General features: G+C 52.9%; 2 protein-coding genes and 2 long non-coding RNA genes across 29 annotated transcripts; 2 read left to right on the forward strand and 2 right to left on the reverse strand.

The window, feature by feature from the left end:
- Positions 1-24,918: 24,918 nt before the first annotated feature.
- CTXND1 (cortexin domain containing 1) lies at positions 24,919-72,463 on the forward strand. Of its 3 annotated transcripts, none has more exons than XR_011381070.1 (3): positions 24,919-25,048; positions 70,836-70,945; positions 72,088-72,463. It is a non-coding gene; the product is annotated as a cortexin domain containing 1 (long non-coding RNA). The 3 variants fall into 3 exon arrangements; XR_011381071.1 differs by lacking the exon at positions 24,919-25,048 and adding an exon at positions 26,769-26,889; XR_001792557.3 differs by lacking the exon at positions 24,919-25,048 and adding an exon at positions 61,649-61,785.
- A 15,775-nt stretch (positions 72,464-88,238) lies between these two features.
- FAH (fumarylacetoacetate hydrolase) lies at positions 88,239-117,002 on the reverse strand. 2 transcript variants are annotated; one of them, XM_051834227.2, is made up of 16 exons: positions 116,929-117,002; positions 116,760-116,834; positions 116,028-116,111; positions 112,686-112,796; positions 111,287-111,408; positions 110,732-110,781; positions 108,790-108,880; positions 104,410-104,507; positions 104,256-104,308; positions 100,991-101,090; positions 100,193-100,323; positions 99,393-99,468; positions 96,390-96,436; positions 94,084-94,185; positions 93,608-93,725; positions 88,239-88,449 (listed from the first exon to the last, which is right to left on the reverse strand). In XM_051834227.2, exons 5-16 carry the CDS (start codon positions 111,388-111,390, stop codon positions 88,370-88,372), a joined length of 1,050 nt encoding a protein of 349 aa, XP_051690187.1. In that variant the 5' UTR covers positions 111,391-111,408; positions 112,686-112,796; positions 116,028-116,111; positions 116,760-116,834; positions 116,929-117,002; the 3' UTR covers positions 88,239-88,369. The 2 variants fall into 2 exon arrangements, with proteins under 2 accessions (XP_051690187.1, XP_051690185.1); XM_051834225.2 differs by lacking the exons at positions 116,028-116,111; positions 116,760-116,834; positions 116,929-117,002 and adding an exon at positions 115,211-115,463.
- LOC138844752 (uncharacterized) lies at positions 115,767-119,289 on the forward strand. The gene is made up of 2 exons (XR_011381072.1): positions 115,767-116,137; positions 118,949-119,289. It is a non-coding gene; the product is annotated as an uncharacterized lncRNA (long non-coding RNA).
- Positions 119,290-123,964: 4,675 nt separating this feature from the next.
- On the reverse strand, positions 123,965-203,664 carry ZFAND6 (zinc finger AN1-type containing 6). Of its 23 annotated transcripts, none has more exons than XM_070054581.1 (8): positions 203,436-203,661; positions 160,069-160,229; positions 150,039-150,151; positions 140,831-141,001; positions 138,626-138,734; positions 137,272-137,372; positions 126,940-127,053; positions 123,965-124,883 (listed from the first exon to the last, which is right to left on the reverse strand). In XM_070054581.1, the coding sequence occupies exons 4-8, from the start codon at positions 140,982-140,984 to the stop codon at positions 124,735-124,737; spliced, it is 627 nt and encodes a 208-aa protein (XP_069910682.1). In that variant the 5' UTR covers positions 140,985-141,001; positions 150,039-150,151; positions 160,069-160,229; positions 203,436-203,661; the 3' UTR covers positions 123,965-124,734. The 23 variants fall into 23 exon arrangements, with proteins under 23 accessions (XP_069910682.1, XP_069910693.1, XP_069910696.1 ...); XM_070054592.1 differs by having other exon boundaries at positions 138,626-138,731; positions 203,436-203,602; XM_070054595.1 differs by lacking the exon at positions 203,436-203,661 and adding an exon at positions 203,333-203,355 and having other exon boundaries at positions 138,626-138,731.
- Between the last annotated feature and the right edge of the window lie 81,071 nt (positions 203,665-284,735).

Here is a 284,735-nt window from a genome sequence, read left to right on the forward strand (position 1 = left end):
TTTTTTCTGCACCCAGTAGCTTCCTCTGGGTCTTCCACGTGGGTGCAGGGGCACAAGCACTTGGACCATCTTCCATTACTTTCCCAAGGAGCTGGATTGGAAGTGGAGCAGCCAGATCTTGAACCAGTGCCCATATGGAATGCTAACATTGCAGGCAGCTGCTTAATCTGCTACGCCACAACTCCGGCCCTAGTAGTATATAATCTTTATTGTGTGTTGCTGGCTTCAATTTGCTAGTATTTTTGTTGATAAGTTTTGCATCTATTTCCATCAAGGATATTGATCTGCAGTGTTGTTTTTTGATTGGATTCTTTGAACACTTTGTAGCAGTGTAAGATTTGGAATTAGTTCTTTAGGTTTTTGGTAATACTCAGCAGGGAAAATATCTGGTCCTGGGCTTGCTTTGTTTGGAGATTTTTTGTTACTCATTTGTTACTCATTTGTTTGGAGACTTTTTGTTACTCATTCAACCTCATTATTGTTTCTTGGGCTCTTTAGGTTTTTTGTGTCCTCATGGCTCAATTTTAGTATGCTAAATCCATTTCTTCTACATTTTCCAATTTGTTGGCTTACGTTTGTTCCTAATTGTCCATAATGACCCTTCGTATTTCTGCGGTAGTGGTTGTAACATACTCTTTTTCACCTATGATTTCATTTGACGCTCTCTCTCTCTCTCTCTCTGTTTAGTTAAAAGTTCACTGATTCTGTTTGTTTTTCAAAAATACATTATGGATTTCATGGGTGGTCTGGAAATTTTATTCTCTATTTTAATTATTTTTAATCTCATCTGCTTTTCCCTTCTACTAAGTTTAGGTTCAGTTTATTTTTGCTTTTTAAGCTCCTTGAGTTGACATCATTATTTGAAATCTTTGTTTTTCTTTTTTTCTTTCTGTTTTTTCTTCCTTTTTTCCTGTAGACACTTAACTGCTATACACTTCCCCTTTAGTACTGCTTTTACTGTATCCCATAGATTAAAAAAAAAAAGATTTATTTATTTATTTGAACAGTCAGAGTGACAGAGAGAGAAAGAGATCTTTTATCCACTGTTTCACTCCCCAGATGGCTGCAACAGCCAGGGCTGGGCTAGGCCGAAGTTAGGAGCCAAGAGCATCTTCTGGGTCTCCCACACTGACAGCAGGTGCCCAAGCACTTGGGCCATCCTCCACTGCTGTAGACAAGGAAAAACCTCTTGAATTTCTGTCTGGTTGGGTGGTGGGATTCGACACATGGACACGGAGACAGGAAGACGGGAAGAGTGCTGCCCCCACCGGGGCTCCTGGCTTCTTAGCCACTTGGGACACCTGCATCCCACTCCTGGGTGGAGTTCCAGGCTCCTTGTGTCTGCCTGGTCCAGCCCTGGCTGTTTGTGGGCATTTAGGGAGTGAACCAGCCGATGGAAGATCGCAGTCTCTCTCTCTGTCTCTCTCTTTCTCTCTGTCTCTACCTCTATCCCCTTCTACAACTCCTCTATCTTTTTCTCTCTCTCCCTCGTGCTCACTTTCTGCTTTTCCCATAAAAACAAATAAATGAATAAATAAATAAAAATTTTAAAAAAGAACGATTATTCTTTTAAAAAATGTGTTGAGGACCATTCTATGAGCTTTGTATGCACTGTATTAACATACTTGATTTTTATGTAACATCTCCACCATTGTCCGCATTTTGCATGAGAGGAGATTGCTAATAAAAAGGAGAGAGAGGGTTTGAACAGAGCGAACCAGAGTGCTAAGTCCAAGCTGTCAGAGCCGAGCTGAGTTAACTGCTGACTCAGAGCTGAGCTAACTGCTGACTCAGAGCTGTGCTAACTGCTGACCCGCCAGGTACCGCGTGAACTTACTCTGAATTAGCTTAGTGCAACTCCTCCCCTCTGAAAACACAGACACCAACAGCAAACCACAAAAAGCCCGATCCTGATGTGAACAAGAGACACAGCCGGACGCAAAGTGATTGCAGATGTCCACCGACAGGAAGGGCCAAAATACATCCGGAAAATATAAACAGAGAGGAGGCGGGAACTCCGCATCAGCGGGGTGAGGAAGGAGCCAAGGGCAGCCCTGAGACTTGTGAAGGAAGCAGAAGCAACACCCCCTGGGGACGCCAAGGCGGGCTGGAGAACGGTTCACCAGTGCTGAGCACCACATGTCAAGTTCACCGCTCAAGAGTGGGATTGAGGAAGAAACGCTGGATGCATGCATGCACCCACGCATGGAAACACCTGTTAGCAGTGGGGGTACACAGACAGCCAACAGCCAGGGCCCTGGTTCTACAAACAGACACCCACTTAAATCACCTGAAATGCGGGCTTTATCACCGGAGGGAAACAGGGGGTGACCTGGCCAGGGAAGTCAATAGAACTTTCTGGAAAGGGTGATAGGTTCGGCGATCTCGCAGCTGCAGAAGGGGGTCCCTGGCACAGATGTCTCCCGATGACCCAGCATAAATGCAACCCTGTTGCCCTGGCCCAAGGTCCATGGCTCTCCATCCCCACCCTACCCCACCCATCTCCATCCTGTTGATTTTTTGTATCACGTGTCACTTCCTGTATGTATCTTACTGATTGACTGCTCCAGCCTCCAATCAGTTCTAAAGGTCCCAAGAAGTGAGGCCAAGACTGGCTTTGCTCACTGAAGCATCCCAGTCCCGGCCAGCGAGACCCTTGCTGACCACGTGGATGACCGGGGTGGGGGTGGATGGGGGGACTCTGACTGTAGACTGAGTGACCACAGCGAGGTCAGTCCCCTACCTGCGAAACCTGCCCTCCAGGTCCCCAGCACGCTGGCGCGCTGTCACCCTCCCGAGCAGCTTTGCAGCTTGACGCCGGCAGGGGCCCTGCAGGGAGGCCGGGAACCGTCCAAGCGTGTGAGAGAGAACTCAGGTGCTGAGACCTTGCTGCATAGCTGGTGCGTGTGTGGACGGCTCTCGGGCCGCGGTAGAGGGGCGGTCAGCTCCCGCATCGGGCAGGAAAGTGGAGCATGGGGGAACCACGCCCGAGAGCAGGCGAGGAGGAAAAAGTGTGCCCTTCGGAGCAGCAGGTGACAAAGACAGGGGCTGTGCTGGGCTGGGACGGAAGTCAGGGCTGGTCACTGGTGTTCTTATTCAAGTCCACCCCAGGCTTGGGCTACTGCTGAGTCTCGGCAGGAGCAGGGGTCTGGAGACCCGGGTCTGAGTCCCTCTCTTAGGAATCCACTCCCAGTGTCACTCAAAGCTGTTCTCACAGCGAGGACACACAGATCACCTCTGTCCTAGATAAAAAAAAAAAAAAGGCCCCTGTCGGTGCTCTGGGGTCCAGCCTGCACCCAAGGGCTCCCCCTGCCCGGGGCTGCCATCTGCATGTGGAGCCCCGAAAACTTCCTGGGGTTTTCCATCACTCCTGGTTGCCTGCAGCTCACAGAGCAGAGAAGCAACACAACACGGGCCAAAGATAGGCAGGATCGTGTGATTGAAACTTAAAACGACAGGACACATATGGAGAGGAAATTATTTTAAAAGGGTTGAAATGTCTAATTTGCATAACCTATATTTCTTGTTCATGTTTGCACCCAGTGGGTGTTGTATGAATATTTGAGTACTTGGTGACACATTAATATAATAATATAATTGAGAAGTGTTTGAGCCAATTTCCTTTTTATTTTTTTTCAGGCTGCCAGTATATGAGAATAAGTGAAAAAGTCCAGAATGGGTTTGGGAAAATTATAGCATTTCTTACATGGTTCCATCTACAAAAGCAACTGTGTAAGCACACACACACACACACACACGTGCACACACATGCATGCATACGCATGCAAACACACATGTGTGCACACGCCAACACACATGCACACTCACACACACAACTCTGTGTCTGCGGATAATTTTAAAAATTGGTAGAAAAATGGAATTAAAAGTATGAGCTGATTTTTTTCAGGGGCCAGCACTGTGGGGGTTAAGCCACCACTTACAACACCAGCATCCTGCATCAGAGTGCTGAGTTGAGCCCCAGCTGCTCCACTTATGATCCAGCTCCCTGCTAATGCACCTGAGAAAGCAGTGGAAGACGGCCCAAGTGCTTGAGTCTCTGCCATCCACATGGGAGACCCAGATGGAGTTCCTGGCACCTGACTTTGTGGCCATTTGGGAAAGTGAACCAGGACATGGAAGATCTCTCTCTCTCTCTCTCTCTCTCTCTCTCTCTCTCTCTCTGAAAGCCAGAGAGAAGTCGCATGGAGGAGCTGAGAGAAACCCCAGGGATGCCCATCCTGAAGGCTCTAGACTTCTTGATCTTCCTGCATGTCTCCTAAAGAGACAGGAGGCAAACAACACCCCTGGGCCCCTGTGGATAAAATCATCAAGAACTGCACGGGGAAAAGAATACGGGCTCAAAGCAGGCAGTGTGAGTTGACAAGTTCAAGTTCATGTGGTGTCTCCCAGATGTGCTATGCAAAGGCTGTCATTGTAGGCACCGATGATGATGTCATCTCTGTGAGCCTTGTACCACTGGGGGACATCGGTGACGTTGGATGGTTTGGACAGTCCTCATTGTTCTTAAGATGAAACCCAGGAGGTGAGTCCCCAGCAGCCCAGAGCTCCCTCCATCTCCTCTCTCCTGCTGGGCTTGGAGGTGGCAGCCTGGCAGTGAGCGTGAGCCGCCCACGTCCACACCGGGCGGGGCCCCCCCTGCTGGGCCCGGCAGTGCACTCGAGGGCCAGTGTGTCCACCTGGGAGATGTTTGGGCTTAGCCTCCTCCCAGACTGGAAAGGAGCAGAAGCCCCCTCAATGATCAGGACCCCCTCCTTCCCACACCCCAGGATCCAGGCCTGGAGAGAGGAAGCCACGACTCACGGGTCAGCCACAGGTCTCCGCACTCTGTGCCGTGAGGCCCCCTCCCAGGACGGACAGCTTCCCTGTCCCCTGTGCCACATCACCTCCTTCCCAAGGGCACATCCTCATGACTACAGACACAGAGAGGGACCGCATCTCAGGGAGAAGCAGAGGGGCCGTCCAGCCCATGCTCTGGCCACAGGGACCTTCACAGACAACAGAGGTGACACCTGGAGACCTCGGTGCCTGAGAAGGGACCTGCGTGGTGACCGAGCTTGTCCCCCAGCCCACGGGGGCTCAGCTGCTCCCTGAGTAGCCCCTGTAGCTCATGGATCCCAAAGTGGGTCAGATCAACCTATCAGAGCAATCATGGGCAGCTCACAGTGTGCACAGGGTGGCTGGACGCTAAGGCCAAGGCAGCACTGAAATCCCTGGGGGGCTCTGCTCAGTGCCACGGTTGTGGACAGGCCCAACCTGGGGCTCTTCTGTCCTCAGAGAATGAGGGGTCAGTGTGGAAGCCAAGACCCCTCAGCCTGGGGCCTGGGGCCGGGATGTACCCCCACCACCCACGCTGCTGGGATCCTGCTCCAGGCAGAACGACTGGGAGCCAGGCCACTGCCCAGATGGTGCAGACGGACGAAGGTGCTGGGGATGATCAATCTTAATCTGGCGCAGGACCCCAAGGACAGAGGGAGCTGAGTCACTCTCCCATGCGTGGGAGGCCACTTCACTTGGCTCTCAGCTGACAGTGCCAAGGCCAAGACCACAGGGGCACTTGAACCCCAGCCCAGCAGGTTGCAGACAGACATCTGAAGTCACAGAGAAGATGCTCCTTGGTCCCTCCCATCCCAAAGCCACCTACACCCAGGCCAAGTGCCTTGCACCAGGGCACCTCTACTGAGGTCACAGTCACGGTCATGGTCAGGACGTCCCCTGGTCTCCACCTCTATGCCGTGGCCTCTGCCTCATCCCGCTGGGCCAGCCACACTGTCTGACCTGCTGTATTCCTTCTTTATAAGAAGGAGACAGGAGTCACCTATCTTGAAATTCACCCTGCGAAAGTACTGAGTTTAGGAGATCTTTGTGTTAAAGTTGAGCTGCCATCACTGCTATTTAATCTCAGTATTTTCGTGGCCTCCAAGGGGAACGTGGAATCCACGAGCAGTCACTCCCCAGGACCCCAGCACTGTTCTACTCTGCTCTCTGCCTCTCTGGGTTTGTCTGTGTTGGACATTTCATACTAATGGAGGCGTACAATACGTGGCCTTTTGGGACCAGCTGTGTTAAGGTAGCATCGTGTTGTCAGCATTTGCACAAGTTGTAACATGTATTGGTGTTCGTTCTTTCTTGTGGCTGAATAATATTCCACCCTATGGCTATAACACCTTTTGCCCATCTCTTCATCAGCTGATGGCTTTCAGGTTTTATTTATTTTTTTTGTGTGTGTGCCAGCATTCAGTGCTGCTGTTGGGGCCATCGTTGTGGCACAGAGGTTAACTCACCACCTACACCAGCATCCTGTATCAGTGCCAGTTCGAGTCCCGGCTGCTCTACTTCCAATCCAGCTGTATTTTCATGCACCTGGAAAAGCAGTGGAAGACAGCTCACGTACCTGGGCCCCTGCCTCTCACATGGGAGATCTGGATGGAGTTTCAGGCTCCTGGCTTTGGCCTGGTCCAGCCCTGGCCATTGTGGGCATGTGCAGAGTGAACCAGAGGATGGAAGATCTGTGTGTGTGTGTGTGTCCTCTCTGTAATTCTACCTTTCAAACAAATACATCTTCAAAAAGTACTGCTTCTATGAACATTTGTGTCCAAGTTTTGTATGGACATGTCTTCCATCCCCCTGAATCTGAATCTAGGAGTGGAATTTTTCATCATTCTGTAAACTCAGGCTCAACTTTTTGAGAAACTGCCACATTGCTTATCAAAGTGACTGCACCATTGTACGTTGTCTCCAACAATGCAGAAGCGTTCCGATTTCTTCACATCCTTGCCGAAACTTATTATTATCTGTCTGTCTGCTTTGTTCAAACCATTCCAATGAGTGTGAAGTGGCATCTCCCTGTGTTTTTTTTTTTTTTTTTTTGACAGGCAGAGTGGACAGTGAGAGAGAGAGACAGAGAGAAAGGTCTTCCTTTTGCCATTGGTTCACCCTCCAATGGCCGCATTTCCCTAGTGACCAGTGTTGCTAGCCATCTTTACCTGATTATTTTCCATCCCATGTATCTTTTGTGGTCACTCTCACCCCTTACCCAGTGCTTTGCTGTCCATGGCTTCAGCTACCCATGGCCAACCAGAGTCCAAAAGAGGGGGAATCCAGTACAATCAGACACCTTGAGAGAAGGAGGGAGAGAGGGAAAGGGGGAGAAAGAGAGAAACAGAAATAGAAAGACAGAGACAGAGAGACCATACCAGCATCACTTTGATGATAGTGTTGTTATTGTCTTACTGTGCCTAATTTATGAGTTCAACTTGATCATGGGTATGTAGGAAACAGTGACCTCACATCTAGGATCTGGTGCTGTCTGCTACATCAGGCATCCTCCAGGGACCCTTGTGGGATCCTCAAAGGTGAGAGGGAACTGCTGTGTGTGTACACGCGTGAGTGTGTGTGTGTCTGTGTGCACGTATGAGTGTGCGTGTGGGAGGCTTGTATCTTAGGATAAATGTCTGTTCAGATATTTTGCTTTTTAATTGCATTGTGAGACTTTTTATTGTTGAGTTATAAGGGTTCTTTGTACATTCCAGATACAAGCTCCCAGTCATGTATGGTTTACAGATGGCTTCTCTCATCTTATGGGGATCGTCTCTCTTCTTTGTGGGAATCCTGCTCACTCTGCCACCTCAGCTCCTCCACACTACATTTTTAAAATGTGTAATTGTCGTTATCAGAGAGAGAGAGGGCTCCCATCCGTTAGTTCACTCTTCAAATGCCCAGCAGCCAGAAACTCAATCCAGCTCCCCTGTGTGGGTGGCTCAACTGCTTGAGCCATGGAAATGGACGCAGAACCAGGACTTGAACCCAGGCACCCCAAGTATGGGACGCAGGAATCCCAAGCAGGATCTTAGCCATTGCACCAAATGCCCGCCCCCATAATTTTTTCACAATATACCGGGGGGGGGGTGCACCAACACAAACTCATACTTTTAGTTCTATTTTCTGTGAAATTTCCACGTCCCTTTATAGAATGTGCACAGCTCACAAAATTCCTCCAGGAAACCTTTGTGTGTAGAGATTCCACTGTTTGTGCAACAGACCCTCAGCCCTGAAGCCCCTCCAGTGATGCCAGGGAGGTGCCCCGACATCCCTTCTGCCTCCGAGGAGGGAGTGAGAGAGCTCCAACACCCACTTCTGAGGCAGCCGTCCAGTTACAGTCAAAACTCTCAGGATGTGACCATCTACCCCCCCCCCCCCAAAAAAAAAGAACCAAAATATCAATGTCCAGAACTGCTCAGATGTTTTTAGGATCCAAATCGGCACAAGTGGGTGATGTCTGAAGGTTGATTGTCTGGTTCAAGGCCAAAGGGAGCCAAGGGCGGATGGTGGGGCAGTCCTTGTATCGGGTTCTGTTTTCAAGTCCTGGCGCCTCCTTTGGATCACTTTATAATCAAGAATTGAAATGAGGCCTTGGACCAAGAAAGGACTCAATGCGTCTTGCAGTAAGGTTCTAAAATATCTCTCCAATCGCTGATGGTCCTTTTTTCCCCCAATGGAGATCAGAGCCCTGGGAATATTTAAAGCCGAGAAGTGATGTCATCTGATCTGTTTAAGGGTAGTTCACCCAGACAAGAGTGAGGGCTTGGTGAGGGGAGTGCGGGGTAAGCCACAGCGGGTCTCAGGGGGCCTCCCAGGCTTCTGATCTGGGGTGTGGTGCCTCCAACAAAGGTAAGAGACACAAGAGAGGAAGGTGATGCATCGAGTCTTAGGCTGGTGGTGGTAGAGTCTCCTTCCATTAATTCCATTGGGGAGGGGGCGCGTGGGCCTGAAACTCGGGAGACAGGGGAGTTGTCGGCATGGAGGGGGTCGCCAGAACCTTGAGATGCACCCAGGGACCAAGGGATGGCAGCTGAGCCAGGCAAGCAGCGGGCACGGGAGGAGACTCACAAACCAAGCAGCCTGGGCATGGTCACAGGAGAAGAAGCTACAAGAGGCGGAAGACACAGAACTAATGGAAGAAAGAAGACATGGAAACCGACTGAGAAGTTGACAGGGGGCAAAGAAAATAAAGGAGAGGAGGGAAGGAGAGAGAGCAGGGGGAGGAAGGAGACGCCCATGAGACCGAACCACACTCCGGGTCCTTGGGGTCGTGTGGGTGCTTGGGGAGCGCAAGGTGCAGACTACACATCCGAGAACAGGAGCTGCAAGGCAGGGGTAGCTACAGACACAGCTACAGGATGGGGAGGGGGCGCACTGCCTTGTGCTCTCTCTTCTCGTGTGTCTGGAGTTCCACGCTGCTGCTGTGGCGCTCGGAGCCTGTGCCTGCCTCCCCAGCAGGTGCCTCGCTACCTCAAGGTCAAGTCTTCCTCACGTCCACAGCCTCCACGCCCCTAACGCACAGGACCTGCTCAAGAACATGGGGGATCTGAGTTCCTCTTTTCTCTGCATGGCAGCTGGAGTCTGGGGTAGGCCACCCGGTGCCCGTGCCTGAGGGTGGTGGGAGCATGCGTGGTGTGCTTTGCTCCCATGGGAGTTGGAAGGAGGCTGCTGGAGTTTCTCCACTTGGACAAGGAACATACGGAGCTGCTCTGCGCTACGGGAATGCATTGTTCTCTGCACCATATGGTCGGGGCTGACAACATCGGGGGTGGAGACTTCCAGCTCCCACTAGCCCCAGGATGTGCAAGAAGTGGAGCAAAGTGCGGGTTGGAGCAGCCAGACGGGGAGGGCTTCCCATCTTCCTTCGTGCAGACCTTACAGAGCTGATGGTGCTGCACTGGGCTGCCTTTGTGTGCCGGTGTCCTGTGCCTGCATTGGCCTCTGAGCTCTCCACGGGGAGAGACCTGGGGACCTCCCCACCGGGGCCCCAAGCTCTGAGGAAACTGTGACATTGCCTTGCACCTTGGGGTTTCTGACCACGAGGAAAAGGCGTGGGTCTAGGGGTCAAACAGCCCCAGGTCCACTCCCAACTCTTGAGTTCAAATCATGCCCAAACGGAATGGTCAGCAGAGCAGGTGGTCTCTGTGGGCTCTCAGCAGCTCATGGGAAGATGTGGGAGCCATGGGGTCCTGTGCATCACCGCCTCCCTTTCCTCCCACATTCACCTTTCGTGCCCTAGCTGATGGGGGGGGGGGGGGACGAGCCTGGCCCCTGTGAAAGGCACACCAATGCAGTCAGGGCGACAAGGAGGAGCAAATGCGCACGCTTTCACAATCTTGTACTGTTTGACTATTTGCCAATTGAACATGTGAACTGGGGGCAGCGTTGGGTCCAGCAGCTAAGCCAGCAGTTGGGTTACCGCATCCCACATCCGGGTGCTTGGGTTTGAGTCCACCTTTGCTCCTGATTCTTGCTAATGCATTACCTGGGAGGCAGCTGGTGGTGGCTCAAGTAACTGGGTCCACCCACCATTGGGAGAGCTAGATCGAGTTCCGGGCTGCTGGCTTTGGCTCTGGTTGTTGCAGGCACTTGGTGGAGTGAACAGTGGATGGGCTTGCTCTTGCTCTCTCTACCTCTCAATTGAAAAATAAATTTTTTAAAAAATATGCATCAGAGCCGGCGCCGCGGCTCACTAGGCTAATCCTCCGCCTAGCGGCGCCGTCACACCGGGTTCTAGTCCCGGTCGGGGCGCCGGATTCTGTCCCGGTTGCCCCTCTTCCAGGCCAGCCCTCTGCTGTGGCCAGGGAGTGCAGTGGAGGATGGCCCAGGTGCTTGGGCCCTGCACCCCATGGGAGACCAGGAAAAGCACCTGGCTCCTGGCTCCTGCCATCGGATCAGCGCGGTGCGCCGGCCGCAGGGCGCCGGCCGCGGCGGCCATTGGAGGGTGAACCAACGGCAAAGGAAGACCTTTCTCTCTGTCTCTCTCTCTCACTGTCCACTCTGCCTGTCAAAAAAAAAAAATATGCATCAGATGGAAAACAAACACATTTGGAATCAAGGGTTCTAGCACCCTTCGTGACCCATCATTAAGACTGAGTGGTGAGCAGGGTGCCTGTTACAGACAACGCTCTCTCTCCCTGTGGTTTCTCAAGGCTCTGCTGCAGTGCAGGGGGAGGTGGGAGTCGCGGCGACTGATGTCCCGAGTCGTGGCCCCCCAGAGGCAGTCAGCAGGTCTGCAAAGGGAGCCACCTGAGCTGGCACGACCTTGTCAGCCTTGGAAATGTGGCCTGGGTGGGGGTCCCCAGGCCTGGGATGAGGAACTGGGGAAGAGTGGGCTTGAAAGGAGCCAGTCACTTGTTCAGGGTGTGCCTGACAGTGGCCTTTCACTGTCCCCAAGCCTCGCTGCGGAAAATGCTAACCTCTGCCAAACTCCTCTAGGGAGTCCAAATTTCACATGGACCCCAGCCTCTCAGACCTCTCACCTCTGACCCCCCCGCTCCAGTTCCCTCACTCTGAGAGGGTCCCGTTCTCCATCAAGGACACAGAAGCCAGCAGGCCGGAAGCTCCCAGGCACCAGATTCATCACCCGCAGGCTGGCCTCCACCTGCACCTCCCCCCTCCCGGCACTCTCCCCTGCTCCCAGCCTTCCCGGCATTCTAGAATCATCCATCGTCCTCACCAAGCTCTCCCTCCCTGCTGATCACGGAAGCCATCCACACTGCTCAAGTCAGCCCCTTTGAGGAGGAAAAATAATCCTATCACACACACACACACACACACACACACACGTGTGCCCCCCCACGTGTCCTCCTTCTCTCGACTTCCTGTCCCCATCCCACCCCCTCCCGCTCATTCCTGTGCCAATTCCCATCCGAGTCCCACCACTCACTCCATTGCACCTACTCTTGCAAAAGTTCCCCTTGACCTTGACATTGCTAAACACCGGGGGGATGGGGAAAGCCTCATGGCTCTTGGTGTTCTGGCTTCCAGTGGTCTCCACCTCTCGGCCACCCCCTGCCCATCTCCCAGGCATCGTCCTCCGACAACTCCCGCATCCAGCTCTGCTCCCTCCCAGGCAATCGCAGCCCCAGTGCAGGGCCCTGCGGCCCACGACATCCCCACGTGGGGTCTCTCTTCTGACCGCCAGCCCTGTGCACCCTTCTGCCTCTGCAAGAGCTCCAACCTGAACCTCACCCAGGTCCCAGATGTGCCAAGTGGAGTCTGAGCTCAGACACGAATGCCCCACGTGTCTATTCCTCGCCCCACGTGGTTGCTCAAGCTACAGACCTCAGCACCGACCCCTCGGCTGACACCCCCCCCCGTCCCCAACAATGAGTCGTTGCCAAGTTGGCTCTGGCCCCAAACACAACTGCCATCTGACCGCACCAGCACCTCCTGCCTCTGGGCTGGTCCCGCTTCCTCCTCACGGCGCTCCAGCATGGTCTCCTCACGCTAATTTGAGATGCAAGTGTGACCACGTCCCTCCCTCCTAGAACCGCTCACAGATGCCCCAGCGCTCTTCGAATCAGGCCTGACTCTCACTCGCCTCTCTTCCTGGATTGCTTCCTGCCCTGCCTGCCCCTACCCTAGTCCTCATTCAATTCCTCCCTCACAAGGGATTCTTTATTCTCCCAGGGCCTTGGCACAGGCTGCCAGGTCTGCCTTCCGTCTCTGTGCCTTTCTGGCTCCTGCCCTTGCTAAAAGTCTCAGCATGAATGCCACTTCCTCCAGGAAGCCTGCACAGGGCGCCAGATGCGTCAGGTCTGCTGTTACTGTTCCACACCCGCACTCCATCAAGTGCATAGTGCAACTGTAACCAGGTGAACACCCAGGGAATGGGACGCTCCCTGGGCACAGCGGGCTGTGCCTTCTTTATTCTCCAAATTTGCTCTGAGCTGTGTGTCTTAATCTCTCTCTCTCTTTTTTTTTTTTTTTTTTTTTTTTTTTTTTTTGACAGGCAGAGTGGACAGTGAGAGAGACAGACAGAGAGAAAGGTCTTCCTTTTGCAGTTGGTTCACCCTCCAATGGCTGCTGCGGCTGGTGCACTGTGGCCGGCGCACCACGCTGATCCAAAGCCAGGAGCCAGGTGCTTCTCCTGGTCTCCCATGCGGGTGCAGGGCCCAAGCACCTGGGCCATCCTCCACTGCACTCCCTGGCCACAGCAGAGGGCTGGCCTGGAAGAGGGGCAACCAGGACAGAATCCGGCGCCCCGACTAGGACTAGAACCCGGTATGCCGGCGCCGCAAGGTGGAAGATAAGCCTAGTGAGCCGCGGCGCCAGCCTGTCTTAATCTTTATTCCAGGTTCTTGCCCCTAGAGATAAGAGGCATAAACATAGTGCACAAGTGCGAACAGCATTTATCTGAGAGAGAGCCACCCCACACGGAGAGATACTCACCACGAGTGGGCCAGGGTGCTGCCCATGGGGAGGGAGCGTGGGAGGAGGCCAGAGGAGGACCCAGAAGCCTGGTCCAGAAGCCTGGAGTGAAACAAGGGCCCCTTCCTCGGTACTCAGTCTCTTATAAGGGAGGGGGCGGTGCCCTAATTGAACGCCCAAACTGGACAGAGTTAAGCGTGAGGCTTTCTGGGAGTTTCAACGTGCCCCCACCTGGAGCTCAACTTCCACATGGCCCATCGTGGATGAGTCACAGGTGCATCATGAGAATGTGGGAGTGCTTGATGGGCAGGCAAGGGGGTGGAGTTACAGGATTGGCAGAAATTGTGATTCCAGCTCACCTGTTCTTTCTCTTCTTAAAGATTTATTTATTTGAAAGGCAGAATTACAAAGAGGCAGAGGCAGAGAGAGAGAGAGAGAGAGAGAGAGAGAGAGATCTTCCATCTGCTAGTTCGCTCCCCAGATGGCCACAATGGCTGGAGCTGTGTTGATCCAAAGTCAGGAGCCTGGAGCTTCTTCCAGGTCTTCCACATGAGTGCAGAGGCCCAAGGGCTTGGGCTGTCTTCTGCTGCTTTCCCAGCTGCATTAGCAGAGAGCTGGATCGAGCCAGGACTCAAACCGGCCTCCATATGGGATGGCAGCACTGCAGACAGCGGCTTTACCCACTATGCCACAGCACCAGCCCCGAGCTCACCTGTTCTTATGTTATTGCCTGTCTAGTTCCCCCTGCCAAACCTACAAGGGGCGCCCAGTCGACATTGAACTTGAGAGAAGTGGGTGGCACGGGGAGGAGGGCAGCCACAGGGGCACAAGGAGCACAAAGGGGAGAGAATGAGACAAAGAGAAAGCCTAGCTGTCCCTTATAGGCTTGCAGGGGAGGCAGCAGGCGGACACACTGACAAGGAACCGCAGGCTCCCACGGGTGGGGCCACGTGGTGTCCTTGCCCGGGTGGTCAGATCACTCCCTGCTGTGGAAGCATCAGGGCCGCCGAGGCAGGGCGTCTGGGCACTCCCAGTATGGAACCCCTGGGCCTCTCCTCCCCACCCCCGCCACCGTCTGGCCCACCCCTGTAACCTTAGGGCTGGACAAGAACAGATCACAGACGGAGATCAAGGGGCCTGATTCAATTTCAGTGTCTCTCCCTGCCTGCCCCAGGCCTGGAGCTTTAGACAATCTTATCTCTCCCGTCTGCTCCCATACTCCCCACTCTCCGGGACACAGCTTGTTCCAGGCATGAGTGCGTCCTCTGGGAGCCAACGCCGAGGGCTGGAGCCTGGCGTGCAGGGTGTGGGGAGAGGCTGCCAGGGTTGGGGCTGCAGCCGGACACTCGGTTCCCAGGGTGGGGGTAGGGGGACGAGCAAGGAGGGAACAGGCAGACGCCCTTCCCAGGTGGGGGTCCCCAGGGCTTCCCAGGGACCCGGGGCTCTGCAAGGCAGGGCCTCCCGGGAGGCACCTGTCCTGACCCACAGGAGGAGGCCCGGTGCCACAGAGCAGGGCCAGCAGGTGAGGCTGGGTACGACCTGCACCCTGCACCCGCCATCTGTCAGGCCCTCTGCTTGCCCAGGCGGTGGGCAGAGCCCCTTAGAGCAGGCAGCCCCGTGCTGGCGGTGACACAGGAGAAGCCCGGGGGAGCCGTCCCACTGCGAGAGACTCCCAGAGGCAGGGCTGGGAGCAGCGTCGCAGGTTCCCGCAGGAAGGAGGAGCCCACGAGTCCCAGCATCCAGGCTCCTGCATGCACCGTTTACCTGCGGCAAGAATTCTGGGAGCAGGTGCGTCTCAGCCCTGCCTTCAACAGACTCTACCATGTGTGCACATACGAACCACACACACACACACACACACACAATGCCACACACACAGTACACATAACACACAGCACACATACACACATCATACACATCACATACCACACACACCCCACATAGCACACATACCACACTCACACCCCACACACACTGTGCTCGCCCACTCTGGGCTGCTGCAGGAGCCAGGGTCCTGATCTGGCCTCTCTGCCCGGTGTGGGCAGATCCCCCACAGCAGAGACGCCCCTGCCCATCAGGACAACAGCCCCACCCCTACCCCCACCGCCCATCCCCCCTCAGCGGCTGGGACGGCCCTGGATCTGCACTGCTGGCCGACCTGCTGGTGCCGACGCTGGGCCCCGGGTTTGCACTGGGCGTGTTGGGCACTGCTGTGGTCGGGCACAGCCACATCAGTCTGGGGTACAGACGGGAGCGGCCTGGGGAGAGCCTGGATGGGGAGGGGTCACAGAAGCTGCGCAGGACACTGGACGGGGCGGGCACAGGGGTGCTGACAGCAGGAGCGGGCGGGAAGGGTCGGAGGGAGAGCGAGCGCCTTGTGGAGGCTCCCGCAGCCCCAGCCCGTTGGCCTCTTCTCCCCCAGAACCTGCTTCCGGCCCCCGAGAGTTCTAGGTCACCGCAGGCTCCAGCCCTCCTGCTTCCAGGGACAGCTGGGAGAACGCAGGACAGGAGTCCATTCACGGAGGTGCAGTGTCCACAGCGGCCAACAGGGGGCGACAACCCCAGGCCATCCACTGACGAGTGGGGCAGGGGAAAATTAGCCTGACCTGGGTATTACTCAACCCCTTCAAGGCAAAACATTCCGATCCAGGAGCACCACGAAGGAACCTCCACCATCTTTGCTTCCTGAAAGAAGCCAGACACACAGGGCTCCTCTCGTGTGAATCCATTGATATGCAATGTCTAGAACTGCAAATCCGTGGAGAGCAGGAGTGGTTGCTAAGGGCTGGGGGACCAGTACGAGGCGCTGGTCCAGCAATAAACAAGGCAGAGTTCCTGCCCTCATGGTGCATCCAGTCGAGTCAGGAATCGTCTTTCCTCCCGCCTCCCCTGGACAGCCTGGATCCTTGGTAAGTTTCCAGATCTGCTGCTGCCTTGAGCTGGCGACATCACTTACTCCCGAGCCTTGGTTTCTCTCTTTGACTGTGACAGTGCATTATAAGCTGCTACATGCCACAAGGGTTCACTTTCCTCAGTCTACAGTGTTGTGCTAGGTATGAGAGTCTTTGAGCACCCTCAAATTAAGGCCAGTTGTCGTTCTAAGCAACCCTCATAAATTCAGTTTGTTTTTATTTAATCAAACTATAGGTTGCCTTCCTGACATAATACAATAATGGCTGTAGGCTTCTTAGAAAAATGTGTGTTTCCTCTGACTTCTCTCTGAACTTCAAGTGGAATAATAGAATATATAGAAGTACATCACACTTTGAAGATAATCCCGAGTATCTAAGGTGAGAGATTTAGGAACAAACCCTGGCGTGTTTGGTTTCAGCACTTGCACTTTGAACAGCAGCCCCTCCTTGTCTGCTACCAGTTGACTAACAAGAAAGCCTTGGGCTGGGATAACAAACCTAAACACCTCTCCTTAACACAAAAGCATCTCTCTTCCAGAGAGGAGACCATGCCCATGCTCAGCCAGTCAGTGAAGGCTGAAGTGTTCAGAGGACAAGGTGATAGGAGGGGGGGTCCAGGTATCCTGCAAGTGGCAAGAGGCAGCTAGACCCACGTCAGGGCCAGCAGCAAATACCCATACCCTTACTGTGAGCCCCCAACTTCCAGGTAAACCCTGACTCTCTCGCAGTCTCACTGTGTTGCTGCACCTTGGACAAGGCTGGACACCGTCCACTCTCACTCTGGACTTTGGCCTGGGACACTCCCTTGTATCCATGGGGCAGCACTTTCTGTAGTTGTTGGACTGAGAGAACAAACCAGGTTTCAAATCTTCTTTGGGCCAGAGGAATATGGAGGAGCAGCAGATGAGAGAGAGTGCAGGGAGAAGTGAGGACCAGGCTCTGGAGTCAGGTAGCAGGGAGCTGTGTTCTCACTGCCTCTGTTCCACACAGGGACATGCAGACGGCCCCTGTCCCCATCCAGCCCAGGAAGCACAGTACACGTTGCTGTGGCAAGGGGAGGTTTGCATGTGGCAGTCTCAGCGCTGGGCTGAACGCCGCACAATCTGTTTCTTGCTCAAGTCCTACCTGGCCAGCAGGGGGCAGCAGGGGGCTCTGCGCCACACAGTCATTCAAAGGCGCAGGCTGATGGGGGAGCCACCATATCCGGCTGCGCTGTTGGAAGCTGTGGCCTTCTCAGTCACCTGGCAAGGGAGGAAAGAGCTGAGACGGCTCTGCCCTGACAACTGATCGCTGAGGACGAGAAGGGACACTGTCACCGTCTGTTACCCAGACATCCTCAGTCATCACCTGCGTACAGGACAGAACCGGATGTGGCCAGCACTGGAAAAGACTTTATTTAGGAGGTAGAGTTACAGGCAGAGAGAGGGAGGTCTTCCACCTACTGGTTCACTCCCCAGATGGCCGCAATAGCCAGAGCTGCGCCAAGCCAAAGCCAGGAGCCAGGAGCTTCCTCTGGGTCTCCCACGTGGGTGCAGGGGCTCAAGCACTTGGGCCATCTTCCACTGCTTTCCCAGGCCACAGCAGAGAGCTGGAACAGAAGTGGGGCAGCTGAGAGTCGAACCAGTGCTCATACAGGCAGAGACACAACCCACTACGCCACAGTGCCGGCCCCAAACTGTATTCATTTCTTCCTATGTATTCATTGCACCAAAATATTGTAACCATACAAGGGAACTTCAGGCAGTTCACGGGGGGCAGAAATGGAATTAAAAGACAAGTTTATTCTGATGCCAAAAAATGTTGTCCTCCAAGCACAGTTTTGTGCATAACACACATTTTCATGAGCTTTTTGAAGACCCAGTATATGCGTGGATTTAAAATTTTTTTGCACCAAAATATTTGTCATTTAATTCCATTTTTTCTGATCTTTTTGAGGCATTCTTGTCTAAGAAATTCAAGTGGGAAAGATGGCCTGGCACAGTCCCGTCGAGCAAACAAATCAACAGTTTATGTTTGCATTTCGTTCTCTCTCATTCTCTGTGTCAGTAGCCATGCATGGCCCATGTCTTTCCCCAACGTTGTTTTCCAGACCCTGCCCACGTGGCTTCCTGACATGCAGTAGCCTTACTCCAGTGACTGTCACCATTTCAATGGAGGGCTCCTCCTTCCATGACTTAACCGCCCCCGTACTTCTGGCACCGAGGGTTTGCTATCTACCAGGTGCAGCGCTAAGAGTTTTCCGCCCAGGCTTCCACTAACCGTAAACACCATTTCACCCTGGCTTACAGGAGAGGCACCTGAGACTCGGAGATGGTGATGCAAGAGCCCAGCCTCTGGTTTATGAACGAGGAGCAGTGTACCAGTTTCTCTCTACCACAGATCATGCTACCCACCCAGCGTCACAGGCCACCAGCACCTCTCCCCTCGCTCTGCAGCCCCACAGGATCCCCACGCCCTGGCACAGGCAGAGCCTCCCCGGAGCACCAACAGCACCACGGGTCTTTCTGCAGGACTTCCTACAAGCGTGCTTAAATGAGTCTGTCTCTCCTCGCAAACCATCAGCCTTCCTGGCAGCTGCCTGAAGTCCCCTGCCAACTCCCCCTTGCCTCTGCTTGCTCCCTCTGCCCCCCACCTCTGCTCTTCTCTGGCTACAGCCCTGAAACCGCCTGCAGAGTCCTCGCTCCTGACAGCCTGTTCGCCTCTGCTCCCCAGCCCCGCCCCTTGCTACACCTGCATCCCAGTCTCTGCAGAGCAGCTTGCCCTTCTCTGGGCTCTCGTGCGCTCCTCTGCACTCCTCACCTGCAAGGTGCAATCCTGGGTCTACACCCCACATGCCGGCCAGCTCTGAACCCTTTCTCTGTGCTCCCTTGAGCTCAGACCCTGATACTTGGCTGTAGTCCCTTGGGACATATCTGAACCAGCTGGACACAGACAGCACCCCCTTCCGTGGGTGACTGCAAGTGTGAGAGAGAGTGCCCTGGGCCAAGCTGACCCCTGCTCCCTGGACCCCTGTCTTGTCGGGTCTTGCTCCTTTGTACGCAGGCTCTTGGCGACCCAAAGCAGGCTCTCTTAAGCACTCTCTGCCAGCAGCCAAATGCCCTTAGTTCTCAGCTTGGCAGAACCCAGGGCAATGTTATACCAGGGGGCCAGCCACTCGGCCAAGAGTCCCAAGAATGTGACAATGTGACAGTGTGCTACGTCGGGCAGCTGGAGGTGGCAGAAACCACACCAGAGGAGACGTAGGTGCTCGTTCTGGGAGTTGGGTCCCAAGTCCCAAGACATTGAATGAGCTGCTTCCCTGGGCTCTGGGGCTGTTTCCCCATCTGCACACCAGGTCCCACGCTCTGCCCCCAAGACGACGAGGAAGACCTATGCCAGTGTGAGCTCGAGCAGCTTGCCCAGCTCACCTCCCTCCCTCGAGTGTCTTTGCTTAGGGCTAGGTCATCCATCAGCCCTCCCCAAAACACAAAGAGGGAACCAGCTCTCTCCAATGTCTGGGCTGCCCCACCACCGACCCTTCCAGCCCCCTGAGGCTGTGACTCAGCCTGGAGACCCTGGCCTGCCACACAGTGAAGAGACAGGAGGAGGAGCGACCCACAGGGGCCGCTGTGTGCTGTGTGCTGTGTCATCGGCGGAGGCAGGGAGCCCAGAGCGCAGGCATCCACAGCACCTCGATGTCAACAACGGCCAACAGCTTTCCCTCAAAAGCCGCCTCCTCAGCCCATCCAGGGATGAGCAGCCAATGCCAGAGCTGGCAGGAAGCTCCGGGCTCCCTGTGCCCTGGCCCAGGGGAGGGAAGGGGGAAAGAGGGAGAGAGAGAATATGCTGGGGGCTGACCCAAAGTGGTGGGCAGCAGGAGCCCGGTCCAGTGTGTTGCTTAGCTGGCCCTGAGGGTCTTTAACTTTTCTTCCTTGGGTCTACAAGGCCAGTAGGCCCCCACCAGCCAAGGGCACAGCCAAAAAGGACAGAGCTGAGTGTTCCCTGGAGACTTTTCCCAGGGGCCCTCACCCCCTGCCCAGAACACCAGGGGCTCAAGCCAGGACTATGACCCAGAGGGGAACAGAACAAATATCTCGCCTTGCCCTTGCGAACATGTCCCCTGGTGCCCAGAGGCAGATGATAAGCAAGCATGCAAGTATGCAAAATGGCAGGGCAGAGAGAGGGGACAAATGTTGCAAAGCAAGGGATGTGAGATGGAGGGGCAGAGGGAGCTGCTACTTTGGGAGGGGAGATGGGAAGGGAAGGGAAGGACCAGCCCAAGATCTCCAAGGAGAACCAGAAGTGGCAGTGGGTGCAAAGGCCGGGAAAAGGCTTCCTGGCTGTTGCTGAGTTAGAGTGGGCGAGGAAGTGGGGGTGGGGGCTGGCAACCAGAGCTCTCCAAGGTGCTGAAAGTGAGGTCAAAAGATTTTGCTTTCTTGGTTTCTTGCTTTAAAAAAAAAAAGACTTATTTATTTATTTGAAAGTTACAGAAAAAAAGGAGAGATAGAGAGAGATCTTGCATCCACTGGCTTGTTCCCCAGATGGCTGCAATGGCCAGGGCTGGGCCAAGCTGAAGCCAGGAGCCAGGAGCTTCTTCCGGGTCTCCCACATGGATGCAGGGTCCCATGCACTTGGGCCATCTTCCACTGCTTTCCCAGGTGCACTAGCAGGAAGCTGGATTGGAAGTGGAGCAGCCAGAACTTGAACCGATACCCACATGGGATGCTGGTGTTGCAGGCAGCGGCTTTACCCGCTACACCACAATGCTGACCTTGAAATACTTTGCTTTCTGGGTGAAAGCAAAAACCACCGTGCCAAGCAGTGGAGCCTGCTGACCTGGGTTGTCATGGAGTGACTCTGACCGCTGTGTGGAGAACACTCGTGTCCATGGTGTGCTTTGGCACTCGTCGCTGTAAGAAGACAAAGAACGTGGGAAAGGACTCTGGTTGGAAGCTCTGGGACCACGATCCTGCCTGCCCAGACAACAAGCGCCTCTTGCATGCCTGGGCTGTCAGGAGCCTTGGCTTGGGAGGAATCTCAGAGGCCCACCAGGAGGCCTTCCCCATCCAGGGCCCGAGTGGGGTCCCTCGCAGCTCCCAGCGGGGGCCGTGCACTGGTGATGCTTTGCAGATGTTCCACAGCTGGTTCGGGGATAGAGCACAGGACTCTGACTTGCAGCAGTTGCTGATTTCTGTGTGCAAATGAGAGGGGACAGACGCAGGACTCACCCAGTAGAGCCCCTCCCTGCCCAACACATGTCCATCTCTGCCTCCAAACCGGTCAGGAGCATGGAGCATTCAGATCCTAACAGGAGAAGATCCACTGTCGCCAACCTGCACGCCTGCTCGGAACAGCCCAACGCGGCCAGCAGGTGACCTTCCCGGAGTTTTGAGTGTGTCGTGTGCAAACGAAGGAACCGGGCCTGCACAGAACGCTAAGCCGGGTGCAAACCGAAGTGCCCTGTGCAGAGGGGGAAACCACCACGCCTGCCCAGTCCCATAAAAGCGCCCATTCTGCTCTCAGAGAGGAGCCAGTGGGGGGAGCCTCTCCCCACCACTTTGTCTCCCTTGCACGCGAGAGCACAAATCCCCCAGCACCCTGCTTGTGTTGCATGTTGGTCTCTTGTCAATTTCTACTGCCAGTGAGCGGGAGAGATCTGAGGTCAGCCACATCAATACTCACACCACAGCTAATTTCAAGCTCCAATGGCTTTTTTCAAAAGCTCACGAAATTCCTGAAAAGGTAACAATGAAGTTGGCTGGTGTGAGCGAGGGCAAGGTGGACAGAAGGCACCACTGCCCTTGAGCCTTTGGACTGAGCTCCTCTGCACACAGAAAACCCACCACAAGGGGGCAGCATCCATCCCCTCCTGGGACCGACCCAGGGCTCCTTGGGATCCCACTATTAAGATGATAAATTCCTGGGCCTTCCCCAGGAATCAGGGGTTGGACAGCTAGAAGGACATGCCTACCTTGTGACACTGTGGTCCCAGGCACCTGTCACCTGGCGCATAGATGGTTTTGGTACCCAAGACGGTTCCAGGAGCCCACAAGTCAGATTCTGGGTTCCGAGCTTTGGTGGTGTCTCTGGGGCAGAGGCTGATGCCAACAATGATGCCTCCAAGCAGGACTGAGCAACTGGACGGGGAATTGGTGCCACCCCAGGGATTCATGTCTGCCACAAAGAGGTGGGCGCCCAGGTAAGCTTCAAAACCCAGCAAGTGAGTGAGACCCAGCCAAGCCCATTGATGGTGAGTCCTGTTTTCAGCTCTGGGCGTGACAGAGGAAGCAGCTGAGTTAACATCTCAGCCAGAAAGTCACGTCTATGAGGGGATACACAAGTTCCTCTAGCCCATTTCAGCCATTTCACAATGCACATTCGAAGAGGCTTCACAATCTCTCTGGGGAAATGGAACCCAACATGGTTTATTTTGATGCAAAAATAAATAAATAAATAAAAATCCAGGCATAGTTTTTTCCACAATGCACATTTTCCATGAACTTCTTAAAGCCCCCCGGTTCTTCACACTGGATGTTGGAGGCACTGAGCCCCCCGGGAATGGCTAGGACTGGCTCAGGTCCTCAGCACCCTTGGGGTCAGCAGCAAGACCAGACTGCAGGAGACCCCGTGCACTGGCCTGCCTGCTCAGCCAGGGGCCAGGTGGGAGGCACAGGAGGGATGCCTAGAACTTACCTGTGGCTGAGAACTCCCATGATCCTTCCTGCTGAATGCTCAGCCAGGATCTGGGCTCTCAGAATACAGAGGGAGAGACAGCAGCGTGGGGACAGCTGAGCCCGCCAAGATGCCAACGGACTGCACCGTAACATGAGGACCCACCCCCTGCAACCCAGGATTCTGCTTCTCCATTTTTCTAAATATTTAGATGACAGACAGTTATCAGTTCAAAACCCGAGCCATCCAGAAACATATAGAGAAGAAAGGAAAAAAATCACCTGTCGTCCCATCCCTCTTTTTTATATTTCCTTCATATATGATTCACCCAAATATTTCTTTATTCTGTACCTATAGCCATGTATAGATTCAGCTTTGCAGACATGGGCTCATCCTTTCTATGTGGCTTTGAAGGCTTCTTTTCTCCCTTAACAATCAGTCATGAGTAGTTCCTGTGCCAACAAGTAGAGAGTAAGTTTGTCGTTTGAAATAACTGCGTAGTTTGCCCCTCTGTGTGTTTTGCTAAGTACACCTGTAGCATCAGAGCTGAGAGAGTAGCATCCATAGAGAAATGGCGGGGTTTGTGTTCAAGTCCCAGTCTGGCGTTTTTCTGGCCACGAGACTTCAGACCAGTTGCTTAGCTCTGTCCCATTTTGTCTACTGTAAAATGGAGATTCTCACAGCTCCTTCCTAACTGTGAACTTGGTGCACATAGCCTACCAATGGCTCTTTTCCTCTCGGGTCGCCTGATTTATCCAGAAAAGCTTCCAGACTCCCAAGCTTACGACGACGACTCATCCAGACGTTCACCTACAGTAAGTCCATTTACTCCTGCTCAGCAGCGGGTGCATGTGGGGAATCGCATCCGAAACCAGCGCCCCACCTCCCACCAGTGGCCGCTCCTACTCTGTGCACCCCACCCTTGAGTCGCCACCTGAGCACAGCGTGCCCTGCATGGCTACGCTGGGGCTCTTGGTCCTGCTTCCTTGGGCGGCCTGCTTTCACTCCGGCCACTTTGTGGTGGAGTCATGGTATACGTGGCCCAGCTCTACCCACACAGAGACCACAGCCTGCATTGGACCCAGATCCAGGATCCCTCTGGCCTGCCCGTGTGACCTTGGATGTGGTATCCCACCTGGCTTCCTGTTCATCGGTGTCTGCCTAACAGGGTGGTTATGATGAAGAAAATGCACTCACACAGCCAAAGGCCCTGGCTAAACAGGAAGTCCCCTGTCCGCGTGCTATTTTGTTAGAGCGCGCATGCACGTGTGTGTTCCTTCACTTTAACATCCAGGGCCCCTTCTGCTCCTCTTTATCGACATTTTGCTGCCTGTTTTTTTTTTATCCCCCTTCCATCTGAGACTGAAAATCATGATGTCACGTTTGAAAAAAAAAAAAAAATCCTACTTGAAGTTCAAAGGCAATTGCATTGGATCAGCGAATACAGAAGGCACGATAGGGTGTCCGCCCGGCCCAAGCCCAAGGCCTGTGTCTTAAGAGACCCAAGTCCGCTGGAGTCCCCAGCAGAGAGGTGAAGTTAATTTCTTCCGCCAGATCGCCTTGCCTGACAAGTGTGTGCGCCCAGCTACCTACGGGTTTGCGACACACGCACAGGAACGCCGATCGGTAATCTGCCAATTCATCGCAAGCGGCTACGGTCCCCTCGCATCCTCGGTGTGCATTTTCCAGGCAGGCAGTGACACCCGCTGCAAACAAGAGTCGTCTTCCTGCTGCTTCCCAGAACGGGCACCACTTCAGCCCTTGCGCAATCTTTGCCAACCAGCTCCCGGTCCTGCCCCTAACTTTCACGGAAATGCCTGCCGCGGGCTGAGGGTACTGCGGGCAGACGCTCCGGGAGGCGGCTGGGGCTGCACGGTTTTTGCGGTGCACGGTGAGCGGAGTATGCGGGGCACGCTCCGGGGCGCCTCGGCAGCGCGCGCATCGGCTCCCGCGCCCGCTCCCCGCGCAGCCCACGCTCTGCCCCCCGGGGCCGAAGTTTCCGCGCGTGTTTCCGCTTGAACCGCGTCCAGCGGCCTCGCCTTTCCAATGCCAGGGCGGCCGCCGCTCGGCTCAGAGCCCCCGCTCGGCCGGCCCCGGTTCGCCCGCGCCGCCCGGCCGCTGACTCAGCCGCAGCCCGGGGCCGCCGCCCGCCGCGCCGGGCCGGGCCTCGCAGCCGAGCCCCGCGCCGCGCGCGTCCGGGACCCGCGCCGCCAGCACCGCCAGGGATCCGCGGCCGGAACCCCGCGGGCGCACGGGACGAGTCTAGCCGGGTAAGCACTGCGGGCCGGGGCGTCGCGCGGGGGCTCCCTCGGCGGCCACCAGGGGGTGCGGGAAGCCGGGGCCGGGACCCCTTTCCGGAGGCGACGCGCGCCGCCTGGAGGGCGACCTCAGGCAGCCTGGGGCTGCGGGGCGGGCGCCGCACCTGCTTCGCGCCGCTGCAGCCCGGGTCTGCGGCGGGCTTGGGTCTCCGCACACCCGAAGAGGCGCAGGCGGCCCAGGCGGGGATCCCGGCGACGCGGCCACGGCGGAGGGCTTCGCCGGAGCGTGAGTTGAGGCGAAGTTGGAACTCGCCGCGTCTCAGAGCCCAGAACGCCGAGCCTTCTCCGGGCGGCCGCTGAAGGTCACGGGCCGGCGCAACTTCTGGGGAAAGTTCTCCCGGCCGCAGCCTCCGTGCAGAAATGGGCGGTATCGCCTGCGCCCCGGCTGCACCTGCGGGGCACGGCCCCGGCCGGCCGTCCCCACCCCTTCTTCTCTGCCAGGGTGGCCTCTGGGGAGGTCTGCCTTGTGGGGCTGCTGAATTCGGTCCCCGAGCGGCTGCTGCCCACGGGGAAGATTCTGGAAAGGAGGTCGTCAGCAAGGCGCTGGGCGCCCTCCGGGGTGTCAGTGGCCCGGCTGGATGTGGCTGTGCCCAGGAGACTCAGCCTGGCACGCTGCCTTCCCCGGGAAGGGTCCTAGTAACCCGCTTGGCATCAGCTGGCAGGTCCCGGCCCTCCTGCGCACCTGAGCCTCCTGGGATTCCACCTAGAGGACTAGAAGCCGATTTGCTCCTTTCCATGAGACGTGGAGGCAGTGAGCTGGGAGGTCTCGGGCCCCATGCGTGGGTCTCTAACCTTGGCGAAGTCGCCACTTGAGGTGAGCGCTCTGATGCGTGGTCTCTGCAGGACCCAGGTGGGCTCGGGACCGCACAAGACACAGGGGCGTGGTTTTGGCGGTGAATTGTCCACCAGGTTTGGATTAAGGCTACCTTTTCGGGGATGGCTCCGCATGCGGTGTGCCCCCCTGGAGAACAGCACAGGAGAGGTGGGGGTGGAGAACCGGGGAAGGCAACCCTCTCCCCTCCCCCTTAGGGAGGGAAACGGCACTGAAACGAATGGCTTTATATTCAGCCAGAGGAAATAAATGATGGGTGAGCCGTCCGCTTATTCTGTGGAATCTTCGCATTAATGCCTTCTTGTTCCACAGGATTAATTTCCCAGTCACGTTGTCCAGTAACGCTATTTATTACTTGTGAGCGACTCGCATGAAATGAATGCACGAGGTCTAATGTGTCTCTGAACTCAGATAAGCGTGGGGAATAATAGCAAGGCTGTGCCTGGTGGCCGTTGGAGATGTCGATTTAAATGAACGAGGTTAGGAGAGGACGCAGGGGTCCGTTTGGTTTGGTTTGGTTTGGTTTCTTTAGCCTGAGAAAAATAGTAACGAGAGGCTTGACAACGACGGCTTCTGAGTTGTGATTTGGAGAACTGTGGATCTTTCTGGTTTATTTCCTCCCCAGGGGTTAATGAGGGACGCAGCCATTCTGAATACACTGCCAGGCTAGTCCATCTTTGCCGGACAAATATTGACACTCCCAGGCACGCTGTGGCAGCGCAGCCTCGCCATCTGCAGCATCAAGGTGGTTTGTGTGTAGTATCGTGCAAGGCGGCCCTGCTCCTGGGACTTAAATGGAAAAGGGAACGGTATCGAGGGAAATGTCTTTAAATTATCCAGCCCAGGCCGCAGCAGAAAGAGCGGCGTTGATAAAATTGACAAGGTTCCAAGACTCTGAGGTTCAGGCTTCTGAGAAGTTCGGACGCGGAGGAAGGCCATGAGGACTCTGGATTTCGACCAGGTCGGTGAATTTTTTTAGATAAGCTCGCTGGCTGTTGCAAGTGACAATGTGTTCCAGTAGTTGAACTGTTCGGGTTGGGGAATCTCCCTTAAGTGTGCCCCTTGCTTCCTGGTATCAGAGAGTCAGCGCGTTCCCTGATGACTTGGGTTTAGTACCCTGGAAAACCGTTACGTTGCGTGCACCAGGACAAAGAGCCCTGGCTGTGCCGCTAGCCAGGGGACCTTATCCAGGTCTCTTATTTGTAAAACCCCAGAATTGTAAAACCGCACTGTTTCAGCACTTGCTACATGCTAAGCATTTCATGGATACTATCATTTATCAAAGTAACCATTCTAACCCCCATTCTTGGGCTGAAGAAAACGAATGATCAGAGAAGGAGCTGGGTGGGAAGAACCAGGGGAACAGGAACTCTGGCTGGAATTGTCTGATGTTGCAACCTCCGTTCTTATCCGTGTTGTATGCCTGGGTGGGGCTGCCCGAAGGAAGACCCGTTCGACACAGACACAGCACCAGGAGCAAAGCAAAGCTGCTCTTAGCTAGGGGTGCCTGTTTCCCTCTGTGGGCATGGGAGAATTCACATCTTGGGGCTCAGGGGGGTGGCTCCTCCCACCGCCTGGGTCATCCGGAAGCACCCGCAGCCTCAGGCTGTGCCCCTGCTGTGTGCTTAGGCCTTTTCTGTTGCTGTAACTCATTGCCGCTGTCTGGGTTATTTAGAAAGAGAAGTTGTTCATTTCTGACACTGCAGGAAGCTGGGGACTGGGGGATGGGGGGCAGAGCGGGGCGGTGGGGGGCAGGTACAGCATGGAGAGGCAGCTTCCTGCTGGTGGGGACCCGCTGCAGGGTCGGAAGCCAGTAGAGGGCGCCCTAGCTTGTCACTTGGCTCTTGCTTGCTCTTATACAGCACAAATACTGTCACCGGCCCCCACCCTGATGACCTCAGCTAACTGGAATCCCCTCCCGAACCCCCCCCCCCTTAAATGCCTTCAGCAGAGCCCTGTGCGGGCTGAGCTGCAGCCTGCATTTTGGAGGAGTCACACAGGCAGAGAAAGGCAGCCTTGCTGGCTGGGGGCCGTGGGAACTGCAGCTGGTCACGCACGAGAGAGAACTTCCCGCACAGTAAATGTTTTATAGGCACAGTCCTGCTCCATCCTCCTGGCGCCTGCCCCTGCCACCTCGCTGAGGGCCCTGGAGCTCAGTGGATCCCCTCCATGTGTCCTGGAATATGTGCCTAGAAGGGTCCCCGCTGAGCCCCCTGTGATTGACGCTCACAGCACCCCTCAAATGGAGCCCCCATGGGAAGCTCATTCCAAGGGGAAACATAGGAAGACAGCGTCATGGATGAGCAGAGATCAGGGTGGGGTCCCGAACCCCAGGATCCCCTGCCCCTACTTACCCTAGAGCCACGGGCTTCTGAGGGACCCCCATGTGCAGATAAGCACCCTCCTCTGTTCCCACTTCTTTGGTCTCAGGCCCCCGTAGCTGCCGGCCCAGGGCGGCGGCTGCTCTCCTTCAAGGTCTAGTGAGGACATAGAACAGGTGCCTCCTTGGGGCCCACATCACCTCCTCCCCACCACACCCCGGCTCTCAGGTGTCACCACTCCTAGGACAAGGATGAAAAGAAGGGGCTCTGGACCGGTGTGATGGCACAGTGCTTGCAACACCGGCATCCCGTATCCAAGTGCCAGTTCAAGTCCCGGCTCCTTGCTTCTGATTCAGCTGTCTGCCGATCTGCTTGGGAGGCAGCAGGTGATGGCTCGAGTGCTTGGGTCCCTGACACCCATGCAGGAGACCTGGACAGAGGTCCCAGCTTCTGGCTTCAGCCTGGCCCAGCCCCGGCTGTTGTAGCCATTTGGAGAATGAACCAACAGATGGAGATCTCTCTCTCTCTCTCTCTCTCTCTCTCTCTCTCTCTCTCTCAGAGATAATTACACCTTTCAAATAAAGAAATCTTTTTAAAAAGAAAAGCAGGGACTGTTTCCCACAGACACTGACCCTCCACCAGTTTTCCCCCTGAGACCAACGAGTGTGACAGAAGATGTGGCCGGGGAGTCAGGATGAGGCTCTGAGGCTCATATCCCATATTTGGTGTAGAGTTCTTCCTCTGTCTGGATGGGACTCCTGTATTCTCCCCTTACAAGATCTGAATCCCAGTGCCGTGGCTTCACCGGGATCCCGTGGGCTACAGAGCATCCCTGTCTTTGGACTGGCACCATGGGAAGGGGCTCCGAGTCTGCCCAGAGGTTGGAGCAGGGTCAGACAGGGTCTTTTGGTGCTTTGTCTGCAGGCCAGGCTGGTGGCAGACTGAAATATGATCTTCTTCCCAGGGACATGAACGTGGACATGAATTTTCATGCTCTGGGGGCCAGAGGTGGCAGGCACAATGACACCTGTTTGTCATTCGGAGGTTGGCACTGAGAGCTGACAAGTGGCCCGACACCGCAAGGCCCTTTCCATCATTGGCTCTGCTTCTTCTGGCCACACTGGCTTCTTGGCTCGGGCAGAATTCCTGTGTTCTAGACGATGGTAAATAGATAGCACACATTTATCACGCCTCCCTCTTCTGCCCAGAGCAGACATTGCTAATCAATCACCACACTTTCCCATGGGGCCAGAATGAGGCTGCAGAGTGAATCCTTCTCAACAGTTGTCTAGAGTTGGTTCAGAAAGTGGCATCCAGTTGGGTACTGCAGGCTATGGGACAGCGTTTTCCCCAGTGCCGGCTCCTGGGGGGCACCTGCTATCCAAAACCCCAGCAGTAGTACCGCTACTTGGCTTCCAAGATGAACCCCCTTGGAAAGAAGTCTGTTACACTCTCTCTCTTAGTATCTGACATTTCTGAGGGGTGCCCATGCTGATGGAGCCGGCTGACTTTGGTCAACAAACCCTGGGCTCAGCTCCCAGGAGGTGGCCAGCATCCGCCAGCATCAATCGGGCTGCAGAACTGCTCAGTGATGGCCAAGTACGTGCCCCCTTCCCTGAGCGGCACTTCAGATATTACTAAATTCCTTCTCAGTGTCTGCAGAAAAATAGATGAACGCCAACCTCCTGTAGCGAATGGAGCTGTGAGACTTCTCTGCCTGTCCCCCGGGGGGCCGTGTCTCGGAGCCAACCAGGGCATTATCATTAATCAATAAACACGCCCGTGAAATGGGGCTCTCCTAAGATCTAATGCTGCTAACGAGTTCAGCTTGCTCTGGTCCCCGAGGATGCTCTCCAGGGCCATGGCAGGCTCCTGAGCTGCTGCGGGGAGGGGGTGCGGAGCGTTCCGCTGTCTGCAGTTCAGCCGCCCTCTCTCACGCCCCTTGGCCGCCCCAGGACCACCCCAACACACACACACACACACACACACATGCACACTCAGAGGAGGATCTCCCCCACCTGCGATTCAGGCCCTCAGCTACATAGTGTTGGGCGAGGGCAGTTTAAAGAAAGGGCGCCTTGTGCATGGAATGCTGCAAAGCAAGAGCGACTGAGGATGGAGAGGGTGGAGAGGGGGCACATCCTGTCCTTGTGGACTTTGCTTGTTGGCCTCACAAACTGGGAGATATTTCCCCCGTGGAGCAGAGGCCCTCTGGATATCCTTGTCCTTCCTTGTCCCCTGACCCGGCAGCTGATCTCAGCCCTGTCGCTCCCCCTCTTCGCGGAGGAACGACACAGGACCCTGTGCTGTTCTTTCGTCTGCTCGGCCCTCCCCGGGTTTGCTGCTGGTTCTTCCCGGGTTGGCTACTATCCCTTCCACCTCCGTGGAGGGGCGGGCCCCCTGCCACTTTCCCCACTTCCGCAGGGGAGCGGCACACTGCCGGCCGACTCTCTCGGGGGCTGCACAGGTGTTCCTTCAGATAGATGTTCCTGGTGCATGTTGTCTCTCTCCTCCTTTATAGTCCTCTTCCACCAATCCCAACTCTGCTACCCACACGCCGAGTACGCTGCTCTCCTCCAATCAGGAGCAGGTCCTACAGTTTATTGGTTGAACTGGAGGCAGCTGCGTAGAAGCTGTTTACTCCTCTCCCAGCGCCATATTGTGGGAGAGCAGATGCATAGAATAAGTCTTAATTCGAGTAACTTAGTCTAGTCCGAGTTGCTCCCCACACAGCCCCTCCCGTCTGTGTGCCCGCACACACAGCACCCTGATGCTCAGAGCCGCAGCTGCCTCGCGGGTGAGGTGACATGAGGTTGTTGATCTCTTAGGCTTCAGGAGACGTTTGTGGGGGAGAATGCGCGAAGGTGGGACCCAGCAGAGTGCGCCTGACGGCGAGGAGGCACCTGCAGGGTGACGAGCCAGGCAGTAGAGAATTCCCAGGGGGCTGAACACGTGGCCTGGGGCACAGCAGTGAGCCCTCCACCTGGGAAGCCCACATACAGCACGGAAGTGCCGGGGCTGGGGTTCAGATCCAGCTTCCTGCTGATGTGCGTGCTGGGGGTAGCGGATTAAATTCCTGGCTTTCAGCTTCAGCTTGGCCTGGGCTGGGCAGGCATTTGGAGGATGAGCCAGTGGGTTGAAGACCTCTCTCTCTTTCTCTCTCTTTCTCCCTCCCAAATAAAGTGAAAATACATAAATAATTGTTTTAAAGATTTATTTTCTTTATTTGAAAGTCAGAGTTACACAGAGAGAGGAGAGGCAAAGAGAGAGAGAGAGAGAGAGAGAGAGAGGTCTTCCATCCGATGGTTCACTTCACAATTGGGCGCAACGGCTGGAGCTGCGCTGATCCGAAGCCAGGAGCCAGGAGCTTCTTCCAGGTCTCCCACGTGGGTGCAGGGGCCCAAGGACTTGGGTCATCTTCCACTGCTTTCCCAGGCCACAGCAGAGAGCCGGATCGGAAGTGGAGCAGCTGGGACTAGAACTGGCGCCCATATGGGCTGTCAGCGCTTCAGGCCAGGGCATTAACCCGCTGCGCCACAGTGCCAGCACCAATTTTTTTTTTTTAATTCCAAAGGTTCATTACAAAATGCAGATCCGGGGGCCCTGCTTGCAAGCCCCCAAGCTGGAAGGCGCTCCCTGGCACAGAGCTGGCACAAACTCTGGTGCAGATTGCTAGTCACCATCCAGAGTCCAGAGTGTGAGACCCGCCTGGCACAGATGAGCAGTCTGCACACCTGCTCCACTGTGGCCCCGAGTCCCCAGGGGGCCACAGCTCACACAGTCAGGACAGAAGAACGGATGTCTTGGCCCCTGCCAGGTGCGGCGCTCACGCCGGGCTTCGCCCAAGGGAGTTATTTGTCTCTCGCCTGCATAAGAGCCACGGCACAGCCAGCACCGCCTGCAACCAAGGCTGTATCCACAGGTGCCAATGGGGCCCGGTCTTTGCTGCTGCAACCCCACAACCACAGTCGGGCAGGCAGCAAAGCCGGCTCTGGGTCCAGGCGTCAGGTGGCCGCGGTGACCCTCAGCCCTTACTCGGCTGTGTCTAGGACCCTCTGCCACTCCAGGTTCCGTCTCCACCACAGGGCGGTTCTCTCTATTCATGTCTGGTCCATCTCAGGACGTGAGAACGTGAACGTGGGAAGTACAGACAATCTGCCTCTTTAGGAGGACAGAGATGCTCATGGCCTAATAAATAGTCGTTTGGATTCAGAGCGAGAAGTATTCGCCATCTATTTTGTGAGTGTACTTTTTCCAGAAAATATCGTTTCCTGATTATGCAAGTTGTACGGAAGCTTGAGAACGTACTAAAAAACGTAATAGGCGGGAAGGACGACAATCCCAGACGACAGCTGTCAGTCAAACACCTCCTCCAGCTTTGTCTCCCTCTTGCGCCTTTTTTGGTATTGTGGTTTACTCGGTTTTGGGTTGTTTTTTTTTTTTTAAGATTTATTTATTTATTCGAAAGTCAGAGTTACACAGAGAGAGAAAGAGAGACAGAGAGAGGTCTTCCATCCACTGGTTCACTCCCCAGTTGGCCCCCAACAGCTGGAGATGAGCTGATCTGAAGCCAGGAGCCAGGAGCTTGCTCTGGGTCTCCCACGCAGGTGCAGGGGTCCAAGGACTTGGGCCATCTACTGCTTTCCCAGGCCATAGCAGAGAGCTGGATCAGAAGAGGAGCAGCCGGAATTCAAACCGGTGCCCATATGAAATGCCGACACTGCAGATGGTGGCTTTACCCACTAAGCCACAGCTCCAGCCCCCTGGGTTTTTTAAAAAATTGGAATCTCTGGGCCGGCGCCATGGCTCACTTGGTTAATCCTCCACCTGCGGTGCCAGCATCCCATATGGGCACCGGGTTCTAGTCCCGGTTGCTCCTCTTCCCATCCAGCTCTCTGCTGTGGCCCGGGAGGGCAGTGGAGGATGGCCCAAGTGCTTGGGCCCCTGCACCTGCATGGGAGACCAGGAAGAGGCACCTGGCTCCTGGCCATTTGGGGAGTGAACCAATGGAAGGAAGACCTTTCTATGTCTCTCTCTCACACTGTCTATAACTCTACCTGTCAAAAAATTAAAAAAAAAAAAAAAGAAATGAAAGAAAAATTGGAATCCTCTGAAAAGGAACCCAGAGGCTGGGAGTGGGGGAAGGGGGTCTCCAATGGCAGCCTGGGGGCCCAGCCAGGCTGAATCTTAGAATGGAGTCTGATGTGCTTTGGACAAGAGGCAGGATTTGGGCAGTGGAGGTGGTGGGTGATGGAGAGTGGACCCAGGTCGCATTGCTGGTGAGCAAGGCTGCAGCTGGGACCCCCAGCCCAAGGCCTGGCTCCAGACCCTGCCCTGATCCAGGCGGGAACAGCTGCTGGAACACAGCTGGGACCATGCATGAAGACTCTTTCCGTGGCATCAGGTGCCTGGCAGCACTGGGGGCTGAACTTGCCCTTCTCCATGGCCAAGATCCAGCTCATGGCACTCCTGTGTCACCAGACTTCCTAGAAACCTCACTCCTGCTAAGCAGAGTGGCCTTGGCTCTACCTGCCGGGGGCAGGGTCTGGGCCCAATTCGCTTTCTTGTGGCCAGCGCTGTCCTAAGCCGCCCAGCTCTTGCTGACCAGCCCGCCATGCCTCGCCCCTGCACGGGCTCCGAAGAGTCAACCCCTCCTGATTTTCCTGAAATAAGAGACCCTCTGGTCTCTTATTCTGGCCTTGCAAACACAGGGCCAGGGACTCACCCAAGGAGCAGGCAGCCCCAGGACTGGAGGCAGAGAGAGGCAATTCATAACCATGGCCCCCGGAACCACCATCCCTGTCCCCCACATCTTCGAAGGCGAGAAGCTGGTCCTTTAATACACAGACGAGATGCAGGAGGCGGGCGCGGCTGGCAGGGGTGACGGAGCGGGGGCTCCGAGGTGGGCTCCAGCAGCGCCTGGGTCCTCCGTGCTCACAGACTCCCCAGCTTTCACTGTGTCCCCAGCACAGCTCTGCAAAACGTTTTCCTGTGGTCTAACTCCACCAGCCTGGAGATGCTGTCTGTGGCAGAGGGGACTCGCCCCGCCGGCGGCTGGTGGAACAAGCCCACCGTGAGGCAGCCAGGCCTGCACGCTGCCCGCCCGTCTCCCTGGCTGGCAGCTGGTGAGCAAGCTGTCCCCAAAGGCAAGGCGGAAGACGCCTCTGGGTGCGTCAGCTTTGCAAGGAAGGAAGACGGTGAGGCTAGCAGACTGGAGTCGCCAGATTGGTGTCACCACCCAGCCAGCCCCAGACAGTAACTCTGGCCGCTTGTCTCAGGCCTGTGTGGCCGCCGCTACAAGGTCCTGCACCCCACCCCTCCCCTCTCACCCTCTAACAAGCAGGTCCTTGCACCTGGGCTCTCCCGTCTTGGGCTCCCGGGGCCCGGTCCAGAGGACGAGCCAAGGTGACAGTTGACAAAGAGAATTCCCCAGGTGGGGAGGCGTCTTGGTGCCCAGCGGGGGAGCTCCTTTGTGTCATCTACCCCGTGCCCCAAGTCCAGGGTGGGGAAACTCTTGCTCTGTGCTCTCCAGCGTAGGATGACTTACAACAGCCCCTCATCAGCTGGGCTCCAGGGGACCCCCTGGACACCCCCAAGGCCAGGACTTGCTGGCAGCTCAGGAGCAGCAGGAGGGGGGGCACAGCCTCTTTCCTGAGTGAGGAGGGGGTGACTCAAAGCCATTGAATTGGCAGCTTGTGTAGTCCCAAATCTCTCACACGTCCGAGGCTCCTGACCCTTCCTGTACAACAAAGGTGGGAGGTTCTACCTCTCGGTCTGTCCCTTTAAAGCATGGGTGGGGAGTGTGCAGCCCACACCACATATCTAGGGCCAGGGAAATCGGGTGGCGTGGCCCTGCCAAAGCTCCACACGTCTGTAGCAGGCTGTCTTAAGTCGGTAATTCCGTACTGCCCACCAACCATGTCATAAATATCACAGTGGCCCTCGGCAGGCAGAAGCTACCCCACCCCTGCTTCCAAGCAGCCCACGTACACAGGGCACAACTAAATGTCAACAGGGGCCGAGCGGGTGACACAAATGACCGAAGCAGCGGGGCCTGAGCGACAGGGCTCGGAGGGGACTGCGGAGCACCCGCCCCAGGCGCAGGCTAAAGGGAGTGAGTTGTCAGGCAGGGGTACAGCCCCCGGGTGGCCGGGCAACCTTCCAGACGTTATGTGAAATCATCTGGTGCTAACGCCTTCAGATTAAAATTAAACCTGAGTGCACCTGCAGGCCGCACATGACAGCATCACCAACATCTCCCCGGGAGGTGTCTGTGAGCTTTTTTATTTATTTGTTTATTTTATTTATTTGAAAATCAAGAGTTACAGAGAGAGAGAGGAAGAGACAGAGAGGGATCTTCCATCCACTGGTTCACTCCCTAAAAGGCCACAATAGCCAGGGCTGGGTCAGGCTGAAGCCAGGAGCCAGGAGCTCCATCCGGGTCTCCCACATGGGTGGCAGGAGCCCAAGCACTTGGACCACCTTCCACTGCCTTCCCAGGAGCATTAGCAGGAAGCTGCTTGGAAGCGGAGTAGCTGGGACTCGAACCTGTGCTCTGATATGAGATGCTGGCTTCATAAGTGGTGGTTTAACCCACCGTGCCACAGCACCAGCCCCTCTGAGCTGTTTGAAGGATGCTCTATGTGAGAAAAGCAGATATGAGAGGCAAGAAAGAGGAAGGAAGGCGAGGGAGGGAGGGGAGTGAAGACCCTTCTGCCTGGAGTGCCCCCTGCCACGCCCCTCAAGCTCCACTCCCACTCCCAGACTGGGGACACCCTCCTAGTTGGAAACCTGCTCATACGAGACCCCTGCCAGGCTCCTGCTGTGAGGTGGGAGTGGTCCAGGCCAGTGGTCACTCTCTGGGGACACGTGCCATGTCCTCCTTCCTGCTGGCTGGCCATCGCCTCCGTCTCGCCTGGTTTATAGTGTGGGGGGGGGGGGGCACGCGGCTTCCCTCCTGTGGCCATGGGGAGGGTGCCAGTCCCAGGAGTCTGCTCAGCGGCTAGTGCTCGCTGCACCCCAGCGGCTCCCCAAGCCGGGGGCTTCCCTCGGGGCCCAAGCAGGACGTCAGAGGGAGCTGCGTTTGTCCACGGGATTCTCTGCCTCCCGGAACATCCGCGCCTTGATTTGGATGCACACAGCTGTCTGCTTATAGGAAAATAACACCCTTGTTAACGGCTGCTGACGCCTTCATTCAGTAGATTTATTTGCGCTTAAATGTGACATTTGCCACCAATTTTTGTATCTTAGACAAAGTGTCTCCAATAAACGGATGCATTTTTAAGAGCTCTTATCAGTGAAACAGAATGAGCTTCTACCATCCTGTTCCCCACGGCAGATGTCTGGAACGTTCTCGGGGCTTCCAGAGGGGAACCCTCCTGGGAGACGTTTCGTGCTGCACACTGATGGGGCGGATTCCGTTGCTCAGAGCCGTTTACATGGTGGGGAGTGGGGTGGTGTCAGCAGGCAGCCCCAGAGCAGGCTGAGCGCGCAGCTTGATTTAACAAGTGGAGTAGGCTTGCAGGTCTGTTAAGTAGGGGGACCTGAGCCAAGTCCACATCTGGACGCCTGGCCAAACAGGTAAAACCAGTGAATAGTGGAGAAAGACATGGTTCTTGGGGGAGCAGGTTCCTAGGCAATTTGGGGAGCCCCCCTTAGTAAAGTAACCCAAAATCATGGGGGCTGGTGTTAGCCGCCTGTGACAGCAGCATGCCGTAACAGAGCAGTCGTGCAAGTCCCAGCTGGTCCGCTTCTCATCCAGCTCCCTGCCGATGTGCCTGGGAAGGCAGCAGAAGATGGCCCAAGTGCTTGGGCCCCTGCACCCACATGGGAGACCCGGATGAAGTTCCAGGCTCTTAGCCCCAGCCCAGCCCAGCACTGGCCTTTACAAGGTTTGATGAGTGAACCAATGGATGGAAGACAGTGCGACAGATAGAATGAGAGGTAGAGAGAGAGGTGGAGAGAGAGGTGGAGAGAGAGAGAGAGAGAGAGAGAATCCATCTGCTGGTTCACTCCATAAATGGCCACAATGGCCAGGGCTGAGCAGAGCCAAAGCCAGGAGCCAGGAGCCTCCACTGGTTCTCCCATGTGGGTGCAGGGGCCCAAGCACTTGGGCCATCTTCTACTGCTTTCCCAGGCCATTAGCAGGGATTTGGATCGGAAGTGGAGCAGCCGGGACTTGAACTGGTGCCTATGTGGGCTACCCACATTGCAGGTGGCATTCTAACCCCCTACACCACAACACAGGCCCCCATGAATCTCTAAAAAAAGTTAATAAAAATTTATGAAAATGAGGCCGGTGCCACGGCTCACTAGGCTAACCATCTGCCTGCAGCGCCGGCACCCCGGGTTCTAGTTCCGATTGCTCCTACAAGTCCAGCTCTCTGCTGTGGCCCGGGAAGGCAGTGGAGGATGGCCCAAGTGCTTGGGCCCTGCACCCCATGGGAGACCAGGGGAAGCACCTGGCCCCGGCTTCGGATCGGCGCAGCGCACTGGCTGCAACACGCCGGCCCGTAGCGGCCACTTGGGGAGTGAACCAACGGAAAAAGGAAGACCTTTCTCTCTGTCTCTCTCTCACTAACTCTGTCAAAAAAAATTATGAAAATGAAAGCACCAAAGTAAGTATTTAAGATTAGAAAATTAGCACAGCAAATTACAAACAAAAAGATTTTAATATTTTATTTTAAAAAACAAAAAAGTCACAAAATCTATCAAAAATCATTGTAATTGTTAAGTTAACTGCTTCATCCACTTGTATGATATTTGTCTTGCTTGAGCTTTCTGTCTGATTTTTGGTCTCTTCCTACACCAACTGTCTTTGTAAAATCATTTCCATGGGAAACAGGAATATTATCAATCTTCTTGCCTCGTTGATCAAACGTTGACTTGTATTGGCTTGGCTTAGAAATGTTTTCTTTCGCTTATTCACTCATTGCTGGGAATTTCGTGTGAGTTCTCACTTCAAGTTCATGTTTGAGCTGCAAGATTTCTAGGCATTTCCGCTTCTCCTGGGTTCTGACACATCCCAACTACTCTCTGAACTGACGGCAGTCCTTCCGCCTGTGTTGGTGCCCACACAATACAGTGTAACGGGAGTTCAGGCTGTCTTCCTGGGTGTTGATCCACCACATCAAGCCAGTATGAGTGTCACAGGAGCCACAGAGATGAGGGGGCCCTTTCAGGCCAAGGGTCAAGTGTGGGCAGAGTCCAAAGGTGTGTGTGTGACCAGTGGGAGACCCAGAAGGGCCCTTGCCAGTGAAGGGTTCTAGAACTTAAGCCCCATTGTTTTCATATTTTGTAAAAAAGCACATTCCATGGGGCCAGCACTGTGGCATAGTAGGTTAAGCCTCTGCCTGTGGCACCAGCATCCCATATAGGTGCTGGTTCGAGTCCTGGCTGCTCCTCTTCCCATCTAGCTCCCTGTGGAGCTGCTGTGGCCTGGGAAAGCAGTAGAAGATGGCCCAAGTGCTTGGGCCCCTGCACCCACGTGGGAGACCTGGAAGAAGCTCCTGGCTCCTGGCTTTGGATCAGCTCAGCTTTGGCTGTTGCAACCATTTGGGGAGTGAGTGCGCAGATGGAACACCTCTCTCTCTGTAACTCTGTCTCTCAAATAAATAGATAAAATCTTAAAAAAAGAAAGATTTAGGGGAAACACTTTTAGACATTGGGATAGACAGTGGTTTTGGGATAGGCCCCAAAAGCACAGACAAGAGCAACCATGGACAAATGGGGTGATCACTGAAGGACATCTCAGCTCAGCAGAAGACAAGATCAACAGAGTGGCGAGACAATGGGCAAGGCGGGAGAAAATACTTGCAAACTATTCGGCTCACAGAGGACTACATCCAGAACACGTAAGGACCTTGAAAAAAAAGTCAGTAACAAAAAACCAGATATTCCAATGTAATAATGGGTGAATGATATCAATAGAGACTTTTCAAGAGACAAAAATCAAATGGGCCACCCACTTCTGGGAGAACGCTCAACATCGTTAGACATCGGGGAAATGCAAGTCAGAACTCCGCAAGGTCTCATCGCACCCCAGTTAGAATGGCTGCTATCCAAAAGAGCGTAACAGTGCTGGCGGGGACGCGCAGGGAAGGGACCCTTATCTACTGTCGGTGGCAATGGAAATTAGTAGAGCCACTCTGGAGAACAGTATGGAGATCCCTCAGAATGCTAAGAACAGATCTGGGAGGGCTTTGGGCTTAGCAGGGATGTTGCCAGTTCAGATGCCCGGGGCCCACATCCGAGTGCCTGGGTTCCAGTCCCCTGATTCTTCCGTCCTCACATGGCAGCCTGGGAGGAGCAGCAGGAATGGCTCGGGTCGTTGGGTTCTTGCACTCACACGGAAGACCTGGATGGAGTTCCCGGCTCCTGGCTTTGGTCTTGGTCCAGCCTGAGCTGTCATGAGCATTTGAGGATAGAACCAGCAGATGGGAACTCTGTTTGTATCCATCTCTCTGCTCCTCAAATAATTTCCTTTAATTTTAATAAATAAAAGTAGATCTCCCACATGCCCCAGCTGTCTCCCTTCTGGGTATCCATCTAAAGGAAATCAAATCAACACATCAAAGAGATGCCCGTACATCCCACCGAGCTGGACGCGCGTCAGTGGGTGAATACGCACTGCACAGTAGCAGACTGTCACACATGCGTGAGTAATAATTTCAGGAAGAAAACACGAGTATCTCGGGAACACTGATGGTAAAACAGCTAATCTCTCGGAACCTCCAGTTCAGAAATCAGCATGCTATTCCTGGAGAGGGCCAGGGCGGAAGGACTTTAGGTTTGCAGGCAGGAGGGTCAATTGCAATGACTTGAGTCCATCTCTAGTACAGAAGTGGCCACAAACGTGGTGCAAAGTCAGAGGTGCAGCCGCGTCCCGGACCCTGAAAGTGGATTTCTTCTATAAAAAGATGTAGTTATTTGTTTGAAGACTGGAGCAACAGGGATGGGAAGAGAGAGAGAAAGAGCGGGAAGCGGGGTGGGGGAGAGAGAGAGAGATCTTCCGTCTGCTGGTTCACTCCCCAGATGGCCACAGCAGCCAGGTCTAACCTGGCTGAATCCAGGGGCTGGAGCTCCACCCGGCTCTCTCACGTGGGTGGCGGGAGCCCGAGCGCTTGGGCCACCATCCACCACCTTCCAGGAACATTAATAGATAGCAGAGCAGCTGGGACCCAGATCGGTGCTTTGAAATGGGATGCTTCGCAGGCAGCGGCTTAACCTCCCGTGCTACAGAGCTGGCCCTGAAAAGTGAGTGTCCTACAACATTTCCGTGTCAACTACTTACAGACATGGAAACCAGCCTCACCTCATAGGCGGGACAAAGAGCATGCACTGCTGTCAGCCAACCCTGCTTCCCGGTGTCCCAGTGCAGTAGGAACCGAGGGCACCCATGGCCAGGGGTGTTCCCCTAGGGATTTAGCAGCACCCCATGCCCCTCCCAGCTTGATCCATCACTCATGTTCTGGGACACCAAGAATTAGTATGGCTCCCAGCTTCGGCAGGAAGGTGTTTGAGGGATGTCTATGGGGTGCTCGCTACAGACCAGTCGCTGTTCTCAGTGCTTCGTGTGTAGTAAGCGCTCTCAGCCCTCCCCACCAGCCCTGCCGCAGCCGTGGTTGTGTCGCCACTTTGCAGATGAGCAAGACTGAGATTTGAAGGCAGTGACCCAGGCCACCCAGCCAGAAAAAGCAGGCCCCCGTTCAAGGCTGCTGGAGAGAGGAAGGGGTTGGCACATTCCTGTAGCCATGGGGGCTCAGTGGTGGCGGTGCTGGGTCATAACACTGGAACCATACAGTGGCAACTGTGCAGATCCCCGGACAACATCCCGACAGGCTCAGCTACCAGGAGAACCACTAGGCGGCAGACCGGAACTGGGCCTAGCACAGCTGCCCCGCGCCCCTCCCAGCATGCCTCGCTGGTCCTGTCAACCCAGCCCGCGACCAGGTTTTGCAAAACCTAGAGTAAGTTAGGGCGAGCTCCTCCAGTGGTGCCCAGCCTAGGAAGCAGCTGTCCTGGTCTCCGTGCTGCCCAGGGGGCCTGTGTGCACCTGTCGGGGGGCACCTGCCCTGGGTCGATTCTACCGTTTGCCTTGACATGCAGCTTCAGGTACTGGGAGAGAGAGAGAGGCTTATAGGGCTCAGGATCTCCACCAGCTCCCTGCCAGTCCCGAAAGGCTACCTTCCAGAATACCCCAAACGGAGGAGCCCAGCTGTGCACTGATTCTGACTGCGGGAGGGGCGCCTTGCAGCTCACCAGCCCAGCAAGTGCCAGAGCCCCTGCCCTGGCTTCCCCATCTCCCCACTACCCTCACCCTGGAGGAGCTGGGGGGTGGGGAGGGCCCTGGCTACAAGGCACAGAGAGATCGTGCGACTTGCTCCAGGTCACACAGCCTGCAAGAGGCAGAGAGCCATCGCTCCAAGCCTGGGGGCTGCCCCCTACCCCAGCCCACTGCTCTCCACACTCACTGCCTCCAACCCTGTGGAGGAGGCCACGGCTGAGACACAAGGCAGGTTCATGGCCAGAACTGCCTGTGCAACTGCTCTGCGGAGCAGTGGTGGGGGAGACAGGCAGGCACCAGGGGCAGCAGTAGGTGATTCCCCACAGCACCCCCACAGAGCGCGTCCAAAGTGTGGGACCACAGTTTTTATTCCCAGATGTTGTGCGTCAGATGTGCCCCCATCTCATTGCCCTGACCCAACTCTGCCCTGAGCCGTGGCCATCCCTGACCCCCCCAGCACCCTGCCGATGCAGCACGAAACATGGCCAACAGTTGGTTGTCCAAGTGCCCCCATGGCCTCAGAGGAGCAGCTTTCAAAATCCATAATCAGAGGTTGGAAGATGCTTCGAGGAGGTTGTGCGGCGGCTGACCTTGACCTGGAGCCCTGCACCCACGGACTCAGTGCTGGGGGACAACGTGTGTCTCTGGCTGGCGGGCACCCGGCTCAGAGACGTCTTGCTCAAGGTCACTCAGCTGCACGCCAGCCAAACTGCTCCTATCTGGGAGGCTGCTCCTGTCCTCTGTGGCTGAGGCTGGAGGGGCAGCAGGGAGTCCCGTGCTGGTGACCCCCGGTCCTGAACACCCCCCCAAGCTTGCAGCACAGTCCCTGCATTTCCCAGGGCCACAGGCACTCACTCCACGGGGCCAACCCTGCAGCTTGGGCATGCACAGCATTGAAGCCGTCTGCATTAGAGCAGCCTTTAATTGCAAGGTGAGTCATGCCTCCCCAGACAGCCACGTCCATGGCTTGCAGCTCGCAGCTTGCCTGGGGGGCTCTGAGTCATCTTGCAGGAGGTGGGCTTCCTCCTGGTCTCCCCTGTCCCCAGCCCCTGACGCCCTGAGGTCTGAGCATGGCGTGGTGCAGCCCCCAGCTTCCTGGGCTCCCTCTGGGTGGGGAGGCAGGAGCCTGGGGAGACTGGAGCCGGGGCAGAAAAGACCAGAGGTTCTGTTCTGGGGAAGCCAGCACCGAGAGCCAGGCCCAGTTTGCAGCCTGGGGGACCGGAGCGTCTTGGCTCCTGCAGCCAGACTGGAGGAGGTGACACCTGTGGAGAGAAACCATAAACCCACTAAGAAAGTACTGACATGCGCATTGAAGGGTTTGCTCTGTCATGCACTATGCTGAGCCCCATAGACGTATTCTCATTTATTATTCTCAGAGACCCAGAGAGATTCTTCGGGATATGATTATACCCATTTTAAAGATAAGAAAACTGAGGCCTGGAGTTCCCTTGCTTGGAGTCAGACAGCTGGAAACTGAACCCTCCCGGATGCTGTGTCCCAGGACGTACAGAGGGACTTCAAAGCATTCATGGGGAAAATGGAATTCAGGGGCTACATTGTGGTACAATGGGTTAACTTGCTGCTTGAGACACTGGACTCCCATCTTGGAGGGCCGCCTTGAGTCCCGGCTGTTCCACTTCTGGTCCAGCTCCCTGCTAATGGCCTGGAAAGGAAACACATGACGGCTCAAGTGCTGGGGTCCCTGCACCCCCCTGGGAGACTCGGATGGAGCTCCTGGCTCCTGGCTTCAGCCAGGCCCAGCCCTGGTTATTGCAGGCATTTGGGGAGTGAGCCAGCAGATGAAAGACCCCCCCTTTCAAGTAAATAAAATACATCTTCTAAAAAAGAAAAATGTAAGATAAATTTATGTTGGCATGAAGAACTATAAAATCCCTGCATACGAGGGATCTTCCAAAAGTTCAGGGAAAACAACATATTATGAAAAACCGTGCATGGATCTCAAAATTCTGCTGCACTGAAATGAGCTTGTCTGTGAAGTTTGTTTTCCTTGAACTTGGTGGAGCACCCCGCACGACCCTCAGTCATTACGGCATACCCGCCTGGGTCTGTTAGCCAGGGCACCTCGGGCAACAAGTGAGCATTCTGCAGGTGCCTGCCTCTGTTGTCACGTGGGGAGCGCTCTGGCATTTGGACTGTTGCAAGGGCACGGGTGCCTGCGTAGACCTGACTGTCTTACAGTACAGGAACTGCCCGCTGCGGCTGTGGGGCGGTGGGGGGAGTGCAGGCAGGGCAGCCCAGGTTTAGTGAGGCCTGTGCCTTTAAGGGGCTTGTATGAAAGGGTAGCTTGAGCGGGGCTCCCACCACCCATCTGTGCGCCTCAACCTGGTTCTGGTGTTTGGAGAAGAGAGACCGGTTCTTCCCATTGCAGTTGTGTTGTTGTTGACGGCGCTTTGCCAGAGGTTGGTCATGTAAAAGGGAAATAACTGGGTGTGGGCCACCGAGGACATTGTAGGCAGATTTAGAACCACAAGCTTGGCCGGCGCCGTGGCTCACTAGGCTAATCCTCCGCCTGCGGCGCCGGCACACCGGGTTCTAGTCCCGGTCAGGGCGCCAGATTCTGTCCCGGTTGCCCCTCTTCCAGGCCAGCTCTCTGCTGTGGCCCGGGAGTGCAGTGGAGGATGCCCCAAGTGTTTGGGCCCTGCACCCCATGGGAGACCAGGAGAAGCATCTGGCTCCTGGCTCCAGATCAGCGCGGTGCGCCGGCCGCGGCAGCCATTGGAGGGTGAACCAACGGCAAAGGAAGCCCTTTCTCTCTGTCTCTCTCTTTCACTTGTCCACTCTGCCTGTCAAAAAAAAAAAAAAAAAAAAGAATAGCATTAGAAACACAAGCTTGATTTGCCGAAGCCAGTTTGGCCACTGGTCTGGTCTGAGATGGGCAGCTGTCTCCAGACACAGCAGACTCTGCAGATGCCCCCTCGGAGACTCCAAGGGGAGGGAGGTGCTCAGAAGGAGGGTCACCCCTCTCGTCCCCTGCTTTGCACGATCGCAGCACCACTGCTCAGTTCACAGCCCCCGGCCCCTCTCTGCGGGCTGCCCCTGTGCAGTGCTCATCCTATGCCCCCTCATTCCCAAAGCCCCGCTCCCCTCACGCCCACCCCAAGCCTTTCTGTCCAGCCACAACCAGGACAGTCATTGGTCCCCATGGCCAGGGCCCGCTGCACCCCTGAGCCTGGGACAGCTTTGTGAGCCCCTTTACCCTGATAACCACACAGTCCGGGCACCCGGGACAGTGAACTCTCTAAGATACAAGTCCCACACAGGTGCTGCAGCTGCCACGCTCGGTGGGCACCGACCCGGTTGCAGTTCAGGGAGGTACGGGCTTTTGCTTGTTCACTCCTGGTGTGTGACCCTGAGCCTGGTTCACCCCGGGCGACAGTCAGCCCTGAAGCGGGTGAGATGGCCCCAGCGGCCATGCACGGAGAAGGGCCCCAGGACTCCACACTCCTTAGCATTGAAGTGAGTGTGATTGCGCGGCCCGATTGCAGCCTGGTGAGCCAGGGCCTTTGTCCTCCAGCAGGAATGTCCCCGACTCCCTTGTCCCCTTCTTCATTTAGCGTTTCACAAGCCAAGTTGGAGGCGCTGGCTCATAAATTTCTCCCGTGGTGTAGAGCCAGGCTCGTGTCCTTAATGAGCGATTAGCTGCATGCAGGACGAAGCCAGTGCAGGGCTGTTTTTAAATAGTGGTGCAGGGGACAGGGAAGAAAGCAGAGGGAGAAAGGCAACACCCTGTCTCCTAATTCCTCTCCCGGCTTCGAGGTGACGCAGGAGATACGCTCAAGAGGCGTAAAGGGCTGGGGGTCCTTGACCAGTGGAACAGAAAGATGGACCCGGGAGAAGCAGGCAGGAGAGACCTAGGCACAGAGAAGCACTGGTCCGGCCACCCCGCGGGAGTAACCAGGTATCCGTGGCAGGAAGAGAGCCAGAAAATCTCGCGATATTTGGAAATGAAGCCGCAGCCTTCTAAATCTCCAGGATTTAGAAGAAATCGCAGTATAAACTGGAGAAGACTTTGAGCTTGGGGATTATAGAGCTCTATGTAGAGGGTCATTGAGGGCTCCCTCTGCATTGAAGGGAAGAAAGGTGTGGAATTGGTGATGATGGGAGCCCGCAGCTCGGTGAGGTCGGAAGAATGGCAGGTGAAACCCAAAGGCAGGAACTTGGGAGCCCTGGGAGAAATCAGCTGAATAGAGAGCAGGGTGGCTCAGCAGGTTAAGCCATCCTTGTAATGCTGGTGTCTCATACTGGTGAGCCGGTTCCGGTCCCAGCTGCTCCACTGCCAATCCGGCTCCCTGCTACTGTGCCTGGGAAAGCAGCGGAAGATGGCCCAAGTGCTTGCGCCCCTGCCACCCACGTGGGAGACCCGAGTGGAGTTCCTGGCTCCTGGCTCAGCCATTTGGGGAATGAACCAGCAGGTGGAAGATCTCTCTCTCTCTCTCTCTCTCTCTCTCTCTCTCTCTCTCTCTCCACCTTCCCCTCCTCCTCTCCCTCTCTGTTGTTCTGCCTTTAAATAAATCACAAATAAATCTTTTCAAAAAGCAAACAAACATACAGCAAACTCAAGAACTGATAGTTTTCAAAGCTTCATAAAACTGACAAAGCCAGGAAGGAAAAGGCCACTAAGAAGGAAGGAGGGAAGAAGTCACCATCAGGAATGGAAAGAAGGCATTGCTACATTAAAATAGAAAATCAGTCCTACCCACAGCTTGATAGCAGCTTGATAGCACCTGGCAGCTCAGGTGAAGTGGACACACGCCCCACAACACAACGGCTTAGCAGCATCAGCGGTCAGAATGAGGCTGGCACTAGGCTGAGCATTCTCAAGCTGCTCCTGGTTTCTGTGTGGCCACTGAGCCGGCACAGGGCCTCCGCACAGGCATCACCAAGCCTGGCATAAGGTGCAGGGCCACCAGGGCCAGATGGAGAAGAGGCAAGAGGCCCCGACTACCAGCCAAGGAGCAGTGGTGAGAAGCCGTATCAACCCAGGGCAGCCAGCAGCTTGCACTGTGGGCCACCCAGGCCACCTTGCCCCAAGTGCCACAGGACACCCTTCCGCCCTCAAAGCCCGACTCCATGTTCAGGAACGAGGAACAAGGAAGGCACTGTGCTGAAGACGGCACCCTTCCTCCTGGAATGCCCGCCCGCTCCGATTAGACACTTGCAAAATGATTGCTTCGGCCATCGGCAAAATAATGACCTTGCGGTTCGCTCTGCCTGTCGGCGGGCCGAGGGGCTTTCCATGGCAATGCCTCACCTTGCTTCCTCCGGGCCTGCCGGAGTGTCCGAGCGTAGTTCTCAAGAAGGGAAAGTCTTGACCCGCATGCAGATGCATTGCGCTAGAGTGGCCGAGGTGGCTGTGCCGTGGCCGTGAGGGCAGAGCCAGGCGGCAGAGTGGGAGCTGAGGTCTGAGTGAGCGCCCTGCAGATGCCGGAAGCCCAGGTCCTTGCAATAGCAGTGAGAATGCACCCTCGGGGAGCTGCTTAGGTCACGAGGGCAAAGCCCCCCCCCCCCCGAGAACGGCTTAGGATCCTTATAAAAGAGGCCCAAAGAGCTGCCCCGCCCCTCCCACCCAGTGAGGTCACAGCCGGCTCGGGCCCTCAGCGGGCACCAAGTGAGCAACCCAGACAGCACATTGGTTGTTCCTAAGTACTCGTTATAGCAACGTCCCCGGTCTCGGAGAGCTGGCTCCAAGACATCTGGGAAAACAAACCGCATCGCATGGAAGAAGCATTCCGATGTGCATCCAGAACTTGCTAGTGTCACCCAGGCGGAGACCCAGCTGCCCCGCCCGAGCCTGCAGAGTGAGGGCGCTCCTCCCGCACCTGCCCGAGGAGGGCTGCACACAGAAGAGCTCCCCTATCCACCAGGTCAGCTGGACTTGGGGGCTGTGCACGTAGGGTCTGTTCCGTCTTAGCCATTTGGAGCAACCTTGCCTAATCCTTTGTGTTTTCTCCTCCTCCTCCTCCTCTTCTTCCTCCTCCTCCTTCTTCTTCATTTTATTTGAAAGCCAGACACACAGAGAGAAAGAGATTCCTCCCTCTGCTGGTTCACGCCACAAATATCTACAGCAGCCTGAGCTGATCCAGGCTGGAACCAGGAGCCCAGAGCTCCATCCATGTCTTCCACGTGGGTGGCAGGGACCCAAGCACCTGAGCCACCATCTGCTGCCTCCCAGGGTGCACATTAGCAGGAAGCTGGAGCGGAAGTGGACTCAAAGCAGGCCCTCCCATAGGGGATGCAGTGTCCCAGGTGGCGACTTCACCACTGAGCCGTGCGCCCACCCCAAGCATTTGTCCTTTATCTGCAAATGTATTTCCTTATCTGTTCCCAAAAATATTGTTCTTCAAATTAATCTGCAGGCTTCTTCTCTGCACACCCTGTCCCATAAAGGTGTTGTAGACAATCGTACCCCCCGGAAGGCGCTCGCCAGCCTGGGAGACATCCTCCCCTTGGTCAGCTCTCTGTGTGACGTCCGTGCAAGCCTGCTCTCCTGGAACACTTGGGTTCTGAAGTCGCTGGGCTTGTGTTTTCTGGCCCAGGTCGCTCACCTCCTGCCCCCAAATACACCTGCTATGAATCTTTCTGCTCTCTCTGTTGCAGGGGCAATCAAAGGGAAACTTTTGGGGTGATCTTTGCTCCCAGGTTAAACTCTTGGCAGTGCCAGGAGACGCAAGCCATCCGTTTTCAGCCAGCCAGCTTCATCTGCCCTCCAGAGCAGGGCAGTCATCCAGGCCACAGTCGGGAGCAGGTCAAACAACAGCACAGAGCCCAGAGAATGCGGCAGTCCCAGGTTGGGCCCGCCAGGCGCAGGCACACCCAGCGAGGCACAGCCGGGTCTTGTAGAAATCCTTGCATCCCACATCCAAGTCTTGCACAGTTTGTCCTGATAGAGTGAGTGTGCGCCCCTGTGTGTGACATTTGGAGGTTGTGACTATGTAAGCAGTAGGGACTGAATGAACTGACTCTTATCAATGGAGACACTACCCCACCCCCGCCACCCAAAGGGGCTTTTTGCAGGCACCATCCCACCGCCCGCCAGCAGGACGCCATTCAGTTACACTGCTTTGGCTGTATGCAGTCCTATCAATTCACAAACCCTAGACAGTCCTTCCAGGAGCTCATCAGTCGATCTGGGAAATGTCTATATAGCTATCTAGAAAATAACTAACCAAGCCTTATGCATTAAAGAACATTGGGGAGCTGGCATTATGGTGCCATGGGTTAAGCTGCTGCCTGAGACACCAACATTCCCATCTGGGCGCTGGTTCAGGTCCCAGCTGCTCTACTTCCAATCCAGCTCCCTGCTAGTGCACCTGGGAAAGCAGCAGAAGATGGGCCAAACACTTGGGCCCCTGCATGCATGTAGGGGACCTGGAGGAAGCTTCTAGCTCCTGGCTTTGGCCTGGCCCAGCCCTGGCCATTGCAGCCACCTGGGGTGTGAACCAGCTGATAGAGGACCTCTCTCTGTGTGTCTTTCTCTCTCTATCTCTCACTCTGTCTCTCTGAATTTCAAATAAATAAATCTTTAAAAAGAAATAAAAAACAAAAGAAAATTGTAAATTGCACTCAGTAAAACTCAATAAGCCATGATGCCTGCCAATAAGATATGAACACTAGACAAGTACATGGGCAGAGGAGCCGAGAGATGGGGAAAATTTTGTCCATTTCCAAATAGTAAGATGTTTCCTTTGGTCTTCCCTTTACTGAGTTGCTGAAATTACCCAATAAATTTTTAAAAATAAATAAATGCAGACGTCTGTAGCAGCACTGGTGAGGCTGAAAAGCACAGGCATTTCTGGGAGACCTGGTGCAGATGGGTTCAGACTGTGCCCAAGGTTGGCCCCTGTTGACAGAGTGCGCAGCTGTCCGCAGTGGCGCAGTGGAAGACGCCCCCTGCAGGGGGTTTGGGTTAGGCTGTTTCAGACCTAAGTATGGCATCTGGCACAGTGGCTAGGATGCTGTTCGGGTCTCCTGCACCCTATATCCGAGGGTCTTGTTGGAGTCCTGGCTGCTCTGCCTCTCATCCAGCTTCCTGCTACTGTGCACCCTGGGAGGTGGCAGGTGACGGTGCAAATACTTGTGTCCTGGCACCCACAGGGGTGACCCAGATGGAGTTCAGGGCTCCTGGCTTCAGGCTGGCCTGGCCCTGACTCTTGCAAGTATTTGGGGAGTAAACCAGCAGATAGAAGATTCTCTCTCTCCTCTCTCTCTCTCTTTCTCCTTCCCTCCCTCCCTCCCTACCTCCTTCTTTCCCTCCTTGCCTCCCACCTCCCTTCCTCCCTCCCTCCCTCTGTCTCCCTGCCCATCAAATAAAATGAAAATGAAACAGTAAACAGACCTCAGGGACAGAGTCTAGAGGAGAGAGTAGTTTGAGTGATGCTTATCAGAGAACAAGCAGGGAGGCCTGAGCCCGGCCCCCCCAGGGAGCAGCCTGCCAGAGCAGCCCTGATCTCTTGTTATTGGCTGCCGCTGGGGTTCACCTCCACAGTCACCCAGAGCTACCCACCTTAGCCGGCAGGTGGGGTGAGAGGAGGAGGAGAAGGTGAACCCCTCCTATTGTTCCTGGCCCGAGCACCCACCTCTGGCGCCCACCATGCCCGGAGGGTCCTTGCCTGTGGATAAGATGGCTGGGATCTCAGTAACCAAGGCAGTTGCTGAAGGAGCTGCCCGTGGGCACTGAGTCTACCCCTTCATTTATCCAAGGGAGCAGAACAAACAAATCCAAGGACGCGCCGCATGCCAGCGAGCCGCGCGCTTAGAACAAACGGCCTCCAATGATAAAGGATGGTGGCGGAGGGAGGGACAGCAGGGAAATCATGTGCTAATGGGGACGCACAGTGGAGCGGATTTCACGCAGTGCTGAGACGACATTTCCGAAGCAAGAGCGAGCCCCGCGACCGGCCGGCAGTTTGAAAAGAAGGGCAAAGACCTTGGAAGCCAAAGCAAGCAGGACAGAAGGGAGAGACCCGCAGAGGTGGTGCATAGCAGGGCAAATACGGTTATTGTGAAAGGACAAGCACAAGGAGAGAAGTGTGGGGGAACGCAGCCTAGGAGAGAATTCGATGAGAGGCCTGGAGGACAGAGCCACAGGCTCAGGAGCGGCGTAACCGACGCAAAAAATGGTGAAAATAAAATTCGCTGGCCCGCAGGACGGCTTGGGTGTTTCAATCAAACGTGCTCACCTGGCTGAAGCCTGGAGTCAGGAAGGCCATCAGGGTCTCCCGGGTAGATGCAATAATAAGCAAGAACTTCAGGGGCCGGTGCTGTGGTGTAGCGCGTAAAGCCGCCGCCTGCAGTGCCGGCATCCCATATGGGCGCCGGTTCACATCCCGGCTGCTCCTCTTCCCATCCAGCTCTCTGCTGTGGCCTGGGAAAGCAGTAGAAGATGGCCCAAGTCCTTGGGCCCCTGCACCCGTGTGGGAGATCCAGTAGAAGCTTCTGGCTCCTGGCTTCGGATCGACGCAGCTCCGGCCATTGCAGCCATCTGGGGAGTGAACCAGTGAATGGAAGATTCTCTCTCTCTCTCTCTCTTTCTCTTCTCTCTCTCTAACTCTGCCTTCAAGTAAATAAATAAATCTTTAAAAAAATGAATGAATGAACTTTGGATGGGTGCAAATATATATATATTTCCTTAACTGGGTGGCAAAAAGTACACGGTGTGTGATTCCATGTGAATGAAACTGAAGAAGAGGTGACGCCCACCTATGCTGATTCCCCCATGTGTATGTGTATAACAGATATGCCTTCGAAACATTCTCCCCATGAGTGCTTAATCTGGGAGCCATTCAGGAAATAGCATAGAGAACACAGTGAAATAAAGAAATATATAAAAATTCAAACCAGAAAAGACAAAGGGCAACGTGAAAAGGATTAGATAACAAAGTGGCTCTACAGAAAAAACCGAAATATCAGAAAGCTTAGTGCAGTCACCGGCGTTGAGAAGACTACTGCTATGCACGGGCACGAAATAGCTCCAAGAAACTGACCACACACACACACACACACATGTACACACACATGCACACACACGCGCACACAGGCACACATACAGGAACACATGCACACCATGCAATGCCAAAATAAGATCCGCACAGACCACGTGCCCTGACCAAAGTGCACGGGGACTGGAGATGACCAGTAAGAAGAAACCCCAAGTAAAAATTTCCTTTTTTTTTTTTTTTTTTGACAGGAAGAGTTAGACAGTGAGAGAGGGAGAGACAGAGAGAAAGGTCTTCCTTGTGTTGGTTTACCCCCCAAATGGCCGCTACGGCCGGTGCTGCACCGATCCGAAGCCAGGAGCCAGGTGCTTCCTCCTGGTCTCCCATGGGGTGCAGGGCCCAAGCACTTGGGCCATCCTCCACTGCACTCCCGGGCCACAGCAGAGAGCTGGACTGGAAGAGGAGCAACTGGGACAGAATCTGGCACCCCAACCTGGGACTAGAACCTGGTGTGCCGGTGCCACAGGCGGAGGATTAGCCAAGTGATCCGCAGCACCGGCCCCAAGTAAAAATTTCTATTCAATAATTTGGAAAAATGTCTTTCCAAGCCATAAATCAAAATAAAAGCTAGCATGTATAGCAATTAAGAAAATGGTTTCTAAAATATGTGGAGTGAAGCAAATGTCAGACTTGGAGAAAAACTCATAGTCTGAAAAATTATTTTTCTAGGAAGCAAGAAAGATTTTTTTTTATTTTTGACAGGCAGAGTGGACAGTGAGAGAGAGAGACAGAGAGAGAAAGGTCTTCCTTTGCCGTTGGTTCACCCTCCAATGGCCGCCGCTGCAGCCGGCGCACCGCGTTGATCCGATGGCAGGAGCCAGGATCCAGGTGCTTTTCCTGGTCTCCCATGGGGTGCAGGGCCCAAGCACTTGGGCCATCCTCCACTGCACTCCCTGGCCACAGCAGAGAGCTGGCCTGGAAGAGGGGCAACCGGGACAGAATCCGGCGCCCTGACCAGGACTAGAACCCGGTGTGCCGGCACCGCAAGGTGGAGGATTAGCCTATTGAGCCGCGGCGCCGGCTAGAAGCAAGAAAGATTTAAAATAAACTTTTCAAGCTATCACCTTGAGAAGCCAGCCAAAGAACAATAAAAATTACTAAAAGGAGAGCAGGAGGACTACAGGTAACACAAGCCTCCAAATGCCCGTTGTTTCCAGCTGAAAGGTTGGTGCTACAAGGAACAGGGTGAGGTGCCCACTACATTCCTTCCACTCATCATTTTGCTCAGGATCTGAGCCAGCTTAACAGGAAAAGAAAAAAAGAATGAAAACAGAGAAAGAGACAAAACTGTTCTTTGTAGACACCATGACTTTCTAAACAGAAAATACAAGTTAATAAGAGAACTCACTAAGTTTGCTTGATTTAAAATCCACAGAGGGAAGTCCATATTGTCCTGTGTGTCGCAACAGCAATGGCTCAGTATACAGTGTCAAAGAGAGAGAGAGAGATCTAAAGACCTCAACATTAAACCACAAGGTACCTGGGAATAAATAAACAGAAAATGTGTTTTTCTTATGTAAAGAAAATTATAGAACGTGATTGACGAACATGAATGGGGTCTGAGTAGCTTTCTCATGAATGTGAAGACTGATAATTGTCTACAAGTGAAATTATGAATTCATTGCAATTCCAGTCAGCTTCTCAACGGAGTTCTTCATGAACCCAGCGAAGTGTTGTGTATCTCTGAAGTTGAGGATGCAAGGTACTCTTGAATAAGAATCACAGGGTGGGCGGAGGGAACTTGGACTGGCGTGTTGCAAGATGTGCTATGACTCCTTCTTCATGCAATTTAAGACGGAGTGGGACTGGCACAGAGCTAGAGAGTAAGTAAATTTGAAAGGATTGGGAGCCCAGAAACGGATGCTTGTGTAGGTGGGAACCAGGAGCACATCACAGATCACCGTGAACAAACGGGAAGGGGATGATCGCCAGTCCTCGCGGGGAGGCAGAAATCTAAACCCTGTGGGGAAACTCACTCCCGGATGGATTCCAGACCTAAATGTGGAAAACAGAATTTCAGAATTCTGGAATATACATAAAGGAGAATATATTGATGACATCTGGGCAGGAGAAAAATTTAAGAAACCACAAAAAGCATACATTATAAAGGAAAAGGTTAGTGAGGCATACACAGTGCATTATAATTTAAAATGTCTGAACGAGAACAAATAAGATTTTATGCAGAAAACTGAAACTCACAGTCAGACCAGAGAAGGAAGGATATTTAGAACAGAGCGCAGAAAACAAACAGTATCAGCCCAATAAGCAACAATGCAAAAGGGGGAAAAATAAATGCCCAGTGCAGTTTTGCAAAGGAGCTCAACAGCCTCGGAAAGCAGAGAAACAGAAGTTAGATACAAAGTAACACAGCGTTCACACCTCCCGGGATGGCACCAGAGCCCGGTCCTGCCACGGTTGTGAAGTTCAAGGGCGTCCAAGGACTGCTGGTGAGGGTGTGGATGGGAGGGAAAATTGGTGAGATCTCATGTCTTAATCTACGACAAAGTGCCTGATGTTGGGTGACTTAGGAACACCAGGGGTTTGTTTTGGCGTCCCGTGTGGAGCCCAAAGCCATGGTGCCAGCAGTTGCCCCGCGTTTAGTGAGGGCCTTGTGCTTCTTTGACCCATGGCAGGAGAGAGCAGGGCACACAGGCACCTAACCTGTGCTTAAGAACCACATCGACTGGGGCCGGCGCCGTGGCTCACTTGGTTAATCCTCTGCCTGCGGCACCGCCATCCGGGGGAAAAGTCTCCAAGTCATCAAAAAAGTTTGCAAGGTGATGCAAATGCAACCATAGCATTTATTAAAAGCTTTAAAGATCATAGAAAATAATGTTCACCGTGGTGTCTGAATAAGGGTCCTCAAAAGCTCATGGAAAATGGAATGAAAACATAAGATTATTTTGGTCTAAAAATGTTGAATAAATGTGTGCATAGTTTTTTGCATAATAAGTATTTTCCTGAGCTTTTTGAAGACCCCTCATATGCATGGGTTTCAATGTTCTTTGCTCCCGGATAGACTTCTCTTTGAATTCCATTTTCCATGAACTTTGGAAGGGTCCTGTAGAGCAGAAAATATAAAAATACAGCAATGATTCTCATCAACACTGTGACAGTCACCACCTGGGGTGAAGGGAAGTGGGCCGGGGGTCCGGCAGGAACATGTCCTAGGCTTCAACTACATCTGTTCTCTTTCTTTTTTTAAAAGATTTATTTATTTATTTATTTTAAAGTGAGAGTTACACAGAGAGAGAAGGACAGGCAGAGAGAGAGAGAGAGAGAGAGGTCTTTCATCCACTGGTTCACTCCCCAGATGGCATGACGGCCGGAGCTGCGCTGATCCAAAGCCAGGAGCCAGGAGCTTCTTCCAGGTCTCCCATGTGGGTGCAGGGGCCCAAGCACTTGGGTCATCTTCTACTGCTTTCCCAGGCCACAGCAGAGAGCTGGATCAGAAGTAGAGCAGCCGGGACGTGAACCAGCACCCATGTGGCACTGCTTTACCCGCTACGGCACAGGGCCGGCCCCTCTCTTTCTTTTGTAAAAGAGAAACAAACATATCATATAGTAGAAGACGTTAAACCTGGATAATCAATATACAGATATGCCCCATATTCTGACCTTTTGTGTGTTGAAGGATTTCTATCAAATACTGACAGGGAAGAGACCAAAGATAATATTGGGAAAAGACGAAATCATAATTGATACTAAGAAAATAGCTTACTGGAAACCCCGCTGGGTCTCATCCTGAGGAGTGTCGCCTCAGTTTTCTAGAATTTTCTTTAGCTTCCAGGGCTTGTGCTGCTGGCACAGCTGCACGAGGCCCTGGGAAGCTCCGGGAGCGAGGACTGATTGACTCCTCCCCGTCTCCCCAAGAATCAAGGGACAGAAATTGAACTCCCTATGCGAAGGCCAAAGGGAGACAAGACAACATGACAGAGCACCTGCAGTGCGGTCGCCGTGAGGACGCAAGGCAGTAGGGGCGGGGCAGGTCCTGGCTGTGATTTGAGTTCTCTCGAGAGACGGATGGTTCTGGATGGCTGGTGCTACCATCCCATGCCGCCACCCTGGGAGCTAGCGAGTGTCCCAGCAGCGGGGCCCACATGTATAAGCAAAGCGAAGGAGATCTGACACCAGGAGCCTTGGCGGACGGCTGAGGAAGGCTGGGAGGTTGCCTCCCACGCCCTGAAGGACCAGTCACTCAGAGCCGCCGGCCAGGGGCTGCCAGGCAGCTTCCAAGGCCAAGTGTCAGCCTCTGTCCTCGGGGGCTGTGCCATCTGGCAGGGGTGAGTAAGCGGGCCCCTTCCTCACAAGCCGGCACCACACAGACCCCTGCAGTTGTAAGAAAAACTCAGGACGGGGGATCCTGGTGCATGAGCCGACTGATGGAAATATTCACAGGAAATGCACCTACTGCCAAAGTAGCAAATCGGCATGGGCCAGCGAGGAGGGCGCGGCAGTGGCCACCAGGTGCCCCAAGGTCTCACCACGAGACAGGCAACCCCCGCCCCTGCCCAGGGCAGCTCCAGCTGGAGGCCACAGTCAGCTCCATGGACTTGACCTTGGTCCGGCTGTGGGACTCCAGCCCAACTTGGACCAAGTTTGCACTCTGGACAAGCAGCCCAGGAAGATGGCGTTATGGGGGCTCCCCACTTCATTCTCGGCCAGTCGGGCCCCTCCGCCTCTTTCGAGAAACGCATACCTGCCATGGAAGTTCTCGGGGTGTCGGGGGCATTGTCCAGAACTCTGCCGCCTCGTGGCTTTCATTTCTGTGCCTGGGTGGGGGGTCTCCCTCGTCTCTTTCCTAACAGCGCAGGCTTGCCTTGGCTCATCGCTTCTAGATGGACCCTGCTGGAACGCTGTCCGGCTCAGGGTGTGCCAGAGAACTTGCTCTAGGGCTTCTTTCGCATTCCGTCGATGTCGTCGACGCTCGCGTTTGTCGATGGTGATTTGCTCAAGTTCTCACCTCGGCGGACCTCGTCTTGCAGATCGTCCTCATGCTGTCTGTCTAACACCCTTCTTTTTCTGCATGTAATCCCCTTTGTTCCCTGATGAAAGATGTGATTTTGCTCCGAGTGCGGCGAACAGCTGTCACTCACTTCGCTCTGTGAGTTTTTACATGCAGTTGCTCATTGTAGTGATTTTCCAAGCACTCTATAATTGCGGCTTCATTTTCTCCCTGACTCGGTAATTATTTTTTAATGTTGTTTAAATCATGAAACGTATGGGTTTAAATCCTCCGTGGTCAGAAATGCACCATTCCTATGTTTTCACATTTATGGATGTTTTCTCTGCAAATCTATATTAAGTCAATTTTTGTAAATGTTCATGAACATTTGAAAATAATGTCTATTCCCTGCAGGCAAGGAATTTGTCTGTTCAACTTAGCAATTACATGAACGTACTTCAAAAAGTTCATGGGCAAGTGGAATTAAAAGATAAATTTATTTTGATGAAAGAGATTTTGAAAAACATGCATAATTCCTTCATAGAAAGAGGGTCTTCTGGAAAATGTGTATTATGAGAAATCTACACGTGGGCACCAATACTTTCTACACTAAAATAAACGTCTCCTTTAATTCCACTTTCCCTGAGCTTTTTGAAGTTTTCTCATAGCCTTCAAATATTTTATGTCATTTGACTAGTACTGTCTTTAATTTCCAAACATAAAGACGAACCTATGCTTTTCTATCAATATTAAAATAGACAAGTTAAACATTATTTAAATGAAATATTGAATGGCATCCCTCAACTAACATAAAAATTATACTCTAATTTCCATCCACCTTTCCCACGATTGATTTTTTATTGGAATGAGATGGAATTTTAGATACAAGTTATTTTTTTGACAGGCAGAGTGGACAGTGAGAGAGAGAGAGAGACAGAGAGAAAGGTCTTCCTTTTTCCGTTGGTTCACCCCCCAAGTAGCCACTATGGCTGGTGCATTGCAGCTGGAGCGCTGTGCTGATCCGAAGCCAGGAGCCAGGTGCTTCCTCCTGGTCTCCCAGGCAGGTGAAGGGCCCAAGGATCTGGGCCATCCTCCACTGCACTCCCGGGCCACAGCAGAGAGCTGGACTGGAAGAGGAGCAACCAGGACCAGAACCGGGCGCCCCAATAGGAACTGGAACCCAGGGTGCCGGCGCCGCAGGTGGAGGATTAGCCTAGTGAGCCGTGGCACCAGCCAGACACGTTATTACTACACAGCCTTGGTTATGTCAGCCTTATTGATGACTATTTTACCGTCCACAATGTTTTATGCCTGCTATAATTACTTATGCAGATTATTGCTTCGTTGTTACTCTCTGCCTGTCGCTGTCTCCCTTAACATCTTCCCTTGGGTTGGTCTGTGGGCGACAGAGTTCCCTCTTCAGGCGATTTTTCTTGCTGCAGGGTGTGCAGGTGTCTCGCACGCACAGGGCAGGTGGTTCAGATCCGGAAGTGTCTGAAAGTCTCTCTGCCGCCCTCGGAATTGATCCTCCCCTGCAGAACCTCCCAGCCACTGCCGCTCTGCCAGCCTTGGTGCTGCAGAGACCGCGAAGCCGGCCCGTGCACCTCGCTCCCTTCCCCTCTGCACAGCATCCATTGTTTTCTCTTTCTCTTGACATCCTTATCTTTGAAACCAGAGATCCCCAAGACAAACATAGCTGAGGGTCGCTCTCCATTAACAATGCCTTCTAGGCCGGTGCCAAGGCTCACTAGGCTAATCCTCCGCCTAGCGGCGCCGGCACACCGGGTTCTAGTCCCAGTCGGGGCGCCGGATTCTGTCCCGGTTGCCCCTCTTCCAGGCCAGCTCTCTGCTGTGGCCAGGGAGTGCAGTGGAGGATGGCCCAGGTGCTTGGGCCCTGCACCCCATGGGAGACCAGGAAAAGCACCTGGCTCCTGGCTCCTGCCATCGGATCAGCGCGGTGCGCCGGCCGCAGCGCGCTAGCCTCGGCGGCCATTGGAGGGTGAACCAACGGCAAAAGGAAGACCTTTCTCTCTGTCTCTCTCTCTCACTGTCCACTCTGCCTGTCAAAAAAAAAAAATGCCTTCTATTTGGTCAGTCCTTCTACCAGTCAGCTTGTTGCTCCTGTAACAAAATGCCTAAGGCAGCGTAGCTTGATAGAGAAAAGGGGTTTTGGTTCACGGTTCAGGAGGCTCACAGCCCAAGATCTGGTGTCCCCAGCTTCTGATGACGCCGCTCCTGCTGGGAGAGCCCAGAGGTTGTACAGAGCATCAGAGGTTGTACAGAGCATCCCCCGCGGTGTTCAATCGTGTGGGCCCTGCCCAATCTCATCAATTCTCCAAGGCCTCTCCTCTGAACACCATCACTGGACCAGCTGTCCGCCCTCTTCGTACCACTGACATGAGACTCTACGGACCGCAAATCCCAAGTTTGGAGGGACAAATGTTGAGATCATAGGTGTCCTTGCAAGCAAGAAATGCAAAGTTTTCTTCAGCTCCAGGAACTTTTCTTCTATTTTTTGTCTTTATTATAATCATGTCTTCTATCCTCTTCTCTCGTCTTGAAACTCCTGTTCCAAGTATAATCCTTGTCCCAGTTCCCAGTTGCTTGAGCAGTCAGATTCATCTCAAGTTTTTTTTTTTTTTTTTTTTTTTTTCTATTTCTGGGGTAAGAAGGTTTCTCTCTCCTAGTTCCAGGAAGCTTGAAAGTATCTGAGGCAGGCTGTGGACAGGACACAGCCTTCTCCTCCCAGAGGCCCGAGTTCTCAGGAGCTCTGTAGTCATCCTCCCCCCTGCAGAGGGAAGAGCAGGCTGCAGCCTCCCTGGGGAGGAGTCCGGGATGGGAAAGATCAGGGAGACCCAGGGGCGAGGGGCCAGTGCAGCGTAGGTGGGGTTAACAGACCCAGAAGGAGCTCCAGGGCCTGGCGTACACCCAGGGTCCCTGAGCCCTTGCACAGGGCTTGGGGACAAGCACTGCTGACAAGCAGAGGGGAGCCCCAGGCAAGCTGAATCCAGCAGAAGCAAGTCCCAGCATGGGGCCATCAAAGCTGGCGAAACTGGGAGCTGGCAAGCAGGCTCGGAGCAGGCCAGGGGGGACCTGAAGCTGGGAGTGGCCGGGTCCTTCCGCTGTCGCTCCGTCCCTGTGCCAACGGGGACAAGCTGTGGGCGAGAGAAGACAATTTCCCCATGAGTCAGGTGGAAACCCTTCAAGACGGGCATCAGTGGCCCCATTCTATAGTCGAGGAGGTTGAGGCTTGGTAGAGGCCAGTTTTTCACCAGTGCACCCGAGATTTGAACCCCTGACCGTGTGTGTGCCTCCTGTGGGTTTTCCCAAGATAGCACATGGCGTTTCACGGCAGGCGATGTTATCTTGCATTTTCTTACTGCTCTTTCTGTTTTTTAAAGATTTAATTTATTTTTGAAAGGGGGAGAGAGAGAGAGAGAGAGAGAGAGAGAGAATCTGGTACTTCAGTGATTCCGCTAGGGATCAAAGTTCGCCAAGGCTGCCCCAAGTTTCGCTCCAGGGACGAGCCATAGCCTCCCTCTTCTCTCACGGCCTCCACGGATGGTTTCGATGTGACTTCTCTCCGTGCTGCCCTTGCCACCACCAGGGCTGGGACTGCACGCCCAGGTAGACCAGCAGGTCGGGAAGAGAGGGCTGGACAGCTCCTGTGTCACCGTGGTCCCCGCCTCAGTCCTCGGTGCTACAGCCTCAAGGAGACCACTGACTGCATGCTATCTGTATCTTTGTGCGCCGTCTTTCTCTGCTGGCTGGCTCTGTGTGACAGAATCCATGCTCAGAGCCCGGGCACAGTGCTTCCACGCTCGCTTTGGTTTTTGTCTGACAGCAGCAGGGAGCCGCGCTTCACTGGTAGTAGACGCCATGCATCACCTGTGGCTGCAAGAATCCAGAGAACTCTAAAAGCCCACTAAGCCCACTAAGCCTCTCTCTGTGTTCTTTTCCTTCTGTTCCTATAACAAATCGCCACACACTTGTGTTCACCCCATTTCAGGAGATCAGGGGTTCACAGCGCATCCCAAGGAGCCGAGATCAAGGTGTTCCGAGATCAAGGTGTGCTGCAGTCCAGGCTGCTGCCCTCCGCGGCTCCAGGCTGAGAATCCGTTCCTGGCTTCTTCCACTTCTAGAGGCTGCCGGCATTTCTGGGCTCCTGGCCACACCCCTCACGTTGCCTTCTCCCGTGCTGTGGTCAAAAACCTCTCCGTCTCATTCTCATGAGATCACATTTCACAGGATGCTATTTAGTGCTGCCAAGGTAACCCAGGACAGTCTCCCCATTGCAAGATCCTTGAGTTAATCATATCTGCACCGGCCCTTTGGTGGCACAAAACCACGTCCTTGGGTTCCAGTGCTGAACTGGGGACTGATAGGAAGGGCCCAGTTGTTCAGCCACTCCTTGCCACTCCCAAGAGATTCGGGTCTGTCCTGCACACGCGCAGTCCCTTCCAACGTCGCCCAGTCTTAACATCCAAATTCTGAGTCATCCAGACCAGGTGTGGGTGAGACTCTGGGAATGAGTCACTGGAGAGGTCACCCTGGAGAAATCCATCCCCATGTGTCGCCCTGGAAACAACGCACCTGCTCCAGAAACACACAGGTGGTATGGGCCTGGGATGGCAGTGCACGCCGTCCTGCCTGAAGACAGACAATGCAAGGAAGAAAGGGGTCAGCAGTCCCAGGAAATTTCAAAGTCCAGCCAGACAAGCTCGATTCGTCCTCGAAGCCCCGGAAGAACCCTCCGGGGGCCCAGGCTCCACCTCCTGTGCCCCCGGCTCTGCCCTCGGAGTTGAAGGGCAGCCAGAACTTGTCGCTGATGGGCTTCATCAGCATGTTTTATGCCTGTAAAATGCTGGGAGTCCGACAGCCTCCCACGGACAGGCCTGCTAATTGTTCTGATAGAGGAGAGAGGCTGCCTGGTGCAGCCCCGCGGGTCGGTGTGACCGCGACACTGGGTGGCTCCTCTGTCCTGCGCCAACACCATCCACTTAACCCGTGTGTCAGCAGGGAGGTGGCTACAACGACACGGCACCCTTCCTAATGGCTGCACTTCTAATTTTAGAACCGGCTGATTGTTGCGTGCGTCAGCTCTGATGCTAGCCACTCCAGCGAGGCCCCGGGGCGCTGCAGCCGCTGTCTGTCCCCACCGCGGTGAGCGGCTTTGCTGTCTCTTCCCCTTCATCTCCCTACTGCGAAGGCCTGGAAGGAAGCAGTGAACAACCACCAGTCCTCATCTTTGTGACATTCACTGGGAACCTGCCTAACAGGTGTGGGCCAGGTGAGCTTGCCTAACAGTCGTTGGCCAAGGTAGTAGTACTGGGTAGTGCTGGTGCCCCCGGGATCTTACTGCTATGGCTTGAATCGTGACCTCGCCTTCAAAATTCCTCTGTTGAAGCCCCACTCCACAGTGTGACCATATCAGGAGATAGGGCTTCTAGGTTACACGAGGCCATAATGGTGGGTCCCAACCCAACAGAGTTGGTGACTTTAGAAGATGGTGCCCACACCAGGGAAAGGCGGGAAAGGACACAGCCAGAAGGCAGCCATCTCCAAGCCAGGATGAGACCCTCACAAGCAATTAACCCAGCCCGCCCTTGTGCTGGGAGTTACAGCCTCCAGGACTAAATGGGCATTGTTGAAGTGCCCTAGTCTGTGGGACTTTGTTGCAGCAGCTCAAGCAGATGGGTACAGAAATAAAGAAAAATGCTGGCTGGTGTGTGGCACAGCAGGTCAAGCCACCGCTGGGGACACCCACGTCCCATAGCACAGTACCTGCTTTGAATCCCAGCTGCTCCGCTTCTGATCCAGCTCCCTGCTAATGGGCCTGGGAAGCAGGAGATGATGGTTCGAGTACTTGAGTTCCTGTCACCCATATGGGAGTCTCAGATGGACTCCTGGATTCAGCCTGGCCCAGCCCTGGCTGCTGTGGTCATTTGGGGAATGAACCAGAGAATGGTAGATATGTTTGTCTGTCTTTCTTTTTCTTTTTCTTTTTCTTTTTCTCTTTCTTTCTTTCCTTCCTTCCTTCCTTCCTTCCTTCCTTCCTTCCTCCCTTCCTTTCTCTCTCTCTCTCTAACTATGCAAAAGTAAATGAAAAAAATTTTTTTAAAAAGAAGAATGCTGTGGCACAGAAGGTGTGGACTCGCTCAGAGGTTGGGTGACCTTGGCCTTGACCCATCTTCCAAGCACATCACCAGCCTCCACAGACCACAGAGCTCTCAGTGTTTGGTTGTCTCGTTACATAAGTGCCCGAGGAAAGCCAAGTGACACGGCAGAAATGGAGGCAAGATGTGGAACCGAGAAAGCAAATCCTTGTCTTCCAAGGCCAAGTTTGCTGGCTGAGGGAGGAAAGAAAACTGTGGACCGGGCAGCACCTTCGGGTCCATCCTGGCTTGAACCAGCAGAGAGCAGCTGGCCAGGGTTTTACTCCACAGAGGGGAGACACACTGAGTGAGCGCCGGTACTCACCGGCAGTAATTCTGCTATCTGTACTTGAGACTGCACTTCAATGCACCTGCCAGATGGTGCTCAGCCTCACAGCCACCTTGCCCCCAGAGAATAAAGACCAACAGATAGAGAGACAGCGAGCAGGTGGACCCAAGGAGATTCGTGGCTGACCTGCCGGACTCGTCGTGCTGGGGCTGCCAGATGATCGGGAACCAAATTCCCACAATGAAGCCAAAAAGCTGAGGGTCTTTTTTTGTTTGTTTGTTTCTTCTTATTTGCTTCCAGCAGGTTTCAAATCTAATGTTTTCTTAATTGAGTTTGAGTTTGATAAATTGTGACACACATGCTTTCATATATATATATATATTAAGTTGTCTTTTTTTTTTTTTTGGAAGCATCATGTTGCCCAAATTGGCATTTTAGTGTGACCCAAGCTGTGCCAAGCTCAGGCTCACCCAAGAAAAAGTTGCAAAAGACAGAGGATGCGGTGAGATCTTCAAATGGCCGAGCCCCGGAGAGCAGCCCAGCCCCAGCCTTGTGTATCTCCACCTCCTTTGAATCGTGACTGTCTTATTTCTTGTTTTCCTCCAAAACCCAGAATCCTTGTTTCTCGTTCCTGTAATCGGAGACGTCCTGTGTCCCCTGGCTTCTCCACAGCAGTTGGCAGGGCTCTGTTCCACTTGAGTCCGCTACCATCCAACCCCCGAATCCTCACGCTTCCCCAAGGACGCTGAGTCAGCCGGGTCGGAACCCCTGCATCCAAAACGAATCCACTGCCAGCCTCCCCCAGAAGGTGGCAGATGGAGCTCTTGGCTTGCGCAGGCTCCGTGCTGAAAGACAGCACGGTTTTGTGGGGGCCGGCAGAGTCGGCCTCTGAGAAGGGCCACAGCCCAGCTCCTGGGGAGCTACCGCTGAGTTCACGGCCGCCTTCCCTCCTTAGTGTCACGTGCTCAGATCCAAATGGGACTTGTGCCCGCCTGGTGATTAAGGTTAATAACCACACTCCATCTGGAGGGCCTAAATGCAAATCTGTTCTTTGGAGTTCATGCTTGGCATTCATCCCAGCCAGGAGGATGTGCAAGACACTGATAACGCTCCCCTGGGATGATGATGCTAGGTTAGGGGGCCCGGTCTCTGTCCCAGGCAAGACAGGGAGAGGTCTGGCCCATGCAATCAGTGCAGGGGAGCTGATGTTCATGGAAGGTCGGCCTATGTCTGGGATTTCAGAACCAGTGTGAGAGGCCAGACTGAGCCCTGCTGTGAAACCCAGACGGCTTCCTCCCGCCCTGAGCAGCACTCGGTGATGGTGTGGGGTCTGTGCTGCCAAGCCCCAGGCCCAGGTGTGGGCTTAGGAATGCAGGTGCCGTGGTTTCAATGGGATTTGGCCCCAAACTCATGTAGATGCTTGAACCCCAAAGTCATATGTCAATGGTACTAAGATGGCAGACACTTGGGGCTGGAGCTCTGGCACAGTAGGTCAAGCATCCACCTGCAGTGCTGGCATCTCATAGAGACACTGGTTCTAGTCCCAGCTGCTCCACTTCCAATCCAGCTCCCTGCTGATGGCCTGGGAAAGCAGTAGAAGATGGCCCACGTGCTTGGGCCCCTGCACCCAGCTGGGGGACCCAGAGGAGGCTCCTAGTTCCTGGCTTCAAATTGTTGCAGCCATTTGAGGAGTGACCCAGCTGATGGAAGACCTCTCTCTCCCTGTCTCTCCCTCTCTTTGTCTGTAACACTGCCTCCCTCTTGAGTAAATAAATACACCTTAAAAAAAAGATGGCAGACACTTACTCCAGTTGGGGTATTGAGGAGGTGGGGGGTCCTTGGGGTGCAGGGACCCTGCCCTGGGAAGGCAGCTCCCAGGAGAGGGTTGGTTATAAAGCAACCTTGGAGCCCAGCTCCTCTGTCTGCTTCCCGGCTCGCCATAGGAGCACCTTCCACACTGCACCCTTGCTGCCCTCATCAGAAGTCAAATCAGGGGGCCACTTGGTCTTGGACCGGAACCTCCAGAGCCCTGAGCGAAAGAAATCTTTCCTTCCTAGGCAGCTGCTCAGAGGCACGCCGCTGTAGTGATGGAACCTCAGTAACGCAGTGGGCTAGCTCCGAATTCAGCTGTGACCGCTGTGAGCAAATCCTCCCTCTCCCAACCCTCCAGGCTCCTCCTCTGTGAGGCAGATGGAGGTGGGCTGGACCTGCTTCCGAAGTGTGGTGCAAGGACGCCCAGGGGTGCTGTGAACACCCAGTGTGGGCAACGTGCCCCACATTCAGGACAGTGGCACTGCCGGAGAGGGGAGGTGAACGGTTCTGAGAGTTAGGGGTTACAGTGAGGATCCATTTCTTACAAAAAGAAGAAGGAGAAGGAAGAAGGAAGAAGAATAATGGGAGGGGGAGGGGAAAGGAGGGAGCAGGAGGAAGGGAGAGGGGGAGGGGCAGGAGGAGGAGGAGGAGGAAGAGGAAGAGGAAGAGGAAGAAGAAGAAGAAGAAGAAGAAGAAGAAGAAGAAGAAGAAGAAGAAGAAGAGGCAGGATGATTAGGCAATAATTGCAAATTCTGTGTGATGGATATGCACATTTTTTATACTTTTCTTATATTCTTTTTTTTAAAAAAAGACATTTATTTATTTGAAAGTCAGAGTTACACACAAAGAGAAGGAGAGGCAGAGAGAGAGAGAGGTCTTCCATCTGCTGGTTCACTCTCCAATTAGCCGCAAGGACTGGAGCTCTGCTGATCCGAAGCCAGGAGCCAGGAGCCTCCCCTGGGTCCCCCAAGCAGAAGCAGGAGCCCAAGCACTTGGTCCATCCTCTACTGCTATCCCAGGCCATAGCAGAGAGTGGGATCACAAGTGGAGCAACCGGGACTTGAACCGGTGCCCATATGTGATGCCGGCACTGCAGGTGGCAGCTTTACCCACTACGTCACAGCACCGGCCTCTACTTATGCTCTTTTAAGCCTTAACTTTCTTAAACAATAAGACCACTCAGGAGCAAGTCTGGATCTAGCAATGAGCAGAGCAGCAGTCCTGACCCAGCACTCGTGCTCGTGGGAATGTCCAGTTTCTGAGTAGTTTACGTAATGATTGCCCTTAACTTACTTTTCATGTGTGCGTGTGTATGTGGGTACTTGTGTGTTTCCTTTTACCTGCCCCAGCGTGTTCCATGACACATGGCAACTTTAGCCTTTCCATCATTGGCAGAAATTAATCTTGCTCCCAGGTTCCCACTGTTACAACAATGTTGCAGTGAACATCTTTCAAAAATCCCAGGGCAAAGGAGCAGCAGAACTTTTTTTTAGATTGTAGTGATTCTTAGAAGATAGAGTCGCACATGGGAACCCACTGCCTGGCACTTGTGAGCTATGAAAACTACATTTCCTGCAAGACTCAGCTTGAACTCCTCCCTCAGTATTTGTCTTGCACCCCGTGCGTTCCTCCACTAGAGCAAGCATCAAACTCTGCTGTGAATGTTTGCTGGATTCTCCACGCTACTGTTTACCTTGCTGGAATTCAGGGATGCATTTATCTTCCAGACTATACCTGCTGCACAGTGAAGACTGGATAAGCGCATCTGGTTTACTAAAGGAATCAGTCGAGGGAGGGGTTATGGTATTTGAAAGGAAAACCAGCTGGTTGGAGTAATAGATCACCAAGAAGCAGACGCTGACCAGAAGAGCTAAATATTTTTCCCACTTCTGTTAATAATTACAGAGGATGTCAGTGGTCAACATTTTTATTCATTTGCAGCAGCAAAACTTTAGCCAGACACCTATTTCTCCATCCCGAAGGCTGTAGCTATTGGCTAACAGCCAGTGCTGTCAAGTTCCATGCTTTTGTAAACCACAGTGCAGAATCAAACACCAGTTGCCAAGTAATCCTAAATAATACCCCCACAGACACACACACATACACACACAGTTCAGGGGTCTTGAAACACTGCAGGGAAGATCTAGAACTGGAGATCTGCCAAGGAGCAGCTAGAAAAACACCCCATCATCATGTCAGAGCTCTGGATGTCAGCACCTCAGAACATTGAGCAATCAGAGCTACACACTAGGTTTGGTCCCAGATGTGAACCCCACGCCCACTGAGATGTCTGCCTGCTCTCCCACTGGGAACCCTCTCTGCAGCCATGTAGCATCATCCAAGGCAATAGCCCACATCAATGTCCAGGAGCCCACTGAAATTTTATCAGATGTATCACAAAACTGAGCCAAAAGAGGAAACAGACACTACAAGTAGACCCATAGATGTCCAGGTGTTGGAGTTATCGAATGTGATAAGTATGTTCAAGAAAGTAGGTAACAGGTGGAAAATTTCACTGGGAAGTTAAGAATTGTTCTCGAGAGTCAAATGGAACTCCGAAGATTCAAAAGTATGGCTGATATGAAGTTTGAAGAGAAAGGTTTCACAGCTGGTTAGACACAGCAGAAGGGAAGCTTAATAAACTGGAAGTTAGCTCAATAGAAAATATTCAGACTAATGAAAAAACATTCAGAAAAAAGCATAACTAACAAAATGTGACATAGTGAAAAAGTGCCAAGTGTACCATAGAGAACGAGAATGGGACAGGGGGGAATATTTGAAGGAGAAAGGGCCAACAGTTTCCAAAAGCTTTCAAGACGTCAAGTGAGATTCCAGAAGTGGAACAAACACTAAGTAGGAAAATACAGAGAAATTCACACTGCAACACATCCATAGTAAGACTGTTGAAAACCGAAGATGCAGAGAAAATCCTTAAAGCAGGCAGAGAAAAATGTGCTCTCACTTCAAAGGGCCGGCAGTAAGGCCGCAGGAAATATTACTCCCGTGAGCCTGCCTGAAGGATGTGCTGGGCCATGCGCTGGAGCCACAAGGCCACAGTGCTCCCCTGTCCCGTTCCTCAGCTGTCCACTGACCCATTCTTATCTGCTGAACAGAGTAAGGGGCAGGCTTTGGGACACATAAAGCACTTCAGCACACACATCAATGAGTATAACTCAATTTTCTTATATATTTTTAAAGATGAAATGTATAGGGAAATGCAAATATTAACTGCATCATTTTTGAAATTTGACAAATGCATGCATTGTAACTCTGAGGGTAGCTTTAAGTTTTAATTAATGAAGGAAGTTAGACATCTTTCCATATGCCAACCACCCATTATGTTTCCTTTTATGTGAATTCTATTAATTTCTCCTTTCCATTTTTCTACTAGATTTTTGGCCTCTCTCTTTGTTGGCCTTGGAAGCAGAGAACTGAGATAAATACACTCATTTTCTTCATTTGATTTTTATTTTATTTGTGTTTTTTCCTGAATCTCTGACTTCCACTTTTATTCCTCTTTTTCTCTTTCACTAATGAGTTCTAGTTAGTAGCAGTAGCTTTCTTATTTATCTTTGATCTTGAAAATGGACTTCAATTGAACAGTTTGTTAACAGCTGTAGAATCTGGGTGTTGGATAGGCATGAATTCACGATACGATTCTTACAGCTTTTCCATGTGTTTGAAGATGTTCATTAAAAAATGTGAAAGGGGCCAGTGTTTTGCTACAGCAGATTAAGTCACTGCCTGTATGCTAGTGTCTCCTATGCGGGATGGTTCAAGTCCTGGCTGCTCCACTTTCCATCCAGCTCCCTGCTAGTGCGACAGGGAAAGCAGCAGAAGATGGCCCAAGGTATAGGGCCTCTCCATCCACACGCAGACCCAGAAGAAGTTCTTGGATCTTGGCTTCTGCCTGGCCCAGTCCTGACCATTGTGGCCATGGGGAGTGAACCAGTGGATGGAGGAGCTTCTCTCTCTCTCTGTGTCTTTCTATATAAATACAGTTACATAGTTATAGATATATAGATACATATCTTCCTCTTCCTTTCTCTTTTGTAACTCTGCCTCTCAAATAAATACAAAATTTCTCTGGGCAACATTTTCCCCCCAAAGTGATAAAAATTTAAAAAGTGATAACCTTAGTTTCAAAGTTGAAGGACAACAGATCCTCTCAACCTTGGCCAGCTCATATGGGTACAGCATCTCTAGAGAGTAATACAATTCAGAATTTATATGTATTTGTCCTATAACACAGCAGTTCTACTTTAGATATCTATGGTATATGCATATGATGAAGGTAATACAGCTATTAAAAAGAAAGTGGGGGGGCCGACGCTGTGGCACAGTGGGGAAAGCCGCCGTCTGCAGTGCCGGCATCCCACGTGGGCACAGGTTCGAGTCCTGGCTGCTCCACTTCCGATCCAGCTCCCTGCTAATGGCCTGGGAAAGCAGTGGGAGATGGCCCGAGTGCTTGGGCTCCTGCACCTGCGTGAGAGACCTGGAAGAACCTCCTGGCTCCTGGCTTTAGCCTGGCCCAGCTCTGGCCTTTGCGGCCAACTGGGGAGTGACCCAGCAGATGGGAGATCTCTTTGTTTGTCTCCTTCTCTCTATGTATATCACTGTGCCTTTCAAATAAATAAATCTTTAAAAAAAAATGGGGGCCGGTGCTGTGGCATAGCGGATAAAGCTGCCACGTGCAGTGCCGGCATCCCATATGGGCGCTGGTTCGAGTCCTGGCTGCTCCACTTCTGATCCAGCTCTCTGCTGTGGCCTGGGAAAGCAGTGGAAGATGGCCCAAGTCCTTGGGCCCCTGTACCAGCGTGGGAGACCCGGAAGAAGCTCCTGGCTCCTGGCTTGGATCAGCACAGCTCCGGCCATTGCAGCCAACTGGGGAGTGAACCAGCGGATGGAAGACCTCTCTGTCTGTCTGTATCTGTCTCCTTCTCTCTCTGTGTAACTCTGACTTTCAAATAAATAAATGTCTTTTAAAAAGTGACAACTTTCCATAACTGATATGCAAAATATACACAGTATATTAACCAGAAAATTCAATAAGTAGAATAAGCTTTATAAGAGGCATGCTTTCATACGAAAACAAACACAAGGATGCCAGCGCTTTCGTCTGCGGTATAACACCTGCATGTGTAATGACCTAGCAACAGTGGTCGCTTCTGCAGATGACCTGCATTGCTGAGAAGCCTAGTTAGAAAACTGGTTTTCAGTTTTTCCTTTTTTGTGCTTTTTTGAGCTTTTCTTTTTAAAATTTTTTTTTAATTTGGGAAGCAGAGTTACAGACAGAGAGAAAGAAAGAGACAGAGGTCTTCTGTCTACTGGTTCACTCCCTAAATGGCCACAACAGCCAGAGCTGCGCCGATCCAAAGCCAGGAGCCAGAAGCTTCTTCCGGCTCTCCCACGTGGGTTCAGGGGCCCAAGGACTTGGACCATCTTCTACTGCTTTCCCAGGCCACAGCAGAGAGCTGGATCGGAAGTGTGGCAGCCGGGACTCGAACCAGTGCCCATATGGGATGCTGGTGCCACAGGCAGAGCCTACACCACAGCTCCACCCTGCCTTCACGTTACGACAGCTGTCCCCACCCTGAGCAATGTCCTCTGAGAGGCCCACCTGTCCCGTATGCACGACGTTGTTGACCAGAGCCTGGTGATGTGATTCCCAACTTCGCTGTGTAAGCTGCACTTCCCTGAGGGACCGAGAGCCAGGTGCACAGGGCCAGAAAGGTGTAGCAGGCTGGGGCCGGGGGCGGCGCTGATGAACGGGGGCAGAATGTATGTATGTCTTGCAAGACGGAGGCTTCTGGAGAGGATTGGTGGTGATGACGTGAGCTTACTTACTGTGCCTGGATTATGCACCCAACACGGCTAAGACAGCACATTTTATGCAACGTCTGTTTTAACACCAGGCTTTAAAGTCTTTATATGGAAAAGAGAGACAGAAGGAGAAAGCTAGTATTGGACCACAGAGCGTGGCTGCTGCCAGCCCCACACCGCTCCAGCAGCTGCCCAGGCCAGCACAGGCTGCGGCTGGCACTGGGAGTCCAGCAAGGTGACATCTGTCTCCTTCTGTTTCAGCTGCAGCCACCCCGCCCCTGGCTCCCCCTGGGATTTCTGGCAGCTCCTCCTGGCTTCTGAAACAGCCTGACCCAGGGTCCTGATGAAGTGGTGACCTCTCCAACCAGCAGGTCAGTGCCCCCTTGACGTCAGTGAGGACAGACCTGAGGTCTAACAGAGGGGAATGCGCCATTGTCGGGAGGCGGAGACCTCGGGAAGTCATGTCCTTGCTGCATACCTCAGTCTCCACATCTGTAAAATGGGCCTATCAATGCCTGGCTAACTGAAACTGTCACAGGGTTTAAATAATAAACTGAATGCATAGTGCACGGCTCGAGGGCTCTGCAAATTCCCTGGTGAGGATGAGGATGGTGGGTACATGAGGAGACAGCAGGAGCCGCCCTTCTTCCTGGAACTCTGTGTCTCCACAGCTGGGCCTGCGGGGAGCTGGCCCGCCTGTCCTCACCCACCGCAGCTCCTATCTGATCCCAGAATGTCCCGGCTCCCCGCCCAGGACCAGGCCTGGTGCTGGACTTTTGGCAGGCGTGATGGCATGTAACCCCCATACCCTGTGAAGCAGACGGCTCAGCTGTCCTCAGCAGGGAGAAAAAGCCCAGGCCCGGAGGACTCGGAGAGACACCCCAAGACAAGAGAGTGGTCTGCGGGCTGCTCGCAGCCCCATGCAGCCCCTGACTTACCCAGGTCTGTGCTGCACGCTGGTGCCCGAGCCGGACTCCTGGCCCCGCCTGCGGGAGCTGCTCCTCCCACCACACCTGCAGACCGCGTCCCTGGGCTCTGCAGAGCCCCTCAAGGGTCCCTGGGAGGCCCCCACGAAGGGAAAGAGGGGGCAGACCCTCCGTGCCTCCTGCCTGTGCACGCGGCAGCTCCTCTCCTGTCCATCCACCCGGTGGTACCTGGCGTTCAGTTTCATTGGAAGCGCAGCTTCTGTGGTTTTAAAAACTGCTCAGTGTCTGAGTCTTTCCCATCCTCCCGATACCCTCAGTCCACGGTGTGAGTGGAAAGTGCCATCCCAGCTCTCTTCCTATAGGATTAGGGGTGCAGGCAGCTGCAGGGGCCCCCCCACCGCCCAGGGGTCTACAAGGCTGGGGCTGTCACCCTGGGGGTCCCTGCCAGGGGTGCTGTGTCCCCTCCCCTGCCCCCTCTTGTGCACGGGGAAGGGGGGAAGGTGAGAAAGAGGAGAGGTTGCTGTCTCACACCCTCCCCAGGCAAGCAGCCATGAGCCTCCCATCCCCACTGCGGGCTGTCTCTGCAGGGGTGGAAGATGGTACCAGCCACGCCCGAGCCGGAGGAGGAGCCCGCAGTCCCTGCTCCGAGATGGAGGACGCCACACCCGAGCCCGTCTACGTGGACGTGGACAAGGGGCTGACCCTGGCCTGCTTCGTCTTCCTCTGCCTCTTCCTGGTCGTGATGATCATTCGCTGCGCCAAGGTCATCATGGACCCGTACAGCGCCATCCCCACATCCACGTGGGAGGAGCAACACCTGGACGACTGAGCGTGGGGGCGGCTGGGTGGGGACCGAGAGCCCAGCCCCCTGGGTAGCAGCGTCCCAGCATGCGACCCTGCGTGCCCTGTGGCCTCGCCCACGCCTGGGTGCTGTGGGGGTCACAACCATGGGACAGCCTGGGGAGAAGCGTGGTGGGCTGGGACTCGGGGGGCCAGGGCTCCAGTCGGGGAGTCGCTGGGAGACTGTGGGAAGTCATCTTTCCAGGCCCCTGTGCACCTGCGGAACTGGGTCCTGAACAGATGCCCCCGTGCCTCTCACACCTGCAGAAGACCCCGCCCCTCAAATGCAAAATAGCACAGGGAATCTCCCGGTGAGCCCAGGCTCCTCCCCCTTAGGGACCAGCGGTGGAGCAGGCAGAAAAGCATGACAGGAGGCTGAGGGAGCCACACCGGGGGAAACTCACAAAAGGCACATGGCTGCCGCCAAGCAGCACTTTTTTTAAAAACTAAATACAGAGGGGTCTATTTTTCCTGTGAGAAATGAAATGTGCATTTTAGAAACTTGAGAAAATGCAGATCAGTGGATGAACAGAAATTATACTTATAATCCCGCCTCCCCAAAACCACCATTTTAATATATTTCCTTCCAGCTTTCTTTAAAAAAATGTATTTATTTATTTGCTCTAAAGACAGAGAGAGAGAGAATTCCCACTCACTGGTTTATGGCCCCAAATGCCCACAACAGCCGGGGCTGGGCCAGGCTGAAGCCTGGAGCCAAGAACTCCATCAGGGTCTCCCACATGGGTGGCAGGGACCCACGTCCTTGAGCCGTCACCTGCTGCCCCCCAGGGTGTGCATTAGCAGAGAGATGGAATGGGGAATGGAGTTGGGACTCGAACCCAGTCCCAAGCAGTGATGTCTTAGCTGCCACCCGGAACACCTGCCCCATTGCACCTGCACCGTGTGGTGGCATTCACACCGGACGCCCGATGTTGTACCAGACCCCAGGAGAGCACTGTTAGGTCCCCATCTCACCGCACAGTCATCTTTTGTGCCGACGGCAGACTGTTCCACCTTGTGCTTGCCCGTCACCTCCCTTGGTTGCACCGTGAATTTTTTCCGTGAACTTTTCCTCGGTTGACTTATTCCACCCAGTGACTCCTGCAAGGTGCATAGTCCATGAAGTACTTACTGGACCAGGAGACCAGGGTCCCAGTCCTGTGTGGCCCAACCTTGTCGCTCCACCTGCTGGTGCCTCGGTCCCCTCCCTCGAAGAAGGGGAGGAAGAGCCTTGCCACTTTAAATGTATTATTATTGCTAATTATTACATATACCTCACGGGCGTGGAAGGACAGGGGCATCGCTAAAAATGTCTCATTTCAGGGCCTCCCTGCTGCCTCCTCTTCCCACCCTTACACCCCACCCCCACCCCATCGCCGACATCTGTGACCCAGCAGCAAGAACACTGGGCCGGAGCCCACGCTCCTGGTCCCAAATATTCTGCTTCCACATTGTCTGACCCTGGGCAACTCCGTCTCTCTGAGCCCCGGGTTGTCTGTGCACGCACCTGACAAGGTTGTACAGATGAGAGCATACCGGCAAGCAAGCATCAGTACCCTTTCTCGAACCCCTCGTTCCCAGGAGAAGCCAGGGGGTTGCTCTGCGAGGAGTTAGAGGTTCTGGGTTCCCCCCTCCCAGGCTCTCCTCAACTCCACAGGGCCACTCCCTGCAGAACTGCTCCCCTAGCCAGAACCACTGGTCATCGCTTGCATCCCCGCCGCAGGTCCTTACCCCACCCCGGGTCACCTGGGAATCGGGTTTCCGAAGCACAGTCACAATAGGTGACCCCTGCAAGTGCACAAGGCCACGGCCATTCAGGCAACATTCCACAGTGACCCACTCTTCCCCCCAACACCGCGTGGGATGCACAAAGGGACGGCTGGGAGAGGCGGTGGACCGGGCAGTGGACTGGGAGAGGATGTAAAGCCAGAACCTCGCTCGGGGACTTGCAGCCCGGCTGCAGCCTTTGCTCAGAGGCCTGCTCTGTGGAAATCCCATCCGGAGGGACCTGCAAAGCACAGCAGAACCAGCTCCCAGCTATCGGCAGCAAACCAGGAGCCGGGAGAGCTCCTGGAGGCTCGGAGCTCTCAGGAGCGGAAAACGGGGCGGGGGTGGGAGGTGGGGGGGGGGGGAGTCGGGCAGCGCAGCCCACACCGCGGGGGAGGACAGACAGCCCCTGTGATGTGGGCAGCTGTGAGGATCCAGAGTCAGTCCCACAGGATCACAGTCCCCGGGCTGGGGCGCACGAGGCCACACTGTGAGCTCCCTCGGGCGACCTGTGTGCACGCCAATATTTCAGGAGCACCGCGCGGGGGTGCCTGGGTCTCCTTCACTCTTTCCCACATTTGCAAACACTTGCCACCACCTCTCTCGACATTTTTGCATAGAAAGAGGAAATAAGGATGTTCCAGAAAGATTGGAAAACTGAAAAATCACTTCCAACCCGAGAACCCAGTGAAACGGAGGTTTTTCCACTTTGTGCATCTATGCATCCCCTTGCATCCTTGTCCACGTACAAGATGTTGGGTTTTCCTAAATGCTGTTCATTCTGGAACTTCCCGGGATGCTCTGTCTCCTCACATAGCCCAAGCATGCGTCCAGGTTGCTGCTGCGGTCTTCATTGTTGTCATGTACGTGGCTTTACAACAGGACATCTGCTGTATGCAATTATGCAGAGTCCGGCTATTAATTACTTGAATTGCATTCATCTCCCTATTAAATATGGACAAAGAAAAAAAAAAGAGACAGAGACGAGGGTCGCTGGGTGTTGCTCAGGAGAGCAGGGACTAAATATTCAACGCACGTCCTCGCCTACCTGAGACAGCCTTGGGGACTCCCGAGCTCTGTTCGTGCTTGGTGTCGCTTCAAGCCTGGAGGAGATGGGCGTCCGGGATTGGAGCTCCTCAACCAGTTTCTGGCTGGCAGATGAAGCTGAGGGTGTGGTGAGAGACAATCCAGCGGAAGTGTGCAAGACCAGAAGCTGGCAGAGCAGCAAGGGAAAGCCATTGGAGGAGAGGTGGCCTTGCTCCAGGACAAGGAAAACGTGGCTTGAGAGAACCCTCCCCGGCAGAGAAGAGGAGGACAGATTGCCCAGAGGGCGGTGTCTGGTGGCCGGGTTTAAGGGGTACCTATGCTGTGCTGTGGTCCTGTTGTGTTGCCGCCAGGAAAAGCTGGTCACAGCCCCTCTCGTAGGGATGCTTGGGACAACGCAGATATCTCTGGGTGGTGGGGAATGCAGCTGGAACCCCAGAGAAAGGGAAGGGGGCAGGTACAGAGATTTGCAGACACAGAGAATCCAAGGGACAGCCACTACAAGAAGACATGGGAGCCCTGGAAGGTTTAGGCTGATTTGAAGGAACCTACAGCTTGGCGTATCTGTTCCCATCACAACTGTTTGATGTTTGCCAGTGAGTTACTGAAACCACGTTGCTGAAACCGGTGTCTACCTGTTCCATAAAGCTGTCCCAGAATTCTGGAGGCTAACTCTTTCCAAAAGGGGGAGACAGAAAGAGGAAAGCATTGCAGAGCTTGGGGTGTCTGCTAGTGTGGGTTCATGCCCCTCGGTCTCACTGCCGAGGACTGGCCCTGCCATGCTCCGAGGATGATCACCCACAATGCCCTCTGTGGTCCACAGTGAGCTCCCGGAGTCCAGCCACAGTCCTGAGGGACAGACAGCCCATCGCCAACGCGTAGGTCCTTGATGGTCATCAGCAAAGGTTCCCTCTGTCCTGGGAGGAATGGCTCTGGGTCCTGGCACACTCAAAGCACTGATTGAAGAGAATTCAATGGGAGAATGCTTGCAGGGGTTGAGCAAAGAGAAACAACAGAGAATAGAAAACATGACGCCATGAGCATGTCAGCGGAAGAAACAAGGAGAACAGACTGCCCCCAGAGCAGCGAAGGCTGTCGCAACAGAGGAAGCGTCGGCCCACAGGAGCTGTGGCCACAGGTCCAGGATCAACTGCAGCCCCACAGGATGGGAGTCGGGGGAATAGACATCTTGACCTTTTGCCTCCCGCCCTCCAAACTCCTGTCTGGATTTCCCATTGGCCAAACACTACAGAAACAAGAGCACAGAGCGGCCCAGGGTGTCACAGCCCACACCGGCCAGTCTTCTAGAACAAATGAAAACCAGCGCCATCCTCCCCATGCCCACTCAGCACCCATTCATGATTCACGAGCTTGGCTTGGACGGGGGACGTGTGCTTGTCTCTGACACAGGGAAGACACAAAGTCCCATCAGGTACCCTATTGTCCAGGGGTGGGTGCCAACTTAGTCCCACTCCTATGGAACTAAAATTTCTGTAGCGTAGCCTCCATGGCCCAGGTGGACCGATCTCTGTGGAGCAGGGCGGCTGAGTGTGCCCTGCTCTCGCTGGTCCTGTGGTGTTGGGTGGTGACCTCAGCTTTGTGTTCCTGCCGCCCACTCCACATCCTCTCTGTGTTCAGGCAGTCCCTTGGCTCTTGCGGTATTTAATCTGGTGGAATGACCCAACTCGCCACCCAAATTCTTGGAGCCCTGTCTTTACTGAGTTGCCACGGATTCCACAAAGTCCCACAGTTCTTGAAGAGAGAGCTTGAAGGTCTCAGCTGGAAGCACTTTGAACAGGTGGACTGGGGCGGTGCTCCTCAAGCCACTGTCCCAGGGCGGATCTCATGAGCCTCTCCGGGAAGGTTCTTGGAAATTCAATTCATGTCGAACATAGGGTATGGAGAGAACCGTGGAGCAGCCAGCCCATTTCCCTTGGGGTTCTAGGATAAATCACCCTGCCAGGAGCCCTACCTGGCACAGGACCGTCTGAGCCTCCAACTTATCAGACCCATAACTATATTTCTTTTGGGAGCATTTCTTCTTGGGCACTAAGGGTTTCCAAACCCCTCAACCCTATAAGAATAGAAAACAAGATTCCATGTGTGTATGTGTGAGTTGACTTTTCCCAGGACAGAAGGTCTATTTCAGCTCATGGTTTTGAAGGTTCACAGTCCAAGATCTGGCGGCCGCGTTGGATTAGGCGTCTGTTAAGGCCAGAGGACAGCAGAGGGATGGTGAGCCAGGAAGCAGACACAGGAAGCCTGCTGGGCTTATGTCGCCAACTTGCTCCCTCCCTAGGGCGAGCTCCCAGGGACCTAAAGACTTCCCACCAGACCCATCTCCCAAACGTCATAATTAGGTCAAGTCTTCACCCTCAAACCACCAACATTAATCCAGTGACCATTAGCATAAGACTTGGGGGTTACACCCCTGCCAGGTTCTGTTCAAGCCACAATAGTGGAGTATTAGGTGCAATAGAGGAGTCAGTCTCACCTCCATTCTTGGGTCCTGGACTTGCATCTGGAGGGAACACGGCCTCTCGTGTAAGCCAAGTGCTGTCTCCTGTGGGTCAGCCGCCGTAACCGAGCCCACCTGAGCTGCTTCAAGCTTTGGGTCACACCGACTGCCTCTGCTGATGAGGCAGGGGGTAAACAGGGAAGGTCATGGGCACAAGGCCACTGCTCTACTTGCTTCCCAAATGAATTCCTTGGTGCAAGGTCGTGTTGGTGATCTAGGCTGAGAAGAAGGGGCTGCCACTGGAATGCATCTCCTACAGTTCACATGTTGGAAACTTGAACTTTTGATGAGACATGATTAGGCCACGAGGGAGTGGGACTTCCATGAAATGGGGAATTTGGCGTCTCTCTCTCTCTCTCTCTCTCTCTCTCTCTCGACACTTTCCACCAGGTGATCACTACATACCCAGCCCGACCGTGGACTTCCCAGCCTCCCTGTGAGCCAAATAAATATCTGTTCATTATGAATTTCCCGGTCTGTGGGATTCTGTTAACACAGCACGGAACAGGCTAGGATGAAGGAAACACAGCACATGGCGGGAGGGCAGGGGTGGCAGGGTGAGAGAGAGAGAGACACATTCAGAACATGTGTCTACTCTGCCGCCCTCTGTGGAAGGAGTCTCCCAGCACCCATCCCTGGGGCATGGAGCCATGTCGGGGGCTGGCGTTGGTCCCCTCCACCAGCAGGTTGTGTATCCAGAACTGACGGGAATTGATGAGCTGTGACGTCATGAGCTCATGGGTAAGGGGCCCCCAGACAGCCTGTGGGAAATACGTGGTATGAGGAAACTATGGATTGCAAAACGTAGGCACTACAATCTACCCTTTAACTGCATCCACGCAAATGGTTTATGGGACCCTTGCGTAGCCTCTGTCCCTTCCACTATGGTCACCGTGTTCACGGTGCTACTGAGCAAAGCCCAGAGTGGACAGCGGAACAGGCAGACGTCCACAGCAATGCCTCTTGGCAGTGGACGCCCTCTGCTGGGCATTTGGATGCCATGTGAAAGTCTTGGCACTCGGAGCCCCTTCAGAGATACCCTCACAAACATCCCCCAGGCTGTCGTGGGTCCTCTCTTCCAATCTTGTGCACCAAGGACACTTTCATGACCACTGAGTTTGCTGGGTCTTAAGGCACCACATGGCACCTGCTGTCATAGCCCAGACCTGTTCAAGAGCTTTCTTTTTTAAAGATTTATTTATTTGAGAGGTAGTGTTGCAGACAGAGAGAGGGAGAGACAGACAGAAAGGTCTTCCACCGGTTCATTCCCCAAATGGCTGCAGTGGCCAGAGCTGAGCCGATCCAAAGCCAGGAGCCAGGAGCTTCTTCCGGGTCTCCCACGTGGGTGCAGGGGCCCAAGGACTTGGACCATCTTCTACTGCTTTCCCAGGCCACAGCAGAGAGCTGGATCGGAAGAGGAGCAGCCGAGACTCAAACCAGCGCCCCTATGGGATGTCGGTGCAGCAGCAGAGCCCCAGCCCTGTATACACGAAGCCGGCCCCTTCTAGAGCCTTTTAGCACGTGGTGCCCCATCAAAGCCAGCAGTCTTAGGACATGTGCAGTAAACCCCTCAGAGAGGCACACGCAAACGAGAACCCTCAACCACTCAACTTCTTCCTCTGTGGTGAACAAGGCAGTACAGCAGTGTGTCTCACCCAGAGGGGACATCCCCACACACTCCAGACTCCTAGAGCTCAGGAAACCACCTAGTGGCGATTGCCTGGAAATGCACACCGATTGCTCTCCGTTTTGGCAAGCAGGTGCCATCCACGGTGTTGACCAGATCCAGTGAGCACAATGCCTTCAATGCAGCAGGCACTCATGAGACTCTATGGGTTGTCAAGACAACCAGGATTCCCCCTTAAAGTGACAGAGAGAGGGATAATGGCAGACCCCGGAGGTAATGCAGTGAGGGTGACCCACAGTCTGACAGGTGACATCAACTCCTTCCAATGACCTTCATTTTTTAAAAATTTTATTTATTTTTATTTATTTAACAGATAGACAGTGAGAGAGAGAGACAGAGAGAGAGGTCTTCCTTCCATTGGTTCACTCCCCAAATGGTCGCTACCGCCGGAGCTACACCAATCTGAAGCCAGGAGCCAGGTGCCTCCTCCTGGTCTCCCATGTGGGTGCAGGGCCCAAGCGCTTGGGCCATCCTCCACTGCCCTCCCATGCCACAGCAGAGAGCTGGACTGGAAGTGGAGCAACTGGGACTAGAACCCGGCGCCTATATGGGATGCCGGCACCGCAGGCGGAGGATTAACCAAGTGAGCCACGGCACCGGCCCCCAATGACCTTCGTTGATTGAAGTGCAACTTTAAAGAATTTTCTAGCACAGGGATTCTCGTATATTCTCACCAGAATCTCCTGAACAGCTTGTACTCACACAAGTGTTGGGTTCCAGAATTACTTTCAGCTTGGTTGGTCTTGGGAGGAGCCCCATAATCTGTGTGTCTAACAAGTTTCAGGGTGATGTTGAAGGTACTGACCTAGGGAACACACTTTGAGAACCGCTGCTCTGGTAGGGCACCAGTCTCTCCATGTTGGGTGCATAACAGCGCTAACAGGTGCCAGGGAGTAGGCGGGCCTTTCCTAATAAACATACAACATCCGGAACATCTTCTAGGACTGGGCCAGGCCACAGCAGGAGCCCAGAAATGCAATCCAGGTCTCCCACGTGGCGGGACAGGAACCCAGTCTTTTGAACCATCGCTGCAGCCCCCCAGGCTTTGCAGAAGAAGAAGCTGGAGTGAGGAGCCCAAGTGGGGTGTTGAACCCTGGTATTCCAACATGGGATGCAGGCTTCCCAGCTCGTGCCTTCGTGGCTACCCCCACTATACTTCCTCATGCCCCATTGAAGGCATTGTCCTAGGGCCCTCTGGTGAGGTTTCTTTAGGGGTCAGCATCCCCAGCTCCCGGAGCCTGCAGACTCCTCCCTCTGCCGTGTTCCAGGGAGCTGGGGTTGAGTTGTGTTGAGTTGGGGTAACTCAACCTCATTCTCTGATGACCCCTCACTGAGTTTATATTTCAACCAAGAAATGAGCTTCGCAGATGGTTAATGCCACTCCCAGGGGCCCCAGGCAACATATTAAATCCAGAATCCTCCATTAGCGCATACACAGTAATAAATTCCTGCCTCATACCTTCCTTGGTCTAAGTGTCTTGGAATCTATTGCCATACGTGTTCAGCAGGCTCAAGGGTCCTGAAGTTTCTCCCATGTTGATTCTGAAAGCCTTGCCCTTCTCCCCCAGCCCATGCTAAGATCTAGCTCTAGTCTAGTCTAGTCTGTCTGGAGACAGAAAGGGTGTGTTGGGGGGAGGGGTGGGCCCTGCACCTGTTGCAGGTACACTCACTGAAAGATTTTAAGCAGAAAGAAGCTGAGATCCCTCAGCCAGAGGTACACAGGGAAGGGCCAGGAGGACTTGGGAGTTCAAAGTTGCATCTGTCCAGATGTCCCTGTCCCCAGTCTCAGGCTCTCCCTTAGCCACTGTCCTCCCGTTAGGTAAGAGAGCTGTTAAAGACGACACGTCTCCCTGCTTTGCAACCCAGACCTGAGCCAGATCCTGGGCTGCATCTGTCCTGTGGCTGCGTGAACTGACTACTGCTGCCTGGGAGCTGTCTGATGCTCCCCCTGCAGCTTGGGGTACGAATTCAAGGTGGGGAGTTTCCCTTTGTATGTGTCCACGCTCCGGGCCCATCATGAGCAGTCGGCCCTCCTTACGGTCTGTGTAATCCGCAATATTCACACAGCTGCAAGCAAGCGCCCACGAGTCTCACTCTTGTAACTCTTGCCCTCAACGTGCCCTCGGTCCCGTGCCCCCACTGGTGCTATTTTGACAACTGTGCTATCGCTGCATGCCACAGGTTACTAGAATCTCAGGGGCCCCAACAAGGACGCCACCCCTCCTCTCATCCGCAAGCCCAAATCTTAGCCTCAGTCTGTTCGCTGCTCCCTGTCCTGATACTGATGACTTTACTCCAACTGCACCTGCCAAAGATTCACTGCGGAGGGTGTACTGCGGGACTATTTGCAAATCCAGGACTGACCTGACCACAAGCAGCAGCCTCGGCCACCCCTGGCCCGGGCAGGAAGCGGGAGCAGCAGGGTCCAGCAAGGGAGGTGGGTGCGCTGCCCACAGCAGGAGGGACTCCAGGCAGGTGGATACAGAGGGATGCGGCCGCTGCCCAATCCATGACTCAGCAGGGGTGGCGTCAGGGGAATACGTTCTCTCAGCGTCTTTCTCCTTCCCTATCCCAGGAGCACGTGAGGCAGGTGCGCGGCCAGGTGTGGCGTCGCCCGCGTCCCAGCATCTGGGCTCCATGCCACCTCCGGCTCCTGACTCCAGCTTCCTGCTGATGCGCACCCTGGGAGGCAGCTGTGATGGCTCAAGGACTGGGGTCCCCGCCTCCCAGGTGGGAGACCTGACCTGAGCCCCCCACCCCGGCTTTGCTGCCTGGGGAGTGGAGCAGTAGACGGGAGCTCTGCCTTTCTCATATAAGCAAACAGAAGCTGGTGAAGATACACGAGGTTAGTGTGTCCAAGATCAAACAGGGGGGCCGGCGCTGTGGTGCAGTGGGTTAACGCCCTGGCCTGAAGCGTCAGCATCCCATGTGGGTGCCAGTTCGAGTCCTGGTTGCTCCTCTTCTGATCCAGCTCTCTGCTGTGGCCCGGGAGGGCAGTGGAGGATGGACCAAGAGCTTGGGCCCTGCACCCGTGTGGGGGATCTGGAGGAAGCTCCTGGCTCCTGGCTCCGGATTGGCACAGCTACAGCCATTGCAGTCAACTGGGGAGTGAACTAGTGGATGGAAGACTCTCTCTCTCTCTCTCTCTCTCTTTGTAATTCTGACTTTCAAGTAAATAAAATAAATCTTCAAAAAAAAAAAAAAATCGAACAGGGACTGCTCTCCCTTGGGACTCAGCTGGACACAGCCCACCCTGTGCCCTAAACACCACTTCCTTGCCCTGTGTCCTCGGAATGCAGGTGACCGTGTGAGCCCCACACAGGGCCACGCTGAGTTCTGCGTGGGAAACAGGCAGGACAGCAAGAGCGTCGGGGCCGCATTCCTCCCCCAGCCCCCGCGCCACTCACTCCTGCTCCACGTGCAGGCTCCTCACGGATCAGTGAGCGTTCGCAGCGGCTCTACAAGGCTAATGCAGACGAATTCACTAATTCATATCCAATTAGGCACACGCGGCTCTCAACACCCCACAAAGGAAGAGCCGGACGGAATCCTGACCTTGGCAGCTGGCCGGTTGTTGAACGCCAGCACAGTACACAGTGCTGCTTCTATAAAAAGCATTTAATGGGATTTCATTACATTTCCCCAAAATAAATGTAAACACTTCCGTTTCATTTAAACACGTTTGATGTTAAATGTTGACGTTCTTTCATAATTCGAATCTTGTCCTTTAATTTTACAGAGAACTTGGATTATTTTCAAAGAAAAAGAACTGAGAACGTTGAGTGGCAGGCAGCAGGTACTGTGGGCAGGCAGCCGGCAGCCGCTGGGACGCCCACGTTCCGTCTCGCAGTATCTGACTCCACTTCCAGCTCCTCCACTTCCGGTGCAACTTCCGGATTACAGGAACCCTGGGAGGCAGCAGGTGTGGATCAAGGGTGTGGGTCCCTGCCACCCTTGTGGGAGACCCGGATGGAGCTCCTGGCTCAGGGCTTCAACCTGGCCCAGCCCTGGCTGCTGCAGGAATTTGGGAGAGTTAACCAGCAAATAGATGAATCTCTGTTTCTCAGCCTTTCAAATAAAAATGAAAATAATTGGAAAGAAAAACAACTTTGTAAATGCATCTGAAATAAAATCTTTATAGAGTTAGAAAATCTTTGTATCTTGTACACTTGGAATATAATTCAATTTAATTTTTAATCTCTGATACTGGCAATAAAACTCAAGTTCTGTGAAAAGCTTAGGATGGCACAATTAGTGTTTCCACTGAAATTGAAGCAAAAAATTAATTTTATTTATTTTTGATAGAGACATGAAAAGAGAGAGAGAGACCGCTCATCTGCTGCATCACTCCCCAAAGGCCCAGAGCAGCCAGAGCTGAGCCAGGCAGAAGCTGGGAGCCAGGAGCTCCATCCGGGTCTCCCACGTGGGCAGCAGGGACCCAGTCACTTTTGTTTGACAGGCAGAGTGGACAGTGAGAGAGAGAGACAGAGAGAAAGGTCTTCCTTCCATTGGTTCACCCCGCAATGGCTGCTGTGGCTGGCGCCTGTGCTGATCCGAAGCCAGGAGCCAGGTGCTTCTCCTGGTCTCCCATGGGGTGCAGGGCCCAAGCACCTGGGCCATCCTCCACTGCACTCCCTGGCCACAGCAGAGAGCTGGCCTGGAAGAGGGGCAACCGGGACAGAATCTGGCGCCCCGAATGGGACTAGAACTCGGTGTGCCGGTGCTGCAAGGCGGAGGATTAGCCTAGCGAGCCGTGGCGCCGGCCGGACCCCATCACTTGAACCACCACTGCTGCCTCCCAGGCTGGGCAGTGGCAGCAGGCCTGGGACTCCACCCGGCACTCAGAGCCGGGATGCGAGCATCTCAACCCTGCGCCACCCCGCCCCAGGAAAATCATGTGGGCACTTGGCCTGGCAGCTGGACGCCCGCACACCACAACGCAGAGCCCGGGCTCCAGCCTCAGCTCCGGTTCCTGACTGTAGCTCTCTGTCAGGGCAGACCCTGGGAGGTAGGGGGGACGACTCAGGTAACTGGGCTCCTGCTGCACGCACACACACACACACACGCGCGCGCACACGCACACGCACACGCACACACACACACACACCCCGCCGGAGACCTGGAGTTCCCGGCTCAGCCCTGTTCATCATGGGGCCATCTGGGGAGGGAGCGAGTGACAGAGAGCTGTCTCACATTTTAAAAACATTTCATTTAAAAATGTATAAAGCAAGTCCATCTCGTGGATTTATGCTCCTCCGCACACAGCCATCCGTCAAGCCCTCTGCGCGTACGGTGATGATGAAGTTCAGGGGAGCATCTTACCCACTTTCAACCATGTGAATGTCACAGCCTTGCAGAGAGGCTAGCACGGTAATTCTGACGGCAAGCATGCCCAGGCGGGAGAACGGAAGTGCTTTTTTAACAGCCTGTGGCTTGGCTTAAGTGCTCTGAGACGCCCATACACAAGGGGGCCCCCACGTGCTCTCTTGGCTCAGGAGCAGATCTGAGTCGGATGCACCTGTGGCCCAGCAACCCTCCAGAGCTCACGTGTTCAGTGGACAAACAGGAACCCAGGGACAGCTGCGTGTGAGGGATGCCCGGACTGCATCACGCAGCTCAAAATCCAACAAGGCAGTGAGCAAATCCCACGCGACGGGATCACAGCGTCGGGGGACACAGTATCCCCAGGCAGGATGCGGCTGCAGCTCCAGCTCGTGTGTGCGGTGCTGGGAGACGGTCTGGAAACAGGACTGGCCCCAGCCTCAGCCCCCGAGGGCAGAAAACGAAAACAGAGCAGGCTCTGCAAGCCAACACCCAGTGCTTTCCTCTTTAGGTTTAGGGATTCTTGTCTGTGTGTGTACAGCTGGACGTGTGCATGTTTGTGTGCGTGTATCTGAAAGGCAGAGAGAGGAGGAGGTCTCCCACCAGGGTGGCAAAGACCCCAGCACGTTGGGCATCACCCACTGCCTTCCCAGCATCATTAGCAGGAAGTGGCAATCAGAGGCGGAGCCGGGACTCGAACTCAGGCCCTCCCCTAAGAGCTGTGCATGTTCCCATCGGCAGCTTAAGCCGCCGCGCCGCAACAGCCATCCCAGGAGGCAGTGTGGGCCCAGGGTTTCCAAGTCCCTTCTGCCCCTCTGCAGGCACAGCGGGGGAAGGGACTCCCTCGGACGCAGGGGTCTTGCCAAGAGGAAGAGAGGGGCACACAGAAACCAAGCTGGTCCCTCAGGATTCAGCCCTAGCACATTGATCCTCCTGAGGCTGTTAAAACGAAAACGCTTCCAAAGAAAGGAAGAACACACGTTTTTAAATTGGAGCTCCACGGAAGGCTGGCGTCTGGTGGTGCAGTGGATAAGCGACTGCTTGCAGCACCTCCATCCCGTATCGGGGTACCTGGGTTCCAGCCTCAGCTCGACCTCGGATTCCAGCTCCCTTCAGATGCACACTGGGAGGCAATGGGTCAAGTGCTGGGGTCCCTGCCACCCACATGGGAGACCCGGATGGAGCCCCCAGCATGTGAGTAGATGGGAACTTGCACTCTGTCTTTCAAAGAAACAAAGAAACTGCGTTGGAGGTCCGTTTTCGTTAACGGGAATCTTGGAGAGAACATGAACTATAAGGATCTCAAGGAGCGTCCTGGCGGCTGTTGCCGGGTGACCCAGGGCGCCTGAGAGCAGGTGAGTCCCTGCGGGGAGCAAGGAGGCTCCTCTTCCCTGGCTCTCCTCTGGCCCCTGCTACCCGAAACCCACCCAGCCAGGGCGGAGAGGCCAGCCGCTGGGGTTGCTGTGCCTGGTCGGGGGAGCACCTGCTGTGTACTAACGGGCAGTGAGAGGTCAGGCTGAGGGTGCCCTGCTGAGACCCGTCGGCCCTGGTGCCACAGGGCCAGTGGGTCCATCAGGATTTTAGGCCATCTTTGCCCGGACACCTCCAGAAGGGCCCTGCTGGGAGCAGCAGGCAGCCGACAGGCAGGTGCGGGGAGGGCTCTGAGGGCGTGAAGCTGGATCCCCGCCTGCAGTTGACACCAGGAGACGCCCTCAGGCCCAGGCTGCGGAGCAGGGGTTTTAGGGCCCTGGCAACACAGCCCCCAGGAGCTCAGAAAGACCCCAGGCCAAGGTGGGGCTTCCAGATTCAGCCTGGGCAGCTCTCTGGCACAAAGGCCCTACGATCCACACAACGGGGGCCTGCTCTGGCCACACCCCCCCAGACCCCACAGAGCGTCATCCCCACCGTCACAGCTTTTCCTGCGAGAAGGCAAGGGTTTGGGGCTGTGCTGCCACTCACTGCCATTCTTGTGCATAGAACAGTGCCTGGCACAGGCGAGGCACCTGATAACCACTTGTCGGATGCATGCTGTTCTCTGATGGGCAGGCTCTGCACACTCAGCGTGGGGCTCAGCAGCCACCTGGGAGCCCGCGAGGCCCAGGGCCGCCCATGGGCAGTGGGCAGGGGTGAAGGAGACGGGGCAGCACTCACTCTCCCCACTTGGGGAGGCCCGGGCCCCTCCCCTGCCCTCGCACAGATCAGGGGCACATCCATCACCACAGCAGGGAGGGGAATTCTGTGCAAGGTTAAGAGCGGCTGCAGTGCCCCTGCACTGAGTGTCACCCGCAGTGTGACCACCCATCGGCCCCAACAGGCGCTGACTAGGCAGGCGGCCAGCTGTGTTGCTTATGCCTGAACATGTGGTCAAGCCTTCCAGATGTTTCTGGGCCAGGGTGCTGGACGAGATCCACGTGGGGAGACATCACCTGAGGGGCGGAGTCCCCTTTGCAGGGTTGTGTGTTGGGGGTGGGGGGTGGGGGCTGCACCTGCAGATGGCCCTGAGCTCCCCCGGCCCAGCTGGTGCACCTGGGGTCGTTTGTTCCAATGACTCTCGGCTTATGCTCAAGTCTATGCACCCTCAACTCCCCCATGAAGATGAGAAGCCAGGGCCAGTCTTCAGGGGGTGGTTAAGACACCACTTCAGAGGCTCACATCCTGGGTGGGCGCTGTCCTTCGTGGGTAAGACCACTGCTGGGAGACTGGGAGGGGTCCTGCCTCCACCTCCAGCCCAGTTGCCTGCTGGGTTCGGCCCCTGCCATCCCTGTGGGAGACGCGGATGGTGGTCCAGGCTCCTGGCTCCAGTCTCGCCCGGCTCCGGCCATTGCAGCCATTTGGGGAGTGAACCAGCGGATGGAAGATCCCTAACGTTCTCTCCCTTAACCCCTCTCTCTTCGTAGCTCTCTCTGCCTTTTTGAAAGGTGCCCACACCCCACACTGGGGTACTTAGGTTCAGTACCCACCTCCACTCCCAACTCCAGCTGCACGACGGCAAACCTCAGCGGTGCCACGTCAGAAGGCACAGAAACCTGCTGGCCGCACAGGCCCACGGTGCAGCCGGCATGTGTCTGTCAAGGCCGCCGGCCCAGCAAGATGCCCCAGCTCCTCCTTCAGAGTCGTAAAGGACTCTGGGAGCCAGGCCCCAGCCCTGCCCCGTGACGATCTATGGGTCCCTGTCCAGGCTGGAGCACACCCTGCTGCAGCTGTGCCCAGGCTGCCCGCGGCCCTGGTCCAGGCTCCAGGGCCTCTGGCTGCCCTCCAAAGTCCTGCTCGTGCACCGAGTCCCTTCCTCCTGTTTTCAGCTCTGCCCAGCTCAGGGGACAGTACTCGGTCCACCCACCCACACGACACCCGGACTCCAGCTCCCCGCTAATGTGCACCCTGGGCGGCAGCAGGTGACGGCTCAGGCAGTTGGGTCCCTGCCACCCACGTGGGAGACCCAGACGGGGTTCCCGGCTCCTGACTTTGACCTGGTCCAGCCCCTGCTTTTGTGGGCCTATGGGGGAGTGAACCAGCAGATGGGAGCCCTGTCTGTCTCTCAAATAAATGAATCTGAAAAGAGGTTAGTGATTCTCCCTCGAGGACCCAGGACACAGGTGCATGCTGGGCGCGCAGGCCTCGGGCGTGGGGACAGCGCACCACGGCTTTATTTACTGTTGCGGGAGGTCCCAGTCACCCAGGGGGCTGGAGCCGCTCAAGCGGACAGGAGGGCAGGCAGCACTCGTCCAGAACACTGGCCAAAGCCGACACGGTAGCCGTCCCCCTGGCAATACCCTGCAAGAGAGGACGGGGTTAGCCAGGGAGCAGCGGGGCAGTGGGCACACAGCCGGCCCCAAGTGGGAAGGCCCCGGCAGCACAGGCTCAGGCCTCCAACAGCAAAGCCGGGCAGAGCCACACAGGGGGAGCACCTGAACTAGAACTCAGAGCCGCCCCAAGACTGGGGACCTCCAAGACCCGGCGAGGCTGCAGGCTTCCTGGCGGTGTCGACTCCCTCAGCCCGAGCTGGGCTTCAAATTCTCCAACCGCCTGATCGTGTGAGCCGGGCTCCTCCCCCTCCTGGCTCTGCCACCTTGGGTCCCTCTGGAGCTCTGTTTCTTCATCTGGGAAATGGGTCTAAGGCTCACACACACTGCCCAGGACCCCTGCAGGGAGGAGCTGGGTGAACGCAGAGAGAACGCAGAGAGTGCGCGTCGGCTACGCCGCTGCTCATGGGCTCGGCAGCCGGGGCCACGTGTTTGACGTCAGAACTCAGCACCCACATCTGCAGACGGGGAGCAGTGGTGCCGGTCTCGCCAGGGTGCAGGGTTAAATGAGGTATCTGAGTGAGACAGAAATCCCAGCACAACTCAGGCAGGGATGGCCAACTGCACTCACTCCACTCACTCGTTCAGTTCCATTTCAACAACGGTGGCGTTGAGGCCAATGCAGGAGAAGCCCCTCCGCGGCCTTGAGGAGGCTCTGCCTGGTAGGGGCCCAGGAATGCACACGAGGCAGGGGAGAGCCACCCACAGGTGAGAAGGCGGCAGAGGGAGGGAATACACGAGCTGGGTCTTGACGAGCAGGTAGGAGTTCTCTGTGCAAAGGCACTGGACGCGTCTGCTGCACCTGCTCAGTGGGACTGCAGGTGGCATCTGGCTTCACACAGCGCAGGGCCCTCGCAGGGCCTCTACCCTGGCTGGACTTGGCAAGTCTGTCTGGTGGCCTGCTCCTTCCTGAGCCCGCACCCCGGTGCCAGGCCCCCTGGCCGAGCCACCACCCGCGGCCTGTGCAGTGACTCTCAGCGTGCGGGGCCACGGCCTCTGTCCCGGCCAGGGTCCTGCCTACTCCATCACTTGTTTCTGTCGCCTCCCTGGCAGTTCCATTCAAATCCCACAGCTCAGAGGCTTCCACACCGGGGTCGGGGTCAGGGTCAGGGACGGGGCCCCCAGCATAGCCCAGCTGACCGCGGGCAGAAATTCATCAGATCTACAGGAAGTGACCTGACGAAGGCAATACGGAAGGCCCGTGTTTGGGGCAGGCGACGGCGAAGCCTGACACCTGCCAGCTCTTGCGAGATTCAGCCCAGCTACCAACCCTATCAGTGAGAAAGAGGGGACCACGGGAGTGCAGGGCTGCGTAAGAAGGCACACAACAAAGGTGTTCCCGTGCTGTGTCACAGCTGTCATCGTGGTGCTAATGTCCTAAGCCAGAGGGGCGGAGAAGACAGGGAGAGGGGTCAGGAGGGGCTGGGGGCCATGGCTGCCGGCAGGAACAGCAGAGCCGGTCCTGGAGCGGGCAGGGAGTTCTCCGTTCTGCAGGACAAGGTAGGGGGAGGTGGGGGGGGGGGAGAAAGAGGAGTGCAGGTGGACTGCAGGAGCGGGTACCGCTGTGCAGAGAAAGCAGAGGCAGCACCTAACCCTGTGGCTGAGCTGAGGGGACAGGACGTCCTCCCAAAGCCACGTGGGCCACCGTCCACAGCCCCGGAGGAGATGGGTCCCCCCAGCTACGGCCAGCCACGCCCAGGAGCTCTAAGCCAGGCCACGGAAGCAGAGACGGCGGGAGAGGAGGCAGGAGGGACACGGAGCAGGCTGCGGGGCAGGGGCTGCCAGCGAGAGCCCGGCTTTTGGTTTGGATGCTGGTGCCCAGGAACTCCCCGCACAGGAAAAAAAGCCGCGATTGTTGGTACAGGCGGCATCTGAAGGAGACACATGTCCCTGCAGGTCACGAGCTGAACACCAGGTGGAGCAAGAGAGCGCGGCTGGAGGTGCCAGGTGCTGTGGCACTGCTCAGCCCGTGGGCTGCTCACTTCCCTCGCCTCTCCTCCTACCCTCAAGGAGTAGAGAACACACTGCACTCTCCAGTGGACAAGAGGGCACAGTGGTTAGGAGAACGGGGCCCAGAGCCCAGTGGCCTGGGTTCACACCCCGACTGCCCCTTCCCTGCCCGTGTGATGCTGGCCTCAGTTCCTGCATTGGACGCCGGGGCCGAGAGCAGCGTCTGCCCTGTGGGAGACACCAGCGCACTGCAAGGGAAGCACGTGGAGGTGGGTCTGGCCCACAGAAGCCTCGTGCAGGTCCTAGTGCAGGTCCACTGGGCACCTGGGACGAGAAGGCAGAGAGATGACCACTGGCCATGGAGGCATCTGTGCCCAAGTCCCCAGGGCTTCTACCATCACCAACATCCCCCTGCCATCTCGTCTCTTCCTTCCTTTCTCCAAACCCAAGCTGCCTCTGATGGCTTCCCTCGGCCCCCAGCACCGCGGTCCTGATGCGCCACAGGGACGCTGGACACAGCAGCACTGGAGCCCTGGGCCCACAGCCCGGTGACCTCCAGCAGGGTCATCGCCTTCTGCTCTGCAAAGCCAGGGCTTCGAGGCATCACCATGGGCCTCTGGCAACCACCAGATGCACTGCGGCTGGGCCCCAGGAGCACAAGCACCATGAAACTGCAGCTAGGGAGGGTGTGATGAGAAGCAGGAGCCGGGGCCGTGGCTTCCGAGCCATCCTGAGCTCCGTCCTCCTCCAGATAGGCTTTCGTTGAATAATTCACGGCAGCGCCGACTGAGCCTCGGCCCCCAGCACCTCCGCAGGGCCTGAATTACTGGCCCCCAAGAATGTCAGGTCCTAAGCCTTGGACCCAGTTTGGGAGATGTGATTTCAGCTTTTCCAACGCCCTCCCGTGTGTGCCACACGGGGGAGGTAGAAGGAGACAAGACAGAACACAGAGCAGGAGAACAGGTGCCCTGGTGGCAGAGAATATGGGGGGCCCTGAGCTGCAAGAGGCAAGGAACAGGGCCTCCTGGGAGCCTGGAGAGGACACAGCCCTGCTGACGCCAATGCCGATGCCAACGCTGACACTCACCGGGAGTCCAGACTCCCAAATGTCCTGTAAGGAATGCGGGAGTATAAGCCTCTGTGCTGGAAGCCAGAAGGTTCATGGTAATCAGTTACCGCGGCAGCCACGGGAGACTGAGGGAGCCTGCGGTGTTCCCAGGGAACCTGGTGTGCGCACACGGGTGGCCAGAACTGCGGGTCCTGAGCGAGCTGACAGCAGGGAGGACGTAGGTGGACTGGCTCGGAGCAAGCAGACCAAGCAGTGCCGTGGGAGACTGAGAGCCCACAGTGTTAGCAGGGAACCTGGCGGGTGACCAGAACTGCGGGTCCTGAGCGAGCTGACAGCAGGGAGGATGAAGGCGACTGGCTCGGAGCAAGCAGACCAAGCGGTGGCCGGGTTGCGCCCGGGATGGGTCCCAGGGTCTGTGAGCCAAGGAGCAAGGCGGCTCCTTTTCAGCACAGGGGCCATGTGGTAGGAACAGGGCAGAATCAGACGGGAGAAGGAGCTGAGCCTGAGAGAGGCAGCCTGGAGCCACGAGAAAGAAGAGCAGCTGGGGAGGCAACGGTGTGGCTCGGCCTGCAGCACCACGAGCGGGACCAGAGTTCAGGCCGTGCACGAGGCTGGCTGCACACAGAGGGCACCCGCACTTAGGAGCACACCCAGCAGGCTGGGCTGGGGAAACCCGCCCAAGACCCCAGCCCAGGGAGCGGGGGGTCAGAAGTGCTGAGACGGGTCAGGGAGGGAGGGTGACAGCATGTGTGACAGCTGCGGGGCCCCCTCGGTCCCGGGATGCTTCTGAGGCCAGGGCAGGCACCCATGAGGCGCCCACTTCATGCAGGGACCCCGGCAGGAGGCGTCAGCGATGACGATGGGGACGATGGCCACTGGCTCCACCCACCCACAGGGACGCACGCGCTTTCCTGGGTGCCCTAGGCTCCAGCAGAGGCCGGCTGCAAGGCACTGCCGGGCTGGAGGACCAGGTGCTGGGAGGCTTTGGGCCCCCGCGCCTTCATCTCCCACATAGAAACCGTGCCCGTGTGTGGGGAGCAACTCGGACTAGACTGTTACTGGAATTAAGACTTATTCTATGCATCTGCTCTCCCACAATATGGCGCTGGGAGAGGAGCAAACAGCTTCTACGCAGCTGCCTCTCGCCAACTTGAGTGATGACCTGCAGGAGCTGAACCTGCTCCTGATTGGAGGAGAGCAGCATACTCGGCGTGTGGGTAGCAGAGTTGGGATTGGTGGAAGAGGACTATAAAGGAGGAGAGAGACAACATGCACCAGGAACACCTAAGGAACATCTGAGCAGCCCCCGAGAGAGCCGGCCGGCGGTGTGCCGCTCCCCCGCAGAAGTGGGGAAAGTGGCAGGGGGAACCGCCCTTCCAAGGAGGTGGAAGGGACAGTAGCCAACCCGGGAAGAACCAGCAGCAAACCCGGGGAGGGCCGAGCAGACAAAAGAACAGCGCAGGGTCCTGTGTCGTTCCTCCATGAAGAGGGGGAGCGACACATGTGGGTCTCAGGGCAGGTGTACAAGACATCTACTGGAGGAGCAAACGGCTGGCAGGGTCTGCCTTCTGCCATCTAAGCCCATTTTAAAGATGAAGAAACTGAGGTGCCAGAAGGCCAAACGGCAGGAGGCCCAGCTGGGCTGGGCAGGTGTTTGGGCAGTGCCAGGGCTGGAGTCTTGGCTCTGCCCCTGCCCCTGCCCAGCTCCCTGTTAACGTGCACCCTGGCACCCTGGGAGGCAGCAGGTGACAGCTCCAGTGCTAGGGCCACATGGGAAACCGGATGGAGTCCCCAGCTCCTGCCTTCAGCTTGGGATCTCTCTCTTTCCTGGTTTGTCTCTTTTCAAATAAGATAACACAGCTAAGCACGTGTGCAGGGCAGAATGTGTGGGGAACAGGCGGCTGACACTGACTCCAACACCTGCCCGGAGCCCAGCTGCAGGTGGGCAGAGAGTTTTCCGGGAGACCTGGGGCCAGAAAGCTGCCCCTTATCTCCTGGAGAAGGGGGCAACACAGGTCTCCCGTATCACAGGATCTGGGCGCCGGGTGCAGCCCGCGCTCCCAACGATGCAGGCAAGGACGGGTCGCGGGGGCCGGGTTGGGGGCCTCACCTGTCAGGGTGACTTCGTCGCCGTCCAGCAGGAATGTCCTGGTCTGCCCTTGGCCCAGCTCAATGGGCTTTGTGCCCCTCCAGGACAGCTCCAGCAGGGAGCCGAAGCTCTCGGGCTCCTGCACAGTAGGGGCCGGGGTGGGGGTAGGGGTCACTGAGCGTGCAGAGTCCCCACCGCCAGGGGTCCAGGCCCCTCCTTGCTCCCGTGGCTGCCCGCCCACAGGGGAGAGCTAACCCTAAGCCCTCAGGGTCATGCACCACCCCCAGTCCGTGACTCTGCCCCAGGCTCACAGGCATGGGTGACAGGGGCAGGGCCGCAGCCGCGCAGCCACCTCACTGCTGAGGCTGCTGCCCCATGAGGTCAGGCTGGTCCCGTTAGCTCTGAACCACCCCTCTGCACCAAGGGGTGGACAGCGTCATGAGGGAGGCAGAGGGGGAGACATGGCCACCCCTGGGGACACCAGGCCTGCTACTCACCGGGCCACTGATGGTTCCGGAAGCCACCAGGTCCCCCGGGCGCAGGTTGCAGCCATTGACAGAGTGGTGCGTGAGCTGCTGCAGCATCGTCCAGTACATGTGCTGGGGCAGGGGGCACACCGGGTCGGGAGCTGCAGAGCTAGCCGGGCCCACGCCAGGGCCCGCACCAGCTCCGCCCTCAGCTGCCTGGAGCCCGTCCCACAGCCTCCTCCAACAAGCACCCCTGGGAGCTATGAGATGTCACACGGCTGCACCCCGATCTGCGAATGCCTCCTGGGTCCACGGCGGAGTCCCCTTCTCGGTGAACAACGGCCTCACTCACACCCCACACCCCACACCCCAGGCCTGGGCAAGCGAATGAATGACTGAAGCACAGTGTCAGAGCAGACCAAGGGGAGGAGGTCGGGGGAGAGGGGCCGAGGCACCACAGGCCACAGGGCTGTCACAGGCAGGGCGCACCTGCCCGTCCACGGCCACCGTGGCTCAGAGCTGCCGCTCCTGCGGCTGCCCCCGTGCCTCCTCAGAGACCCCTAATGCTTCTGGCTAGCCTCAGGGGACCCAGGGTGACGGTAAACCAGGAATGCACTGGTTCAGAGGCTCTGCAGGCAGTCAACAAACACGGACAGGACCAGCCAAGACTACCACCTGCAATGGCTAAAACGAGACGGCAGACGCCACCGGGTGCTGACAAGGTCCGAGTGGAAGTGGTGCCACCACTCTGGACAAGCACTCAGAAGTACCCCTGGGCAGAGTGGGCATGGGAGGCCGTCGGGAAGCTCACACAAAATGTGGACAATGAAACGCTACGCACGGATTTCAACCTCTTTTTAAAAGATTCATTTTATTTGAAAGACAGAGTTGTAGAGTGAGAGGGAGAGAAAAAGAGAGAGAGGTCTTCCATCCACAGTTTCATTCTCCAAATGGCCACAATAGCCAGGTCTGGGCCAGACCCAAGCCAGGAGCCAGGAGTTTCTTTTGGGTCTCCCATGTGGGTGCAGGGGCCCAAGGACTTGGGCCATCCTCCACTGCTTTCCCAGGCCACAGCAGAGAGCTGGATAGGAAGAGGAGTAGCCAGGACTTGAACCGGCGTCCATGCGGGATGCTGGCACTGCAGGCGGTGGCTTTACTAGCTATGCTACAGAACTGGCCCTCCCTTTAATCCCATTTTTCTATGAAATCTTTGATGTCGCCTCGTCAGCCAGTGAGTCCGCTCCTGGGTGCACCACTGGCGCATGTGTGCTGTGATGGTCAGTGGCTTGGGGAGTGCCCCAAAACCGGAATCAACCAAATGCCCTTCCGTGGCAGAACGGACGCACCAGCCGTGGAACACGGCCACAGTGATCAGGATGATGGTGGTGGGAAAACAAGCTCCCCGGGCAAATCTCGCAAACACTCACAGAGCGATGACCAAGAGGCCAGGCAGAAAAGTGACCGGCAGGCACGAGGGACGGAGTCACAGAGGTCAGGGAGTGATGCAGCCCCGAGAAATCCCGGGCACAGCTGAGCTGAGGGGCCAGAAATTTCCCGTTGTTGATCGGGCACCGGTTGCACAAGGATGTTCATTTTGTGAAAGTCCCTCAAGCCATGCACTTTCAACTCGTGTGTTATCTACATGTGTGATGCTTCCATTGAAAGTTTATTTAAAATATTGAGCCAGGGGGCTGGTGTTATGGCGTAGTGGGTAAAGCCACAGCCTGTAATGCCATCATTCCATATGGGCACCTGTTCGAGTCCTGGCTGCTCCACTTCTGATCCAGCTCTCTGCTACAGCCTGGGAGAGCAGCAGAGGATGGCCCAAGTGCTTGGGCCCCTGCACCCACGTGGGAGACCTGGATGAAGCTCCTGGCTTCCGCTTGGCCCAGCCCTGGCCATTGCAGCCATTTGGGGTAGTGACCCAGCAGATGGAAAACCTCTCTCTCTCTCTCTCTCTCTCTCTCTCTCTCTCTTTCTCTCTCTCCCCTTGTCTCTCTGTAACAATGCCTTTCAACTATAATAAATGAAATCTTTTTGAAAATAAATAAAACAAAGTCTTAAGCCACTGTCATCAGGCCGGCCCCTGGCAGGGCAGGAGGACCCAAGGACAAGACCCTTGCAGGAACACCGACAGTTCCCACTGGCCACTGGCCACGCCCCTGCAGCTTCCATCTCGAGACAACTGTGCAACCTCGAGGCCACTTGTGGACGGGGATGGGGAGCTCCAGGCCCACAGGCGGACCTGTCACCACCTCTCCTGCTGCTGCCAGGGACGGACAGACCTTCCGCCCCGGTGAGCTCCCGAGAGGCTGCACGCCCGCTCCAAGGCTTACCTTAAAGTTGGACCTGCAAATGGTGGCTGCCTGGCTCATATTTTCTCCTGTTGGAGAGAAAAGAACAACAGCATTGCTGAAGACTTGGTTGCATCCATCAGGGAGCGGAAATAAAAAACACACCTTGCAAGCGTTCTGTGGCCTAAGCCTCCCGTTGTTCAGCAAATCTGATTTCATTTAAGGGTCGGTGGAACAATAAGTTCACGGGATCAGAACTGGGAGACCTCCACGGAGACGCGCTGATCCAGGGGTGCGAAAGCCACGCACACAGCCTCCACTTCCTCTTCCCGCACCCACCGTGGACGGTGTGCTGGGATCGGGCAGGTGCTCCCTCTGAGTCCAGAGTCAGCCTCAGGATCCTTCTTAACACAAGGCTCCTGGCAGCCCCCGACAACTGGCGCTAGTGTGCCAGCTGCTCCCCCCAGAGGCCGCCGGCTAAGGCCATCCAGGTGGCCCCCTGCGGGGATAAGCAATCTCCTCCCACAGCACTTAGTCAACATCCACTGTGTGCAAGGCCCCAGGCTCTCGCTACTCCACCGCTGAACAGCACGGATGCTTAGAAAGTTCTTCCACTTACTCAAAACCCAGCTCCCCCCCCCCCCCCGGGCTCCCAGGTGGAGAACAGGTGCGGTCCTCAGCCGCCTGCTGCCCTTCCCCCAACCTGCCACCCAGATCCCCACGCGGATCACAACGGGAACTTCAGCACCGCGTCTCTGCACACTGTGCTCTCTCAGTCACCTTGTCCCTTGGCCAGCAGTGCACCTCTGGGCAGAAGGAAGAAACCCCGGGATGAAAACAAGGCAGAAGTGGACTCCAGGGGCCAGCGCTGTGGCGTGGAGGGTTAAGCTGCCACGTGCCATGCCAGCATCCCATACAGGGAATGACTCGTGTCCAGGCTGCTCCACTTCCGATCCAGCTCCCAGCTAATGGCCTGGGAAAGCAGCGGAAGATGGCCCAAGTGCTAGGGCCCTGCTACTCATGTGGGAGACCCAGAAGCAGCTCCTGGCTTCTGGCTTCGGCTGGCCCAGCCCTGGCTGCTGCAGCCATTTGGGGAGTAAACTAGCGGACAGAAGCTCTCTGTCTCTGTCTCTGTCACTCTAACTACGAGCCTAGAAGTTAGGATTCTCGGGTTTAATCCCGGTCTTGCCATACCAGCTAAGCGACTTGGGAGAACCCTTTGTCCCCACCCACCCACGCCCCAAGCCTCAGTTTCCCTTTGGCACAGGAAGAAGCAGGGCTACAGCAGCCCTGTCGCTCCCTCCGACTCAAACTTGCTCCCTTCTGGGCAACGCTGAGCCTCCTGCCGGTAGGGCAGCTCCACACAGAGCCGGGGCCCTGGGACCGGTGGGGAGAGAGACAGAGCCGAGGCTGGCGCAGGCAGCCAGGCGGGACAGAGGGCCAGGGGAGGAGACCTACCCAGAGCGCAGCCACCGTGCAGATGCGCCCTGGCTCCTGATGCTCCCCGGGACAGGCACTGTTCCAGATTTTTCCATGAGCTGATGTGCTCGGCGCCCATGATGCCACGAGGCCGACGCCACGGCTACTCAATTTCTCAGACAAGAAGCCAGGGGCGCTTCGGCACGGCAGCCTCGTTCTCACGGGTGCAGGGGATGCAGGCCCAGTGTCTGCGGTGGGGCTGGGTGTGCGGGCTCGGTACGGCCCCAGTGGGCAGAGCCACGGCCCCCAGGGGCAAGGAAGGCTCTCAGACACGGACACGCAGCCCTGCCGTGCAGAAGGTCACTGTGGGATGTGAGCAGGGCCAGGAGGAGCCGGGGCAGGCGTTGCAGAGGGGATCACAATGGAGGACGAGGCCCCAGGCCCTGTGCTCTCTGCCCTAAGAGCTGGGAGCTCAGGGACAGAGCTCATGTCACACGGGAGCACAGGCGTCCTCCCATCCTCTCCAAGAGCCCCACCCCGGCTCCTGGCGCTGGCAGCCCCTGCCCCCACCACCCACCAAAGCTTCCAAGCCATCCAGGTGAAGGTACTGGGCCCACGTGCCAAGCCCCTGGGCACACCTGCTCACCCCACGTACCGCCTGTCATGGCACTGGGCCACACACCCCTACATAACCCCTGGGCACACCTGCTCACCCCACGTACCACCTGCCATGGCGCTGGGCCACACACACCCACAGAGCCCCTGGGCACACCTGCCCACTCCACGTATCACCTGCCATGGCACTGGGCCACACCCACAGAGCCCCTGGGCATACCTGCCCACCCCACGTACCACCTGCCATGGCACTGGGCCACACCCACAGAGCCCCTGGGCACACCTGCCCACTCCACGTACCACCTGCCATGGCACTGGGCCACACACCCCTACATAACCCCTGGGCACACCTGCTCACCCCACATACCACCTGCCATGGCACTGGGCCACACACCCCTACATAACCCCTGGGCACACCTGCTCACCCCACATACCACCTGCCATGGCACTGGGCTACACACACCCACAGAGCCCCTGGGCACACCTGCCCACCCCACGTACCACCTGCCATGGCACTGGGCCACACCCACAGAGCCCCTGGGCACACCTGCCCACCCCAATACCACCTGCCATGGTGCTGGGCCACACCCACAGAGCCCCTGGGCATACCTGCCCACCCCACGTACCACCTGCCATGGCACTGGGCTACACACACCCACAGAGCCCCTGGGCACACCTGCCCACCCCACGTACCACCTGCCATGGCACTGGGCCACACCCACAGAGCCCCTGGGCACACCTGCCCACCCCAATACCACCTGCCATGGTGCTGGGCCACACCCACAGAGCCCCTGGGCACACCTGCCCACCCCACGTACCACCTGCCATGGCACTGGGCCACACCCACAGAGCCCCTGGGCATACCTGCCCACCCCACGTACCACCTGCCATGGCACTGGGCCACACCCACAGAGCCCCTGGGCATACCTGCTCACCCCACGTACCACCTGTCATGGCGCAGAGCCCCATGCACCCACTGAGCCCCTGGGCACACCTGCTCACCCCACATACCTTTCAGAGCAACAAAGAGATTGATGTCAAACGTGTAGGGCTGGTCATGGCGGAGGTACGGCAGGGGCCTGGGGTCCTGGGAGGGCAGCACACAGCACGGGGGCCTCAGACTAGGCGCCCCCAGCACCTGCCTCCCTGCCCAGGGACCCCAGGCGGCAGGAGCCTCTTGTGTCCAGGAACCTCGCTCCACGCCCCTGGACACTGTGCCCCGCCCCCCTTGGGACAGTGGGGGTAGGGGGAGCCTGGCCAGGCTACAGGAAGAGTTGAGGGAGGGGCATCAACAGGTTAAAGGTCACAAACTAGAGGTGGGGAACACAGCGAGAGGGGCAGCTGGTGGCCTCCCAGGGGGCAGAGGACCAGGCCCCATCTGGTGCGGGAGCCAGCTCAGGGGCAGCCGGGACAGCCAGGCTGGGAGGCCTGCACTTTGGCCCAAAGCAGCGCCCTCCCAAAGCGTGCCACCTGAGTCCCCAGTGGGACGTGAGCTCTGGGGGTGCTCTCCGTAGTGAGAGGCTGGTGGGCAGTAGGGGTACAAAGCCCCTCATCTCAATGCAGCTCTAACCTGGGGGCTGCTCTAGAGAAAAGCTCCGTGAAGGCGGGGTGGGGGCTGTGCACACACGGGGCGTGGGAAGGCTGGTGGGGAGGCAGGCAGGGCGGCCCCCAATTACGAAGGCGGAGCTGGACGAAGCAGGGCGACGCAGTAGAAGATGAACAGAGTGGGCTGCCTGCAGGGCACGGGGCGGGCGCCCCTCTGTGGCTCCCTCAGGACTGTGCCTGCGGGCTCCTGCACCAGGCGCGCTTACCTGCTCCGGGTTAGGCACGGCAAAGGGCAGGAGGGCGTCCATGGGCACCACCCACGGGGAGATGGTGGTTCCAAAACTCTTGCCGAGGAACGGCCCCAGGGGCACGTACTCCCACTGCTGAATGTCTCGGGCTGTGGAAGAAGGGCAGGCTCCAGGGTCTCCCAAGAACGGCCGGGCTCCCACCCCAGGCTCCCGCCTGGCCTCGACACCCAGCACAGCCTCCTGCATGGAACCCTGCACCAGCCTGGCTGCCCGGGACCAGGGGGCCAAGAGCACCCAGTGGCAAGGACAGAAGTCCTGGAGGGCGATGTGCCAGGTGACAGCAAAGAGGGGGACGGCCAAGGGTGGCCAGGGTGGCCCCAGGAAGGGGCCGGCAGCTCAGCCTTCAAGGCAGGAGGGCACCTCCCGGGGCGTCCGGCACTTCCTCTTGTCCTGCACCAGCACTGGGGCTGGGCTGCTTCGCTTCAAATCTTAGCAACAGGAATTTCTCGGGGCCTCACCTGCATCGTGGGCGTGACAGTACCGCCAGTACCTGTAGGGGGCAGCAGCAGGGCACGTGCGGGCCGGGGGGTTGTGGGGGTGTCAAGCCCAGGCCCGACACACAGTAAGGGCTTGGAGCTCTGAGCTGTGACGCCCGCCGTGTCCCCGGGCAGCAGCCAAGGGCGCAGCAGCTCAGGAGGGGTGAGGTGTGTAGAGCCAGCAGGGCTCGCATTCCCAGCCAGGACACCCAGGCAGCTGCAGCGTCAGTGTCCCCATCCCCCCACCCCGCACCACCGAGCGCGACCCCCAGGGACGTACCGCTCCAGTCATTCATGAGGACCATGCCGAAAATGTGCTCGTGGGCCTTGGAGATGGGGATGGGCTCTCCCAGTCTGTTCCCGGGGCCTACGAAGAAAGCCTAGCAAAGGAGAGGGAGCTGATCAGAGCCAGGGCTGCTTGATGCCCCAGCTCACCTGCCGCCCAGGGAGCCAGGGGCGGCCAGCCCGGCACCAGGACTGCCTCGGGAGCCTGCAGGAGTCCGGGTCTTTAAGACATACTTTCTATCTTTCTGTTTGATAGCTCCCATCAATCAGTTCCTTCCTCAAAGGTCCACTACAGCCGGGAAGGGGCTAAGGTCAAGGCCAGGAGCCAGAAACTCAATCTAGGTCTCCCGCTGAGTAGCAGGGACCCAGGCTGAGCCATCAGCTGCTGCTGCCTCCCAGGGCGCGCATGAGGAAGCTGGAGGCAGGAGCCGGAGGTGCCCGGATGTGGGTTGTGGGGAGCAGGCCACTGTTCCTACGTCACAAAGTGTTCCCAAGGGGTCGGGTGAGCAGTGTGCAGCAGCCGGCCAGGGCCCAGCCAAGGGCCTACCCAGGCCCTGCTCACAGCCCTCCAAGAGCACCACAGCACCTCCCCCTCCTCCCTCTAGCACCTTCCATGTCACTCTGCTCTTTCCCTTTCACCCCCCCCCCCCCCACACACACACACACTTGGCATTGAAAGATTTGACAGCAACTGAGGCTGGCACAAAATGAAAAGACCAGGGTTGGTCTTTGTGTCTCCCTCATGCCGCAAAGAGGGCCTGGCGGGTACACCTCCCGCCGCACCTGTCACCCCGCTGACCTGGAAGCTAAGTCTGCACCTCTGTGTTGCACCTGCTCACTGGAGATTCCCGCCACCCTCAAGGCCAGGCCACCTGTGCCCAGTGCCCACAATTGTTCTTCTACTCGCTAACTTCCGGCCCTGGAACAGGGCCAAGCTCGGGGAAGCCTCTGCCTGCAGAGACCCCCATTCTCCTAGGGACAGGACCCCAGCATGGTGACTGCTGGCCAGACCACCCCTGCATCTCACATGGCACCTTCACTGGGGCAGTGGGTGCAGAGGGTGGCAGGGATGTCCTGGGACCCAGAGCTGAGATAGTCATGCCGAAAGCCTGCAACAAAGGCCGCTCCCCCTGCCCGCCTGCACTCCCCTCACTGGGCACAGCCCTGCCACTGCTCATCTGACCACCCAGAGGGTGTGAAGACACTGTCCGCTGCCCCGAGCACTCCCTTCTCCAGTGCAGCCCCTCCCTTCCACTGCCTTCCTGGTCCCCTCACCCAGGAGGCTGCTCAGAGCCCAGTGTGCCTCTTAAAAACGGAACTTAAAAGGGACCGGTGATGCGGCGTTGGGGGTTAAGTCGTTGTTTGTGAGATCAGCATCCTTATGAGTGCCGGTTCAAGTCCCAGCCGCTCCACTTCCGATCCAGCTCCCTGGTAAATGGGCCTGGAAAAGCAGTGGAAGATGGCCCAAGTACTTAGGCCCCTGCACCCATGTGGGAGACCTGGATGGAGTTCTGAGCTCCTGGCTTCAGCCTGGACCAGCCTGGGTTATTGTGGCTATTTGGGGAGTGAACCAACAGATGGAAGATCTCTCCCTCTCTGTGTGTGTAACTGTAGCTTCCAAATTAAAAAAAAAAAATTTTTTTTAAAAAGAGAGGTCCTTGGGGTAACACAGCCGAGTACATCGACATCCACACCCTGGCTGCGACATGGCACTGTGGCTGTGCAGGCTGGCACCATGCAGAGGCCGAGTGAGCAGCATTCAGAGCCTCTGTGTTATTTCTTATCTATGTGATGACGTCAAAACAAAAAGCTTAACGTGGAGTGCGTACCTGGTACGGCTGTGAAGACGTCATCTGGCATGCCCACATCCCACATCAGAATGCGGAGTTCCGGCCCCGGCTCCGCTCCGTCCAGCTTCCTGCTAACATGCGCCCTGGGAGGCAGGAGGTGACGGCTCAAGTGTCCAGGTCCCTGCCACCCACATGGGAGAGCACGATGAGTTCTGGGCTCCTGGCCTCGGCCTGGTTCCGCCCCATCTGCTGCAGGCCTTTGGGGGATGAACCAGTGGTTGGATGAGCTCTTTGTATCTGTCTCCATGTCTCTGACTTTCCAATAAGATGAAAAACATTTTTAATTTAAAAAAAAGTGTAATTAATAAACACACACACACAGCCTTGAAATGACCGTGGTTCCGGGGCTGTGCAGGCCTAGCCATGCGTGCGATGGCGCACACGGTAGATTCTCGCCACAGACACTGACTCAGCAAATACCGACCCTCGGCCTGCAGGAGAGATGCACGGTGTGGCTCTCTGAGGCTCTGGGCACTGACAAATATGCAATGCATAACCTTGTTTTGCGTGTTCCTTTTCAGAGACATCTTTCACTTACAGAAGGGCTTCAACAAACTCATGGAAATTACCTTTTAATTCCATTTGCCCATGAAGCTTTTTTTATTAAAAAAAATTATTTATGTGAAAGACAAAGAGACAGAGATCTTCCCTCCACGGGCTCACTCCCGAAATAGCAGCAACGGCCAGATCTGGGCCAGGCCGAAGCCAGGAGCTCCATCCAGGTCTCCCCCATGGGTGGCAGGGGCCCTTGTACTCGGGTCACCTGCTGCGGCTTTCCTGGGCACATTGGCAGGGAGCTGGATCAGAAACACAGCAGCCAGGACTTGGAGTGACACAGGGACACCAGTGTGGTGAGCCGTGGCTCCACCCACAGCACCACGACACCAGCCCCCGCTTACACGGCTGACCTATTAACACTGCACTCTAGGCCGACTGCAGGATTTAACTAAGCCAATCCACACATGCAAGGGGACTTCCGAGAGTTTACAGCCAAAAGGAATTAAAAGGCAAAGTTTATTTTGGTACAAAAATTTAAAAAAGTGGAAACCCATGAAGTTTTTTCGTAATAAACATTTCCTATAAACTTTCCCAGACTTTCTGGCACTTAGGAACAGCCAAAAGCATTTCAGCAATGGGGGCCATGTTATAAACAGCACAACCACCCCCACAAAAAGCCCCAGGATGTGAAGAACACAGCACTGAACAGACCCTAAAAGGACACGCGTGTCAGAATGGACACACGTGTCAACATGGCCGGCTGCTGACTCCACGCTTCACTGTTCCGCACGTGCAGACACAGGATCTGCATGTGACGACCACCCGTGCTTCCGACGGCCGGCTGCGGACGAGCCATCAGCTCGGCGCGGGGCGCAGCCCTGCCGGGAAGACCTCCGCGGAGGCTCAGCTTACCATTTCCAGCTCTATGTCCAGGCGTTTGCTGGCGCCGTACACAGGAGGCTGGGCTGGAACAACACCAGACACGAGAGGCTGCCGTAAGGGCCCGGCCGGCGAGCTCACGGCAGGTGCCGAGGGCTGGGCAGGACTGGGCGCTGGGAGCACTTACTGTTGTCAGGTCGCATTTGCCCCACGGGCCTGCGGATTGGGGTGCCAGACACCACGACGGAGGACGCACGGCCGTGGTAACCCACTGGTAAGTGCAACCTGATAATAAGAGGGGAGAGGGGGCTGGGCATCAAAGACACTTCCTGGCATAAAACAAATGTTTTAGGAGCTGGCACTGTGGCACAGCAGGCTAAGCCAATGCTTGCAGTGCCGGCATCCCAAATGAGAGCTGGTTCAAGTCCCGGCGGCTCCACTTCCAATCCAGCTCCCTGCTAATGTCCCTGGGAAGGTAGTGGAGGATGGCCCAAGTGCCCGGGGCCCCTGCACCCATGTGGGACGGAGTTCCAGGCACCTGGCTTCAGCCTGGCCCAGATCTGCCCTTTATGGCCATTTGGAGAGTTGAGGCAACAGATAGAAGGTATCTCTGCCCGGCCCCCCATCCCAACTGCAACTCTGCCTTTCAAATAGAAAATAATCTTAAAAAAAAAAAGTCCAACTTTTTAAAGCCAGGAGTGAAAAGAGTTGACATAGGTGCAGGTTCCAGAGTCAAGCAGCTCTCCTGAGGGTCCGGGGGTGGATGAAGAGACAAACGATAGAGCGTGCTGGGTCACACGATGGAAGACTGGGAAAGGGAGGGAATTCTGATACATTGCTCCCCACGGCTGAACTCAGGACACCGCACTAAGGGAGAGCAGCCAGACACAAGACAGATGTCGCAGGACGCCACTGACGAGGGTCCTGCCGTCGTCACAGACACAGACACAGAAAGGAGGTCGGGGGCAGCCGGGGGGACAGAAGGGGCAGGGACTGACTCGTGGGGACGGCAGACACAGCGTCCTGGAGCGGGGCGGTGGCGACAGGTGCACAAGGGTGGGAGTCTTCTCACTGGCTGCTGTGAGTTGAACACCAAGCCCGCCGCGGGCTCCCCATCCATCTCCCTCTCGGTGTCCCCTCTACAAGGACCCATGTGACAGCATCATCGGCCAGCACCAGGCCCTGTGAGTGCCCCTGGGCTGGGGTCACACAGCAGGAACGGGGGTCTCTGTGATTCACACCAAGTTCCGCTGTGCCCTCTGCACCCGCCCTGCACCGAGCACAGTTGGACCCAAGGAACACAGCACCTGCAGCTGGGCAGACGATTTGCCCAGTGCCACCAAGTCAGAGACCGTGAGAGATTGTGAAGGAGGAAGTCTCCCCCCACCCCCAGAGCAGACGACACCAGGAGCGGGTTCTCCTGACCGCGGCCACAGTCGCCCAGGGACGCTGGGCTGCAGGGCCCCTCGTGTGACATGGTCCACAGACCACCTCCTGCATGCTTCGAGCCCCCTCCACATCACTTCTGATCCCCAAGATGGCGCCAAGGCCCTACACGGAGCCATTATTCTGGGAGTCAGACAAGACAAGGACCCCTGCACGTGTTCAGAAACGCAGGACCCCTACCCACATCACACACAAAGGAGGCGCCAGATGGATTAAAGACCCGAACGTCCTGAGCCAGGCCGTGTTCCCCACACGCTTTCAATGTTGCTGGTTGAAGCTGTGGATGGGGAACTGCGGACGGAGGGCTGACTGACAGCACAGGTGCGGCGTGATGACCGGAGCACGCTGAGAACCACAGGGAGGTGGCAATACCGCACGACCAGCAGAAACCAGTAGCTGTCTGAGACCAGGGGCTAAGTCACACGCTCTGGGGGACTCCGTGGTAGCTTGCCAGTACCTATGGCCATGTCCCAACCCCCAGAAAACGTGGCGGTGAGTGGGCTGCGGGGGGGTCGTCACAGATATGATGAAGGAACTCTCAGATGACATCATCCTGGGAGCTGGCGTCGTGGCCTAGCGGATACAGCCGCTGCCTGCGATGCCAGCATCCGGTACGAGCGCCATTTGTGTCCCGGGTGCTCCACATCCGACCCCATTCCCTGCAAATGCGCTTGGGAAAGCAGCAGAGGATGGCCCGAGTGCTTGGGCCCCTGCACCCACGTGGGAGACCCGGAAGAAGCTCCTGGCTCCTGGCTCACCTGGCTTAGCCTTGGCCATTGCGGCAATCTGAGTAGTAAGAGAGAGAGACAGAAAGAGATCTTCCATCCACTGGTTCACTCCCCAAAGGGCCGCAATGACGAGGGCTGAGCCAGGCCAAGGCCAAGAGCTAGGAGCTTCTTCCGAGTCTCCCACGTGGGTGCAGGGGCCCAAGCACTTGGACCATCTTCTGCTGCTTTCCCATGCACATTAGCAGGGAGCTGGATCGGAAGTGGAGCAGCCAGGAAATGAGACGGTGCCTAAATGGGATGCTGGCATCACAGGCAGTGGCTAAACCCGCTGCACCACATGCTGGGCCCAGCAGGCTGATTTTTAAGTTGGTCATTTTGTACGGGCCACAAGTGATGTTATAAATAACCAAATGGCTGTGGCAGAAAAATGGTTCCCTATGCCTGATCCAGATGGACCTAAATTCAATGTGCCCCTAGAAGAGACCAAGGAGAAGATGGAGAAGAGGAGACAGAAGCACAGGCTGGAGTGCCGTAGCCGCCAGAGATAGAGCTACCAGAAGTTCAAGGCGGCAAGGAAACACAGTGCCTCCTAGGAGCTGACGATGGGACCTAGCCCTGCCAACACCTCGATTCCACACTGAGGGCCTCCAGGACCCTGAGAAAGAACAGGTGTCCCGAGACGCCCTGTCTGCAGTACTTGTTAGCACAGCTCCAGGAAGTGAACACAGACCCCTACCTCACACTGCACACCAGTTCCAGATGGGTTAAGAACCTCAATGTACAGAATGGTGGTTAGAAGGACCAGGAGAAAACATAAGTGGTATTTTCAAATTCTGGGAGCAGGAGAAAGCCTCTCTTTTTTTTTTTTTTTTTTTTTTTTTTTTTTGACAGGCAGAGTTAGACAGTGAGAGAGAGAGACAGGAAGAGAGGTCTTCCTTCCATTGGTTCACCCCCCAAAGGGCTGCTACGGCTGGCGCGCTGCGCCAATCCGCAGCCAGGAGCCAGGTGTTTCCTCCTGGTCTCCCATGCGGGTGCAGGGCCGAAGCACGTGGGCCATCCTCCACTGCACTCCCGGGCCACAGCAGAGAGCTGGACTGGAAGAGGAGCAGCCAGGATAGAACCGGCGCCCCAACCGGGACTAGAACCTGGGGTGCTGGCGCGCAGGTGGAGGATTAGCCTAGTGAGCCGCAGAGCCGGCCGAGAAAGCCTCTCTAAACACGGCACAAGAATGAATGCCGTAGAGAGAACTGACAACAGGTGATACTTCTTACAAATGTAAAAGTCCACATCAAGAAAGCAAATAAAGTCAAAAAGATAACACACAGGAAGAAAATATTTGCAATGCATTGCAACAAAGGGTCAATTTCTATTGCTTGTAAAACACTCAAACTGGCAGGAAAGAAGTGACTGCACAGGGAAATTGGCACAGAGTATGCAAGAATATAGGAGAGGCAGAAAGTTCACGGAGAAATAGAATCCAAACGGACGCTTATGGAGGTCGGCACCGCGGCGCAGCAGGTTGGTGTCCTGGCTGCTCCTCTTCCAATCCAGCTTCCCTGCTAACGCCCTTTGGCCACTGGAGTCCTGGCCCCCAGGCGGCAGCCCGCACCCTGGGGGATGCACAGTCCACTTGGGTCTCACCACCACGGACCGTAGAATAGAAATGCTGTGGGTGTCCGGGACCGGAGTCTCTGCCTACCTTAAGTGACAGCCTCGAGACCTTCCCTGCCTTGGGACCGCCTCTCTCTCGCCTTCTTCCTTCTTCCTCTTGGTTCTCACACAGCCTCCCCCTGTGGGCTTGGCCTCTCTAAGGTGCCCAGGCCTCGGTGTCCAGGTGGCCCTCAGGGCCCGGGAGCCATCGCTCCCACAGGACAAGGCAGAACAAAGTGCACGGCCTGCAGCTGAGGTTCTCAGCCCTAGTCCAGCCTCCGGCCTCGTTTTCCCTCCTGTAAGCTGGGCTCAGAATCGGGCGGCTCAGGTCCAAGACGTGAACGCAATGGACTGCATATGGAGGAACAGGAGGTACCAGGCACACCTGAACATTCTCATTCAGGACAGCGCAGGGTTTAAAACGTGTCAAGGTTAACCAGAGTCATGGCCGATTCTCACAAACTAAAGAACGCAGAAGGTTGGCAGCGTCTCAGGGGATGTAATCCCCACCCCTTTTCTAAGGGGTGCCTAAGGTACCCACCCCAGGACCCCACCCCAGGGCCAGAGTCCACGGACCAGAGGCTGAGACCTGAGATGGCAACTCCACGCGAGGTCATTCCGGCCTTTCCTCCCCGGTTCCCCCGGGACCCAGCGGGGAAACCCGGCAGCTGCTGGGGCCCACGGGCAGCTGCAGGGCAGACAGACGCGGTGGCCGTGGTCCAGGCGTCAGGTGCGGGACCTACCAATTGGGCATCAGCGCGTTCTCCTGGCCCCTGAACATGATGCCGACGTTGGTGGCATGCTGTCGCGAGGAATAGAAGTCCGTGTAGTCTCCTGCAGAGGGCAGACCGGAAACGCCATCCGGGACCCCGTGAGGGCTGGGGCCGGGACCGCCCTGCCCACCACCCCGCGGCCTGCGTGGACTCCGGGGAGCGAACCAGCGGATGGAAGATCTCAATCTCTCTATATATATGACTTTGCCTTTCAAATAAATAAATCTTAAAAAAAAAAAAAAAAATAGGAAGGTGCCAAGGCTTTCTGAACATGCGGTGGGATCCAAGCAGGAAGTGGCTGACACCACGCCCCTTCCCCAGTCTCCCATTTCCACCGCCAGTTGCTCCTGAGACCCCCGCGACCCCCGCCTTCGCTGAAGCTGTGCCTGAGTCCTCCCTTACCTCTGCGTGCTCCAAGCCCGGCAGCCTCCCCCAGGAAGCCCTCCCCAGTCTCTCTGGCAGGATCCTCCCCTCCCCCACCCCAGCTTCCCCTCAGTGGCTGTCTCCTGGGGTGTCCCTTCCCATGGGCATTGTGGCCACGGGTATGCACATCTTTGCTATACCGTGGCCATTCAGGGCCAGCCTCAGCCCAGCCCTCACTCTGCGTGACCCTCCCTCGGTGCCACAAACACGGCCTCCCACGCCGCAGGTGCTCACTCGTTGCCCACTGATTACAACGAACAGTGGGGTCATTTGCCAGCGGTGGGCCGGCTCCTGTCCGCTCTCCCAGTGGAGAGTGAATTGCTAGAATCTGCAGGGTAAGCCGGTCAGGACTGCCTGCCTGTTCAGTTTCCAAAACAGAGAGCTGGGCACCGCAGTTCAGGGGCAGATAGATATAGGGGAGGATGAGAGAAAGGAGAGGCGGTGGGTGGGCTGAGCAAGACGGTGGCTCGTCTGAGCCTTCGATGCTACTTAGCACCAAATAACAGCACAGGAATAGGAGAAGGGTTTTCAAAAGACTAGAACCATGGGGCCAGTGTGAGTGCAGCGGGCTAAGCAGCTGTCTGCGGCACCAGCATCCCATGAGTGACGGTTTGAGTCCTGGCTGCTCCACTTCCGATCCAGCTCCCTGCTACCGTTCTCGGGAAGTCAGCAAAGGATGGCCCAAGTGACTGGGCCTCTGCACCCACGTGGGAGACCCAGATGGAGTTCCAGGCTCCTGGCTTTGGCCTGGCCCAACCTTGGCTGTTGCAATCACTTGGAGAATAAACCAGTGGTTGGAAGCTCACTCTCTCTCTCTCTCTCCCTCTCATGTTGCCTTTCAAATAAATAAAAATAAAACAAAAATAAAGATACAGAACAAAAGCAACAAAGTAACAGCACAGGAGGGAGGGCAGGTGATCAGGCCCTGCCCTGCCCTGCCCTCCACACAGCCTTTTGCAAAGAGCTGCAGAAGGGACAACCAACCCTCAGCACAGGGGCCCAGGCCCGTCCACACGCAAAGCCTCCTCCTGACTGCGGGCCGGGGCCAGGGTGCCCAGCCAGCCTCTGTGCGGCGGGCGGTGAGCCTCCCAGCAACGCCAGCTTCCCCATGGCAACCCCAGCCGGCAGTCCGGCCAAGTGCACACGCTGCAGCCCTTCCTGGGCCTCTGGCCTCCTTCCTCAGAGCTGCTGACTCATGCTGGAGCCCAAAGCACTTGTCCCCACAGCCCCCAGGAGAGGAGCGGCCCCCAGGGAGCAGCGAGGGCTTCATCACAAACTCGAGCAGGGGTGTCGGCCCCTAACCGGCCTCCAGACGCAGCCTGAGCCAAAGCCAGGCCTAGGGACTGAGAGCTGTCAGGGACGGGGAGGGGGAAACTGGCCCAGGGCCCCTCCTGTGTCCTCTCTACTGGGACGTGGGGACAGAAGCCCAGGCCAGCCTGCTTGGCCTGCTGAGCTGCTTGTCCCGGGTCAGCAAAGAGACTACACTCACCTATGGTGGCTGGCAGGTGCATCGTGGCAACAGCCTGAGAGGTGAAGGCACTGAAACACAGAACCAGGGGCTTCAAGGTCAAGCAAGCAGCAAAGAGGGGTCCCAGCTCTGGTCATCCCCACTCCGCCACCCCCACCCGCCGCAGGATCCATGCAGACCATCCCCGGAACACTGCCTACCAGCTCCAGTGGGCACCTCCAGGCCAGACCCGGGCATGGCCGGCCCGGGCCCCACAGGGAGGACGTCTGACCACTAAACCCAAAAGGCCCCATCTCTGCCCCTGGGGTACAGTAGAGCCCAGTGAGGGCTGGCTGATGCTGATGGGGAACGGCTGAGTGACAGGGTGGCCCAGGGGCTGGCCTGACTCTAGCACCAGCAGCAGGCAATCCCAGGGCCTCACCCCTATCCAGCCCCTGCCCAGGGCCCTCCCACCCACATGCAGCCCGGCAGGGGCTGGATAGGGGTGAGCTGACTCGCCCAGGCCAAGGCCAAGGCAGCACCGCCCACCACCCAGTCCTCGTCTGCCCCGCGTGTCTGCTCCCTCGCACCCCTTACCGCGCCCGCAGCTCCTGGTCGTCTCTGAGCCTGGCGTGGCCAGCAGACAGCAAGTTTTGCAGCAGCGCTCTCGCCTCCTTCCAGGCAGCCTGGCCCAGGCCCATGAAGCTGTTGAGAGTTGGCTAGGACCGAGACATGGAGAGAGGCCATCACATGCCGGGTACAGCCACAGGGTACCCCCTGAGCCTCTGCCCCTGTCCAAACTCATGGGCACCGGTTTGAGTCCCGGCTGCTCCACTTCTGATCCTGCTTCTTTCTAGTGGCCTGGGAAAACAACGGACGATGGCTCAAGTGCTTGGGCCCTGTAACCTGAGACCTGAATGAAGCTCCTGGCTTTGACCTGGCCGAGCACTGGCCATTGTGGCTATCTGGGGACTGACCTAGTGGATGGAAGACCTCTCTCTCTGTCTCTCTCTCTCAATGCATCTATAACAGGCTGCTGTTGAAGTTGACAATGTTGTATGGCCTGTAAATGACATAGTAAATAACCAAATGGCCCTTGGTAGAAAACTTCCAAGCCCTTCTTAAGCTAAGCCAGGGTCCCGCAGCCAGGGGCATGGGAGGAGTGGCACTGGTGGAGCTAGGAGCCGGCTTTGGCTCTAACACTTCCAGGGAGAATCAGGTCTTGTTCCAGACGCTCGGGTCCCCGCCCACCTAGTGAGGATTCTGATTCCTATGCTAGAGGGGTCCCCGGAAGGACTGACGGGGAGTACCCTCCTACAGCACCTGGCACACAGGAGGCTCTCCATAGATCCCAGGGCCCTCCCAACACCAGCGGGAAGACGCCCGTCAGCCAAGCTGACCACTGACAGGGAAGGGAATTCACGACCATCGCACGAGTCCATGGACAGTGGCCCCTTGGAATCCGCAGGTGCTCAGGTCCCTTCTGTAAACAGGATAATGCTTGTAGGGCAGCTAAGCACACCCTCCAGGGTTTGGTAAGCCACGCCTCCATGGCTGCTAATGTCCCACCCTTGCAAACCTTCGAGTGCTGTTACACTGTATTGCTTGGGGAATAATGGCAAGGAATAAAGTCTGCACCTGCTTGGTGCGGACACAACCTTTTTGAGCCTGTAGGAGGTAGACAGGGGATATGGAGGGCGGTGCTACTTGAGGCTACAGGGCTGGGCTCCTGGCCGGCCCATCTGCTGGGGCCACCCAGGCAATGAACAGGCAGAGGCTGAAAGAGCTGAAAGAGACAGAGGCCCAGGGTGCAGACACAGACGCGGGAACGCACCCAGAGGGGAGAAGCCAGCCCCCAAGGGCACCCCCGGCTAGCCTGTCTGTCCCAGCTTCACACATGTAGAGCCCTGGAGACCTCACATGGAGGCAAGGAGTGTGTCCCTGGTGGCATCTGCAGGGTGTGCCACCGAGATCGGGGTCAGCCCCCATCACCCACCTCATCGAAGACATCCTGGTGTTGGGAGAGGACAGGCCCTGTGAAGAGGTGCTTGATGGCACTCAGGTCCAGGATCTGGTCGCCGATAGCCACGCCAATCCGGGGTCTGGGCTGGGAGGAGACGGCATGGTCAGCAGGGGAAAGCCTTGGGCGGGCAAAGCTCATTTGCACAAAGCTGGACGGGTCCCCCAGAGATGTCCCTTTACAGAGAGGCTCCTGAGGAACCCTCTCCGACCCCGGCTCCCCGGTGCCACCGCCGCTTCCAGATCCCAGAGGAGAGGGAACCTGTGTTAGCAGAATGGGAACCGAATAATCCGCCTCGGAGCGGGGAGGCACAGGCAGGCTGGTCCAAGCCCCTTCTCAAGTCACAGAATGTTCCCCAGGCCTGGCTTCGATGCCTCCAGTGATGGGGAGCTCACTACCTCTCCTGGCAGCTGGAATACTTTCCAGGTTCAACCCAGGCCTTTGCTTGCTAAGTGCTCCGCACACAGGGCTGGGGGCAGGTGGCTTGGAAGAGGCCATGTTGCTGGCTCACATGGAGGGGAGTTCAGGTTCCCTTAGAGCTGCGAGACGTCAGACTGCCCGGGACACGCAGGGAAGTGACCCTCTGCAATGTAAAACGCCAGCCCAGCTCCGGCCCGTCAGAAGCTGTAAATATTTCGCAAAGGGTGCTCTTTGGCCTCCAACCCTGAGCCTTGCTCATCCACAGGGACCCGGAGGGCTGGCTGTGGGCCACTCCACCCTCACCCCCTACAGTGCTGTGCAAACCAGCTCCCCACTCTCCTGGCCCACCCGCTGAGCCACCCCAGGCCCAGGGAACTTCCAGGTAGGGTTACCGGCGGCGCCGATCCCCCGTGGCTCCTCCCCCGCACAGGCTCTCTTCATACATGTCCCATCCCGGGACCGGGCACAGACCAGACCCTCAGCGGACCCTGAGGCCCCTGGCAGAGCCGAGCCGCTCAGTCCCAGCCCCACTGCCAACTCGCTGGGCCTCAGCTGTGGATCCGAGCGGACTGTCCACTCGGAGGATGGGTGTGGCCGACCCTGGTCCCCACTCCCAGCTGGAGGCCAAAAGGAGCCACTGCCGGCCAGGGCAGCCCAGGAGATGTAGTGACAGCATGGCTGCCTGTGTCCTCAGCTGCGCACACAAAGGCTGAAGTGGTGGGATAAGCTACAGCCCCGCGCTCCACGCTGTGGCCCGAGCACCTGGACGAGTGGTCTGGGAGGCCGACTGCCTCAGCTCTGGCCTGGACGGTTACCCTCCTCCAGGGCTAACCTAGGAGGGCTCCCAGTTGCTGAGTCCTTCACCACGGCACGGACGCCCTTGGAAAAGGCCCTGGTCCCCTGCGGGCTCCGGTCCTCCTGTGGCTCGCTTTCAGTGAGTCTGCTTTATAACACCTGGTGCGTGTGATACAAAGGCAGGCCTGACCCAACCCCCAGCCCACGAGGAGGGGAAGGGGTGAGGCTGGGAGGCTGAGGCAGGGGAAGCCCAGCCCCCAACCTGCCCCCACCCAGGGCACGCCTGTTACTGTCTGAACCTCAGTTTCCTCGCCTGGTAAGTGGGGGCAATGACACACGGCAGGTTCCTTCTGAGAATTCAGAGGGGCATCTGCCAATCACACAGCACCAGAGCACACACAGGTGGACGCCCCTCTGGGTGTGGCTGGAGGTGGTGACCCCAGCCGAGCTGCACAAGGCGCTCACGTGCAGGATTTGCAGGGGACACCTGTCCGAGAGGCTGACATTGAAGCCGAGCCCTTAAGAGTGAGAAGAGACCAGGATGTAGGAAGTAGAAGGAAGTGTCCCATGTGGCAGGACCAACACGCACTAAGGCCCTGGGGTAGGACACTGTTCAGAGCAGAGGCTGGTGGGGAGAGGCAGGGCAGAGCCCGGTGCCTTAACAGGGCTCTGAGCAAATCAGCTCTCCCGCCCAGGAGCAGCCAGAGATGGGGGAAGGGGGTTCATCTCCAGTAACATCCTAACACGGAAGCTCCGGCCACGGGCCAGGCTCCCCTGGAATGCTGGTCCTGGCGGGGGCGGCCCTGCCCCCACACCCGTCTCTGTCTCATGGGTCTGGGCTCCTGGTGTGGCCAGGGCAGAGTGTCCCGGGAGGGCAGGGGGAGGCTCCAGGGCTGGAAAGCTGGTTGGCCAACACACAGGTTAAGGTGTACTGGGCCTCCGGGGTCAGGCCCTCTCTGCTGTGTCCTTGCAACATCTGGGGAGGCCTGCCGGTTGCGAAACCACAAGCAGACCGAGGCGGCCTGCCCGGACCGACCCACGGCAGCTCCCCGGGGCGGCTGGGACCCGACTTGGCACACATGCCCTGAACACTGCTGGGCGCAGGCAGAGGCTGCGAAACGTGCGGCGTCCCTTCACGCGCACTGTCCGGATAGCGCAGGCGGGCGCTGAGCCGAGGGGAGCTGCGCGCCGAGGTGGCTCCCGCTCGCCAGACCCGCAGACCCGCGCCCACGCGCACCCCCACGCGCGCGCCGGCCCAGCCCCCGCGCCCCGCCGCCGCCGCTCACGTGGCTGGGGGTGGAGAAGACGCCGTAGGGCAGGTTTTGGATGGGGAAGTCGGACTCCGGGGCCACCGGGATGAACGACATCGCGGCGAGCGCGGCGCGGCCGGCAGGACTGGACGCGGACGCGGCGGGAGCGCCCCGGCACGGACTCGGCCCCCTACCCCCGGGCCCGCCCCCTCACGCCCGCTCCCCGCCCCCGGGGCGCTTCCGGGTGTCGCAACACTGACCGGGGAGGCTCCCGCCCGCCGTCCGGTCCTGCGGGGAACGCTCCGCCCCCTCCCCGGCCCCGCCCTCATATTTTCCGCTCCTATCCGTGAGCGTCCTCTCCACTCCCCGTTGCCCCTCCTCTGGCCCCGCCCCCTCAATCCCCGTCACGCCCTCCTCTGGCCCCGCCCCCGCCGCGAATTCCTCCTCTGAGCCCACCGCCTCGGCGAGCTCCGCCCTCACGTGGTTCCGCCCCATCCGTGAGCGTCCTCTCCGCTGGCCCCGCCCCCTACTTGAGCCCATCTCCTCCAATCCCCGTCACGCCCGCCCCCTCTGGCCCCGCCCCTGTTCTGGCCCCGCCCCTCGCCCGTCCACCTGCGGGGAACCAGCCCCGTCTGTGGGCGCATGGCCCCCGCTCTCTACCCGAGCAGGCGCCAGCCCGGCATTTAGAGCCCTGCCCCGGGACTCCCGCCGGGTCTGGCCCCCGGCAGCCGAGCAGGGCGGCGGTCGGCGCCCTGGGTTTAGGAAAGCATGCGTACGGTTGTGAGTGGCGGGGACAGGTGTGCCTGCCGGGGAGGTGACAGAGAACGGGTCCTCCCTCGCGGGTGCTGCTCACCTGCTCGTGTCGCGTGGCCGCCTTGACCAGACCTGGAGCGGCTGACCTCGGCGTGCTGTAGATGAAGCTGGGGCGGGGGCGGCGCTGTGCGCGGGAACGGAGTGCCTAGGGTGCGTGCTGGGGGGGGCTGCAGGGGGAGGGGGGAGGGAGGAGGAGGAGAGTAGGAGGGGGAGGAGGAGGGGAGGGGGAGAGGAGGCGGAAGAGGAGGAGGGGGAGGGAGAGGAGGAGGAGGGGGAGGGAGAGGAGAGGGAAGAGGAGGAGTAGGGAGAAGAGGGGGAGGAGGGGGGAAGAGGAGGAGGGGGAAGAGGAGGGGGAGGAGGAAGGGGAGGAGGAGGGAGAGGAGGGGAAAGAGGAGGAGGGGGAGGGAGAGGAGGAGGGGGAGGAGGAGGGAGAGGAGGGGAAAGAGGGGGAGGGAGAGGAGGGGAAAGAGGGGGAGGGAGAGGAGGGAAAAGAGGAGGAGGGGAGGAGGAGGGAGAGGAGGAGGGGGAAGAGGAGGAGGAGGGAGAGGAGGAGGGGGAAGAGGAGGAGTAGGGAGAGGAGGAGGAGGGGGAAGAGGAGGAGTAGGGAGAGGAGGGGGAGGAGAAGGGGGAGGGGGAGGAAGGGGAGGAGGGGAAAGGGAGGGGGAGGAAGGGGAGAAGGAGAAAGAGGGGGAGGAGGAGGAAGAGAGGGAGGAAGAGGAGGAGGGGGAGGGTGCCCCCCCCACCCGCCAGCATGGTGTTTGTTTCTTCCCACCAAAAGCCATCCCGCCAGGAAGTGGGCCGCTCCCGAATTTCTGGCTTTTGTTTTTCCTCATGAAGACAGCGATGGCTGAAAAGGTGAAGAGAAAACGGGTTTGCAGTAGGCATGCAGCCTTCTGAGCTCGCTAACAAAATCGTCTTTCACAGCGACTTGAAAACCGTACCGGGTGAAGGGGGCTCGGTGGCGGTCCGTGTACACCCCAGCACTTTCAAACACTTGCAGTTAATTTGCCTTGGCAATTCCTATCACATCAGAATCGGAAGTTAAGGAATTAATGAACATACGAGCAGAGCTTTCTAAAAAAAATTAAAAACAAATTTAAGCCAAAATTCTAGAAATTAGTCTTTTCAAACTTTCTTTAAATCAATTATCGTTATTTATCTATTTTATTCAAAAGGCAGACATGAGACCCACCAGGAGGGCTCCCACTCACTGGTCCACTCCCCACTTGCCCACAACGGCTGGGGCTGGGCCTGGCTGAAGCCAGGAGCCAGGAACTCCACACATCTCCATGTGGGTGCAGGGCCCCAAACACCTGACGTGAGCCATCACCCACTGCTCCCAGGATACACATCAGTCAGCAGCATCCCGTATCACAGTGCTGGCCAAATCCTGACTGCTCTGCTTCTGATCCAGCTTCCTGCTAATGTGCCTGGGAAGGCAGCATAGGATGCTTTAGGTCCTGGGGCCCCTGCCCGCACGTAGGAGACCCTGTGGGGTTCCTGGATCCTGGCCTTGGCATGGACCAGCCTTGGCTGTTGCATCTGGGGAGTGAGCCAGCAGATGGCAGACCTTTGTCTCTTTCACTCCGTCTCTCTGTCACTCTGCCTTTCAAGTAAATTAAACAAAATCTAAAAAGAGGTGCAGATGGGACCAGTGTTGTGGTGTAGCAGGTAAAGCCAAGACCTGTGACACCAGCATTCCATATAGGTACTGATTTGTGTCCTGGCTGCTCCACTTCCTATCCAGCTCCCTGCTCATAGCCTGGGAACACAGTGGAAATGGCCCAAGTCCTTGGGCCCCTGCACCCACATGGGAGACCTGGAAGAAGCTCCTGGCTCCTGGCTTCAGCCTGGCCCAGCACTGGCCATGGAAACCATCTGGGCAGTGCGCCAGCGGACAGAAGATCTCTCTGTAGCTCTTTCAAAATAAACACTTTTTTTGAAGTGGCAGAATCATGCTAGGATTTGAAAAGGCTAACCATTTCCCTTCGTAAGCATTTTAATTGAATAATAATGACAAAGACAAATGACTTTAAATAAAGTCCAAAAGTCCTGCACCTGTCACCCTAATAATTATCCTCACTCTTCAAAGCCCGTGTTTGTCAACAGCTGGTCCCAAGCCCAGGCAGGACCTGTGTGCCTTCCTCTGTCATGCCGTCTAGCTCAGCACTCAATACCTTGCAATTCAAACAACAAATGAAGACTGACTGGTGTAAAAAAGGAGGGGGAAGGGACGGAGGGAGGACTAGGGAGAGGAAGGAGGGTAAGGCAGGCCACCTTAGGGTGGATTCCAGGTGTTGTCTGCTCACTGCACTTGCCAGCTTTCCATTACTGTGATGAAATACATGAGACAAGAGACTTACGAAGGAAAGTGTGTTTCTGCTCATGGTTTGTAGGCTCCCAGCCTGAGACTGGGTGGCCCTATTGTTGGCTGGGCCCATGTGGGACGCTGGTGTTGTAGGCGGCAGCTTAACCCACTGTGCCAGGATGCTGGCCTCGGACACCATATATTGAAGAGAATCTTCTTCCCACATGTGTCCTTAACACCTTTGTCAAAAATCAGTTGACTAGGGGCCAGCTTTGTGGCATAGTGGGTTAAGCAGCGGCCTGTGATTCCAGTATCCCACATAGGTGCAGGTTCAATTCCCAGCTGCTCCACTCCCCCCCGCTAATGTGCCTAGGAAAGCAGTAGAAGATGGCCCGAGTACTTGGGCCCCTGTACCCATGTGGTAGACCCAGACAGAGTTCCTGGCTCTTGGCTCCTGGCTCTTGACCATGTTGGGGGTAAACCTGCAGATAGAAGACCCATCTCTGTCACTTTGCCTTTCAAGTAAATAAAGTAACTACAAATGTCTGGATTTACTTCTGGGCTTTCTACTCTCGTTCCATTGGTCAATAAGTGTGTTTCTGTGCCAGTGCCATGCTGTTTTGATAAAAACAGCTTTGTTCTTTTTCCTCAAGACTACTTTGGTTGGGCTTGGTGCTATGGCAGAACATGTTAAGTTACTACCTGCAGCGCTGCACCCCATATGGACGCCGACTGGATTCCTTCCTGGATGCTCCACTTCCGATCCAGCTCCCTGCTAGTGCACCTGGGAAAGCAGCGGAGGGTGGCCCAAGTCTTTGGGGCCCCTGCACCTACATAGGAGACCTGGAAAAAGCTCCTGGCATCTGGCTTCAGCCTGGCCCATTCCCAGTCATTGCGGCCATTTGGGGAGTGAACCAGCAGACGGAAGCTCTCTCTCTCTCCTCTCTCTCTCTCTAACTCTGCCTTTCAAATAAAAAAAATTTTTTTAAAGATTGCTTTGGCTATTTGATATCTCTCATGGTTCCACAAAAATTTTAGGATCATTTTTTCCTATTTTTTAAAAGGAATGCATTGGTGGGAGTTTCTTAGAACCGTATCTATGAACTATAATGAATCTCTTAAAATTAACTTAAAATTTAAAAAATAAAAACCTCAAAAAATTAGACATCATAGAATGGTCTAGCAAAAAAACCCACAAACATCACTCTGTAACCCACAAGTATGTACAATTATTGTTAATCAGAAACAAGTTTTAATGTTTTTTAAAGTATAATATTTGAAGCAGTTTTTTTAAAGGATGGTATTGGAATTTTCATACAGATCGCAGAGACTGGAGGTCTCTCTGGGTACTGTGGACATTTCAGCAACACCAGTTCTTCCACTTCATGACCATGGGCTGTCTTCCCATCTATTTCTATGTTCTTCTGTTGCTTTCAGCAGTGTTCCACAGTTGTCACTGTTTAGAGCATTTACCTCCTTGGTTAAACTTATTCCCAAGTTTCTGTTTGTTCTAAATTCTAAATGAGGTTGTTTTGCTGATTTCTGAAAGACCCCGGTGCTTCACCTAGAAACAGCTCATTTTTTTACCATCTCTACTGTGTTGCCATCGAGATGGATTCACACACAGCACGTAGCTGTTTCAGACTGGCCTCTCTCACTTAACCACATGCATTTAACGTCCCCACCTGCTTCCCTGCACTGAGCGTTTGTTGCCGCCACTGCCGAATGCTGCTTCCTTGTATAGATGTACCAGCTGGTGGACTGCTGTTTTGGGTACTTAAGAACACAGCTGCTACAAACTGCTGTGCAGGTTTCGGTGTGGACAGTTTTTTGTTTTTTGGTTTTTTTTTTTTTTTTTTTTTTTTTTTTTTTGACAGGCAGAGTGGACAGTGAGAGAGAGAGAGACAGAGAGAAAGGTCTTCCCTTGCTGTTGGTTCACCCTCCAATGGCTGCTGCGGCCGGCACACCACGCTGATCCGAAGCCAGGTGCTTCTCCTGGTCTCCCATGGGGTGCAGGGCCCAAGCACCTGGGCCATCCTCCACTGCACTCCCTGGCCACAGCAGAGAGCTGGCCTGGAAGAGGGGCAACCGGGACAGAATCCGGCACCCCAACCGGGACTAGAACCCAGTGTGCCGGCGCCGCAAGGCGGAGGATTAGCCTAGTGAGCCGTGGCGCCGGCTGACACAGTTCTTTAAGATCCTATTTGGGCAACTATCTAGCTGGGCCGTGTAGTAATGCCTTGGAAGAAACTGAAGTAGGCTTCCCAGGCAGCAGTACCACGCTGCGTTCTGCTGAGCCTGCATCACGCTGCGTTCTGCTGAGCCTGCATCACACGTCGACGGCGCCAGGCGGCCTCAGTATGACTGGACTTTAGCCATCTAAGAGGTGTGTCCTGATGTCTTGTTGCTTTGATTCCCCAGACATGTTCTTGAGCATCTTCCATATGGTTCTTTACCATCCTTACATCTCCTTTGATAAGGTGCCTGTTCAGATATTTTGCCCATTTTTAAATCGGGTGTTTATTTTATAGAATTTTAGGCATTCTTTTTTGTTTTGTATAAAAGCCCTTTACCAGATACATGTTCTGCTAATATTTTCTCCTATTCTATAGCTTGTCTTTTCCTTAACAGTGGCTCTTGCAAAGAAGTTAGTCATTTTAATGAAATCCAACTTGTGAAGGTTTTTAGAAAGGCAACAATAGGGACGTGGGGGGAATCTTCCATCATCTGGTTCATTTCACAAATAGCCACAACAGCCAGGGCTGGGCCAGGCTAAAGCCAGGAGCCAGGAACTCCACCTGGGTCTTCCTCCCTGGTGTCAGGGGCTTAAGTCGCAAGTACTTGGGCCCTCTTCTGCTGCTTTCCTAGGTGCATTAGCAGGAGTCTGGATCAGAAATGAAGCAGCTGGGACTTGAACCGGCACTCTGATATGCAATGTGGTGCTCCAAGTGGCTGCTTAACTCTCTGTGCCACAACACTTGCCCCCAACATAGAAATATTTTTTCTTTCACAAATTTTGCTTTTGGTGTTTTACCTAAAAAAGCATTGCCAAACCAAGATCACATTAAATATCACCTGCATTCTTTGAGTTTCAAATTGTTGTGCCTTGATACATTTTGAGTTAATTTCTGCAAAGTTTCACTTAACTCTAATTTCACTGTTTTACATGGGAACATGTAGTTGATCCTTCAAAATTGGTTGAAAAAAAATTTTGAATGAAAAGGACTACATTTCCCTAATTGTCCTTTCTCCTTTGTTTTTGTTGCTGTATTTCTGTATTGTCTGTTCCGTTATCAATTTTTGTGCAAGACTATTCTTTTCTACTCTTAAGATTTATTTTTTATTTATTTGCAAGACAGTTACAGAGAGAGGTAGTGACAGAGAGGTCTTCCACCTGCTGGTTCACTCCCCGGATGGCCTCAGTGGCTGGAGCTGAGCTGATCCGAAGCCAGGAGCCAGGAGCCAGGAGCTTCTTTCAGGTCTCCCACACAGGTGCAGGGGCCCAAGGACTTGGGCCATCTTCCACTGCTTTCCCAGGCCATAGCAGAGAGCTGGATTGGAAGTGGAGCAGCCGAGACTCAAACTGGTGGGATGCTGGTGCTTCAGGCCAGGGCATTAACCCACTGCGGCCACAGCGCCAGCCCCTTCTTACTATTAATTCTGTAAGTTGAGTGGTATCTACAAATCCTGCAAGTCTTCTGATTTTCTTCAACATTATGTTGACTAGTCTGGATATTTGGCCTCTCCATATACACCTTAGAGTCACCTTATCAATGTGCATGAAGTAACTCACTGGGATTTTAATTCAAACTACTTTTAATTTATAGATCAAGTTGGGAAGAAATGACAGTATTGTCTTTCTCTCAGTGAACATGGGCTATCCACTTATTTATGTATCTTTTTCATTAGTTTTGTAGTCTTCCTCATAAAGATCTTGGGAATATTAGATTTATATCTATTTCTGGGCCTTATGTATTAATGCAAATGGTATGTTTTTAGTTTCAAATTCACAGTTCCCATTCCTGGTATATAGGGAAGCAATTGCTTTTATATATTAATTTTTGGTGTATTGTATTAACCTTCTATGCTGCAAACTTACAATAATGCTTAGTTACATGATTTTTTTAAAGTTGACATTTCCTACAGATAGCGTGTCATCTACAAACAGTTCTGTTTTAGTTGGTTCGTTCCTCTCTGGGAGAGTTTTGGTACATTCCATCCTTCAAGGAATTGGTCCATTATCAAAGCTCTGGGCATAGAAGTGTTCACAAAATTCCTTTATCATCTCCTATGCATGTGGGATCCGCAGTAATGGCCCCTTTCATTTCCGAGACCGCGTTTTAACATTACAGATATGTCATGGCCCTGTGGGACTCCCAGAGGCTGCCCCCGACCGGGTTTCCAGATGCCGCTCAGCTCTCTTGTTGGCCAAGTGCTACCCATCTCCTGTCTCCACTGTCCTGGCCTTCTATTCCACTGGCCCTCGGAATTAATCTTGTTGCTTCTGTGTTAATAGGACAAGAGAGAAATGTCAAGGCTATGTTTGAAAAGATGTAACAGGTCTGCTGGGGACAAATGACATCCTTGGTGTGATCTTCCTGTGCATGGACGTGTCTATTTACGAGGAGTCTTTTCATTACTTCTTAATAACGCTTCCGAACTCCTTCTTGAGATCTTCAATGCACACCGTCTACTTCCTGGGCGACTGGCACGCTGGACCCACGGTTCTGGCTTTCTAGTTCACTGGTGTGAGGAAACGCAGCAGACCTCTGAAAATACAACTCTTTTCTCCAGTCACTTCCAGCCGTGTTCAGGTTTTCCATGAGAACAATCATTTAATGTGCAAACCTGAGCTTTTCCCTTTCTTCTTAAGACTTGCTCTTGTCTTGCTTGACTGGCTCCGACTGCCACACAGGCCTTAGCCTAAGCAGTGACAGCGGCTGGCCACCCGTTGTTTCCGGGTTTGAAAGGAAGCCAGTTTCTTCCTTTGGCAGATGCTTGGATTTTGATTTGTTTGGTTGATTGGTTTTATATAGAAACCATCAGCTTTTAAGGAAATCCTTTTCTAGCCCTAATTTATCAAGGATATTTTTGAAGTCATGAATGGATGTTAAATTCTATTAAACTTGCTTGCTCATTATAGCCTGCCAATGCCACCATTTAAATTTACAGATTCTAATATTGAACCACCCTTAAATACTCAGGTAGGACACACAAGCAAACAGTTTCCAACCCAGAATTCTAGACCGGAAGTGCTGCCTATGTACGCCTCACGTTTCAGAAAGGCTGGTGCCAACAGTCTGGAAACCACAGGGCAAAACGGTCCACACGCCCAGCTGCCCACTCCTCCAGTCACCCTCTTCCAGTCTCCCTAATCCAGGTCGCCAAAGGAGCCCCTCCCTGCCGCTGTCAGTCAACGTGACCGGGCAGAACGGCCTCACAGACGAGGGCCAGGAAAGTGGCGAGGAGACTCTTGGCTGTGGGGAAATGCTGAGGCCTCGGGTTCACAGGGAGTAGGATGACGACGGCGTGTCAGCGGAAGACGAGTCAGGAGACTCCAGACAGACAACGGCCACACGCTTGCAAAAATTAGGAAGCGGAAAACTAAAAGGCCGAAAGACAAATTAACTGCTAGAATAAATATGAGAAAAGAATAATACAAGGGAGCATTCTGGTTTTCCTTTTTATTTAATCAAAGACTGTGGATAAACATAAATACAGCACAATTACTTCAGATCATTCTTCATATTGTATACACACAGACCGGTGAGCGTAATCTGAAAGAAATCTGCAGCCAGCAATGAAATGCACACAGCTTTTTCTTCCCTCGCTCAAAAAAAATTTTTTTAAACACACAAACTAAGAATCTCATCATACATACTCGTCTCCTGTGACAAATGATTCAGACATAAATAGTGGGTGCAAAGAAACTATCAGCTAACACATGTATAACCTTTGTTAATGAGAGAACAGAAGCAGCCATAATGATCAAGATACATTCAGTTACTGATAACTAGCCGTGCCCTAGAGGGCATCATCGAAAGGGAAATCGTGCTGCAGAGAAAAGCTATATATACATACACAACGAGGAAATAAACTGCAAGAGGAACGCATGCGTGTTTAATACTGGAAAAATCACAGCCCTCCAAAATTTCTCCACGTTTGTTATAAAAGCCCTCTGCACTCAACTAAAATTAAAATGATCTTAAAAGGATAATACTTGTAAAGTTTAAGTCTTTTCAGCCACAGAAACTGCAATGGAAATAAATGTTCAGAGTCATTTTCAAAACAAAAACAAAAATCTATTCTTCTGATGACATGCATGATTCAAAGGTCTATGCAAGATACATTGCTCTACCTTCCCAGTGACTAGGAAAAAAAACCTCAAGTCAATTTTTAGTTTGCAGATGGTCAAAGGATTTTGTATTCCAGCAGGAGTTCAAATCTTCTGGATCTTTTCACCAACAACGACTGGATTTTCTTTTCTGATTTTCTCAGCAGCATCAGCTTTGTAATTGTAAGAGCAATTGTGTACATCTGAGTAACGGTGTACACCACAGTAAACATTTCCACACCGGCATTCAAACCCTGAAAAGGGATGACACACAGACGTGAGTCGGGCGAAGGGCGAGCGCGTCCGTTCTGCGGCATAACTAGCGCTGAGCAGTGCCCCGTGTTCAGGGCACCCAGGCACAGACTCACTCCCAATGCACAACAGCACAAGCACATTCTCAAAGCTCACCAGCTGCCAGCTTCAATTCTTACTCCTTTCTGCAAACACACGTTTTACCATGAGTCCCAACCACTTCTCTGAGCTCAGTCTTTACCTGTGCAATGGCCAGAATCACTTCCCATCAAAAACAGGGGTTGCTAACTTGAACACGTGGAACATTTTTCAAACCCAAACGCTGCAAAGTAAACGCAGCCCACTGCTGGAAAGCATCTTCAACACTGGACTGAGAGGAGCAGAGCCTCGGCGACTGTGCTGACGGAGTCCCACACTGCTTCTCCCGCACTGCACCCGGCTGAGACAGCGCGTGCATCTAGAGACAGGCTGTGTCAGCATGAATCTACCTGCTAATGTGGGCACGTTACAGAGCCTTTCCAAGACTCACTTTCTGCTTCTGTAACTCTGGAGTCACAGATTAAATAAGGAATGCATTAAGTCCAAACACGGTGTAAACACACAATGCATGCTACTTGATTTTAAGGAAATGCCCGAAGAGTTGAAGCCAAAACAGATGTAACAGTTAAAGAACATCTTTACAGAAAAACTGGTGCTGGGGGCGGGCGCTGGGCCTAGCAGTCAAGACACCAGTTAGGGTGCCCGTGTCCCACAGCAGGTGCAGGGCTCCCACTGATGTCCACCCTGGGAGGCAATGGGTCCCTGCCACTACTGAGGTCCTGGCTCCTAGTGGTCACTGCAGGCACTGGGGAGTGAACCACAGGTGGGAGGTTCCCTGTTCCTCATTCCTAAAATAAATACAAATTGAAAAATAAATAAAGAAAGAAAAACCAAACTGGACCTGCTGCCCCAATCAGGATTTTACTGTGCTGTGAAACTGTTGGAAACGGAGCTTAGGGATCAGCATTTTAAACCCTGATGCTTGAGCTTTACCTCCTTTACCTTGTTTTTTTTAACTTCTAAAACTTCATAATGGAAGAAAAACGCAGCAGTGGCCCTCGACTCGAATGCCACAAAGGACAGGGCAAAAACTACCCACCCTTGCACTCGCAAAGTCTGAGAGTTCTATTTGGCATTAAATATGTGCACTCTGCGATGTCTTTATTCATGTTTATATTCTTACCATGCACACCTGACAAGGTATGGGTCAGCATCCTGAGTTTCAGACTCTAATGTAATGTCTTTTCTTCTTTATCACCAACCCCTTCAGTCAGAGAGAAGGACCCTGAAGCACAGCTGTGCTCCGCATCTGACCCACTCTGCTCTGTCCACCTGCCAGCCTGCAGCAGACACCGGGCGCATGAACTCCCAGCACTGCAGGTATAGCACTTGCCGCCCCTCACCGCCGTCTGACTCTGGGCCTCAGCTCCATCCCACACCCCTTGGTCCCCAAGGGAGCTCCGTGCTTTCCTTTCTCTGCGCTTCTGCCCCAGCCGCCATCCTGCTGGAACGGGACCAGCTCCATCGGTGACAAGTCCTCAGCATCAGTCAACGCCCAGCCGAGACACGGGCCTCCACCAGGCTCGCTGCACGCACCACATCCATGTTCCTTGCTAAGCAGTTTCAAACACTGTCTGCTCCCTCTCTGCTTACCACCACCACCGAACCGCTGGGCTAGGGCAGCCAGCACAGCACAACAACTACTCGGTGTGGCAGCACTGGGCTGCACGGGCGGGACACGGAGCTCAGCCCACCATGCTACAGATGGCACAGCACTGGGAAGGCAGGTACCCTGGCACCGGGCACACAGACCTCGCTGGTTCTGACACTGTCAAACTCAGTTCCCTTCACTTCACGGGAGACAGCTCACTAGAACTGTTTTTATGTGAGAGGATCCGAAGCTGCAGTGCCCACCACGGTAATTCTGGGAACAGACACAATGCTGACTCAAGTCAGTAACAGCGTGCCGCGCGTGCTCGGGAACATCAGCCTAGCCTGAAGCCACGGATCAGCCCTTACCAGTCAGCCCCAGCTTCTTCCTGCACATGAAACAGCGGTTCTTCTTTTGTTTTGGTTTCTCAGCAGACTTGCTCTGCTCTTCAGACGGTAGCTGTGCCGTATCTGATACCGAAGCTGACAAAACAGGAGGGGGCAAGTTTAATTATTCAAACAAGGATCTGATGCTGGGATGGCTGTCCCCACTCCCACCGGATCCATTCCTCAGTTGTTTGAGCACGAGACACGTCTACATTAAACAGCAAAGCCGTGTGCAGAACACATCCCCGCTCAGTTCAAAATATGCATCTGGCACACAGACAACAATCGGGAGCAGACAGAGCTGACCTGTAGGCCGCGACGCTTGAGGCTCACCAAGACGGCCCTCCTCCAGCTCACCTAGAGTACCTGACCCCATCCCAGACGTTCCTCCTCCAGCTCACCCTAGAGTACCTGACCTCATCCCAGACGGCCCTCCTCCAGCTCACCTAGAGTACCTGACCACATCCCAGACGTTCCTCCTCCAGCTCACCTAGAGTACCTGACCTCATCCCAGACGCTCCTCCTCCAGCTCACCCTAGAGTACCTCACCTCATCCCAGACGCTCCTCCTCCAGCTCACCTAGAGTACCTGACCTCATCCCAGACGGCCCTCCTCCAGCTCACCTAGAGTACCTGACCACATCCCAGACGCTCCTCCTCCAGCTCACCTAGAGTACCTGACCCCATCCCAGACGGCCCTCCTCCAGCTCACCTAGAGTACCTGACCTCATCCCAGATGGCCCTCCTCCAGCTCACCTAGAGTACCTGACCCCATCCCAGACGGCCCTCCTCCAGCTCACCCTAGAGTACCTGACCCCATCCCAGACGGTCCTCCTTCAGCTCACCCTAGAGTACCTGACCCCATCCCAGACGGCCCTCCTACAGCTCACCCTAGAGTACCTGACCTCATCCCAGACGGCCCTCCTCCAGCTCACCTAGAGTACCTGACCTCATCCCAGACGGCCCTCCTCCAGCTCACCTAGAGTATCTGACCCCATCCCAGACGGCCCTCCTCCAGCTCACCTAGAGTACCTGACCTCATCCCAGACGGCCCTCCTCCAGCTCACCTAGAGTACCTGACCTCATCCCAGACGTTCCTCCTCCAGCTCACCTAGAGTACCTGACCTCATCCCAGACGCTCCTCCTCCAGCTCACCCTAGAGTACCTGACCCCATCCCAGACAGTCCTCCTCCAGCTCACCTAGAGTACCTGACCCCATCCCAGACGGCCCTCCTCCAGCTCACCTAGAGTACCTGACCCCATCCCAGACGGCCCTCCTACAGCTCACCCTAGAGTACCTGACCCCATCCCAGACAGTCCTCCTCCAGCTCACCCTAGAGTACCTGACCCCATCCCAGATGGCCCTCCTCCAGCTCACCTAGAGTACCTGACCCCATCCCAGACGGCCCTCCTCCAGCTCACCTAGAGTACCTGACCCCATCCCAGACGGCCCTCCTCCAGCTCACCTAGAGTACCTGACCTCATCCCAGACGCTCCTCCTCCAGCTCACCCTAGAGTACCTGACCTCATCCCAGACGCTCCTCCTCCAGCTCACCTAGAGTACCTGACCTCATCCCAGACGGCCCTCCTCCAGCTCACCTAGAGTACCTGACCTCATCCCAGACGGCCCTCCTCCAGCTCACCTAGAGTACCTGACCCCATCCCAGACGCTCCTCCTCCAGCTCACCCTAGAGTACCTGACCTCATCCCAGACGCTCCTCCTCCAGCTCACCTAGAGTACCTGACCACATCCCAGACGCTCCTCCTCCAGCTCACCTAGAGTACCTGACCCCATCCCAGACGGCCCTCCTCCAGCTCACCTAGAGTACCTGACCTCATCCCAGATGGCCCTCCTCCAGCTCACCTAGAGTACCTGACCTCATCCCAGACGCTCCTCCTCCAGCTCACCTAGAGTACCTGACCTCATCCCAGACGCTCCTCCTCCAGCTCACCCTAGAGTACCTCACCTCATCCCAGACGCTCCTCCTCCAGCTCACCTAGAGTACCTGACCTCATCCCAGACGGCCCTCCTTCAGCTCACCTAGAGTACCTGACCTCATCCCAGACCATCCTCCTCCAGCTCACCCTAGAGTACCTCACCTCATCCCAGACGCTCCTCCTCCAGCTCACCTAGAGTACCTGACCTCATCCCAGACGGCCCTCCTTCAGCTCACCTAGAGTACCTGACCTCATCCCAGACGGCCCTCCTCCAGCTCACCCTAGAGTACCTGACCCCATCCCAGACGGCCCTCCTACAGCTCACCTAGAGTACCTGACCTCATCCCAGACGGCCCTCCTCCAGCTCACCCTAGAGTACCTGACCCCATCCCAGACGGCCCTCCTCCAGCTCACCTAGAGTACCTGACCTCATCCCAGACGGCCCTCCTCCAGCTCACCCTAGAGTACCTGACCCCATCCCAGACGGCCCTCCTCCAGCTCACCCTAGAGTACCAGTCCAGCAGGCAGCACCCCAGGAGAACCATGTCCTGCGGTGTCCTGCGGGAGGGTGAACAGAATGGCTGCATGCAGGCCCCTGAGGTTTCTCAGGGCACAGAGGGGAAAAACAAGTGTTCTTTGGCACACTAAGTTTGTCTAAAGCTCTCAAGAGTATCTCACATTGAAAACAAACCATGTAAAATGTTAGGAATAAGATACACTGATGCACAGATATTTTAAAATATTAGCGTTAAGATAATAAGTAGATGCACTTATGTCCTGAAACCAAGGCCAGAGTCAGGTCAGATTACTGCCGTGTGCCCTGCTCCTGTCACTCACCACGCTGCTCAGCTCAGCGTCTAGACACACGACCTTGTGGACGTGACCCGGGCTCTGCAGCAGGGAGTGCCCAGCCTGGCTACAGCTCTCACCTCTCTGGTTTCATCACCACAGGTCCATCCCCTGTGTTACGGGAATTGCCGCGCACCTTTGCTCACATCTCCCAAACTACCACACGCCTCTCCCTCATCCTCAATGCACCCAGGCCGTCTTCTCTTCTTAGGGTCCAGATCAATCGCCCTTCCTGGCTCAGTTCTCTGCTGTTTTTCACTACAATCAGCTTTCACAGCCTCCCCAAATGTTGGGTCTGTTGCAAGAGCCCCTCTTCAGTCTACCTTCCCATCCAGCATCCGATCACCATCTGCCGTGGGCGGAAAGCTAGGCATGTTCCTTCACTGGGACCCATCTTGGAAGCCCAGGATGTCCTTCGCCCTCTTCTCTAGCCCCCCACCCCCCCAATACTCTGTGCCTCAGCCTCTAAGTGCAGGCACTAGTGCCGCCCTGGGCACGCCAAACACTCACCCCTGGGCATCGGCACAGTCTTTCCCTGGCTAACACTGATCTGTGTTTCCTACTGAGCTGTCTCATCACCTCCAACCCCTCTGCCCCGCCCCATCAGCTGAGGTTGGAAACCCTCCTCTGTGTGCTCACGCTGTCAGGACTGTCGTTCTCCGAGGGCAGGAACCTGTCCTATTTCTCTCCATCCCCAGTGGCTTCTACCACTCCACAGCTGCTGGAGGATCACCGAGCTGCTGACCCACCGGATTCACGTGCCCGTGCAGGAGGTAAGGCGGCATCTTTTCCCCGTGCGAATCTGCAGCACCTATTACAGCAAATGCACACACCAGACCTCCAATGCCGGCTGCAGTGGACTCTAAGCTAGGTGTGCTCACACACTGCCTCCTGCTGGCAGCAAAACAGGACAAAATGCAGGATGCCACATGCTAACAGGCAAATATGCACTACTGAAGACTACTCCACCTAGACACGTGGACACAGTTCCTGTGATACAAACACTTGATTTTTGAAACAGAACACGGACACACAAAACCTCTGATTTCCAATAAACAGACATCCCTACCACGTCAGCATCATGAGGGCAAGGCTGAATGTCTACTGTTTTATCCCAGCCCCTGGAGCAGCTCCACACGGGGCTTAGATACATGTACAGAGCTCAAAACAACTCATCTCGCAGTCAGGAACAACCCAGCTCTGTGTACTGTCCCCAACACCTAGAACTGACATGCAAGCTACCTTGCGTGCGTGCGCACACACACACACACACACACACACACAGAACTGGCTTAACTAATGCGATGCAAACTCTGAATGGTACTTGGAGAAAGTGAAAATGTCTCTGTGTGCTACCCATACGAACACTGTCCAGACCTCGCCAGCAGGTGCGTCAGGGTTAACTCCATGCCTGGCTGAGGCAAGCGCTTTCTTTCTAACTGAGGCAAACACTCAATCTTAAAAACTAAGGATCAGCGGGCGATCTAAAAGCTTCTAAGCTAGGGCTCAAGTGTGGGACCAGTAAGGGTCAGTTACGAGCCCAAGAGATAAAGGTGACCTCGGCTTACCTGAAACCAGTGGCTGAGAGCCTGAATTTAAACAGCCACCAAATTAAGTCACAGCAAGCTGATATGGTAATCTGTACATGTCTATGAATTCCAGAAATTAGCCTGTTTCTCAGCTTATCTGTTAGATTTATGAATAGAGAATGCCTTATCAAATTCTGGTTATGTAAAATTCAGTCCTTAAAAGGGCTACACAGTGACCCACTGGCCAAAAGACCATGACCTGGTTGAACCTAAAGCCACAAGGACAGCCCCCGAGAACCAGGTGGTGGCTGCACTCGGAGGTGACAGCTGGAGGCAGGCTGTCGGCCTGTTACCCACCATGAAGAGGCGTCCCTGGGCCCGTGTGAGGGCACGAAGACTGTGGGGTAAACTGCTCGGCACTCGCTAACGTAGCTGTAACTGGAAACTGGCAACAGACAGAGTCTCCTGGCCACTATCGCTGCTTCAGAAAAGCACTGTGCAGGGACAGTCCACACCCACATGGAGGGCCACAGTCAGGGGGAACAAGGCCTCCCGCTCTGGGTCTTGGAGAGGAAAAGCAGAAAGTGCTCATGTAACAACAGGTACAGAAAACTGCCTAGCACCACCTCTGTCTGGGGCATATTCATACATGGTGAGAACTAACAGGGAACAGAAGACGGCATTAGCAGGCAACTCCCGAACATGACCTTAGTGTCCAACTGGTCCCGGTGGTGGATGCAATATCCTTGTAACACAATACGCTACACAAGGGGGCCTTCAGAAAGTTTGAATGAAATGTGTGTTATGTGAAAATGACGTGCAGATCTCCAAGTGACTTAACTGCGTTTCCCGTGAACTTCTGGAGGTACCCGGTACCCACGTGTATCCTTCCTCGCAGTCTCATCCAAGGAGCCTCAGCGCCTGCACGCTGTTCTCTTTCTGCTCACCTGCCCCTGAGCACGGACAGCACGTCTGAGTTGCACACACTGACACGGAAGGAACGGGGCACGCTCACGGTGGCCCACTGAGACAAAGGGCCTGCCCTCTCCCTCCACGTACCAAAAGAGGGTGTGGACTCAATCAAATAAAATGAGAAGAACTTAAAATATTTTAAAAAGATAGGCTTGCCTTAGTAGCAGCAACCCAAAGACATGATAGGCATTAATTTTATATTTTCCAGCAATCGTGTTGAAAAGCGAAAGTGGGTAATACCAGCACTTCAAAACTGTACTGAATGCAGGGAGTATTAGATATTTTCCACGTGGAGGAGCACGAGGTCTTCAAAGCCCAGCATGTGTGCCGCACCTGCAGGATACCCAGCGGCTGAGTAGCACCCACACTCTGCTTCTGGACTAGCTACGCTTCAAGCGCTCAAGGCCTGCGGTGCCCATGCTGGACAGGGAGCAGCTCTGCACGTGAGACTGGTTCCTGCTCCCAGCCACCTGGGCCAGAGAAGCCTTTTACATTCATCTCCCTAACACGCGACGTGGTGTCGCTTTAGAAAGCAAAGGGACTCTGGCAGCGATTCCCACTGTCTGGCTCCACATGGACCCTGGCTACAAGGTCCCCTGGCCTGCATGGCCCTTCCAGGAGCCGGTCTGCCCACTGACTCCCAGCTTCCATGTTTCCCTGCCTGTGTGCCTCTGCTTCTGCCATTTCCCCAGAGCAAAAGCTACCTTCGCAGTCTTTTTCGGGGTGCTGGGGTGGGGACGAGACAAGAGACAACACTGCCACATGTTCACTTAACCACCTAAACACATTTTCGACTGCTGACGCTGATGATAATGATGAAGTGTCTAATTAGGATATTCACAAGGCCGTGAACCTGCCAGAACTAGTCCACTCATCAACACGTCCTAGTCCACTCTACAGCAAAACCTCGTACGTTGGCAATCACTCCCTACTGCCCTGGCACCTACGCATCGTTCTGCAGGTACCATTCTGCCTGTTCCAAACACACCACAAAACTGGAGTCACACACACGTGGCCTTCTGCACCCGGCTCCTTCTACTTACCCACCACTTGGGCTAATGTTGTGGTGGGACGGGTTAAGCCGCTGCCTGCCACTTCGGCATCCCTTCTCCGAGTGCCGGTTTGATTCCTGGCTGTTCTACTCCCAATCTAACCCCCTGCTATGAAGCCTGGGAAAGCACCTGTCACTCTGCCGACCAAATAAATAAAGTTCATCCACACTGTGCCACGGATCAGAATTTCCTTCCTTCTTGTGGTTTTAGGGTAACCTAGTGTGGATGCCTAGTGTTGTTTCCGTTTTTTGGTTATAACGAATGATGCTGCTATGAACCCTCATTGCAAATCTCTGTGTACAGATGCTTCCCTACCCTTGGAGCGAGCGTGAAACTGCTGGGTCACGTGGGATACTGTTCTGCATCATCTGCACCACTTTATTTCCCCACCAGAAACGCATGAGGCACCAACGTCTCCACGGCCTTGACAAGACTTCACTGATTAGTCGCCCTCGTGCTGTGAAGTGGCATCTCTTAGAGCTTTGATCTACACTTCCCTAACGATAATGATGCGGAGTGTTGTTAACATGCCTATTGACAACTTGTGTTAGCCTCTTCGGAGCAATGTCTATTCAAATCCGATGCCTACTTTTATTTCGGTTGCTTTTTTATTGTTGCACTATAATTATTTCCTTCTATATTTTACCAGGTATGATTTATAGTTTCTCTCATTCTGTGAACTGTTTTCCATTCTCTTGACAGTGCTGGTTGGACTAATATTTTAAGCTTGATGTACTTCAATTCATCTCGGTTTTCCTTTGGTTGCTAGTGCTGTAGGTGTCATATCCAAGCAACTACTGCCTAATCCAATACCACAAGTTCAACCTGTTTTCTTTGAAAAGCTTTATAATTTTAGCTCTTACATTTATTTATTTACGTCTATGCTGTATTTTGATAGATTGCTTCTGCATACAGTATGAGCCAGGGTTCAATTCATTCTTTTTTTTTTTTTTCCAATTCATTCTTTTGAATGTGGATATGAGGTTGTCCCAGTATCATCTGTTGAAAATACTACTCTTTTCCCATAGAATGCTCCTGGCGCCTCTGGAGAAAACCAAGTGCCCATAAACTTGGAAGAATATTTCTGGGCTCCCACTTGTGCCCACTGTCTGACTGTCCTCACACTAGTGCCACGGGCCTGATGAAGTCAACTATGAAACTAGAAGAGTTGGCCCTCCAACTCTGTTGCTCTATTTCAAGATGGCTTTGGCTACTTTCATCACTCTTCAAAATCAGAGGTTTTTAACCTGCACAGTTTCCCTCCACCAGTCTAAAGGGAGGGTCCCCTTGATGGTCCTGAACCACCGACTTCCCAAGTCCATGCACTGTGGAGTCGGGAGCCCTCTGGGCTGGGAGGAGCCTGAGAATGCTGGTCGCCCTGTCCCCCAGGGCAGCAGTCCCCTCTCCATGGTCCCTGACAGTAACTCAGCTCCCCGGGGATGCTCTCTCCGCCTCTTCAATGCATCCGTGACTCCGAGGTCCTCTGGCTTCACACAGAGGACATCGGGTGCAGTTTACCAAGCTCACTGCACTTCTTTCGTCTCAGTAACTTTAACAGCCTACAAAACAGACATGGTGCTCATTTGCCTTTAAATACGAAGGCTCACAGAAGCTAACTGGGGGTGTCAAGCTATGAAAACAGAACCTCTCCATCCAAATTCCACATTCCCTTCAGTGTGGTCCAGGGAGTGGGGACTGAGAGGGTGGCCGAGGTTAATTGCACTGCTGGCCATTCAAGGACAATGAGTTATAGAAACATGATGAACGTGATTTTTTTTTTTTAAAGCCAGCTTTTGTGAACTGGAAACCTGACTTAATATTCTTTAAGGGGCACTGTGTATGTGAAATACTGCTATTATGGTTATTTTATTTAAAAAAGCACAGTTACACAAGAAACATGTTACAGTTTGCCAAATTCTCAAACAGGAGAAAATTCTTTGGAACTATGGGACCAAAATGGAAGCAGCACACCCACCTGGTGGCAGCACAGCCTCATTATACGCAGGATACCTGCAGAGAAAAAGCTGTTCTGAAAACGCTAATAAAAACTGTTAGCAAACCCTGGTCAGGCACAGCTGCCGCTCAGGCCCCGCTTCCACCTGGGACTGGATTCCTCGCTAAATAAATTCCCCTTGAGGCAGGCACACGGAGTGACAAGGAAGAAAGCAGGTGCCTGGGTGGCTTGCCAGACCAGCTCCCCTCCCTGGGAAACAGAAACTAAACAGGAACACCCCCCTCCACACCCCAGGCCGACCCGCACAACCACCGGGTGGAAAAAACACCGGGCTAGAGTCAGACACCCGGGTTCCAGGGCCAGAGCAAACACCACGACCAAGCCGGAGAGACCTTTTTATCTCTTTCCACTCAGCTATGAAATAGATGGAAAAATTCTCTGAATCCATCCCTATCCAATAAGGGAACTGTAAGTGCATGTGTGTGTGTGTGAAAATTAATCTCTTAAACTCGGGTGAAAGGTCCACCTGATTTGTCAAAGACGCTGCTATCTGAATTATGGATGCTAAGTTTTTAAAAGGTACTTAGAAGTTGATACTGGTTCAACCCAAAGGCATTCAATTTATGTGTGCAAAAAGAAGTCTATGATTCCTGAAGCCCACCGCGATTTCTCCTGACACGGCGTCGTGGCCATTTTTGAGTTCACGCACTCAGCCTAGGTGGGGGAACCTGTACTGCTGTCCACAAACCACGAAGGCTGTAAAGTGCTCCCCATCCTTCAGCCTCTGCAAACAACGTACAGTCTCGGACACAAGGCTGTCACCCACGCATTCGAATGCCTGCAATTTCCCAGCGACCCCGCAATGAGCTCTCTGCGTTTGAGGTTCTATCACTCCCAGCTGCCACTCCCCAAAACTCTGTCCACTCGTTCCCTTCTGCAGCCCGTCTACAGCAACCACACCCTTGCCACCATCTCACTGAAAACTCAGACTCCTTACGTGGCTCCCATTTCCAGTGGGTACCTGAATCTATTCCTGCTCTTAGAAATAGCCCCCATCGCTTCTCTTCCACAGAACTTCCTTTTTAACTAAAACATAAAATTGTTCACTTATAATATTTACGGAATTCATAATAATATGCAAGGTGGACTAGAATATTTATACTGCACACATATATTCTCTTGCAAATTCTATGTTCAACTTATGTCATGCATAACATCTGGGAATGAAATCAAAGCAAGGGGACTTAGCCACTAAAATTTAAAATTTAATGGCCAGAAACCAACAGGAACACCCCCTCCACACCCCAGGCCAACCCACACAACCGCTGGGTGGAAAAAACACCAGGCTAGCTGTTGCTGCTGTGTGAACAAGAGGGCAATGGGAAGTTTGGCGGGGCACGTCTTCTCTCTACGTCCCACCCTGGGCACAGCAACACCCTGCGCAGACCTGGGCTTCCCACCCCAGCCAACCTTTCTCATCCAACACGTCACTTCCACTGGTGGGAACAAATAACCAATTCAGCATTAATGAACAGCCTTCTAACGTGGCCTCTGCACTAGGTCTCTCAGTAAGAAAGCCTTCTCAGACTGCCCATGCACACGGCCAAGCCTTCTCAGACCACTCTGATCCACAGAATGGGGATCTGAAGAGCACAGGCAAACCGTGAGGCTGTGCCAAACACAAGGTGCTGACTGCACTCGGAGATCTCAGTCACAACCCAGGAGAAACAGATTCCCCGTAAGCCAGCAGCCTTGTTTTGCTTGGAGAGGAAATGGTGTTAATAAATAATAAATAGAACAGTGCAACCCCCATGTTCATTGAACCATATTTTTCAAACTAAATCAATTTTGAAGTTTCTATTTATGCTGATAATGTAATTATACCTAAATTGGACGTGGTTTCCCACATTTCATAAATACCTGAAGATACAAAGCCTTCGGTTCACAAAGGAAGGAAGGAGCTAGCGTCTGGCCTACGACCACACACGAATGACACAGTATCTTCTTGTTCATATACACACCTTGCAGATCTTCTGTTTCAGGTACTGCTTTGTCCACAGATGTACTGTCCACTTGGGAAGATGCTACAGATTCTGATAAAAGTGACTGACTTGATACAGGGCTAGAAAAACAAAAGTGTTTCCATTTTAAAAAATGGTCTCTGCTGATGATTATTAACTGAAGTGATATAATAAGAGGTCAACTTATCTACATAGATCATTAACACTTTTTAAAAATAACTAGCATAGAGCTTTGAAACTGGAGACTAATTTGGACCAGAAGTTTATTGCTTTGGGAACAAAGTAACAGTGTGTGTCCTTTCAAGTACCACATGAATTCACCACATGAAGCAGCTGACATGGACGTGGGGAGGGAACCCTAACGCGAAGCTGCAGAAGACAGGCCGGCATCGCAGAACTGCACATCTCCTACCGCGAATCAGAAAAAGGAACCACAGTGCAGGACACACACACACATTATACACACACACACAGTATATACATTATATACATTGTATACATTGTAGATTATATTATATTATATATATACATACATATATATATATATATATATATAAAAAATGTGTGTTCCTAACAGGAGACCAAAAATGAAACAAATATTTCTGCATGCAGGTTTCTAAATGAAGTATCCTCAGAATTAGAAAGAAAAATATATCAGCGTGGTGGTGTAGCAGGTAAAGCCCCCGCCTGAAATGCCAGCATCCCACATGGGTGCCAGTTCAAGACCTGGTTGTTCTACTTCCTGTCCATCTCCCTGCTAATGTGCCTGGAAACGTAACAGAAGATGGCCCAGGTGCTTGGGCCCCTGCACCCACGTGGGAGATCTGGAAGAAGCTCCTGGCTCCTGGCTTTGGCCTGGCCCTGCTCTGGCTAGTGTGTTGGAGGAGTGAACTAGCAGATGGAAAAGTCTCTCTCTCTTTGTAACTCTTTCAAATTAATAAATAAATATACTTAAAAAAGAGAAAAATATACTACAAACAAACATGTACTACACATCACGGTATTAGACAAAGATGATCTGTGGTGCGACTGTGTTTTCAATACTAGGTACTCACGCGTCCAGGCTGAGACTGGACGTTCAGAACTAACGAGCTCCAGAGGGACTCCAGGGAAGGGGCAGGGCGGATTATGAGAACAAAGGCCAAGATGTCTGAGGAGGGAATCCCCGTCTTCACAGACGCCCTCCCCTGCCCAGTGGGAAAGCAATGAAAACCTGAGCCCAGTGCGCAGCCTCAGACGGACCCCACTTCAGACCACTGAGCGCTCGGCGGCCTCACACGGCTTCCCTCAGTGAGGCTCATCCAAGCCAGCATCCGCTCCTTGGTTTTCCTTAGCAGCTGCGAGACGCCCTCACCTTGGCTGCAGAGATGAGGACGAAGAGTCTGACGCCGACTGCGCTTCGGGGCCACCGCCATCTGCGCACTGGGCTGGGAGCGACTCCGACAGGCGACTGGCAGGAGCTGCTGGGACAGGACCACACCCACATCAGTGACCCTGCGCTTGGGAAGTCCAAGGCCCCACCTTCAAAGCTACCACCGATTCTCCACTAAGTCTAGTAGGCGGAGACTGTGTTTGGCGGTACAATATGTGGATTCATTATTTTCAGCTAAAATTTTTTCAATAGTTTGCCAATAAAAATGCTATATTATTTTAGGTGTTTTTCATTTTTACCAGAAAAGCATAATTTTAACCAAAAAGGAACTCACATGTAAGTTGTATATATTAGTAAACTATAGTGCTACTTCTCAGGTTGAGTATCACTCCAACCCACACCCTTTAATGCAAGAACGTGTGCATAAATCAGACATTTAAAATAAAAGATGGCTTAGCAGTCAGGCAGGCATGGATTCAGGCTCCGCACAACGCATAACTTTCCCTGTACTTCATAAGCAGAAATGAAGAGGATGGTGTGATTTAAAAACAACTTGGGGCTGGCACTGTGTTGTAGCAGGTTAAGCCATGGCTTGCAAAGGGCATGGGTGCCGGTTGGTGTCCTGGATGCTCCACTTCAGATCCAGCTCCCTGCTAATGTGTCTGTGTAAGCAGAGAAAGATGGCCTGGTATTGGGCCCCTGCACCCATGTGGGAGACCCCAAGGAAGCTCCTGGCTCCTGGCTTCTTGCTTCAGGCCAGGCCAGCTCTGGCCACTGCAGGCATCCGGGGAGTAAACCAGTGGATGGATGACCTCTGTCTCCCTAGCTCTGCCTTTCAGATATATCTTTTTTAAAAAAGCAATTTATATTCATTTGATATTAGCCTTATAATTTTTTGAGAAGTTCCAATTAAATAGTCTAGTTTGCAGCTTGAACAAGAAACAGTAAGAAAGACCCCATATGAGGGGCCGGCGCCGTGGCTCACTTGGTTGATCCTCCGCCTGCAGCTCCGGCATCCCATATGGGCGCCGGGTTCTAGTCCCGGTTGCTCCTCTTCCACTCCGGCTCTCTGCTGTGGCCCAGGAGGGCAGTGGAGGATGGCCCAAGTGCTTGGGCCCTGCACCCACATGGGAGACCAGGAACCTGGCTGCGGAGCGGCGTAGTTCCAGCCATAGCGGTCATTTGGGGGGGGGGGGGTGAACCAACAGAAGGAAGACCTTTCTCTTTCTCTGTCTCTCTCACTGTCTAACTCTATCTGTCAAACAAAAAAATCAATCAATCTTTTAAAAAAAGAAAGACTCCATATGAAATTACAAATTAATTCAACAGCCTGGACTTTGATTAACCACAAAAAATCTGAACATTTAGGCACTGACTTCCATGAGAGTCATTCTGCATCAGTACTTGCAACACTTTGCTTTTACGTGACTCTTTTTATACAACCACAGAAATAAAATACCACAGGTCCACAACAGGGGTGGGCACTGGTGCAGTGTAAGACACTGCGTGGCACAACAGCACCCAGCCTACAGCGCCTGAGTTCTACTCCCAGGTCTGCTTGGCGTCCTGCTAATGCCCTCCCTGCAAGGCAGCAAGTGGTGTGTGGGCGTTCGGGGAGTGAGACGGCAGATGGGAAACTTTTCTCTCTGCTTCTCAAACGAATAAAATGGATAAACAATCCAGGGGAAAGAAGAAAAAGCTACCCCAGTAAATTGAGGCTGACTCTTCCTTATTCTGACTAATCCACTACACCTCCCCCTCCCTCAGGCCAGTCCTGGTCATACCCAGTCCTCTCTGGACTACATGCATGCATTCTCTCTTCCTCTACCTTGGCTGCAGAAGGCGCCCCAGACAAGAAACCCACGTCCCCCAGAAGCCCACACTTCCCTAACTTTCCAAGAGAGCTGTAAGGTTTCCTCGGGGCATGCCTCTGTTTCCATAAAGCAGCAGACCTGCGCAGCACAGCAAGTCGACGGAATGGACTCACTTTTGTCCAACGAGCTAGGACCTAGGACTCCCTCACTCCCGACTCCCCCCCACTCATTGGCACGGCACCAGTGAGGAGTGGGATCGCTTTGAACGTGGGAAAGTGAGTACGAGGATGTGCAGAGAAAGGTGCTACTGTGTACACTGGGCCCGAGTGCACTTCAATTCTCAACACTGCTGTGTCTCAGCAGAACCACTTACCAGGCGGGCTTATTCTACCGTTACTACTGTTCTGTCTTTGAAGATGCTCTTTATAGCATACTGAACACATGCCATTTGTACGAGGGTTTCCATAAAATCCGCAGCCCGTGGAACAAAGCATAGGCACTTGGCTGTGATTTGTTTCTTGAGCCATGTTCCTCTGTTGCACACCTGAAATTTACAAAGAATTAGCAAAGAAGTCAGACACAAGCCTAAATCATACATTATTCAAATCTGCCTTAGAAAACAAAAGAAAAAACCTACATATACTCACCACCACCCTCGAACCACCCTCTACAGCAGCCCCAAAACCTAGGGCTAAAGAATGGAAAAACAATGAACAAAAGGACACACACATCTTAGGCTTTCATCCCCAGCCTACTCCATACCACCAGGTTGGCCCTGGGCTCAGACAGTAAAGACAAGTCCTGCAGAAGCTGTGTGTTTCGAAGCCTCCACACCGCCAGAATGCCCAGGAAAGCCCTTTCCAGACTAGTTCGATGCAGAGAAACACACACGGTAGTTCTGCTGTATGTCACACTATTTAATGCCTAAGCATTTACACTTTGGCTTAATATTAAAACTTGTATGATTGACTCTATTCAGAAAGTACTTGCCAAGACCAATCCAGGGAAAACACAGAGGGCTGGGGAGGATGTTGGGGAAGTGAGAGCCTGCTGCAGTCTCTGGAAGTGATGTGGCAACCCCCTCAGGAGCCTTGTGAAAGGGGAGTGCCACTCGAGCAGCAGCCCTGCTCCCTGACAGGTCTCCTCAGCGAGCAGAACCAGAGATGAGGTGAGCGGTCACAGGCAAGGGTGTGCTCAGGGCAGCTCACAACGCTGATAAACTCCAAGTAACCTAAATGCCCAACGCTAGGAGAACTGAATTTCTTGAGGAGTTCTGTACACACTAACGACACCACCACAGGTCACTGAGAACATTCCAGAGTACTTAGGGAGGACGTGCTGCCAGCCAGGGCTCACACGGCTCCCATTCATCATCAGAAAGAGCAGCAAAGAGCAGGTCCAAGGGCGGCCACGCCAGCTGCCAGTTCCTTCCTGACGTACACCTGTTCTGAACTTCAAAATGTCTCCAAAATGAGAATACTACTTGCTAATCAGAGGAAAACGCTATGTTTTAGGTGTCTGAAATTAAGAAACTGAATGACAAGGAACAGGGCAGAAGGAGGAGGCGGGGGATGCAGGGGCTGAGGACCTGCTTGGAGCCATGCGAAGACAACGGGAAATGGAGGCAGATGGAGGAGCCCCATGTGCCACTTCTCTCACAAAGCCACTGGCTCTCTGGCAGGAAAACCACGACAGACGGCAGTCACGGGCTTGCTCCTAGCAAAAACAGCCTCCGGAATGAAGGTTACTCCGCAATGGGTCTATGTGCACTGAGGACGAGCCTGTGCGCCCAAAGACCGTACAAGGAGGAGGGTGCTCTGCCACTCAGCTTTCCCTGAATTACTAAATATGGAAGGAAAGCACTCACTGTTCGCAGACTTTTCTTTATCTTTTTGGAAAGACTGTAAGGGCCAGAGAGGATTTAATGAAAATTTGGAAAGAAAACCAAGTTAGGGCACTGGATTGAATTACAAAAAAAAAAGGGGGGGGGGGCAGCAGCCTAGTGGCTGCCTTTAGAAAGGAATATCCTAGAACCGCAGACTTGTAGCTGGCACCACGGCTCACTAGGCTAATCCTCTGCCTTGCGGCACCAGCACACTGGGTTCTAGTCCCGGTCCGGGCACCGGATTCTGTCCCGGTTGCCCCTCTTCCAGGCCAGCTCTCTGCTGTGGCCAGGGAGTACAGTGGAGGATGGCCCAAGTGCTTGGGCCCTGCACCCCATGGGAGACCAGGAGAAGCACCTGGCTCCTGCCATTGGATCAGCGCGGTGCGCCGCCCGCGGCAGCCATTGGAGGGTGAACCAACGGAAGGAAGACCTTTCTCTCTGTCTCTCTCTCTCACTGTCCACTCTGTCAAAAAAAAAAAAAAAAAAAAAAAAAACCATAGACTTGGAGCCATGCCCTCCTGTAGCCCTGTACACACACATAACAAAGTCAAGGACAAGGACACTGGTAGACAAGGGCTAACGTCAAACACACACACACACCCCTCCACTCTATGTTTGAGACGCTGCTCGGCAGTTTCTGGTTGTTTTCCCTATGATGTTTCGTCTGGGTACCGGGTGACTGCTCACAATCTTGCTTCTGACTGGTGAGTGATGGACCTGGGATTCAAGCCAGGCAGCCTGGCTCCACCAAAGTCCATGCTCCTATACCAGCGATTCTCAAAGTGGGGTCCAGTGACTCCTGTGCGGCCAACGCTGCCCTCAGAGTAACCCTCGAGAATCACCTGCCTTTCTCACTGCATTGATACGAGGGCCAGCGCTGCCAAAGCAGCCGTGGATACGCAGCTGCTGCATCATCAAGGCGCCTAATTCCATCACCGTGCTCTACCGGTGAAAGTGAGGGGCGAACACCCATCTCACTAGTATTCTGACAAACTGGGCAGCGCACAGGAAGCACCCCTGCTACATGCAGAAGTATGATGACTGAAGATCAAACACTTGTGCAACTACTGGAATTGAGAAACCTGTTCTATGGAACAGTTATTTAAAAGAACCACTGGGGCTGGCACCGTGGCACAGTGAGTTAATCCTCCGCCTGCAGCACCAGCATCCCATATGGGCGCCGGGTTCTAGTCCCGGTTGCTCCTCTTCCACTACAGCTCTCTGCTGTGGCCCGGGGAAGGCAGTGGAGGATGGCCCAAGTCCTTGGGCCCCTGCACCCGCGTAGGAGGCCAGGAAGAAGCACCTGACTCCCAGCTTCCGATCAGCGCAGCTCCAGCCGTTGCGGCCATCTGGAAAGAAGACCTTTCTCTCTGCCTCTCCCTCTCACTGTCTGTAACTCTACCTCTCAAATAAATAAATAAATAAAATCTTTAAAAAAATAAAAGAACCACTGACAGACTGGTTATTCAGACGTGAGTATATCGCATTTTCCTGAAAATGAACAGTTCGCCTGTCACTTCAAACAACCAAAATAATTCATCACCAAGGACAATACTGTCATTCAAATGAAAAAATAATAAAAAAAAGCTCAAGAGTTTTGAGCGCTTCCAACAAGGTCAGTTATATTAATGAGCTGTGCTTAGTTGAGGCTTAATCAGTATTTCATCTTCAGAAATCAAAGAATCAGTATTTTCCAAGTGATCAATGAAAATGGTACAAAATTATTCATGAACCAAAGACCTATTCAAAGTGAAAGAGCAATGAATTTTAATATAATATATATTATATATTATACATAATTTAATATAACAAGATAACACTTTAAATTTTTCCTTTAAGAAACTAACAACTGGGGCTGCGGTAGTGGCGTAGCAGGTAAAGCCGCCACCTGCAGTGCTGGCATCCCATATGGACACTGGTTCGAGTCCCAGCTGCTCCACTTCTGATTCAGCTCCCTGCTAATGCGCCTGGGAAATCAGCAGAAGATAGTCCAGGTCCTTGGGCCCCTGCACCCGCTTGGGAGACCTGGAAGAAGCTCCTGGCTCCTGGCTTTGGATCAGTCCATCTCCACTGCTGTAGCCATTTGGGGAGTGAACGAGCAAGTGTAGCTCTGCCTCTGTAGCTCTGCCTTTCAAATAAATAAATAAATCTTAAAAAAAAAAAAAAAAAAAAAAAAAAAAAACAACTTCTAATTATCGGGGTCCGCACTGTGGCGCTGCAGGTTAAGCCGCCGCCTGCCTCCCTGCATCCCGAATCTGAAGGCCAGATTGAGTGCTGCTCGCTCTGCCTCTCCCCAGGTCCCTGCTAAAGCTCCTGGGAAAGCAGTGGAGGATGGCAGAGTGCTCAAGCCCCTGCACCCACGTGGGAGCCCCGAGGGAGTTTCAGGTTCTGTGGCTATCTCGGGAAGACCCAGTGGATGGAAGATCTCTGTCACTCTGCCTTTCAAATACATCAATCAATACTTAATTAAAAAAAAAAAAAAAAACTACCGATTGTCAAGTTTAAATATAGTATCAAAAAGGAATAACATTAGGCCGGCGCTGTGGCTCACTTGGCTAATCCTCCGCCTGCGGCACCGGCACCCCGGGTTCTAGTCCTGGTTGGGCCGCCGGTTCTGTCCCGGTTGGGCCGCCGGTTCTGTCCCGGTTGCTCCTCTTCCAGTCCAGCTCTCTGCTGTGGCCCGGGAGGGCAGCGGAGGATGGCCCAAGTACTTGGGTCCCTGCACCCACATGGCAGACAGGGAGGAAGTACCTGGCTCCTGGCTTTGGATCGGCGCAGCACTGGCCGTGGTGGCCATTGGAAGGGTGAATCAACGGAAGGAAGACCCTTCTCGCTGTCTGTCTCTCACTGTCTATAACTCTCTGTCTACCTGGCAAAAAATTTTAAAAAATTAATTAATTAAAATTAAAAAGATAAAAATAAAAAGGGATAACATTTGTTACCTGAAAAGGTAATTAAAATAGACTATGAGCTTATGAGGCAGCTATTAGAATCTTTGTGCTAAGCCAGACCCTAAAGATACTTGCAAAAACGTGTTAACAATGCCCCTCTTGGGGCCAGCGCTGTGGCACAGTGGGTTAAAGCCCTGGCCTGAAGCACCCACATCCCACATGGGCGCCGGTTTGAGTCCCAGCTGCTCCACTTCTGATCCAGCTCTCTGCTATGGCCTGGGAAAGCAGTGGAAGATGGCCCAAGTCCTTGGGCCCCTGCACCCATGTGGGAGACCCGGAAGAAGCTCCTGGCTCCTGGCTTGGATAGGCACAGTTCTGGCCGTTGCGGCCACCAGGGGAGTGACCCAGCGGATGGAAGACCTCTCTCTCTCTGTAACTTTTTCAAATAAATAAAACAAATCTTAAAAAAAAAAAAAAAAGCCCCTCTTGCCATGACAGAGTCTCTGTGTGATTATTTTTCACTAAAATATATTAAAAGAAATAGAATTTAAAAATTTTCCCAGCTTAATTTGTAATACAATAAGCAGCACTAGATGTAACTTTCATAAATAAAAATTCTTCAGCACAACTAATAATTTGTTTTTAAATTATTTATTTTAAAATTATTTATGTGGGGCAAGCGCCGTGGCTCACTTGGCTAATCCTCCGTCTGCAGCGCCAGATCTGTCCCGGTTGCTTCTCTTCCAGTCCAGCTCTCTGCTGTGGCCCAGGTGCTTGGGCCCTGTACCCGCATGGGAGACCAGGAGGAAGCACCTGGCTCCTGGCTTTGGATCGGCACAAGGCGCCAGCCCTGGCGGCCATTTTGGGGGGTGAACCAATGGAAGGAAGACCTTTCTCTCTGTCTAATTCTGCCTGTCCAAAAAAACCAAAAAAAAAAAAAAAAAAAAAAGATTTATGTGGGACTGGCCCTGTGTGTCAGTGGGTAGATACTGTCTGTGACATCTACACCCCATACGAGTGGTCAGTTTCTGCCCTGGCTACTCCACTTCCATTCTAGCTCCCTGCTACTGGCCTGGGAAAAGCAGCAGAAGATGGCCCAAGTGCCCAAGGCCCTGCCACCCTCGTGGGAGACCCAGATGAAACTGTTGGCTCCTGGCTTCTGCCTGGCCCAGCCCTGGCCACTGCAGCCATTTGGGGAGTGAACCAGAGAATAGAAATTCTCTCTCTCTCTCTGTAGCTCTTTCAAATAAATAAATAAACCTCCAAAAATAAATACATTATTTATGCACATTAGCAAGAGGCTGGAATCAGCAGTGGAGCAGGGACTGTGTATTAACTGCTGCCAAACACCAACTCCCTGCACTTGACGCCACCTCTCAGATTTTAGAGAATGGACATTAGGTCCTCAAATCAGAAGTTTTGAGACCCCGTGGCTGTAAGATACACACTCTCGACACAGGCGGCAGCACCTCGTGTACAGCATTGTCCCTGGAGTTAACGTTTATGGAAGTGGAGGCAATCAGGGATAAAATGTCTAACCAGGTTCCTGAGATGTAAAGACTGAGACACAGCATCTGAAACGGCCGTCCATTCACGACCCCGAGCGGGGGGCACTGAGACAGGAAGTGACCAGCTCTCCCACTGAGACGCCTACATCTTTCAGTGTGTGGCCAATGAGCACAAACACCCAGAAGAGACAAATACTCTATTCCACAACTTCACAGCTAAAAAGTGCAGTGTGCCCACCGTGCCCTTCTATCCCAGTACTCACTTGAGAACATGAAGCTAATGTTACAAAACGAGCAACACCAACAACTCTCCCGAGTCACTGCCCTACACAGGAAAATTAACAAGGGTTTTCTTAAACTAAGAGATACAGAAGAAAGATTCCACAGGTTACTTAAGAATCAGCCTTATACACCTCTAGACACAAAATGTACCTTTATGTGATGATCAAAAAGACCAAAAAACCATAAAAGGGTAATTTTGTTACTTTATTATGGGCCAAGAACTGTTTTTATTGTTTTATTTATATCTTATTTAATCTTCTCAAGATCCTGCCATATTTGGTGTTATTGAGAACCTCATTTTTAAAAAATGAGGAAACTGATAGAAACCTATGATTCTACAAGCATTCATGAGTTCTGATATTTTCATTTAAAGACTCGTTTAAGAAGATTTCATTTAATCAATAGTAAGTTATATACCTTGAATAACCAGCAACCACACTTAGGAGAAATTTGGCTTTCGTTTATGTCTTTTTAACCTACAAAGTCCTTACCAGCATGAACATTCAATATTGAGTATTTTAAGACTGCAGAGAAAGCTCACTCACCAGTTACTGAGGTCCTGGCACGAGAAGAGCAGTAAATGCATGCAACACAGGCCCATCACAGAGTGGCAAACACACGTCAATTAAGCCTGCTTTCCCGTGCTTCCGTCACCAAGTTTTCACGCTGAAACGTCTCCTGCTTTTACTTTCTGTTTCAACTGTGAGTCTGGCCGTTTCAGATCTGGGTTCTGTTGAACGTCTCCAACTGCCCCCGGGAGGAGCTCTCAACCTAGCTTCTCTGCTGTACACAACTCCCCACACCGGCCCGTGTGAGAAGGGAAGGCCTCGGAGTGAGGGCCGCGGGGGTCCGAGCGCCAGCGGTGCCATCTAATGACCCGAGGAGCCTGGATTGCCCCCCCCCCCCGCCCCCGGCTCGTCCCTGGAGGGGGCACTTTCACTCTCTGACAGACTCCACAGCGCATATCGAAAGCATCCAGTGCCTGGCACCCAGGGGTGCTCAGTAACCGTTCATTCTCAGCTCCTCCTCCAAGTTCCCATCCAAACCATCGAGTTCCTGGAAACACGCTGTAGCTCGTGCGGCTCCTTCCTGTGTCAACGTCACCCACTTCGGCCCTCTGCCTACGGTACAGCCGCCTGTTCAGGAAATCATCCCACCTCCATAAAGACCGTCTTCGCTTTAGTTATCAGACTCCTGACCGCTCTTGGGGCACCTGGTCTTACTGTTCTTAGGAACCTCGTATGTATACAACGCACTGCCCAGCTAAGAAGTTTCTTCCTCAGATCCACTTTATGCCCAGTAGGAATCCCACCAAAATGCTCTGTTTACTAAACACAGTATAATATAGTTAAAAGTATTCTTGTCAGGCAAAAAATGGCTATTTTCCATTGAAAAGGGGAGGAAACAGATTGATGAAAACTGTTTCAAACTGTAGTATTCATAATTCATATACTGGAACAGTTATTCAGCAAGAATGACTAGTAGCGTAAGGCAGCTGCAAAATGCAGTTTTTTCACGTCATTGTTTTTCTTTCTCCTCATGAAAGAGATTGGAAGGAAACGTAATTTATAATGATGAGCTAATCCAAAGAAGTTGTGAACTGACAAACTTGGATAAAATTGGACCCACAGCCATGTTTTGCTGGCCAGCACATTTTTCTTTTCTTAAGATTTATTTTATTTGAAAGGCAGAGTTAGAGAGAGAGAGAGTTAGAGAGAGAGAGAGGGAGAGAGGGAGGGAGGGAGGGAGGGAGGGAGGGAGGGAGGGATCTTCCATCTGCTGGTTGATTTCCCAAACAGTTGCAATGGCCAGGGCTGGGCCAGGCCAAAGCCAGGAGTTTCTTCCAGGTCTCCCACGTGGGTGCAGGGGCCCAAGCACTTGGGCCATCCTCCACTGTTTTCCCAGACACATTAGCAGGGAGCTACATTAGAAGTGGAGCAGCTGGGACTCAAACCAGTGCCCTTAAGGGATGGCAGTTAGGTGACGTGGCTTTACCCTCTGCACCTTAGCACCAGTCCAAAATTAATTTTTTTTTAATTAGTTGTTTGGGGTGGACGTTTGGCACAGTGATTAAGATGTTGTTTGGGATTTTCACATCCCATATTGGAGTGCTTGGGTTTCAGTCCTGGCTCCACTTCTTATTCTAGCTTCCTGCTGGCGCTCACCCTGGGAGACAGGTGATGGCTCAAGTGTGTGAGTTCCCGCCACCCACCTGAGAAATCCAGATTCAGTTCCGGACTCCTGAATCTGGCGTAACCTAGCCTGGCTGGCATCTGCGGAGTAAACCAACGGATGGCTAATCTCTCTCTTTCAAATAAATCAATTTTAAAAACTTTAAACATTTAGTTGTTACCATTCAAAAATTAGCCAATGTCACAGAAAAGTTCATATTTCTAGCTTGCTTCATAAAACAGGAAGATCAAATAGTGGACTTATGTTCTCAAAATTAAAATTGAACAGCTAGGGCTCTGTAAGGTGGGGGCCTTCACTTTAGTTATCTGACTGACCTTACAATGCATCTGAATTTTCAATCTCTAGGTCAACATGAGGCATTAATATGGGGTCTTTACTATTAATTTCAAGACAGAAAAAACAAAACCCATACAACACAAATTTAAAAAGAATGCCCATTAGAGATGGAACTAGCCCTGCAGCACAAAGTGGCAATGGAGACCACTCCTCACCCTCTGCCTTTATGTGCTCACTGGAAAAGTAGCCACACAGAAATGGCAAATTCTTAGTAACTGCATAAAACAGAGATCCCTAAGGAGAGTAAAGTAGAATGTATGGTGCATCCTACTAGATTTCTCGGCTGGAATCAGCATTTGCTGGTGGCAGGGGGAAGCTCTCAGAGGGAGCAGCACCTGCACCTCCAGCTACCACACGGGCATACAATACACACGTGTTCACGGGTGGGGGAAGCACTCTTGCAGAGTAACAAAAAATCCCAGGAAGTTCATAAAACAGCTCAGGAAGTACACCTGGTACAATATCCCTGGGAAGAAGGCTACTCACTCTGATACAGTACGGGACTCTGGTGAGGGTTCTGCACTGTGGATGCTTGGCGGTGCTCTCTGGATCCAGCCCCCAGTTCCCTATGTCAGGTGTCTTTCCTGCTGTTGCTTGGGCTGAAAGACAAAAAGGCACATGTCTGGCTAACAGGATAAAGACCTGGAGGATACGACATACTCTTTCCCAGCAAATAATTAATACATCATTTCCAATATTCTAGGCTATTGAAACCTATGAGAGCCCAGAGGTAATTCTAGCAAATATAACCCTAACCTTCCCGGCTCCCCCTCCAAGGGAAGCTCCCACGGCCTGCGCGACACCCCCGCATGACCTGCAGCTGGAGACAGGTTTCAAGGCAACTGTGAGAATCCCACCTCGCATGCCTCTCAGTTACTATGCTCTGCCCAACAGTGTTTAAACCAGGGACCGGCAAACTCGTGTAAATGACCTATCTGTAAGCACGTTCGGCTTCAGGGCCACACACAACAGCCACAGCCAATACAAAACAAAGGCAGGCCTGTGTTCCAGAAAGCTCTACCCTCCGCCTGGGTTTCACAGAATTTTCACACCATAAAATGTCCTTTTGATTCTCCCCCCAACCACTTGAAATATAAAAGCCGCTCTGAGCTCATGGGCTGAACAGAGACAGATGAGGAGCACAAGTCTGCCAGTTCCTGAGTTAGAGCAGCAGCACAGGGTGCAGTCACACCACAGGCAAACACAGGGCAGGCGCAGAGGCAGCTCCAAAGCTGAAGGTGAACTCTGAGTATCAGGTGTTCTTGTTAAACCGCCTGTGTCTGGGGCCAGCACTGTGGCCTAGTAGGCTAAGCCTCTGCCTGTGGCACTGGCATCCCTATGGGCGCCGACCGAAGTCTTGGCTGCTCCTCTTCCGACTCAGCTCTCTGCTATGACCTGAAAAAGCAGCAGAGGATGGCCCAAGTGCCTGGACCTCTGCACCCGCGTGGGAGACCCGGAAGAAGCTCCTGGCTTTGGACTGACTCAGATCCAGCTGTTTTGGCCATCTGGGGAGCAAACCAGTGAGTGGAAGACCTTTCTGTCTCTGTTTGTAACTCTGCCTCTCAAATATATAAATGTTAAAAAAAAAAAAATGTGTCTTAGTTAAGTACAAGGAGGGAAGACTGGAAAGGTATCTCCAGGTGAGTTTCTGTCCGCCTGGTGGGCTTTCCCCTTCCCTGCCCCACTGGGTGACAGACCCCTTTCTCCTGCACCAAGACCATTTCACTTGCTTTGGGTAGGCCCAACCCCTCCCCTCCAGGCCAGTCCTGCTGGGGCGCTGACAAGGGAGCCACGCCTGGCCATGTGACTCAAGCTGACCAATCCGTTCTCCCTGGGTTTTGCTGAGCTAGTGGGAAAGCAGCAGGCTGTTCTTTGAGATTAACAGTTGTGAACACAACGCTCGCATTCCCCAAAATGCAGAAAGAACTTGCACAAGAATTCAAACAACATGGAAAGTAAAGCTGAACAGGGCTTCCTGTCCCTGGTTACAGCAGACTAACTCTGGTTCTGCCTTGACTTGCGACCCGGTTACACTCAATTCAGAGCCCTTAGGAACCTTAGAATTAAGTCCTAAATGATGCTTTCTTAAAATTCTCAAACCCAAGAGGACAATCAATGCAAATCAAAACGAAAACTACTCCATTAGTTCAAGCAAAAGATACCCTTTAGAAAGGAGACCTACAAAAAGCCACAACTCCCTTCCAACAAACCCCGCATGCAAAGGTGCAATGTTCACAAAGTGAACCTGTTTGGCTGTGGACCAGCACCCAGACCAAGGCACACAAGCAGCCCAGAGGCTTCCTCAGACCTGTTTGGCTACTTCTTGGCCAACACACACGCAGGAATGACCACTATGCTGGCTTCTAACACTGCAGGTACCAGCAGCTTCTCCTGGAACCCCACAGCGTATACACACTTTGGCTTCTTTCCAACCGTGAGATGCAACCATGCATTCAAATCTAACTGGAGTTTATGCATCCTTGTTGTTATGCAGTATATTCCGTTACAGGAGTAAACCACCGTCTACTCTGATGGGAATTCTGGAGCTTTCTAGTCTAGAACTACCACAAATACTGCAGTTATGAACATTATTTTATGTCTTTTAAAGCTTTTATTCATTTATTTATCTGAAAGAGACAGATCTCCCTTTGTCCATTCACTTCCCAAATGCTTGCATCCGCCAGGGCTGGACGGGGCCGAAGCTGGGACCCAGACCTCTTATCTGGGTGGCAGGCATCCAACCGCTTGAGCCATCACCTACGCACCAGCAGGAAGCTGGGACTGGCAGCAGAGTCCAGACCGAACCCCGGTGCTCGGACATGGGATGTGGCTGTCTCAAGCAGTGTCCCGCCTACTAGCTCAGCCCCTGTTGAGTCTCTTGACTGACGCACGCACACGTTTCGGTTTAGCACACACCTGGGTGTGGAAGCGCAGGCCCACAGGTTACATGGATACTCGTCTTCAGCAGATTCTGCCAGTTTCCCCAAGTGGGAAATTTCTACTCCCCTGGCAGCGGATGAGCAGTGTGGCTTTTCTCATCTCCCAATACTTAACACTGTCTGCTGTGTGGGGCTGGACGACAAGTCCTGATCCCTGCAGGCCGCTGCTATTCCCTTATGTGGATAAGGATGGGATTAAGGTAAGGACCTGGTGAACCCAAAAGGCATTCACACGGGTCCTTATAAGGCAGAGCAAAGGGAACTGTGAGACAGATACAAAGCAAGCCCCAGAGTCCGCACTGTGGACTCCAGAATTCAGAGAGAAGACTTTTCTCTGTGTAAAGGCACTCTGGTAGAGAAGCCTGAAGAAGCGGCACACCTGTCTGTCTTCAGCATGCTGTGGGTGCACAGCGACATTGTGCTGCAGGCTTGCAGCTCCCGCTGCCACGAGACAGCCGAGCACTGCACACGTCCGGCTGCAGAGCCACGGGCATTCACCGGCCGCGTCCCTCTCGCCTCCGCGTCTGCTGGGTTGTCTGCCTCTTGCTCATGTCCTCCCCTATCTAGTAACTGTCTTTTCTATTGTCAGTGATATCTTGGACTTTAATTTAAATTCTGTCAACTATCCTCCTCCATAGTTAGTGCTGTGGGGATGTAATTTAGTAAGTCTTTGCCTACACCAAGGTCATGAAGTTGATCTATTTTTTTCTTAAAATTTTACTATTTGGCCTCTCACATTTAGACCTGTCATCTCTCTGGAGGTGATGTTCTGCGCAGAATGAGGCTGGGGTTAAGACCCACATGTGGTATTTTCTCCACATGGGTATTCACTAAGCCCAAGCCAGCCACTGAGACCACCCTTCCCTTGCAACACTGCAGTCTCGCCTGTGTTCCACACATGCACGAGTCTTTCCCTGGGCTCGTGGTGCTGTTCCACTGGTCTTTTTATTCTGAACTACGACAGCCTTTGAGAAGTGACCTTGGGAATACTGGAATCAAGCACTAAGAATCAAACCTTGTCGGCTAGGGCTTGGATGTCTGGCATCAGTTTACTCTTCCTCGTGGCTGCTGGCTTCTGGGTTTCTTGACTGAACCCCCTCGATGCCTTCAGGCCTTCCTCTGGTTCCCAGCCATGTTTGGTGAAGTCCTGCACGTCTCTCATTAGATACTCGGTGTCTGATTTGTTTATAATCTATACGTATGGCATCGTACTTTCAAGTCTCACTCTCTGCTTGTTTGTTCCCAGCCTCCAAGGTGGCGCCCAAGGGTTCTTCAGCCTCCTGTGAGTTCCCGTCCACAGTGTTATCGGTGGACAATCAAAAGAGAACCACGAAGTGACGGCATGTTACTCTCCTGCTAACTCACTCTAAGGAAGGTGGCCCACAGGGAAAACAGACGAGGCCTCTGGCCAACAGCTGGGAGTGGACTTTGAAAGCAGATTCTTCAGCTCTGGTCAAATCTCTGGATGACCAGAGACTAGGCTAGCAGGTAGGTTGCAGCCTCATGAGGCCTTGAACTAAAACCACAGAGCAACACCATTTCTGACTCCCAAGAGAAACTGTGAGACAAGTGTGTGTTTTAATGTGCCCTAAACACCAGTGTCCTTTATCACGCACTGATAACTAAGCTGCGGCCTGCACGTCTCCCTGCTGCCGCTCCTGTCTTCCCAGAGCCTGTTTTCCACACAGCAGCCAGTGACCCTGTAGCAGCTAACCCTAAGCACAATACTGCTTCCTCAAGTCCTCTGATGTTTCCCAGCTCACAAAGAGCAAAAGCCCCTCTTCCTCCCTGACTCAAGGGCTCCTTCTATCCCTTCCCCGTCAGACAAGCACCCAGGGGTGCCAGGTACCCTGCTGTTCCTCCCAGACTCCAGGAATCCTCTGAGCAGGGCCCTTCCCCCACTCTGGGTCTCTGCCCAGGGTCACCTCCCAGGAAGGCCTCCCTCACCACCCATCACCTGCTGTAACCCTTTCCAGTGTTCCTTCCTCACTCCCCTATCCACATCTTCATTCACCACGCATTCTGTCTCCCCCTCTACTACAACACTGCCTCCGTGACGGCCATGACCATGAAGCACTCTGACAACTGTTACATATGCCTCCATGACGGCCATGACCATGAAGCACTCTGACAACTGTTACATAGGTAGGAATAACTCGATGGGCAGCATGGCACAGTGCGAAGAACAACTGATTGACTTAATCTTGAACCTGGCTCTGATTCTGCTCCCTCTGGCCTCAGGGACTGCTTGGCGGCACAGTGGTTAAGCGAAGCCTGCAAGCCGAGTAGGAACGCCTGGGTTTGAGTCCCAGATCTCTGATCCAGCGTCCTGCTAATGTGTACCCTGGGAGGCAGCAGTGACGGTTCAGGAACGTGGGTCCCTGCCACCCACACAGCAGAACTAGATGCTGTCTCATGCTCCTGGCTTTGGCCTGTTTCAGCCCTGGCAGCGCGGCTGTTTTGGGGAGTAAACGGATGGAAAAGCTCAATCTCAGTCTCTCTCTCTCCAAGTTCCTCGTAAGAAGACAGGTGTGACACCCAGCCTTTCCTACTCACAGGATTTTCAGGAGGATCAAATGGGACAGTGATTGTGACAACAAAATACAGCTCAGATCAGAATTGGGTGGCTGATGCAAGCCAAACACCTGTTTACAATGAGGGAGAGCTGTGAACTTCCAGGTACTCCATAGTAGCTGCAGTCATAAACGCAAGACTCCTTCACCCACAGCTCACAAAGTGCAGGCACACAAAAGGCCTCCTGGCCACCCGGCAGTGGTCACCTGTTCAGTACCTCTGCCTATGCCTCGCTTCCACTAGAGGCAGCACCCCTTCTTGGTTACACCTGAAAGGGGGTGCTTTCTAACATCCTGCTCTCGGGAGTTTATAAAACTGTGCATCGATTATTCTGGATGCCTGCCAATAACAACTTTCTGAGTGCCATTCCAGTATTTTTAAGTGCAGGGGAGGATAAAGACAGACAGACATAGCCATGCATCACGTACTACTTCAGTCAACAGTGGGCCCCATGAGACACCACAGCGCGGCATCACACCACTTCAGTTTGTGCAAGTACATTCTGTGCTGTTCACACAGGGACAAGATCACCCAGTGATGCATCTCACAGTGTGGCCCCACTGCTATGTGACTGTAGGGTGGCCCAGCAGGGAAGACAGGACAGTGGGGGGATCCCAGAGGCAGGCCACATCGTGAAAGGTAAGAAGCCTCAACTCCACACCGGAGCTAAGGGGAAGGAGGGCTTAACAAGCGCCGTTCACCAAGCACTTGACTACCAGGTTTCCTATAACACACGCTGTTCTGAAAAGAATTCAAGGCGGCTTTAAAAACTCGCTATATGACAACACCGAAAGTAGATGCAAAAGGTCTGCGTGAGGGAAAACGGTAGAGACACTGCAGAGACGTCAGAAACACTGTGAATGAACAAGAAGCACGCCCAGAGAAGTCAGAAACACTGTGAATGAACAAGATGCACGCCCAAAACGTAACACAGCAAACCTAAGTGCTACAAGCCATGCACGTGACTGCTCACAGCAGCTAACACAAAGGATGTGACCAGCGAAGAGGCACACTACCAGTGACGTAGGGGAAGGGAAATGAAATCCTGACCCAGATAACCTAAGAACATTTCACTTCTAACTTAGAAGCAGAACACAATATGATCAACAATGGCTGAAGTAAAACACAAGGTTTTAAATGTTCTTGGTACCATTTTTCCATATAAACCAACAGTACCATGGCCGACTTTAGTTAACAGCCGGCCTGCAAGGAGCCAGAATTTAAAAGAAAATCTTAGGGCATCTAAATCATGTGTATCAGTTAGGCGATTCTTCATAAAGTTTATTTCTTGTTCATTCACAGTGTTCTGAATTCTTTTCAGAACAGCGTGTGTTATAGGAAACCTGGTAGCCAAGTGCTTAGTGAACGGCCCTCGTTAAGCCCTCCTTCCCCTTAGCTCCGGTGCTTCTGTTCTATCAAAGACTGCTGAGGCCGAGGCAGAGGTGGGAACAGAGACGATGAGAGAGTAGACTGGGCCACAAATCTGCTGCACGGGAACAGCTCCCTGTGGTATTTCCACACACAGGTCTCTCTGAGAGATTCCAAGTAAACAAAGGGGTTAAATGGCTAAACAAACCTGGAACTCCAAATTCCTGTTTAAAAACAAAGCCATTCAAGCCCAACAACACTGTCATGAAAACTTGCAGGCCCATGGCCCAGGCAGGAGGTCACCCCACCTTGGATCAATTCACCCTACAAAGTTCTCCAAACTGTTTCTCTAAATTTAAAAATCATGTAGAAAACTACATAATTAGGTACGTATCAGTAAGCACTCAATGAAGATATCCATTCATTATTATTATGTAGTAGGCCCTGGGCTAAGTACTTTATAGGGATGATCTCAGTGTTCACCACATCTACATTATCTCGCACACACACACACACACACACCTTTTCGATCAATTAAGGACATCGCAGCTGCACGTGCCAATTGCTGCCTGCCCACCACCATCCTCTTCTGTGCAATCTGCACTAACTACAGCTCCCATTTCTGGCTACCCATTTAGTATCAGGCAATAATCCCTCGAGACAAGCTAATCAGACCTGCGTGACTGCCTGACCCAATGAATCCGCCTAAAGTCAGGGGCTGGCGAGGAAAGGAATAGAATACTAGACACATAAGAAGTACCAGTGCTATAATAAATTTGCAATTTAATTTCACATGATTTCCTATACATCTTTTTAATAATCCTCCCTTTGTTCACTCTCCAGTTAGAACAGATTTCTTCTGTTACCATGTGTTCTAGTTCCTGATAGGAATTCAGTAAACAGTGATTTCTTTTGGAATATAAAACCATATTTCTTTCTTCACTAACACCTACAGTATTTCTAAGCACACAGTAGAGTGATTTTCAGTGCTGAAACCCAGACTGCTCAGATCAGACTCTATTTCATTAAAATCACAAACTGAAACCCAGTCCTCCTGAGAGGCTACCACACCACCTCTAACAACCATCGTCAAAGCTGCTTCTGGTTTAGAAAGCACTGTTCTAGGGGCCAGCACTGTGGTGTAGTGGGTAAAGCTGCCACCTTTGGCATAGGCATCCCATAGCGGTGCCGATTCAAGTCCCAGCTGCTCCTCTTCCGATCCGGCTCCTGGCTATGGCCTGGAAAAACAGTAAAAGATGGTCCACGTCCTTGGGCCCCTGCACCCGCATGGGAGACCTGGAAGAAGCTTTAGATCAGCCCAGCTCTAGCCATTGCAACCATTTGGGGAGTGAATCAGCAATGGAAGACCTTCCGACCTTCCATCCTTCCTCCCTTCCTTCCTTCCCACCCCCTCTCTGCCTCTCAAATAAATAAATAAATCTTAAGGGGGGAAAAAAAAAAAAAAAAAAAAAAAAAAAAAAAAAAAAAAAAAAAAAACAGTGAGAAGCCCACGCTGGCGGGGTAAGGTGAAGGCAGGAGAGGACACAGGAGACAGAAGAGTCACACACACTCCCACCCGCACACCCCATCCCAGTAAAATTCATCAGCTTCCTAGCACTCCTGGCCAGCAGGGTGGGGAATGCCCAGCCTTCCAGGGCAATCACAGGCGGACCTGAAATTCAACCACTGTATAACAACAGACTAATTTTTAAGCTGAGGACTTTGAATGACCCACGAATGATGTTACAAATACCCAATGGCCCCTGGCAGGAGAAAGGGTTCCCCATGCCTTCATGGACGGGTGACACAGAGGACAATCATCTCAGAGGCAGAAAGGGGAAAAGGAAACCTAGGACCAATTTAGTGCCACACGACGTCCCTCCAAGTCCTCCAGTTTCAGGTATACAAGCTTCTCTTTTCTATTGTGTGTGCTTTGCGCTGAATCTCATGTTAAAAGACAAAGTTTCATTAGTATGTGGTGAAGAATGCTTCCATCTGAAATTTTATTCTTGACATTAATTTAAAAGAGAAGCAAGGGTTGCTGAAATATTGAAAACAGAACAGCAACATCAGCGTAGGCTCAGCTTTACAAGCAAAATGCCAAAGGACTGTAACTGGAGAGGTAAATCTCATCTCACAGAGCCTAACACTTCCTTCACGTGAGGGCTGTCAGTATTAAACGAGGGGATTAGAATGTGTCTTCTTTAGCGCTACTAGACAGGCTCTGGAGACCCCTGCTTGTGGGTGAGCAGCGCTGGGGTCTCACTGGGAGGCAGCCACACGGAGCATGTCTCGTGAGCCCTCGGTCAGCGGGCACTCTCCACACGCTCTGACAGTCCATTCTGGCTGTCCTTCAGCCAACAGCTTGTGACATGAAAGAGAAAATGAATTTATCTTAGCCCAAACACACGAGGCCGATGAACATCCTTCTAGTCCCCGTCTCTCCAGCAGCTCGGGAAATGCTGCATTCACCGCACGCTCAGCACCTTGCATATGCCAGCCACCCCGCTGCACAAACCGAGCATTCTCCTAAGTGGGGACAGTCAACTAAGAGGCTCATTTCTGAATCCATGAAGAGAAAAAATGAGGAAAACAGGGAAAAATACCCCCCCTTCATAGTCGATTCTTAAGATGGTAACTTTTAGTCAAGGCAGGGAGCGGTTTTCCTAAGCAGGGATTTACACTGTCTAAGCATTTTCAACAATCAGATTGGCAACTTTAGAAGATCTCCAACTGCATTGTGGGTAACAGAGTTTCTTTATTTTGAAGTATATGCTCTGTTAGATGAAACCTGAGTCACTTTTAAAAATACTAACTTTGGCCGGCGCCGCGGCTCACTAGGCTAATCCTCTGCCTAGCGGCGCCGGCACACCAGGTTCTAGTCCCGGTCGGGGCGCCGGATTCTGTCCCGGTTGCCCCTCTTCCAGGCCAGCTCTCTGCTGTGGCCCGGGAAGGCAGTGGAGGATGGCCCAGGTGCTTGGGCCCTGCACCCCGTGTGAGACCAGGAGAAGCACCTGGCTCCTGCCTTCGGATCAGCGCAGTGCGCTGGCCGCAGCGGCCATTGGAGAGTGAACCAACAGAAGGAAGATCTTTCTGTCTCTCTCTCTCTCATCTCTCTCACTGTCCACTCAGCCTGTCAAAAAAAAAAAATACTAACTTTAAAACACATTATAACTTGTTATTAGATTACTTTCAGGATAATTTTCTACTTTAATATCAAACATCATATTCCTAAAATACATTCCTTACGGCTATCTGGTCAAAATATGATTATTAATTTTAAAGGGCAAAAATTTACAGCAAGAGTAAGCAATCATCTAAGAATTAATATCTTTTGCTACCTAATAATAAAATCAGTAACACAAATTCTAATGCTTAGAGTGATTCCAAAAAAGGGCGCACATTCACTAATGGCATTAGCTCTAAGCATTATGGTGAGAATATTTTACAAATAAAAATCTCCACCCACTCCACTCTGAGTAGCCTGCCCACCAGATTAAAAAAAAAAAAAAAAGAAAGGCCCTAAAAAAGTTTCCTGGTGCTGACAGAAGCGTATCTTCAAGAGTTTTAGAAGAATAAAGAAGATTAAGCTACCATGCCCAGTGACGTAGAATTGCAGGCTACAGTCTACTCACACAGTCGAGGTTGATGAGCAGACAGCTGTCCTGTGCCTTGAGGCAGACATCAGCTCCCTGCCTCCCCTAGCCTCATGAGCAGCTACTCAGAGTCTGAGTATTACGCAAGAAAACATTTTACAGCCTTCAGAGTTTTACTGCAGCGGACTTCAGTTTCATTCCTGTAACACATGTAACAGGAACAGAGTTGAGACAGTTAAAATTACTATCACATTCGAATTACTTAAGTTTTAAGGCATGCTTTCACTATTAGAGCTACAAAAATGGGTGGCAGTAGCTGGCACTAATGTACAACATACAACACAGAATTTCAGCTTGTGGGTTTCTCCACACTTGGCCACAGGCCGGGTGAGCAAGGGTTACCTTTTATAATCATTTGTACTCAAAACAAGCAAAAGCAGGTGTTCTGTTTTCCTTAAGTTTAGCTAATTTACTTTGCACAGCCACCAGCTACAGAACATCTCTAAAGTAACAGACCAGCAGCACCCTTGAGGATGCCCAGGGGACCCGGGGCTCCTGACGGCAGGAGCCAGAGGCGCACTTCCCGACGGCGACTGTCCCGCCCACACCGGACCACGGGCACGTCAAACAGACCCACAGCGCAGGAAAGTCTACAAACAAGCCACCTGGAATCCTCTTCAAGAGCCAAAGAACAGCTGAGGAGACATTCTGATTAAAGGAGAATAAAGATAAGTGAAAAATGAATGTACGGAAGGAGACTGGGCTGGACCCTAGACTGGAGAAAATCACTACCGAACACCAATGGGAAACCTGAATGCAGACTGCTTATCAGGAAACTGCATTATCAGTTACGTCGCCTTGATTTGTAGCTGTGACACACGAGAGTCCCTTTGTTCTTAGAAACCGTGCACTGAAGCAGTACATTGTAAAGGAACATGATGCCTACAAGAAACTTATTTTCAAACAGTTCAGAAAAAACATCATGTCAGGGAATGACAGAACAAACTGGGCAAAATGTCAACAATGGGTCCATCCTGCTAAGTGGTACACAGGAACTGAATTATTGTAGTTTTTCATAAATTGAGTTATTTCAGAACAAAATCTGAAAAATAACTATTCCAACCTGATAGTCTACAGAGTCCAAGAGTACAGATTTCCACACACATCAGCTCCAACCCAGAAGCAATCCACATGATGTTTGATTATCTATTCGGTGAGTTAGAGGAAACAGCGATGTGTTTTAAAACAAGTATGGGGGCCAGTGCCATGGCTCACTTGGTAAATCCTCTGCCTGCAGCGCCCACATGCCACATGGGCGCCGGTTCTAGTCCCTGCTGCTCCTCTTCCAGTCCAGCTCTCTGCTGTGGCCCGGGAGGGCAGTGGAGGATGGCCCAAGTGCTTGGGCCCCTGCACCCGCATGGGAGACCAGGAAGAAGCTCCTGGCTCCTGGCTTCGGATCGGCGCAGCTCCGGGTGTAGCAGCTATTTGGGGGGTGAACCAATGGAGGGAAGACCTTCCTCTGTGTGTCTCTCTCACTGTCTATAACTCTACCTGTCAAATAAATAAATTAAAAAAAAAAAGAAAAAAAAAAAGCATGGCCAGTGCCACTCCACTGATCACAGATGTGAGTCAAGGATCGAGGTCAGGGCAGCGTCCGCCTCCCCCAGTCTTGCTCTTCTTACTACTGCGAGCGCTCCAAAGAAAGGAGACAGCTACTCTGACGGACTGCTGCTGTTCTTCCGCTGGGAACGCAGGACCACACATCTCTTTGCCAGAAACTCTAAAGACAGAAGGAGGAACAAGGAGGCCCTCAGCAGGTTCTGATAGAATGCACACAGCAAGACAAGCCAAGTACTTTTACCCTGACCCCAGGCCCTGCCTTCTCTCCCACTTTGATGGAACGTGCTCCAGCCCTCCGCGTCTGCTCTCTGCACGTAGCTCTCCAACTTGCCCTCTGACCTCCAGTTCTCTGACTGCTGCAGGCAAATGATTTAATAAAAGCAGCAGAATAGGCCAGCGCCGCGGCTCACTAGGCTAATCCTCCGCCTGTGGCGCCGGTACTCTGGGTTCTAGTCCCGATTGGGGCACTGGTTCTGTCCCGGTTGCCCCTCTTCCAGGCCAGCTCTCTGCTGTGGCCCAGGAGGGCAGTGGAGGATGGCCCAAGTGCTTGGGCCCTGCACCCCATGGGAAACCAGGAGGAAGCACCTGGCTCCTGGCTTCAGATGGGCGCAACACCGGCCATGGAGGTCACTTGGTGGGGGGTGAACCAACGGAAGGAAGACCTTTCTCTCTAACTCTGCCTGTCTAAAAAAAAAAAAAGGCATCAGAATAATCCATACTGTGATGGAAAGGTAACCTAATCAAACCTAAAATTTATGTCACTTTAAACAAGAAATACAGGATGTGTACATGGACACATGTATCTATATGTACAGGTGTCTCAAAAAGTTTACGGAAAATGGAAGTAAAAGTATGTCTGGTATGGTACAAAACTGTTAAAATCTGGGCAGTGTTTTTCATCATATGCATTTTCTGTGAAATGTTGAAGACCCCCTCATAAATAAACAAACATATATGCGTGTACATGTGTGTGTATACACACACATATATACTGTGTATTTGGGAGGATGAGAAACTTGTCTTCCAAATTTACTCTTCCAAGGACAAGGAGATCATAACACACACACGTGAGTCAGCAAACAGAGCTCCCGTCACAGGCGTTCACTAGGCTTAGTCAGATGCACATGGCCGACAACTGAACTTCTACCAAGTCCTGATATGTGGCATTATAACCCACACACCATGGCCTGTAGCGTCTTCTGTGTTTCCCTGAATTTAAGCTGCATTAAGTCCCAGCGCCGGAGAACAAGGCCGCAATGGCACTGCACTGAGTGGCAGGCCCAAGTGCAGGGTGGGGCAGGAGGCCAGCACTCAGCCCATCAAGACCCAGCAGGCTCTTAACGCTGAGTTTTAAATAAACAAAGCCATTTCAAGAGAAGTTTAGTGATGGGAAAGAAAGGCTAGTAGCTTTGGAAAGAAGGGTGCGGGGTGGGATAAAGAACAAAAGCGAGGGGCCAGCGTTGCGGGTAGAGCCGCAGCCTGAGACGCGGGCCTCCCACGTGGACACCAGTTCTCAGTTGCTCTACTTAACGGAAAAAAATAACACAGAAGAACAACAGCTGGCAATTCTGTTCTTCCCTCGAGATAGATATGAACCTTTCAATGTGACTTACACTCCTCTATCTACCAAAGCTGAGAGAAGAAATGCCACTTTTTCAAGGGAGTAAAGTCCTCCCTCCCACAGGGTGCTGGAGCGTCACACCAAGACTGTGCAGAGGTGCTGAAGTGACTTCCTAGCAGCCCTCCACTGAAACATCCCGAACTTCATCAAGTGGTGACAACAGCGACACAGTCACACAGGCGGATGGGCTCAGCGCTGAGCAGCAATGAAATACCAGCGCACACAAGGTGGGGGATTCTCCAAATCATAATGCTAAATAAGTTTAAGGAAAACGCTATAAAGGACCTCATAATATGATTCCTTTTATATGAAAGGTTACAGAAATTCAACTACGGCAGAAAGCAACACCACAGATATGGAGACTTCACAGAGAGAAGGCACAGTCACAACAGAAGGTAAGGAACTTCCTGGGTGATGCGAATGTTCTGTATCACAGCTGGCATGGTGGCAGTCAGACAGCTACACACATCAGAACAAACTGCACACAAAATTTGCAAATTTTATGTTATGTAGTTATTTTAACAAAGCTAATTTTAAAACAATATAGGATAAGGGGTAGAAAGTAATTTTGATTCAATTTTTTTTTGTTTTTTGTTTTTTGCTTTTTTTATTTGACAGGTGGAGTTTTAGACAGTGAGAGAGAGACAGAGAGAAAGGTCTTCCCTCCATTGGTTCATTCCCCAAATGGCTGCCACAGCGGGCACTGCACCGATCTGAAGCCAGGAGCCAGGAGCCAGAAGCTCCTCCTGGTCTCCCATGTGGGTGCAGGGCCCAAGCACTCGGGCCATCCTCCACTGCCCTCCGGGGCCACAGCAGAGAGCTGGCCTGGAAGAGGAGCCACTGGGACTAGAACCCGGCGCCCATATGGGATGCCAGCGCCACAGGCAGAGGATTAACCAAGTGATCCACGGCGCCGGCCCAAATTAAAAATATTTTTCAGTATTTAGTTTGTACTAGTTCATTAAAAGTATGAGTTATACCAGAAGATGCCACATAGCTGCTGAGACTGAGTTTCTGCAAGTGTGAATTTTCTACCAAGTAATTTAATTCTACATATCTTAAAATAACGTAGTAAATAATGTCCCTCACTGAGTGATGAGCAGAGACGTTTCCTCCTTCCTCCTCTCTCCATCTCCTTCCTACATTATCAACACCTTGGAAATGATCTGGGACTTGACAGGACCAACTAGAATTGCTTTTTAAACATGTATGCTGTTATTTTAAACATGTATGCTGTTATTTTACAGCAAGCACTTAGTGGGAACTGAGCTTAAACATGCTCATCACCAATTTCTAAAGCTGAAGGGTGGGGGAAGCTGACAGTCCAGCTCTGCTCCACACTCTCTGCTAGTCCTGGACTACGACGTGTAACTGACGGCTAAGTGATTCTCAGCTTTAACAAAAGGGACCTCTCAAACACAGGGAGCGCAGCTTACTCCTTCAGCCAGCAATCACTTTCCAACGTTTCTTAACTCTTCAAAATATCGGAGAAAGAGCAACTTTCACACATCTCAGGGGCAACTTCCTTGCACATTCATTAAATTTATGTCACAAAACAATTCATGCTCCTATAGAGTTTTCAATACTCTTTTGTTATTTTTAAAGATTTATTTATTTAGTTGAAAGGCAGAGTTACAAAGAGGGAGAGGCAGAGAGAAAAAGAGACATAGAGGGGGAGAGAGAGAGACAGAGAGAGAAATAGAGTCAGTCCTCCATCCATTGGTTCACTCCCTAAGTGGCCGCAACAGCCAGAGCTGGGTTGATACAAAGCCAGGTACCAGGAGCTTCTGGGTCTCCCACATGGGTGCAGAGGCCCAAGGACCCAAGTCATCTTCCACTGCCTTTCCAGGCCGTAGCAGGGAGCTGGACCTGAAATGGAGCAGCCAGGACTTGAATGGGCGCCCATATAGGATGCTGGCACTGCAGGCAGTGGGTTTACCCACTATGGCACTGTGCCAGCCCCTTCAGTATTTTTTAATACTTAAACATACTCAAAGATTAACCTAAAGCACACTAGGTAATTTAAGACCAAGAGACATCTTTAGAAAACTGATAATAACAAAGAAGTATCTTATAGAAAAAATACAATTCATTCAAAACATTTTCTTGTCAATTCTGTCAGTATTGTGGAGTACATTACGATGAAATATTCCAGGAACCTGCTCACTTACACAGACAGTGAATACAGCCTCCTCAAGGACTGAGAAGACAACACTACCCAGGGTCCTTTCTCCCTAACTCTTAACATTTAGCACTCTGAATAAATTAAAATGCTACTATGCATCTCACAACAATGCTCACTCTGGTATGTTTTAAATACCATGTTCAGTTTATTATATTGTTTGAGAATACAAAGTTGATTTTTCTAAGTTTCCAACTCCTATCAAATCAATGCTTTTCTGTAAGTCCTATTTGATCATCATCCCAGTTAACAGCTCGCTATCCTTCAGATAAATACTATCTGCTGCAAGTGGGGAGAAAGCATCAGCACTACTCAAGAGAGCAGAAAGTAACGCACCAGGTGCTTTCCAGGCCATGGAAGTCAGCCCCTTACATTCTTCTTCTAGACAGTGTCTGAGAGGCACAGAGAGACAGAGGCAGAGGCAGAGAGGCAGCTTCCACCTGCTGGTGCACTCCCCAGGTGCCCACAACAGCAGAGGCTGGGGCCAGGCCGAAGCCTGCAACCAGGAACTCAATCCAGATCTCCTAAGTGGGTGGCGAGGACCCAATTATACTTGTCTGCTGCCTGCCCAGGGTCTACACTGGCAGGAGCCAGAGCCGGGAGCCAAGCTGCAGGCTTTGTCTTATCTTAACTACCAGGCTAAGTGCCAGCTCCCTCATGACATTTGGTTAACACTGTATTTTAGGAGCCACCTGTCCTGCTCACCGTTGTACAGTGTTCCTATTATCTGGCAGGCTGCTTGGAATAGGTGCTCTAGGCAAACGCTTGTGACTTGTATTTATACACATCACAAAAACAAACACAGGGCCGGCGCCACGGCTCACTTGGCTAATCCTCCGCCTTGCGGCACCAGCACACGGGGTTCTAGTCCTGTTTGGGGCGCCAGATTCTGTCCCAGTTGCTCCTCTTCCAGTCCATCTTTCTGCTGTGGCCTGGGAGGGCAGAGAAGGATGGCCCAAGTGCTTGGGCCCTGTACCCGCATGGGAGACCAGGAGGAAGCACCTGGCTCCTGGCTTTGGATCGGCATAGCGCGCAGGCCGAAGAGGCCACTTGGGGGGTGGGGGGGTGAACCAACGGAAAAAGGAAGACCTTTCTCTCTGTCTCTCTCTCATTGTCTAACTCTGCCTGTCAAAAAAAAAAAAAAAAAAAAAAAACACACAAAACCCCTTATATATCAACTATAGGAAATTTAATTACCCACAAAAAAATCTAATTACCTAAGTCTTTTCAGTCTTTGATTTTTTGGATCAATCAGGGAATGCTTTAATAGTTCAGAACACACTAATCTGGTCTAAATTAGGCCATTAAAGGCAGCAGATTAATCCATGATGATCTAAAAATAGTACGCCAGATGACAAGTCCTTGTTTGCTAAGACTTTCTAATTTGCACTATACTCTCTTCAAGAACTTGATGGCACTCTTAGGTCATTTAGAGAAAACATACCAACAAAAACTGCATACCAGTGACATGGAAGCGGTCCCTTTTGTCCTCACTAAAACACCCTACACGTCCACCTTCACTACTCCTAATGCAAAAATAAGCGCTAGCAACGTGACTAATTTTCAAGTCTCCCTTAATTAGAAAGACAAGTACACATTAGCTCTCGCACCACTGAGAAGTCCCTCACTACTGGATGTGCACGGATCTGCACAGAGACCACCTTCCCATGCTGGTGAGAGCTGGCCCATGAATGGCTGGAGAGGCCTACAGCAGTCATCTGCGGATGAGACTCCGCTTCTCCTCTTGTGTTTCTATGTGACTTACAAAACCACACGTGCCACGGATCACACTCTGAAGTCACGTAGCACCCAGTGTCCTACTTCACCCTTTGGACTTCCAGCTGCTGGATGATGCTCAAGCGACTCCACGGACCTCAGCGTAGTGCCAGGAAGTTACACTCCCAAGAGCCGGATTTCAGTCAGCCAGAACCACAGCAAGGAGGGCACAAACCAAAACCTCAAGAGATGAGCCAGGTCAAGAAGTTGGAGGTTTCCCAAAATATCACTGCACTTGATTTCTCTGTGTAAGCTTTAGACCAGCGTCTCTCTCTCTCTCTTTTTTTTTTTAATGATTTTATTTATTTATTTGAGAGGTAGAGTTACAGGCAGTGAGAGGGAGAGACAGAGAAAGGTCTTCCTTCTGTTGGTTCACTCCCCAGTTGGCCGCAACAGCCGGAGCTGCGCCAAGCCAAAGCCAGGAGCCAGGAGCTTCTTCCTGGTCTCCCCTGTGGGTGAAGGGGCCCAAGGACTTGGCCCACCTTCCACTGCTTTCCCAGGCCACAGCAGAGAGGTGGATGGGAAGGGCAGCAGCCAGACTAGAACCGGTGTCCATATGGGATGCCGGTGCCGCAGGCAGAGGATTAACCTACTGCACCATGGCACCAGCCCCTAGACCAGTGTTTCTTAAAACCTAGGAGTCACAGCATCAGAAAACTGCAAGATCCTGGGCCCACTCCAGACCTAATGAATCAATTTCTAGAGACTAGGCCCAAAGACTAGCATTCCTTAAGAAGCCTCAAGGGATCCCCAGATTCCACTTTGAGACAAACTACTTAGATACATAATGGGAAATACTATCTGTAACCTAGACCACAGTAAGTACTGCTTACAACTGAAAACACTTCCAAAGTACTATGAAAGTGTTAACTTTGGAGCCGGTGCCGCGGCTCACTAGGCTAATCCTCCGCCTTGCGGCGCCGGCACACCAGGTTCTAGTCCCGGTCGGGGCGCTGGATTCTGTCCCAGTTGCTCCTCTTCCAGGCCAGCTCTCTGCTGTGGCCAGGGAGTGCAGTGGAGGATGGCCCAAGTGCTTGGGCCCTGCACCCCATGGGAGACCAGGAGAAGTACCTGGCTCCTGCCATCGGATCAGCGCGGTGCGCCGGCTGCAGCGGCCATTGGAGGGTGAACCAACGGCAAAGGAAGACCTTTCTCTCTGTCTCTCTCTCTCTCACTGTCCACTCTGCCTGTCAAAAAAAAAAAAAGTGTTAACTTCGGAACAATCTGCACAACCTAACAGAACACCAGAGGATATAACCCTAAAAGATCCTTGGACCCCCAACCTCCTCTGGTTCCACTAATCCTTGGTTTTCAGAAATACTAATCCAAAGGTTATAAAGAGAACTAGAACTCCAGGTTTGGGAAGCATTCCAGGGAAATTCCAACTTGTTTTTTTAAATTTTGCACTTATTTGAGAGAGTGAGAGGAAGGGGGGGAGGGGGAGGGAGAGAAGAGCGGATGCTCGCATGCACACCAGCCAGAGCATGCTCCTGCATTCACTGGGTGCACTCAACACCTTCGTGTCTCTCACATGGGTGGCAGGGACCCGGTCACCTGGCCATTCGCTCCTGTGCCCCAAGGCCAGCATTAGCCGGAAGCTGGAATCAGGGGCAGCTGGGGCCTGAAGTCAGGTGGAAGGTGGGAGTCTTAACCTCTAGGTCAAACACCTGCTCCCTCCAACTTTTTAAACTGATTTTTCCTCTTGAAATTTTGAATCATGTATCTCCAAAAGAACTGCCCAAAAAACTAAGTATTTCTCCCTATACATTTTAGAGAACCACTATTTGAAATTATAACAAATATTTTTTGTTGGCTAGACATTTCCCCTACCGAAACCCAGAAGCCACCAGGAAAGTGAACATCTGTATGAAGAATGTGGAGGCCTCCCCTGTGCTCGGCAGTCCTCTCCCAGAGGGCTCCAAGAGCCAGCAGAAGTCTCTCCAACGAAAGACAGCGCGTGGAGATGGGCTTCACAGAAACTGCAGCCAACTAGCAGAGAGGAAGAATCTACGCAGAAGAGCAAGAAACCAACCTCTTGGGAAAAAGGAGACGGCATTTGCTTGGGAGAAACGAAAGGAGGGCCTGCTGCTGGAAGCCCCCTGCGAGCAGGCACTGAGGGAACTCCCAGCAACACGGGGCATCGCACGTGACGCACGGGCGCTAGCAGCCAACTCAGAACGGCAGTGCCTGCCACATCGCCTACGGACAAAGCCTCACTCCAATGCTGGTTCCACGGGGCAGTACAGAGGAAAGCTGGGGCAGCTGGCGAAAACCGAGGAAACAGAACTAATTTTGAGAGGGAAATTCCCTGCGCTCATGCTCTCTGTCTCAATTATTTCCATAGAGCAAGACCCACATCCACAACACAGCCACCATTCCTCTCCACACTAACGAGCCCTTCTTCACCAAGAGGGTGTCCTGCGCAGAAACAGGTCGGGAGCTTCTCCCCTTTCTTCCTCTTTGCATCACCCAGGCAGCATATGCAGCACACACACACACCAACGGCTGCTTTCACATAACAGTTACACTGCATCTGTGTTCATAGCGTTACAAGATGTTCACATCTGACCCAGAACAGGGCTTTCCATGGCTAGCCTGGTTTCTTTTCCTGCTGTTTTTTCTCTTTCTAAACTTTAAAACCAACTACAATGCAATAAAGGTGTCCACAGAAAAGAGGGACTGTCCATTCAGAATACGTACTCTGATTAGGCAAATGCTAATTATAAAATAATGAGATTGTGAGCTTTCAGAAATGTTCGGCTGGGGCTAACACTTTATGGAAACCCTGAGGCACAGGCACACTGCTCCCTGCCGTCCGTGCACTTTGAACTCCGCGAGCCCCTTCCATCCCTTCTACGCTGCCTAAGTAGCGAGGTCTGAAAACGACAGGCGACATGCGGAACAGTGCACCTGCCGTACAGCATGCTGCTGCCTGTTCCTATCAGTTAACACACGCTTCCCTTCTCTGCTCAAAAGAGCGGCAGTCAGTCTCATTTAGCACAGAAGGGTTCCGGATAGGATGAAGTGTGTGTGTTCTCTTAAAGGTAATCCACATTTTTTTTTTAATTTGCTTTTAAGATGTGCCATGAGCTTAAACCAATGACAACCAGCCAGCCAGGATACCCTCTCTCCCTGCTAGCAGACACTGTAAATTATACTGTGTTCTCATGGCAAGGGTTAAGCTACTCAAACTATAAAACAGCTTCCAATCCGACCTACCCACTGAATAATCCCTGCAAACAGCTTGTTTCTCAGAACAAGGTTTCTGTACTATCAGAAAGCAAAAGTTTAAGCCGGCGCTGCAGCTCATTAGGCTAATCCTTCTCCTGCGGCGCCGGCACCCTGGGTTCTAGTCCCGGTTTGGGCGCCGGATTCTGTCCCAGTTGCCCGTCTTCCAGGCCAGCTCTCTGCTGTGGCCAGGGAGTCGGCCCAAGTACTTGGGCCCTGCACCCCATGGGAGACCAGGAGAAGCACCTGGCTCCTGGCTTCGGACCAGTGCAGCGCACCAGCCGTGGCAGCCATCTTGGGGGTGAACCAACGGAAGGAAGACCTTTCTCTCTGTCTCTCTCTCTCTCTCTCACTGTCCACTCTGCCTGTCCAAAAAAAAAAAGAAAGCAAAAGTTTAAACTCAGGAATGTTACCAGCTGTTAATATTAATGGTGATAGTGAAATATTAAATGTATATTTAAAACTGGGATATTTCTCATTAAAGACAATTAAAAACAAATCAATGACAAACTAAAAATCTTATTTCACTCCTGATTTTCATAGTCATTTTATAGTATCATAAAAAGTAAGATTAACTATTTTATCTGAATGGAACTCTTTGAGAAAGCAAACCAACACAAAATTGATTATTCGGAGAAAACTATTAAAACTATGGGAAGAACACAATAGGGCTTAGAAGTTCAATCAGACAAACCAGCCACGCAGCGCTGGCATCTCCAGACCTTCTGTGGTCCCTCTTCACTCACACCTCCAGTTTTACATGCTCGTCTTCCTCCTCCTCCTCTTCACCCCCTTCTCTGATGCAAAATCACTGGAGAGTGGTAAACACTGTGGGTCTTACTAAAGGCAATACAACACTAATGAAGTCTTTCTCTTGCCAGTATTTCCTTTGGCAACCTCTCCTTGCCTGACCCAGCGTGGGTCACAACTATGGTGACCAGGGCTGTGTGGAGCATCCGAAGGGGCGCACGCCGCCCTGCTGGGCTGTGTAAAAGGCGGCTTCAAGCTTCTGCGTGTGACTCTGGATTCCAAGTCTGTGACTCTGCACTTAACAGATGCCAAAGTTGGTATTTCTAAAATACTCCCAAAGCTCCAAGGCTAAAAAAGCTAAAATAAAACTATTAAAAAGAAATTATATTTTGTCTTATCTTTTTTTAAAAAAAAGATTCACTTATTTATTTGAAAGTCAGAGTTACACAGAGAGAGGAGAGGCAGAGGGAGAGAGAGGAGTCTTCCGTCTGATGGTTCACTCCCCAGATGGCCGCAACGGTCAGAGTTGCGCCGATCCAGAGCCAGGAGCCAGGAGCTTCCTCCTGGTCTCCCACGTGGGTGCAGGGGCCCAAGGACTTGGGCCATCTTCTACTGCTTTCCCAGGCCACAGCAGAGAGCTGGATCGGAAGAGGAGCAGCTGGGACTAGAACTGGCACCCACATGGGATGCCAGCACTGCAGGCCAGGACGTTAATGTGCTGCACCACAGCGCCGGGCCCAAGAAATTATATTTGAAAACAGGTTGCCCAAAGGTGTCCAGGTAACTGGAACTGCACACTAGTTTGGGCTTCAGAGTTCTAACTAGCAGTGTCTCCCAAACACTGTGCCAGCTCAGCCCTCTCTCCAGGGTTCCTCTCTCGCTAACCCCTACCAGAAACGCACTTGGTTGTCACCCTGACCGCCAGCAAAACGGCAGGGCAGCACGGACTACGAGAAACTGGCAGTGAGTCAGAGAAGCAGGATAAGGATGAACTGGGAGGGACGCTGTACATGCTTCTCCTGCGCCGCCTCGCGGTTCTTCACGATCCCCCCAGAGGCAGGAAGTACACGGAGATGAGGAAAACGAGACCCAAGGAGATGACGACGCTCGCTCGGGTCAAGCAGCTTTCAGGCTGCTGCAGGCCATCTGTGCTGCCATCACTAACTGACCGAGGCTGAATCCTGAAGAGCTCATCACTTCGCAGGCTGTCCAACACAGGCTGCCCCAAGTCTGGGCTCTGGTGAGGGTCTCAAGGTGGGTGGCAGAGGGCGCTGAGACAGGAAGCCAGGGGCCAGGCTTGCTCTTTTTCTAACAACCCGCCCTCTGGGGGACTCACTCAGAGAGCATTCATCCCCCGCTAGGGAAGGGCGCCAATGATCTGACCGCCTTGCAGTAAAGGGCCGACACCCTGCAGCCTGGCCACACTGAGGACCAAACCTGCAACACACGAACCGCTGGGCGACACACTCAGCCACACCCACACCTCACCAGTGGTAGCAAAAGGATCTGGACTGGACGCAGTGTCTCCACAGCCCACGCAGCTACACATGATAAAACCTCAAGGAAAAATGAGATGCAGAATGTGACAGGAGCCCTGGTAACTGGTGATTTCAAGAGGATTTCCTAAGCACTAAAATACGTGGCAGACACTGTGGATACAACGGGAAAAAAGCACAAACTGCTTCACGTTCTGGCTTCACCTCTTGGAGCTACGTAACGTGAAAAACGTCCTGAGCTGCCTGCCCTGGGTAAGAAATGCCCACTGTCCTCAGAAAGCCACAACGCAGCAGGAAACAACACAACCATCAACCAGGAAGGGGTCACGCGGCAGAGGATTTGTTCTGCCTCAGGGAAGAAGGATTACTTTGCTTATGGAGGACGTTGCCCGATTTATATTTTGAATGAGGATGATTTATTTTTGACTAAATAAACATGATGCTATGGTTCCACACGGTGCATCCCTGAACCACAAGTGGATCGGTTCTCCTAACATATAAACGTCTAGGAGGCTGGAGAGTGGATTCCAGATGATTAGAAAAATAACAAGCAGGGGCCAGCGCTGTGGTGTAGCAGACTGAGCCTCTGCCTATGGCGCCAGCATTGCATATCCATATGGGCACAGGTTCGAATCCCGGCTGCTCCTCTTCCAATCCCGCTCTCTGCTATGGCCTGGGAGAGCAATGGAAGATGCCCAAATGCCTGGGTCTGCACACCCATGTGGGAGACCCGGAAGAAGCTCCTGGCTTGGATCCGCTCAGCTCTGGCCATTGCAGCCATTTGGGGAGTGAACCAGTGGATGGAGGACCTTTCTGTCTCTCTGTCTTTAACTCTACCTCTCAAAGAAATGAGAGAGAGAGAGAGAGAGAGAGAGAGAGAGAAAGAAGGAAGGAAGGAAGGAAGGAAGGAAGGAAGGAAGGAAGGAAGAAAGGAAGAAAGAAAGGAAGAAAGAAAGGAAGAAAGGAAGAAAGGAAGAAAGGAAGAAAGGAAGAAAGGAAGAAAGGAAGAAAGGAAGAAAGGAAGAAAGAAAGGAAGAAAGAAAGAAAGAAAGAAAGAAGAAAAGAAAGAAGAAAAGAAAGAAGAAAAGAAAGAAGAAAAGAAAGAAGAAAAGAAAGAAGAAAAGAAAGAAGAAAGAAGAAAAGAAAGAAGAAAAGAAAGAAGAAAAGAAAGAAGAAAAGAAAGAAAGAAAGAAAGAAAGAAAGAAAGAAAGAAAGAAAGAAAGAAAGAAAGAAAGAAAGAAAGAAAGAAAGAAAGAAAGAAAGAAAGAAAGAAAAGAAAAAAGGAAACGAAAGGAAAAACCAAGCAAAACATGGTTCAAGCATTCAGAGGGAAGTCGAGGCTGAGGGTTCAGAGCAGGCTAGAAGGGACTACGCAGAGGCAGAGCACAGCTGTGTTCGAAGGCAGGCTGCTCCACCTGCGTGGGAAATGACCATCAGCCCACAACAACAATACAGAGGACACAGACAACATCTTCCTTTCAATCTGACACTATCTGAAGAGTACACAAAGGTAAAGAATTATGGTCCTCACCCTGAAAGGAGCTCACAGCTTTCGCACTAAAGGCAATTGTGTTAAATTAGTACGGGCTGGTATGATTAATGAAGAACAGAGTGAGTTGTTAAATCTGAGTAATTCTCTCAAGAAGATGTGGGAAGAGGTATGCAAAGTGAAACAAGCAGGAATCAGGATATCTGAAGAGAATGCATGTGGTTTGTGGGACTGAAGCACAAGGTACAGGACGTGGTGACACACCAGGACACAGGCGGAGCCAGGGCGCCACCAGAGGGGGGCTCCACAGGGAATGCTTCAGCTGCTGGCTGAGAGGGAAGGGAGCCTGCCAGGGCACTGGCCACAGGAGGCCACCAGGCACCTGACCAGAGCTGCTGCAAGGGGCGGGGGGGGGGGGGCAAACTTCAATTTTTGCCAGCGCCGCGGCTCACCAGGCTAATCCTCCACCTGCAGCGCCGGCACACCGGGTTCTAGTCCCAGTCGGGGCTCCAAATTCTGTCCCGGTTGCCCCTCTTCCAGGCCAGCTCTCTGCTGTGGCCTGGGAAGGCAGTGGAGGATGGCCCAAGTGCTTGGGCCCTGCACCCCATGGGAGACCTGGAGAAGCACCTGCCTCCTGCCATCGGATCAGCGTGGTGCACTGGCTGCAGCCCACCAGCCGCGGCGGCCATTGGAGGGTGAACCAACGGCAAAGACCTTTCTCAGTCTCTCTCTCTCACTGTCCACTCTGCCTGTCAAAAAAATAAAAATAATTAAAAAAAAAATAAGAAAACTTCAATTTCACTTAAAATGTAAGTAACTGGCTACCACATTGACAGCACTGATCTACAGCACATGGAAACAGAACTTTCTTACCCAGGAAGAAGAATATATCTTGTACAAAGAAAAGGGAAATGAAGATACAATATTGTAAGTTAAGAAAGAAAGTGGGCAGGAAATTGAGAAAATGAACTTGATAATCTCAATGATAACTGAAGTTAGAGGCAAGAGTGAGGTTAAAATCTAAAAGAATGAAGAAAGAGGGGGCTGTTACCACGAAGGGCTAAGTTCAAGAGAAGTGTGAATTGTAAAGTTCAAAACAAAAAACACCACGCTGTAGCCAGCACTGTGGTCTGGTAGGCTAGGCCTCCCCAAGCAGCACAAGCATGCCAGATGGACAAGGGTTCAAGTCCTGGCTGCTCCTCTTCTAATCCAGCTGCCTGCTAACAGCCTGGGAAAGCAGTGGAAGACAGCCCAAGTGCCTGGGCCCACGCACCTGTATGGGAGACCAGAAGAAGCTCCTGGCTTCAGATCAGCCCAACTCCGGCCATAGTAGCCATCTGGGGAGCAAACCAGCAGATGGAAGACCTTTCTCTCTGTCTCCACCTCTACCTCTCAAATAAACAAAATCTTTAAATAAAATTAAAAAAAAAAAGGGCCGGCGCCGTGGCTCACTAGGCTAATCCTCCGCCTGTGGCGGCAGCACAACGGGTTCTAGTCCCGGTCGGGGCGCCGGATTCTGTCCCGGTTGCCCCTCTTCCAGGCCAGCTCTCTGCTGTGGCCAGGGAGTGCAGTGGAGGATGGCCCAAGTGCTTGGGCTCTGCACCCGCATGGGAGACCAGGAGAAGCACCTGGCTCCTGGCTTCAGATCAGCGCGGTGCGCCGGATGCAGCACACCGGCTGCGGCGGCCATTGGAGGGTGAACCAACGGCAAAAGGAAGACCTTTTTCTCTGTCTCACTGTCCACTCTGCCTGTCCAAAAAAAAAAATAAATAAAAATAAAAAAAAAAAGCGGCTATAAAAGGATATTGTGAGGACAACTGGCAAAGCTAATATGGGTGGAAGATTAAATAATACTGTTGCATAAATGTTAAATTTTCTGATTTTGGTAACATTCTCACTGTATTATGAGAATATTTGTGTTCTAAGGAAACAGATACCACAAGTACTTAGAGGTAAAGGGCTGGGCCTTCAGCCTGCTCTCCAGTGACTCAGGAAGGAGGAACAGAGGACAGGGAATACGACAGAGCAAACAGGACAGAATTTATCAGCTGGGAGCCAGGAGTAGGATATCCCAGAGACCTGTTAGTGCTGTTCATGCAAGCTCTGTGTAAAGGTTTGAAATCACAACAAAATAAAAAGCCACAGAAAAATTCTTAGTGGTGTCAAAATACAGAACAACGCGATATTTTTCTGGCAGCACTTAGCAGGTCGGTTTTAGTGGCAGCGTAGATGGTAGAATGGGTCTAAAATTAAGAGCTAAGAACAGCAGGAAGAAAAATGCATGGAAAAAGCATTTATGAAAAAAAACTATGCAGGGATTTAAAATTTTGCACCCAAATAAACTCATCTTTAAATTCCACTTTCCATAAATGTTTAAAAATACTGTGCACATACACAACAGGTTACTTATTCAGCCTAAAAGGAATGAAATCCTGATGTATCCTATAACATAAATGAATCTTGAAATTATGCTAAGTGAAACAAGTCAGACACAAAATGACAAATATTCGCTGACTCCACTTACATGAAGCAGTCAAATTCAGAGACAGGAAATGCAATGTTGGTTACCAGGGACCAGAGAGGGGAAGGACTAGGGAGCTGCTGTTCTATAGGTACTGGAGTTCAGTTAGGTACCATTTCAAAAGTTCTTTATCGGGTACAATTTCAAAAGTTGTGGCCAGCGCTGCGGCTCACTAGGCTAATCCTCCACCTGCAGCGCCGGCACCCCGGGTTCTAGTCCCGGTTGGGGCGCCAGATTCTGTCCCGGTTGCCCCTCTTCCAGGCCAGCTCTCTGCTGTGGCCAGGGAGTGCAGTGGAGGATGGCCCAGGTGCTTGGGCCCTGCACCCCATGGGAGACCAGGAGAAGCACCTGGCTCCTGCCTTCGGATCAGCGCAATGCGCCGGCCGTAGCGGCCATGTGGGAGGTGAACCAACAGAGCGAAGACCTTTCTGTCTCTCTAACTGCCTGTCCAAAAAAAAAAAAAAAAAAAAAGTGATGCGGAGCCGGCGCTGTGGCACAGCAGGTCTGAAGCACTGGATCCCATATGGGTGCCAGTTCTAGTCCCGGCTGCTCCTCTTCCAATCCAGCTCTCTGCTATGGCCTGGGAAAGCAGCAGAAGATGGCCCAAGGCCTTGGGCCCCTGCACCTGCGTGGGAGATCCGGAGGAAGCTCCTGGCTCCTGGCTTTGGATTGGCGTAGCTCCAGCCATTGCAGCCAATTGGGGAGTGAACCAGTGGATGGAAGACCTCTCTCTCTTTCTCTCTGCCTCTCCTCTCCTTATGTAACTCTTTCAAATAAATAAATAAATCTTAAAAAAAAAAAAAAAAGTTGTGGTACAGCAGGCTAAGCGGTAGCTTGGCACATCCACACACATTCTATACTGGAGTTCCTGGGTTCAAGTCCCGGATACTCTACGCTTCTGATCCAGCTTTCTGTTGATGGGCCTGGGAGGCAACAGATGATGGCCCAAGTGTTTGGGTTCCTGTCAACCACGTAGGAGACCCAGATGGAGTTCCTGGCCCAGCCCTGACTGCCCGAGGTGCTTAGGGAGTGAATCAGCAGGCAGAAGAGTCTCTGTGTCACTCTGTCTTTCAAATAAAATCTTAAAAATAAAATTAAACGAAAGTTCTGGAGATCGATAGTGGTGATAGCTGATACTTAATGCTGTTGATCTACTTAAAAATGTTTTAAATGGAGGGCCAGCACTGTGATGTAATGGGTAAAGCAGTGGTCTGCTGTGTCGCCATCTCACATGGGCACCGGTGCATGTCCTGGCTGCTCCTCTTCCAATCCAGCTCCCTGCTAATGGCCTGGGAAAGCAGCAGAGGATGGCCCAAGTGCTTGGGGGAAGAAGCCCCTGGTTCCTGGCTTCAGATCAGCCAGCTCTTTTTGGCCTTTTGGGGAGTGAACCAGCGGATGGAAGATCTCTCTCTATATATATAACTCTGCTTTTTAAATAAATTAAAAAAAACTTTAAAAAAAAGTTTTAAATGTCAAGTTTTATGTATATTTTATCACAATCAAAAAAAAAAAAGGATGAGCTAGTGATGTTGCACCACTACAAAACCAGCAAAGACCACATATTGTATGTTTCCATTTATAGAAATGTCAATAAAGGGAAAGCTCTGTCAGAGGGCAGATTGTTGGTTACCCAGGAATGGGGGGTGGGAGAGGAGGTACAGGCAGACTGGGGACTGTTTTTTAATGGGCTCGAGAGATATTTTGGATGACATATTCTAAAACTGAATTTGGATTTTAATTGTACAACTTTGTAAATTTACTGAAAATGATCGAACATTTATGAAATGGGTAGATTTTGTGGTATGTAAGTTTCGTCTTATTACGAGAAAAAACCTTGACCTACCAAACTGGCAATCTCTGAAAAGCATTAACACATACGCATAGCGTGGGTACAGATGAGCTATCTTCTTCATATCTTCCTAGCAAGACATGCTAGGAACCATGCAGGAACATTCGGCGTGGTTGTTAAGAGGCCCACATCCCATACAGGAGTGCCTGGCTTCAAAACCACTCTTCCGCTCCCGGCTCCAGCTTCCTGGTGACGTAGACACTGGGGAAGCAGCAGCGAGGGCTCCAAGAACTGGGTTCCGCCCACCGATGTTGAGACCAGGCCTGAGTCCCAGGAGTCCGAGGCCTGGCCTGAAGGCCACTCTGAGCATCTGCAGAGTGAATTAGTGGACGGCTCCCTGTCTCTTCCATCAGTCAATAAAATGTGAACTTCAAGTTTTCTCCAGTACAGTAAGTTAAAAACACGCATACTTTTTTACCCGAAATTCCACGTCCATGAATTTATACTAAGGACACGCAACAATGGTAGCATTGCTTCTCACAGAAAAGAAAAAAAATTGGCCCCAAAGTGGCAAGAATAGGGAGATGGTTACACTACCTCCAGTGCTTGAAGCAACAGAATTGCATGCAGCCGTTCACGGTTACGGTCCCACTCACGAGCTTACACGAGCATCCTCGGCACAGAGCGGGACTAGCGCCTTTAACGCTCTACTTGCAATCGGCACAGCACCCGTACGCAGCAGGCATTCATTCCTATGTTCTGAGTGAACGAAGAATAACTTCACAGAAAGATTTCACAATATGCGTGAGGCCGAGCCACACACACACAAACACACCTGACTTCTGGGCGGGTGAGGGGGAAAGGGAGGCATGATGACAGAGCAAGACAGAGACAGACGGCAGGGACGGGAGAAGGCGCCTTGCTCACGCGTCTCAGGTGTTTACCTGGAAGAGCAATGGCCTGAAAACAGACGGAGCTAGACACACAGGCCTCACGCCCGTGGCAAGCCCTTGTGGAACAGGCACAAGTCAGCAGCCACCACGGGAGACGACCACAGGCCTGTGTCCTCTGGGACCGTCTCGGTCAGGGCAGCAACAGGAACACCCTGCTGCAGGTGCCCTGTTCACTCCGCACAGGAACTCAGGAGCAGGAGCGGGAGCGGGAGGAAGCCACGCCAGGTCTGGGGACCAAGGAGGAGTTAAGGGACCTCAATCTTCTCAACCAGACGCAGGCTGCAGTGCGGGAGGCAAACTCAGGACGGGGCGTGAGGAGGCAGACGTGGTGCACAGCGGTGGCAGCTGTGAGTCTGATTTACCTCTGTGTCCACTGTCTAATTCAGAGCCAGACCTGTAGGCCAGGAAGTGCAAAACCCTCCACTGACTTTAAAGAGAGTCCTGAATCTCAAAACTCAACACACCTCAGTAACTTGTTCCAAAAAAACAGCTCTGCCCGCCTCTTTCTTGCAAGAGCACGTCACTCTCTCTGCCATTCTTGTCTTCGCATCTTAGTCATTTCTGACCCACAGCCCTCCTCCCCCCAAAATGTAAATTAGTCGTTAGATCAGTATTTCACATGTGGCCAGCACACCTGCTTAGGTGCTGGCCAGTTATGCCTCAGTTATTAGGTGTGTCTCCCGGCAAGTCTCACAGGAAGTGACCTTTCTCACCGGACTTCTGCTAACAGAGTAGGTGCCAAACACACTCCGCCTCCTGTGTTCCCGACCAAAGGGCCTTAAACAGACAGAGAAGCACAGTGCTGACATACTCTCAGCCTAGATTTAAAGTCGAGCTCTGTTTCTTGTGGGCTATGTGAGCTGAACCCCCCAATGCCTTGCCCCTCTTTACTGTAAAGGAAGATACTCGAGCAGGCATGATCAGACCATGGCCTAGATCCACAGTCCAGAGAGGGCCCAGCATGAAGAGAGCAGGCTCGCTCTGCCCATCTCTCCAGCCTCATTCTGCCACTGTTGCTCAGGGCCCTTTAAGCTCCAGGGGTCCCTGCTCTCTCTCAAGCTATGAGGCCTGCCTCCTGGTTGCCTTTTATTTATCTTCTAATCTTAGCACAGCCCCTTTATCCTTTATAAAGTCTTCTGACTCCAGTCCTATTAAGATCTGGTCTCTACCTTGTTTCACTGAACATTTTAATTCTCTGCATGTTTCCTCAACATATGTTTCTAGCAAAGCACTGAGTAAGTGCTTAAGAAACCAATTCACAGGACTGGGTAAGTTTAAACTAACACGTGTACACCAGGGCACAAATTAGGTGCTCAGTCCACCAAACTACACCCACTCCTTATCAAGAGAAGTGAAGATAGATCAATTGATTAATACATTTCTTTTTTTATTTATTTATTATTTTTTAATTTTTTGACAGGCAGAGTAGACAGTGAGAGAGAGAGACAGAGAGAAAGGTCTTCCTTTGCCGTTGGTTCACCCTCCAATGGCCGCCGCAGCCGGCGCACTGCGCTGATCCGTTGGCAGGAGCCAGGTGCTTCTCCTGGTCTCCCATGGGGTGCAGGGCCCAAGCACTTGGGCCATCCTCCACTGCACTCCCTGGCCACAGCAGAGAGCTGGCCTGGAAGAGGGGCAACTGGGACAGAATCCGGCGCCCCAACCGGGACTAGAACCCAGTGTGCCGGTGCCACAAGGCGGAGGATTAGCCTAGTGAGCCGCGGCGCCGGCCCAATTGATTAATACATTTCTTAAGAAGAAATTCTTGTGGCTGGCACTGTGGCATAGCAGGTACAGCTGCCACGATGGCTCAAGCATCCCATATGGGTGCTGGTTCCAGTGCTGGCTGCTCCACTTCCAATCCAGCTCCTTGTTAGTGCACCTGGAAAAGCAGCTGAGCATGGCCCAAGTCCCTGGACCCCTGCACCCATGTGGGAGACCTGGAAGAAGCTCCTGGCTCCTGATCAGCCCAGCTCCAGCCACTACAGCCATTTGGGGAGTGAACCAGCAGATGGACGATCTCTCCCTCTCTCTAAAATAAACCTTAAAAAAAAAAAAAAAGGGAGGAGGAGAAGGAGAAGAAGGAGAAGGAGGAGGAGGAGGAAGGAAGGAAGGAAGGAAGGAAGGGAGGGAGGGAGGGAGGGAGGGAGGGAGGGAAAGAAAAGGAGAGAAGAGAAGAGAAGAGAAGAGAAGAGAAGAGCAGAGCAGAGCAGAGAAGAGAAGAGAAGAGAAGAGAAGAGAAGAGAAGAGAAGAGAAGAGAAGAGAAGATTCTTATTTTAAGCTTATAGGAAATCAAAGAACCAGAAAATGGAAACTCAGCAGAAAGGGAAAGGTGGAAGGTGGGGAGCCAGAAGCTGTCGAATCTTCACAAAAATCCTTGGGGATCCAGAACTCTAACAATTCTACCACTTGATGCTTACCGAAATAAGAAAGAACAATGCTTGTCAGCCCTGTCCATCACAGTGAGCTTGAGATCACAAACCCCAAGTTCAGAATATTAATAAAATTACTGAGATCACCAGGGAGCTTCAAAAACAATGTCTGGCAGCCTCCCTGCCTTGGACTGCCCTTCCTCCCCAAGCAAACCTGGACGGTCCACACACACAGGGTCCCAGCCTTGCCAGTGTGAATCCAGGCTCTGACCTGTGATCAGCTCTTCGTCACCTGTCAAGTTCCCGAATGTCTCCACGGCTTTATGGTCATTTGTGACACTGGGACAAAAGTAACACCCATCTTACGACACTACAGTCTGACGAACTCTCTGGTTCTCACCGTGGTCTCACAGCCAGGCCACTCCTGCAGCCTCAGTGGCCTCCATGCCTCTTCCCCACCCAGTGAGAGCTCCCCGGATGAGTGGGAAATCAGAGCGCACACGCTAACCCAGCGTCCAGCCTTCAGCTGGAGCATCTGGAATCTCTTATTCTCCCCATGTTACCACTTTCAGGTGAATATTATAAAATGCTGCTCTACATTCAAAATAAACTATTCAAAAAAAGGCTGTCACTGGGTGGTCTCAAACATATGGAACCAATCTTCAAGGCAGGGCTCAGATGTTGCTTTTTCTGGTTTCCTGATTGTCTTAGCTTACAGTGCTCTTGGTCCCCACGGAGCACCCACGACAATCACGTATAGAAACCCCATATGTCACTGGTAATACACAGCGCCGACCTACCGGACAGAAGACAGCCACTCACCCCGGCCAGCTGCACCTAACAGGAGGTGAACTTCTCTCAGAAAAGCACTACCCCAATTCCCTCTGCACTCAGCTGAGTAACCACCTAATTAGGTTCTAAACACACAACCCAGTAAGAATTTGCTACTGAAACAATTATTTTAGGTCATTAATGGGATCCTTTCAGTACAGATGTTCCTTTTAAATACTCTGCCAAGAATAAGTTTTCCTACAAAAAGTAAACGTATTTTATAAAGCTCTTTAAAACTGAGATCCAGTATTCATTAAGACATATATCTTGAGCAGTTATCTAAAAAATTTAAGAAAAAAATGGTTGTATATTCTACTTACCAAAGCTAAAGAAAAAAATCCTTCCCAAATTATAGAAAAGTACATTACACAAAAAAGTAAAACTAAAAATCTACAAAACAAACTATTTTACACCTTTTAATTTAAAGACAGCAAAATCTTACTTGGGATAATTAAGTATGCCAATAAGACTCCTGAGAAGCACGGCACTTTCTTTCTCAACAAAGCTTCAGACTGGAAAACAAAAACCAAAAGCACCCCTGCTTTCATAACCAGTAACACAAACTTTTATTACAAGCCTATAACTACCTTTACCTCCAACTATAATTAAATATTCGACCGCTTCAAAAAATTATTGGTAATAGTTACCCATACTTCAAAGTTCTATCCATTTGGTCTTCTTCCTTTACCAGCTTGCTTTTAGAGCTATGGATGAGGGGCCAGCACTGTGGCATGGGCAGGCTAAGCTGCCGCCTGCAATGCCAGCATCCCATAAGGACTCAGGGCTTGAGTTCTGGCTGCTCCAATCCAGATCCTGCTAATGCGCCTGGCAAAGCAGTGCAAGATGGCCCAAATGCTTGGGCCCCTGCACCCATGTGGAAGACCCTGATAAAGCTCCTGGCTCCTGGCTCCGGTCTGGCCCAGCCCTTGCCATTGTAGCCACTGGGAGTGAATCAGTGGATGAAAGATTTCTCTCTCTCTCTGACTCTCCCTCTGTTAACTTCACCTTTCAAATAAATAAATAGATCTTTAAAAAAAAAAAAAAAAAAAGCTGTGAATGAAAACACTTTTTGGAGGGTGGGTAATTTCTCTTTAAAACATGTTGCGGGTGATAGCAGTGCCAGGTGAAGAGAAAAACAATGAAATATTTTAAATGAAACATATTCCAAGTCAACTATTTCTGTTTACCTCAATTTTCATGTGATGCAGGCTACAATATTCAAGTTTTGTTAATAAAAAGAATACACATGGCCTCTCTCTACCCCCCTACCTTTAAGTTACTCAGTAGAAGTTCTGAGGCCTGTGTCCACAGGTATATACTTTTTTCTTTTCATTTTTTAAAAAACTGTATTTATTTATTTGAGAGGTAGAGTTACAGACAGAGAAAGGGAGAGACAGAGGTCTTCCATCCGCTGGTTCACTCCCCAAATGGCCACAACGGCAGGAGCTGTACAGATCTGAAGCCAGGAGCCAGGAGCTTCTTGCGGGTCTCCCACGAGGGGGCAGGGGCCCAAGGACTCGGGCCATCTTCTGCTCTTTGCCCAGTGGAGCAGCCAGGACTTGAACTGGCGCCCTTATGGGACAGCCGGCGCTGCAGGTGGAGGCTTAACCTACTGTACCGCAGCGCTGGCCCCCACAGGTGTGTATACCTTAACACACCTGGATGCAAAACGAGCACAGATCCCGGGCACCTGCTATCTAAGGAGGCCACTAGCAGTTCAAATAACTCGGAGTGCTTTCACTTTGCCAACTCTTCCTCTGAGACAACTGGGTCTCAAGCTTTTGTTAAATATAAGGAATCAACAGCTTTGAAATTCAAAAGTGAACCCGTTTAGAAAACCACCTTTACCTTCCTTATATCTCATTCTTTTATCTTACATTTGGAGGATGATGAGGAATCATGCCTTTTTTCAGAGTTTCAAAAATTGTTAGAAACCTTTTTCTGAAAATGTTTTTCTTAAAGTATTTTTAGACTTGGGCAGCAAGTTTTGAGTGTGCCCTTGAAGGAGGAACTGCAAACGGACAGTTAAAGGGTGCAGAGAGCGGTGTGGGAAAAGGGCAGAGAACTGAGCAGGAGCCAGGTGGCAGGGCCCGAGCTCAGTGCTTACAGGCAAAGACTTTGACCTGGCAATGCTGGGTCAGCGTGCGCTCGTCACCGGCCAGCTAAGGCAACTTTGTACAGATCAGTCTTTCTGGACTCTCTGTTGAGGGAGGTACCGATACTGTAGCTCTTAGGGTTGTTTGGGGACTACCTGAGAAAATACTCAGCACAGACTCGGCTGGTGTCATTAATCACCCTGGGTTGTTAATGTTCACAGGGCTACCAGGAATCAGTGGCAAATTTTAAACAGAGAAAAAGAGACATGACTACACCGTAAATAATGCATTACACAGAGCCCAAACTGGAAGTAAACATCAGTTAGCTGGCTATTTTAGTAATGTTGGTGAAAAACCATAGTGTGGCCTGGGCTAAGGAAGGGAAAAAGCAAACGTGGATGGAGTCTAGAGATAGCACAGACTGGAAATGGACAGGGCCCTGTGGCGAATGGAAGTGACAGGGAAGCAGCAGAATGACACCCAGGCGCTGGCCTGGACAGTTCATTTTGGTGACCTGGAGACGTGGGGCTCCAGGTCTGGGAACTATTAACATACATAGGATGTTATACACCACACAGAAAGGGCAGGGGCTGGCGACACCCACCAGGCTCTGTGGCTTGACGGCTGGTAAGGGGAAAGCTGCACGGGACGCAGGCATGCAGGCAGCCTCAGCAAGTTCATGGGAGGAGGGGAGGAGGGGGGGAGGGGGGGAGGGGAGGAGGGGAGGAGGGGAAGAGGGGAGGGGGGGGGAGGGGAGGAGGGGGGAGGCGAGGAGGGGAGGAGGCAAGGAGGGGAGGAGGCGAGGAGGGGAGGAGGCGAGGAGGGGAGGAGGGGAAGAGGGGAGGAGGGGGGGAGGGGGGGAGGGGGGGAGGCGAGGAGGGGAGGAGGCGAGGAGGGGAGGAGGGGAGGAGGGGGGGAGGGGAGGAGGGGAAGAGGGGAGGAGGGGGGGAGGGGAGGAGGGGGGGAGGCGAGGAGGGGAGGAGGCGAGGAGGGGAGGAGGGGAGGAGGGGGGGAGGGGAGGAGGGGAGGAGGGGAGGAGGGGAAGAGGGGAGGAGGGGGGGAGGGGGGGAGGGGGGGAGGGGAGGAGGGGAGGAGGGGAGGAGGGGAGGAGGTGCAGCGAGCAGGGCTGACAGAGTGCTCACCAGCATCCGCGGCAGGTGTGTTTACAGACCCAGTGAGCGTAAACTGGGGGAGAAAAGTGTACAACGAGAATAGATGGATGCGCTCTCCTCCACCAAAATACTGCTAAACAACCACAAAACTTTCAAGTTCACTTTTTCTGATGACATCCAAACAGAAAACCGAATTCAAACAGGCTCACAGACACCTGTTCTAAGTCTGCGCTTCCTAAGTCACTGACAGAGGAGTGACCACCTAAAACATTCACCTCTTTTCGTAAAGACAACATGGAGGAAAAACACCACTGAGCCGGTCATTTCCCGTCATGGAACAAGGAAACCTCATACACGCCAAGCCAAGTGCTAGCTTCTTGCAAGTTTTGTCAATTTACCCCCCATTACGATTCCTTATATTATAGAGGGAAAAAAAAAAACCACACACTCTCCTTAAATTAGCTAACAGGGAAGACTGTGAAAGCACTGGATATACCCTCTGTGATTTTTCCATTAAAAAGAATAAAACAGCTGTTACTATTCACATTTTTGCCCCAATATCAAGGTCAATTTAAGGGTATTTCTCTCCCAATAGGAAACGGAGGACGCTCCTTAGCTTTGCCAACCAGATACACCGCAGAGAGACCACCAAGATCACAGCTTCTCAGAACTCCAGTGTCCCAAGAGCAGGCAAACCTTCACCTTGTCCTTCTGTTAAAACAGGATCAACTGCCAAAACTTGGAGTGACTTTTACTAAAATGATTACTTTAAATTATTTTCATCTCTCTGGCAGCAAAAGGATTACGTTTTGTTTAGAAGAAAATCTAATACAAGGAGACTTCAAAAGCTCAGGGAAACGCATGCTGTGGAAAACCTACGCCTAGATCTCAAAGACTTCTGCACAGTAAATCCCCCTTTAAACTCCACTGCCCAAGAGCTTCTCGAGGTGCCCATGCATTTCACATTTTCCCAAATTCAGAAATATTAAGAGATAAAAATGTGGTAAATTTTAAGTTTTTCTATTCTATTCCAAATGTTAAAAAAAAAAACTAGTGTCTGGAAAAATTATCCTTCAATGATAAGGATTAAAATAGACATTAAAAAAAACTCTCCCCGGAAACACTGAGTGACAAACATTCCAACAGTAAGTCGAAACAAAGTTTAAAGAAAATAAGTGGCATCACTTCAACTGCAAAATGAGCTAACAACTTTCCTGTTCAAGAGCACTGGACCTGCGGCTCAGAGCTCAGCCCGGGGCCTGCCTTTGCCCCCACTTATAAATTAGATTCATATTGTCAATTATCTTGAATAGTGCTTCTAGACACCTTTTTATGTCTATTCTGGAACATCAGTCAACTAGTTCACAGCCCAAGCAGCTGAACCCAGGTCTCCAACAGACTGGGTAGTGGAGGTCCCTGTGAGAGACAAAACACAAAACACGCTGTCTAGCACGCTAGCTACCTTCACACCTTTAACCAGAAACCTGTGAGGCACGGCGGAGGGGCTCACACACCATGCAAAACCCTGCAACAGTCTGTATAGATTCTCCAGTTTTGAACTGTACTAAACAAATTTCGGACGTGCACACAGGGACACGGGCTATTCAGAGACAGGTCACGTGAAACGGAACACTCTAGCCCCTCTACAAACGTCCAGGATGTATTTTCTTGAAAGGCAGTGTTTCTCCTCGTGTGTACTTACCCAAAGCAGCACATACTAACAAGCAAAGCTGGCCTCAACAAAGCCGGCACAAAATATCAAGCCCTCTACTCAGTGACAGCAGCACAGGCAACACATAAAATCCCCAACAAGTCAGCAAAAATGGTCACAATGTCCTTCAGCTGATTTTAATATCCAGAAAATGGATTTAGACGCATCTGTATCTTGGAAAAATGGAGTTTAAAACAGGCTATCCGTGTAGGCAAAAACTAATCAACAGCTCAGAGCTCCAGAGGCACACTTTAATAGAAAATTTAAGGGGCGGCCCATTAGAGAGACTTTGAAGCGCATCCTGCTGGTGGCAATATAAACTGGTGTAACCTTTCCGAAGAGGAATTTGGCCAGTGACGTTTTCATATCCTTTGATCTAGGTAAGCCCACTCCAGGGGATTTTTCCCAAAAAGAAATAAACCTTTTTTTTTTAAAGGGAAAATATTTTAAAGATACACACAGAAGTGTGTTCAACACGATACCATTTTAAATGCTGAAAAACTAAGAACCTGAGAGTTGAAGAGGCCAAAGACTAGGTTAATTAAGGTTGTACCAACGGAAAAGAACTATGTAATACTGGAATGAAAGCAATTTTAACAGCAGATGATACAGTTCAGTGAGAGAGAGTACAAAACTGCATTCACAATTACTGGAAAAATGCAAGAATGATACACAGGAGGGCAGATGGAAAGAATGTGAGCTCCATACAACGATACTGTGGGCAAATGGGTGACTTTTCTAGCTTTTATTATTATAGCACTGGTAAAGCAACAGACATAATGGAAAAACATTAAGTTAAAAGACTGCATGATCTGGCACAAGTAACATAGAAAATACAAGTACAGAGACTAAAAATGGTCACCTGGCATTTGGACTGATCATTGAGATGAATTTTTATACCTAAATTTCTATGACAGAAAAGAGCAACACCATAAATAAAATAATCTCTTGAAGAAAAATCCTAGAACTCTAAAACACTACAATCATTTTATACATAAGATTAATGGTCTTAAAAGTACTTTAAAAAAAAGTTTCAGTAGCCTACCTACAGCCTTTAAAAACACAAATCAAACTCATTTCCTATCTCAACAGTGTTAATTACTTACTTAATTTGACCTTTGAAAGAAATGAAGTTTGAAGAAATCAGTTTTACTGTCCCAAATCATGATTCAATGACTTTAAAAAAAAAAAAGCCTAAAATTATGAGCGCATTAAAAACATCAACATACTGCCAAGTTTAAAATATATCAAAGTTAAAAGGGGGGGGGGGGGTTGCGCCGGGGTGATAAAGAAAATTAAACAGTTGGCACTGGCATTTCAGTTCTCTAAAAAGAACAAATTTAAGTCCCTCACATTTATCGTGGTAGCAACTCCACACCTTAAGTTTAAGGAAAATCACACAAACAGACCTCCTCCAGATGTCATTTATGAAAACTGACAACGGCTGCTCAGACGTCCAACCCCAGAGATAAGCCTGCTGCTGGCTATGATTCGGATTCAAAGGTCCTTTAGTGACACTCAAATCCCCAACTAAAAATAAGGATAAAAGAAAGTCAAGTCTGATTCTCTGAACACCTATTTCCTGTCCAAACAGCCCTTTTGTTCTGCCTCCCTGCTTAATTTTAATGTTCCGTCTGCATCAGAAAACAGAGCAGTGCCAAAGCCCGGCGTACACAGAAGCATAAAGGAGCAGAAGTATAAAAGCAAAGGTCGTTAAAGGATTAGAACAAAAATCCTACCCACGGAACCTCCACAATTTTCTGTTTGCTTCACCTCAGATTAACTTCACTTGAAGCTGTTCTCCAAAGCAACCAACCCTGAACACCAAGCTCCACCTTCCCCCAGCCTAGTGGCCGGCCCGGGCAGTCTCCTCCCCGCGGGCGGCACTGGCCGCCGTGATTGGGCCCGGCTAATATCCATTATTTTAAAGAACTTTTCCGTGCTAGCAGGTTAGGTTAGACGCACGAAAACCCCCTGGATAAGCTGGCTTCTTAAAGAAACAGAGGCAGCGTTTCGGTTTTCCCATCATATACTATTCGCTTTCTCTTTTGTCTCGGTGAAAAATAAACTAAGTAGCAGCAATGAACATCTCACGGAAGGAGCTTTCAACCAACCGAGGAAAAGGAATGGTCTGAACCTAAATCACTTGACATTTTTTTACAGAGCCTCGAGGGGGGGGGGGAGAGTTACACTTTAAAAAGCCAGATTCCTATTTTAATAGAGTTCACATTTTGTCTGAAAATGTAAAACGGCAACAGAAAATCCACTACAAAATTTTCGTAAGAGGAACAAAACAATATTTTCTCTAAGACTTAAAGAGAAGCTTATTAACTTAAGCGCAAATATATAGCACTAAAATACTGAAAGCAAAAGACTTATTCCTAAGCCACCTATCAAACTCGCTGACACGTTCTCAGTATCACAAAAGAGTAAAATTTTCAGTGACATCGAAGATTGATGGTCCCACTTCAAGCTCAAACTTTAATATTTGCACATTTAGCAGGTGTACATTGTATGAATGTTTTGTCAAGGTTAATGCTCATCCATTGCAAATGGAGATCTCAAAAAAAAAAAAAAAAAGATCACTTGTTCTTAGGATTAGGACGTCCTCAGGTATAAGATCCAGGAAGACTTCAGTTTTTTTTAATTGTTGTTTTTAAAAGATGAGCAAAAACTATTCCAAACCCTCAAGGTGTCAGGGGCACGCTGTGGGAAGACGGGGCGTGTGACCTTACGCTGCTCGGTGAGCCGCATCACAGGACACCACAGAAGCACTCCGATTTTAAGCCAAAAAGACCGGCTGTCACTTTATCCGTGACTAAGTTTGCTGTATTTTATGATCCAGGTTTATGTTTTCATCAGAACTGTTTTTCATGTTTTAGTAGCTTGGCCCATCAAACATTACTCCGACATTAATCACTATCTGGCTGATTCAACAGCATTTAGGATGTTTAGTGAAGTATAATTTTCGCCTCCACCAGAAATTCTGACGGTGATTCAGTGATTCATAAAAATAAATTCAAACTGAAAGCAGATTAGAATGATTACTTCTTAAAATTAGTGTACATACTAAACAAATTTTAAATTAAAGCCCCAGCTTACGAAGTGCAAAATCTTGCAACCATTTTTCCCTCAAGAAAACTTGTATTGGAACACAAAACAGTTTTGAATACAAAGAGAACTCTGAAAATTCCCGTAATTGCAACTAGACACGAACATGGAGCAACACCCTGCTGCAGCCCCAACAGCTGCATCACCCATTATGCCCTGTAAGTGGACAAACTGAAAGGGCCAATTCACAGAGGTCTAGTCCCAAGATCCTTTGCAAGGAGTCACTGCTTCGAATGCCCAGCACTTCGCGAGTCAAGGTCAGGTTTTCTTCCCACCGTGTGGACACTCTTGCAAAGGAACCCTGGAAGCAGAAGAGGGGCAGGAGCAATCAGCAGAAAGAACAACTAATTGTGAGTGAGTTCCAGCCCAGGACTGTGGAAAACAGACTGCAGATGACCAACAAGTTTAAAGGATTACAGAAAAACAGAAATGGTAAACATCTTCACCTCGAAATTTGGCAGGAGACAGAGGAACCAAATAAACCTGTGCTCTGACATCCACTTTTCACTTCAAAGTTGATTATCTGCACGGAACAGACACCAACCATACATTCACATAACCAAGACTGCTGTCACACCGTAACCAAGAACAGAGAGAGACTAGCAATTCCAGATGTGCCGAGACCTCCAGGGCTTTCTGGAAAGAACGTCAAGGTGATGGTAATCATTTCAGGTGTCACACAAGTTACAATCAGGGGAATTTTACTGCATTTCTAAATCACCAGAAAGAGCAAAATAACTAAAGTGGCATCCCGACCATAAAACTCCCAAGCAGGACTACTACATGACAACAGTATGGCTTAACAGAACAAGGAGCCTGCAAGAGCGCCACGCCTCTGACTGCTCACGAGGACACCACTAGCTCAACACCGAGCACTCAAAGGATGCATTGTGCATTCTTTGTGGGAGCCTTGAGATTTTCCCAAACTATCAGCTAGAAACAATTCTGAAGCGAACAAGCCACTGAACTTGGTCCCACTTCACTTCTGATTAAAAAGACCCTAAATACAGAGCCAGCGCCTAAAGAATTAAACAACTGTTGACAGAGCATACACAGAGCAGGGCAGAGACTGTCTTAGCGAGCTGCTCTGCCTACACAATTAGTTCATCTGGGGCCTTCTCCCTGGACACCACTGGGGGGTTAGGCAGGAGGTGATGAAAGGACCACCCTGAGACCAGGCCACGTGCCTGGGATCAGTGAGGACGGAGTCTGAAAACCACCATCCCAGGGAGCACAGACAATAAAGAAAAACCCTTGCTTTGGCAAGTACACCTTGGCTACAAGGTGTACGCAGAGTTTGCAACCCCTGCTGTCTATCTTCCAACTCATTATGGGAAAATAGTGCAGTGTGTATTGGGGAGTTGGGGAGGGTATTAATGGCCCATCCAGCAAACCCGGAACACAAAGGACACAGTGAGGCCACAGACAGATAAGAAAGCATAAGCCAAACTGATAGGAAGAGATCTTCCTGGGAGTGCAAGACAGCAAACTCTTTGTCCTAAGTCTAAAGGAATAAGCAAGGTAACCAATAACTGAAATTAGAAACAAACAAAGATAACAACAGGCAGATAAAAGCATAAGTAAAGGAAGAAGTATTCATAATCCTCACCTATAAAGATTTAAGGGCCATAAATTTTCATTCGCCACAACAATATAACACAGATCATCAATAAAACTGCTAGACGAAGACAAGTGGACAGAAAGTAAACTGGCAGGCTTTAATTTCTACCCCTCAGCAGCATAAACCAAAAGACAAAGTAAAAGATTACAAGATCGATTTTTCTAGCTATCAAAGGCTTCTTTCCTCAAAATTTTTTTAAAACTTGTGGTCACAATGAAAACTAACAATTCTGAAAATCAAAACATGTGCAGGTAACACTGCCTGTCAGTTAAGCAATGCCACTGCAGTTGAGAGTTAGTTCATTCACTTGCCAGACCTTTGCACCCCGACCAGGTACTGGGCACCAGTAGCGGCTGTGGATACCATGGTAAATAAGATGGACAGAACTCCCACCCTACAAAAATACAACAGGGGCCAAAGGGATTTTCAGTTTTCTAACAGTCGTATTAAAATACTTAAAGGGGCCAGCATGGTGGCATAGCAGGTAAAGCCACCACTGCCGCCTGCAGTGCCGGCATCCCATATGGGCAGCAGTTGGAGTCCTGGCTGCTCCACTTCCAATCCAGCTCTCTGCTGTGGCCTGGGAAAGCAGCAGAAGATGGCCCAGGTCCTTGGGCCCCTGCACCCACATGGGAGACCTGGAAGAAGCTCCTGGCTTTGGATCCTTGCAGCTCCAGCCGTTGCAGCCACCTGGAGAGTGAACCAAGGGATGAAAGACCACCCCCCTCCCTCTTTCAAATACATAAACAAGTCTTTTAAAATATATTCTAATAAACCGGCTTGCGCTGTGGAGCAGTGGGCTCCACGTGCAGCCCCAGCTCAGTTCATGCCCCGGCTGCTCCTCCTCTGATCCAGCTCTCGGCTTTGGCCTGGGAAAGCAGCAGCAGATGGCCCAAGTCCTTGGGCCCATCCGCATGGGAGACCCAGAAGCTACAGGCTCCTGGCTTCAGATTGGCCTAGCTCTGGTCATTGCAGCCACTTGGCGTGTGAACCAGCGGACAGAAGACCTTTCTCTCTCTCTCCCTCTCTCTATAACTCTCTCAAATAAATAAAATTTAAAAAAATTAAGTAATAAAATTTTTAATAATACATCTGATAAGCAATTTACATAAAAAAAACACTATTTGAAAGGGAGAGAGACAGAGACATGCACACAAAGACAGAGATCTCCCACCTCCTGAGGTTTACTCCCCAAATGCCTATAACAGCAACAGCCAGGGCTGGGTCAGGCCAAAACCAGAGAATTTCCCACACCAGTGGCACAGACAGAACCCGAGAGCTGGAGCCATGACCTGGTGTTTGCCATGGTGTACATTAAGAAAGCTGGAACTGTAAGTGGAGCTGGGACTCATAGCCAGGCAGTCTGATATGGGGTGTGGGTACCCCCTAACACACACTTTACCTGCTGCGCCAAATGCCTGCCTGATGAATAATTTTTAAATGGAGAGATTCTCATTCTTGCTGAGTATATAAATCAAGTACATATGTGGCAATGTAAATGTAAATAAAATACAGTGCCCATTAGCCTCAAGATTATAATTCAGGTAAAGCTATATTTCTGCAAAAGACTCCACATTTCACTGTCCAGTACAGGCGCCACTAGCCATGTGAGCACCTGAAGTGTAACTAACACAAATGAGCACCTGAAGGTTTAATAGTATTTACTTTTAGTTCATTTGAATAGCCGTCAGACTGGAAAACACAGGTCTGGAGGACCTTTTTTGTTTACAAAATAAGCGCGCACACCCAACAGGAGGACCCGACCAGTTCCGGGAAGTCCAAGGGTCCTTGAGGAGATCACAACACACACAAAGTCCTGGGCAGAGAAAACAGGAAATACGGAAGAAACAGCAAGAGAAGCACCGCGGGCAAATCGTGGGAGCTACTTGTGGGAGACGGATCGGGAGGAGACAGGAGAGCAGCGCACCAAGCGGCCCACCACGTGGAAACCGTGAGCGCCTTCCCAGAGAGGTCTCGGAGTAAGGCTCATCCCACTCCTTACAACACCGCCCGGTCTACACCAGCCCAAGCACTTCCGCGCTAGCTGCCCCCTTTACCGGACACCACTTCCTCCACGCGACTCCTTGATCTGGAGCTCAGAATCACCTGCCGCATTTTCCACACGGGATGAGCTCGGAGGCAGTCATCCAGTGAGGAGATGGGGGAAGGCTTCAAAGCTATTTGGAAAGCAATTTTGGCAGAAAATTTTACCCAAAAGACTCAGTTTGTCCTTACTTTTAAAAATTTACTTACAGACTGAGGAAGTCTGGTACCACAATCAACTTAACAGTCATTTCCTAAGAGGGAGGCTCTCAGCCCACCAAGCAGCACGTTTTCTTCACCTTCCTAGCACCTGTCAGACTCTGAGACGGCTTCCATTCTTCGACTTGCTGCGCTCCGCTTTCCCAACAGGCTGTGCGCTGCGCACAGTGCACGGCTGAACGCTGGGCACCCAGCACAACGCCCAGCGTGAAGTGGGTGCTCACAGAACGGAAACCGCAGGAATTACACATATCACCAAACCTTCAAGAACCCAGACAAGTAGAAGTTTCAATGGCACTGAATTTTTAAAATCACACAATATAAAACATTAAGTGTAGACATAACACATTGAATTTTTTTAAGATTTATTTATTTATTTGAATAAATAAGAGCTACATAGAGAAAGGAGAGGCAGAGGGAGAGAAATAGAGAAAGAGAGAGAAAGAGAGAGAGAGAGAGAGAGAGAGAGAGAAAGAGGTCTTCCATCTGATGGTTCACTCCCCAATTGGCCACAACAGTCAGAACTGTGCCAATCCGAAGCCAGGAGCCAGGAGCTTCTTCCCGGTCTCCCACGCGGGTGCAGGGGCACAAGCACTTGGGCCATCTTCTACTGCTCTCCCAGGCCACAGCAGAGAGCTGGATCGGAAGTGGAGCAGCCGGGACTCGAACTGGCGCCCATACGGGATGCTGGCATTTCAGGCCAGGGTGTTAACCCACTGCGCCACAGTGCCTGCCCCTGAATTTTTTAAGTTAAGAACCCTAAATCAAAGCCAATTTGTGCTTCCAAGGAATCAACTAAAAAACTCAAGGATTAACAAAAGCAGTAACCAAGAATTCTGGGTGAGTGTGGGGAGGGGGAGGGTTAAGAGTGTACATTTAAAGTCACACAATGAAACACATATTTGTTCACAAAATGAAAACAGCATATCCAGGGCACATGAATGTGCAAGGGCACCAAGACACTGGCATTGACCATTCTAAAAAGAACCAGTGCATGTGCACTTATATATGATAAAGGCAGCTTTGTTTCAAGGCAACAAAGATTTTCCTTAAACGAGGCTAAAATAACTGTTAAGAATAAATAACATACGGGGTGGGCACCGTGGCTCACTTGGTTAATCCTCCGCCTGTGGCGCTGGCATCCCCATGTGGGCACCAGGTTCTAGTCCCGGTTGCTCCTCTTCTAGTCCAGCTCTCTACTGTGGCCCGGGAAGGCAGTGGAGGATGGCCCAAGTGCTTGGGCCCTACCACATGGGAGACCAGGAGAAGCACCTGGCTCCTGCCTTCGGATCAGCGCAGCGCCGGCCATGGAGGCCATTTGGGGGGTGATCCAATGGAGGGAAGACCTTTCTCTCTCTCTGTCTATAACTACCTGTCAAAAAAAAAAAAGGAATAAATAACACTTCTCTTCACATATTATAAATCAATCCGATATGATACAAAGTCCCAGGTGATAAAAGTAAGCAATCCCAGATGAACCAAAAACGACATGAAAAAATGAACTAGAAGCTAAAGAACTAGAAGAAAACAGTTATCTGCATAGGAGAATCCTTTTAATATAAAAGCCAGGTAGCAGCCATAAGTAAGAATTAATCTGCATTTCTTAAAAGGTAAAAATGCTGCATGTTTTTAAAAACAAAGCAAAAAAAAACTATAAGCAAATAAAAGGCAAATAAAGAGGCAGGAAAAACACAGTACACAGCACACAGCAAAGGGCTGCCACCCCACCTGCTGAGGAGGGAATCAAATACGCACAAAGCTGAAGAGGTCCAATACCCACACCTCTGCTGAGCACCGCAACAAGTCCTATGAAAAGGGAGGCAAGGATGCCGGATAATGTTCCAGTGTGCGTTCTTAGACTGCCGTGTTGGTCTAACCTGTATGGAACACTGGCACTATTTGTTTAAAGACTTCTGAAAAAGAGGTTCATGCTTTGAGGAAACGATTGGGAATACACAGGAAGCTGTGGCTTTAAAGATGATCTTCACAGTGCTTACGAGAGGGAAAAAATATAGTACAATTACTCACGATGGGTCGCTAAGTTATACTACTTTCATGAAATGAAATGGTACGTGTACTCCTTAAAATTCACATCTTTAATACCTGGGGATCCAGCCATAGAGAGGAGGGAATCTCCGTCCTCATGTAGTTTACCTTCAAGCAGGGGATGCAGACAATAACGACTTCAGTTGGCGGGTTCTACGACGACGAGAGCGGGCAGCACAGGGGTCAGCGGAGGGCATCTCTGAAGGAGTGACCCGTGGGCAGAACCCCGGCTGACAGCTCGAGGCAGAAAGAACAACACTTTTAAGGGAATACATTTGGCCTGCTCGACAGTCCCAAAAAGGCCAGGACGGCTGGAGAGCCACGTGTGAGGGAGAGCATGCGGACAGGATGTCTACGAAGCAGGCAGGGCCCGGGTGGTCCTGGAGCAGTCGAATGCAACCTGGTGACCACCAGTCCCACCTGAAACGCGACCAGGCAGAAGTGAGAGGCGCTGTACACGGAACACACGCTCAATCAGCCCGGTAACAACTTCTTGGATGGACAGCATGCCGAAACCACTGCGTTCGGGGCCGAATAAAAAATATTGCACCTGTTTCTCTTTTTGGCAATGTGGCTATCAGAAAATTTTTAATTACTCCGGGTGGCTCCCATCATTTTCCTATTTGCATTGCTGGTCTAGCACATAAAAACCACAGTGAGAGGTCTGCATTTATTTTGTGTACTGCCACACCACTGAAGGGTTTGAATCGTTTAAATTTACACACGTAAATGACGCTCTCCGCCAAGAGCAGCCGGGTAGACTGCAGAGGAGTGAAAGCTGAAGCAGGCCTCACCGCGCGACATAAAACAAAGGTAGGGAAACAGATCATACTTGGGATCAGGTTAGAAAGTGCAGCCAGAGTGTCAGCATTCCCTGTGGGCGCAGGTTTGTGTCCCGTGTCCTGGCTCCCCACTTCCGATCCAGCTCTCTGCTGTGGCTGGGAAAGCAGTAGAAGACGGCCCAGGTCCTTGGGCCCCTGCACCCCACCCCCACCCCATAGGAGACCCCGGATCGGTGCAGCTCCAGCCTTTGCAGCCTCCTGGGGAGTGAACCAGCAGACGGAGGACCTCTCCCTCTCCCTCTCTCTGTGTCTGCCTCTACGTAATTCTGCCTTCCAAATAAATAAATAAATCTTAAAAAAAAAAAAAAAAAAAAAGTACAGCCAGCCCAAGGCTGTTCTGAATTACTAGTTTAGAAAATAAAGAACTTAAGAACATGCACACAGGAACAGGTGTTTGGCCTCACAATGAAGAAACTCCTTGGGACACCAACATCCCACAGCAACGCGCCTGGGTTCAGGTTCCACCCTCTGATTCTAGCTTTCTGCTAGTGCACACCCCAGGAAGCAGCAGAGCTAACTCAAGTACTTGGGTCCCTCCCCCCACCTGGAAGCCCAGACTGAGTTCCTGGCTCCTGGCTTAGGCCTGCCCAGTCCTGGCAGTTGCAGGCATTTGGAGAATGAGGGGGAGAGGAGAGGAGAGGAGATGGATGGGGAGGGGAGGGGAGCAGAGGGGAGGAGAGAGGAGAGGAGAGGAGAGATAAAGAAAATACGCAGAGGGGGCGCAGCGGGTTGACACCCTGGCCTGAAGCGCCGGCATCCCTTATGGACGCCGGTTCAAAACCTGGCTGCTCCACTTCCAATCCAGCTCTCTGCTATGGTCTGGGAAAGCAGTAGAAGATGGCCCAAATCCTTGGGCCCCCAGCACCCATGTGGGAGACCCAGAAGAAGCTCCAAGCTCCTGGCTCCTGGCTTCGGATCCACGCAGCTTCGGCCGTTGCGGCCAATTGGGGAGTGAGCCAGCAGATGGAAGACCTCTCTCTCTCTGCCTCTCCTCTCTCTGTGTAACTCTAACTTTCAAATAAATAAATAAATCTTAAAAAAAAAAAAAAAAAGAAAATACACAGAAAGACCAGGATATACCTGACAAAATATTCACAATGATTCTTTTTTTAAAAAGATTTGTTTATTTATTTGAAAGTCACAGTTACAGAGAGAGAAAGAGAGGCAGACAGAGAGAGAGGTCTTCCATCTTCTGGTTCATTCCCCAACAAGCCGCAACGGCCCGAGCTGCACCCATCCGGAGCCAGGAGCCAGGGAGCCAGGAGCTTCTTCCGGGTCTCCTACGCGGGTGCAGGGGCCCAAGGACTTGGGCCATCTTCTACTGCTCTCCCAGGCCACAGCAGAGAGCTGGATTGGAAGTGGAGCAGCCGGAACTCCATGGCATGCTGGCACTGCAGGCGGTGGCTTTACCCGCTACACCACAGTGCAGGCCCCAACAATGATTATTTAAAGTGGCAGGGATATGTTATGAGTGGCTTTTCTTTCTAACTTTCAAATCCTTCTCAAAGTTTGGGGGAAACACACACACACACACACACACACACACACACCCCATACCCCTTACAGTCAAATGCAAACACAGCCAGATGGCACAGCCCTACCAAAACAAGGCATCCCGACACTCTGCAAGTGACCTGCTGCAAAAACTAAACCATCTCTACTTCCAGCTTCAGACAAAAACAAGCCACCTGACACTATACACACACACACAGAGCACCACCACCACTGTGCCCTAACTTGTCACTATACACACATACACACACACACACAGCACCACCACCACTGTGCCCTAACTTGTCACTATACATTACACACACACACACACAGCACCACCACCACTGTGCCCTAACTTGTCACTATACACACATACACACACACACACAGCACCACCACCACTGTGCCCTAACTTGTCACTATACACACACACACACACAGCACCACCACCTCCACCACTGTGCCCTAACTTGTCACTATACATTACACACACACACACAGCACCACCACCACTGTGCCCTAACTTGTCACTATACATTACACACACACACACAGCACCACCACCACTGTGCCCTAACTTGTCACTATACACACATACACACACACACACACAGCACCACCACCACTGTGCCCTAACTTGTCACTATACATTACACACACACACACACACACAGCACCACCACCACTGTGCCCTAACTTGTCACTATACATACACACACACAGCACTACCGCCTCCACCACTGTGCCCTAACTTGTCACTATACACACACACACACACACACACACAGAGCACCACCACCACTGTGCCCTAACTTGTCACTATACACACATACACACACACACAGCACCACCACCACTGTGCCCTAACTTGTCACTATACATTACACACATACACACAGCACCACCACCACTGTGCCCTAACTTGTCACTATACACACATACACACACACACACAGCACCACCACCACTGTGCCCTAACTTGTCACTATACATTACACACACACACACAGCACCACCACCACTGTGCCCTAACTTGTCACTATACACACATACACACACACACACAGCACCACCACCACTGTGCCCTAACTTGTCACTATACATTACACACATACACACAGCACCACCGCCTCCACCACTGTGCCCTAACTTGTCACTATACATACACACACACACACACAGCACCACCACCACTGTGCCCTAACTTGTCACTATACATTACACACACACACACACACACAGCACCACCACCACTGTGCCCTAACTTGTCACTATACACACATACACACAGCACTACCGCCTCCACCACTGTGCCCTAACTTGTCACTATACATTACACACACACAGCACTACCGCCTCCACCACTGTGCCCTAACTTGTCACTATACATTACACACACACACAGCACTACCGCCTCCACCACTGTGCCCTAACTTGTCACTATACACACACACACACACACAGCACCACCACCACTGTGCCCTAACTTGTCACTATACATTACACACACACACACAGCACCACCACCACTGTGCCCTAACTTGTCACTATACACACATACACACACACACACAGCGCACCACCACCACTGTGCCCTAACTTGTCACTATACACACACACACACACACACACAGAGCACCACCACCACTGTGCCCTAACTTGTCACTATACACACATACACACACACACACAGCACCACCACCACTGTGCCCTAACTTGTCACTATACACACACACACACACACACACACAGAGCACCACCACCACTGTGCCCTAACTTGTCACTATACATTACACACACACACAGCACTACCGCCTCCACCACTGTGCCCTAACTTGTCACTATACACACACACACACACACAGCACCACCACCACTGTGCCCTAACTTGTCACTATACATTACACACACACACACAGCACCACCACCACTGTGCCCTAACTTGTCACTATACACACATACACACACACACACAGAGCACCACCACCACTGTGCCCTAACTTGTCACTATACACACACACACACACACAGCACCACCACCACTGTGCCCTAACTTGTCACTATACACACATACACACACACACACAGCACCACCACCACTGTGCCCTAACTTGTCACTATACACACACACACACACACACACACACACAGCACCACCACCACTGTGCCCTAACTTGTCACTATACATTACACACACACACAGCACTACCGCCTCCACCACTGTGCCCTAACTTGTCACTATACACACACACACACACACACAGCACCACCACCACTGTGCCCTAACTTGTCACTATACATTACACACACACACACAGCACCACCACCACTGTGCCCTAACTTGTCACTATACACACATACACACACACACACACACAGCACCACGCCTCCACCACTGTGCCCTGACTTGTCACTATACACACATACACACACACACACACACACAGCACCACGCCTCCACCACTGTGCCCTGACTTGTCACTGCACTGCTGTTGGCATGATAAAAACAGACCGCTCTGGAGGAACACCTGGGGGCATTCTCAGATCTAAAAAAATACTGAAATATGCGCTTAATAACTCTTGAAATATCCACATGTTTCTCCAAAAAATGTGGCCAAGGACGCACAAGGCAATGCCGCAGAGTGACACCTTGGTCTCAAGGCTTCCCTGGAAGGCTCTGCCACTTGACAGGTGTTTGCCTCAACGCCGGTCCAGGCAGAACCGGAAGGAAAAGCTGTGGGCAGGGTTTTCTCCGCGGCACGGGAAGCCACAGAGCAGGTCTCAGGGTCGCTGGGGGAAGTTGGGGGGGTGGGGGAGAGGTGGCAAAGCGGGGAGGGAAGGCAGAGCCGGCTGCGTCAGAGAGCTTTCTCTGCTACAGAAGATGCTGAATAATGCCCGAGGACTTTACACAGTAATTAGAGGAAGATTCCTTACAAACAGGATCTCTGCTCCTCCTGCAAATACTCAGCTCCGCGGAACCAATCAGCGGGGGTCAGACCCTCAACTTCTTCCAGGACTTTCCTTCCAAGTATTTCCGTCTACTTCACGCACTACCTGAAACTGTGATGCAGCCTACAGGAAGCATTCGCAAAGAAACGGCCTTGTCCAGGAGGAGAAGCGAGAAGTGTTCACGCTGCTAGAGGCAAGACCAAATCAAAACCAGGAACACGGGCCTGCGTGCGCCCGAGTTCCGGGAGAAAAACACGATATTAAAAAGCTCCCAGCACAGGACTACGGCAGCATACCAGCTCTCGTAAAACTCCAAAGCAAAGCAAAGCAAAGCAAACCCCACGCTGCTTTTGGCACACCAACATATGTGATAAAACAACTTCTTAAAAAGGCAAAAGAATGACCAACCCAGTGCGCCCGACTGGAGTGACCCACAGGATGGGGAGCCCAGACCCAGACCCAAGTTTTCCTAGCGCTCCCGTTCTGGGTTTGCAAGGAGGAGTCACAGTTTCCCTTAGCACACTGTGTGCAAACTGTTCCTTTATGGTATTAGATGCGCTCTTGGCCACTTTAAAAAATTTTTTTTATTCTGATTTAACTGACATACAAAAAGCTGCACGCACGCCAGTATTGAAAACGGCGCACAAGGCAGGGTCCCGCACGTTATGGATACACAGTCGAGGCAATAAATGCACCAAGCCCTCAGTTTCCCTCCGGCATTCCTGGCGCTCTCGGCCTCCCTTACACTTATTTAAAAATATACAGATTCCTACATTGTAAAAGGGAATTCACCCGTGCGCACCCCGCGCCCCCCCACCCCGAAGCCCCGCAGGCTGCAACAGCTCAGCGCGCGCCCTAAAACTGGTGACACGGTCGCCACGCAGCGAACCTGGACGAGTTGATGGCATTTTACGTAAATCGATCCATCCATCCATCAACCCCGCCCCGGGTTCGAAAGGGGCGTCCGCTCCAGTTTCTCGGAGTCGCCTGCGGTCTCCACCCCCACCCCCACCCCCGAGGAACAGGTGCAGCTCCGGGGGGCGCACGCGACCCCCTCTCACCCCGCCGCGTCCCATCGCCTGCACACCCCACAGCCCCCCGCCCAGAAACGCGGAGCAAAGAACCAGGCGGGGCGGGGGGCCAGGAAGAGGCGCCCCGGGGGTCGCACCCGCTCCACGCCGCCCACCCTTCCCCGCCCCCCAGGAGCCCCCCAACACGCGGCAGGCGGAGAGACCCTGCCAGAAGCCACCTCGCGCTCGGCGGGGCGCCCCTCACCGCCAACGGCTCCGCAACCGGGCGGCTGAGGGGGGGGGGGGGGGCCGGGCCCGGCGCGCCCCCCGCCCCTGACTGCAAGCCGGCCCCGGAGGGCGGGCGCCCGCCGCGTCGCCGCCTCAGGGCCCTCGCCGACGCCCCGGCCGCCGCGGGGCCCCCACCTGCTGCGCCGCCCGGCGCCTGCGGCCCGCGGGCCGGGGAGGGGCCGCCGCCGGTGGGGGAAGGGCGCGGCGGCCGGGCGGCGCGGGCCGCGCTGCTGCTCACCTGGCGGCGGCCGCCTCCGCCTGACGCGCTGCCCGCCGATGCCGCCGCCGGTCGCCGCCGGTGAATGGGGACAGGTGAGGCCGCAGAACCCCCCAGCTCGCTCCGGCCCAGCCACCGCCGGCCCCCCTCTCCGTCCGCTGTTTATTAAACTTTTCTGTTTGGTTGTTCGGCCTGTGACGCGAGGCCGGGGAGAGCGCTCCGATTGGTCGGCGCCCGGCGCTGACGCGGCGCGGCCCGCCCGCGGCCTGATTATTACCGGCCCGGGCGGAGCCGCGGGGCTGCAGGGGCGGGGAAGGGGGCGTGGCCGGGTTCGCAGCGCGCGGCGATTGGTCGAGGCCGGGGGAGGAGGCGGGGCGGAGCGAGGGGAGCCGCTCCTCCTTCCTGCCCGCCTGCGCGCTGGCCGGGTGGCTCCGGTCGCTTCGCTCTTTGCTCGTCCGCCGGCTGCTGCTGGAGGGCGATTTGCGGGCGACCCGCGGAGACTTTGGAGGGTCTGGCGATTGCAGGTTCGGGTCCTTCTGCCGCCTCTCCGGGAGTGGCGCGTGCCTGAGATCGAGGCACCTGAGAGGGGTCGCGCCTCACCTGCCAGGTGTGCCCGTGGGAATTCCGAGCGGCGGGCCCCACAGGCAGCCCCGTGGCGCCGGTCGTGGCCAGCGCTGAGTCCGCGCCCTGGCCACTCCCTCGGCGGTGCTACTCTGCCCTGTCCAGGGGCCAGCATTGGGAAAGAGCAGAGAGAGCAGAAAATGTGTGTGCGCAAGTGTGCAACACGCGTGCACAGGTGCACGGCGCGCCGCAGACACCCCCTGTCCCCAGGCTTTTCCGAAAGCGTGGTTCCAGCCCCGGCCCGAGCCGGGAGTTCAGGTCACACTCTAGTTGGTGGGCGAGGGTTGCAGACCTAGTCCTGAAACTCTTGAATGTAGTGTTTTAAATTTCAATATTTTGCATTAATTTTGATTTTTTTAAAAGTGTAATCTAGAAATGTTATTTTTTCCGGGTGCTCTCTGCTGTCATTACTTCACCCAGCTCAATAGCCAGGGCCCGCTTGGAGGAGTGGAATTCTTTCTGCTGTGTACAAGGTGGGCGGCTGGGCAGTGAGTGAGCCCCTAACACAGGAAGTGATTAATTATGCAGCCGGAGCTAGAAGCCAGAGAGCCTTCAGGGAGGAGGTGACACTGTGACACTGTGCAGGGGGCTTAGCCTCCTGGGAAGGGAAGGAAGGAATTTCCTGCCGCCCTGGGGTCCAGCCTCAAGTGAGAAACAGTCACACCTGTGGAAAACTGGAGCCCACTGTGCCTTGGGCCCTGAGGCATCCAAACTGTTTTTAGTTTCAAAGCAAGCAGGACCATGTTGGAGTGCATGTCTTTTTTTATTATTATTATTGCTAATTTATTTATTTGCAAGGCAGAGTTACAGAGAGGCAGAGAAAGGGAGAGAAAGAGGTCTTCCAACTGCTTGTTCACTCCCAGATGGCCGCAACTGCCGGAGCTGTGCCCATCCAAAGCCAGGAGCCAGAAGCCAGGAGCTTCTTCCCAGCATTCCATGTGGGTGCAGGGGCCCAAGCACTTGGGCCATCTTCTACTGCTTTCCCAGGCCATAGCAGAGAGCTGGATGGGAAGTAGAGCAGCCGGGACTCGAGCCGGTGCCCATATGGGATGCCGCCACTGCAGGCAGAGGATTAACCTGCTACACCACAGCACCAGCCCCAAGATAGGTCTTAACAGATTGAGTAGTTGGCTTGACTCGCTGAGACGTGGAAGCCACTGTGGAACTGAGAAGGGAGGTGAGGGGTGGATTGTGACAGCTGCGTGGACACTGCTAGTCTCGGGAATGGGGTGTCTTCGGTTCACTGGTCTCTGCTCCTATGGAAGGAACTTGGGGTCCTGGCTGGGATTCAGATTCCTGCTCGAGATTTGTTAGGACCCAGTGATAATGAGCCATCAGTGAGCAAAACAAAGGTCCTTGCTATTATAGATTTTTTCATTCTCGTGGGGTGAGAGGTGCAAATAGTAACCCTGCTAAGTAACTGACGTATGTGGGGAGTCGGTAAGGGCTGGCCAGTGTTAAGGGTGCAGAGCGGGAGGGCCCGGCTGCAGTGTTAAGTTTGGTAGTCACGGCAGGCCTCACTGAAGACCCGAGATCTGAGCGGGCTTGTTAGTCGTGTGAAGAACATTCCAGAACGAGAACTGTGAGAGCACAGGTCCCACAGTGGACAGAAGTGAGAGGCAGGAGAGTAAAGCCCGAAGGCAAACGCAAGGTGTGTCCAGGTCGGGGAGAGCCGGCAGTGTCAGAAGCTCCTAGTTCAAGTTCAAAATCGGCTGTTGCCTTGAACAGTTCCAGGTCTCTTTGGGAAGCATCTTTTAGGTGTTGGGCAAAAGCCTAATTGAGGAGGACTTACGTTGGGAGGGCGCTCTGAAAAGTCCATGCAAAATGGGCTTAAAAGAAGTTGATTTGATGGTGCTGTGACGCAGCAGGTTAATGCCCTGGCCTGAAGCACCGGCATCCCATATGGGCGCCAGTTCGAGTCCCCGCTGCTCCACTTCCGATCCAGCTCTCTGCTATGGCCTGGGAAAGCAGTAGAACATGGCCCAAGTCCTTGGGCCCCTGCACCCACATGGGATTCCGGGAAGAAGCTCCTGGCTCCTGGCTTCGGATTGGCACAGCTCCAGCTGTTGCGGCCAATTGGGGACTGAACCAGAGGATGGAAGACCACTCTCTCTCCCTCTCCTCTCTCTCTGTGTAACTCTGACTTTCAAATAAATAAATATTGGGCACAAAAACTTTTTGACATCCGTGCCCACAAAGGATCTTTTTAGACAGTTCATGGAAAATGTATACTATGAAAAAACTGCATTGATTTCAGGTTTTTTGGCAGCAAAATAAACCCATCTTTTAACCTCATTTTTCCATGAGCCTTTTGGAATACCCTCAGACCTACTTATGAGAGGTTTGGGGGAGAGGTTTGCACAATATATGGGACAGAGCTTCATGAACTGGCAAGCATTTGAGCAACCACAACAAATATTACCTTAAATGTCTTTTTGTTCAGAACTGTGGACCCCTATCCAGTTTATCTCTGTATTAACCCTGGCCCCTAACACAGTCAGGTAGTCACGTATTTGCTGTAAATTTGCAGAAGTTCGTTTTTATGACCTTTTGCTGTTTGCATTCATGCCAAATCAGCAGAGAACTGAGAGGCTGAGAGATGGCAGCATTGCACAGTGATGTGGAATTCCGACAGACCACTCCCACTTAGCCGCTTTGTAGTCCTGGGAAAATCATGGAAACTGGGGACAAACACCCAGCGGAAAGGGCTGTTCCGGAGGTTGAAAGATAACGTTCAGGGACTGGTGTGGTGGTGTAGCCGCTTGGGTGCTGGGTTGAGTCCCGGCTGCTCCACTTCTGATCCAGCTCTCTGCTAGTGGGAAAGCAGCTGAATGGCCCAAGTGCTTGGGCCCCTGCACCCACGTGGGAGACCCCGAGGAAGCTCCTGGCTTCAGTCTGGCCCAGCCCTGGCTGTTGTGGCCTTTTGAGGAGTGAACCAACAGATGGGAGATCGATCTCTTTCTGTCTCTCGCTCTCCCTGTAACTCTGCCTTTCAAATAAAATAATAAATAAATCTTTTAAAAATGTTTCTTAAAAAGATGCATTCAGATGCACCAGTAAGAAACACTGCATCACTGTCTCAAACCCAGCCTCTCTCCTGGCTGTCCACTGTCCTCGTCCCTCAGCCACTGAATGTGTCCAAGACGCATTTGTGTCACCCAGATACGGTCTCCCAGCTGCAGTCCCAGTTCTGGCTGATGGTGATACCACGTGTCCAGACATTGAGGCTGGAAACTCATCCTTTGCTTTTTTTTTTTCCCCCTTCAATTTTTTTTTCAGCTTTGTGGAGATTTAATACACATAGCATCTGATTCACCTATTTAAAGGATACAATCCAATGGTTTGCAAGCATTACCACAGTCAATTTTAGAACATTTTTTCAGCCCCAAAAGAAACCTCATACCCATTATCAGTGGCTGTTCCTTTTCCCAAGTTCCTGCCTTCCCCCTCCCCAGCCCTTGGCAACCATAGACCTACGTCTGTCCCAGTAGTTTTGCCTGTTCTGGGCATTTCATAAATAAAGAGTCAGACACCTGTGGCCTTGCAAGGCTCGCTGCTGTCTCTGAGCGTGTTTCCAAGTTCATGTTGCAGCATGTGTCAGTGGATTCCTTGTTATTACTGAATAATATTCCATTGTATTTCCATATCACATTTTATTTATCTATTCACCAACATGTGGACATTTGAATTGTTGCCTACCTTTCACTTATTACGAATGGTACTACTGTGGATATTTTTATCCAAGTTTTTGTGATGAGATGTGTTTTCATTTCTCCTGGGTATATAGACCTGGGGTAGAATTGCTGGGTTGTTTGGCAATTCTGTGTTTAACCATTTGAAGAACTGCTGTACTGTGTGCTACAAGGACTACACCATTTTACATGCCTAGCAGTAATGAGTGTTCCAACTTCTTTATCTCCTTGCCAGTACTTGCTATAATCTGTCTTCATTTTAGCCATCCCTGTAAGCGTGAAATGGCACATCCCTGTGGGTTTACTTTGCATTAAAAAAATAATAATAAGTTTATTTATGTGAAAGGCAGAGCAACAGAGAGAGGGAGAGAGAAAGTGAAAGAAAGAGAGAGAGAGAGATCTTTCATCTTTGGGGTCACTCCCCAGTGGCTGCAACAGCTGGGGCTGGGCCAGGCTGAAGTCAGGAGCCAGGAGCTCCATCTGGTTCTCCCATGTGGGTGGCAGGTGGCCGTCTTCTGTTGCCTTCCAAGGTACATCAGCAAAGGCCAGCGCTGCTGCTCACTAGGCTAATCCTCCACCTAGCGGCGCCAGCATACCGGGTTCTAGTCCCGGTCGGGGGGCCGGATTCTGTCCCAGTTGCCCCTCTTCCAGGCCAGCTCTCTGCTGTGGCCAGGGAGTGCAGTGGAGGATGGCCTAAGTCCTTGGGCCCTGCACCCCATGGGAGACCAGGAGAAGCACCTGGCTCCTGGCTCCTGCCATCGGATCAGCGCAGTGCGCCGGCCGCAGCGCGCCAGCCGCGGCAGCCATTGGAGGGTGAGCCAATGGCAAAGGAGGACCTTTCTCTCTGTCTCTCTCTCTCACTGTCCACTCTGCCTGTCAAAAAAATTTAAAAAAAAAAAATAAAAACAAGGTGCATCAGCAGGAGCTGGGCCGGAAGTGGCACAGAGTGCAAAGGGTTTGTGCTCTGGTATGGGACGCCGGCACTGGAAGCCATTTAACCCGCTTCACGGCACCAGCCGCTCGCTTGGCATTTCCCGGTGACCAACAGTGTGGAGCATCCTATCAAGCTCTAATTGCTTAGTTCTGTATCTTCGAAGAGATGTCTGTTCACATCTGTGCCATTTTTAAATGTTCTTTTTATGGTTGGGTCTGTGTTCCTGTTTCTTTTCAGATATGTAATTTGCAAATACTTTCTCCCATTCTTTGCATTATCCATTCACTTGCTTGGTGGTATAATTTGAAGTGTAGTAGTTTTTGCTTTTTACCCATCCTTTCTTTTTTAAGTTTTTAAAATGTATTTATTTAAGAGAGAGACTGAGAGATCTTTCATCTGCTGGTTCGCTCCCCAAATGGCTACAATGATTGGAACTGGGCCTATCTGAAGCCAGGAGCCAGGAGCTTCTTCTGGGCGCCCCACGTGAGTGCAGGGGCCCAAGCACTCAGGCCGTCTTCCACTGCTTTCCCAGGTGCATTAGCAGGGAGCTGGATGGGAAGTGGAGCAGCCGGGACTCGAACCAGTGCCCGTATGGGATGCAGGTAGAGGCTTAACCTGCTGTGCCACAGCACCAGCCCCAACTCATCCTTTTCTTAATCCCTCCCCTCCTCAACATCCAATCAGTCGTATGTTTCATTGACTGTGCTTTAGAAATACCCTGGAAGTGCCCTCCCCACCCGCATGGTTTCCCACCTGGATTTAAGCAGGCGCCTGCAACTCCACTCCCTTGTCTTGGCCTCCCACGTCCCATCCGGTTGGTCTTTCCACTGCTTACAGAAAGCTACTCCTGAAACACAGCATACGTAGGTCAGAGCGCTCCTGGTTCCCCACACCTGCTGGAGCACTCTGCAACACTGGAAGCATGCAGTAATTCAAACTGCAGGTTCATGATGACAACCATAAACAGCACCCTCCCAGGGAAGAGCTGGAAAATCAGTTTTTAACACCACCCTCCCCGACCTGTGATGGCTGTTCAGCCCCGTCTCTCCTTCCACGTCTCACAGGACCCAGCTTTTTGGGATACGAGGGCTGTGAGCTTGGTCCTTCTTGGCAGTTGGACAGCCATTTCTGCCATGATCTGTTGATCAAGAACACAAGACCTATGCGGCCTCAAGAGGCAGGGAGGTCGTCTCTAGCTCTTGAAACAGGGTGCTCGCAAAGAACTCATGGCCACCTCGGTCCGCCCCACCTTTGAAAACCATCTTCAACACAAAACCCACTTCTAACCTGCAGGGGGAGGGTTAAGGCCCAACCGGAGCAGAATCTGAGGCCATGCTTAGTGGGGGAGAAAAGCCCCTCACGCATTTGCCTCGGGTTAATATTTCTTCCTCTAATGGCTTCTCATCAAGGTAAGCTACAGATCTCAAGCTTTTTGGTCTGAGGACTCCTGTATACTCTCTCTCTCTCTCTCTCTCTCTCTCTCTCTCTCTCTCTCTCTCTTTTAAGATTTATTTATTTGTTTCAAAGTCAGAGTTACACGCAGAGAGAAGGAGAGGCAGAGAAAGAGAGAGATCCTCCATCCCCTGGTTCACTCCTCAATTGGCTGCAATGCCCAGAGCCAGGAGCTTCTTCCAGGTCTCCCATGTGGGTGCAGGGGCCCAAAGGCTTGGGCCGTCTTCTACTGCTTTCCCAGGCCACAGCAGAGAGCTAGATTGGAAGTGGAGCAGCCGGGACTCAAACCAGCGCCCATAGGGGAGGCCAGCACTGCAGGTGGCGGCTTTAACCGTTATGCCACAGTGCTGGCCTCTCCTGTATACTCTTAAGTATTCTTGAGGGCCCCAAAGAACTGTTGTTTGTGTGGATTGCATCAGTTAGTCTTTTCTCTGTTAGACTTTAAAATAGACATTTTAAAATAGTGTTAATTCATTTAAATATAGCAATAACAAACCTGTTACGTGTTAACATGTAGACCACTTTTATTTAGTTCATTTATTTGTTCAAAAGGCAGAGAAACAGGGGCTGGCGTCATGGCACACTAGGTTAATCCTCTGCCTGCGGTGCTGGCATCCCCTATGGGCTCCGGGTTCTAGTCCCGGTTGCTCCTCTTCCAGGCCAGCTCTCTGCTGTGGCCCGGGAGTGCAGTGGAGGATGGCCCAAGTGCTTGGGCCCTGTACCCCATGGGAGACCAGGAGGAAGCACCTGGCTCCTGCCTTCAGATCGGCACAGCGCTGGCCGTGATGGCCATTTGGGGAGTGAACCAATGGAAGGAAGACCTTTCTCTCTGTCTCTCTCTCTCTCACTGTCTAACTCTGCCTGTCAAAAAAAAAAAAAAAAAAAAAAGGCAGACAGAGTGAGCGAGATACCCCATTTGTGGGTTTGCTTCCCAAATACCTGCAACAGCCAGGGTTGGACCAGGCCAAAGCCAGTTGCCAAGAACTCAATCCAGGTCTCCCATGTGGGTGGCTGTGACCCCAACTACTTGAGCCACCATCTGATAAGGCCCAGGGAGGTTTTTTTTTGAGATTTATTTATTTATTTGAAAGTCAGTTACAGAGAGGGTGGGGGGGAGACAGTGAGAAAGAGAGAGAGAGATCTTCCATCTACTGGTTCATTTCCCAAACGGCTGTAGTGGCCAGGGCTGGGCCAGGCAGACGCCAGGAGCCAGGAGCTTCATCTGGGTCTCCCATGTGGATAGTAGGAGACCTAGCACAGGTCTAACCTCTGCTGCTTTTCCCAGGCCACCAACAGGAAGCTGGATCAGAAGTGGAGCAGCGGGACATGAACCAGTACCCATACAGATGCTGGCGTTGCAGGCAGCGACTTTACCCACTATGCTTCAACACCGGCCCCAAGAATTTTTTAAGTGAAAGATAACTATATTTTCCAGAATATGTTAGTGAAAAGAGCAGCATATTTTTTGCACATCCGTTCAGCATGTGCCCTGACATGATAGTTTGATTCACATATTTTCTTTGGCATTCTATCTGTTGCAGTATCACACATCAACACATAGCTTCAGGAGAATTCCACCATACACTCATGAGAGTCACAGGGAAAAAAGGCAAATGGTGACTTAGTATTGGAGTGAAAATAATGTCCACCTGGCAGATCCACCTAAAATGTCTCAGGAACACCAGGGGTTCATGGATCACATGTTGACGATGGCCAGCAGCTCCCTCCACAAATGAACTCCCTTCCGCCGATCTCCATTAACGACCCTGACCCTCTGTATGACCTCACCCTTGTGCACATACTCTCTCTTGTCCCTACCAAACTCCTGCTTGCCACCCAGAACCCAGTATAAACACCTGCCCCTTCACGGTGCAGGATTTCTAGATTCCTGTAGGCAGAATCAGGGCTTCTCTTGTCTGTCTTTGCACACTGTGTTCTTCCTTCTGCAGTAACTCCATGTTAAATTGAGATGTGTCCATCTGTATGTCTGTCGCCTTCCTAAACAGGTTAGAGATTTAGAGGCTGGTGTTCTGACCCAGCAGGTTAAGCCACTGCCTGGGACACTGGCCTCCCATATGGGTACTGGTTTGAGTCCCGGCTGCTCCTCTCTGATCCAGCTCTCTGCTCCTGTCCCTGGGAAAGCAGCGGGAGATGGCCCAAGTGCTTGGGCCCCTGCTACCCCACAGGGGAGAGCAGGATGGAGTTCCAAGCTCCAGTCCTGGCTGCTGTGGCCTTTTGGGGGAGTGAACCAGCAGGTGGAAGATCTCTTTCTCTGTCTCCCTCTCTCTGTAACTCTGCCTTTATATCAATCAATCATTTTTCAAGAAATAAAATTCGTTTTGTTGAAGGTTGTGTGCTGATTCGGGTGTAAATTGGTCCATTTCCAGCTCACGAACCAATGATCCTACAAGCATGTGAGCGCTGGTCTTCCCCACGGTTCTGTGTGCGGAGGCCCCCTTTGCCATATGCTCGGGTTTTTACACATACGATGCCCCAGGCCTGAGCTTTCCCCGCAGGTCAGATCGTCCTCGCCCGTCCCTGTGCTTGGCCTCAGGCCCCAGGACATTTTCACCGCCCTGCTTGGCCACACATGGTGTCTGTGGGACCCTGTCTTTCCACCATTCCTTGCCCTTCTTTGAATTTGATGGGCAGCTCTGATCTGTTGATGCCTCCAGGTTACATTTGTAGCAACGTGGTAGCTCTCCGAGAGATCCTGCCAGGATTTTAATTGAGATTGCCTTTGCTGAAGGCGATTCGGGGGAGGGAGCAGGAAGGAACAGCAACATCTGTGCGGTGTTTGGGTGGCCCAGTAAGGAATCTGCTGTTCTTCCCTCTGTTTGTTCTGTTTTAAAAATACACATTTGTCAAACTGTCCTTGTTTCCTCAATTGATTGGAACTTAGTAAAATATTAAGGGGCATTACTGAAGAGCAGTATATTTCTTACTAATAATTCACTGATACTATTATTATTTTGCTGATACTGTGGACAAAATTTAATTTTTGTTATATTTCCAAACTGGTTATTGGTCATGTGGTTTCATTCAACTTAATAGTATGTGTTTCTTATACCTATTTAACTGAATTTTATTTTTTTAAAGATTTATTTATTTGGAAATCAGAGTTAGACACACACACACACACACACACATGAGAGAGAGAGAGAGAGGGAGGAAGAAAAAGAGAGAGAGAGACATCTTCCATCAGCTGGTTCATTTCCAAGATGGCTACAATGGCTGGGGCTGGACCAAGCCAAAGCTTCATCTGGAACTCCATGTGGGTGGCAGGGACCCAAACTCTTAGGCTGGCTTCCACTGCTTTTCCCAGGCCCTTAGCAAGGAGCTGGATCGGAAGTGGAGCAGCCAGAACATGAACCGGTGCCCATATGGGACGCTGGTGTGGCAGTCAGCGGCTTTGCCTGCTACGCCATGATGCCAGCCCCTTAACTGACCTTTAAAAACATGTTACATGTGTCTCCAGTTGATTGCTTACTTTTTGTAATCATAACGAAAGCATTTTCTCTCTTCCTTTCAAATTTTTCATAATTTTTAATTTACGTTTCTTGCATTACTGCTAGAGCCAGAATTTTCAAAGCAGAATTAAATAATATTGATAATATTTGACACTCTAGACTGATTTCTGACAAATGCTGATTTAATTGGAATAAATACCTTAATTTTTAACATTATGTTCTGGGACCAGCATTGCAACACAGCAGAGAAGCTGATGTGTGCAGTGCAGGATCGCGGATCAGAGGGCTCCTCTGAGTCCTTGCCCTGACACTGGCCATCCAGCTCCCTGCTCATGCCTCCTGTGCCACAGCAGGTGATGGCCCGAGTGCTTGGGCCCCTGCGCCCCGTGTGGGAGCTCCAGATGGAGTTCCTGGCTCTTGGCTTTGGCGTGGCTCAGCCATGGGTGTTGCAGCCATTTGGGGAGTGAACCAGCAGATGGATGACTCTCTCTCTCTCTCTCTCTCTCTCTCTCTCTCTGTGTGTGTGTCTTGCTCTCACTCTGCCTGTAGTGTGGATGAAAATAAACATTTTTTAAAATCACATTCTAAGGATGGCTACTATAAAAACAAACCCAAAAGTAAGAGTTGGGGCAAACATGTGAAGGAATTGGAACCCTTGTGCATAATATTAGTGAGGTTGTAAAATGGTGGCACCACAGAGAATCACAGTAGAGTTACTGTGTGATTCAGCTGTCCCCTTTCTGAGCATAGAATCCTCAAAACTGAAAGCAGCATCTCAAATAATTGTATGCTCATGTCCGTAGCAGCATTGCTACCAGCAGCCTCAAGGTGGAAAGCTGTGTGCACTGACAGATGAATAGACACACAAAAAACAGTACGTGCATGTAACCAGCTATTAACCTTTTTTTTTTTTTTACAGGCAGAGTGGACACAGAGAGAGAGACAGAGAGAAAGGTCTTCCTTTGCCATTGGTTCACCCTCCAATGGCCACTGCGGCCAGCGCTCTGCGGCCGGCGCACCGCGCTGATCTGAAGGCAGGAGCCAGGTGCTTCTCCTGGTCTCCCATGGGGTGCAGGGCCCAAGCACTTGGGCCATCCTCCACTGCACTCCCGGGCCACAGCAGAGAGCTGGCCTGGAAGAGGGGCAACCGGGACAGAATCCCGCGCCCTGACCAGGACTAGAACCCGGTGTGCCGGCGCTGCTAGGCGGAGGATTAGCCTATTGAGCCACGGCGCCAGCAACAGGCTATTAACCTTGAAAAGAAGGCCATCCTCACACATACGCCAACAGGGTAAACCTCAAGAACATTTTGCCGAGTGAGATAAGGAGTCACAAAAACACAAATACTACATGAATCCACTCCTTGAGATACCTGGAGAAGTGAAATTCATAGAGTTACATGGTGGTTGCCAGGGGCTGAGGGTGGGGGTTGGGGGGCAGAATTTCAGTTTTGCAAGATGAAGGGACCTGGAGATGGAGGCTGGTGACGGCTGCACACTGGGCAACTGCACTTAACTGTCACTGAGCTGTGCATGTGGAGATGGGTGAGATGGGGGCCTGTGTTGTGCCTGTGATGCCAGCATCCCATAGGGGTACAGGTTCAAGTCCCGGCTGCTCCACTTCCCATCCAGCTCCCTGCTAATGCATCTGCAAAAGCCTCAGAAGATAGTCCAAGTCCTTGGGCCCCTGCACCCACCTGGGAGACCTGGAAGAAGCTCCTGGCTCCTGACTTTGGCCTGGCCCAACCCTAGCCATTGTGACCATTTAGGGAGTGAACCAGAGGATAGAAAATTGATTCTCTCTCTCTCTGTGTAACTCTGTTTTTTAAAATAATAAATCTTTAAGAAAAAAAATGGGTGAAATAGTAAATTTTAGGTTCTGTACAGTTTACCATAATTTGAAATAATTGTTGCCTGACGCTACAGAAGTGCCACTGGGTAGGTGCTGTGGTTCAGTGGGTTAAGCCAGGTTGAGCCACTGCTTGCAATAGCCACACCCCATATTAGAGAGCCAGTTCAAGTCCCAGCTCCTCCTCTTCCAATCCAGCTCCCTGCTAATGGTTCTTGGAAGCAGCAGAGGATGACCCAGGTGCTTGCGTCTCTGACACCAATGTGGGAGACTTGAATGGAGCTCCTGGCTTCCTGGCCCGGCCCCGGACATTGTGGCCATTTAGAGAGTGAACCAATTTTTTTCAAATTTATTCAAATAAATAAATGAATCTTTAAAAAAAAAGAAGCACCAGCTATTTTTATCATTAGTATTACAAATGGCTATGACATTGTACTGACAGATTTTTTTCCCCATCTCTGAAGATGATCATTTTGTATTCTGTCAGTAGTTCTCATTCCTCATTATGTCATTTAGCCATATCTGCTAATATTTCAGAATTTAGATTTGTCATCTCTATTTACCCAATTCAGCTCAAGTCTTTGGTATGAGCTTACATTCAATGATTCTTAAGATTTATTTATTTATTTATTTATTTGAAAGTCAGAATTAGAGGAGAGAGAGAGAGAGAGAGAGAGAGATCTTCCATTTGCTGATTCACTCCCCAAATGACCGCAATAGCCAGGGCTGAACCAGGCCAAAGCCAAGAGGTAGGATCTTCTCTCAGATCGCCCAGGCAGGTGGCTGGCAGAGGCCCCAAGCACTTGGACCATCCTCTGATGCTTTTCCCAGGCCATTAGCAGGGAGCCAGATGGGAAGTGGAGCAGCTGGGACATGAACCAGTGCTCATATGGGATGTTGGCATCCCTGGCAGAGGCTTAACCCTCTGTGCCACAGCACTGGCCCCACATTCCTTGATTCTAAATCTCTATCCTTTCCTTTCCCCTCTCTTCTCTTCTTTCGTGATAATTCCGGGAGACTTACTCAGACCAGAGGATACCTAACCTTAGAGAGGGCCAAGCAGGGTGTTGGTTCAATGGGCATAGGAGTCTCTGCTGTGTGTCTGGTCCTGTGGCTCCATCCACTGGAGTCCCCAGCAGTCTTGCCCATGTTTGCTCTCTTGTCCAGCAGTAGTTCCTCTGGGCAAAAGGCTGAAGAGATCTGAGAGTCACCACAGAGGTGGGTGGAGGGAGGTCTCACCTGGACTCCAGCTTCCTCCTTGTTCTCAGGTCCTGAGTGGAATCTGTTTGAAGATGTCCAGATGCAGGAATAGCTATTGCCCTGCCCGTGGTTGCACTGATTCCAAAAGCCCGTGTGTGTGTGTGTGTGTGTGTGTGTATGAGCTGGCCCCCAATGTTATTCCTCTCTTAATAAATGTTTTTACTTGTTTGAAAGTCAGACAGAGATAGCATCAGCAACAGAAAGAGATTGTCCATCCTGTGGTTCACTTCCCAGATGCCTGCAACAGCAAAGCCAGGAGCCTGGAATTCAATCTGCGTTTCCTGGATGGGGGCAGGAACCCAAGTGCTTAAGCCATCGATGCTGCCTCCCAGGGCATTAGCAGGGACCTGCTTGCCAGTATTATTATTATTATTATTATTATTATTATTTGACAGGCAGAGTTAGAGAGAGAGACAGACAGACAGAGAGAAAGGTCTTCCTTTTCCGTTGGTTCACCCCCAAATGGCCACCACGGCCGGCGCACTGCGCTGATCCGAAGCAAGGAGCCAGGTGCTTCCTCCTGGTCTCCCCTGGGGTGCAGGGCCCAAGCACCTGGGCCATCCTCCACTGCACTCCCAGGCCACAGCAGAGAGCTGGCCTGGAAGAGGGACAACCGGGACAGAATCCGGCCCTCCGACCGGGACTGGAACCCGCTGTGCCGGCACTGCAAGGCGGAAGATTAGCCTAGTGAGCCGCGGCGCCGGCACACCAGTATTATTTATTTATTTATTTATTTATTATTTTTTTTGACAGGCAGAGTGGACAGTGAGAGAGAGAGAGAGACAGAGAGAAAGGTCTTCCTTTGCCGTTGGTTCACCCTCCAATGGCCACCGCGGCTGGCACGCTGCGGCCGGCGCACCGCGCTGATCCGAAGCCAGGAGCCAGGTGCTTTTCCTGGTCTCCCATGGGGTGCAGGGCCCAAGCACTTGGGCCATCCTCCACTGCACTCCCGGGCCACAGCAGAGAGCTGGCCTGGAAGAGGGGCAACCGGGACAGAATCCGGGGCCCCGACCGGGACTAGAACCCGGTGTGCCGGCGCTGCAGGCGGAGGATTAGCCTAGTGAGCCGCGGCGCCGACCTACCAGTATTATTTTTGAGAACACTTTCAGTCTCTGCTTGACTTCAGGTTTTTCACTGCATGTTTTATCAACTTTGATAATGTGCATTTTTATAGAACACCACTTATTTCACTTGGGATTTTTAGTTTAGTTGTTAGTGTATATTTGTGCTGTTAACATTCTGGGGCTAATATGACTTCCCGCTAAGCACTGGAATATAACACTGATGCCTGCAACGCCAGCATCTCCTGTGAGCTCTGGTTCCAGTCCTGGCTGCTCCAGTTCCCATCCAGCTCCCTGCTGATGCTCCCTGGAAAGCCGTGGTAGTTGGCTCCGGGCCTTGGGCCCCTGCACCCATTTTCAAGGCCTCTATGCAATGCCTGGCTCCTGGCTTCAACCTGGCCCAGCCCAGCTGTTGGGGCCATTTGGGGAGACAGTCAACAAATGGAAGATTCTCTCTCTCTCTCTCTCTCTGTCTCTCTCTCTGTCTCTCTCTCTGTCTCTCTCTCTCTCTAACTCTGCCTTTCAAATAAATACATCTTTGAAAACAATTGCTAAGTACTCAAATACAAACGTAACTCATGGGATCTAATAGAGATGCTGTTAGCTTATGGGCCTCTTTGAGGGACTGACGAAACCTGTAAACCTGTTGATTCTCTCCTTAGAAAATGGCAAAGGCTGTCACTCGGGACAGCTACATCCTCTATCTGGGATTCAGTGGTAGCTGCTGCTTCTGTGTGCCCTGGGAGACAGGAGAGCTGATGGCTCCCGTACTTGGCTCCCTGCCACCCACATGGAAGACCTGGGTAGGATTCCAGCCTCCTGACTTCACCTGGCGTAGCCCTGGCTGTTGTGGTCATTTGGGGAGCACACCAGCTGGTGGAAGAACTCACTGTCCATCTTTCTGTATGTCTACCTTTCAAACAAACAAGCTTTTTCTTAACAAAGAAATGGCAAAAATCATATGTAAAATTTCTCACCTAGTTTATGAGGTCTGCAGATCCTCTGGCGGCTCTCCGTGGACCGGGGGCCCATGCCAACAGACTCCATGATTAAAGAGATCCAGTGGCTGCAGCCTGCCTTTAATGTAGCCTTCTTGAATGCACCGCCATCCCTGTTCCAGCCTGTGTGGGTCCCGTGGAGGACCACGGAAGCAGAGGCCGTGGACAGTCAGTGATGCAGCCCCGTCCAGGAGATGTGGTGGTTCCGAGCCGGATCTCCTATACGCTGGTCGTGCTGGCAAGGCCAGCCGTAATTGTAAATGAAAGTGCTTTCCAGCTCAAGGTCTCTGTGAGGCTATGCTGGTTGTCAAATGCCTACTTCATCTAACAGACTTCCGTCATTGTAAGTTAACGTGAGCGGGCTGTATCCCAGCCTCAGTTACCGCTCTCGTATTCGGTTTATAAATGGGTACGTGGATTTATGCATCATTCTTACAAACTTGGCTACCGTGAGTCTGCCACTGAGAAATGAATCTGATGGCAGAACCAGATTCCCGAGAGGCAACACTGAGAGTCTGATGTGGTCACCTCTCGAAGGCGGGAAATGCTGCCCCTGGAGCCCCTCCGGACGCCCCCTGGCCTCCCCAGCCAGCATCACAGTGGGCACCCCAGCTGTCCTGGACAGAAAGCTGCCACGGGCCTCGTTCCCTCATTCTTAGTGTAATGACTCCCGCGCCTTGCTGGAGTTCAGAGTACTATCTCTTCTTTATTATCTTAAAAAAAAAAATGCACCTAGGGGCTGGTGTTGTGGCAGGGTACTCCAGGCCTCCGCCTGCGGTGCCAGCACCTGCTGGTTCGAGTCCCAGCTGCTCCACTTCCAGTCCAGCTCTCTGCTATGGCCTGTGACGGCAGGAGAGCATGGCCCGAGTGCTTGGGCTCCTGCACCTGCTTGGGGGACCCTGAGGAAGCTCCTGGCTTCCAATTGGCCGTTGTGGCTATTTGGGGAGTGAACCAGCAGATGAAAGACCTTTTTCTCTCTCTCTCCCTCCCTCTATCTGTAACTACCTCTCCAATAAATAAGTAAATCTTGAAAAAAAATACCTATTTTATATTTCTCAATTCTAGTCTTTTCTAATGGCTTCTAATTGATTTTACTACTACTGTATCTTTTTTTAATTTATTTATTTGAGGGGAGAGTGACACAGAGAGGTATCATCCATACACTGTTCATTCCCCAAATAAATCAATGGCTGGGACTTACCCAGGCTGAACCCTGGATGCTGGTCTCCCATGTGGGTAGCAGGGGCCCAGGCATTTGCTGCCTTCCCAGGCACATTAGCAGGGAGCTGGATTGGAAGCAGAGCCGCGTTCCGATGTGCGATGCTGGTGTCGCAAGAGGCAGCTTAGCTTGCTGCCCCACAACGCCAGCCCCATACTACTTCATCTTAACTGCCTTCTTCCTAAATAGTGTCATTAGGACGTTTCTCCCTCTTCTAAAGTCACAGCGTGTAAGCCTGCTTACACGTTCTCATGAGCCTTTATGACAGTGAACTTGGGGCTGAGCTGTGCCTCTCCTGCTGTGAGGGCTCCACGCCGTTTGATTTCCTCGTTGACTTTCTTCCTCCTGCCCTGGGTTCCTCTCCCCTGTCTTTTCAGGATTGTATTGCTTTTAGCCTATATGTTACTGGATGAAAACACTCTTAACAACAAAGCTACGAAATAGCTAACATATGAACAGCATTTTGCATCTTATAAATAGATTCCCGGCGGCCTGATGCGGCGCACCAAGCAGGTATTATTACCGCTTTTTTTTTTTTTTTTTTTTTGACAGGCAGAGTAGACATTGAGAGAGAGAGAGACAGAGAGAAAGGTCTTCCTTTTGCCGTTGGTTCACCTTCCAATGGCTGCCACGGCTGGCACGCTGCGGCCGGCACATCGCGCTGATCCGAAGCCAGGAGCCAGGTGCTTCTCCTGGTCTCCCATGGATTGCAGGGCCCAAGCACCTGGGCCATCCTCCACTGCACCCCTGGGCCACAGCAGAGAGATAGACTGGAAGAGGAGCAACCGGGACAGAATCTGGCGCCCCGACTGGGACTAGAACCCGGTGTGCCGGCGCCGCAGGGCGGAGGATTAGCCTAGTGAGCTGCAGTGCTGGCCGATTACCGCTGTCTACAGAAGCCCAAAGAAGCCAGTGGCCTTGCTACAGACCGCACAGCTAGGAAAAACAAAATCACAATCAAATCTACTCCAGATCCCAGTTTTGTTTTTTGTTTTTGTCTTCTACTCCAGCCCTTGTTGAAGCCTCAGGACAGAAATCTACATTCCTGAAGTCCGGGGTAGAATCAAGCCTTTTTCTTTCCTGGATGTGGGAGGCATCTCCCAGCTTCCTGCTCTTGCACCACCAGTCGCATCTTTTTGCTGCCTGCAGTTTTCAGAGTTTATTTACCTCTTGGTTAGGAAAGGGTTAACCATTCCCTAACATCTTCACATGTTGGTTCTTTATAAGTTTTCCAAAGTTGTGGAGAAATTCAAACAACAAGAAAACCTACCATTTTGGAAGTGACAGGTTAGAGAAAGAACTTGGCTTACCACAATACAAATAATTGTGCATGGAGCATTTTCCTGAATAGAAGGGTTTTCTGTCACTGAGTTAAAACCTAGTGCAGAGCCCGAATCCTCTATGACTTGTATAATCACGACACAGTCTGTCTACCAAAAAGGACTATCGTTAGGTAAAAAAAAAAAAAAAAAAAAAAAAAAAAAAAAAACTTCCTCTTAATAAGAAACAAATGTGCCGTTAAGCCATGTCCAAAATAGGATTTAACCACTAAACACCTACATATTCCATGGTTTATTTTAACTTTCTTATTCTGTAATTTTAACACACTACCAAAAAGATAGCTTCATTAACAGTAACTGACTATAATCGCTTCTCGGCCTTTTGGCTAAGATCAAGTGCAGTAATTGACTATATATTACATTATTCCACATCAGGCCTCTGCCAGTCTCTTGTATTATTTCGTGAAAACATCTCAGTATCCACACAAGTATAGTCAATTGAGTTTTGACAGAAATGTGCAAAGGCAATTTCAATATAGCTAGGATCATTTTCCAACAAATGGGGCTGGAATAATTGGACATTTATGTGGAAAACAATGGATGGAGATAGCCATGGACCTTACAGCTTTCACAAAAATGAACTCAAAATGGATCGTAGACCTGAATATACAGCACAGCATAATAAAAGTTCCAGACAAAAGCAATCGGGGAAATCCATTCGATCCTGGGTTTGCTAATGGGTTTTTTTTAAACACAGTGTTTGCGAAGGAGTTGGCTGCGCTGCCCTCGTGTCCACGTACAATCTGCCATGCTGGCCCTTACAGGAGAGACGGTTACTGCTGGGGGAAGGGAGGCAGGAGACTCTGACCCCAGTCTGCCTCTGGGGTCTGGGGTCTTCCTGAAAGGGCAGGTAGGAGAAAGCTGGCATTGGGAAATAGGATCAAGGCGAGAGCTGATTGGAGGGACTTGGAATCAGGCCAGCGTGGGAAGCCGCCGTCCACTTCCAGATTTCCTGGGTCAGTGCATCTTGGGCTTCTTCTGCAAGGGTTCTGGGGTTGCTCCAGGTTCCTCTTCTTCTGCACATGCTGAAGTGGCGGGACATGCAGTTCTGTGCCCTGGGTTCCCTCATGCACGCGTGACCGTGTCCTGAGAAGCAGGGACTTTAAAAACGGGGTCACTAAAGCCTAAGATGAGGAACTAGAAGAGGCTCTTGAGTTTGGGGAACCAGGGCGGGGGTGGCGAGGGACCCGGTAAGGTGGACTTTACTACAGTTAACTCTTTGCTTAGTGGAGACACTGTTCTGAGGATGAGAATAGTGGCAAAACACGGGACTGCTCAAGACCTTTTATCCCGCTTATACAAAGGATTCTTAAAAGCACAGCAATAAGGAAACAGACAACTGACTTTTTTTTTTTTTTTTTTTTTTTTTTGACAGGCAGAGTGGACAGAGAGAGAGAGACAGAGAGAAAGGTCTTCCTTTGCCGTTGGTTCACCCTCCAATGGCCGCCGCAGCTGGTGTGCTGCGGCCGGCGCACCGCGCTGATCCGATGGCAGGAGCCAGGAGCCAGGTGCTTCTCCTGGTCTCCCATGGGGTGCAGGGCCCAAGCACTTGGGCCATCCTCCACTGCACTCCCTGGCCATTGCAGAGAGCTGGCCTGGAAGAGGGGCAACCGGGACAGAATCCGGCGCCCCGACCGGGACTAGAACCCGGTGTGCTGGCGCCGCAAGGCGGAGGATTAGCCTTCTGAGCCGCGGCGCTGGCCACAACTGACTTTTAAATATAGACAAAACACCAAAGCAGACAGAGGCTTCATCCAAGACTATATAGAGATGGTAAATACCTATTTGAAAAGATGCCCAACATCACTGATCGTTAGGCTAGTGCAAATCAAGGCAATGAGGTACCACTGTGCACCCACTGGAGTGGCTAAAATCCAGAAACTGGTAAGATAAGTTTCTGGCAGGGATGTGGCGCCACCAGGGATTCTCGTCCTTGCTGGTGGGAGTGCACAGCTCCGTAGCCTCTTTGGAGGAGTTCGGCAGTTTCTTCCAAAGCTCAACACAGATTTACCGTGTGATCCAACTATCGCAGTCCTTGGTATCTGAAGATGTGTGCCAATGCAAAATGCTGCGCCCAAATGGTGATGGCAGCTTTACTCATCATCTTCAAATGCTGGAAGCAATAAAGATGTTCTTCGCACAAAGAAATGGCGACGCTCCTGTCGATAGAGCAGCCTCCAGCAGTAAAAAGAAACGCGCTAGCAAGGTGCGAAGAGACGTGGGAGAGTCGTCAGTGCTGTGGCTGAGATGAGCCAGTCTGGAGGGACTGCATCCCATTTCTGTAACACTCTGGGTGGGCTGGCGCTGCGGCGTAGTATGCTAAGGCTCAGCCTGCACTGCTGGCATCCCATAGGGGCCCCGGTTCAAGTCCTGGCTGCTCCTCTTCCGATCCAGCTCTCTGCTATGGCCTGGGAAAGCAGTGGAAGATGGCCCAAGTCCTTGGGCCCTTGAACCCATGTGGGAGACCTAGAAGAAGTTCCTGGTTCCTGGCTTCGGATCGGTGCAGCTCCTACCGTTGTGGTCATTTGGGGAGTGAACCAGTGGATGGAAGACCTTTCTCTCTTTGTCTCTGCCTCTCTCTCTGTAACTCTACCTCTCAAATAAATAAATAAATAAAATCTTCTTAAAAGTGAACTTTAAAAAAAAAATATCCTGGAAAGGGCAAGCCATCAAGTTGGTAAACAGATGAGTGGTTGCCAGGGCCACGGGGAGTAGAAAGATTTGAATAGGTGAAGCACAGGTTTTTGTGTGTGTGTGTGTTTTTTTTAAGATATATTTATTTATTTGAAAGAGTTACAGAGAAGTAGAGCCAGAGAGAGAGGTCTTCCATCCGCTGGCTCACTCCCCAGATGGTTGCATTGGCTTTGCCGATCCAAAACCAGGAGCCAGGAGCTACGTCCGGGTCTCCCACATGGATCAGGGGCCCAAGGACTTGGGCCACCTTCCGCTGCTATTCCAGACCATAGCAGAGAGCAGGATTGGAAGAGGAGCAGCTAGGACTCGAACCGGTGCCCATATGAGATGCCGGTGCTTCAAGCCAGGGCGTTAACCCGCTGCGCCACAGCGCCAGTCCCTTTTGTTTTTGTATTTTTTTAAATTAGAGTGACGAAGCTATTCTGTATGATTCTGTAATAATACAATGATTCTGTAACAATACAATGAATTTGTAAAAACCCATAGAACTTGACAGAACAAGAATGTAACCTTAATATACTCAAGGAAAAGGGGAGAGGGTGGGCGCTCGGCTTGTTGGTCGAGATGCCTGCATCCCACATCAGAATGCCTGGGTTCGATTCCCAGCCCTGGCTCCTGACTCTACCTTCCTGCTGATGCAGGCCCTGGGAGACAGCGGGTGCTGACTCAAGCAATAGGGCCCTCACCATTCACATGGGAGACTTCGACTCATTTCTTGGCTCCTAGCTTCTGCCTTGGCTGTTGTGGGTAATCAAGGACTGAAACAGTGGGTGGAAGGCTTTCTATCTCTGTATCTCAAAAAAAAAAAAAATAGGCATTTAGAAGCTCAGGGGTCCTCAGTGTAGAATGCAAACTGTGATGAAATAACCATGTTAAAAATGTATGAAAGGATCCCAGTACCACGGTTGGGCAGGGGGCAATGCTAACCCAAGTCGCTTTGGAAATGAGTGGAGTCTGCAAGATTAAAAGCAATTTCATGGGCCAGCGCCGCGGCTCACTAGGCTAATCCTCCGCCTGTGGCACCGGCACCCCTGGTTCTAGTCCCGGTTTGGGCGCCAGATTCTGTCCCGGTTGCTCCTCTTCCAGTCCAGCTCTCTGCTGTGACCCGGGAAGGCAGTGGAGGATGGCCCAAGTGCTTGGGCCCTGTACCCGCATGGGAGACCAGGAGGAAACACCTGGCTCCTGGCTTCGGATCAGCGCAGTGCACCGGCCGGCCGTAGCGGCCATTTGGGGGATGAACCAGCGGAAGGAAGACCTTTCTCTGTCTCTCCCTCTCACTGACTCACTCTGCCTGTAAAAAAAAAAAAAAAAAAAAAAAAAAAAAAAAAAAAAAAAGCAATAGCATGGAAGCGCCCTGCTCCAGCTGAGAAAGTAGCTTTTCCCAGGGGCACAGGTTAGCAGTCCTGCAGTCACTATCCATTTCTCCCATGATGTATGGAGAGGGCCAAGGCTCTGGCTGTTTAAGGGGGAGGTTACAGATGAGCAAGGTGGGGGAAGGCTGGAGCGAGCCAGGTGGTACTGGCTTAGACTGGAGTGTGTGTGCTCACAGATGGACATAAACAGGAACAGTCACATGTGTATCTGCATGTGTATTAGTGCATACAAATATCTCCTTCCTCCATCAGTCGGGAGGGCGCAGCAGAACTGGTACTGCAGTGGCCGCCAGCACAGTCCTCACCCGATCGTCATTTCTGACCCCACCCCCAAGGGAAGCACCCGGGAATACACGGGAGGTGGCAGGAGCATCTGGTTGTGCCAGACAGCAAGGAGGAGGAGCTAAAATCAAAGGAGATCGGAGTCACAAGGCTAACAAAGTAGTATTGGCTGATCGCCCAAAGAGTGAACTAAACGAGTCCATTGTAACGCAAGCAAAGGACTGAATCAATGATCAGTTCAGGAGAATCCCACGCGGTGCCTGGTGATGCTTCTCCCTCGAGGAGGTGGGGCGCATTGCCCCGCTCCCTAAGCAGGATCTCCGCGTGCTGACCTCCCTCCCTAAGCAGGATCTCCGCGTGCTGACCTCCTTCCGACTCGTAGTGTGGAGATGGGGGCAGAGGGTGACTTCCAGTGGAGGAACCTGACGGACACTACCACACCCACTGACGAAGTCCAATGTCCACTGGGCCAAGTCGGCTTGACAGCCTGAGCCGTGGAGATGTGGATGATGAGAGGGGGTCTTCCTCCTCCCTGACTAATCGTGAGAAAACCAGCAGAGTGAGTCCCACCGGGGGGGGGGGGGCGTCCTACAGTGACTCGGACCAGTTCTGGAAACTGCCAAGACCGTCATCCGGAACGAGGGAAGCCCAGTCACCCAGTAGCCTTGCACAATGAGAGAGAGACAGAGAGAAAGGTCTTCCTTTGCCGTTGGTTCACCCTCCAAAGGCCGCCGCAGCCAGCGCACAGCGCTGATCCAAAGCCAGGAGCCAGGTGCTTCTCCTGGTCTCCCATGCGGGTGCAGGGCCCAAGCAACTGGGACAGAATCTGGCGCCCTGACCAGGACTAGAACCCGGTGTGCCAGCGCCACAGGTGGAGGATTAGCCTAGTGAGCTGTGGCGCCAGCCCTTTTAGTTTATTTGTATTCCTAAGGTTAACCCTACATTAAGTAAAGAGTTCAACAAATACAAGAAAGAAACACTGTTTCTCAGCTGCAGAGACAAAGGCTGTGAACAATCATTGACTCTCAAAATGTCGATTTCACTCCTATACATTACATTTTTGGTTCTCTTTTTTACCACGGATCAGGGAAAGCCTGTGGTATTTGTCTTTTGGGGACCAGCTTATTTCAGCAAGTATAATGGTTTTCAGTTGCTTCCATTTTGTTGCAAAAGACAGGATTCCATTCTTTTTTATGGTGAGTCGTATTCCCTGCTCAGCTTCCTGCTAACGCACACCCTGGGAGGCGGCAGTGACGGCTCTCGGCTCTCAAGTGATGGGGTTCCTGCCACCCGTGTGACCTGCAGTGTGTTCCTGTCTCCTGGTTTCTGGAATTTGGGGAGTGAACCAGCAGAGGGGAGCATTTTCTTGCTCACTCTCTCTGCCCTTCAAATTTTTTTTTTAATTAAAAAATCCACACACGCAACAGTCATCCCTCAGACTTGCCTCCAGACTCGTTTCCTACCCAGTGAACGGGTATCAGACCCCACGACCGGCCACTGGCAAAGCGCCTTCTGCCCAGCCAGCAGGGCGGGTGGATGCCTGCAACCCTGCACTGATGTGCAGCAGGGAAGAGTCAGGATGTTTGCTGGTCACCCCTCTGCACGTACTTTTTCATGTTTTCCCCCCAAATCTGGGCCCTGAGAGGCTCACCCACGGGGATCTCCCCCAGGGAGCCTGCTGTCCTTGGCTTTCAGTTCAGCGCAGTCTGTGGGAAATGCTGGGAGGAGACGGGAGTGGGGAGGAGCCCGAGGTCCGGGTGTTTATCACTGGTCGTAGCCCTGCTGGATCAGGTCCCAGTATCAGCTCCTGCTGTCGTCCCCTTATCAGGCCAACACACAGCCTTCGCTCAGTACCAACTGTGTAAGCTTATCACAGCACCAAGCAACCCCACCAGTGCCCTGGGTACCGGGCAGATACGATAGGTGGGGGCCCTCCATACGTGTTTGTTAAAGAGAATGAATCTGTTACTACTTCAGCAAGGACTCTGTAAGAGGCCCTGTGATGGCACAGCTGAGGTCAGAGCACCTGGCAGCCAGTGCTGGGCCCAGAGCTTAGCAGGAGAGCTCTCTGCGGTGAGTTGTTAGTGCTTACGCCTGGCTTCCTTATCTAGAACGCAGAAGCAACAGTATCCTCTGCACTAAGCTGATTCACTGGAAAACAGTCTTACGGGGAGTGCTTAGCACAGTGGCCCCAAAATAAGTGCTCAGTAAACAGTAGGTAGAAGGGCTCTCCGGTGAGTCACCTAATACAGCCGTGGTTAAAATTAGATGGTTGTTTCGCAAGAGATCAATGAGGAAGGACACAAACAGGCAGTTAACAAGCAACCAAAAATAATTGGCAAGCCACGTTGTAAACATGTTCCACCTAGCTAGTAAACAAAGACGTGCAACATAAAACGACAATGAGATGCCACATCTTGCCTCCAAAGTAGGGAATTACTTCAATAAAGACATCGCAAAACAGGTGACTTATAGGGTTCAAGAATGACAGAGTACGATCGTTTTCAGAGTTTAAATGTATCTACCTCTGCCCCATGACTGGGTCATTCCTGAACAATTTTTGTAATCCAGAAACGTTCTGCACAAAACCGAGGGCAGGTTGGGTTTGGCCTGTGGGCCACAGTTCTCCGGTGCTGCTGAGAGATGGGGACTACCCATGTCAGCACTGAGCCACAGCTCTGAAGAAGAGAATTGTGGCTGGAGAGTGGCGAGGGTCAGTGCAAGGAGCCATCGTGTGGAGCCGGAGCCCCCTTCCAAAGCCTGGCCATGAGTCCCGAGCCGAGGGTCCTTGCCCCACATCTTAGGTAGAGAGTGGAGGCACAGGTGACGTGCTCTGGACTTCCAAGTGCTGTTGCTGTGGTGAGGGGAGGCCTACAAGATGTTTGAAGTAGTTTTTGAAAGTTTCACTTATTTCAAAGGGAGAGAGCGAGAGAGCGAGAGAGCGAGAGAGCGAGAGAGAGAGAGGCTCTTCTATTGTTTGGTTCACTCCCCAAATGGCCACAACAGCTACAGCGGGGGCAGGCTGAAGGCAGGAGCCAGGAACTCCATCTAGTTCTCCATGTGGGTGACAGGGACCCAAACACTTGGACCATCTTCTGCTGCTTCCCAGACACATTAGCAGGGAGCTGGATTGGAAGTGGAACCGCCAGGGCTCGAACCAGCACTGTGATACAGGATCACAACGCCGACCCTGCTGTAATATTCCTAGTGTGCATCCCAGGTGGGGTTAAAGGGCTGTAGAAGAAACAGGTGTCAGATGCCTCACCACACTTCCTTGAACAGCTTCACTGGCTTCCTCATGTCTTCCAGCCCATTTCCACAGTATTCAACCAGTCAAGAAACTGTATTTGTTTTTGTTTTTTTAATTCAAGAGATAGAGAGCTAGAGAGTTAGAGACAGAGGCAGAGCGCTCTTCCACCTGCTGGCTCACTCTGCAAATGCCTGCAGTGTCTGGGGCTGGCTCAAGCTGAAGCCCGGAGCTCGAAAGTCAGTCTGGGTCTCCCGTGTGGGTGGCAGGAACTCGACGACTGCAGCCATCACGGCTGCCTCCTATGCCCTGCATCAACAGGAAGCTGGAGTTGGAAGTCAAGGCCAACTCTGAGACGCCAGTACGGGAGTCTTGCAGCTTTTTTTTTTTTTTTGACAGGCAGAGTGGACAGTGAGAGAGAGAGACAGAGAGAAAGGTCTTCCTTTGCCGTTGGTTCACCCTCCAATGGCCACTGCAGCTGGTGTGCTGGCGCACCGCGCTGATCCGATGGCAGGAGCCAGGTGCTTCTCCTGGTCTCCCATGGGGTGCAGGGCCCAAGCACCTGGGCCATCCTCCACTGCACTCCCGGGCCACAGCAGAGAGTTGGCCTGGAAGAGGGGCAACCGGGACAGAATCCGGTGCCCCGACCGGGACTAGAACCCGGTGTGCCGAAAGGTGGAGGATTAGCCTAGTGAGCCGCGGCGCCGGCCTATGGCCTATGTCTTAAAAAGTCCCCTGGAATGTGCAAATGAGAACGGTCTGGGTTTCAGGAAACGTGGGTCCCCTTGGGGTGGTCCCTGGGATCTTGGTCATGTGGGTGCATAGCCTGGCTTAGGGGTGTCCAAGGGTGGGGTGCATAGGGTATTCGAAAGCCCCTCGGTGATTCTGAGGGGCAGCCTCCTGCACCTGACTCCTCCATCTTGCGTCTTGCGCATTGCAGGCGCCAGTAACTCAGGCCTGAGACGACCTAAGAGTTCCACTGGTACCTATGGCAGGTCACTGGGTTATCCTACAGGGTCCCCTGGATCCCACCCGGAACCTGGTGAGTGGTCCCTGTGTAGGTAAGTACATCTGCTTCCCTTCATCCCGATACGAGTGCGCCCCCTGTGATATAACCACTGGGAAAGGTGGGAATGGGGAGTTCTCCCCTCGCCCACGTGGTGCCCCCCGGGGTCAGCTCAATGGCATCCGCAGGAACTCGGCACTCACATCTCCTTACAGGGGCTGGAAGCCTCCTAACAGTGGGCACCCACCCCGGCTGGCAGCTATACACCTGAAAGGGAGCCAGTGGCGCGGCGAGGCAGGCTAAGTGAAGGCTCAAGGCCTGCTTATCTGCAGGTGTGGGGCAGAGCTCGGTGGCCCAGACACTGCCTGCCGGCGCCGACGCTGTGAGTCCACAAATAGCCCGGTGCTCCTCCGCCGCCCGCCTCGCCGCTCGCCAGGGACTGGACTCTGGCTGCTGGCGAATGTGCTGATTGGGAAGGAGAGCCAAGCCTGGTGTTTCCCTTGGTGCCCGCTTCCCACCTCCTCCGCTGATTGTGTCTGACCCTGAGTGGGAGGCGGGGTGGGGGTGGGGCTCGGGGGACTGAACAAGTCAGCGAGCAGATTTCCCAGGGGCGGCTGCCAGGCTCGGACCGTGGGCGACGGAGCAGCCACCACCCTGGAGATCCGCCCTGGGAGCTGGGCCCCAGGAAGCCTGGCAGGTACAAGACAAGGGCATGGACATTGCAGGAGGGGAGCGCGTGGCTTTGATGGAAGCCCTACTGAAGAGAGAAACCAAGATCTTTCCCACTGTTTGTACTTGGAGCCCTGCTCCATGGAGCACAGTGCTGCCTGCCAAGTACAGAGCTCCGGGCTCCCCACAGCTTGCAGCTGCCCTGCCTGCCTCCGCTGGGACTGACTCAGCAGCAGAGGTGTGGCTGACTCAGCAGGCAGCAGGTTGGCCTGGCCAGGCTTTGGGGGCTGGGACTGGCAGGGTGCCAGATCAGAGTCTGATCCCTCTGTTGCAGCAGCCGCCGCCTCTCCTCCTGTTATCCTCGCCGCACACCAACCGCCCAGGAATGTGCACAGACCAGCAGGTGCAGCACAGGGCGCATGACCCAACCTCCTCGCTTTGCTCGGGGGTGGTTTGGTTTCAGCAGCTGTCCTGAGAAACCTCTCTGGTGCCGCGTGATGAGGTCCAAGCGTTGAGGCCCTCGGGCAGCTCAGTGTGAGGAGTGGGCTGGTACCAGATGAGTGATTGCTGGTGCCAAGGCAAGGCACCCAGGCTTGATCTCTGGACATGTGTGTGCTGTGGGCTCGGTGTGTTTGGGACACGATTAGTTAGTGGCATCTCTGACCCAGACACCGCCGATTCTGGTTCAGTAGTCACTGATATACATATGGGAATGGATCCAGGAAAAACATTCAAGACCAAATCATAGATGACGTGGGTCTCAGTGTCTGCATACCTGCGTGCCTCGTTCTCTCATCACTGCATGGTGTGAGTGTTTAGCCATCTGTCCTGGCAGATTCTCCCCAGAATCGGGAGGCCGGTGACGTAGGGTCCAGCCGGTGATGGACTTGGGTAGTGTCTAATGCATAAATACCTGAGGGTTTCAGATGAACCCTTGCAGAAGCTGAGAGCCACGGGGGCAGAATGAAAGGGTGAACATGGTTTTGCAAGGTGGCCCAGTCAGAGCGAGAGGACCAGAATAGACCTGGAGGACGTCTGGCATCAACAAGTACACAGGAAGTACTCGGCCAGTGCGTCACCGTCATCCATGGGGCCTTGCCGAGCTGGAGTTTCTGGCCCAGGCTCTGTTTAGAGGCCTCTCCTGCAGTGGGGCTGGCTGTTGGGGCCAGCACTCTCTTCTCTCTGTAACCTGAGTTTCTCTGAAACTCTGTACTCCTTTCTATTGCGGGTCAGGCTGGGCCTTGGCGGGGTGCAGAGGCTCAAAGAGACAGGATGTCCCACCCACGGGTTCATGTGTGCCAAGGGAAATCAACACATCCCCCCCCATCCTCCCACCCTCACACACGCTGGTACCCAACCATAATGCAGTCGAAGGAGCAGTGCAGTGTCAGGGGTGGGCGCCTCTTTTTGAAAGCCATGTTGGGACGACAGGTGCGAAGCCAGGCCCTTTAGAGCAGCCAGAAGGGGGCTGTTCCCCGGTGTGGCTGCCAAATGCCACTCTCGTGGCCGTGCTCCACTTGGCTCCCAGCCCGGCCCGTGCTGACTGAGGCTGGCAGCTGACTCGGGTTTTACTCACTCGAGACTCACCAACTCCGATGCTGGGTGTTTGCCTCCCATGCCTATCGGCTCATTAAATATTTATACGCTGTGCCTCCTCTGTTGTGCAGGAAATAGGGGCTGGGTGCGGGGGCTCGCCTGGTACACAAGATGAGGGCTCACGGAGCTCATCGCTGGGGGAGGAGGGAGACCACGCCCAGTCGGTTATATGTAGGGTGATAAATGTGGGGACGGCCGGAGTCCCTGTGGCTACAGGGTGGAGGAGGGGTGGGAGGTGGGCAGCGCTGAAGCAGGGAGATGAGCAGGGAGGCTGCAGCTGTGATTCCTAGTGACAGGTTGTGCCACCAACTATGGCTTCATCTAGTGGTCTAGCCTTGTCACTCAATCATTCATTCGCTAGCTTCTTTAGCAAACTGTTGCAGCACTCTTAGGAACCAGGCAGCCTGCGGGGTCCTGGGACCCCCACAAGAGAGGAGTGTAGTTCCTCTGCCACATTGGCCTCCTGGCTTCCCAAGTATGCCCTGCTGCTCCCTCCGTACCCACTGTGCCACCTGCTTGGAAAACCTTGGTTCCACCTCCCCTGGCCAGCTTATCTCCTCCATCCTCAGTATAAAGTCCTTCTCCTCAGGGAAGGCTTCCCTGGCCTCTTGGCCGGTTCAGGGCCCTGATATGATGCTCTTAAACAACCCGTGCTTTTCTTTGTCAGCACCTGTAATTATGTATTTATTAGTGGGACTAATTTGTTGATGTTGGTGTTCCCAGTCATCTCTGTCAGGGACTCATTTAAAATAGTATTTATAGGGTTCTAGCACATGGTAGTGCATTTAATAATTACAAATTGGATGGGTGGGTGGGTGGGTGGATGGAGGGATGGGAAGATGGATGGATGGTTGTTTAAAAGGATGGGTGGGTGGATGGATAGGTGGGTAGGTGGCTAGTTGGATAAGTGGGTAGGTGGATAGGTGGATAGTTGGATAGGTGGGTAGGTGGATGATGGACGGATGGGCAGATGGATGCATGGATGAATGGTTGGTTTGGAAGGATGGATGAATGAACGGACAGAAAGCTAAGCCAGAATGCAAGCAGGACCCGTTAGGAGATGGATCCAGTCGTCAGGGCAGGAAGTAGATGAGAAATAGCAAATGGGCCAGGGAATAGGAGTGGCAAGGCTGAGCAGGGAATTGAGAGGAGAGAACCCCCAGGATTTGCTCTCTGGGTGCATATCAGGCGTGAGGCAGAAGGAGGGAAGTAAGGTGACAGCCAGGGTTGTGACTTGAGAGGTGTGGGACAAAGAGTCCATGAAGTCTGTTGAGTCCATGAAGTCTGAGGTATCTGTTGAGTCAATGAAGCAGAATTCTCAAGTTCTCTTTGGCTACTGTGGTAGTTACGATAAAACTGCCCGAAAAAATCAAGCCCACAGTCCCAGTGGCTTTAACACAATGGAAGCTCTGGGTTTATTGTGTTTTGTTTTGTGTCTTGTCCATGTGACTGTCCAAGGCAGATGTTCTAAGCCAGCATGAGGACTCAATACGTGATGGGGTAGGGACCAGTCCCCTTCCATCTTGTGGCTCTACCATATCATCTTGGCCAAGAAGTGGCACCTGGCATCCGCACCCTCCTGCAGACTTTCTGAGGCATAGCCTGCCTCCCACCATCAAGACCCGATTCTTGCTTTCTCAGCCATCTTTGAGTCCAAGGCTTGGGCGTGCACATGGACAAGCCTCTGTTCTTCAGCCATGTCTGCCCAGTCTTCGACAAGGAAGCCCTGAACTCAGGCATCAGCAGGCACACAGGAGCCGTTCGGGTGAGGGTGGGGCAGCAGCAGTGTCCACCCTGCCAGTGCTCAGAGGCGGGACGGCCTCTGTTCCAGCTGCAGCGTGCACCATTCCATGTCAGTGACGGGACTGGCTCAGGAGTCCACGCCTGTGTTCACTGCTGACGCGTCTGCCGCGTAACCATCCACCCTCTTTGCTCTGTTGCCTCACTGGCCTTTTAGAGAGCCTGTGAACTACTTAATATTTTTTTTTGACAGGCAGAGTGGACAGTGAGAGAGAGAGACAGAGAGAAAGGTCTTCCTATTTGCCGTTGGTTCACCCTCCAATGGCCGCCGCGGCTGGCGCGCTGCGGCTGGCGCACCGCGCTGATCCAAAGGCAGGAGCCAGGTACTTATCCTGGTCTCCCATGGGGTGCAGGGCCCAAGCACTTGGGCCATCCTCCACTGCCTTCCCAGGCCACAGCAGAGAGCTGGCCTGGAAGAGGGGCAACCGGGACAGAATCCGGCGCCCCGACCGGGACTAGAACCCGGTGTTGCCGGCGCCGCTAGGCGGAGGATTAGCCTAGTCAGCCGTGGCGCCAGCTAATATTTTCTTAAATGGTATATATCTTTCTGCCGAGAGGTGTTTTCTGTTGCTTGCACCGAGACCCTTTGTCTCATGCAGACCAAGTACAAACGTGCAGAGAGCAGTTGGATGTACATAGCTTGAGAGAGCTGGGCCAGAGCTATGCGAGGAGGTGGGTGAAGCCGTGGGTCTTGAGCTGACATCATGGCCAAGGAAGAGGGCTTGGCCTGCACACCTGGGGATGGCAGTCGTGATGCAGACAGAGACACAGCGCATGTGCAGCTCTGTTCCTGTCCCACAGAGGCTTGGCCAGGAGTTCACTGCTTGGGATACCAACTGCTAGTCTAACAAGATAAGTTACTTTTTTCTTAAAGTCACATCCTCTTTCTGCTGATATTCTTTACAGACACAGCCTTGTCTTTTTTAAGATTTATTTATGGGGCCAATGCTGTGGTGTAGTAGCTTAAGCTGCCTCCTGCAAAGCCGGCATCACATATGGGCGCCACTTTGCTCCACTTCTGATCCTGCTCCCTGCTGATGGCCTGGGAAAGCACTGGCAGATGGCCCAGGTGCTTGGGCCCCTGCAGCCACGTGGGGACCAAAAGGGAACTCCTGGCTTCTGGCTTCCAGCTGTTGTGGCCATTTGGGGAGTGAACCAGCATATGGAAGACTCCTGTCTCTCTCTGTAACTTTGTCTCTCAAATAAATAAAATTTTTTTAGTTTTTATTTATTTATTTGAAAGGCAGAGTTACACAGAGAGGAGAAACAGATTGTTTTTTTAAAAATGAACTTTTTTTTCAAGATTTACTGATTTGTTTGAAAGGTAGAGTTACAGAGAGAGAGAGGGAGAGACAGAGAGAAAGGTCTTCATCGCTGGTTCACTCCCCATATGGCTGCAACAGCCAGGACTGGGCCAGACCAAAGCTAGGAGACAAGAGCTTCATCCGGGTCTCTCACATGGGTGCAGGAGCCCAAGCACTTGGGCCATCTTCTGCTGCTTTCCCAGGTGATTAGCAGGGGGCTGGATCAGAAGTAGAGCAGCCAAGACTCAAACCCTGGGCCCATTTGGGATGCCGATGCTGCAGGTGGCTGCTTAACCCACCATGCCACAGTGTCTACCCCGAGACAGAGAGCTTCTTCCATCTGCTCGTTCACTCTCTAAATGGCCACAACAACTGGGGCTGGGGCAGGCTGAAGCCGGGAGCCAGGAGCTTTCTCCACCTCTCCCACACGGGTACAAGGGCTCAAGTCCTTGGGCCATCCTCCACTGCTTTTCCAAGCACATTAGCCAGAAGCTGGATCGGAAGTAGAGCAGCCGGGACATGAACCAGGGCCCATACAGGATGTTGGCACCACAGGCCGTGGCTTAACCGGCTGCACCACAGTGCTGGCCCCACAGCACCTTCCTGTTGAGGCTGTCCCGGGTGACTTCTGTCGTTAGAATGACAATCACAACACCCACTTACCTACCGTGGTAACACCGGACTTGTGACATCGGTGACGCCCTCCTTGCCAGTGCCAGCAACCGGTGGCAAGAGCAGCAGGCATTTGTTTTCCTTTTTGCAATGGATGAGTTATTTTTACTGTATTTGAAAGGCAGAGAGAGACAGAGATCTTGCACTCATTGGTCCACTCCCCAGATGGCCACAACAGCCAAAGCTGGGCTAGGCTGGAGCCAGAAGCCTAGAACTCCATCCAGGTCTCCCCTGGGGGCTGACAGGACCCAAATCCTTGAGCCATCAGCTGCTGTCTCCCGGGATGCATTAGCAGGAAGCTGGATCAGAAGCAGAGGAACTGGGAGTGAGACTGGGACTGGGCACGTCCGTACAGGATGCTGATGTCCCAAGTGACAGCTTAACTGCTGTGCCCAATGCCTGTACTCTTCAAATCACCCCGTAATCTTTGAATCACCTGTAGATTCTTACGATACCTAAAGCATTGTAAACACTGCACAGGTAATCGTTACACTATATTGTTCAGGTAAGGATAGCAAGAGAAAATTCTGTGCCTGTTCAGTACGGTTTTTTCTTCTACGTATCTCTATCTGCAATTGGTTGAAGCCACTAGAATGCAGAAAGATGACTGTAGTTGACACCAGGCCTGTTCTAAAGATTTATTTACTTATTTATTTGACAGGCAGAGTGGACAGTGAGAGAGAGAGACAGAGAGAAAGGTCTTCCTTTACCGTTGGTTCACCCTCCAATGGCCGCCACGGCCGGCGCACTGCGCTGATCCGATGGCAGGAGCCAGGTGCTTCTCCTGGTCTCCCATGGGGTGCAGGGCCCAAGCACTTGGGCCATCCTCCACTGCCTTCCTGGGCCACAGCAGAGAGCTGGCCTGGAAGAGGGGCAACCGGGACAGAATCCGGCGCCCAGACCGGGACTAGAACCCGGTGTGCCGGCGCCGCAAGGCGGAGGATTGGCCTAGTGAGCCGCGGCGCCGGCTCGACACCAGGCCTGTTTTAGATGGGAACATGGATACAACTAGAAGTTAAGCGACTTGACCAAAATTACTCCCATAGATCATGAGACAGGATTTGAACGCATGGCTCTTCAAAGTAAGTCCTAAGTCCTCGTCTATACCAGGCAGGTTTCCCTCAGCTGTGTGTCTTAGAGATTACAAGAGCTATTTAATGAATTTCAGGGGACAGAAGAAGTCAAGAGTGGTTGCCAAGCCTCCTGAGCTGGCCCGGTGGGCAGCAGTGTTTCTTCTAGGTGGGAAACAGTGTTAAGCGCCAGATAAAATTGCTGCAACCTCCGGATCTCTAGCTGGAGGCTGGTTCTGTGTTCTAAGAAGCTGTGGGCGAAGCAGAGCACAATAACAGGTACATTTTTTTAAATTTATGTTTTGTGTGTGCAATAGGAAGTCAGAGAGTGAGCAAACGAGAGACCTCTCCCATCCCCTGGTTTGCTCCTCAAATTCTCACACTAGCTGCTTCTTCCACGTGGGTGGCAGGAGCCCAGGTACATGGGCCCTCATCTGCTGCTGGAATCCCAGGGTGTGCAGGAAGTTGGAATTGGAACCAGAGCTGGGACTCGAACCGAGATACTCTGGTACAGGGTGCAGGCATCCCAACAGGGTCTGAACCGCTGTACCCAATGCCTGCCCTGATATCCAGGGAGGTGGACCCTGAGCATCTGGGAACTTGAGCCATGGGGGATGGGGCCATAGGCACTGAAATTTAGGGATGGAATTTAGTTCTGTCGTGGACAACATTTTTAAAGGTAAATATGTACTGGCCCTTTAAGGACAGACCTGCCCAATGAAAGTGGCGGGCACGTGGACGGGGATTATTGTTCCTCTTCCAATCGAGAGGCCCGAGCCCCAGATGGCATTTTCCAGACCTCTCTGGAGCTGGGGTGCAGGAGGTGCAGGTCTCTGCCCGCCCGCCGGATGTCCGCGCATGTGATGTGCAATTCTGCAGCCAGCGGGATGGGGCCGGCGTCGGGGCAGAGGCTGTGTGCAACCGGAGGCTTCCCACAGCTTCCCCATTCAGGAGGTGGCCTGGGTGGCCGCTCCCTGCTCCTGGACCTCTCTGATGACACAGAAGCCAGAAGTCCCGCGGCGTCACCGTCCTGTATTGTGGTCGCGGGGGACTCCTTCCGGAGGCTCAGGCCAGGGTCTGCTACTTTGCATCCGATGATTTTGTGATCTCTCTGTCACCCTCCATAAACAGCTTTCTGTCCCAGGCAGCTGCGGTGAATTCTGTGGTCAGCCACCGAGAACCGGGGCTTGGGAGGAAGTAGATCCGCCCAGTCCCTGCCTTCTTCCTGGTGACCTCGGGCCCTCAGGGGGGCGGGTCCTCAGCGTGGGGCACACCTGCTGCCCTCTCCTCCCGGGGCTGGGACCCGCCCCTGCTCTGCTTCCCGCTGAGCGGCTGGCCCAGCCCTGCGGGGAGGTGGTCACCGCTGCTGATGTCCAGGTGGGAAGGAAACCACGGGAAGAGCTGTCCATTCTGGGCCTGGACAGGAAGCACTGCTTCCAATCACCCCGGCCCAGGGGGTGCCTGCTGCTCTGGTTGGAGCAGGGTGCGTGTGCGTGTGCGTGCGTGTGCGTGTGTGTGTGTGATTAACTGAAGGACCGATCGCTTGGAGAATCTGTCTAAACCTTGATGCTGGGTCCTGGTCCTTAGGTTGGCCATGTCTTTTATTTCTCTTTTCCGATGCTTTGACATCCTGGCCCTCGGGGAACCAAATGAAGAACAACCAATCCAGAGCCCAAGTCCCCAACCACCCCCTTTACTGCCTGTACCTTCCCAAGGCCAAGTACCAGACAGCCAGGGACAGCCACGTGTCCCAGACCCCCTGGACTGATTCGAACCTGCTGGTCCTCGGCTGCGCCCCTCCCCCCAACTCCCTTTTGTGGAAACTACAGGCAGAGCTCTCGCCCATGTTTTCTGCTTGTTCCTTCTGCCCCCAATGGGCCCTGGTGCCTCCCTGGGTGCCCCTTGTGGTAAGGCATGACCCCTTCTCTTTGGACATGCAAGCAGTATAACAAACTAGGGGCCGGTGCTGTGGCATCGCGGGTAAAGCCACCACCTGCGACTCTTGCCATCCCGTATGGGTACTGGTTCGAGACCCGGCTGCTCCACTTCTGATCCAGCTCCCTGCTGATGCTTCTGGGAAAGCAGTGGAAGATGGCCCAACGTACACCCACGTTGGGGACCTGGAAGAAGCTCCTGGCTCCTGGCCTTGGCCTGGCCCAGCCCCAGCCATTGCAGCCATTTGAAGGGTGAACAAGCAGATGGAAAATCTCTCTTTATCCTCTCTCTGTCTCTCTAACTTTGCCTTTCAAATAAAATAAAATAAATCTTTAAAATGATATATAAATATGTATATAACAAATTAAGTTTTCACCATCAGTTGTCCTCTGAACTGTTGGCCTTTACTTATCTAAATCATAATAAAACCAGTATTTAAAAACACCGCTTTTGGGGCTGGCACTGTGATGTAGTGGGTAAAGCCACTGTCTGCAACACTGGCATCACATATAGCGCTGGTGCAAATCCCTGCTGCTCCACTTCTGATCCAGCTCCCTGCTAATGTGCCTGGGAAAGCAGTGGAAGATGCCCCAAGTGCTTGGGCCCCTGCACCCACGTGGGAGACCTGGAAGAAGCTCCTGGCTCCTGGCTTCAGCCTGACTCAGCTGTAGCCATTACAGCCATTTAGGGAGTGAAGCAGTGGATAGAAGATCTCTCTCTCTCTCTTCTCTCTCTCTCTCTCTCTCTCTCTCTCTCTCTCTCTTTGCATTTGCTTCTGAATCTCTCTAACTCTTTCAAGTAAATAAATAAATCTTCTCTTTTTTTGACAGGCAGAGTGGACAGAGAGAGAGAGAGATAAAGGTCTTCCTTTACCGTTGGTTCACCCTCCAGTGGCCGCCGCGGCTGGTGCACCGCGCTGATCCTAAGGCAGGAGCCAGGTGCTTCTCCTGGTCTCCCATGGGGTGCAGGGCCCAAGTACTTGGGCCATCCTCCACTGCACTCCCTGGCCACAGCAGAGAGCTAGACTAGAAGAGGGGCAACTGGGACAGAATCCGGTGCCCTGACTGAGACTAGAACCCGGGGTGCTGGTGCTGCAGGCGGAGGATTAGCCTAGTGAGCCGCGGCGCAGGGCTAAATAAATCTCTTTTAAAAAATATAAATATGGAATGGAAGGGGGGAGGGAGAGGGAAAGGGGAGGGTTGCGGGTGGGAGGGAAGTTATGGGGGGGAAAGCCATTATAATCCATAAGCTGTACTTTGGAAATTTATATTCATTCAATAAAAGTTAAAAAATATATATATATAAATAAAAACACGACTTTTGGGGTTGGCATTGTGGTATACTGGGTTAAGCCGCTGCTGGCAATGCCAGCATCCCATGTGAGTACCGGTTCACGTTCCAGCTGCTCCACTTCTGATCCAGCTTCCTGCTAATACTGCTGAGAAAGCAGCAGAAGATGGCCAAGTGCTTGGGCCTCTGTACCATGTGGGAGACCAGGTGAAGCTCCTGGCTTCTAACTTTGGCCTGACCCAACCCTGGTCATTGCAGCCATTTGGGTAATGAGCCAGTGGATGGATGATATCTCTTTCTCTCTCTGTCTGTCCATCTCTTTAACTCTGCCCTTTCAGAAAAATAGATAAATCTTTAGGGAAAAAAACACCACTTTATTCATCCGTCCCTCTATCTAAGGAACACCCACTTAGGCCTCTTAAACATGATGCCATTCTGGACACGTAGAATCCAAGTCTGACACTGCTGCTGCCTTCATGAAGTGTAATTCAAGCAACAGCCTTGAAACGCATAATCACGCAAACAAACATGTCATTCACAAATGTACAAATCATGTGAGGGAAAGAATTATAGGGCACCATGGCAGCCTACGAGAGTGGGTGAGGCTCCCACACTGCAACCTGGAGCGTGAGCCAGGTGAGAAGAGCAGGTGCAAAGGGCCTGGGGCAGGGCAGAGGACGTGGTAGAGGAGAGAGGACCAGGGGCCCAAGGCATCGGGATGAGGAAAGTGGGTGGCAGGAGGCAGCACCGGGTCATGCAGGACTTTAAAGGGTGCTTTAGGGGTCTTGAAATTCTTCCTAGAAGTAATGAAAAATCTGAAGAGTTTTTTAAAGATTTATTTATTTATTTGAGAGGCAGAGGCAGAGAGAGAGAAAGAGAGAGAGAGAGGTCTTCCATCTGCTGGTTCACTCCCTATTGGCCACAACGGCTGGAGCTGAGCTGATCCAAAGCCAGGAGCCAGAAGCTTCTTCCGGGTCTCCCACATGGGTGCAGGGGCCCAAGGACTTGGGCCATCTTCTACTGCTTTCCCAGGGAGCTGGATTGGAAGTGGAACAGCCAGGACTCGAACCAGCGCCCATATGGGATGGCGGCCCTACAGGTGGCGGCTTTACCTGCCATGCCACAGCGCCGGCCCCCTGAAGAGTGTTAAGCAGGAGTTCACTCCCCAGATACCTGCAATGACCAGAACTGGGCCAGGCCAAAGCTGGGGACCCTGGACTCAATCGGGGTCTCCCACAGGGGTGAGAGGGACCCCACTACCGAGCCATCACTGCTGCCTTCCAGGATGGGCATTAGCAGGAGTAGGGCTGAGACTCAAACCTGGACACCCCAGAAAGGCACGTGGGCCTCCCGAGCAGTGCGCTAGCTGCTGTGCGAAGGCCTGCCCCTCTTTTTAAAAAGACCACGTGGAGGCCAGCGCTGTGGCACAGGGGGTTAGGCTGCTGAGTGCAGCTCCCACATCCGTTCTCGGAGCACGGCTTCAAGTCCTGGCTGCGCCGCTTCCAATCCAGCTTCCTGCTAATGCGCCTGGGAGGCAGCCAGCAGGGGATGGCCCAACGCCTGGGCCCCCGCCATCCACATGGGAGACCTGGCTGGAGCTCCTGGCTCCTGGCTTCAGCCTGCCGCAGTCCTGGCTGTTTTGGCTATTTGGGGACTTGGGGAGTGAACCAGTGAATGGTGTCTGCCCTCCACCCCCTTTCAAATAAATAACCTTAAAAAATGAAACAAACACATGGTTTTCTTGGATGGATTGTAGAAGGCACAAAAATGAGATCAGGAAGAGCATTAGATACCGAGGCTCCAGGAAAGTGGCTCCATTTGAAAATGTTTTGGAATTGGTGGTGAGCTGAATGTGGGAGAGCAGAGAGAGTCTGTCTAAACCCCTGCAGCACCGTCTACACCTGGGCCCACGGCACCATCTACACCTGGGCCCGCAGCACCGTCCGCACCTGGGCCTGTACCACCGTCCACACCTGGGCCTGTACCACCGTCCACACCTGGTCCTGCAGCACCGTCTACACCTGCGCCTGCAGCACCGTCTACACCTGGGCCTGCAGCACAGTCTACACCTGCACCTGCAGCACCGTCCACACCTGGGCCCGCAGCACCATCCACACCTGGGCCCGCAGCACCGTCCACACCTGCACCTGCAGCACCGTCTACACCTGGGCCTGCAGCAGAGAAGACGCTGGGAGCAGACCCTGGGTTCCGTGGCCGGAGCATCTGTGTCTGCCACTCTCCCGTTCGCAGAGTGCCGGGCCCTGGAAGAGCCCAGGTCCAGCTCGCCCTTCCTCGGGCTCTCCTGGTCTTCCCTCCGTGCCCTGGACCGAGCCACAGGAAGAGGCGGGCCAGGGAGCTGGACCTGAGCCAGGGAGCTGAAGGCTCCTCGGGTCGAAGGACGTGGGGGCTTGGCTGGACCTGTTCTCGTTTTCCCGCCCTCATCTGTAGTCCTCCGTGGAAGGAAGCATTTGCCACGTGGAGGCGGGGCAGAGGGCACCGTTCCCAGGACTACAGAAGAGATCTCTCCTCCAGAAAGTGCAAGTCAGGCCACTGATTTTATTTTATTTTTTTAAATCTGCCTCCTGACTTGTTCCCGTAGCCAGCGCTCCATCACCAATGAGGACAGGGCTGAGGAAGCGTAGACAATCAACAACTCTCCCTTGGAGGGACGGAGAAGAGGTGGCCCCGGGGTTGCTGGCAGCCCCCAAAGTTGCAGAGACAGGCAGGCAAACGCAGGGGATGGGTTGGGGAACCTGAGCTGCGGTGAGGAAGCCGGGGAGGCAAAACCTCAGGAAGCCTCCGTGCTTGGAGCCTGAGCCGCAGGGACTTGACCGGAGTCCCAAGTGAACAGAGAGAGATCCCTGCGGTCCTCCACGGGGGAGAGAGGGAAAACGAATCGTTTTGAAACACAAGAGAGCATTCGGTTCTACTTAACCGAGCCCACACTCAGAGAAGCTGTTTCACCAGGGCCTGAATTATGGGGCTGCGTCAGAGCACAGCCACCCCAGGGGAAGGGAAAATCCCCATCTCCCCCCCACCCCCACCCCGGAGCCTTCCATCTGGAAGCAGGGAAATGCATTGGCCCCCAGGAAGCGTTCATGCAGGTCACAGCCCAGAGGCACAGGTTCCTAAGAGACCGAGACTGAACCCCAGAAATGCAGAATGCTCCCCACCCCGTCCCTCACCCCCACTGTCACCGAAGGCCTGTTTGCCTCATGCACTGTGTGGGAATGGAAAGAAAAAAATTTATAGGGCCAAAATGCACGATTTGAAGAGACAGGGCAAGACAGAGCAAGCATTAAGGAGCAAAGTCAGGCTGGTGCTGTGGCTCACTTGGTTAATCCTCCACCTGCAGTGCTGGCATCCCATATGGGTGCCGGATTCTAGTCCCGGTTGCTCCTCTTGCAGTCCAGCTCTCTGCTGTGGCCCAGGAGTGCAGTGGAGGATGGCCCAGGTGCTTGGGCCCTGCACCCCATGGGAGACCAGGAGAAGCACCTGGCTCCTGGCTTTGGATCGGCGCAGTGCCAACTGTAGCGGTCATTTGGGGAGTGAACCAGTGGAAGGAAGACCTTTGTCTCTCTCACAGTCTATAACTCTACCTGTCAAATAAATTTAAAAAAAAAAAAAAGAAGAAGAAGCAAAGTCAGGCACAACAGGGGTGCTGGAATTCAGACCAAGAACCAAAGACAACTGATGAATATGCTAGCAGATAAAGTGGACAACAGGCAAGGCGAGAGTGGCAGTGCAAGCAGAGACATGCAAAGTCTGAGGAAGAATAGTAAAGCAATACCAGAGATGGAAAACGCTGTGATGGAAGTGAAGGATGCTGTAGACCAGTTCGCGGTGCGTGTGGACGCTGCCCAGGAGAGCATCTCCGAACTTGAAGATACAGCAGGAGATTCCCAAAGGGAAAAGCAGAGAGGAAAACGGGAAACACATGGGGGTGGGGACAGAATGTGCACGAACTGTGGGCTGACTGTAGCAGGCATGGACACGTGCTGCAGGAACGCCAGGTACGGAAGGGGACAGGAGCAATACCTGAAGCAGTAATCACAGAGAACGTCCCCGTGTTAATGTCAGACAGGGAGCCACAGACTCAGGTGACTCCAAGTATGATTAAAGCCTTCCCCCCACCCCCAAAAAACACACAAAAAATAAAACCCACTACACGTAAGCATATCTATTAACCAAAAGAAAATCAAAGACAAAGCAAATATCGTGAAAAAATCCAGGGGAAGACAAGCAGCTTACTTACAGAAGAGCAAAGGTGAGAGTAGCGGGCAGGTGCTCAGAATGTATACAGCAGGAAGAAAGAAAGTGGAGTTGGCCGGTGCTGCGGCTCACTAGGCTAATCCTCCGCCTAGCGGCGCCAGCACACCGGGTTCTAGTCCCGGTCTGGGCGCTGGATTCTGTCCCGGTTGCCCCTCTTCCAGGCCAGCTCTCTGCTGTGGCCCGGGAGTGCAGTGGAGGATGGCCCAGGTGCTTGGGCCCTGCACCCCATGGGAGACCAGGAGGAAGCACCTGGCTCCTGGCTTCGGATCAGCGCGGTGTGCTGGCCGCAGCGCGCCCGGCCGCGGCGGCCATTGGAGGGTGAACCAACGGAAAAGGAAGACCTTTCTCTGTGTCTCTCTCTCTCACTGTCCACTCTGCCTGTCAAAAAAAAAAAAAAAATAAATAAATAAAAGAAAGTGGAGTAAAGTATTTAAAATATGGGGGGCACCAACCTGGGACACTGTACCCTGTGAACTGATCTCAAAAGTGACCAGGAAATACTTTCTCAGCAAAAAAAAGGGGGGGGATTTGTTGTCAGCACACATTTTTTTTGCAAGAAATCTTTTTTTTTAAGATTTATTTATTTATTTGAAAGAGTTACACAGAGGCCGGTGCTGCAGCTCACTTGGCTAATCCTCCGCCTTCGGCGCTGGTACCCCGGGTTCTAGTCCCAGTTGGGGTGCCGGATTCTGTCCCGGTTGCCCCTCTTCCAGTCCAGCTCTCTGCTGTGGCCTGGGAGTGCAGTGGAGGATGGCCCAAGTGGTTGGGCCCTGCAATCGCATGGGAGACCAGGAGGAAGCACCTGGCTCCTGGCTTCGGATCAGCGCAGCACACCAGCCGTGGCGGCCATTTGCGGGGTGAACCAACCAAAAGGAAGACCTTTCTCTCTCTCTCTCTCTCTCTCTCTCTCTCTCACTGTCTAACTCTGCCTGTCAAAAAAAAAAAAAAAAAAAAAAAAGAGTTACACAGAGAGAGAAGGAGAGGCAGAGAGAGAGAGAGAGAGAGAGAGAGAGAGAATCTTCCATTGGCTTGTTCACTCCCCAGTTGGCCACAATGGCAGGAGCTACACTGATCCAAAGCCAGGAGCCAGGAGCCTTCTCTGGGTCTCCCATGCGTGTGCAGGGGCCCAAGCACTTGGGCCATCTTCCACCGCTTTCCCAGGCCACAGCAGAGAGCTGAATCAGAAATGAGGCAGCCAAGATGCAAACCAGTGCCCATATGGGATTCTGGCACTACAGGTGACGGCTATACCCACTACGCCACAGCACTGGCCCCCTGCAAGAAATTTTAAAAGATGTTTTTCAAAGAAAAAGGTAGATAAAACCCTTGCATGTACTTAAAAAAAAGAACATGGGGCCAGCATTGTGGTTAGGGTCCCATTTGAGTGCTGGTTCATGTCCTGGCTGCTCCACTTCCTATCAACCTCCCTTCTAATGGCCTGAGAATGCAGTGGAAGATGGCCCAAGTGCTTGGGACCCTACACCCAGGTGGGAGACCCAGAGGAAGCTCCTGGCTCCTGGCTTTGTCCTGGCCTAGCCTTGGCCATTGTAGCCATTTGGAGAGTAAGCCAGGGGATAGAAAATCTCTCTCTCTCTCTCTCTCTCTCTCTCTCTCTCTCCCCCCCTCTCTCTTTCTCTGCCTCTCCAACTCTGCCTTTCAAATAAATAAATCTTTAAAAGAAAAAAGCATCAAAGAGCAAATAAGAAGGTAAAAAGAAAGCTTTTATTTTTCTAAAAAATTATTTATTTGAAAGGCCAAGAAAGAGAGAGAGATCTTCCATCCACTGGTTTACTCCCCAAATGTCTGCAATATCGAGGGTTGGGCCGGGACAAAGCCAGGAGCCCAGAACTCAGTCTGGGTCTCCCACATGGGTAGCAGGGACCCTAGTACCTGGGTCATCATCTGCCTCTCAGGATATGCATCAGCAGAAAGCTGGATCAGAAGCAGAGCAGCCAGGACTTGAACTGGGCCCTCCAGCACGAACTGTGGGTGTCCCACGTGGAGACTTGACTGCCACCCCAAATGCCTACCCCTATTTGGATGGATCTTGTTCCTCATTGATCCATCAGTTAACAGTTTGTTCAAAAAATAGTAATAACGATGTATTCAATTACAGATACATGTATATATATTTAAGTACAAGCATACATAAAATGAAATAAATGACAACAGCGATAGGTGGGACAAGAGGGAGAAATTAGGGATATTTTGTGATGTGCTATTTGTACTGTCTATGCAGCTAGCTATGTGCTGTTGGTTCAGAGTGGGTTTGTATAAATTATATGATTCTGTTTTCTCTCCTTTCTTAAAATATTTGTTATAGTTCTTTTTAAAATTCTTTTTTAAAAAATATTTATTATTTATTTGAAAGTCAGTGTTGGGACTAGCACTATGGCATGGTGGGTAAAGCTGCCGCCTGCAGTGCCAGTATCCCATATAGGCACTGGTTCGAGTCCCAGCTGTTCCAGTTCTGATCCAGCTCTCTGCTATGGCCTGGGAAAGCAGTGGAAGATGGTCCAAGTGCTTGGGCCCCTGCACCCATGTTTGAAACCTGGAAGAAGCTCCTGGCTCCTGGCTGCTGGCTTCGGATCGGCGCAGCTCCAGCCATTGCGGCCAACTGGAGAGTGAACCAGTGGATGGAAGACCTCTCTCTCTCTCTCTCTCTCTCTGCCTCTCCTTCTCTCACAGTGTAACTCTTTCAAATAAATAAATAAATCTTTTTAAACAAGAAACAAAGATAGAAAGTCAGTGTTACCGAGAGAGGGAGAGGCAGAGAGAGATCTTCCATCCACTGGTTCATTTCCCAAATGACTGCAACAGCCAGGGCTGGGGCAGGCAGAAACCAGGAGCTTCATCCCGAATCCCCTGTGGCTACAGGGGCCCAAGCACTTGGGCCATCCTCTTCTTGTCCCAGGTGCATTGGCAGGGAACTGGATTGGAAGTGGAGCAGCCAGGACTGGAATCAGCACTCGAATGGGATGCCGGTGTAACAAGCATCAGCTTTACCTGCTGTGCCACAATGCTGGGCCCCCTTTTTATTTTTAAGATTTTATTTATTAATTTGAGAAGTAGGTTACAGAGAGAGACAGAGAGACAGAGAGAAAGGTCTCCCATCACTTGTTCACTCCCCAGATGGTCGCAATGGCAGGAGCTGAGCTGATCCGAAGCCAGGAGCCAGAAGCCTCCTCCCGGTCTCCCACGTGGGTGCAGGGGCCCATATGGGATGCCGGAGCTTCAGGCCAGGGCGTTAACCCACTGTGCCACAGCGCCAGCCACCTAACAACCTCTTTCTTAACTGTTGTCTTCAGACCACTGACTTTTAAAATGATTATTGCTCTAGTTGAATAAATATCTACCATAGTTGTCAGAGTTTTCTGTTTGTTGCCCTTGTTTTTTGTTCCTATTTTGTCTTTCACTTTCTTAGATACTAGCAGTGGATGAATGGAATTTGAAATAAAAAAATACATAATACCATTTACATTAATTAATACTCTCAAAAATGAAGTACTGTTGTATAATTCTTTCAAAAGTTCTTCAAGATGTATATGAGGAAAACTATAAACTTATGAAAGAAATCATAGTAGAACCAAAGAAATAGCCCATGTTCAGTGATAGGAAGACTCAGTTATTGTCATGATACCAGTTCTTCCCAACTTGATCTAGAGTTAAAATCCCAGTCAAAATTCCCATAGATTATTTTCTGGATTATGACAAACTGGATCTAAAGTCTGTATGGAGAGACCCAGAATACCAACATGATACTGAAGAAAAACAAAGTCAGAGAACTAACACTACCCAACTTCCAGACAAAACTGTAGTAATCAAGATCAAGGCATTGATGGAAGGCAAATAGATCAATGGAACCAAATAGAGTCCAGAAATAAACTCACATAAACCCAGTCGACCAACTTTTAACATAGAAGTAAAGTAACACAATGGAGCAAAAGCTGTCATTTTAAGAAGTAGTGCTGGGGTCAGCACTGTGGTGCAGCGGGCTAAACCACTGCCCAGAGCAGCCACTGGCATCCTGTATCGGAGTTCTGGTTCATGTCCTGTTACTTGGCTTTAGATCCAGCTCCCTGCTGATGCGCCTGGAAAAGCAATGGGAGATGTCCCAAGTACATGGGCCCCTGTAACCCATGTGAGAGACCTGGATGGAGCTCCAGGCTCCTGGGTTTGGCCTGGCTTAGCCCTCTGCTAGTGCAGCCATTTTGGGAGTGAACCAGGAAAAGGAAAATCTCTCTTTCTCTCTCTCTCTCTCTCCCTCTCTCTTTCTCTCTGTCTCTCCCTCTCTGTAACTCTGTCTTTCAAATAACTAAATAAATCTTAAAAAAAAAAAAAAAGAGATACCACTACACATCTATTAGAGTGCCTCAAATCCAAAACCCAAAACACTGACAACAAACACCGTTGCGAACGTGGAGCCCAGGAACTCTCATTTTTATTGGGGTGCACAATGGTGCCACCACTTGGGGAGAGATCCTGACACTTTCTTACACAGTTCCACATAGACTTGTGCGATGCATCAGTCACGCTGCTAGATGCTTGCTCAAATGAGTTCAAAACTGTGCCTGCACAAAAACCTACACATGAATGCTTAGAGTGGATGTGTTCATAACTGCAGGAACTTGGAAGTAATCGAGATACTCTTCCGTAGGTGAGTGGCTACATAAACCAGTACATCTAGACAATTTGACATAACAGCGGTACAAAGAAATGATCTGTTAGGCCACAAAATAGACAAGGAGGAACCTTGACCATTACTAACTGAAAGAAGTCCAGTTGAAAGGGCTGCAACCTATGCTTCCAATTCTGTGACCTTCTGGACAGGGCAACGCCATGGTGATGGTGAACAGACTGGTGGATGCAGGGGGTTGGCGGAGGGAGGGCGGAGCAGAAAGGAGGGAGTGGGCGGAGCACAGAGGGTCTTCAGGGCCGTCAGTCAGCCCACACTGCAGGATCCCATTCTGGTCGCTGCGTGTTACTACAGGGTCGTCGGAACTCAAGGCCAAACGTGAACTTCATGTCAGCCACAGACCTTGGGTGATGAATGGGATGTCAGGGCAGACTCATTGATGATGGTGAAGGTACTGTATTGCTGTGGCCTGGGTCGGGGTGGGGGAGGCTGTGCATGGGTGGGGACGCGGGGTGGTCTGCAGGTCTCTGCACCTTCTCGATTTTGGTGTGAACTGAAAACTGCTCTTCACAGATGTGCGTTCAAAATAGGAACAGCTGGCTCCCTGTCTTGCCCCCAGCTACCCTATCCTCTGCCACCCCAGGCATAAAGAACCACTTTTTTCTAGGGCTAAAGAAACAGGCTGGCTGTTTTTGTTTGTTTTTAAAGATGCTTATTTGAAAGTCAGAGTTACAGAGAAGGAGAGACGGGGGGAGAGAGAGAAAGAGAGAAATCTTTTTTTTTTTTTTTTTGACAGGCAGAGTGGACAGTGAGAGAGAGAGACAGAAGGTCTTCCTTTTGCCGTTGGTTCACCCTCCAATGGCCGCCACGGCCGGCACACCGCGCTGATCCGAAGGCAGGAGCCAGGTGCTTCTCCTGGTCTCCCATGGGGTGCAGGGCCCAAGCACTTGGGCCATCCTGCACTGCACTCCCTGGCCACAGCAGAGAGCTGGCCTGGAAGAGGAGCAACCAGGATAGAATCCGGCACCCTGACCGGGACTAGAACCTGGGGTGCAGGCGCCGCTAGGTGGAGGATTAGCCTAGTGAGCCGCGGCACTGGCTAAGAAAGAATCTTCTATCCTCTGGCTGCAATGGCCAGAGCTGGGCCAGGCCGGAGCCAGGAGCCAGGAGCTTCTTCCACTTGGGCCATCCTCTCCTGCTTTGCCAGGTGCATTAGCAGGGAGCTGGATCGGAAGTGGAGCATCCGGGACACAAACTGGCGCCCACATGGGATGCCTGCGACACAGGTGGCAGCTTTACCGACTACACCACAGCACCGTACCTGACTGGTTATTTTTTTTACATCAATTTTACTGAAGCAAAATTTACATACAATAAAGTATACCCATTTTAAGTGTGCATTTGATGTGGAGGGGTTTTTTGTTTCCAGTCTAGTGAGTTTTACAAGCGTGAACCCCATTGTGTGACCACAAGCCAGCACAATCAAGACACAAATATTTCCATCCCCTCAAAAAATCTCTCAGGTCCCAGTGCAGTCAGTTTCCATACCCCAGCCCCGGGAGACCACTGATTTGCTTTCTCTGCTGTCATGAGATTAGTTTTTTCCCTTTGTAAATTACATATAAACAGAATTACATGGTACCGAATTATCTGCGCCCCTGACTCCTTTTACTTCACATGAGATTTTTAACATCTCATCCACGTTGTTGCCCATGTTGGTAACGCGTTCCCTCTTACTGTTGCATGGGTGGATTAGCATTTTGTTCACCTGGTCCCACCTCAGTGGGCATTTGACTTGCTTCCAGCTTCGAGTTATTGTGAATAAAGTTGCTACGAAAATTTGAGGACACTTCCTTGTGTAGACCTACTTTTATTTCCTTTTTTAAAAAGGATTTACTTATGAATGTATTTGAAAGGTAGAGCAGCAGAGAGACAGGGGGAAGAGAAAGTGTTAGGAAAAGAGTTGCAGATTGGCGCTGCCTCACTCGGGGCACCAAAATGTTAGGAAAAGAGGCGCAGAATAGAGAGGAGGCAGTGTACGAATTTACAGCCAGACCGAGTTTACTCAGAGAAAATAAGTCCGCAGACGTGGGTGACCAACCACCCACGTGCCCATGATGGAACAGGTGGCAGAAGGCCCCTGTCGCTCCCCCTCTTCGTGGAGGAGCAACACAGGACCCTGCGCTGTTCTTTCGTCTGCTCGGCCCTCCCCGGGTTTGCTGCTGGTTCTTCCCGGGTTGGCTACTATCCCTTCCACCTCCGTGGAAGGGCAGTTCCCCCTGGCCACATTCCCCACTTCCGCAGGGGAGCGGCACACCGCCGGCCGGCTCTTCTCGGGGGCTGCACAGGTGTTCCCTTAGATGTTCCCCTTAGATGTTCCTGGTGCACGCCGTCTCTCTCCTCCTTTATAGTCCTCCTCCGCCAATCCTAACTCGGCTGCCCACACGCCGAGTACGCTGCTCTCCTCCAATCAGGAGTAGGTCCTACAGTTTATTGGTTGAACTGGAGGCAGCTGCGTAGAAGCTGTTTTCTCCTCTCCCAGCGCCATATTGCGGGAGAGCAGATGCACAGAACAAGTCCTAATTCCAGTAACAATATAGTCCGAGTTGCTCCCCACAGTGGGAGAGCAGATGCATAGAATAAGTCTTAATTCCAGTAACAGTATAGTCCGAGTTGCTCCCCACAGGCCCCGACCCCAGAGGCTGGGCCTTTTTATATTTTAGGAGGGCTGGGATGGGGGTGGGGTACGGGGCAGCAGGTGGAGGGGAATTCCGGAAACTGGGCGGGGCCTTGGGAACCTGGAAGAGAATGCAAGGTGGGGTATGAAGATAATAGGGTGTGAAACCCAACTGAGATCCAAGGGCACGGAATACATTCCAGTGTTTATCTGTCCTTTGGGCAACCAGCAGGAAGGGCTGAGGCTTTTGTCTCTGTTCCATCAGAAAGAGAGAGAGAGAAAGAAAGAGATCTTCCATGATTCCCTCCCCAAATGGCCGCAGCAGCCAGGGCTGGGCCAGGTTAAAGCCAGGAGCCTGGACCTCCATCCTGGTCCATCACATGTGTGGCAAGAGCTCCAGTACTTGGGCCGTCTCAGGCTGCCTTCCCAGGTGCACTGGTGGGAAGCTGGATTGGAAGTGGAGCAGCCGGGACTGGAAACTATGGGATGCCAGCATTGCAGGTGCTGGCTTAACCGGTTGTGCTGCAATACCAGCTGACATTTTTCATTTGTCTCCAGGGGAATAGTGGCAGTGGAGTTGTGAGATTGTAGGCTAAGTTCATGTTTAATTTCATAAGGAACTGCCAGGGCTGGGCGTTCTGTGTAGTGACTAAGTTGCTGCTTGCATGCCTGTATCGCATATCAGAGTGCCTGGTCCTGTCTCCGCTGCCAGTGTCTGGGAGGCAGCAGATAATGGCTCAAGTCCTTGGGTCCCTGCCACCCAGCTGGGAAACCTAGATTGAGCTCTGTCTCTTGGCTTCATTCAGGCTGGTCCAGCCCTGACTCTTGTGGGCATTTGGGAAGTGAACCAGAGAACGGAAAATCTCTGTGTCTCTCCGTGCCTTTCAAATCAATGAAAACAAGCAGATAAATGACACTTTGAGAACTGCTGGACTCTCCAAAGCGACGGCAGTGCGCAAGGTTCCCGGTAGCTTCTCCACGTGGCCTTAATTTACATTTCCATGACGAGGTTGAGCCCTGTTCATTTGCTTATTTCCCATTTATGTATCTATTGTGAGTACCTGCTTAACCCTCTACCCATTTTTAAAAGCTGGGTTGTCTGTCTCCTGAGTTACAGGAGTTTACTATGTAAGGGCAGGTAAGTCCATGGAAGATGAGTTAAAAGGTAAAATATTTTTGGTGTGAAAATATTGAACTCCATACATAGCTTTTCATTATCTGCACTTGCCCTCAGCGTGTCCAAGGTCCTTTGTGTATTCGGGACTCAAGTCCTTTGTCCGATGCCTGGTAATTTGTTTTTCTCTCTCGGTCTGTGGCTCATCTTCTCAATTTCTTAATAGCGCCCTTTGGAGTGTTTTAATTTTCATGGAGCCCAATCGATCAGTTTTGCCTTTCATAGTTTATGCACTGGGATGACTTTTTATTTTTATAAAGGGATCAGGCTCTTCCTAATAAGAACTCTTGGGTTATTATAAAATAAAATGAGAAAAGGAGGACGTTTAGTCTACAGAGGTAGAGAAATGTGGACGGGAATTTGACGGTTGCTGGGGAGGGAGGAAAATTAGCTGGCAGGTTCCAAAAACCAGGACCCTGAACGAAGCAGTGTTAGCAAATAGGCACTGGTAGTTACTGAGCGCCTACTGTGTTCCAAGCCCTACTGTAGGGTCTCCACATGTGTTAGTTCACGTTGTCTTCACACCACCCTGCGAACTAGGCATTGTCGATATCCGTATTGTACTGATAGGGAGCCTGAGGCACGGGTGATTACGTAACCTGGCCAAGGTCCCCTGACCAGGAGGTGGCTGAGCTGGGACTGGTCCCCACCCAACCATGTGGTTCCTGGCTCCGACCCCCTACGCTTTGCTGTGTGCGGTCCAGCAGGGCTGCCGCCTGTCAGTGTCTTTACCCTGCCGCTGCCGGGGTGCTGCTGGAGGGTCCTCCGTGTCTGCCCCGGAGCCCCACCCGGCTTCTGTGCCAGCAGTCCCTTCAGCCATCACTTGGGGGCGCCGAATTGAAAGCCAGCGTTCCGGGCACCCAACAACCGCGACTCATGCAGAATACAGGGTAGGGTGACAGAGGCCTGTCCCCCCGTCCATCCTTGCCAGGGAAGCCCTCTGTGCTGGACACTGCCCCTCTGTTTGCCTCCCCTCCAGCCTCTGGGGCCACCGTGGTCCACTGCTTGTCCCCCAGTCCTGGGGCCGAACGGCAGGAGCTCAGCACCCACCCCACCTCTTGCCCCTCACAGACTGAGGACAGGGAGGAGCCAGAGGACATCGGGGGCGGGGTCTCCACTTCCATTTCTGTAGGTTGGGCTGTGGTCATCTTCCTAGAGATGTCACGGGCTGTGGCCAGCACGGTGGCATAGTGGCTTAAGCCGCCGCCTGGGACACCAATTTCCCATTTGAGTGCCGGTTCAAGTCCTGGCTGCTCTACTTCCAATTTAGCTCCCTGTAAATGCGCCTGGGAAAGCAGCAGAAGGCCCGAGTGCGTGAGCCCCTGCCACCCACATGGGAGACTCAGCTGGACTTCTAGGCTCCTGGCTTTGGCCTGGCCCAGTCCTGGCTGTTGCAGGCATTTGGGGGAGTGGACCAGAAGTTGGAAGAGCACTATTCCTCTCTCCCTCCCTCTCTCTCTTCTTCTCTCTTAAAAAACAAAAACAAAACAAAACAAAAAACAAAAACAAAAAAACACATGTGAAAACCACACATGAGTGCATTCTAAAAGACCACTTGAAAAGACATCTTTCTTTCACATAATTTTTTTAAAGTAAATCGATGTTTATTTATTTTTAAAGATTTATTTATTTGAAAGTCAGAGTTACACAAAGCAGAGGCAGAGAGAGAGAGAGAGGTCTTCCATCTACTGGTTCACTCCCCAGTTGGCCGTAACGGCCTTAGCTGCACTGATCCGAAGCCAGGAGCCAGGAGCTTCTTCCCAGTCTCCCACATGGGTGCAGGGGCCCAAGGACTTGGGCCATCTTCTACTGCTTTCTCAGGCCACAGCAGAGAGCTGGATCAGAAGTGGAGCAGCTAAGACTTGAACCGGCGTCCATATGGGATTCAGGCAGCAGCTTCACCGGCCACGCCACAGCGCCAGCCCCTGACGATGACGATCTGTCTTCTTTATCCAGAATAGCTGTGTGGCCGGCACCACGGCTCACTAGGCTAATCCTCCGCCTAGCGGCGCCGGCACACCGGGTTCTAGTCCCGGTCGGGGCGCCGGATTCTGTCCCGGTTGCCCCTCTTCCAGGCCAGCTCTCTGCTGTGGCCCGGGAGTGCAGTAGAGGATGGCCCAGGTGCTTGGGCCCTGCACCCTCATGGGAGACCAGGAGAAGCACCTGGCTCCTGGCTCCTGCCATCGGATCAGCGCGGTGCGCCGGCCGCGGCGGCCATTGGAGGGTGAACCAACGGCAAAGGAAGACCTTTCTCTCTGTCTCTCTCTCTCACTGTCCACTCTGCCTGTCAAAAAAATAAAAATAAAACAACAAAACAAAACAGAATAGCTGTGTGTAGATTTGCAGCTACATGTTTGGCAATAATAGAGGACAGAGTGGACAATGGGATATGGAAAATCACATAATTAAATTATATTAAAGTACTGCTCTCTCCAAAGATTACAGGTTAAAAAAAAAAAAAAAAAGACTTCTAGGGGTCGATAGCTGGGACCCACAATACAGGGCTCGCAGTGAGAGAGAGGAGCAATTGGACCTTAATGAAGTCGGCTCTGAGGCTAAGGTGAAATTTTAATGGAACTCACCTTTAGTGAGGTTTCTTCTTTTTTAAATAAAGATTTATTTATTTTTTAAAAGGCAGAGTTACACAGAGAGAGGAGAGGCAGAAGGGGGGGGGTCTTCCATCCAATGGTTCACTCCACAATTGGCCGTAACGGCCAGAGCTGCACCGATCCGAAGCCAGGAGCCAGGAGCCAGGAGCTTCTTCCCGGTCTCCCACGCGGGTGCAGGGGCCCAAGCACTTGGGCCATCTTCTACTGCTTTCCCAGGCCACAGCAGAGAGCTGGACAGGAAGTGGAGCAGCCGGGACTAGAACCGGTGCCCATATGGGATGCGGGCACTGCAGGTCAGGGTGTTAACCCGCTGCGCCACAGCACCGGCCTCTGGTGAGGTTTCAATAAGACCCTCAGGCCAAGAGAATCCGTAGATTTTCAGAGGATTTATCCTTACTGGGAGATTTTTAACTCTCAAATGTGGACAGTGTCTTCCTCGTTTTGAGCCGCTCTATCCCTGACACCGTGATTATCCACGACAGAGCGTCATCCCGAGCCGGCTCTGCGTCTCTTTCCTAAACATCTTGCAAAGTGTGTGAGTGCATCGCATTAGCAAGGCCTGGCTTTCGAGCCGCAGTAACAGTCCCCTCTGTGTCTCCCTGTGACTCGATTGCTTCTGGAGTGATTGCCTCCAACGGAACGGACCAGGTCACCAGGGTCAAGAGCGGGCGATTCCACGTGCCCGCGGGGCAGCTGGTGCAGAAGCCCAAGAGGATGTGGCTAAGCAGTGGGCGTGGCGCCAGGCGTGAGCTGGCGTGCACAGGACCTCCCCATCCCCAGCGTCGCCACCCATCTCACTTGTGTCACACCAGTGTCATGGCTATCCCAGAGCGGGGGAGGGGGACAGAAGGGGCTGGCCGAAATATTAAGTGGACCTAAAACAGGAGGGCAGAGAATACCACGCGGCTGGAGTCTGCTGTTCAGTTCCTGTGTGAAGGGAGCACTTTTTTTTTTTTTTTTTGACAGGCAGAGTTAGACAATGAGAGAGAGAGAGAGAGAGAGAGAAAGGTCTTCCTTCCGCTGGTTCACCCTGCAAATGGCCGCCACGGCCGGTGCTGCACCGATCTGAAGCCAGGAGCCAGGTGCTTCCTCCTGGTCTCCCATGGGGTGCAGGACCCAAGCACTTGGGCCATCCTCCACTGCCTTCCCGGGCCACAGCAGAGAGCTGGACTGGAAGAGGAGCAGCCAGGACTAGAACCCGGTGCCCATATGGGATGCTGGTGCCGCAGGCGGAGGATTAACCAAGTGAGCCACGGCGCCGGCCCCAGAAAGGAACACTTTGTGTGAAATCAGGAGAGAAAGAGGCAGAGAGAGACAGTGGATGTTACCGTTTGCCCAGAAGCACCTGCAGGACACAGCGAGAGTTCACCAGGATGGAAAGCACCTGGCCAGGAGGAGACACCTGCCTGGGGGGTTAGGGGTCAGGCAGGCTGTGGGACAGAGACTCAGGCAAAGATCCAAGTCTCTGTGGCGTGGCGTCCAGCACCCAGCCTGCTTGTCTTGTGGGAGCCCCTCCGTGTTCCTGGGTCTCCCCCCAGCCTCCCTTGTCTTGGATTCCGGGGCAGAGAAGAGCCTGCAGGAAGGGCTCAGGGAGCCAGGGGCCCAGGACCAGAGGACAGCAGTGTACCCGGCCGGCACACGTGCACACGGACAAGTAGTGACCATAATCGGACTTCCTGCTCCCTCTGTGTGCTCACCCTCGTTAGCTCAGCTTCCAGCTAATTGGATGTTTGTTTACGTTTCGTTCTCTTACTCACCTAATGATGATGGAGAGGAAGATTCCAACATACCCAGCCATGCAGAACTGAGAGGAGAGGGGGCCACAGGCCCTTGGCACCCGCATGGGGCGTTGATGCTCCTTTTGATGCTGCCCCCCCTCCAAGCCTGCTTCTGCAGAAGCCCTGGAAACCGTCTGACTCCCTGCATTTTGAAGCCCCCGGGCCCTGCTCCCCAATTTCTGACTGTAATCGCTGCCTCTGCTTGCCACGCTTGGCCCAGCCTCAGGCATGGAGGGGAACGGAGTGGCAGAGCCAGTGAGGCCGTGATGGCGGCCCCAGCGGGCGCACCAGGCTGCACGAGGAGGTGGCGAGGAAGCCAGAGACTCGATCCAGAGCTTTCTGGATGGGGGAGGGAAGGAGGCGTTGGGCCTACTTGAGGACTTGCGTGTTGAGAACGTGCGTGGTGCGTATGTACCATCCTCTAACAGCGCCTCTGAACTCAAGTCCCACAGCCCTCCCACAGTAAACAAAGGAAATGCTTCCAGGGTATGGGGGGGGGGGGGAATAATGAGGTTGCTTCCAAAAGTTGGTGGAAAATGGAAATTTTTAAATTTATTCATTCTCATTTGAAAGCTAGAGAGACAGAGAGAGAAAGAGAGGGAGAGAGAGAAAGAGAGAGAGAGAGAGAGAACTTTCATCTGCCACTCAAATGCCAAAAAGAGCTGGAGCTGAGCCAGGCCAAAGCCAGAAGTCTGGAATTAATCTTGATCTCCAATGTGGGTGGCAGGGACCCAAGTACTTGGGTCATCAATAGGGGACCCAGGGTCACCAAGCTGTGTTTTAACCTCTGTACCAAATGTCCACCCCTTTTCATGGATTTTTTAAAAATTAATTAATTTATAGGAAAAGCAGAGTGACGGCGGAGGGGGTGGGGGGAGGAGAGAGAGAGAGAGAGAGAGACGGGGCGGGGGGATCTTCCATCCCCTGGGTCACTCCCACAAATGTGCACAACAGCCAGGACTGGTCCAAGCTGATGCCAGGAGCCAGAAACTCCACCCAAGTCTCCCACATGTGCGGCAGGAACCCAAGTACCTGGGCCGTCATTGCTGCCTCCCAGGCACACTGGCAGGAAGCTGGAATGGAAGTGGAGGAGCTGGGACTTGAACCTGCGCTCTAGGCATCACCTGCTTCACGAAGATGCCACCCCTCCCTGAGAGGTCTGAAGTCCCCTCTTCTAGTAGGGGAGAAAAGGACTCCTCTTCCACCTGCTGACTCCGTGCCCATGGGCACAACTTCTAGAATCAGCGGGGGTGACACTGTACACGGTCCTGAGCCTGGCCTGGGACTGCCCTTCTGAGTTCGTCTCCCACAGCGGACTTCTCTGCCGTGGCACTGCCTGGCGACCCTCCAAGTGGCCTCCACACCACCAGCAAGGCGGGGCCTCCTCTCTCCCGAGCTCTGTGTCCTATTTGTGAAAACCCTCGCCTCCCTTCTCTCCCTAGTCCAGTCCTAGAGGTTCTTGTTTTGTTCCGGGTAATTTTCAATCTGCTTTTTGTTTTTGGGGAGAAAGAAGAGAGACAAAGAACTCCCATTGCTGGTTCACTCCCCAAAAGCCTGGCACCCAGGAACTCAACGTGGGTTTCCCGTGTGGGTGGCAGGGGCCCAACTGCTTAACCCTTTACCTGCCGACTTCCAGGATTAGCAGGAGGCTGAAATGGGCAGCAGAGCTAGAACTTCCACGAGGCAGTCTGATACGGGATGTGGGCATCCAGGGGCGTCTTAACCCCCAACCCCACCCTGCTTCAAATGCCTGCTCCTCAAAAGTCTCTTTAAAAAACACTGGGAGGGGCCAGCGTCTAGGCGTAGCACGTAAAGCCACCATATGGGTGCCGGTTCGTGTCCGGCTGCGCCACTTCCCATCCAGCTTCCTGCTAATGGGCACCCTGGTTCAAGTCCTTGGGTCCCAGGCGGAAGAGCTGGATTGAGTTCCTAGCACTTGGCTTTAGAGCTGGGATGCGAGGATTTGAGGACTGAACCAGTGGGTGGGAGCGCTTCCTGACTCTCTCCGCTCTTTCTCTTTGCCTCTTTAAAGAAAACCACGTGGAGTGGAATTTCTGGGTCTTAGGCTGTGTGAGTTGCCCCTTCGGTCAACACAGCAACCCTGTGCATGAGCCGCTTCCACCCTCGCCAGCAGCTGGGAGAGCCGCAGCTGCTGTGACTGTGCGGGCCCTTGGTACTGTGGGGCTTGAACTTAGTCATTCTGGGGTGTGAGTGGGCCCAGTCTGCATTCCCCTGGGGACCGGCGAGTGAGCTAGCGGCCGTTTGGCATCCTTATTGAAGGTGCGTCCTCTTGTCTGCTGTGTTCTTCCCTAATTCTCCCCCCCCACACTTTTATATAATATGGAGGTGATGCTTTGCTTTGTATTACAAATATGAGGGAGTTGGCCGGCACCTTGGCTCACTAGGCTAATCCTCCACCTTGCAGCACCGGCACCCCGGGTTCTAGTCCCTGTCGGGGCGCCGGATTCTGTCCCGGTTGCTCCTCTTCCAGGCCAGCTCTCTGCTGTGGCCCGGGAGTGCAGTGGAGGATGGCCCAAGTGCTTGAGCCCTGCACCCCATGGGAGACCAGGAGGAAGCACCTGGCTCCTGGCTTGGGATCGGCACAGCACCAGCTGTAGCGGCCATTTGGAAGGTGAACCAACGGAAAAGGAAGACCTTTCTGTCTTTCTCTCTGTCTAACTCTGCCTGTCTAAAAAAAAAAAAAAATGAGGGGGCTTCCAAAATTCACAGAAAATGGACATTATCTTATTTTTCGATTCTCCCTCTCTCTCTCTTTGAGAGGCAATGAAAGACAGCTAGACACACAGAGAGAGCGCTACCTGCTGGTTTCCTTTAAAATGGCCGCCCCCACTGGGATAGGGCCAGGCTGGAGCGGAGGGCTGGGGACCCAGCTAGGTCTCCCCTGGAAGTGGCAGGAACTCAGCCACGTGAGTGATCGCCACCACCTCCCGGGTGTCCAACAGCAGGAAGCTGGAGTCAGGAGCAGAGCCAGAGCTCAACCCCAGGTGCTTTGATGAGGCACACGGTGTCCTAGTGAGTGTCCTAACCACAAGGTCAAGTGTCTTCTGCCCCGCTTATCTTCCTTATCATTTTTTAAACTTAATTAAATAATTTATTTATTTATTTATTTTTGACAGGCAGAGTGGACAGTGAGAGAGAAAGAGAGAGAAAGGTCTTCCTTTGCCATTGGTTCACCCTCCAATGGCCGCTGCGGCTGGCGCACCGCGCTGATCCGAAGGCAGGAGCCAGGTGCTTCTCCTGGTCTCCCATGGGGTGCAGGGCCCAAGCACCTGGGCCATCCTCCACTGCACTCCCTGGCCACAGCAGAGAGCTGGCCTGGAAGAGGGGCAACCGGGACAGAATCTGGCGCCCCGACCGGGACTAGAACCCAGTGTGCCGGCGCCGCAAGGCGGAGGATTAGCCTAGTGAGCCGCGGCGCTGGCCTTCCTTATCATTTAACTTCAACTTTTTGCAGCACCCCGACTCCCGGCCTCTTATACTACCACGGACAGGCTTGTTGTTCTCTTAACACCATCCTTCGATTCAGAGAAGTTTTTGGGGACCAGCGCTGTGGCGTAGTGGGCTAAGCCTCCACCTGCAGGGCCAGCATCCCATATGGGCTCTGGTTCTAGTCCCGGCTGCTCCACTTCTGATCCAGCTCTCTGTTGTGGCCTGGGAAAGCAGTGGAAGATGGCCCAAGTGCTTGGGCCCCTGCGCCCCTGGGCCCCTGGCTTCAAATCAGCCCAGTTCCAGCCGTTGTGGCCATCTGGGGAGTGAACCAACGGATGGAAGGCCTCTCTTTGTCACTCCCTCTCTCTGTAACTCTACCTCTCAAATAAATAAATAAATAAATAAATCTTTTCAAAGCAAAAGAGAGAAGTTTTCGATTGCTACATTGTCAGATCGATCGGTCTTTCCCTTGCTCTTGAATACTTAATGTCCTATTGAAGACACTTTCCCCGTGTGTGCATTCTTTTGTAGTTTGCAGTAGAAGCTTTCAAAGCCAGTTGACATGGAGACGTAACAGGCAGACAGCGTGTCGGGGGCCTGACGTTCAGGCGTGCAGCCCGGTGGACCTTCCCGCACCCACCACTCGAGGCGGACGGGTTTCGCCGTCATGCACACCCCACCCCCGACCACCACTGTCAGCGTCTCCGTCTCTCCTGTGGGTGGATATTTGGGTTCTTTCCGTTTGGGTCTCTCATGAGGAAGTTGCTATGAGCTTTCTTGTGCATGCCTTTTTTTTTTTTTTTTTTTTTAAGATTTATTTATTTGAAAGGCAGGGTTTCAGAGAGAGAGAGAGAGGTTTTCCATCTGCTGGTTCGCTCCCCAAATGGCCGCAACGGTCGGAGCTGCGCTGATCCAAAGCCAGGAGCCAGGAGCTTCTTCCCGGTCTCCCATGTGGGTGCAGGGGCCCAAGGACTTGGCCCACCTTCCACTGCTCTCCCAGGCCACAGCAGAGAGCTGGATTGGAAGAGCAGCAGCCAGGACATGAACCAGTGCCCATATGGGATGCCGGCACTGCAGGCAGTGACTTTACCCACTACACCATAGCGCCGGCCCCCTATTCATTCTTTTAATAGTGCCTTTTGATTAAAGAAGTTCACAGTTTTAATAAAGTAAAACTGATGGATTAATTTCTTTGTCAGTAGAGAAAGCTTTCATGCCCTGTTTCAGAATTATGTGTTTACTCTGAAGTAATGTGAATATTACTGCTTCATTGTTTTACCTTCATATTTAGGTCTATGATCCAGTTCAAATTATTATGTATTATGAAGAGATGCAGTTCCCCTTCGCCCATGTGCAACATCCACTCAATCCACCAACGTTGAGTCAAAAGATCACTGGGGCTGGCACTGTGGCGCAGCGGGTAAAGCCGCCACCTGAGACGCTGGCATCCCGTATGGACGCCGGTTCGAGTCCCAGCTGCTCCACTTCCAATCCACCTCCCTGCTAATGTGCCTGGGAAAGCAGCAGAGCAAGGCCCAGGTGCTTGGGTCACTATACCCACGTGGAAAACCCAGAGAAAGCTGCTGGCTCCTGGCTTTGGATGGGCGCAGCTCCGGCCATTGCGGCCATTTGGGGAGTGAACCAGCGGATGGAGGAGCTCTGTCTCTCCATCTCTCTCTTCCTGTAACTCTGCCTTACAAATAAATAAATAAACCTTTTTTATAAAGTCACTTAGAATAATGCTTTTGACATTCATCCACATTATTGCCTGATCAGTAGCTCATTCTTGTTTATTTATTTGAGAGGCAAAGAGTCAGAGAGAGAAAGAGAGAGAGCCAGAGAGAGAGGAGGGGAGAGAGAGACAGAGAGGGGGAGGGAGAGAGAGAGAGAGAGACAGAGAAACAGACAGAGAGAGACACTCCCATCCACCTGTTCACTCTTCACATGCCTGAAAGGGGAAGGAAACCAGGAGGCAGGGACTCAACACAGGTCGGACGTGGGTGGCAGGAGCCCAGTCGCTCAGGCCCGGCACTGCCTTCCAGGTCTACACCAGCGGGAAGCGGGGCATCAAACCCAGGCACCCTGATGTTCAGCATGTGGCCGAGCCCCTGCCCTTGTTCTTTCTTACAGAATCATGCTCCATGTCCCTGTGTGCCTCAGTTTCTCCATCCAGAGTCTTATTCACGGGCACCTGACCTGTTGCCAGTTTGAGGCTAGCATGGAAAAAAATCTGCTCAAAACAATCTTTACAATATTTGCATAGACAGGGCTTTCCATTTCTCTTGGGCCAAAACCCCATGATTGGAGTTGCTAGTCATAGCGAAAGCATGCTTTTAACTTAAAAAAAAAAAAAAGACGCCGAAGTGTATTCCATCCTGCGGGGCGCACTGCGCACACTTCATGCAAACGTATTCACACCAACCCGAGCCCCTGGCACTCAGCTTCCTGCTCTCAGCAGCCTTTGCAAGGTTCAGCCACTGTGCCGCGTGCGGCAGTGTATCGTTTCTGGTGTGGACTGACCACTTTCCCCTGCCCCACTCGTCAGTGGATGGCCTGGGGTTGTCGCCCCCTGTTGGCCGCTGTGGACACTGCACCTCCGTGCATGGACTCCTGTCCTGCGTTCTCTCAGCTGTCCCTGGGAGCAGGAGGGCTGGAGCCTGCGGTGACCTGGAACTCTCGGGGGCCGGAAGTAGATTCCGGGGGAGAAGAGGCCAACGGGCTGGGGCTGCGGAAGCCTCCACAAGGCGCTCGCTCTCCCTCCGACCCTTCCCGCCCGCTCCTGCTGTCAGCACCCCTGTGCCCGCCCCGTCCAGTGTCCTGCGCAGCTTCTGTGACCCCTCCCGGTCCAGGCTCTCCCCAGGCCGCTCCCGTCTGTACCCCAGACTGATGTGGCTGTGCCCGACCACAGCAGTGCCCAACACGCCCAGTGCAAACCCGGGGCCCAGCGTCCGCACCAGCAGGTCGGCCAGCAGTGCAGATCCAGGGCCGTCCCAGCCGCTGAGGGGGGCTGGGCGGTGGGGGTGGGGGTGGGGCTGTTGTCCTGATGGGCAGGGGCGTCTCTGCTGTGGGGGATCTGCCCACACCGGGCAGAGAGGCCAGATCAGGGCCCTGGCTCCTGCAGCAGCCCAGAGTGGGCGAGCACAGTGTGTGTGTGGTGTGTGTGTGATATGTGTGCTGTCTGTGCTGTGTGCGTGTGTGGGGTGTGTGTGTGGTATATGGATTGTGTGGGGTGTGTGTGTGTGGTATGTGGATTGTGTGTGAGCTCTGTGTGCTATGTGGGGTGTGTGTGTGTTATGTGTGCTATGTGGTATCTGTGCTATGTGTATGCGTTGTGTGTGATGTGTGCTGTGTGTGATGTGTGGTGTGTGTGTTTGATGTGGTGTGTGTCTGTGGCATGTGTGCTATGTGGATGGTATGTGGTATGTGTGTGGGGTCTGTGTGATGTGTGTGTTGATTGTGTGTGTGTGGTGTGTGATGTACATTGCTATGTGGTGTCTGTGCTATGTGTATGTGTTGTGTATATGCTGTGTGTCTGTGGTATGTGTGCTGTGTGGTGTGTGTGTGGTAGGTGGATTGTGTGTGGCGTGTGTGTGTGGTATGTGTGTTGTGTGTGAGCTCTCTGTGGTATGTGATGTGTATGATGTGTGTATGTGTGGTGTGTGTGTGGTATGTGTGCTATGTGTGGTATGTGTCTGGCATGTGGATTGTGTGTGTGTATGTGGTATGTATGCTGTGTGTGAGCTCCGTGTGGTATGTGCTGTGTGCATGTGTTATGTGTGGTGTGTGTGTGGCATGTGGATTGTGTGTGTATGTGTGCTGTGTGTATGTGTTATATGTGGTGTGTGTAGCATGTGGATTGTGTGTGTGTGTGGTATGTGTGCTGTGTGTGAGCTCTGTGTGGTATGTGATGTGTATGATGTGTGTATGTGTGCTGTGTGTGTGTAATGTGTGGTGTGTGTGTGGCATGTGGATTGTGTGTGTATGTGTGCTGTGTGTGGCATGTGGATTGTGTGTGTGTGTGGTTCGTATGTGCACACACGGTAGAGTCTGTTGAAGGCAGGGCTGAGACGCACCTGCTCCCAGAATTCTTGCCGCAGGTAAACGGTGCACGCAGGAGCCTGGATGCTGGGACTCGTGGGCTCCTCCTTCCTGCGGGAGCCTGCGACGCTGCTCCCAGCCCTGCCTCTGGGAGTCTCTTGCAGTGGGACGGCTCCCCCAGCCTCCTCCTGTGTCACCGCCAGCACGGGGCTGCCTGCTCTAAGGGGCTCCGCCCACCGCCTGGGCAAGCAGAGGGCCTGACAGATGGCGGGTGCAGGGTGCAGGTCGTACCCAGCCTCACCTGCTGGCCCTGCTCTGTGGCACCGGACCTCCTCCTGTGGGTCAGGACAGGTGCCTCCCGGGAGGCCCTGCCTTGCAGAGCCCCAGGTCCCGGGGAAGCCCTGGGGACCCCCACCTGGGAAGGACGTCTGCCCGTTCCCTCCTAGCTCGTCCCCCCACCCCCACCCTGGGAACCGAGTGTCCGGCTGCAGCCCCAACCCTGGCAGCCTCTCCCCACACCCTGCACGCCAGGCTCCAGCCCTCGGCGTTGGCTCCCAGAGAACGCGCTCATGCCTGGAACAAGCTGTGTCCCGGAGAGTGGGGAGTGTGGGAGCAGACGGGAGAGATGATTGTCTAAAGCTCCAGGCCTGGGGCAGGCAGGGAGAGACACTGATGTGTGTACAGAAGAATTGTTCTCAGCCTTTTTGCTATCTCAGGGTCGCTCAGTCACCCCGGGAGCCACAGCCCCACACACTCAGTCTCGGCTCTGGGTCTCCTCCCCCTGGGGCCTCCGGGCCCCGTCCCGTGGCTGCCTCCTTCCTCACCTCTGTGCTGTCACAGTCGGCACAGTCGGGAAGAGCCAACTCCTACAGAGTCCTCAAAGCCCAGCTCCAAGGCGGCCCCACCCCCTCTGCAGGCTGACTCCCTTGCAGGATTTTAAGCTTGAAAGTAGGGTTCCCCTGTGGGAATCTTGGCGTGTAGGGAGCTTCTCGTTATACAGAGAGCTCGTGGAGAAATGCAATTAAATTTGGGGGCTTTTCCGTAATATGCGTGTCTCATGTCCCTTTGGGTTTTCTGCATCGGAATGGACTTCCCTTTCCTTTCCACTTGGCCGTGAACTTTTTGAAGGCCCTCCTGTAGCCTGTGCTCACTGGAGCTGGGGTGAACTGAGCGAATGCTATCCCAGAACAGGGGACGCCTTTGAGGTCGCTAAGTCCTGTTGTGGGATTTTTTTTTAAAGCAACAGAACCCTGTCTTCAAATGGACTCGCGTGCAGAACTGGCCGTATGAGACTCATACACACAGAGGTGCCCTCGTGGAGGTGCGGGTGTGGGGAGGACAGAGGAGCCTGTTCCCTTTGGGGAAATCAGCACTCCAAGGAGATGCCTCACCCCCCCACCCCGGTCAGTGCAGCGCTCTGCATCCGAGCGGCAGAGGGCTGGGGAAGGGACACGGGGAGGAGCTACCCAGCTCCATGGATAGAACTACCCAGCCGTGGATAGAACAGTCCGTCGTTCGCAGCCGAGGGGGCAGAACTGGAGAACAGCATGCTAAGGGAGATAAGTCAGACATGAAGACAAACACTGCGTGTTCTTACATAAAGGTAAAAAGTCCATCTGAATGTAGACCACTGATTTCTAGAAGGGGGAGAGTAGGGGAGAGGGAGTTGGCTTAACGAGGACCGAAGTAGTGTATAATATAATTAATAATTTAATATTATAATGGTAATATTAATTAAGATAACTTCTAGTGACCCATAGCACAGGGGTGCAGCTACAGTCACAACAGCCCAGTGCATATATTTTTTTAAATAAAGAATTATTTATTTGAAAGGCAGAGCTATAGAGAGAGGTCTTCCACCTGTTGGTTCACTCCCCAAATGGCCATAATGGCCAGGCCCCGGGCCAGGCTGAAGCCTGGAGCCAAGAGCTTCATATGGGTGCTCCACATGGGTGCAGGGGCCCAAGCACTTGGGCCATCTTGTGCTGCTTTCCAAGGTGCATTAGCAGGGAGCTGGATTGGAAGTGGAGCAGCTGGGACTTGAACCGGTGCCCATATGGGAATCAGACACTGCAGGCAGTGGCTTAACCCGGTGTGCCACAGCACTGACCCTAACTCATGCATATTTCTTTCTTTTTATTTTTTCCCGAGGTGCGGTTCAGTTTATTATATTATTTATAGTGATGGTTTCATGAGTGCACCCATTGTCTTCACACTCACCAAGACGTATACATGAATACATATAGCTTCCTTCCAATCATGCCTTAACTTAAAAACAGATATATATATATATATTTTTTTTTTTTTGACAGGCAGAGTGGACAGTGAGAGAGAGACAGAGAGAAAGGTCTTCCTTTTGCCGTTGGTTCACCCTCCAATGGCCGCCACAGCCGGTGCGCTGCGGCTGGTGCACCGCGCTGATCCGATGGCAGGAGCCAGGAGCCAGGTGCTTCTCCTGGTCTCCCATGGGGTGCAGGGCCCAAGCACCTGGGCCATCCTCCACTGCACTCCCTGGCCACAGCAGAGAGCTGGCCTGGAAGAGGGGCAACCGGGACAGAATCCGGCGCCCCGACCGGGACTAGAACCCGGTGTGCCGGCACCGCAAGGCGGAGGATTAGCCTAGTGAGCCGCGGCGCCGGCAAAAACAGATATTTTTTAAAACGGAAAAAAAAAAATAAAAAACCAGTGAAGTGTTACTGCAGTTACTGGTCCTGACTCTGGTTCTGAGTGATGATGGGCAGTTCGTAGGCGGTCACGTCCACGGCTAGAGGAGCTATCACACACCCTGCCCCAGCAGCTTTCTGTGGCGAGCAGTTAAGGAGGCAAGGTAATTTATGAGGTTCACGCGTCCCCTCCTACCGGGACCACTCCCTGCCCAGGGCCGGGGGGCTCCTTTCTGGGACCTCTTCCCCTTGCCCCCATGACTTAAATCTGTGGCTAGCAAGGTCGTCCTGCCGGTTAACTTCCTGAGCACGGCATGCCAGTTTAGTGCCAGTGGCGACACAGGGCCTGCCCTCCTCCGGGGAGTGCACAGGGGTAGGAGCATGGTGATCTGCTCTCTGTCGCTGGGCACCCCTGGTCTCCATGAGGCGTGGCGCTAGCCATTCCCAGACTCTTGCAAACGCTCCCAGCACCTGCTGCAGGCATCATGGCCTCGACACCCATTGGAGCAGCTGGAGACCCCTCATCCAGAGGTATTTTCTGAAGGCATGCATGGAAGGAAGGAGCTTCAAGGCTCCAAACGGAGTAATGACAAGGAGAGGGCAAAGGTCAGCACCCGGCTGTGATCAGTGCACACTGCATGCATTCAGGGAACTATCACTGGAGGCCATACATATGCAATTATTATTAATAGAAATTAACGTTGGAGTTGGAAGGGCTAACCAACCTTGAATGCATGAACCAAATTGCCACACTGCGCCCCATAAATACGCAGAATTCAAATAGCGATTAAGGGAGCTAACACATGAGCCCTCACCCGTCCCCCACCACCTGGGGCACCTCCGTGGAAGCCTAGAGCCAGCCCAGCCGCTCCTGGCTGCAGCGGTGCGCATGCGCGGAGGCTCAGCAAGGGGGCGTGTGGCGCCTCAGGCTGCAGTGCCTCCCGACAGCTTCCTCGCTCCCTACACGGCTGTCCCCAGCAGGTTCTCCATTTCTCAGGGCAGCGCCGTCCCTGGCCACACTCCGTGTCACCCACATTTATCTTTTACAGTGACTGGGTTCATACAGCAAGGTGTTGATTCCAGCAGATGGACCGTCAGTGAGGCGAGCCTTCATTGGTCACAGATTTAAAATCCGTTTGGAAAGGGCCCCAGTAAAGTAGGAGTGGACACAGCCTGGCTTTAAAACCAGCCAGACTGCTGGTCTAGAGCTTTCCGGAGCTTGGACCACAGCTGCATCCTGCGCAGAGTGTAAGTTAGCTGCCCAGGCTATCCGGTGGCTCGTCCCAGCTCAGTCCTCTGATCCCTATCCAGAAAAGGGAGGGGGACTGAGTGGTCTCTATTTGCCCTTCAGTCTTTAACTTTCCTATTTACTTGAAAGCTGGGATGGGAGGGAGAGAGAGAGAAGCAGAGAGAAAGAGACATCTTCCACCTGCCGGTTCACTCCCCAAATGTTGCAATAGCCAGAGTCGTACCAGGAAGCCAGGAGCCAGGAACTCCATCCGGGTCTCCCATGGAGGCGGCAGGGGTCCAAGTCCTTGGGCCATCATCTGCTGCCTCCCAAGCGCATTAGCAGGAAGCTGGATCGGAAGCAGAGAAGCTGGGACTGGAGCCGACACTGGGATGTGGGATGCTGGCATCGCAAGCGTGGGCCTGACCTGCTGTGCCCCAGCGCCTGCCTGTTTCCTGTAGGTTTTAAGGCCCAGAACTGGGGAATGAGGCAGGCAACACGCTGCCGCGCTGTGGTCAGCCTTTCCCAAGGTGGGATCCAGAGGAGTGGGGAGCGGAGAGGGAGGGTCCATGGGCGGGGCCCCTGTGCGTGGACCACCTGGATGTGGGGTATTGGGGAAGACTCCCCCTGCCACACACACCTAGGACTCCGGCTGGGGCTGCCCTGGGCCTCAGGACGAGGACCTGGTCCGGAGCTGTGGATTCAGGGGTCCGGGGGGCGGGGCAGTGGGTCTAAGGATTTGGATGTTACCCCCCCAGGCAGGGTGAGTGAAGAGGAAAGGGAGCAGGCGCAGGACGCCAGGAACACGGGGCCAGACAAGGGACCGGCCTCGGGGTCGGGCTAGGTGGAGGCCCGGTGGGAGGCGGCAGCTCCATTTAGAACTGCAGGTGTGGCCAGCGCTGCGGCTCACTAGGCTAATCCTCCACCTAGCGGCGCCGGCACACCGGGTTCTAGTCCCAGTCAGGGCGCCAGATTCTGTCCCGGTTGCCCCTCTTCCAGGCCAGCCCTCTGCTGTGGCCAGGGAGTGCAGTGGAGGATGGCCCAGGTGCTTGGGCCCTGCACCCCATGGGAGACCAGGAGAAGCACCTGGCTCCTGCCATCGGATCAGCGCGGTGCGCTGGCCGCAGTGCGCCGGCCGCGGCGGCCAGTGGAGGGTGAACCAACGGCAAAGGAAGACCTTTCTCTCTGTCTCTCTCTCTCACTGTCCACTCTGCCTGTCAAAAAAACAAAACAAAACAAAAAAAAACTGCAGGTGTGCTAGGGCAGAGTGGGTGGTGCCGGGAGGCAGGACCCCGCAACCCCCACCTTGAGTCTGGGGCTGGCCCTCTGCTCCCCCGTGCAGGTGGAGGTGGGGACAGGTCCAACTCGTGGCGTCCCGTGATGGCCTCCACTAGCGCTGTTGGAGCCCTCGCGTGTCTGGTTCAGTTCCCGGGACCAGGCTTCTCCTCTGGGTCCGAGTCGTCTGGCCTGCCGCGTCCTCCCAGCACAGCCACTGCCAGGGCCTCTGGGGCCAGCCACCCGGCCAGTCGTACCAGCTGACTGAGTCACCCGCGAGGCTTGCCTCTGCCTGGCTTCTGCCCTCCAATTCGGCCCGGCACCCTCGGGCTGGCCGCTCAGCAGGGGGAGCCGCGTCGTATTAACATTGGCAGTTTCTGGAAGCATAAGTCTCTACATGTTGAAAATTTCATTTGGCTGCAATGATTGGAATAATTATTAGTAGAACACAAAATAAGGAAGGGATGTTATAGTTCTCCATAGCAAAGCGCACTCTTGTGTTGGCAATGCATCTCTTAATGAGACAGACGGGACTTTAAATTTGGATAAGTTTGTGTTTTATCCATTGGTTTATGTATCCATGGATGAGTATCTTTTTAATGATTGCTTATTATTATTCTTTGAAAGACAGAAAGAGAGATTGTTCATCTGCTGGTTCACTCTCCAAATGCCTGCAACAGTTGGGCTGGGCCAGGCTGAAGCCAGGAGCCAGGAGCTTCTTCCAGGTCTCCCACGTGGGTGCAGATGCCCGAGGACTTGGGCCATCTTCCACTGCTTTCCCAGGTGCATTAGCAGGGAGCTGGATCAAAAGTGGATGCCGGATTCTGTCCCAGTTGCTCCTCTTCCAGTCCAGCTCTCTGCTGTGGCCCAGAAGGCAGTGGAGGATGGCCCAAGTGCTTGGGCCCTGCACCCTCATGGGAGACCAGGAGAAGTACCTGGCTCCTGGCTTCGGACCGGTGCAGCGCGCCAGCCGTGGCAGCCATTTGGGGGGTGAACCAACGGAAGGAAGACCTTTCTCTCTGTCTCTCTCTCTCACTGTCTAACTCTGCCTGTCAAAAAAAAAAAAAAAAAAAAAGTGGAGCAGCCGGGACTCGAACCGGTGTCCATAAGGAATGCTGGAGCGTCAGACAGTGGCTTTACCCGCTACACCACAGCACCAACCCCTGTAAGAGTTTAGAGAAGTGTCTCTTCCCTGGCGCCACAGAGCTTCTTTGTGCCCCTGGGGAAACGCACCAGCTCGGGAGGTGAGAGTGTACGGAATTGTCCTGCCATCCTGTGCTTGCCCCACGGGCAGTTAACTCCGGCCGGCCGCTGTGGCTTCGCCCAGACCCTGGGCCCAGGGACCCCTGGGGGAAGTCCCCAGCACCCCCGGAAGCATTCGTGCTTAGGGGCCGCTGTCAGCTTCCACTTCTTGGCCCCACCTCGGTCTACAGACTCCACCTCTGGCAGCTTGAAGGTAACGTCAGAGCCCCCTCCCACCGGGGGCGCTGCGCTGTGCGCCTCCCCCCACCGCACGACCCCCTCTCTGGGCCAGTTCCGCTCCTCCAAGACTTCAGATCGGAACTCCCAGCCTAGCTCTGGGTCACCTCTCCTGGGCCCCGTTGTGGGTACCTGACTCTCGCGTGTCCTGAGCTGCCCCCGGGGTTCTTCCCCTAGCGGGCGCGCCCCCTACCCACCTCGCTCCTCCGGCACCTGTGGCTTTGCTTCCTTCCTGTCTCTCTTTCCCTCCTTCCCTCTGGGTGCTCCGGGTCTCCGCCTTAGTCTGGGTCCTGAGCGCGACTCCCTCGGTGACCCCTGCACTCCCAGAGCATGAGGGGGCCCTAATCAGCTGCGTGGTTTCCCGCCCTCTCCCACCCACCTTCTCCTCTCTCCCTGGGGCGCCCTTACTGAAATGCCAGTCTCACTGGACCCTTCACGGTCCAGCCGCTGGCCCTGCAGCCCTCCTGGACCCTGCGTGAGTGGAAATGGGACGCTCCCTCCCGCTCCTCTTGGCTTTTCCTCTCCCAGCTTCTGGCCGAGACCATGCCTCTACACCCCCTGGCAAACTCCCGCACGCGCTGCCGCCTTGCCCCCCCTGCCCCTCATCCGGGATGCCTTCCAAATCGCCCCGATCCTCCCCTCTCAGAGCCTTCGGCACGAGGCATGGTTGGCTGTCTCCCCCTCACCAGTCCACCAGCAACTTGAGAACCAGGTCTTCCCTCCCAGAAGTCTCCCGCTTCAGCCCAGGGCCGTTACAGACAAGGGGCTCTTTGTAACACGAAGGACATGGCTTGCGAACCCAGCACTCACAGCCACTCCGATTTGCAGGTGCTTGTGCTGATAAACGGTCTCTGCTTTTCTCATGCCAGGCTACGCCGTTGGCCATGGAGCCTGACGCCTTTTCCAGTCTCAGATCCAGCGCTGAGAGGCGAGGGGCTCCTTGCCCACATACTCCGTTTCTCGGCTGCATTCCCATGTAGAAACACTAGATGGCGCCCTGCGAGGGGGGGCAGGTGTGCAGGGCTGGCTCTCCACGGGTTTTCTGGGTGATTGCCCCCTGCCCAGCCCAGTAACCACCAGTAACCCAGAGTCGGCCAGGAGGCTGATACCCCTGTTGTGAGGACGGTTGGAGCTATCAGGTGGTTGCATCTCTTCATGCACGCCGGTGCGTGAGCTGAAGACAATTGGTGGGAAGACGGAGCTAGGCGCTCGGTTGATTTTTACACCCCTGCGCGGTTGGTTCATCGCAAACGTCTTCCGCGAGCTCTTGAAGACCCTCGTGGGGAGCGTTTTGCCGGTGTACTCGGGAGTCAGCCGGCTGCTGGTTTTCATCCTGCCGGAGCTGGGCCGCCTGTCAGGTTGTGGATTTCGGCTCCAGGGCCGGGAGAGCAGTTAATTATACTTTTCCCGATCTTTAAATGAGGCGAGGCTAGCAGAGTTCTTGGCGTAACTCCTGGAACATGCTACGCTTTCAGTAGGTACTCGTTTTTCCCTTTAAAATCCACACCTCACCAGATATGCATCTTTTTTCAAATAATTCATGGAAAGCAGACATTCAAAGATTGGTTTATTTTAATGCAAAAAAATCTGAAAGCCATGCAGTTTCCCCATAATGTACATTTTCCATGAACTTTTTAAAGACCTGCCATTTGCATGGTTATGTACATTTTCCATGAACTTTTTAAAGACCTGCCATTTGCATGGTTTTCGAATTTTTTTTGCAGTGCAACACCCTTAATCTTTAACTCTATTTCCATGAACTTTTTGAAGCACCCCTCATATATGTGCTCAACTCACATTGCTTTCTGTTTTCTTTTTTTTAAAGATTTTATTTATTTATTTGGCAGGTAGAGTTACAGACAGTGAGAGAGACAGAGAGAAAGGTCTTCCTTCCGTTGGTTCACTCCCCAAATGGCTGCAATGGCCAGGGCTGGGCCTATCAAAGCCAGGAGCCAGGGGCTTCTTCCAGGTCTCCCATGCGGGTGCAGGGGCCCAAGGACCTGGGCCATCTTGCCCTGCTTTTCCAGGCCACAGCAGAGAGCTGGAGTGGAAGCAGAGCAGCTGGGACTGGAGCCAGCGCCCATATGGGATGCCGGAGGTCGCAGGTGGTGGCCTTACCCGCTACGCCACAACACTGGCCCTGATGAAGTATGTCTTATTGCTCAGTACTCTAATCTGAGAACTCTTGGAAGGCAGGAGTTGTCTCATTTTCTTCTGAAAGTTTTATATATATATATTTATTTATTTTTTTTGGACAGGCAGAGTGGACAGTGAGAGAGAGAGACAGAGAGAAAGGTCTTCCTTTTTGCCGTTGGTTCACCCTCCAATGGCCGCCGCGGCCGGTGCACCGCGCTGATCCGATGGCAGGAGCCAGGTGCTTATCCTGGTCTCCCATGGGGTGCAGGGCCCAAGCACCTGGGCCATCCTGCACTGCACTCCCTGGCCACAGCAGAGAGCTGGCCTGGAAGAGGGGCAACCGGGACAGAATCCGGCGCCCCGACCGGGACTAGAACCCGGTGTGCCGGCGCCGCTAGGCGGAGGATTAGCCTAGTGAGCCGCAGCGCCGGCCTCTTCTGACAGTTCATCTTCATTTATCTGGGAGGCAGAGTGACACACAGTGAGGGAGCTTCCATCTGCTGGCTTACTCCCCAAATGCTTCAACAGCCGGGGCTGGCCAAAACCAGAACTCCAGCCAGGGCTCCCTCGTGAGTGGGAGGAACTCAGATACCTGAGCCGTCATCTGCTGCTTCCAGGATGCACGTTAGCAGGAAGCTGCATCAGAAGTGGGGTAGCCGGGACTCAAACCAGGCGCTCAGATACGGATGTGGGCATCAAAACCGGTGTCACTGGCACTGCGGCTCACCAGGCTAATCTTCCACCTGCGGCGCCGGCACACCGGTTTCTAGTCCTGGTCGGGGCGCCGGATTCTGTCCCGGTTGCCCCTCTTCCAGGCCAGCTCTCTGCTGTGGCCAGGGAGTGCAGTGGAGGATGGCCCAAGTGCTTGGGCCCTGCACCCCATGGGAGACCAGGAGAAGCACCAGGCTCCTGGCTCCTGCCATTGGATCAGCGTGGTGCGCTGGCCGCGGCGGCCACTGGAGGGTGAACCAACGACAAAGGAAGACCTTTCTCTCTCTCTCTCTCTCTCACTGTCCACTCTGCCTGTCAAAAACAAACAAACAAACAAACAAAACAACAACAACAACAACAACGGTGTCTTCACGCTCTGCGCCCCAACATGCACCGCCCGCCCCCCTGGCTGCCTTTTCTCTGTCTCGGCGCCAGCTCAGTGCAAGGCCACGGCAGGAGTTAAGGATGATGAATGAACACATTTATGTTTTTTATTATTTTTTATTTTTATTTATTTATTTGACAGGCAGTTAGACAGTAAGAGAGAAAGACAGAGAGAGAGGTCTTCCTTCTGCTGGTTCACCCCCCAAATGGCCGCCATGGCCGGCGCACCGCGCTGATCCGAGCCAGGAGCCAGGTGCTTCTCCTGGTCTCCCATGGGGTGCAGGGCCCAAGCACTTGGGCCATCCTCCACTGCACTCCCAGGCCACAGCAGAGAGCTGGCCTGGAAGAGGGGCAACCGGGACAGAATCCAGCGCCCCGACCGGGACTAGAACCCGGTGTGCCAGCGCCGCAAGGCGGAGGATTAGCCTAGTGAGCCGCGGTGCTGGCGAGAACGAATACATTTATACTGGCACCTGCTCCCCGCCTCCACCACCTGTGTCCTCTCCCTGGGCCAGCAAAGCAGCTGAGCTGTTCAGGTGGAAGTTCTTGGACACACAATGAGGGAATCTGATAACGGGGCCTTTAGCCCTGCTTGTACCACTTCTGGAAAGCCCCCAGACAGCCTGCCTGAGGGCATGTGCTCAGATAGGCGGTCTCCAGGGAGGCACTGTCCCCGTCTGGACTGGGGCCCAGCCCCTCGGGGTAGCCGCTTGGCCCCCTGCTGTGGGCAAGAGCCAGCAGGCTGGCACCGGAGGCCCTGGGCTTGGCAGAAGATAGGAAATGCCGAGACAAGGCCTGGTGGGCTGGCATTGGCCGGGCTCCGTCTGGGCTTTGTCAGTGTCCCCGCGATCCTGCCTGTCCTTGTGCCTGGGCAGCAGGTTCAAGCAGCTCCCCTGACAGGCTTGTCCTAAGCCTGGGGTGAGCAGCACACCCCCCCCCCCATTTATTTATTTGAAAGGCAGAGCATCAGAGAAAGAGGAAGGAAAGAAGGAGTGAGGGGCAGGGGAGAGATCTCCCATCTGCTGGTTCACTCCCCAAATGGCTGCAACAGCCAGGTCTGGGCCAGGCCAAAGCCTGGAGCCTGGAACTCCATCCAGGTCTCCCACGTGGGTGGCATCAGGAGCCCAAACACTTGGGCATCCCCTGCTGCTTTCCCAGGTGCACTAGCAGGACTGGATTAGAAGCGGAGCAGCCAGGACTTGAACCAGAGCTCCGATATGAGACAGCGCATGGTAAGCAATGGCTTCACCCGCTGTGCCCTGATGCAGACACTCAGAGGCTTCTGTAGGGTTGCCAGTCCGGCTGATACTGTTTTGCTTATTAGTATTTTTTCAATGCCTATAAGCCTTGTGGGTTCGTACCATGAATTCAGAGAAGAATTCTGAATACCGGCCCAAATAGACCAGACCACGTGGTACGTTTTAAGAATTTTATTCAGCGAGTGAAATGCATAGGAGAGTGAGGGCTTTATCCAAGGGAGAAAGAAAAGCCTAGTGGCTAAGCTGGATCCATACCAAGCAGAGCCGGCCAGGAGCCGGCCAGGAGCCAGCCACGTGCAGCAAGCACACAGGCGGGAAAGCAGGGAGTGGGCGGCCCGAAGGCCGTGCACCCCGAAGGCAAGGGAGGCGAGGGACAACAAGGACAAAAAGGGGAAAAAAATGGCTGGGCCCACCATGTTCCAGGCCGTTTATCCACTTCCAAAGGGGCGTGGTTACATAGCCTGATTGGCAGGTGGGCATACAGGTGGGGTCAGGTAGGGGCGTGAGATCCCACGGGGGGCGTGGTGAAGGCGTGGTCTTCTGGCTCAGAAACCTAATGGATTTTAGCCTGAATCTGCCTGCCCACATCACAACCGGGCTTGAAAAGTGGAGCAGTCCCAAGTGCCCTCTGGTTAAGGGCATTTGTGCAGGGACCCTGTGCTAAGAACCGTCCACCAGCGAGTGACAGTTGGGGTGGAGATGTTGTGTGCTTGGCCACGGGGGTCCCGTCTGCGTCCGCAATGTGTCCCACGTGCAGCAGACCAGGATGCACACAGTGAACAAGGGAGACGTCACCTCTGACCCATCTCCTGTGCTGGGGACAGGGCCTTTGCCCGCCGCGGGAGGCCTCCTTGTAATCCCAGTGCCGCCTGTGACTTCTTTCTTTACACAAGCCACTGTGCCAGGGAACTGAGAAATGAGAAGTGGTGCTGGAAGGTTCTGGAAACTCCCCCAGGCTTGCCTGGGGCTGCAGCAGGTGGCTGTAGACGCTGTCGGAGGGGATGGAGACGGGGATGCTGAGATGACCGAGAAGGGAGTTCCCTGTGGAAGGTACCTCTTATCAGACGGTCTGACACCCCCGGGCTCACTAAAGACAAGGGCTGTACACTCCTTCCGTGCAGCTTCTGCTTTGTAAAATCTTTGCTTATTGTGGGAGAGGTAGAGACACCGAATAGAGTGGTCTGACGCACCTGCTGTGCCCCTCGCCCTGTCGCACTTGGCCCATTCCTGTTTCATTTCTCGACAATTTTGTTTCCTCCTAGGTTAGGAGCAACTCTTTTTTTTTTTTTTTTTTTTTTTGACAGGCAGAGTGGACAGTGAGAAAGAGAGACAGAGAGAAAGGTCTTCCTTTACCATTGGTTCACCCCTCCAAGTGACTGCTGCGGCCGGCGTGCTGCGCTGATCCAAAGGCAGGAGCCAGGTGCTTCTCCTGGTCTCCCATGGGGTGCAGGGCCCAAGCACTTGGGCCATCCTCCACTGCCTTTCCGGGTCACAGCAGAGAGCTGGACTGGAAAAGCAGCAACCGGGACAGAACCAGCGCCCCGACGGGGACTAGAACCCGGTGTGCCGGCGCCGTAGGTGGAGGATTAGCCTAGTGAGCTGCGGCACTGGCCGGGAGCAACTTTTTTACTTTAGCAGATTACAAAGGCCTTGTCAACATCTAAGGTGAGGATCCAAGAAACTGGCGGTGCTGGACGGGAACCTGCGAACGTGCAGGTCCGGTTTCTTAGGTCCCAGGCGGAGGAACTGGGAGCCAGAGAGGACGAAGGCACGGGCAGCCGGCAGCTGGCCTGGCTTTGGGAGGCAGGGGTCTGCCTTGCGCAGCTCCAGGCAGTGAAGAGCCGCTGACCAAGCCAGGGAAATCCACTCTGATGGGAAGTGCAAGGAGAGGGGCGGGCCTTAGACACCTGCCTCCCACAGCAGAGTGCTGGGCTCCAGCCTCGGCTCTGCTTCTGATGCCAGCTTCGGGCCACTGTGCACCTGGGAGGCACCCCTGAGGGCTCATGTAGCTGGGTCCCCGCCACCCATGTGGGAGACCTGGATTGAGTTCTGGGCTCCTGGCTTTGGCCTGGCCCAGTCTCAGCTGTTGTGGGCATTTGGGGATTGAACCTGAGAACAGCAGATCTCTCTCTCTCTCTCTCTCTCTCTCTCTCTCTCTCTCTCTCTCTCTTCTCTCTCTCTCTCTGCACCTCATCTCTCTGCCTTTTAAATAAATAAAAATAGGGGCTGGCATTGTAGCATTGCGGGTGAAGTCACTGCCCGCAGTGCCAACATCCCATATGGGCGCTGGTTCGAGTCCCGGCTTCTCCTCTTCCGATCCAGCTCTCTGCTGTGGCCTGGGAAAGCGGTAGAAGATGGCCCAAGTCCTTGGGCCCCTGCACCCACGAGGGAAGACTTGGAGGAAGCTCCTGGCTCCTGGCTTTGGATTGGCACATTTCTGGCCATTGCGGCCAATTGGGGAGTGAACCAGCGGATGGAAGACCTCTCTCTCTCTCTCTCTCTCTCTGCCTCTCCTTCTCTCTCTGTGTAACTCTGATTTTCAAATAAATAAATAAATAAAAATAAATTCGGTAAAAGATAAAGAAAGCTCTAGGAGAGGCCCAAGAGACGCCAGAGTCCGCAGAGCAGCGCCCACTAGCAGGGACCCGGTTTGGACGGATCCACTTATCCCCACAACCTCTCTGAGCGCTGGGCACCGTCCTAACCCTGCAGCAGACCCAGGAAGGGAAAGGGATGCGCACCAGTGGCCGATCCAGGGCCGGCACCCAGGTCGTCTCCAGCCCGGGCCCTTCTCTGCTTGGCTGCGTCCCTGCCGGGGGTGGGGGAGGCCACAGCTGGTGCCCCTGCTCCCCACAACCCAGGAGCTTTGGAAGCTCCAAGCACCTCTTAGGGTTTTACGCTGAAGTGGAAAAGCCCCAGGACAGTGACTGTGTGAATGGGGGGAAGTCCAGCGTCCTCCACTACCACGGCGAGCTGGGCTCGGGGCAGGGAGCGGGGGGTTCCCCACGGTTTCCTGCTGTGGCTGAAAGTGAAGCAGGCAGAGCCGGGCCTGAGAGTCTCCCAGAAGCCTTTGGGGCTGAAGGGCTGCAGGCTGGGCCTGCTGCGCCTCTTTCCTCCGCTCTCGGGCGGCAGGAGCGGGCCAGACCCCTTCACCATTCGCGGACGGAGGGGCCGTGAGCCCTGCCGCTGTGGTCCTGCACAGGCTGTGGTCACAAGGGCACCAAGCCCCAAATATCTGACCTTGACCTTCGAAGGCCTTAGGACATCAATGCCTTCGGCAGGACAGAGGCTGATGTCCCCTGCCTGTCCGCAGGCCAGGGTCCTGTGCTGTGGAAAGATGGAATTAAAAGATGAGTTTCTTTTGGTCCAAAGAATTTTGAAATCCATGCATACCTCTTTCATAATATGCATTTGGACCAACTTTTTAAAAAGGTTTGTGTATTTATTTGGAAATCAAAGTTACAGAGAAAGAGAGAGAGAGAGAGAGAGAGAGAGAGAGAGAGAGAGAGAGATCTTCTATCCGCTGGTTCACGCCCCAGATGGCTGGGGCTGGGCCAATCCAAAGCCAGGAGCTTCTTCTAGGTCTCCCACACAGGTGCAGGGGCCCAAGGACATGGCCAGCTTCCACTGCTTTCCCAGGCCACAGCAGAGAGCTGGATCAGAAGTGGAGTACCCAGGACTTGAACCAGCGCCCATATGGGATGCCGGTGCTGCAGGCGGCAGCTTTGCCCACTATGCCACAGCGCCGGCCTCAAATTTATTTTTAATTCCATTTTCCCTGAACTTTTTGTAGTGGCCGCACACGTCCTTTAATGGTTTTGTTTTTAAATCCTCCAAATGCATCCACCTACTACTGCCCTTACTTAGTCCAGGTACAGGAGATGCAGCTGAGGCTGAGAGAGGTTAGGAAACAGCTCCTTCGTCCTGGAGTGTGAGTGGGGGGGGGGGGATGGGGCGGAGCTCTGCTCCCTCCACTCTGCAGCAGACTCTGGAACACCTGATGCAGGGGCCCCCCTGGCTGCCCCAGTCTGCATGGCTGCATGGGCAAGTGCTTCGGCTGCTGTGCCCAAGCCTGGCTTCTCCCCGCTGTGCCCTGCAGCCCATCTGTCACTCTCTGGTGACGAGAGCGATGAAGATTAGATGAAGGAGAAACCCACGCAGAGATCCAGAGATGATGGTTCCAGAAAGCTGGGCACCGTGCAGGCACCGTGAGCAGCAGGACCTGCGAGCAGTGCCCAGGGGACAGCAGGCAGCCTGATGTGGTTGGAGGAGGGTGAGCAAAACAGGCAGGGCGGGGGAAGAAAGTGGAGGGGCTCTGGGCCAAACAGCACGGGCACTGTTGGAGTCTGGATTCTTGGTCTGGTGTTAAAGGAAACCATAATAGGGTTTGAACAGGAGAACATCTCTCTCTCTCTCTCTCTCTCTCTCACACACACACACACACACACTTCAAAAATGACTGCAGGGCCAGCATTGTGGTGTAATGGGTTGCTACTTGCAACCAGTGTCCCATGTGCGTGCCGGTTCGAGTCCCGGCTGCTCCACTTCCGATCCAGCTCCCTGCTAACAGCCTGGGAAAGCAGCAGAAGATGGCTCAAGTGCTTGGGCTTCTGCACCCATGTGGGAGACCTGGGAGAGTGAACCAGCAGATGAAGATCTCTCTCTCTCTCTCTCTCTCTTTCTCTGTCTCCCCCTCTCTCTGTCACTCTGTATTTCAAATAAATAAATAAATAAAAGATTTTTAAAAAAGTTATACTTATTTGAAAGACAGAGAGGGAGATAGAGAAAGAAAAAGAGAGAAAAGAAAACGAGAAAGATCTTGTATCTGCTTGTTTACTCCTTCGATGGCTGCAATGGCCAGGGCTGAGCCAGGCTAAAGGCAGGAACCTGGGTCTCCTGTGTAGGTGCAGGGGCGCCCCTCTTTGAACGTTTAACTGCCCTTTTACTTGTGTGTGAGAGTGTGTGTGTGTGAGTGTATAAATATACACATTGTCACCCACTGAGAAACACACTGATACGCAATATCATCATTGTGCACACACCATGTAACATGCCTACAAAAACAGCTGGCTATAGCCAAGGCGCCAGTAGGTGATATATAACCTAGGGGACCACTGTCACATGTGCGGTCATTGACGGAAACGACATGATGTGGCACACACACTCACATTTGTTACTATGCACGACTTGACAGTACATGAAACGCACATGTGCATGTAAAATGTCTGTTTTTGAAACGTAAACTTCGGGGCGTCATAAATGGACTTGTTAAAGTCTCTCTGAGAAGTAGACTTCAGAGTCAGCCTTTGAAGTCGTGACATTGACATCTTGGGTTCTTAGGTGATTCCATCTGCCTGGCCGTCATCGGGTGTTTAATCCTTCGCTGGAGAGTTGGTCAGATTAGCTTCTGCCCCCGCCCCCCCACCCCCTTACAGCCAAGGCTGCTGACAGTGCAGCGACAGAAAAGTAATCAACAGCCAGGCTGCTCGCCAGAGCCAGACACTGGCTACGCTCTCGCTCTCGCTCCCAGGGTTGCGTGAAAACAAGACAATCCAGCCGGTCACGGTGATTGCTCCTGAGGTCGTTTCAGAGATGCCAAGAACGCACATTTTTCCCGTGGGAGTCGACTCATGGTGTTGCTCTTAATACATTTAAAGTAGCCGTGTGTGTGTGTGTGAGAGAGAGAGAGAGAGAGAGAGAGAGAGGAACTCAGCAAAATAAAACTACATCTTGACTTATTTTACAAGGTCAGAGAATCACCCGTCCAACCAGACACTGCTCCCTTGTTGCCGCCTCTCTTCCTTTCCTACTCTCTTCCTGAAGATTCGTCTTCGCTCCCGGGGTAACGTTCTTCATGCAGTCAAATGGCTATGACCTCGAGGCGTGCACTCAGAAGAGCTGGACGCAGGGACTGGGGCAGATGTGCATTAGCAGAATGTGTCACATGCATGTGACGGGATGTTGCTTATCAAGAGAGAGAGTACAATTCCGACACGTTCAGCCATGTGGGTGAACCTTGGAAACGTCACGCCAAGTAACATAACTGGGACGCCAAGGACGGATACTGTCTAATTCCACTCACATGAGACGCCCTGAGTGGTCAGATTCACAGAGACAGAAAGTTGAAGGGTGGTGGCGAGGGGTAACGGAGGAGGGTGGGGGTTGTGGCCTAATGGACACAGAATTTCAGCTTGGAATGACGGAGATGTCCTGGGTGTGGCTGGTGGTGATGGCTGTCCAATGGATCAAACACCATTGAACCATACACTACAAAAGTGGCTGAAATGGTAAATTTAATGTCTTATATATTTTAGCAAAAGCAAAGTCACCAAAGCAGACTGGTTATTCTTGTTGTATTAACAAAATTAAAATTCTTTGAGAGATTTATTTGTTTATTTATTTGAAAGGCAGAATTAGAGAGAGGCAGATGCAGGAGAGAGAGAGGTCTTCCATCCGCTGGTTCATTTCCCAAATGGCCTCAATGGCTGGAGCTGGGCTGATCTGAAGCCAGGAGCCAGGAGCTTCTTCCGGGTCTCCCACGTGGGTGCAGGGTCCCAAAAACTTGGGCCATCTTCCCCTGCTTTCCCAGGCTATAGCAGAGCTGGATTGGAAGAGGAGCAGCCGGGACTTGAACCAGCACCCATATGGGATGCCGGCACTGCAGGTGGCAGCTTTACCTGCTAAGCCAAAAGCGCCAGCCCCAAAATTCTCGAGAGAGGACTATAGTAGGGTCAGATACTCTTGGACCCATGAACTACTGTCCAATCGAGGTGGAGGGGTTTTGTAGGAAGCTTGTCACCCCCAGTTGGAACCCCATGATTGGCATTGGTGAGTGGAAAATTCCTCAGCGCACTGTTTCTAGAGGAAGGGAAGTGGGCAGGGCAGACAGTGAATCTGCACTATGAAAACCAGATAAGTAAAGATCCATTTTTTTCTTTAGTAAGGGAGGGACTACTTGGTAGCTGGTGTAATAGTTGTGAGTTATTTGGCAACTGTTCACTCCCTTCTCATGAGAAGATTGGCCATGTGGCTTGCTTTGTCAAAAACAGGTGTTGGCCGGTGCTGCGGCTCACTAGGCTAATCCTCCACCTTGCGGCGCTGGCACACCGGGTTCTAGTCCCGGTTGCCCCTCTTCCAGGCCAGCTCTCTGCTGTGGCCCGGGAGTGCAGTGGAGGATGGCCCAAGTGCTTGGGCCCTGCACCCCATGGGAGACCAGGAGAAGTACCTGGCTCCTGCCTTCGGATCAGTGCGGTGCGCCAGCCGCAGCAGCCATTGGAGGGTGAACCAATGGCAAAAGGAAGACCTTTCTCTCTGTCTCTCTCACTGTCCAACTCTGCCTGTCAAAAACAAACAAACAAACAAACAAACAAAAACAAAAAACACAGGTGTTAACAGATGGGACTCAGAGGCCTCAAATGAGCTTCTTCAGTTGAGCTCGCACTCTGATGCCTCTGTTGTTTCCATGAAAATAGTATATCTGACATGGGCCAGGTGTCTTGCAGTAATGACAGACACGGGGAGCAGAGCCGGCCATGGTGACCCGCAGCCCTGGAGCTTGGAGAAGAATTGCTCATCCATCTGAAAACTGGAGGGCTCAAGATTGAATGACTCTCAGGGGCTTACTGAGGCTGTATTGAATAGTCAGCTGGTCTTTATTCCATCTGGATAATTCATGTTTGTTAGAAGTCTGGGTGCCAAACATGTGTGCCATTCAGATGCCCGTCAGTGGGAGAGTGGATCAACAAGTTGTGGCGAGTCCACACAACAGAATGCATTAGTAGTGCAGAGAACCACTGTACTAAGATACTCAGGCACCTGCATGGATCTCAGAACCACCATACTAAGCAACAGAAGCTAGACGTGAGAGAGGGCCTACAGGCTGATTTCATTTACATGCAATTTTAGGAGAGGGAGAAACTACTCCAATGGGCAGACTGGTGGTCGCCTTTGTCTGGGGTTAGTAAGACATTGTAAAGGGGCGGGAGGCAGCACTTTGGGTGGTGGCTGTGTTTTATATCTTCATAGGGAAGTTTAAATGTGAAACTTACACTTACCAACACCCAACTCACGGAAGTGCAAATCTCTAAGTGGGTAGACTGCATTTTTGGAACTATCACCTCCATGAAGTTGATTTAAACAATAAAATGTTGGTTCAGATGCTGCGTGGGCTGCTCGCACGTCCCAGGACTGAGTTGGAGTCTTTGCCCGGCTCCTGACTCCATCTCCTGTTAGTCTGCACCCTGGGAGGCAGCAGGTGATGGCGCCAGTACCTGGGTCCCTGTCATCCACTTGGGAGACCTGGACGGCTCCTGGCTTCGGCCTGGCCCAGCCTCGGCTGGTTGTGGACGTTTGTGGAGTGACCCAGTGGACGAGAGAGCTCTGTCTTATCAATCTGCATTTCAAATAATAATTTAAAAAAATGGTTATTCCTGACTCTGGTTTCCCCAAGGAGCCAACTCATTAGGAAGAGGACTCATCACATGCCAAACACCCTTCCAAGAATGCACATGGAACCATGTTACCGCCCTGCTGAACACGTTCCAAGGGTGCCTCTTATTTTTCAGAGTCAACCCCAAATGCCTAACGCAGGACTCAAGGATGCTAGAATCCAGGTTTCGCTCACCTCTCACACCTTACCCGGCCCTGCAGCTCTGCAGGGTGTACCCCTGCATGCACTCCTGGGGGTCCTGACCAGTGTGGTGCCGTCTGCCTAGGGGCA

Source organism: Oryctolagus cuniculus, chromosome 12, assembly GCF_964237555.1.
Source record: "Oryctolagus cuniculus chromosome 12, mOryCun1.1, whole genome shotgun sequence".
NCBI classification, from domain to species: domain Eukaryota; kingdom Metazoa; phylum Chordata; class Mammalia; order Lagomorpha; family Leporidae; genus Oryctolagus; species Oryctolagus cuniculus.

What these genes read in the sequence shown, in the direction of transcription:
- FAH (XM_051834225.2), bottom strand. Translation starts at nt 115,291, where the DNA reads ATGTCGTTCATCCCGGTGGCCCCGGAGTCCGACTTCCCCATCCAAAAC. An exon ending in GCAAATGCGACCTGACAACA is followed by an intron (nt 104,309 to 104,409) that starts GTAAGTGCTCCC and finishes GTGTTGTTCCAG; the next exon opens with CCCAGCCTCCTGTGTACGGC. An exon ending in CCGTGCCTAACCCGGAGCAG is followed by an intron (nt 99,469 to 100,192) that starts GTAAGCGCGCCT and finishes CTGCCCTCCCAG; the next exon opens with GACCCCAGGCCCCTGCCGTA.
- ZFAND6 (XM_070054579.1), bottom strand. Translation starts at nt 140,984, where the DNA reads ATGGCTCAAGAAACAAATCACAGCCAAGTGCCTATGCTTTGTTCCACG. An exon ending in TCCTCATCTCTGCAGCCAAG is followed by an intron (nt 137,373 to 138,625) that starts GTGAGGGCGTCT and finishes TTGTTTTTCTAG; the next exon opens with CCCTGTATCAAGTCAGTCAC. An exon ending in TGAAACAGAAGATCTGCAAG is followed by an intron (nt 127,054 to 137,271) that starts GTGTGTATATGA and finishes CTGTTTTGTCAG; the next exon opens with CTTCGGTATCAGATACGGCA.